The sequence below is a fragment of the Salarias fasciatus genome, chromosome 2, assembly GCF_902148845.1.
Source record: "Salarias fasciatus chromosome 2, fSalaFa1.1, whole genome shotgun sequence".
NCBI lineage: Eukaryota > Metazoa > Chordata > Actinopteri > Blenniiformes > Blenniidae > Salarias > Salarias fasciatus.
The window spans coordinates 15,217,441-15,505,798 of NC_043746.1; the positions used below are offsets into that span (position 1 = coordinate 15,217,441).

Sequence of the window (288,358 nt, forward strand, 5' to 3'; positions counted from 1 at the left end):
AAACGCTGTGATTTCACTGACCCATGCAGCTGGCATTCTGAGGAGATCATGTTAGACGTGCCACCCAGTGGCTGAATTACTACGACACCTCTGTATGCCTTTCTTGAATAGTGTGTCATGACAATTTTTGTATAAATGGTATTTACTTCACACATTTAGCACAATTGTTTGTACTTTTAAAAATGTTGATTTCATTCATCACAGTTTATTATTAAAAAGAACGTAACTGTATCGATGCAGAGACAAACTGATGAGTTCTCTGCCGATGTGTTGTTCATGCAGATAGAAATCTTGATTACATTAAATTTCATAGACACAAGTGTTGGAAAAACATGGTTTGAAAGGGAAGCTTTGTGGGAGCAGTGTTCGCCTCAAACACAGGATGTGAATCCAGAGTTCCTGGTTGCTTGAACGCAATTGTTGCATCGGAGCAAAGGAAGGAAATTATTGGGAGTTTCCTCTAAAAGAGGAAAGTGCCCCTTTCCTTTCCATGGAAGAAAACATTTCTGGAGTGGAGGAAAGTCACAGGAGAAGAAAGAGTTGGAACAATCATGCAGATTGCCTCTGTTGGCCCTCCACTTTGGAAAATTTAAAGTCATTTGTTGCAGAGGAGGATCTAAACCACTTCGTTGGGTGAGAAAAAAAAAGATATTTGAGATATATTTATGCAGTGTTGTTTTAATTGGCGTTTATTGTCAACTGACTACTCATGGATAATTCTTTGAAGTCTCTCTTTGATATGACCTTGGGTATGTTCACACGTTTTTAACACAGTCATTACTATCGATCTGGAATGTGTGCTAACCTTGTGCGCTGTAGATCATGAAGATAAACCCGAATCATCTCATAAATTTTCATCCTCTTCATTCTTCGTACTTCTACTCTGCCTGAATGGCTGCACTACAATTTCTCAGCGGCTTGAAAAGCATGAAAGCAATGAATGAATCATCCATGTAAAATGCTGTTCTTTACATGTTTGAAATTTGAAGTCACTGTTGATTAAGGCATGAATGAGGATGGCTCAGAGCTGATAAACAGTGTGTGGAACTGTGCTTTTATTGCATTTTATTTGCTGATTTCCAAAAAAATACAGAGTTTGACATGTGACACCTTTTTTAAATCTTTCCAAGACTTTGCATTCATTCTGGAATCATTCATCTGCATGTAGAAGGGCATCCCATCTCATTCATATTTTATGTAAGTCACACTTTTAAAGATCTGTGGTGTAAATCTGCAAGTGATGCATAGAAGCAGAAACCTATAAGCAATATTTTTTTTATTTATCAGCAGACAACGCTTTACAATTTCTATAAGTGGCCATGTGTTTGATTGGTTTGGATTTACATCAATTTTATTGATTTAAGAAACCCACAGAACACATTTTAAGCATTGCAGTTGGTAGAGCTTTGATTACAACTGCAGGTCAGGCTCATCCTCCTGTCTTGAATACTCAAAGAATATGACACTATAGGCACGCGTGTGCATTCACCGGGGAGGCAGATGCTGTATAATAATGTGATTTACTATGCCAGTCGGACACCTGACATCTCATGTGCTGTCTGGAGTGCAGCCAGATGGTGTCCTTGACTTCTGTGGAAATATAGCACATTCACAGCGTGACGGCTTTTCACTGTACATTAGATCACATCTTACATTAGCAGGCTTTAACTTGATGCTACACCTAGATTTTCAAGAGATGAGTTTTGGAATCACTGTTACCATTCTACATTTCTTGGATTAATTTTCTGTAGGTACAGTGCACCATAATGAAAATAGGATAAAGAAAAAGAAATATTAGCATAATGGAAGATTGAAGAAAGCCATAAGACTGAACTCTGTGTCACTGATTATTGTGCAGAGGGAACCTCGTGCATTTGCAATGAATGACAAAGCAAGGACTGTAGTGTAGACAGGAATGTTTTATATTATGTAATTTAAAAAAGATAATACCAATTTCACACTTGCTCTTGAGTGTATCGTGGCGGAAGGACTGACTAAGGTTAGCAGTGTTGCAATTTTCTGTTGAATAAAGCATAAGGCGTTGTATCACCTAATGCTCTTTGATTTGTGATGTACGCTCCAGATTATCATCAATAGTTTTGCACATTCAAAGATTACACGATGTCTGCTGTGAAGCATTCAATGTCAAAAGGTGAGGCATTAAAAACCAAGGCAGCTTCTTTTCGCTTTACAGACAAAATTAGAGAAATTGAACCAATGCCCTGGACTCTCAGCTGCTGCATGTGAGCCCTTTTGGGCTTTAAATAACATCATACAATGTAGAATATGTTCAAATAAGAAGAATTCAGCTGTAAATAATTCAGTGTTTTTGCCTCTTCATGGTGGTAATAGCTCTTTCGCTGCTGTTGTATTATAAAAACAAGGATAGATGTGCTAATGATTTCCATTTTCTTCATGCAGCCCTTTAACCTCCCACACGTCCTGCCATGGATTTGAAGCTGAATAATGCATAAACCTGAACATTTTACTTGTACTTCTTGATCGTACTTCTGGGAAAATCAAGGTCTCTGTAATACTTGCAATCATTGCATGTTTCCTTAGTGCAGAGATAAGGTGAAATTTTCATCTCTAAGTTTGGTTTTAATTTCTAATTATAGAACATTAGCAATGGAATAGTGGGTCAAATGTATGTCGATTCGTTTCTTTCTTTTTGGGAGGTTGAATAAATGCAATAGCATCAGCACATGAGCTCAGCAGGTCAGGTGCTGGTTCTAGTCCAAACCTGCAGTGGAGGCGGTGGAGGCGGTGGAGGCGGACGAGAGCCGTTTGAGAGCTTCTCTCAACTCTTTCATGAAAGTGGAAATTAGGTTCAAAACGGCAGCACAGTCTTTTAAATGTTTCACAGGAATTCGATTTTTCACTGATATGATTTTTTTAAAAGATAAAAAAAACCAGTGGTTATATGAGGCTGAGTTTAAAAACACTCAGGTTTGTTTTCCATGGTGTGAAACAGTAAATCGTGTCAAGCAGTTAGCATGGCGACTGTTGCTTCATACCGTCTGTTTACTGTTTGCAGCTCATGTTGTAGTGTGATCCTAACCTGCCCCATCTGCACAAACAATGTAATCCTGACAAAATATTGAAACACCAAGAGCCTGGGAATCTCCATACAGCTGTTTTTATCTGAGTGTGTTGCTTTCTGTATTGGCAGAATGTCTCTAAATGACCTGATTACCAGTAGCTTACACCAGGTGCTTTGGAGAGGAACTTCATGGTTTTTCTATTTTTAGTTTAGGGTCTAACCAGGATTTTAAAAGAAAGGAGAAGAAGAAAGAAAACACTTCTCTGATGCACTGACAGTGGCAAAGGCAGCTTACTGACCTTGAAGGTTCATCAGTATGGAGTTTTTCACTTGTAATCGCAGGGGGGGCTTACAAGATAGTGACTGAAGCAGAATATTTTTTCTGCATGGCTACCTACATTGAGACATTCTCCCCTGAGATTCTGTCTGATGTCGAATAGCAGACTGTGCAGATGTGTGTTGGTGTGAAATATTTTTTTTTCTTGCATCTGAACAATTTCCAGGAGATACTAATGCCGCCCAGCTTGAGTAATAATGGACGCGTGTGTTTCTACGACACAGTTGTTAGTCTTTCTCCGCCACTCCTTCAGCAAGCTCTGATTTACTTTGTTAAGGTGTGACCTCATCATCCTGGTTCCCTGATATCCCACCTCCCCCTCGCTGCCAGAGCAAGCAGCCCCGTTATCACACACACACACACACACACACACACACACACACACACACACACACACACACACACACACACACACACACACACACACACACACACACAGAAACATACACATACTCACGCAGGGGCACACAGAACAGCAGCAGAGACGGGTCTATGCAGGCTTGGGAGATTTTCTCATTTTAGTGTGTGTGTGTGTGTGTGTCTGTGTGTGTGCATGCGCTTGGGAGAGACAAGCAGAGTGAGAGAGTGAGAGAGAGAGAGAAAGCGAAACAGAGGAGGAAAAAAAAGGAGGGAGGGTGGATCATGCATGTGCATTAACTCAGCTCCAGCGGCACAGCAGCAGCAGCAGCAGCAGCAGCAGCAAACAGAAACAGCAGCAGCACAGGAGGAAAAGAGAAAGAGAGAGAGGAGAGGAGAGAGAGAGACGAAGATAGAGTTGGAGGGAGGGTAGGAGTCTAAGGCAGAGGAACAAAAGCTGCAGAGGACTGCTTTCCATCTTCACTAAAAGAACAACGGAGTATTATAGAAGGAGGGGGTGGTCATGACAGGAGTGAGACAATAACGGAAGGGAAGAGGTACACTGTAGTCAGTGAGGACTGAAACCAAGGCTCTCCTCTTCTCTGCTCTCCATGTTTTTTGGGACTCACCGTACCATTGCCTTCGTCTCCAAACCCAGAGGAGGATGTCCGTGTCGGGGAAGAAGGAATTTGACGTGAAACAGATCCTCAGACTTCGTTGGCGCTGGTTTAGTCATTCATCCCAGGGTTCTGCCGGCGGTGGAGGCGGCAGCGTTGGCGGTGTGGGAGGCTACATCCAACAGGATGGCCTGGACCACAGAGGAACACCTGTCCAGGGACGGCTGAAGAGTCACTCGCGGGAGCGAGGCGTTGGAGGGCTGCGGAAGACAAACAGCCCGGTGCACAGCATCCTGGCACCGACGCCGGGGCCCACACCTGTCTGTGTCAGAGCAGGTCAACAGTCATGGCATCACCAGCAGAACACCATCCAAGGTGTCCAGGTCAATGAGGATTCTCCTAAAAACTGTTCGTCCCCCAGCAACACGAGAAAGGATGAGCCAAAGAATGGTCAAGATATGAAGAACAGCAAAGACGAGCCTGTAGATGTGGAGGCCAGAGAGAGGTATGGTTGTCAAAAGGTGCTTTAGAAACACAAACTGTTGCTTTCTATTAGTTACACGTGTTCAACTGGAATAATGTCATGGAAAATACTTAATTCCTTCACTTTTTGGGGAGAAACAATTGCAGCACTATAAAATATGACAGGAGAAGTTTGATGCCTGTGACAGCCTCTGTTAAGGAGTACCAAGGTTCGAGCTGTGATCAGAGGAAATTACGAGTTTCCTTGACGTGGTTAATGTCTGTTTATCATTTTCAAGACTCAATATGCTTCATGTATGCATCTGCTACTTTTCCAAGTTAAATATTTGCTGTCATATACTTCCTGCAGATTCTTTAATGAAGTTACGTTTAACGTATTGCTGTTCATATGAATCTGGCTTGTGAGATGCTTCCTACAGGGAGAGTTTACTGTGACTGTCAACAGCATGCTCGATTATATATAAAAACAACCCTTCAAATTTGTCAACGAACTGAAAGCTAAGGGCTTTTTCCACCTCCTCTGACTTTGTTGTGGTCCCGAGTACTTTCACGGTTACCATGTTGTTGAACATTAGTCCTTTGCATCACATACTGACGCATTTTTCCATCGAGTTAAAAGTGGATGGCGGGAAAGAGCTATTACAAACTGCAACACATGCTGGACCTATAAAAAGAGAAAGCAGTGCAATCTCATGAATTATCTAGACAGCCAAACACCATTACACCCACTTTATGAGCTAAAAGCTGCTCACTGGCATAGGATATTTGATTTAGCTTTGTCAAAAACCCCCCTTTTTTTCTCAGTAGCATGCAAAATTCTCACTAATGAGTTTTTTCAGCTATAAATCTTAACCCCTTCTTTTCCATGTTGTGTGTCTCCCCGACCCCCCGTCTTCATTGTGATCCTACGTTTTCTCATAGGAAGTAAACACGTTACAGATGTGTGTGTGTGTGTGTGTATCCACAAGCGTGTATGTGTGTGATAGTGTGTATGTGTGTTGTCTTGCAGAAACACTAAAAGCACCTCACATCGAGGATGAAAGTCTCCTTTTATCTTGTGTGTGACACTCTGAAGGTGATTGGTCCTTAAGCTTCACTGATTCCTGTGTGCTTTGTGCCATGCACCTGGTGATGAAATGAATAATGAAGGGAAAAAAAACACTTGCTTTGTTTCTTTATATTGTTCTCACTGTGATTAAATGAGTAATCTGGAATGCAGAGTTTCTACCTACAGCCAAAAATGTGTCAGTGTGGATGAGACGGCCGCCACAGGCAATGGATGGTCGGGTTCCACGAACAGGACATGAATTATTCTGAGTTAAGATACAGTTTTGGAATTGACTCAACGTTGTGCTCTTCGTGTTGGCATAATTGGCAGATGCTCATGTTTTGGAGTCCCTGTGTGTGAAAAGTGCATGCATAAAAGATGTGCCTCACAGTAAAACTGTGTAAGTCTCCGGCTCTCAGGGACCTTGAGTTCATGCCGGCCATGTAAAATACAGCACAGCCATCACATTTTGACAATGATACTGAAATATTGAAACGGCTCTGCTCTTGTGGATCATGAAATTTATTCTTGGCTCAGCTGCACACAACTGTAGTGCTGTTCGTTTATGAATTTAATCACGAGTTCAATTTTTTTTTCCTTCCCACATCAAATGAAAATATCTCAAATTCGAGTCCACTCATAAGAATATTGATTCAAACTTAGATTACATCCTTTGTTATTGCATAAATAATCCCCCGCTCAGCCACTGTGTAACAAGCTAAATCAAGAAATCTGTATTTTTGCGACCCTATAGGTGCACAGTGTAGCATGGCGAATTAGACCAGTGACTGTGTGACACATCATGGCTCACATGTTCATCTGCAGCTGAGCAGATGTGTGGATGTCACTGAGATATGCACATTCATTTACTCCACCAGCTGGGTGGCCCTATTCCGTCTCACATTATAAATCCTTGACAAATAATTTGTCACAATTCCTGAGGCTGAATCTGGAAATGAGTTCTGCCGCCTGTGAAAAATACAAAAGTTTCAGCCGTTCCTCTGTTGTTGGAAAATATGTGCCAATCACGTTGTGGTGCATGCCTCTCAATGATTAGTTTCATTTATAGGGTGTCGAGAAGAAATCCATCTCATCAGTTTCTTCCATTTTTCATTGATTTGGTTTGTCAAGCTGGTTAATAATGTTTCGGAGAGCTGTCAAACTGAATTAGCTGGCAAAGCCGATGAAAAAAAGCTAATTCCATGTGGCTTTACCATTGCTGCAGTCAAGACTGTGGGAACTGTGCAGTTCACTTTTAGGTTTTTTTTGTACATCAGAAATGTATGTAATCTATTCATGATTTTTTTTTTTAATATAGAGTCACAAGGAGTGGTGTGTACCACCTCCATACACTCTGAAAAGGCCACCAGTCCATGAACAACACAAGAACAACACAATGTTATACATGCATTTGCACTTGTAAGCAATATAGCAGTCCATGCATAAAAAAAACAAACGTTTGAGGTGGAAGCTCCACAAAGGCATAGAAGGAACCTGCAGACTTCACACAGAAAGACCCCGGCCGGCATGCTGCAGCCCACCTGAGCTATGCTGTGGGTGCAGTCTGGACAGGTTGCCAGTCCATTACAGCACAAACACAAAGCAGCTGACATTCACATTCACTCCTACAAGCAATTTAAAAGCACACATTAAATTCAAATGCATGTTTCTGGGAGCAAATCAGTTTATTCAAAGAAAATGTAGAGGGAAAATAAATGAATTCCACATAGAAAGGCCCAGTGGCCCAACCCAGACTCGAACCTGGGATTATTGTGAACCCCTGCAACTGACACCTCTACAGTGCATTGCAGAGGCTTTCTGGAAATGCAAATTTCAAAGCAGGAACATCACACTAGTCTACAAAGAAAATGTTTCCTTTTAATGTACAAACAGCACTTGTGCAATGTGAAATATAAAAGATGAATCCAATTTTTTGAGAGGGGTCTGGGTTAATTAATTGCTCATTAGCCATTGTGGTTTTGTCTTTTTTTTTTTTTTTTAATATTTACAGAGCCATGAAAAAAGGATTTCTATTGAAAATGCTTCTGTGGTGAACTGAACTGACTGAACAGTTATGGACCTGAAGCATCTCCAGGAAAAATCAATCAGTTATGCATTTTAGATGTAAATCTACACATCTGGAATTACCTCTGTCCTTTAATCATGAAAGCCTACATTTACATATCTGACTGCCAGCTGGAATACAGCACAGAAGTGGAACAATGTTGGGTTCGCCCATTTATTCTGAGAGACAGAAGACTTTTTTCCAACCTGTGATATTTGAAAACTCCACCACAGGGCTAATGAATCACGTCTTCACCTTTGTACTCGGTGCAGCTTTGCCGATCATTTCAGCAACCAGCCTGTGTGCCAGGAGTGCTGAAGATAACACAAATTGTCAGTGGCACATTTATTCTGTGATCTGTTTCGTGATAATTATTCTCCCTTCTTCAGGCTCTCTCCACAGTTTGGTTAACCTTTCCCATCTAAGTGGCTGCTCCACATCCACAGAGTAGTTAAATCAAATGCAATGAAGTAGGGTTTTAATACCTTATTGTTTTCCTCCCTCGCTCTTACTACCCCTACATATCTATATACGGTATATTTGTTCTGTCCTCATGACTCTGATCCAAATACCCTCTCCCCATCGTTGACAGAGAATATACGACAGAAGTTAACCTGAGTGGAATGGAGACCCTGACCTCTCCCACACAAACACTAACAGAGGCTTGAGTCAGTGGGCTGTTAGTTTGAATGATATCTCAATTCCCCCTCCGCTGCCTTGGAAAAGAAATACCACCACCTCTCCCCCTGTCAACAGCAGTAATTCAGATATTTGTTGAATGCCTCATAACACCACAAGGCTTATAAGGTCTGCGTGTGACACCGGTGGATTCGTAAATTGTGCTGCACAGTGTAGCTGTTGTAATAACAAAATGACACCCTGTGGGGTAGGGTTCTTATTTTATGATTGTAAATAGTAATTTCAGCGTGTTGTGGTTACACTGTGCCAGGTTAACCAGCTGAATGCCAGAGGAAGGTTGGCAGAGATTAACACTCAAGATAATGTCAGATCCGTGAATGTAAAATATTTTCTCCTTTTTTGTCCAAGGAACATGAACGATGAGACACACTGTATGCTGGACGTTGTCTCTAATTTCTCTTCAAACATGGGGAAGTCATTTCTCCTCCCTAATGGGCCGAGCTCAAAGAAAAATAGTCCCTGACACAGTTTTTTATGAATATTGCATGGAGACTATTAGTAGGAGCCAATACTTAGTTCAACACTATCCTGAGGCACTCATACCAGGCTATTTGCATTGAAATACTATCAGGAGGAATGTGCAACTGTGATTAAATTGAATCTATGACCACGTAGACAAAAAACTGTGAATCAGTCAGCCCTGGCAAGGCATTAGAATGTATAGGCCTGTTTTCACACACTTCATACATCTTATGAATCAGAGAACCTCCGACTACATTAATTCAATCAGTAAATGTCAGTAAACAAACATAAACAAATATCAGGGAAAAAAAGAACCCAAACAAGCCTACATGGATATCTAATAGGCTGATCATGTGTAACTTCCTCTGCTGTTGACAATTAATTTGTTTACCCAATAACATCAGGTATAAATTAATCACAGACGATCCAGCAATGACAGTCTCATACACTATGCTAAGTTAACCTGGCCTCAGCAAAGCACTGAGGGGCTTTCTGCTAAGATCTGCACATTTTTCACTTATAGGACGCCCCCAACCTCCAGCACACACTCCGGTGTGCCTCTCTGTCTTTGTGAGGACACTCATCGACATAAAGCATTCCCCTGCCACTTCCTCTAACCTTTACCACATTCTATATTTGCTGCTCATGTCACTATTTGGATGTGTTTTCTATTGGCATTTTCACAATTCGCAGTGTGCTGAACTGACAGGGACGCTTCGGAAAAGTTAGGAAGGCCTCTTTTTTTTCTCTCTCTCTCTCTGACAGTTTCCCCAAAGCAAAAATAACCACATTTAATATGTGAAGCATGTTTGAGACTACATGATACCTGCATGCAAACGTTTTTTTCTGTAATCATCTCAGTTCAAGTCCGCGTGCTTATTTCCTTTAACACAAATCCCACTGGCAGGACTCTGTCATTGTGCAGAGGCATAAGCATCTCATGGAATATATAGATCACACCGATGCTGCACAAGGCTTTGTGAATGTGGGATTCTGAACCCGACCCGAGCGACTCAGCAGAGTTCTGAGGAGAATGGCTGTTATAATCCATATTGAAGATAGATATCCCATTTGGCACAGGCAGGCGGGACTTTTCCTCTCATAGAAAGACACTGGTGAGATTCTCAGCAACATGTCTGACATGGCTGGAACAGATCTGGGCTGCAGAAAGCACAACTTGACTCTTCTAAACTATTCTTCTTAAAAACATTTTTGAAATTGTATTTGTGTTTCTGGTTGTATCTTCTGTATATTAGAGCTATATTTGTCTGGGTTCTGTCGACAAAAATAGATTGTTTACATTTTCCATATCAAAGCCTTTTCACAGACTTCTGGCTTTGACAAAAGGGAAAAGACTGCAGCGCCTGTGCTTCACCTGTGTAGCAGACGGTTTAGAATATGCAGCGTCTTTACAGTATCTCAAATGCAATTAGTCACATTGCGGTGCGATAGCTGTGACTGGGTGTGAAGAGCAAATGACAAGACGTCATGTGATGTGTGCACACTGAAGAAAATCTGGTGTCGGATATGGTGTGATGGTAAATAAAGCAGAGCTTGCTGTTCTATTTCGGTTCGTTGGTTCTCATTTAGTTGATAAGTTTGCCTTCTCGCATCTGAAAACGCAGGTAGGCACGCTGAGATTTTTTTTTTTGTTTTTAGTTTGCACAAAAAAGAAAAGAGAAATCTATATCCCCTCTCAGACTTTGTGACCATCCAAGAATTGCTTACTGATATGCAATGTACAGCTTTGTCCCTCCGGCAGTTTCTTTGGTGTTCCGGGGTTTTTAGTGCCTCAATAAAATTGGGCTACACCTCTGACGAGCCCACACAGCAGTGAAAGCGAAACATACACCTCAGAGCAAATTTACTGCTCCCCAGAACGTGATACCCGAGCAATTAGTGTCGGAGAGATTGGTAGGCATGAAAAATCCTTACAGCATGCCTTGGAGCCAATACAAAGGCAATGCATCTCAGTTTTATGGCCCAATTGCTTATTCAGTCTTGTTTGGTGTTCCTCTTCGAGACTCCAGAGTCAGTGGGGAATATCATGACAGGGAAATAAATTACACTTGCATTTAGCATAAAGTCTCCCAATAAAGATTAGACTGTGGGACACTGCAGTGACCAGAGCGAGACAATTCCCAGCGGAAAAATGTTGTTGCTTTTTTGTAATCAGAGAGGTGAATCTCACGCAGTCTGCTAGAAAACTTTGTAATTGCGCGATAATCAGGACATCAATATGAGCCACCGACCCCTCCGTCCCTCCTGTAATATCAATCTTACAATGTGCCAATATATTGTGCTGCAAAGCATTACAGCATTTTCAATTCATTTGTATTGACAAATCTGTAACTTGACTAGTTTATGCAGCTCTCATATGAGTGAGTGTGTGTGTGTGTGTGTGTGTGTGGGGGGGGGGGGGGGGGGGGACATAAAACGTTGGTTTAAATAGCAGCAACATTTTTTTTTTTTCTTGAGCCCTATCAGTTTTTACGCAGCAGAAGGACCATGAGATGACAGTAAATTCCCTGGTACAGACGGCTTGGGTGTTTATGTAGCATAACAAACAGCCCTAAATGTCAATGAGTGGACTTTTCTCTGTGAAGGACACCAAAGTGACTGGGCTGCATTATTTGCCATGAGTGTGAGGGATTACTTGGATGCCTGTAAAACAGCATGTAATCTAGCGGCCTGCGGGGACGGGGATTCAGCGGCTCCACAAGGCTGTGAGGAACAGGCTGGTTCACTTGTTAAGTCCCTGTTTTTGGAAAACACACATGCACACGCAGATATGCAAATGCGCACAGGAACAGGCAAAAAGGCACGCACACACACACACACACACACACACACACACACACACACACACACACACACACACACACTCTGCCTGGAAAGCTGTTGCATAGATTGCGGCTCTCTCTCGTCCCACTGGACGGCAGAGCTTAGTTATCCACTTATGTACGGAGTTTAGTCCGTGACAGTTTTAATTTCAGCTTAGAGTGACAAGAAAGATGCAGAGGTACCGCGGGGAGAAGAGGCTTCAGGAGCGCCATGTGTCCAAATAAGCTCCTTTGTGTCGTCAATAATACGCTTCTTATCTTGCTGTGTACAGCCATTTAATTTCTTTCTGGCTTCATACTTAGACAGGAAGAGTAAACAGCCAGTGATGATAATTGTTTTGTTGAATTAAATTGTCCCATCAAATTGAAATTTCCTCGTTAGCCTCACCTCGAGAGTCTCATGTTCTCTTTGTCTGTGAAGTCGCTTGCTTGTAAACTCCAGGATGCCTCCGTCCGTCACATCTGAGAAACAAAGACACAAGCAGACCAGTGTTTGTGGTAATCAGGAGGTCATCCCCACCGTCACATCTGTCTTGTTAAAAATTAAGAAAAAAAATGCTTTTTTTTTTTTTTTTTAAAGTTGCCATCATTTGCATGAAAACGTTGAATGTTATTTAATGGTGTTCAAGAAAAACCCACAAAAGTAAAGCACTGCCATCAAATAGTCTAGGCTAAATGTTGTTTTGAATATATGTTTTTACATATGTTCTTTTTTTTGTCATCTACAGGTTGGTTCTCAGCACATTTTCCAGAATGACCACCAATTCCTCTGACGAGTTTTTCCAGGCCACAAACCACGCAGAACAGACGTTCCGTAAAATGGAGACCTATCTCCAGCACAAGCAGCTGTGTGACGTCCTCCTGATAGTTGGAGATCACAAGATACCGGCTCACAGGTTGGTATCTGTGCTCCGGTCGACTTTGATTTCATTAATCACACCTGCTTCTGCTTCACGTTGCAGATAGGGAAGCGGGACTTCATGCACTTCATTAAGTTAGCGGTGCAGTCACTCCTGCTTTAAGTGAATAATCTTTGAAATGCAAAGCAAATTTCTTTTGATTTTCAGGTAACTGTTGACAGGAACTGTGTGCAAACTTGATGCTCACTGGTTTGCATCTAAATATCCTGTCTGCTGAGATCTAATTACGTCCCTGCCCATCGTGTTTCGCAAATTACATTTGATACATGGAAGCACACAGCAATCCACTGCTTAGAGATGTAAATATTTGGGCATCAGGTTGTTGTGTGAATGGCTGAAACTGAACAGATCCCCTGACATGTCTCCTGTTGTACTCGCTCAGTGCATCTGTTTTTATGTCTGCTGGTTCATCCAAAACAGACTGACACAGAAACCAGAAAACCCCTCAGAGACAGAGACAATATCCCAGTAACCTTGGAACAACAGCACTTTGGAAGCCTCTTTCTCAATCTGGCCTTGTCTTTATTATATTCTCTGAGGATACAAGCATGTAAAACAATTCTGAGGCACAATAGAAGAGACATAATAGCAAATATCGTGATAAATATTAAAATCCACAAGACTGGAATAATGGGTGTAGATTACTTCACTCAGTCATTTCCACAGAATGTCATATGAGCTCTCCTTTTCTATATAGACTCAGCGGTTTGTTACATGAGCTTGACAAATGAGTGAACATAATTAGAAGTCTGACTATTGGTAACATGAAGTATGTGGGATAAAATCATTTATCAGAGAATGAAAATATGAACTCATACAATATTCATGCACATGGCATGACTGTGAGTGCCTGTATCTCTGTAATATTAGCCTACTATCTTGTATTACAACAGGTAATGTGTTTTCAACACGGATTACAGTGTGAAGACATGCTTTTTGTTATGAACATGGTGCAAATTGTCAAGAAATCAGAGGTAATATTTCCTCCTGCAGGCTGGGGGAGTTATGTTTGTTTTTCCAACAGATCTTTACTGCCGGAGGAGTTTTTGTATGACAATTCATGAAGAAACAGAAATTAATGAAGCAAGAAAATAGCATTTACCTTATTTGAAGACAGGTTTGTAGAACATACACATTGTAAATCAAATCACAATAATGAAAAAAGGTGTATCACGTATGACAGTTGCAGACCTTCCAGATGATTTTTACTGCTTCAGATCTCAACTGCCCTTCACAATGAAACCTTTGATGTGAAACCCTTAAGGAACCAACCAAATTCAGCCAATTAGCATGAGATTATGTGTCGCTGTGATCTTACGACTGTGAGATTCTCTCTGACGACTCTGCTTACTTGAATTTTAAAATAAGATCATTCTGTTGTGTCCGGTTTGCCGGTGAAGTGGGCTTAATCATAGCGAGTGGCAGACGAATTTTAACCCCACTGAGACAAAAAATAATGCAGCAAAAGAGGAGAGGCATCAACCAAAGGGGGCTGAATCCTCCCATCCCTCCTGGCAACTCACTCCCTGCCTACAGTGGAAGACATGAAACACACTCTTGAATTCATCAACCTGAGGTGTATCTCCCTCAGAGACTCAAAGACGTGTATAAAATGAATTCATTGTGTTTTTCCTCTGCGGCAGACTGGTCCTGAGTGCTGTGTCAGACTACTTTGCTGCTATGTTCACCAGCGATGTGAGGGAGGCGAAGCAGGAGGAGATCAAGATGGAGGGAGTGGATCCGGACGCCCTCAGATCCCTGGTTCATTTTGCGTACACTGGTGAGTGCTCATAAACACATTCACTGGCTCTGGTAAGTAATGATGTGATTTCTAAGAAAAAAAAAACAACGTAATTAAAATGGATCAGTGTGGTTGAGCTGACTGACTGGAAAGCTCTTAGATTCAAGAAATCTTTTGTTATAAGAATTTTAAGAATGAAAGTCTATTTACTAAAATGGAATATTATAACCGAATAATAACCATATTAAAAATAACTACGGTAAGTACAATGTATTTTTTTTTTAACTTAGAAGATGAAGAACACCTTACTTTAAATATATGAGTATCTTAAATGTATTTTTAATTTTTTGCTGTCATTTAATTGATTAAGATTTTATATCAACACATCCACACCTGGTGAATGCTGCCTGACAAGAAATGTGTTTTTCCTTGTCCTGACATTGCAGGTGTCCTTGAACTGAAAGAGGAGACCATTGAGAGTTTATTAGCTGCAGCTTGCCTTCTCCAGCTTTCACAAGTCATCCAGGTCTGCTGTAACTTCCTGATGAAGCAGCTGCATCCCTCCAACTGCCTGGGAATACGCTCCTTTGCTGACGCCCAGGGCTGCGTGGACCTGCTCAATGTGGCTCACAACTACACCATGGTAGGATTATAAACACAGCCTGGCCACGTTTACACATGTGCTGTGTTTACTTTATAATAATGGTGTGATTGTCCTTTATTTTCAGAATAGGCATAAAATTTGACTTGCAAAACCTTGGTATTTATATCTCATGATTGTATATTGTATTAAATTAAAATAAAAAAAATGGATATTATGATAGAAATTGAACAGATTTCTGCAATCAGGTTCCGTAAATTGGTTTTGTGCTTTCAGTAACAGATAGCTCACTGATTAGTGCACTTCTAGATGTGCGGCTTCTGTATTTGTCCGCAGGGGACGTTTGCACTGGATTAAGATTCATCCACGTATTTCGTCAGATAATTTCTTGCTGGCCATGCAGAAGCGACAGCATGCGGCAGGCGTTATCTCCTAAAGGACATCTGCTCACCCTGTTTACACAGCCCCCCCCCCCCATTCAAGACCAGGAGGTTAATCTAATCATCAAACTGCACAAGAGGGCCAACTTCCTGTTCAATCACTTCAGTAATGAACAGGGGGAGCTGTGGGCTTCCTGGAAGACCATCCTCTGCGCTCTGAGTGGACCAAGTTGTGTTATCACAAGCTTGTGTTTTTTCAGTTGAACGTGGCAGGCGAGTTCCGCTTTTGACATCCCTTTCCTTTCTGAGGAGCGTTGCCCTTTTGCTGCTGTGCATACAAATGTAAAGGTTTGTTGTTGACGTTACAGCAGTTTTTCTCTGCAATGAAGCAAATCTGAAGTAGTGCTTGAGACTTTTGATTCTGTGAAGGAATCCCAATCATACAAAATAAGAATCTATTATGTTTTGTTTTTTTCCTTGTCTCTCAAATTACACAGTAATCAGAAAGTTTGCTGAAAGTAATTCTCCCTGCCTCGCTTCAATTAGGCGTCGATGTTGGATCGTCCCTCCCCCCCCAAAAAAACTACTGGAATTACACAATTAACACTTTCACATTAGTTAAATCAATTACTGTCCTCTCCCGCTGTTCTTGTTTTCCAAGCCGTTTGCTCACCAATGAGTTTGTCAGCGTCTTTTAAATTGTTACAAAACAAACTTAGTTTAGCTTTCAATTTTCTTGTCAGCGGATCAGAACTTGTAATTACAGATAATTGGTCTTAAATAACGTCAAGGAGTTGGATGGTATTCCTCCCTGGGCTTTACTACTGGAAATCAATAGCTGTCCCTCATTTCATTAAGGCTGTCTGCGTTAAGCTCTTAAAACCCGCTTTCATAATAGATTGGACCAAGACACTGTAATTTGCTGCACGTTGATGATCAATAGCATGCTTGTTTTTTTTGTAATTCTGGTGCGTCCACTCTACAGTGTGCACTTGGTTTGTCAAAGTTAGAAATAATTAGTCCCTGGCTTTTTGCTCAAAGGGAAAAAACATGGCAGGATTGTGGCCAAATATCGCTTGCTTGTTCCTTGTGTATTGTAATGTTGGACACACCACAGATGCATAGAACAGAGAGATAGTTTTATATATCATCGCTAATGGAACTGCCCAGAGACAAAGACCTTGAAGAGGTAGCCATGCAGGGCTGGGATATAGCCTGGGCCTCTGGCCAATAAATGGAAGATTAATCTTTAAGAAGGCGATGGAAAACTGCTTTCACTAAACTTGGAGCTGGACACTGCGTCAGTGTGTTTGTAACGGAGGTTTGGAAAGCCTTATTGTATCTCATCAACAGCCTTAAAAAGGCTTAATGGCGTCGTGTATGATCAGCAACAAAGATGCCTTGCGAGCTTACGAAAAGACCTCTTCTGGAAAGGTTTGATGCCAGATTGATTTGTTGTCTGTTGTCATGTGGATGATTTTATTTGATGAGCTAAGCGAAACAGATGACAGTTTCATCTGTGATTTCCAGCTGGATGAGAAAGAGAGAGTATCATTCCGTGGTGATCAGTTATTGTAGACAAGAATCCCCAAATTGGCGCTCTCTATCTCTCCTTGCAATCGTTTTTCTTCACCCTGCTGTCTGTGTGTTGCTCAGTTCCTGCAGGTATAGAAACACACTTGCCACTTGCATGCACAAATAAACACACACACAGCCTATAGCACAGAAGCCTAATCACCAACATAATGCATTGCCTTTCACCTTATTTCAATCATAATACCTGACTTCAGCTGCAATGCAACACTAAATTATAACCCCCTTTAAAATGTGGAAAATACTGTGATTCAGTCCTAAAAATAGTAAGTGCTACTGACAAACTGACACGCGCATGCTGCGCACGCTGCACCGAGCAAACACCTTGGCTAATAGCTGATGATTATCTGTCTCCTCCGTGTCTCCTCTGCGTTCCAGGAACACTTCCTGGAGGTCATTCAGAATCAGGAGTTCCTGCTGCTGCCTACGGCCGAGATTGTTAAGCTGCTCTCCAGCGATGACATCAACGTCCCTGATGAAGAAACCATCTTCCAGGCTTTGATGATGTGGGTGAGATACGATGTCCAGCATCGACAGCAGGACCTCGGGGTGCTTCTCGCTTACATCCGCTTGCCTCTCCTTCCTCCGCAGGTAAGACAGCTGGGAAAGACTTGTGATCTGGGTAGAAAGTGTGCAATGCAGTAGTGCGTATGTGTGAACTCAAGTCTCTTGTCTGTCAGCAGGCAGAGTGAGTCTTGATGTTCTCTTCTGTAACCCGCTGGTGTTGAGATCCAAGTACACGGCTGTGTTTTTTCCTTATAAAGTAACTTCTGAAAGTCACCAGTAGATACTGCCTGAGTCAAAATCATGTTGTAGAGCAAGGGCCACATTCAGCCCATAGTGATCTGACCTTGACTAGCAGTCTAACAAAATTGTCATAATGCAGTAATACTTTTCCCCCGTACAAAACCAACAAAGGCCAACTTGAAAATCATCCAATCTGAAAAAGTAGAGCCTGAAACCACCTTTATAGCGATTCTTTTCAGAGTTAGGTAGGCAAGGTTGGCCCCCAATGTGCATATTTTTAAAAAATAATAAACAAATATTTTCTTGTTATCTGCTGCTCCATTCAGTTTTTGTGCTATGTCTGGCTTATCTAATCCTCCTCCTGTAATTTTGCTGATTGTAACGAATTCTCGATCATGCAGCTGTGATGTGATGTCTTTCTAACACAGCTCCTCGCAGACCTGGAAAACAATAAGATGTTCTCAGATGATCTGGAATGCCAGAAGCTGCTGATGGAGGCCATGAAGTACCATCTCCTGCCTGAGCGGCGGCCCATGTTCCAGAGTCCAAGAACGAAACCAAGGAAGTCTACTGTCGGTGCACTTTATGCTGTCGGAGGGATGGACGCTACCAAAGGTACTTTGATACTTTTTTACAGTCGTTATCAATGCATGGGTGACATTATACGATATAAAAATACAACTTGTAATGCTTGCTGTGTTTTGAATTTTAGGCTCTACCACCATAGAGAAGTATGACCTGCGGACCAACACATGGGTCCAGGTTGGAGTCATGAACGGACGCCGTCTGCAGTTCGGTGTGGCCGTGATCGACAACAAGCTGTATGTGGTCGGAGGGAGAGACGGACTTAAGACGTCCAACATGGTCGAGTGCTATAACCCCATCAACAAAGTGTGGTCCACCATGCCTCCTATGTCAACGCACAGGCACGGACTGGGTGAGTGCTCGTCTGGGCTAATTCAAATACATTCAAATACAAAAAAGACTGACTACGAATTCAGAGATTTCAAACTCTCGTGACGAAAAAGAGTAGGTATTGTTTGAGTCAGCTATTTCAGGTTTTATGAGAGACATGGTCCCAGGGGTCACAGAGACTCCCCACTGCTTCTCAGGAGCAGATTAAATAATGTACAAGACAAATTGTGCAGACAAACATCATCCTGTTAGGGTCCTTTTTAACTCATAAACTAACTCAGTTTATTTAATCAATGCAGTGCCAGAAATGAGTGATTTGTCTGTAGTGCTGAAAATATCTTATTAAAGCAAAAATTTCTTAAACAGCTATCTTATTTCCTGTTTAATCCACATGGGGTCGTGGTGGAGGTACAGAGAACAAAGAAGCCTGAGCCTGAGCATCCCGGTAGTAGTCATGAAAAATAACATGCATTGCTCATTTTTAAGAAATTACATTACATTGTTTTGATTTATTATATCATACAATAATTTTACAATTTAAAACACTCCTTTAGCAGACTGAATTTGGCACAGTTGGAAAATGTGATATTCACCACAAAGTGCAGGATGCCTGCTAAGAAGGGTCACGACTTGTACGCTGAGGGGGGAAATGGGGGAGGAAAAAAAAAATCACATATTTCTTGGGTGTAGACCTTTGATATTTTCCAATTCCCCTATCAAAGCTTGGCAAGCTGCGCTCGCCCTGCTCTTCCGTACTCTTCCCTGGCCAATAAATCCCATATCAGAGGCGTTTTGATTCACAGTTGAAACAGGTCTGGGTAACAGAACTGGGAGATCTTGTCAAAGCGTTGGACTTGCTCACCCGGTGTGGTTGGAGGTATCAGCGCGCCCAGGAGATCACACTGTCCAGATTACCTGCGTTGTCTTTTATCTTTTCTGTTGCAAATATCTCTTCTTGCTTTGCTTATCATCTGCATATTTTAAGTCTGAAAACATTCCAGCTTATTTCCCTGCATGCCCTTTTCCTGCTGTGTGCATTCTGGGTAAAGACATAAAAAAAAAAAAAAAAAAAATAAAAAAAGAAAGTCAAAAGCGCCAGTCTGTAATAAACAGGGGCTTTACTTGAGGAATTATTTCTGTCTGACAGTGTTTTTTAGTTATTCTGAATGTGGGTGTGCCCTCGTGTTCTTATGATATATGATATAAAATTCCATTGTCTGAAACATCCTTTCAATTGTTTCTGGTGAAAACCACTTTCCTCTGCGACTTGGGAACGAGAAATAACAATGTAGTTTTACTGTCTTCCTGTTTTTTGGGAGGGTTTTTTTTTTTTTGAAGACTTGGTAATCTGCATGACTCACTTGGTGCAATTATATAATGACAATATGTTTCAGCTCACTGCAACAACAGGGAAAAAAGTTTGATTTGTTTTCTGTCATTCAGATTGATCATCTCCAAACATGTGGCTTACGTTACCTTGGTAGTATGGTTTATGATCAAAAATTTGAGAAAGCCATTTTCCTTCAGTAGCTATTATGGTCAGGATGTACAGTGGTTATTTAATACACAGTATGTCTTTTCTCTGGTTTCTGTTTTAGCTGAATTGGTGGCTATATATCCACTGTGTGCATGTGTGTAGTTATTTCTCTACGTTTGCCTTGCGGTATCTGACTTTACCGACAGTCAGCTGGGCTTGGCTCCAGCTCCCCGCAACCCTGAATTGTATAAAGCATCTAAAATATGAATGAAGGACTCAATATATGAGAGAAACCTATCTCACAAATATTTATTTTAACAAGAAAATGTAGCGTGTGGTAGGTAGTGTGAGCTTCGACTGTACTAAATAATAATGGAAAACACATACAAAAACACTTAAATAAGAAGCAGCAGTATTTACAGGTACTCCACTCAGTAAACAGCAGTTTCTTCACTGCCTTTTTCCAAACACAGTATTTCTTGATTCTGTTTGTGTAGGCATTGCTGTGCTGGAGGGCCCCATGTATGCTGTAGGAGGTCACGACGGTTGGAGCTATCTGAACACGGTGGAACGCTGGGACCCGCAGGCCAGACAGTGGAACTACGTGGCCAGCATGTCGACGCCGCGGAGCACCATGGGAGTCACGGCACTCAACGGAAAGTGAGTCGCTCAGTTTTCATTGCACTTCTCGTGCAGTCGCAACACAGCTTCCTGGGCGGGGGAATAAAAAAATTCAATCATTTACTTTGAATATATTGTTTTCCTTAAATTAACTTTGTATTTGTAAGCTCAGATGAAATACTGAACAGGATGATGACACGCTGCAATTCACACATCAAGAAAAACAGCTGTACATGTATTGAAAGCATTTTGATTTCATGGATTTGAGTTGCAAATCATCCATATCATGCATTCCTTGCAAAAAAATTCAGCAAAATGTGTTAATGACCTGCCTTGTAAGTTTCATATAAAGATAATATTAATTTAAAAGCCCCGAGGCAAGCTTTGAGAAATGGCCAACACTGACCTAATGCATAATTTGGAATGGAGCGGTCAGTGTTACGGCCATGTTTTTGTAATTTTCAGTGCTCTTGTCCAAGAAAAGTGCAGTATCAGTGCACCATTAGTTTGACAACATTATCATTCTGGAATGGCCTTGTGTTCCGTATGAGATAAACGACCGAGCAGTAGTCGGCGGCACATTGCAAAGGCTCCTCTGATTAGCCTGGTAATTTATACACTATAATTCAAGACCCTCTAAAAGCAAAACACTTTATGCATTAGTGTATATTAAATGCCCTACAACACTGTTTAGAAGCAAATTAGGCAAAAGCGGCTTTCTGCATAATTTGAATATATTTGCGTGCCGAAGGAGAAAAGAGCAGGCTGCTCCTTGGCTGCATTCAGTATTCAGTGTCAAAGTCGATGCAGAGTTATTTTTGCAGCTGGGTCAAAAATAGACAACAAGGAAGCTGTTTCCCTAGCCTTTGCTTTCTTGATGTTGGGCCTGTGAGCTACAAGCCCTTAAATCACTGATGTGATCTTTCTGTGAGAAATCGCTCTCAAGGAAAAAGAAAAAAAAAAAGAAGCCTTTGAAGAATGTTATCCACCGCTCAGCCCTGTATCTGCTGAGAAGTGTCACAGTATCGCTGTTTTGTCACTGTCTCCACACACATCTGACGAGTGTGTTACTTGTTCCAAGGTGTGTATTTCCGATTCGAGACACTTTTGTTTCATTTCTCAGGCTGTTTGCAGTCGGCGGCCGGGATGGCAGCTCGTGTCTGCGGTCGATGGAGTGCTTCGACCCGCACACCAACAAGTGGAGCATGTGTGCGCCCATGGCCAAGCGGCGAGGAGGGGTCGGTGTGGCCACGTACAACAACTTCCTGTATGCTGTAGGCGGACACGACGCGCCCGCCTCCAACCACTGCTCTAGACTCTCCGATTGTGTTGAGAGGTCAGTTTTAAGGCTTTACTTTAATGTCACAACACACACACAAACACAAACACACACAAACACAAACACAAACACACAGTCTTTGGTTTGCTTTTGATGAAGCTGTCTTTTGGCATCCTCATAACGAAAAAAAAAGGGAGTGAAAAGTATCCACACCCTGTTCCTGCATTTTCAGACATGTCTATTATTCCACATACTCCATTGAAGACGTCGTGTCTTTGCATGCTTCTATTTTATGGTATCTAGCCCCATCTGGTGGCCACAGCATCCTCCTGGATAGAGAACAGTGGATTGGATTATTACTCACCAAATGTTTTTTTAAACTGGTATCATTATTGTAAATTATTAACCTATTGTATTATTTTAACTCTTGCCTCTTTCTATTTTATTTGTCATTTGATCAATAAAGACGCAGGAAATATTTTTCCAGAATGCCATTGAAATAATTTTAAGGATTTTAGCAGACAGTATGCACAGATGGCTTTAAATGGACTCTTTCAGACACCGTAGCTAATCTATCCAATATTTAAACCTTTATTAAGTGTAAACATATGTAAATGTATCTCTAAAATCTGTTACACAGCCTGTTTTCTCTGCTACTCATTTGTTTAACCTCGCTCTTTTGCTATGCTGTTATTGATCTACCAACTCTTCATAACTAAGTCAATTGCAGCTATGCCCATTAAATTTATCGCCACTTTATTTTTTTTCCACTGTATTCTTTGGCTGACTTCATACAAGCGGAGTAACATAATGTGTCCCAAGTTTCAATATGGCGAACATGAAGGGGAGGGGGAAAAAAAAACAACAACTTTGAGAAGCAAATGCTGCTTACACTGATGAGTCCGGCTCTCTCTGGAGGCTGCAACTGCCAGCTGTCGTTCAAGAGGCGCTTTTGCATTTCTCTCTTATGTTTCAATTTGTTTCTCTGCCTTTGTGGGAGAAAGCTCAGCAGTCACCGTTCACCCGTCTGTGATTAAAGAGGGTGAACATAAGGGTGTTCCAGTTAGTGCGCAGATGGGGTGTTGTTCTACTCTCGAGATTCAGGCTGAAGTAATAAGTATAATTTTTTTTCATCTCGGCGAACCAATTCAAATGCAAAAACATGCATGAAAACATTTCCTACTGTTGCAGGTATGACCCGAAGACGGACACGTGGACCACCGTGGCGTCTCTCAGCGTTCCCCGGGACGCGGTGGGAGTCTGCCTGCTGGGCGACAGGCTTTACGCAGTGGGTGGATACGACGGCCAGTCTTATCTCAACACTGTCGAGTCCTATGATGCACAGAACAACGAGTGGACCGAGGTAAACACAGCAAAATGGCTTTTTTCGGGCTAACAAAACAAGAGGCTGCGACTTCAGAATTCATCTGAATAATAATGAAGCTTTGTCCGACTTGTTAGCAACACTACTGAGGCTAATGAAGCCACTGAAACGCATAAATATTTGAAACTTGTTTCTCTTGTATTTCACCCCAGTCTCGCCGCCGCAGCCCTCTTGTCTGCATGAAGTGAAACGGGGTTGTTTTGAAGACGGCCTCAGCTGAGAAGCTGCATGTTAACCTCTCTGTCTTCCTGTAGGAGGTCCCTCTCAACATTGGCAGGGCAGGCGCCTGCGTGGTGGTGGTGAAATTGCCTTGAGCGCTTTGTCTCACGACAGCCTGGAAAACAAATGAGGGCGCAGCAAAGAAGAGTGGACAAACAAAACAACAGATCAAGGACACATCCTTTGAGAGTCATGTTTTCTTTTTTTTATTTATATATATATGTTTTTTTCCCTTTAACTTAGCTCTCCAGATTTTTCAGAGGGAAGCATAGAGAGGGCCGTGCTCATAACCCATTGTTTCTATCATTAGTGGACACTCGTGCCCACTGGGGAGGACTGGTTGAGAAACTGGAATGCCTGCACATTCTCCACATTCTCAACCGATCAAGAATTTTCATGGACTTGGCCGAGCAGCACCGAGTCTTTGTTGAACTGGTTTCTTACACCACTTTAATGAGAAGTTCTCTGAATGTCTGCAAGAATAAATGTGAAAGTTGCATTTTTTTTTTTCTTTTTTAAGTAAACAAGCCTAAACTCCAGGTCAGTTCACATTTGCAAAGGCATTTCTTATCAGTGCCATCTCATACAGCGTATTTTTGGGTTCATCTGTCCTTTTATAACTGCTGTTATGAAACATTGTTAAAAGAAAAAAAAAAGTGTAGCTAAGTACCGATATCATTTCCTAATTGGTGGTCTCAGCAGATTCTTACTATTTTGTGGAGGAAAGACCACTGTGAACTCTCATCCAGTAATGTGTTTGCCAAGCTCGATTTATAACAAACGAATGAAATAAACTTTTCGCTGAATAATCTTGGAAACTTTTGTTTCTTTTGAGCCTGTAGCTGCAGAACACCAAAGTCATTTGCTTGTGTTAGATACCTTGTTACACATGAAATACAAGTTTACAGATTTTGTGAATTTAAGAAAATATATCATATTGATATTTCACTTTGCTGTACAGATCTTTGTGAACTTTCTCAACCTGCATTTGTGTGAATAGACTCATGCCTGAACCAGTGGCTTTATTTCTGGGCATGCTTGCTGACGGACTGTTTTATTTGAATCATACAATGTTATAGCTCAAGATTACAGCCCCATTGTGTTTTTTTTTTCCTTTTGAGGATTTAATATCTTCTTAGTCGTGTAGATAATTTTCATTTACGTGGCTCAAGCTTTGGATTAGCCCTGAAGACACAATATGCCTCGAGGCACCAGGCACACCCAAACCAGCTATTTAGGTCGATTACAATGCTCTCACATGACGTGGAATCCTAGAAAACCTGACTAGTGCAGCATTTCACTGATCCCACCGATTCACATTTCTACATTTGTAGTTTTTCCTCATATATAAAGAAACATTATTAACTTGTTGAACCTAACAGCAATTTGTATGTGTAATAACCATCTTTTGGGGGCCAAATGTTAAGTTTAATGTTTTTATCCTAATTTTGTACCGCATGGGAATCTATAAATAAAATAACTTCACTCTCTTCTCTGCATGTCGGAGTCCATTTTCAGCACCGTGACCCCTCAGAGGCACGGCTGGTTTCCTTTTATTGTCTCGTCTTGAGTAAACATAACTCATCCTTTGACTAAACCTATATAGGAGCGGCGTTGTTGTCAGCATTGACTCATGTTTTGTTCTCATTGGTGCTCACACACACACATACAGACACACACACACACGCACACACCTTAAATCGGGTGGCCCCGGTGATATCACAAAGTTAAGACCAACGGCTTGTTTGTTTCGTCTTGCGGAATCCAAAACGTCCCTCGTCTCCAACTTCCTTTAACATGTTTGGTAAGATTTCAGTCACGTTGCATAGAGAACACTGGCTCAAGGGTCCATGGGTAGAGATATGAATCAGAGAATCTGTAGGTGTTCAAAATGCACAAAATGTTGAGCCGCACATCTGAACAAAAGCACCTTTGTACTTTTCACATTGTAGCTGATGTAAAGATTAGCCTCCCTCTCTAACTTTCTATTTCTGTTTATCTGCATCTCCTCCTGTCAGATCTCATAAGGGAAATCAATAAAAGGATAATAGCTTTCACCTGAGCTCACCTCCTCACAGCACAACATTACTGACTTGCCCCAACATGTCGAATTTATCTCATTGTATCTTTGTACAGTTAATTTGAGAAGCAAATATAGGCCACAATAATGAGAATAGCTTCATTCAATTTGATGCTGCAAAGATTGCTGCAATTTGCAAACGGAAGAGCTCTCTTCGTCATTTCTTTTCTGTTATCCTCATTCACGACAGAATAGCCCTGTGTTGCTCCAATCTCGAATTTCTTTTCTGTTTGACGAGACCGTTTTTCCAGGTGGGTCTTGTCACATGTTGGCAACAACAGTGATACACGTTGAGAGTCAGCAACTTGAGATGAAACTATGAATACACGTGTTAAAACTTGTTTCTAGATCTGAAAAAAAAAAAGGTTTACGCCAAGGTGAATCATTATAATCTGACAGAGCACAGCTGGAAAAATAAATAAAGCATCAAGAAAGCAGTGGATGAGGTAATTTGAATGTTATAATGTTCTTCTGGGATTCCTTGAAGCAATAACATTAAGTGATGATAATCTAGGAACAAGGCGGCGCAGCGCTAATGTGACTCAAAAGCTGTTTTATTGGAGTGACACTGATGTAGGAATCATATCATGATTAACTTTAGAGTCCTGTTGATTAACCCTTCCAGGTATTTAATATGACCCATATTTCTTTGAAATTAAACAACATCACACTGTGAGAAAAGATCCTCTGTTCCTCTTTCAAATTTAATTTGCCCTACTAAGGGTGTTGAATCTTTCCCACTAGTGAAGTGCTTAATGTACTAATGCTGATCTGAATAATGTGCAACCACAGCGCATCTCTAAATATCAATCAAATTAAATCCCATCCAAAGAATAATGTGCTCTTTCACAAAATTGGTCACAAGAAGTCATTTTGCCCAAAACTAATTGAATAATTAGTGGGAGTTAATCATTTTACTTTGAACTGATATGTTGATTTTTTTTTTTCAGAATAAAATCAATGTTTTGTGTCTGTTGTTTGAATAAAATCCTTCACTGATCTTTGTTATTTTGTGATTCTGCCACTGTCTCTCGTTTTCAGCCCCTTGACCTCCCCTTCTCGTATCTGATTGCTGTTCCCTGCCCTGACGTGTTTCACCTGCGCCGGAGTGTGTGATTGTCTTCACCTGCTGGCTTTGGTACATAGTGGTCTTCTTCAGTGTATTCTGGTTGGTGATTCGTGTGTGTATGTGTCATGGTTTAGGCTCGACCTAACAGACAGAACCGATTGTGTTCAATGATTGGGCTCAAAATCTTCCTCTGCTTCTCTTCCGTTTGGGTTTCCACAGGGCTCCATATGCAAAATCATCAGTTTAAAACCAAGGTTTAAAGATGGACTGGACTGTGATTTCAAATTAAAATCACAGAAAAACGCAGTGGTTAAGTCCAGCTTCTTCCACCTTAGAAAGTTGGCAAAGGTGAAGCCCATTCCTTCACATCAGCACTCTGAAACAGTGATTCATGCTTTTATTACATCTCTGCTGGATTACTGTAATGCACTCTATGTTGGAGTCAGCCAGTCTTCCCTCAGAACGCTGCTGGAGCATGTTCGAGAGAGAACACATGACTCCTGCTCTGGCTTCCCTCCGCTTCCTGCTGTGCACTGCAGAATTCATTTTAAGATTCTTTTATTTGTTTTCAAATCTCTGAACGGTGTCGCCCCGCCTTACCTCTCTGAGCTGCTTCACCTCTACACTCCTGCTCCGTGCCTCAGGTCAGCCGGTCTGCTGCTCCTAGAGGTACCGAGGTCCAAACAGATGCTCAGAGGGGACAGAGCTTTTTTCTGTTGTCAACCCGAAGTTGTGGAATGAGCTGCCACTTTGCATCAGACAAAACCTTCACTGTCTAGTTTTAAAACTAATCATTGTTCCTCTTTGGTTTTTAACCCAGCTTGAGACTCTGCTCCTGTTTTCGGTGTCTTTATTGTTTTTATTGTATTTTTTGTTGTTTTATTGGTTTCATTTCATGCTTTTAAGTTTTTATATCTATTTTTGTACAGCACTTTGTCTCAACAGTGGTTGCTTTTTAGATGCTTTGTGAACAAAATTGAGTTAAGTTGAATTTGTTTGTGTTTCTGAGCTTTTCCAGTTTCTCATCATGGTCTCCTGTGATTTTGATGGTTTTGTGATTTGGTCGTTTGGTTCTTATTTTTGTGTGTCTGTGCTCTCAATAAAATGAGCTTCTGCCCCCTGGTGGTGTCTGGAGCCATCCACTGAGCAAAGCCTTGTGGTATAACTGGGAAGGGAGAAGTCTCCAGGACAGCAGTGAGGGAAGCTGTGGACACTGCGGCATTGATCATTAAGGTCGGAGACTTCAGTAAAAAGTGAAAGAGCCGATGAGATAGTTTGGCAGTGCATGTGGAAGAGATGGATGCAGGTAAAATGATGGTGGGGATGGAGCTGGCAGTCAAGAGGAGAAGAGAAAAGCCGGTGAGGGAGGACACGGAGGTGATTGGTGCGAAGGAGGAGGATACAGGAGACAGACAGTGATGGAAGAAGTGGATCCACTGTGGCAAGCCCTGACAGGAAGATACTGGAAGAAGAAGAAGAAGACCGATCCATTCAGCATTTGAGAATATATAGGAGACACGCATTGTATACATTAGTAGTTGCTGCACAAGTCTTAACAAACATCTGCTGTGTCAAGATTTGATTCATGCACTGTCGATAAAATATATAAAATATACTTATGTGTACGTGCATGGTGTAATTTACAGGTTGATCATGACTTAACATCTGGTAAATGAAGTAGAGGATGTCCATATTTACATTAGGAGCCGTATAGCTGTTAAGAAAAAAAAACTGTTAGACACACACACACACACACACACACACACACACACACACACACACACACACACACACTGCTCAGAGAGGGTGATGTCATCATATCATAAATTATCAAGAGAGGGTGCTGTTGCACTGCAGAGGTGCTTCTCACCGCAGCAAACCAACGGCAAATCAAAACCTCTAATACCATTACTGTTCATAATAAATGTCAGCCTGCATTAAGAATGCCAAGGACAAATACTTGAGCTAATAACCCTGCATAATTATTGAGACATGATGATGAAATGTTGGGAAATTGGATGTTAAGGCGTCTCATTCTCTTACTTTCAAGTAAGCATCTTGTCGAGTTTTACAGGGAGCTCGGAGCCAGGGATCCAGATGAGTCCTGTCTTGAGGGAAGGTTTGACAGGTTTTAAAGGGATTCTGCCGTCACAAAAGTTTGAAGTATGTCTTATAATTGTGTGACAAATCTTGACAGATTGTTCTATTTTTTAGCTCTGGTCCTAGCCTCTTTTTTTTTTCCCTTCTTTCTTTTTTGATGGTGTGTGTCTTTTCAGGAGAGAAGAAACATCTCTCCCTCGTATTTTATTCTTTTTGTGACAGTGAACAAAGATGGAAAGTGATGGAAAGATGCAACAACTCAGCATGAGTTGCAAACATTGTACTATATTGATTGTTGGATGAGAAGACAGCATACGTTTTCAAAGTGTCTTTCTTATGTAATGTATATTTTTAGACTCTGAGCAAATAAATTTTTCATAAAGTACACCCCATATAGTACTGCGAAGACGACGCGCCACGGACAGCATTTTTACGGACACAGTGTTCTTTCATCGCAATTGTTGTGCCAGATCAAAAATGATCACGCTGCATAATTGCTTGCTGTCAAAATACAGTCTCAGAACTTCAGTGCAGATCAGCTGGCCTAATCCTCAATGAGGAAAGCCTGGAAAAAAGGATTTGGCTGGCTTATATGTCAAAACACAGTGTTCTGAGAAAGACTGGTGGGGGGGGGACACGCAGCATGTGAGAGATCTTCACCACAGGGACTAAAGACAAGATGGATCCCTCCACAAGTGCCACAACAAACTGTCAACTTAGAATAAGATTGTCTCGTCGCGCCTGCTTAAATAAGCCTGTTAACATGGCACTTTTGACATGTTGCAATGGAGTGCCATGTCAGGCAAAAATGTTGTCTTCTCTTCTCAGGTGATGGCAAATTGATTTTACACCGCACCAATTTTTTTGTCAAGCGACTGAATTCAGGAGGAGGCGACGTATTTAACATATCACACGGGCTGCAGGACGGCGTCGAGCAGCAGGGACGCGTGTTCCCGTACGGCTAACCATTCAGGTGAGTTGGGTAAATTACCTGCTTGCAGGAAGTACACTAGAAACTATACCTTTTACTGACACTGACAGTGATAAAGTAGTTAGCTGAGCTTTCATGAGTCCAGCACTGATACAAAGAATGACAGTTGCTTTTCTCTCCTGATCAAAGGCAGCAGACAAGTGCTGGAGAATGTTTCTCCCTCCATCCTCCCCCCGAACCCTGTCTCTATCTAATGATAGTTGAATACATTGTCATCTCATTATCTTTGAAGAGGTGAAAGATCCCTCCCGTATGAGTGGGCACTGTGTCTCATGCCATCAGTCGGGCCCTGAGATTGGTGAAGCGCGTTCTCGTCTCATTATGTTGAGTGAGAGATATCAGACACATCCCATCTGCCTAACGCCTTCCGCACACATGCCGCCATGCTTCAGCCATGCAAGCTGGTACTGTTCATCTGCACTTCTGTAGCTCCACTGCTCTTAACTGAATCACTGCATGGCTAACAGGCTCACTTTTAACCATCAGAGGACCCTTAACTTTTCCCCATTAGTCTGGGCGGCATCTTAAATCATCATCAATATCATTTATCCATTCAAGCATTCTTTTTTTCTTTTCTTTTTTTTTTTCTAAGTGTGTATATATACAGTATATATTTATTTTTGATCATACAGAATCAGACTAACTGTGTGGAACCATTCACCCGGATCAATCAACACAATAATCTCCATGCATTGAAAACAAAACCCACTGTTTTAATTAACTTTTTCAGTTTTCAATCCGAAAACTATTCACAAAGAATGCGGTTACATGAAGGGATAATTTTGGTGCTGGTGTGATTATGCGATGATGAATAAATAGTGCTCGAATCCAAAAATCCAACAATAACTTGTGACACAAATGCCAAATTGGTCCCAGACTCTCCCGACTCGCTCTAACAGATGTCATGGGCCGATTGCCAAAACATCTTATCGTGGACACAGTACAGTGAAACCACAACACTGATCTACATGATGGATGTCAGATCAAAATGAATCCAGCCATGGTTTTACCAGCTTTGAATTCATGCATGGGAAAGCCTGTCAGGGGCGAGAGATGATGTGGACGCTGGCTCTCACTGTTTGTCAAGATTTTACATCCCTCCCCCTCGCTACTTGTTTGAAGCTAGTCATCTGCTGTCGAGCAGCTTGCTGCCAATACGCCCGGAAATCTAGATTCAACATTTGCGGACTCCTCGCAGGAATGAATGCAATTAGACTGTTTTGTGGGTGTAAAGCATCCCTTTTGCATACAGCGTGCAATCGATCATTTTAATGGGCCTCAACATTTCAAGGGAACATGCTTTAATTTGGTAACTGCGCTTGTCTGTTCCTTATTTTCTGTGTCTAATTCAGACAGTTAACTAGTGACCCATCAATGACACTTTTTTTTCTTCTCTCAAATCACAACACTTTTGCCTTTTTGGAAGTCAACTCAAAAAAAAAAAAAGAAAGAAAACAAAAAGCAAGACTTTTGAAAGTTGAGCATCAAATGTTGTTTTGACATCAAATGGAGGAATGGGAAAACATCAAGACCTGAGAAAGATCACATACTCAGGCAGGCCGATTCTTTAAATGAGATGTGTTGTTTGTTTTCTGACAGATACAGATGTGACAGCAAAGTTCCTCTGTCCGACTCACTTTTTTTTTTTTTTTCTTAAGTCTTGGCAGCATCCATAATTCAGAGAATATTGTATCCACTTCAATAACACAACTCCAGCTCCTGGAAGGACACAAAATATACATTTTCACTGCTTGTTTCTTTCTGATAAATCCTTGCCAGAAAAAAAAAAAAAAAAATCTTGCATTGCTTGCACTGCTTGTGCGCTACTATTGTGTCTGCTACGCCTCTTACCCTATATGATCCTTCTCTCGGCACATTACTGGGACTCGTGCAATGACTGCCTACGAATTGCCTGGAGAACTAAATCACTTCCTTTTGTCAGACACGACTGCCTTTCTTTCCCGGGCCCACTGCTTACTGCTATTGTTAGTGAAGATGAACAGCCCACGACAATTAAAGGTGTGGACCATTACTTCTGCTGTAAGGAAGGTTCGACCCCATGCTTTACAGCCTCAGGGAGAACACCAGCGTATCTTCATCTGTCATCCAGAGCCATAATGGGAGGCCTTGGAATGGATGAAGAGCCAACAAATGTCCGTCGCCCCGCACGCTTAGGGTCACGTTCATGCAGCCAGGCTGGAAGCGAAGAGTGCAGGGTGTAAGAATGCCGGCAATGTGGACTTACCAGAGCTGAGTTAATGAAATGCAGGCCACAGCAAACACAGGAGATGCTACAAAATGCTGCATGTCCATTAAAACAGCGATTTTGAGGACTCTAATCCCAACAAATATTGCTACAACTTTTAAAAATGCCCCAAATCTTTTCCGACGAGGTGCACTTTATATTTAAGAGTCTGATCCAGGGTTTTTAAAATAAGCATATTGGACATATGGGCACATTGGACTTATACACAGTCAGCTTTAGCTGAATTATTAATGTCTTGCATACTTATAGTTTCAGATGTTTCACTAATTACACTCTAAACTTGGGCTGCATGGTGGACCAGTGGATAACACACTCACTGCTCAGAAAGAAGATTCCTGGTGCTAGCTAGGGCTTCAGGGCCGTTCTGTGGGGAGTTTGCATGTTTCCTATGCATTCATGGAGTTTCTCAGAGTACTGGGACAGACTGACTGTCTACTTGGTTAAAGCGGTATAGAAAATGGACGAGGGAGAGATGGATAATGGTGTAACATTGAAATAAAAAATGGAACAGTGGTGGCCTCATCGTTGAAAATATTACAATAGTGTGAGTTTATTTTTCATGACTTTCATGACTAAGCTAACAAAAAAAAGTTTATCAATGTGCCAGTATGACAATAAGATACAGCACCTTACAAAATGTGAATATGTGAGGTATAAACAACTTATTAATACCAACTATGATAAGTTTTTGGAGATGCGACAAAAAGGGAATATCACTTTTTGATGCAAAAGGGAGAAATATTGTGGGAATTTACGGTAATTTTTATTTGTTAGATGCCACTACTGACATGATGGCTGAGGCTGAAAGGAGGAACAGCGAGTGTAAAATGTTCCCGTCTCATTTAACATTACTCCTTGTGTCAGCTGGAATCTGTGGCTGGAAGGTGCCTGAACCCTGTGGCTTATCGGTTTAATTTACTGTACAAGAATAACTTTTCCTGATAGTCATTAAAACAGCGACTGATCATCAGTCAAACCCTCCAAACCGTATTCTCTACTTTTCTTTAGCCATAATCACTCATGTTGTGCTCGGCACACTGAGAGAGCGACGCCAGTTTGAAGAGACTTTCGAGTTGCTAAAAAAAGGCACCTTTGCAAGAACTTGGCTGAGTGACAAAAGTGAAGTAAAGAATAATGCAACTAATTACTTTAGCTCTGGGCTAATTAGTAAACTCCTAGTTTTTCAATTAGAGTTACGTAATGGGCAATTGATCAAACACTTCAAGGAACTCGGACAGCGTTTGTTGTCAATTTGTTTTCTCATTGTTGGTTGGATTGCAGTTCCTCTGAAGCAACATTTTCAATAAAATTATGTCAGTTCATCACGTGTGTGGATGAACTTATCACTTAACGTCATGCTCTTTACACCATATACTGGTTGCTTATGACACTTTAACACTTTACTAGGCTTTCTGATAATGTACGCATTTATTTAAAATTAAGAAAAACTGATTGCAGACAGTTATAGAATAACATTTATGCTTGTACTATTTATGAAATTTGGAAGAAAAAAAAAAACAGAAATCCACAACATATTTCTCATTATGTGAACCCCATCATGCTTTGCTCCATTTATTTCCTCCAAATTGTTACAATGGACATCAATGAAGTGTGAGGCTTTAAAGATATTTTTGAAAACATGCAAAATATGTATTTACATAAACACTGCACACGTAATCCAAGTGAAAACATGTCCATAACTATAAAGTTATCAAATCATTCAGCTCATGATTGTATTAATATTGAGGATGTTGATTTTTGTGTAAATCACAGCTTATATTATGCAACCATTTCATGAAATATAGTGGAAAATTAATATAACATGAAAAACTAGGATTAGGTAATCATGTTCCTGCAGGTATTGTCTATAAGTGACATCTGGGTATGTCTCCGAAAAAGAAAATACATTTTAAATATACCATTTAACCACACCTAAGGGATAAAATGTTCAAGTGCTTCATTTAAAATCTTAAATCAAGGATGGAAATTTCATAAGACACACTGAGAATCAAACCAGCAACTTTTGGTTATAAGCTCCATTCCCCATCTTCAGAACCACCAGCACTGCATGAAAGTAAAGTAAAGCAATTAATCTGTTAAATCCGTTAGTTTCCCGTTAAAGAACTGTTTTGGAAGATAAAATAGAAATGTGATACACCCTCAAAAATTAATTTAATAGTTGAATATCACATTTTTGTGCTCGATTCCAAAATAAATCCCTCATACCAAAAGCCGCTGGAGGATCCACTGGAGGATTTTTTAAAATGTTCATTGCTAATGGTAACAAATATCTGCAGACACTTAAAAATGTGACACGATGAGACCCGATGCTATCTGGCGGGCCGCTATAACGGAGTCTCAAACTGTGTTGATTGTTTATTCCTCTGCTGAACACATCATGTGCCAATTCATCTTTGAGAAACTAAATTAAAAAAAGAGAAAGATACAGTGAACCTCTACTTAAACTGTATCAAACAAAACTGTGATGTGCTTTACTTTTTTTTTTCTTCCTTTTTCGTGTGTGTTCTTCCTGTTCTCTGTGCCAACCTGTTGTGTTTTTGGTCATCTCTTCCCAGACTCAGCTTTTGAAGGAGTGGAAAATAAAAGGTGTAAAAGCTGGAGCTGTTTTCCTTTTGCCAAAAAGCCTTTTCTGTAACTCTCTTCTGTTCTCGCTCTGCACACACTCATGCACATAGAAAATAGACAATATAACAGTACATATTCACCTGTAACACAAATAATACGATATTGCCTCAAACGAAAAACTACCTTGACTTCCTCGTACCACTTTCCCCGCAAAGTCTCGACCAGACTTGAACATTTACACAGTACCGGCAAAGAGAGAGAGAGGGAAAAAAAAAGTACATCAACATCACGATGGATTACTTTAATCTTTAAATCACTCCAGGTCCTTTATATATCTACAGTATTATGTTCTTAATTTAAAATCCGATAAAGAAAGAAAGGTCACATTTTCTTTAATCCACTAAAGACAATACAGATGTAACACGCACAGGAGAAAAGACTGCTGTGTGAATTTGATAATGAAATGAAAGCTCCAAAGCAAAAATAATGTGCAAATACATTGAAGCAATATTGCAGAACTCGTACACTTTTGCGAGAGTTTCAGCTGTAGGCAAGAGTCTATAACTACAGATGGGATCAGCGCAGCGACATACCGAGCGTTGATTTAATCAATTTTTGGAACGTTTTGTTTCTTGCTTAACCCCAGGCAATCAGCATCACACTGGCAAAAACCTACAGAGCAGCCACGTTGCCAGGAGGCTCGCCCACGGTGGACAAAAGCTGAACCTTTCTTATCCTCCTATAGCCCAGTGTCTCAATCTGATAGTGTATGTATGCAGATAACAACTTCAAAAGATTAATTCTCTTCTTACTAGACAATTTTTTACAGGGAAATCTCTTGTACTCAAAGTAGCCTAAGTCTTTTGTTACATAGCCTTTAGCTTGGGAAGAAACTTTCCCTTCAGATTTATCCTTAGGCTTATTCCTGATACCCCTGTTTGACATGCAGAGGTGTTAAATTATTTAGGTCGAATCTGTATTTTGCTATAAAAGGGAGTTGAGAGGAATACTAAAATACGTCTCTTTGCCAGTTTTGAAGGGTGTTAGGGAGGAATTTAGAGCTGCATATTGACCTTGTAAACAGTGAGTTTATACACCTGATCATTACATAACTGAATGTTTCCCCAGACCGAGATCTGAGCAAGAAATCCAGTAAAAGAAGAATTTCTCAAGAGAACAGCGCATGTGCTTTTAATGACTGAAATCTCAATAGTCGAAGCGTGTGCTAGATTTACAGCAAAACTAGCGAACCAGGGTCATTATAGTATGTCTGCGTGTAATATGTGTGGCTGAAGAAGACGAAAATCAGCAATTAAAAAGAAGCTCATATCAGAAAATGAACGCAGCGCAGACGCAAAACACCACCTTTTTAGGCTCATTTCCACCCTCTGGTGTTGTTCACGGCACTGTCTGCCTTATGTCCTTCACAGCGCAGGAAACCAGACATCCCAGCGTGCCTCAGGCATCCCAACATAGCTGCCAGCAGGATGCAACACTGCAAAAGGTGCTGCCTCTTTAAGTCTCCTGTGTGGCATGTTAAGCAATGGTAATCTGCCGCAGTGCAGACAATAAATTCCACTGCATAACTAAGCGTCGCCATGACATCGTACCTGGATGGAATATCATATGGGCAGATGGAGGGATAGATGGAAGGAGGATAAATATGTGCCCCCGGTGTTGACACGAAAACGGCAAAATCTGGCCTCTCGTCACAAAGTCACCACTTATCCACACGCTGGTGTTTGAGGAAACCAAAGAGGAGCGCTCGCTATTTCCTTTAGATTAGAGCCTGTTTGGTCAACATGTGATTCATCAGCTCGGTGGTATGACAAATCTGAAGGCCTGGGCTGTCGTCCCAGGTCCCCAAAGCTTCACGGCGTGCCATGTGGAATGATGTAATTCTAAAAGAGTGCAAAACTTAGAGAGACACAGAGACAGAGAGAGAGAGGGAGAGAGCGTCAAACACTCATAGGGCCTGATTATTGCATATCATCTAGAATGCAACTTGTGCCGCACAAATCTCCAGTGAGATCCCCGTGCTGTTGGAGTACGATAACAGAAATGAAAAGCTAGTTTGTGTTGAGGCTCTCTTAACACAGCCGCCTCACAGTGTTAAAGAAAGTGATGCTCACTGCATGACTTAGACAGCAACTCTGCAGTTATTTGACAAACTGAAAGCCATTTCAGGCTGTCACAAGCAAAATTATTTGGAATACCCTGTAGCAAGGACCTATAATCCCCAACAAAGAAATGTTATTATTCACAACAGTGTGAAAGGAGACACACCAAAGCTGCCCTTTACTAAGTGTGGGTTTTCGCTATGGGTTTTGATAGTTTTTTTCCTTGATTTTTTTTTTTTCTTCATGAAAGATATTGGACTGGCTTCTTATTCTTTTCATTTCTTTCAACTACTGCAGATTAAAGGGTGCTGCTCTATAGCAAGCACAGTAACACTTGATAAAACCGCTCTTTGCATAGATATTGCTTGTTACATAAAGAAAATACTCAATGAGGTTTTTTTTTTTTTTTTTTTTTACTGCATGCGGTCAAATGTAAGGAGAAACAGTGATTCAAAATATTACCCATTGTTCCAGTCTGGGTTTCTATCACGACTGCAGCCCCTCACAGGGCAATTATTATTATTCAGAGTAATTATAGTGTATGCTGCCATACCAACGCAGGGCTGAGGATGGAGTCTTCTACATCAAAAACCTTCAAATTTGTTCTTTGTTGAAATTGAGCCAAACATTTAAGTTTTATTGAAAATATCTTTGTCTTGACTTTTACAAGATGACAGACACAACCATTTTGTAACAAGAACTTGAAACAAGCTACATCAGTGCGGCATTAAAATCACTTGAAATGAAAATCTGATGTGATTATTTTTATCTACCACTGCAGTCTGTGGGCATGTTTCAGTCTTATCTTACGCCGAGCAAAACACGCACACGGAATACAGATCAGGACTTGATCGGAGAATTTCAGAGACTAAATTGTTGTAAGCCCCAGTTTTTAGCACATCGACATCCAAATTACATTATATAATTAGGCAGTGTAATTGCAGGGTATTTTTTAAATCATGATTTCGAGAAAAACATTAGAAGCAAGGTGTAATGAGTTCTGGTCTGAAAGGTCTCCGAAGAGCAGTTTTCTTCATGGTAGGTCTTTATTATTGCATGGCACCAAAATCAATTACAGTTTTATAGACAATCTTGATCCCTTATGGGGAATTCAGCGAGGAGTGCTTTACATTTTTTTTAAAAGGTCTTCATGATTGAAATAACAATAATTAAATAAATCTAAAAAAATAGAAATAGGTCACTGAAATGAGGTATATTTGCTATATTCATCATTAAAAATAATTGTGATTATTGTTATAATACTAATAAAAGTGCAGCGTCATTAATCTTCACCTTTCCTTCCTCCACTTTCTTTCTGAGTCTTTTTTTTCTTTTTCTTTTTTTTTTTTAAACCAACTTGGTACCCAGTGTTCATGGTTGATTTTCCATTTCTATTCAGATCCCAGGCCAATTTGTTGCAGTCCGTCGAAACACGCTCTTTACTATGCATGGCGTTCTAATACCCTTGGCCCTCTTGGACAAAAGGCAGAGTGGAGAGCCAGGGGCATTTCATTTCATGCTCTGCCTCCTCAACCCCAGATGTTCACCTCAAAAACATCTCCACTGGTACAGGTAGAGGCTTAATGGCCTGCAAATTGCCTCGAGCTCAGGTAATGAAATGCAACCTCTGTATAATTTTAATTGAGAACTCTGGATGGAAATCAAATGATAATGTGCTCCATGCATGGGAAGTTTTCAAGTAACAGTGAAATTTGTGTCTGGTGTGTAAGTGCAGTGTGGGCTAAGGTAAATGGCTTTCATCCTTGTGAGCCTCTCTTCATTTTAATTGTGGATTGCACAGTGTAATAAACGGGCTGGTCATGACTTAGCATCTGGTAAATGAAGCAGAGGATGTACACACCTCTGAATGCACAATAGTGCTCCATATTTACAATTCAATCCGACAGGGTGCCTATTAGGAGCCATAAAGCTGCTCAACTGTTAGATAAGATACCCTCAGTAACCCCCTCTTGCATCGTCCCCTCCTCCGCTCGCTCGCACGCTCACTCTTTGCTTAATGTTTCAGTCCAAGTATGTTCTTATTTATTTTAAAGGCTTCTTGTCAAGTTGTCAATTCCAAACATGTGCTGTTCTTATTGTACAAAACTAACACACAGAAAAACTTCAGTGTAGATGTTTTTTTTCCCAGCATTTGCAAAAAAATGTATCTCGACTGCTCCAAACAAAAGTGTTCAAAAGGCAGTATCAGAATAGATTTTCTTTAAAAAAAAAAAAACATTGATTCAGAAATAATGAGTAATAGTTAGGCATTTGGAAATGCCAGGGAAAAAATAAATAAAAACGAATTGTCAAGAATAAATCAGTTTAGCAACATTTACAAATCAATACTAAGTGATTGGAGGATTATTGCATCTCAAATCTCTCTCTCTCTCTCTCCCTGTGTGTGTGTATGTGTGCGTGTGTGTGTGTGTGTGTGTGTGTCCTATAGTAGCAGAGGAAGCTGAAGAAACAGTCGAAGCAGAAGGTGCGATATAAACAAACATATAACCAGTAATGGAGCTGAATGCTAAAGTTTGCTGCCTCTTGTTCTGCTACAGGTAGGTCAATACTCTAAAAACACAGCCTGGAACCAGCTGAGGGAACTCAGCCACACAGTCAGGCTTAGCTAGCTGCACTGACGTTAGCTAACCGGCTGCTAGCGAGCATGCAGAATAGTTAAAAGAATGAAAAGAGATTTGTTTTGCTTTGCTTACCATAGTGAAGATACATACGCACTTTACAGGCTTGTTTCTTGTTTGATATGATTTTCTGCCATTATATTCTAATAAAGTAGACGTTTCTCACTGTCAGGTTGTTTACTGGGAAGTTTTCACTGGAAATGGTCACCGCCAAGAAAAACACTTGACGTCATTTAATGGTTTATGTGTTTCAGTTTAAAAGTATTCACAAATTATCATTTTAATGTTTTTCCAGTTCTTATGCAGGCCCCAGAACAGTCTGAACAATAATTTCTCTTAAAAATCCAAGAAGAAGAAGAAGAAGAAAAAAAGAATAAAACATGAGAAGAAAAACAAAACCCACACAGCAACCCATCACACTGTTGTAATTATGCACTTTATAAAGATTTGGAAACAAATACAAACTGTTAAATGAGCTGAAGAAATTTTATTCCAGAAGGATTACTGAATCCAGGACAGGTTGCCATTTTTGACAAAACTCTACACCTTATCATGCTGAATGTGGGTCAGTTTTCCCAGAGGAAGCATTTTAGCAGTTATTTATACCAGTCACTCAGTGTCGGTGTATTTTTAGACATTAGAATACTTTTGCAAGACAGCTTACGCGTAAATTCTGGGTAAGTATGGTGTGATCGTTGCCCCATGCACCGTTTACACTGCATATTTATTAGTTCAAAGTAGCAATCAATCCACCTAATCTGTTTTCCTTTCACCTAGACGCTGATTTATTTTAATCCTTCAGTTGTTTTTGTTCTTTCTTCTTTCTCAGAATGGTATGTTTAACTTTTTTTCTTTACTTATTTAAATTTGGAAGACTTCACTACTTTTTTCTCCCTGTTGTTTTTCTTCCCATGTTCACAAATAGACCTCAATCAATCAGTGAATTACCAACTGCACTATTTCACCCCGATAGGTTTTGTTTTTCACATGTTGGAAGATTAATCCAGCGATTCAGTTGATTGCAAACAAAGCGTTCAGTCTTTCGGGCCATAACGGCACCCATCAAGTTAAGAGTCTGACATTTGCATGTTAAACATTAAACGATGGCTGGTGAAATATATATATATATATATATATATATATATATATATATATGAAAAAAAGCTGAACTGCACTATTTTGTATTAAATTCTGAGTTTGGAGCTGTTTAACCTTTTAGTGTTGTTGAGCAGTCTGATGCTGTTCACCACACATGCAGCTCCCTGATAACCATGATCTAAAGGTTGTCATAATGTTATTTTTTTCTTTATCGAAAAGCCCTACGATTTGAGAAATAAGACTTTTCTGATACTCCACGATGCAAATTTAGATTTACTCCTGCATCACATGGCCTTAGAAAGGTAAAAGAGAAAGCAGAAAACCTCTTTACACCTCTTATGATAAAGATAGCACATGGCTGAGAGATTATTGTGACATTAATATCACAGCATGTGGTTTGTCTTGACTCAAACACTCGTTTTCAACCAGGTCGAACTGTGAAATTCTGTTAATGTTGCGACAGCAAGAGCATGCAGGATTAAAAAAAAAAAAAAAAAAAGATCTTTGCTTGTGACAAAGGTTTGACAAAACTTGTGAGACTTAATTGCAAGTCAAGTTTGGCAAAAGGAAAGAAGGTTAAAGATGCTAATTGGCATGAAAGGAACTTGAGAGAAAATATGCAAAGGGTCAGGTTTTCCCATTAAGAATATCAAAAATAAAAATTTAAGTGCCACGTTTACAACAGCACGCCTGCCAGTTTTTATTCAGTCGACAGGAGAAGCTTCATCCTCGAACCACAAGTTTGTTCACCAAAAGTAGGTCACAGTCAACAGGTGTCGGCGATGTGGAGACGGTGCGAGTGCGCTGCGCTGTGGGATGGGCCGCGACGACTCGGGCCGGGCCAGATGTTGTCAAACTGTCAAGCGAGCGCCCGTCATTGCCGCAAATATAGCATTTGAATGAAAACTTGAGTGACAATGACATGATTAAAAAAAGGCAGTTTACCAGAAAGCAATTTCTTTTCAAATTATATATCTACTTGGCCGTGCCATTTGACAAGAGGTTCCGAAGTGCAAACTAACCAAAGAGCTGCAATCATCTCCAGACAGAGCTGTTTATCTGTCAGCTGTCTCTCCCAGATGTTCCCGCCAGTCCCTAATGATGTGCGCTCTCACTGTCTCTCTCTTCAGGAAAAGGATGGGATTTGTGCCCTGCCTGAAGTTTACTCACAGGTATGTTGAACTCAAACACACACACACACACATCGTCAAACACACACACACACACACATACGCAGACTTAGGGCATGGATGGACCATAGTGGAAAGCCTTCTGACAGGCAGCAGGTGACGGCGCCAAGGCCAGCTGCTCCTGCCCCACCTCTGCTCAGCTGTCCGAGCCCAGAGCAGCCTTTGAACAGCCTATTACCCCGACACAGCACCAGGGGAAAGCAATCAGCTCCAGAGGTACACCGCTCTCACACCAGATGGTGTGGGAGATGAATCGAGCCATTATATTAGTGCTGGATAATTCCTCAGATGAAGCTAATTAAAAAGAAAAATAAGTGCTATCCTCCCTCTTCTTACCTCCTTTGCAATCTGAATGGAAACTTCCCCGACACCCCTTCACTTCATGAAAAACCCCACAGAAATAGGCGTTGTTGAGATTGCTCCAATTATCTGTCCGACGAACATCAAGAGATGAAAAGTTTTTGTGTTGCTTGAGATAGCCGGCATTTGAAAAAACACCTGTTCTTGCTCGGTGATTGACAGCACAATCTCAGACTTTTTCTTTTTTTTTTTTTTGTAAGATAAAGAAAAGCTTGTTGACAAAGTAGATCTGCTTTACAGACTGAAACCTGTGTATTTTAATTAAACTGAATAAGATCATAATCTGAGGAGATCATCAGCTTATGATTGCTTTTATGGCAATATGTTCATAACACTTTTGGATTTAGCACTTCAGCTACATGATTGATTAGGCTGCGTACAGAGAGTGTTCATGAGTACACTGCTTTTAGAAGAAAAGTGGCTCATAAGACAGGGGAAAGTCCTTTGAATTATGGAAACGTTCCACAAGCTCTACACACAATTACAGCCTCTTTTTTGTGCGTAATTCACACTGAATGTCAGAAGCACTCATTAAACACAAAAATCCAGTCCACTCTTTTTAATTTGACATGCATGTTTCTTATTTTTTTTTACACTAGTTGTTTACATGGCTTGCTGTGAAATTAACAGTGTTTCCGCTTTCGTTGTATTCACAACCTTTGAAATTTCTGCCCAAAAAAAAAAAAAAAAAAAGGAAAAAAGTATGTGAGAGAGCTCTGTAAATATGGTACCTGCTTTGGCTTAAGCCCGAGCAGACAGAGACAGGTGACACCAGAATGTGAATCTCAGTTAGCTTTAGAGGATTTAGGTAAACTCTGAAACAGTGCTTATTGCTCTCTTATCCACTTTTGTGTTAATGAAAAGCATGTCCTGAATCTGTCAACGGAGATTAGGTGAATATCATTACTATTGTCCTTTTGCCAATGTAGATTCACTGTATCCCCGGGGATTACAGTCCAACCTATCCCAACTTGTATTACCTCTCTCCACAGAGGAAACCGAAGAAAGGTTGAGCTTATGATAAGAACTAGAAATCGTGTGTCAGAGGAAATTCAAACTGCATCAAATTCTGAGAGGTGGATCCTATTTTTAACTACGCCAATGCAATCTAGTGTCCCTGGTGTCAGAAAGTCGATATCATTCCCGAAAAGTAAAGTTTTCATATACATTATCAGATGGTTCTCACAACAAATCCTGACTGCGCTGGTGTTTCTTTTAATTTCACTAATATCTAAATCAAGTCCAAGCTATTCCCATTCAGCGTGACACTGAGCCGAAGCTAATTTTCTCAACTTGGACACAACATGAGAAGTATTTCAATCTTCCATCTGCTGCTCCTGCTGTGTGACATTTCATTGAGGGCAAAAAGCTCTTGGCCTTAATTTCAAGACAAATGGACATGTTCTGCACCTTGAAGGTTTTTCCATGAAAAACTGCAACAAATGAATTTGAGTTTCAATTTACCTAAATAAGTTAACCTTTATTTTAACTTTGCTTGATTATGTTTCCTCATCTTTTTATATATATAGTCGGCGGTCTTCGGTTGTCCTCATTCTACTCCTCACACTATATAGGTCCAGTTTACACACCTGCACTCTACAGCACAATATAAAATCCAACCCATTACCTGCAACCTGCATCCACCTGCAGCATAAATACAAAGATTCACTTCAAAGTGTTTTTATATTTTTTTAAAATTGCACAATCAGTTCCCACAATGAGGGCAGAGCTGTACGTCCACAGACATGCAGGAGAAGGAATGTTTTGTGCCGAAGCAGCTGCTCACTTCCATCCAGAGTGTAAATATGAAGGATATAACTTGTAATTTATATCAGTTTGTAACACACTCCGAACTTTGACAGCAACCCTCTCAGGAACTCTTGCAACACATTTAGTCAGTGATGAGCTGATAAAGAAATAGCAATGACAAAATGAGACCAGAGTAACAAGCGACAGAACTCGGATGTGAATAGAGCAGTGAACTGTGAGGTTTAATAGTTTAAAAACCTGCGACTGTTCATTTTTTTTCTAATCTGCTACCTATTCTGTTTATTTTCACATGCATCCATCGTCACGTTCTCAAATGTGTTTTTAAAAGATTGCAGTGTTTCATTCACAGAGCCACCTGTAAACCCCAAACCATGAATTTAAACCATCATCCTGCCTTGGCTGAGAATTTTCTTCGCAGTCAATGCAACGTAAGGAAATAAAAATCTTGTTCAGCATTCCAAAAACTTTGTAAAGGTAAAAAGAAAAAAGAAGAAATGTCTCAAGGATGTCAACTTGAAATTGAAAAAAATAGAATACGTCCTAAAAATGCAAAGCGGCCAATAATGTAGCTCGTGTTCATCAGAAAACACATCACAGACGTGCCAAGTGCTGTCCACAAACTGTTACAACACCCACACTTTTAAGGCCCGTGTGTAGTGGACATCAGCTCAACACAAAGAAAAAATAAAAAAAACAAAGCCAAAAAAAAAAAAAAAAACTAAAATCAAACCCTGCTCGAATGCTGTGCTCTGCTTAAAGCTGCAGTTTATTGCTGTTCACTGTTCACTTCTCATCGAACTAAAAAGGAACAATGTAAAGCTGAATCAGACCCACTGCGCCGCCATTTTTCAATTACTGACAGAAGTGCCAGACCCTTTTTACAGATCCATCTCTGGCACTTAATGCTTATTAGTCTGAACACAGCACAGAGCTGAGGGAATTTAAAGAATGAATGGTGCCGAATGAATGTGAATCGTCCACAGAGTGGGATTTGTTTTAGAACAACAATAAAGTCAGGAGGAGAAACGCTCCTCTACAAAACAAAGAATGTGTCTTAATTGCTGTCAACAGTTTCTTTGGTGTTTTGTATTATAATGCCGCCGTAATTAGGCAGATTGAAAGTCCATTTCCTGTCGCTTGTCAAAATTACTTCGGGTAGTTCAAATGAATTCGGGAACTTCGAAGGAGACCGAAGGTACACGTGTGATATTGTCTGCGCTGCAGGTTAAGGGCTATCCCCAAAGCTAAGATGAGCTTAAAAATTCATAGAGTATTGATTCTTACACTCCAGCAAAGCAAAGTACCATATATAAAGGCAATATTGACGTGCACAGCACCTGAAGTGCAATGTTTAAGATACAAGTTCGGGAGAGCGCGTACTGTAGGTCCATGAGGGGGTCGCCTCAGATCTGAGCTATTAATTATGAGCTTTGTAAGTCCTTTAACCTTATCTGGGCTTTTTAATGGCTACAGGAAAGAAACAGGATGGAATTGTTGTGTAAGAACTCAATATGTGTGTCTGCTTTATATTTCATCCTGTTCGCACTACAGCAAAAAACACAAATACAGCAAAGATGAGAGAATCTCCAACTGAATCAAACTAACAGAAAAGCGACAAAGATGTCCAACAGAAACTCTCGTTATGTTATTTAGATTTTTGTTCTTAGGTGCGAAAAAATAAATAAAAAAATAGGGGGAAAAAAAATCTATCAAGCTGGTCATTTGTTTCACCCTGTACGCCTGTAATTCCACTCCAGCGCCCGGTCCTGGTCGGCAATAACAACTAATCATGCAAATCGCGACAAGAGTGCCACTTTTGTCTCTCTCACAGGTGACAGTGTGCCTGCACAACGCCGGCGTTTTCACAAACATGCACAGGATCTACGCCGAGCCTACACTCAAATATACATACAGTAGACAAACACCGGGAGATTTCCATACAGCCGACGTTAACGAGAATTCAATCACGCAGAATCTGTCAGACGTGATTGATATGCAATCAGTGGTAAAAATGGTCCATAAAATGGACGCGCACTTGTCCAACGTGTAATTTCCATTTCAAGATGTGATTACATGCAGTTGCTGAGTGAATAGAAATACTGTTTATATTTCTTTTTCTCAATTGATTTTCCATTCACTAGCTGGATATGGCATGATTTGTAATTTTTTTTTTTTTTTTTTTCCCCTCCTGCCTCGCAGTACAACATTAGAATTTAAGACAATGCTTGTTTCACAGAGTCAAGAGTTGACGGCTAAACTTTCCCCCTCCTTTGGCTTCGGTCAGAGACATCAGCAGCCGCATAAGTGTAAATTAAAACCACACGAAAATAGTATATGCAAAGTAGACACGAACATGGTGTGAATGTAACCTTGAAATGCTAATATGTTGCAAGTCTCAAGACTTTCCCTGACAGATACTCAGCAGAATAGTTTGATGTTTATGTAAATCATATCTTGCTGACAGATGTAATGCGGTCTTTGGAGGTGCAAACAAAGAAAAACAGAGAAGGGGAAAGTAAGTACTTCTATTGTTTCGACAGCTTGTGTCCCCAGCATCTGGCATCAAGCAGGAACAGCATGTCAAGATTAATGAAATGTTACTTTTATTGATCTGGAGCATGCGGTATATAAATATATACTTCTTTGGAAACGGCAGGCACTCGCAGACTTACCCCGACAGCGAGCGCTTGCTGAGTTTGTGGAGTTTTTGAAGTTTTGGGGCTGCAAACTCAAAAGAGCGGGTTTCTGCCATACTGTACCACAATTAAAAAACAAATGTGCTGTGCACGGTTTAGGGAACAGATAATCTTAATGTCTTCCTTGCTATATTCTGGGGCTTTAAATTCCAATCAATGAAGTGAAATTAAAGACCATGTGAATGACTTTCAGCACCGAGCGGACTTGTTAGTGGGAGCAGGGCCACGGTGACAAGAGCGTGGCAGAGACTGCTCCCTCACTCTCCTCTCTCCATTTAATTTTCCAATCCACTTCCTCCACATAGTTAGGAGAAGTGAGTTTTGTTCTGGTTTGATACACCATCTAATGAGAGCTACTAAGAGCCTGTTGAAATCATTCCCTAATAACGCATTCTGAAGCCTGTGAATGAGGAATATTTTTCCTCTATCTCTCCATTCGGGGTTTAATATATTCTTTCACTCACCTCTCTTCCATTTACTTTCCTCCGCTGTGTTTCTTCACTTTCCTTCGCTCTATCTTTGAGTTGTAGGAGCAAACAAAGAGAAAAAAGACCACAAAACAATTATTTTACTTTGATTTCTTGTTTTTTTTTGTTTTTGAACAAGCACTGTCTTTTGCCCTTGAACAATGTTTACCGCTTATGAGTTTCAAGTGTTTTTCATGCTAAGTTTGACAAATACAAGTGCCGTAATGGAAAAACAACATCTTATGTCAGCACAGCGTTACGCTTTTACCAGGTAATCATGATTTAAGCTATAATTGGTCACAAATCCACCATGAAAATTGGTTAAAACTGCGTTAATCTGTATACTGTAGCATGTGATGCTTTCTAGAAATAATTCATTATTCGGCATGGTGTGCAACAAACAAGTGCCCCATTGAACTGAGTGGTAACACCAGAACATAGGTTGTTCACCCTTAATCCGTTGTGCTGCTTTGACACAATGCCGCTGTAAGAAGAATGGGTGACCTGACCTCTGCTGCTGCAGTATATGCTTACATCTGCTCTGTGTTTAAATGTTATCCATTTCTACTGAATTGCACCCCCTTTCTCCACTCCTCCTCGGGCTGTGGGTATTAGCCACAGCTGAAACATTGGTTGGTATTCCGCTTTGAATCCTGGAATTGTGTCGGCACCTTGACGTTTGATTGGATCTGCGCAAATACATGTATATGCAAATTTGCCAGATATCAGTTCTTGCTCGGGGTGAAATGGGAAACAGTGGTTGCATTCTGACGAGCCTTCTTCATGGACTTTTCCCTCTTTTTTTGCTCCTCAGAGAGGAGCATTTGGCGATCTATAAATTCCCAGTAAATCTTGGAGGCTGGGTACCTTCCCTGACATTTCCACGCTCCCACATAGCATATTTTTAAGCAGGTAAAATCCATAATCTGTGTCAATGGTATCACACGGTGTATTCACAGGGGGCCCTGTACGCACTAAACTGGCCAAGGATGCAGTGCAGAGGCTCAGAGGAGGCAGAAATGTTTGTTCTTACCTCTGTTGTCATACCCATGCCTCAGGGCCTACACCAGTTACTCATACCCCAGCAGAGACAATCCAATATTCCGCTCATGCTATTCTCCAAAGCAGTTCATGCAACTGCACTAATGTAACCCTATTTATAGAAAGTGGTAATGTGCTAAATTGTGCAGGTACTAATGCTAAAAACTAGTAATATAATGGTCAATGTATAACATTAAGTTCATTTTATTGAAATATTTTAAATATAATAATAATAAAAAAAATCCCTTTGGGCGCATCCCATTCTGCAATAAAAATAAAACAAATTTGACTAATCCACATTTTGGCTTAAAAATGTGTTTGATTTATATTTGAATTTGTCTTTTCTACTCAATAATTTTCTCTGTTCGCACCAAATGATGATTCATCAAATCACCCACCACTCGTGCACCAGCTGCTGAAAACAGAAGAGGGAGGGTAGCAGAAGCCGTTCTGTGGAACCTGAAATAAATATACAGAGCGCTAAAGAACTCTTTACCGTCAGCTTCCCATTACTCTGACATACATGTTATAATCATTTTGAGATTTGGATTTCGATGCACTGGTACTTCGATAGAAATCCATGCAGAGATGAACAGATAATTGTATATGATGCCCACTGAGGATGAATTGCCCTGCTGCGTCCGCGTCCTGACAGTGGTAATCATTAGCCTTTCTGTGATCTTTGCAATTAATCTATCTTGACACGATAATTTGTGTCTGTTCTATGGGAGGTGTTTTTTTTTTTTAACCCTTGCTCAGCATGGATTCGCACCACACCAGAAACAAACAAGATGCTCTCTGTGTAACAGCAGAGATCAGCATAGAAAAGGCCTTCCAGGTTTTATTCACTGTGTCACAACCTAATGAGACAAGTGAAGAGAAAACATGTGTGATTGATTAACAAAGTAATTCTTTACATGTAATTAATACACTGCTAATGGCTGTCCATTTGTCTTCCATCGCCGCACGGTGAAACCCAGAGGAAAGTAGGGCAACGTTTTCTGATGACGGCTCCAAGCTGACCTCCCCGCGATGTGAAAGATTAAGTTTCCTTCGCGGGATTTTGTTACTTAATGGCTTTTTGGGAAGCCGTAGGGACAATGTAATGGACCATGTAATGGATGAAGGATGGTATTGATGGGCATGTGTTGACTCAACAATATCGATCAGGAGAATTTATATTGATAAATGCAAAAACATTTTCCAGTGCAGAGCTGGTCTGTTTTCTCTTACAGTGTAAAACCTCAGAGCTATCAGAATGACCAGTGGTTTTGTAAAAGCAAAGTGTATTTCAATGGTTGTTGGTCGTATTAAAAGAGATGAAATAAAATGTACATGTTTAACACCACATGACAAATTCTTTGTTTTCCCTTCAGGAGACAATTTTATTGGTAGAGATTTAAAAGAAAACAAAAATCTACAAAAAACAAATTGCTATAATGAGATCTAAGGTTTAGGAAACATTTGGTATAACACTTCACAAGGTTAGCCAAACTTTATTAATGGGAAATAAGAGCAAAACGTTGTAGTCCAGCTAAACCTACTATTTGATGGAGAAGAAATCTCCAGGGAGCTTCGTTCAGCAACTCCAGCAACAGGCGCTTTGGATGAAGACAAAGTAAAACAATTACAACACTTTTGGGCAAAGTCTTTAATTTAAACTTTGCAAAGAAGTGGCATCACTTACAAACACGTACACGGACAATTAGGGAGATAAATAGATAACATGCACCTAATCAAACTATTTGAGCGTGGTATAATGGTATAGAGGAAAAAGGGGGGAGAGAAGGAGAGAGCGAAAGTAGAGGGGAGAGATTGTGATGGATGACACAACATTCAGCATAGTATCATATCTCTGTGGATTAAATGCTCTGGGAAGCCGGCCCTGGAGTGTGCTTGTGCATATCATTAAGCCCCATGAAGAGGGGGAGGGCAGCACGTTGGAGCTGCTACCCGGCCAAGTGCACGGATAGGCCACGTCACACACCAAAGGCAACCATTTCAAAGAAGGATTGGGTTTTCTAACTTGTATTTTTTTTTTTTTTTTCATTTTATTTATTTATTTTTTTTCTCCTGCAGAATATTTGAGATGATAAACATTTCATCTGGACAGAAGGAGAAAAATCAAAGTCGCCCTGCAGGACTCAGCGGTTGTTTGTGTCTGGGAGTTGTTTGTGCGTGTGCAAGATTTTGCACATGTATGCACATCAGCCTCGGCGTGTGTGTATTTACCTGGGCGAGTCGGGCCATGTGCACACTGTGTGTGTGTCACTCTTCCGGAAGGCAGTTTTAAAAACACACTATGTCAGATATTGGATGGCTACTGTATAATTTGACGGGTCTGTGCACAGAGGCCGGCTGTGGTATGAGTCATTGATTACACATCAGCTTAGTATGCTGCAGTGCAGACCCCTACATTGGTGGAGAGGCAACCTGAAGCCCCCAATCAATAGCTGCAGCCCTGTGAAGCTTTCCGCCAGGTCCAGAGTGAAGGACTCCCCACCTCTCCTCTGGGCCCGGGACTAACCTTTTGCAAAGAGGGGTGATGAAGAAGCTCATCATTTCTAATGAGGAATTAGTGATCGGGCCGGAAGAAATGACTGTCAGCACCACATTGAGGAGTCCAAAAGGTCTGGGAGACTGGGAAGTACTAAACAGCATTCATTAGAGAGCTGCAGATCTTTTTTTTTTTTTTCTCTCCAAAAGACAACTGGGTTTAACGGCCGGACTGGGAAGCGCAGCGATATTATACAGCATATGTCCCGTCATTAATTTTTTAATGCTATGAAACGGAATAAAATGAATTATGCTTTAAAATAATCCACTTCTCTTCGCTTGCAGAGAGGAGAACAAAGCAATATCAGGAACTATTGGAGGGAATACTTTAGCAACGAGACTTTTGAAAGCGGAAAAAAAACAACACAGCAACACCCTCAAATCAGAACTGATACAGTCTATTTGAAATTACGTGATACATTTCATGTTTGAGAGATGAATCACTCCAACTGACAGAAACATATTCACAGCTAATTAAAAACGTAATTGCGTGCACTTTAGCCATTTAGAGGAAGATGAATGTGAAATCATTAGGCATCCTCTGAAAACCAGATGTTCATTAAATTATGTCTATACAAATGCCATTGTTCAATAGATTGCCAGAATATATGCTTACAGTGAAATTCTGGGTAATTCATCCCTTAAAGCACTTTAATTGATTCAAGCCTGCAAAAATAACCCATCGCCTGCACAAATAACCCATCATTGCAGCGCAACATTAAAAATCTGAGCTGGCATGACAGTTAGCTGTTATTTTCTCCCTTTCCTTCTATTGCTCTATACCTCATCCATTATTGAGATCCATCTTAGAATCTGAAATGAATCGTAAACGAATAAGTGGTCTGATTAATCTTAAGAGAGTAATCCAGTTGCCAGGCAATGTTGCTTTTTAATAAATAATATCTGTAACCTAGTAATACTTGTGAGCGTAATATGCTTTTGATGCATAGTAATCACAGCAGAGACAAGGCGACATTCTCCTTCGCCTGGTCTCAGACAAAAAAAAAAACTTCTCTGGAGAATGCAGCAATCATGCCCCAGTCTCTCTCTCTCAATTAGCCCCCACTGTGCAATTCATTGGGTTTGCTGTAACAGTCCCCTAACAATACTCACCCAGGCTAGTCATTACTCAGTTCTACAAGATAGGGACTTCCATCTGCATATTTGGGCTACATAATGTACAATCCTGTAAAAGAAAATAATATAAAAAAGAGAGGGAGAGAAATTTGATGGCGACTGATGAAGAGAGAAAAAAAGAAACAAAAAAGTCTCAATTCTTCCAAACAAACTGAGGAGGCTTTCAATTTCTTGTTAAAGCCACCTACATAATATTTCTTTCTTTCAGCTCTTGTCAAGTTAAGCTCAAATGTTGGACACAAAACACAAAATCTCTGGACTGCCAAACGGCAGCGACAGGCTGGAAACAAAAAAACCTCATAATGTCTCATGGTTTTCTGCTATTCACTTTCTGATTTTCTAACTCTTCCAGTTCATTAAAAAAAAAAAAAAATCACACGTTTCTTTTGCGAAAACCCACAAATAAATCAGGAACAGTTGGCTAGCTGGTAGATAAAAGGTCTTTGACCTTTTTGCTGTGATTTTCCCAGTTTCTCTACTTTACATTTCTGTATTTCACATCCCCAGTGGATCCCTCTTTTTTGTGTTTTGTCAGTTATTATGATTCTCTGTCAGACAAACCAGAAAGCCAGCTCACTGAAGTTTATGCACCCAATAAAAGCCAAGTTGAGTAATTGAGTAATTTCAGTTTCTCAGAAGGCTTAACAACAGTCACTGCCTTTTGCTTTTTACATGAGACAAACTCATCCACTGGCTGTATATTACACTAATCGAAGTTTATTTGCCTTTTCCTCGGAGAACTTGGAGGGAAAGGATTAGAAGAGAGACACTTGGGATAGTTGATAATAAGCAGAATGCATATGTGAATACATCTTTCTGGATCTGTAAAAGACTAACTCATGACAATCAATCCACTGAATGATTTCATGTCATGAAATGTGCATGTGCATGGTGTTTTTCTGCTGGTAAGACCCTAAATGTGCTGCTGGCAACATGGACTGAAAGAGAGAAGGAATAGACGCCCTGCTCAGAGCAGCTGGGAAAAACATACGAGGACCTTTTTGGAGCCTTCACTAGGTGGCAGTCAAGTAACATAAAAACCTATTAGCTGACATAAGCCTGCATGCATACATCAAGAGGAGAGAGATGAGCCGATAATATGGATTAACAAGATTTGGCTGTTTTACAGCTGTATCAGAATGCATAATTTATTGTTGTATTAAAAAAAAAAGTCTGAAAATCAAAGTTTTGTATTAAAGAGTTCTGCCTATGAAGATCACCTTTCCCCCTCTTTGCAGATCACTGTGTTTGTGGATGCAGTTGCAGCGGACAGAGTCTGGGCTGCAGAGGAAGGAGGGTAGCGAGGCTTCTTCTTCTTCTTCTTTTTTTTTTTTTTACTTTAAGGATCTGTAAATTGCCCAAGCTGTGTTCTTTCCTCTGATACCTACCCACCTGAAACTGCTGTTCCTACACTTCACTGAAGCAATTACAGAGAAGGACTTTGGCAGATCAATGAAATCCCCTTTAGATGAGAGCACCGTACAGGCATTTTGATCAATTCCAGATCAATTCCACTGTTTTGCCCAAACCTATGGCCAAATAAAAGCGGCACTTCTGCTTGAGAAGTAGCACTTGCCAATAATGATAACAACATCTCTGTCGATCGCTGCCTGTATCTGTTTCGCGGCGCATGTCTGGCTACAGTATAGAGTAGGTTTAGCACACACCTGCTGGTCTCCCTGTCTGCACGTCTCCCCGTCTCCCCGTCTCCCCTCTCCGAGTGTGGAATAGTGACAGGTGCTTGAATGCAATCTGAATTGGCAACTCACATCAAAGCTCTCAGTAAATTCTAAAGAGGCGCTGAAAGTCGTCATTAAAGAGACTCCGCTTGGCTAAATCTGACAAGACTAAGCACGGAGCGTAATTGAGATGGCAGAGAAATGAGTGATGGAGTGGCTGTAATTTCTCCCAAAATTCCCTGTCATTGTACAGTATGTTCATTGTCAAAAAACACTGGAGCTGCAATCTCTCTTTGGAGGAGGCTTCTGTGTCAACAGAGGAATAACAATCTCAAAATTAAAACTTTTTCCACAATGGCATCGGTGACACACACACACACACACACACACACACACACACACACACACACACACACACACACACACACACGCACACACATTTATGGTTTTTACTTTCATCTCCACTGCAGATATACTTTCGCATAAGGCTGATAAATTGGATTTTTACTGACATTAAAAATTTCTTTGCTGATTTTAATTCATTATCAACTATAATTATTTTAAATTTCCATGCTTATCCACAAGTGGCATTAGTGGCCCAAATATTTTGGAAAAAATGCTAATTTTCACCTTTTTTTTTTTTTTTTTTTTGCTCCCCCTTAATATTTTAACCCTCTGGTCATACCGGGTCTCCTGCTCTTAACAGAGTTAACATAACAAGTGTGAATTATAATTTCAAACACTTGAAATGTAAACTCTGCTCCGATCACACCGGCTTTGCCTCTTGTGCAGCAGCTATACAAGCAGAGCACCGGCAATATTTGTAGAGTCAAGCATACTCATCCTGTACTTTGCACCAGAGCCAGCCAGGACCTGTTAATACATTTCTGTGCAGCACCAGCTCTCCACAGCTTCATGGTAATATATTTCCATCAGTTGAAAACAAGAAAAACACATCTGAGGCCTTTAATAATGTAGACAAGAGAGCCACTTTGCCCCACCCGCACAATGCATCCAAAAATTAGTGTCAAATGCATGCATCTTCTGAAATAGCATGGCTGCCAAAGCAGACTGGGGAGAAAAAAAAATATGTCAAATGTATTGGCGATTTGTTTGAATAATGGATATTCTAATACATGAGTGTGCTGTATTGTATTGCAAAGGAGCCCGATGAAATATACATCATCTAATTAGACGTTGTTCTCGGACGTGGCGCAGCCCGTTTTCGATCAATATGTAATAAGATCTAGTATCAATTAGTGATGGTCAAGGGTAGAGATTTAGCAGCGGAAAAATGGCAACTCTAAAGGTGAGTAAAAATGCAGTAAAATCGCTGCAGCACCAGGAATAAACAGATCGCACAATGAAGGTTTAAAAGTAGCTTTTAAAAGGCAGAATATTGAAATGCTGAGATTTACTGCACCATTATGGTGCGGCTCAGCTATCACCGCCGTATCGATCAGAGGCTTGGTTATCTCTTCACATTCAGTGTGCATGAAGACTTTTCTATATGTGGAAAATAACGGCGGCTCCTGAAACAGTGAAACAAAAATTGTTTAATAAACCTGGTAATTTCATAAAAATCTGGTTTTACACCTAATTATTAATTTTAATCTTTATTCCATTTGGCCTCCTCAACTACTTCCTGGTTAAACTTTCACCCATCAGAAAACACAACAATTAGAGAAAAAAAAATGACACAGTGTCCCTACAACCAATCAGTTTGGAGTGTTATTGAATCGTACATTAACACAAACTCTTTATTTGATGTCTATATGCTGCTCTTTACTCAAAGAGGGTGATTGATCCTGTGTCTTATGCACATCAATCCACATGTGACTACGAGTCAGCCCACCGCCGGATTTCAGACAGGGAGGGATGGTAAAGCACGATTGTGATCTAAGCTGCTCTGCTGTTGGTGGTGGCAGCCACCAGCCTATCTCTAACGCAGGGGCAGTGTGTGTGCGCCTGTGTGTGTGTGTGTGTGTGTGTGTGTGTTGGGGGAACTCACTGAAGCAAAGACAGAGCATGCACTTGAATGATTGAGGTTACCTGGGTGACCTCATAAACCAAAACCTGTGGCAGTCTCCCAAGGTGAACGCTGAATTATGCCGTCATTAAAGGACAGGCCCAGTTGCCAAGGTTAGTATGTAAAGTATAATCATCTTCCTCCCCCTTCTTCCAGTCACTCATTAGTCCCCCTCATGGGCCAACAGAGATTATACCTTGAACTTGCTTGACTATCACTATCTGCCCGCTGGGAATGGTTCCGCTATGGGCCATTTATATCCCCTCCCACTATCGCCAGTGAGCTCTTCCTCCGATCCTGCAGGTGTGGTTTCTGCATGTGCCAGAGTCTGCATCTTCGAGCCTGCATGCTGCACACAGATCATCGAGTTTGCCTCATAAAAAAAAATGAGGGATACTGTGACTTACAGCTGCATTATGTCCCGATTTATAAAGGAACCGCTGGGAAGAAGCACAGCAATTTGTTAGAATTAGGATCATTTGTTTCATTTCCCCCAGGCACTCAATGCTGATTCAAATCCTCTGCTTCCAAACAGGTCTCAGTACTACTTTTAAGTGCAACTACACCAACTCCATAATAAAAATGAGTCAAACGTAACTTTAACCTCCAAATATAAAATCCTCTCTATTGAAAATGATAGCAAATAAAGAATATATATGGCAATCGAGTATTCACACTTCAGTCAATGCCTAACATCAGTATGCATGCAGGAAAAGCTCATTCAGATCCCGAAGATCAACCAAGAGAATTGCTCACGTGAAATCTTGTAAAGCTAAAAGCTCGGAAACGGTGCACACACTGGTTTAATGGTTGCTCTCTGGCCTTTCTGGAGTTTGCATGATCTCCCTGCTGTGCGTGTGTGCATTTTGGATGATTCTCTCTCGCTCTGTTCATATAAGGTTAATTGGTGACTCTACTTTGTCCCCATTGCCAGTTGGCTCCAGCTCTTCAAGGTTTGACACTTGAAAAGTGTTTAAAAGATTGATAGATTGTCATCTATCTGACATTTAATATTTGATCTCCTGATAGCTCTTCTGGATATTCACAGGTATCCCAAATAGATGAGCTGTAAACAGTCCAGCGGTTATGTGAACAGGCTGTTTATGTTTGCATAAATTGCTAAATAATGTTTTCCGCTTTTCCATTTACTCGAGCCAATTGCTTGCTAATGTTTATCGGACGCTAAGAGAGGGTATTCATTTCAGAATTGGCAGTGACACCAAGCACCCTTCAAGTTACAAGTGCATTTGGTCGGATGTACAGCTGCTAAAAGTAACACTCAGACTCCACTGATGTGTCTCCTTTGAGTTAGTCGCATCACTTAGTGTCGCCATCCCTTTTTCCTTGCTTTGTGTGAATGGTTTTAGAACAACAGAGAAGTTGTGCATCAGGTAACCAGGTTTATATCATCACAGCCTCTGACAGCACATCTCAATCCCCTTAAGAGAATAAAGAAGCGCTTTGTTCCAGTAAAGTTGGAACGATCAAGATAACGCTGCTCCTGCTGGACAGTGATGGAGAACCAAAGGGAAAAAGGAGACCGTGCGCCAAATCATACAACACAAAGCTTTATTATCATAAAAAAAAGATCTTTGTAATCTTTCTTAGTGTCTTTTTGAAACACTACCCTGTGATGTACTATTTGTTCAGATGGATTAAAGGGAACTGACGTGGCAAAGACCTGCCTTTCTACGCTTCTAACGGGCTTTGATGTACTGCTTTTTGAATTCATTGCACAATAATAGACAGCCAATGCAGCTTTTCAGTACGCGGTACTGAAAAAAAAAGAAGAAAAAAACGACTTTAAATGGCTAAAGATAACTCAACTCACAGTTGACTGAGCCCTCTCATGACAGAAGTGCAGCAAAACTCTGCTCCTCTTGCACCGCGTCTCACTGACTACAGTTTTCCCTGTGAAGTTCGGCTACAGTTTAACAAACTTTCGTGTAAGGACATTAGCTGCGTGGCTGCGTGCGCAGAGTTTTCCCCGGCTGTGTTCCTGTGACGGCTCAGCTACAGGCTGGTATCAGACCTCAGCAGAAAACTCCAGCTGTCACTGATATTTTCCTCCAAACAACTTTTATTATCTCCTTATTTCCATACATTCGTGAATTGAAGTTGAAAAGAAAAACACTTCTTTGGATAAATATGTTTTTACTTCTTCTTTTTTCTTGAAGTTGAAACATTGTTGACTTACTTGGATATTTAACGCGCCCCAGTTCACTCGGGGCGAGGATGAGTTTCTGAGCCTCCCTCTACTTCTGCCTTGGCTTCTGTTAATACAATTTTGCACAAGAGCCACCGGCTTCTAATGGGACCAGACGTATTTAGAGGCTGAGGTCACCATAAACACACCCCGCTGTATTGATCATGCGCATACACTCAAATACGCCCGTTTTGCTGCAGCTTGGGGGGGAGTTCCAAACAATGCATCAGTCAGAGTCGTCACAGTTCAGCAGGTCAGTCGCAAATGATTTGCCACATCTATCCTATGAGCAGAAACTAGCCAGGAGCAAGGTGGCCCTTGTGCTGAACATATTAGTCCCGTTGCACTGGTCAATGACTCTCGGCAGTGAATTAGCAACGTAAAACTTACACAGTCTGCACACAGCAGACAGCTAAGGTTCTGATGATTCATGGTTCAGCACACTGCACATGGAGTGAAATAAAGATAAAATGATGAGGAGCAGAGGTTGGAGTAAATCTTTAGTCGTGACACTGTTTCAGGCTGATTGTTCTTACCGTGTTTTGATTTATTTTTTGCTCATTTTGCATGTGGTTCGGTGGAATAAAACCACAAGTTAAACAGAGCCTCGTACAAGCCGTTACAGCCAGACAAAGTTAAAATATGAATCAGTCGCAAGTTTCCACCACACAGGCCGTACACAATAACACTTGAACCTTGAACAAAGCCTGAGGAATGCACACAAACGGATCACATTTCGATATGCCAAGTTTCCAGGACAAGCTACGCAACCTCTCAGTTTCTGCCCCTGTCATCCTCATGGGTGGGAGGATTGATTGCATTGTGCCTCACTCAAACCCTCTGCTTTAAATATGCGCCTCAAATTTGCAGATTCTTTTCCAACGGTGGCCATGTTTGGTGGTTTTATTGCAGAAACTATTCAGTAGTGTAAAAAAAAAAAAAAAATTACTGCAATTTCCTTTCTGTTGTATCAACACTGCAGCTGGTCAAGACCCCGTGTGCCCTTTGAGTTTGTGTGCATGTACAGATTCCTCGGGTCAGTTGCTAAAACTCTAGGAAAGGAAAAAAAAAAAACAGTTTACAAGAACATTCAAAGTTTGAGCTGGTTGGATCGTCTACCTGAATGGTTTGAGGAGGTGAGTGATGAGAGCAATTGGCCTCTTGATGTGTATCTATGTTGTGCTCACAGCTCACAATGGGATGTAAACTGGGCATTTCGGGCCGACTGCCAAAGCGCTTGAAGGGTCAATGGCTGTGGGATCAGTGTCATTTTTTTAATTGCTCAAGCCGGAGATTGAGGCTTTCTTATCTTGAACCTCGGTGTTTGCAGGTGACAAACAGGGTTGGATGTCTCGCTGATAGAGTCGATACAGCTGAATACATGGCTGGTCTGGCGGTGAAGATCCAGGACAGCCTCTTCTTGTCGGGTGAAATGTTTGGTAAAAACAACTTTTAGAGAAAAAAAACAAACATGTTTTTGGGATTACTGCCTACTTCGTTTTTTAACTTCACAAAGAAGTTACTTACGAGAAGTATCTTGTAAGTATAAAGATTGAGGCAGTTACTCTTTTGAGGCAATCACTGTAAGCAAACATTGCTAGTAACTCCTAATGAGACATATGCACTTCTCAGAGGGCAAATAGACTCTCTAATCTCGACCCACTCTCTGACCATCGTCTCCAGCAAACTACTCAAGTTCTTTTTGGTTTGATGGATTGCTTTTCTCAACTACAAGTTTCAGTTCTTTCCGGGGATGTTCTCTCGGATTAACATCAGAGCTCGTAGCAGGACTCTGGATGTTTTTTTTTTTTTTTTTCCGTTGTTGTCTCCGTTGAGCTATACATTTTGTTCACTATCCTGCTGCAAGAGCAACGACCTGCTATGGAGGCAGAGCCCTGTGACACCGGGCAGTATGTTTCACTCCAGACTTCCTTGATAATCTTCTGATTTGGTTTTGTGCAGCACCCTGTGCCAGTCACTGCAAAGCAACCCCAGTATTAAGTGAGCTTCCTCCACGGTTCACTGTCTGGGTGGCCTTCTTTGAATGATTTATCTGGTGCTCTGTGAAACCAGAGCAAAATTTGATTTAGTAAAAAAGCAAAACAAAAACAAAAAAAAGGGAGAGAGAGAAAAGAAACAAAAGTGTTTTTGTGTGTCCAAATTAGATTGTCCCAGAAGGCTTGTAATTCATCAATGTGTTTTTCACAAAACTCCATTTTGGCTATTTGTTTCACTTTGAAAAGAAAGATCTTTCTGGGTTTTCTTCCTCCGAGTTCACTCTCATCCAGGAAGTTGCATTTGGCACAACTGGACACTGTTATACCTTAATGTTGGAAGTCAGTTTTTATCCTATCTTAAAGCTTTCCGTCATTCTTTTTCCACCATTCGAGCCATCCTCCTCTTCGGTTTTGGATCCGTTTGGCTTTTACAGCCTGCTCCATGGAGGTTGGCTCGGTTCAACCAATGTCAAAGTTTCTAAGCAAATCAGCAGCGGTAATCACTAAAACGTCAGCCCACTTGGAAACAGCCTTGAAGCGTGTCTCTTGTACATGCACTGCAATTATTTCCTTGCTGAATTCTTCAGTCAACAGTCGTCTCCTTTTTCACGTTGTCAGTTGTTTGCATTTCCTCAGTTATGCTGGACAGCACAATGCATGTTTAGTCATATGAAAAAGTGATTTCATTTTAAATAGTTTTGCTCAATAAATATGAGAAAAGACAAAAGAGAGCTCATTGATTTCACATCCTTTTTTCTTTTCGGGTGAGTCAGAGGTATACCTGCGGCCATGGCAAAAACAAGTTAACTCAACACTTTTCATAGAGGAGCAGATCATCCCCTCAACACACCTGCGTAATTTGAAGGGATTTCCCCTCAGTGCTGTTTTGAAGGGACTGGAAGTACCTCAATAATCAAAGGCAATTCTCGCTCAGGGACAAAGAAATCGATGGGCAGACAACTCTTTAACACCAAGTATCAACTGCTTCAGGACAGATAAATGCATCGAATCTGACCTAAACTGGGATTGAAGGATTTGCTTAGAATGCAGCTTAAAAAAAAAGCACAAAGTGAACTCATAACAATACAAACAACAACTATTGACTGGACATGTAACAGAATTACATTATTAAAAAACATATGAAAGTAAACCCTAGAATTATAACGGCATTCTGTCAAGATAACAATATTATTTTCTTTTTTCTTTCACAGCATTGAGTCTTTTGAGTAACCTTTATCTCTAACTATTCTGTGGTTCGTTCTTTAGTGATGTTGATAAAGGCTCTAATACAGTCCATTAAAGAGGTAGCTAAGGAAATAGAGAAATTATGAATAACTGATGCTTCTTTGCTATTTGCGGTTTGAGCGTGTGAACACTTCTCTCTGAGTTTCATGAACTAAAACATTACAAGAGCTGTCATTTCACTAAAATACCATTTATAGCAGAAAGTTTAGCAGGTAGCTGGTAAGGAGAGACTTGTTAGCACTTGAAGTTCTTTTCAAAACAGCATACATAGAAAAAAAAGCTCTTCAGAAATACTGAACATAAAAAAAACAAGTGATCTCTCAAGAACTACCAAGTAAACAAGCTTTTAGCGCTGTCCAAAAACAATGAGAAGTTTTGGAAATCAGCCACTTTTGTTTTTCTCTTAACAATTCAGTTTCGGAATCAAAAAGAACAAAATGACCTCACTCAGTGGAAAATGGGGCAAACTTGCTCGTATCCGCAGGGTGCAGAATGTATCAGCAAACATTGTTCGTTACAGTTGAATGTACATTTTCTGGAGACGAGGCTTTGTGAGCTGGGCTGAGTGGAGACAAGCTGCCTGCTCTTTCCTGTTTGGAAGCAAGAATACTTTTCCACTGTGAAAGGTCACCACACTATAGACACAATAAATAGACAGGGGGCATCTTGATGTACAAGAATATACTGTAAATGTGCTACAGCTGAGAAGTATTGGCTCTGTACGGCCACTTCATCCACATGAATGAGGGAGAGTATTGTAAGTGCTTCCAAGTTTGAATTTTGTCTTATATTCTTCTTGAGAAGTAAGGACGCTGCTACCTTGGTAGTTGTTTTAGAAATGTCCACCAGTCTCTGATACTGGCCTGCTGAAATTTTGTAGACATCCATTACATGTGGGTTTCATTCAGTTTCAAGATCTTTGAGGGCGTTCTTGCATATACTGCTCATTCCAAATCCCCCGTGACATTTCTATGGACTTCAAATCAGACTTTTTTCTGACTGAAATGATGAGGCCGTTCCATAATCCTCTATTTTTTTCCCTCTTTGAGTCATTCCTTGGTGAATATGCAAGCGTGCTTAGGATCATTATCCCGCTGAAAGGTCTGCGTCCGTTTCAACTTCAAATTTCGGACAGACGCCTTCAAATTATCCTCAAACACTCTTTGATATGATGCAGAATTCATGACTTTAAGCCGCCCGGTCCCTGCGGCACAGCAGTAAACCTCAAACGATAGCATTCCCACCACCATGCTGGCTGTTTGTGGAAGGTTCTTCTCCTAAAACGCTGTCTGTGGTCGGCGCCGAACACATCCGCTATCACTGCGGCCAAACAACTTGATGTTTGAGTCGTCTCAATAAAACAGATAGCTCCAGAAGGCGTACCGCAGGCCTCTTCAAACACTGTAAAGCTGTAGTTATGCTCAAATGTTCCTTTTTGGATGAGAAATCTCTTTTTCTGATACGGATCTCCACGTTTTTGCAGTCTTATTTGCTTGTGTATGCATTCACTTCAGGAGGAAGAGTTTCCTGTCGACCTTGCGATGAAATTTCCTTTTGTCGGGACCTTTTTTTTCATCAAGTGGTCTCGGTTTGAATTCACTTTGGAGATCCGTTAACCAACAGGCAATCATCTGTAATCTCTTCCAAATATAGTTTTTCTCACAAGGGGAGAATTTATTTCCTAAAATGTTTTTAAGCCAATGTGCTTCCAAACTCATATCTCAGAGCCTCAGAGATTTTCTTGATGTTGACACTCGACACTGAGATTTCTAAGAGAACAGCAGACGTTAAATGTCAGAGATTTGTCTAAGACCAGTTCCACCTGTCACTCCCTGAAGAGCTTCCCACCGCTCACCCATTCACCTAAACTCCAGCCCCATTTTCTAAATTCGCCAATTTGAAAACGAGGCAAAACCTTCAGGCTATCATTTTAAAATCACTTTGTTAAATTTATGAATATTATTTTTGTAATTTGTGTCAACGCTTTTTTCCAAATTAGATAGTTTTCCGAATATCTGAAAGAAATCAACACAAAGCCAAAAGCTATTTCTCCTTTTTTTCTTGTTGTGAAGATCAAAATATTGCTGTATTTCAAAATGCATTCAGCTGGAAGGACACCCACACTGTTTCCCTCTCGTTTCTCGGAGTTCAAGTATCGACCACAGAAGGTATTAGATTCCAGTGTTTTTAAGTTGACTGTTGACTGACTGATGGTATTATTTTATTAATGATTAAGCGCTGAACTTTGCATTGTGCTGACACCAGAGATGGGGTAGCTAAGCTGTGAATTAAGCCCCAAATCCCTTTGATTCCCCCTGGCTGGCAGTCTGCTCGTCGCCATTACTTATTCACTAGAATTGAAAAAAAAAAAAAGAAAGAAAAGAAATAAAAATAAGGGACTTCCTGTGGGGTAACAACCCTCCACATACACTATATCCTCCAAGTCCTACCTGCCTGTTATAATCCTGCATAATGGAAAAGTGGAATGTCACCTTGTGTGAGAGGCAGCTGATATCTCTCAGCGAGCAGAAAAAAAAGTCATTTAGCACAAGTGCAGATCACATTTAATTAGACGAGAGGATTTAAATTGCCATGCATCAAACACTGCGGATGACCAAAACGGAGAGAACTTGGGCCACGGGCCAGATTCCTTGAGCTCTTCCATAACCCATCAAAATCCCCTGAGCTACGGGGGTCAATAAGTCAGAACACAGCCGCCTTAATTAACAATGACCATAGCTCGGAGCCGGCGAGAATTTCAATGCATTTCAACTACCAGCTAGTGAAAATATGGAGGAAATTCACAAATTAGCAACACGCGGCGAGGAATTGCCACGATTGTGTTTTTCAGTGCAGGGTTTAATACTGAAGGTCTGTCGAGGAATGTACCATCAGAAATCCTCGTGCGTGGGGAACATCATCAGAGGATTACACCGCAGTAACTCATTACATGAACAAGATTGATATCTCCATAAGGCATCTCAGATAAAATGAGTTTGATGTTTCTGGTTCTCTAATGACTCCGGTGTACGTATGGCGGAGTAATTTTTTGATACATGTTAACCTGTCAGAGTGGGTGAATATTTTCACCATTTAGCTGCCACCTATTGTTGAGGAGTGATTCCACTTTCATTATGCTTCACGGGGACATCAATAATAGCCACACAGCTGTCAGAGTCCATTAAGACACATCTACATAAGGACGGGAGCAAATATTCATGGGCATATCAGTTTTCCGGGAAGCACACGGTGAGATGGATTGGAATGACACAAAGATGAACTCCTTTTTGAATCCACTGCGAGACGGGAACTGCCACATTGGCTCAAGGTAAAATATCACCCACACATGCACACACGTATTGAACGGCATCCACGTGTACGCACACGCACACTTATCTTGAGAAAAGTTTTTTTTTTTTTTTTTCCTTTTGGCAATGATTAAACAAACAAACAAACAAAATTTATGTGTCTTCATCTGAAAATCCAAAAACCTTTAAAGTAATTAGAGGAATTGCAAAAAATTGGCAGTTTTTCAAAAAAAAAAAAAAAAATTGTCTGATAGCAGTCTGCAATGAACTGTATTTTAATAATGTTGTTTTCTCTGCCTGGGAGGTAGTTAATTTCACTTTAATCCTGTGTCATGTCAGTATTGTTATCATCAGTCGTTGCCTCATTATCCAGCAAGGAAGCCAGCGTGACAGTTTACTTCAGCAGCAAATAAATAAATAAATAAACAATACCTATACCAATTTATTTGCTCAGGTGAGTATATAACGCACTTCCCTCTGGCAAATATATTTAGATTCAAAACACAGATGTGGTAGTGGCGAACAGTAGCAATGATTTATAAGCAGCTTTCTATTTTTTTTAAAACTGCTTTTGCGTTCGCTCGTTTTACATAAAATTTTCCGTTTTCTCTCACTCAGTATTTTCTGCATTCCCCTGACAGATTAGGGGAAACTTACTCTGTCCGGTCTAATTATAATACAATGCCAGTTTAGGAAGACACTCAGAGAGAGGAATTGATGTGACACTTTACATTAAGCATTTATTGCTTCTTCCCTCTTTTAAAAGCCGGAGCTCTGACAGCCTGCAGTCGCTGGCTGGAGCAGAGCTGCAGCCGCTCTGCCCCCGTGGCGGCTGACGGTGCAGCGGCGGCCGTCATACTGTGACCAGACTTTAATTACCAACAGATCCAGGAAGCATTTTCAAATGACGGAAACCCTCGCGCCAGATTTCACCTGAGCTGTTCAGATGTACTGCTGTATGTAAATCACAATATCACAGATGATGAAAGTCAGTAGCCGTTTGTAAAATATTTCAAAGCTTCAGTTAATGGAACCACTTCAGCCAATCCAACAGTGGAGGTAAAAACTTTATTCCTTCATTGCTTCTGCTATCGTGACTGTGTTCCCTGCATTTTCTGCTTCTTCATTTCTCCCCTAAAATAACTGAATAATGTGTTAATTGGTTACGACTGGAGGGAAACGAACACTGTATATTTTACGGAGTAGCAGCCAATCAACACCTTGGCGGTGGACGAGCCACAGTCTTGACCTTGACTTTGGGGAATCTGTTGTTCAAATTCCGGTTACAGCAATAACCAGCGTCCGGCTTTGAATCTGGCCAAGTCTGTGGAGCGAGTTGTGAAGACTTTGAGGTGAAACTTCTGAAAATAAATGATAAAAAAGTGAGAAGTTGAATCAAATCGAAATGTTACTTACAAGGCTGTTGTTATGCTATATACATTTATATATAATCTTATTTGAAAATTGGTGTTTATTCTCAGGGGAAACAAGTAACTCACTCTTATGGCAGTTAATTGAAAGAACCTCGTTGATTTTCACAAAATGCGATTCTTCAGTTGTACACCCTGCAAAATGCTGTCATAAACAAAAAGATGCACATAAGCAAAAGTGAGATCCCCCCAGTGTTGTGACAGCACAGATTGTTCGGCCCTTTTCCACCAACTCCCATCATCATGTTGTCACTTCTATCTTATTGAACAGCTGATTTCCCTCTGTTTCGAAACATTCAGGATTTCCAAGTTTCTTTCAGTTTGATTTCTTTAAGATGAGATAACTTACAGTCTTTTGACTGAGATACATAATGTGTAATGTGGCTCTGGCTTCGAAGCAGTTCAGGTAGGAAATGGTTTCCCTTTCTAACAGCCTGGCCTTCCCTCTGCATGTGCCAGCCGTAACCGTGTGCCATATAGCTTTTTAAGCTAGCAACAGGTATTCAGCCATCCACAGACACTGTGCATGACTGAAGGGGATGTGTCCTTCTGGGCAGGGATTTCCACGCTTCACCAGATGGTTGCCGTTCATTTATTGCCTGTCATTGACACAAGGAACTATCTGGCTAACTCAGAATGCGTTTGTTTTTGTTACTTAAAGCTCCACATAAGAGCTGATCAAACCTTAACTCTGGAATTATGAACTCGGCATTGACAGTATAGTTACAGTACATCTGAAAAACAAGTTTCTGTAAGTATGAAAGAAACGGATAACAAGACAAGCACAAAGCGTTTCACTTCATATAATGCTTTGTAGACTTAATGAGAATTTGATTTTGTTCTTGAGTCACGCAAGATACAGAATGAAATGACCAAATGGAGTTAGCATGCTTTGACATTAATGCCTTGATTGTTCTATATCCCCCAGGGAGAGCAATCTGCTTGATGGTCTTATGATTACCACATATTGCTTCGCATATATAGGGCTTCAATTAAAACACACATGTGGGTTTACACGCTCTTGCATTAATATTTAAAGGCTGAGCTCGACTACTTTCCCAGCCAACCACCCACTCCTCTGGAAAAGACAGGGAAAAAAAAGTCTTTTTCAGTATTGCTCAGACTGAAATCCCAGATGAAGCAGTACCGTTACAGTGACCGAACATCCCAGCCCACATCCAGGTGTCCCTGTAAGCACTGGTATTGACCATCACAACAGTGCCGGGGCGGGAACAAGCTTCCCTGTGGGGCCCAGATGAGTAAGGAGCTGTCAAGCTCGGCTCCCCTAAGTGTTAATAGACCCCCTGCCTGCGACTATCTCCAGGTCTGCATCTACCCTTGAGCTGAGTTCTCCAAAGCTCCGGCTCCCAGTTTCTGCGTTCACCTCCACCTCTGTCCAACTCATACAGGGAAAGATAAGTAGTGCAAAATTGTTGCCAGCTGCTTGTTCATCTACAATGTGCTATTATGAGGCTTTAGTTTAAAAAAAAATATATCAAGTTTGAACGGCAACTTGGCTCAGAATGTATGTATTATATATCATACCAAAACTTAATGGGAATTTGGGTTATGCAGCTGACTTTTGATAATAATTATTCATTTAAACCTTTGCAAAAAACTTATTACTCATTTGTATGTACTCATAAGTAGACATGCCACTTTTTAATATTAATAAATATTGGTCTCAGTCGTAATATACAGGATTCACACTGTTATCCATCAAGCCATACAGTTTAAACACTGTTTAGTATCCATTACCCCACTGAGTCAGAACTAATGTTGTACAAACGCATTTAATAGGTGAAACAGAGAGTGACTTTTATTGTGTAGAAGTGCCAGTAAAAATCATAAGGTATAGTATTTATTACTGTTTGTTATTTTCTGTCCAAGCCCGAAATCCCCCTTTCTTTGTTTAAACCAGCGGACCAGTTTTTAATTTTAACAAGAAAATGACAGCCAAAGAAAAGGAAGCAGCTTCAGTCAACAAAGGAACTAATCTCTATTACAGCAGACTGTTTTGATGCTGATGCTTTCTTTTTTTTTATCATTGTGGGGAAACTGGGTCATCAGTGAATTGTATCCACCTGTTAGCTGCATGTCTTTCTCTCACAGTCATCAAATGCAAATCAGCAGAGTTCAGACCAAAGAGCTCCTCCTGAGCTTTTTGTCTTCGCTATGAAAACGAGCCTCAAAAGTCAGGCTGCACGGTATTTGGTGAACATGTAATATGATTTTTGATAAATATATGATGTGAATGTTCTTGTGATTTTAGCTTCGTTCTTGCCCCTAATTTCCCCAAGCAGTGACTAAGGGTTTTTTTTTCACTCCAGAAGCAGACCTTTGTGTTGAATATGCAGTTTTTGCTTGTTTTCCCTTTATTTAGGATTTTTGATTTCTGCCCTGAGGCCAACAGGTATGAAATTTATTTTTTTTAACTTAGGTAATCAACCATTTTAACTGCAGTAAATCATGCTTTAATACTTAAATTTCTATCAGTTTAAATTGGCATAATAAGCCAGAGTACCTGGACAGATAATTCATCACAGTTGAATCAGTCTTTTGCAATTTCTGTAATTAGTAAGTCGACATTGTGATAAAAATATTTTCAATATATTGTGCAGTGCAACTCAAAAGGTGTCGAGAGGTTACGTTTCTTTTTTTCAAGTAGATGAAAATTTTTGCACAATTGCAGCACCGGCCCACTTCGTTACACTTTTAAATAAAGTTCATAGAAATTTTTTCAAAGGTCCATTTAAAACAGGTTGCCACATACAGCCCAGTTTCATCTTGAATGGACTGGACTGGTGAAATAGTGCTACAGTCACCTTGAGATTTTAACTTTAAAGTTTTTTTTTCTGTCATGTGCACAGAGTGAACACGATGAAAATACTTTTCACAAAACCAATTCCTGCAGTAAGTTTCTGTCATCTCAACAAGCTGATTTTATTGACACCTTTTGGTATAAAATGCAGTGAAATGCAATAAAAAAAAGCTTAATTTTGAATTTTTGAAAATAGAGCTGTCTAATGTTGAACATCGGTATCCAGCTTGTAAAAAGCCCAGTAAGGAGCTGCTAGTTGCAGTCAGGTGTGCTGAGGCAGGGAGACGCCCACGAGACGCCAGGGCCCACGAGGCCTGGAGGTGAGTCGCACCGTTTCAGACACTCCCCGGCATGGATGGCTACCTCACAGTACAGAAACTGGACTCGCGAGAACAGAAGATCTCATGGGTTTACACCACAACTGCCCCGCAAAACAGGAAGTAAAAGTAGACAACAGTGAATTTGCCAGTTCAATCGCTCTTTTTTATGGCCAATTTTGGCGTTGTTTGACTTTCCCACAGTAAGTAAGTACAAAATTATTCATTCTTCTAATGTATAGAATGATTAAATCATGTTTTTTATGTATTCCGCTCATGGAATAAAAAAAAAAAAAAAAGAATGTTAAGGCAAAAAGTAACGGATTTTATTTTTGAAATGCTTTTTATTTTGAAATGTGTATTCACTTTCCTTCCGGTACCCGACTTTCTGCTTAACTTGATCCAGGAGGGCTGCGGTGGAAAAATAGGTTGCTTGCAGATTGTTCTGCAGTGCCGCATACTCACAATCTGCAATCTGATAAGTACTTATATTATTGTGTAGAAGGCTTCACAGTGAATTAATGTGTACACGGAGAAAGTTTTTGTGGTAAAAATGAGAGGTTAAAGAAGGTTTTCTCTTAACCAGAAAGTTTCGGTTTCCATCTGTCTCCTTCTGTCCATATGTTGAAGTGCCACTGAGCAAGACATCAGACCCTAAACGGTTCCCGATGGATGGACTGAGTGCCCTCCGTGGCAGCCATCACCTCTTGGGTGTGACTAAGTGAATTTGATGAGCAATGTAAAGAGCTTTGTGATCTGTGGAAAAGGATATCCAAGTGAAATCCACTGACTACAAATACAATGAAAGCTCACAAAGAAACATTCATTTGTCTCCTTTGATATTTTCTCCGATCAATAGTGTCAGAAATTCACCTAGTTCCGTTCAGCAGATAATTGAAAGCAAAAAAAAAAAAAAAAAAAAAGTTTTGGAAAAAATGAGGGGTTTCATATAATCAGTGTTTAGAACTACATACAGTACATTGATCCGTGGTTTGGCATAATTAAAGTTAACATTTTCAGAAGACAAAACAAAGCAGCAGCAATCGCAGCATTGGTTTCCTGAGTAAATATTTGAGCAGCAGGCTATTAAACAATTAAACAAAACATTGGAAAACACAAGAATGAGAGAAAGAAAAGAGCAGCAACTGTCATCTCGAGAGGCGGCGCAAACGTCGATATTGGAGGTTGTGCGCTGCGACAGGCCTCGCCACAGAATCTCACAATCATTAACACGTGTATTTATTAAAGCTAATTACTTTTATTGGTTTCAGGACAAGCTCAGCAAAGCCTCTGAAAGATGTTCAAAAAGTAATGTCAGGATTCTGCTGCAGGGATCCTACTTTTTTCCAAATTATAAAGCTTTTTTGATTGAAGAACACGTCTCTTAATCCCATTGATGTTCAGGTGTAGGTAATGCTTCTAGTAATTAAGTTTGTCCTGATATTCTTGGTTTCTTGTCCTCAGACATCCTTCATTACTTAATTCTTGGCTTTAACTTCAGCCAAATTTCTCTCCTGCTGCACCTTCATTAAAAGAAACCTAATTTTTCCTTCTCTTCCACCGAACTCCAGACAGCCATTCAAACAAAGGATTGCAGTAGTAATTGGAGCAGTGGCTCATTCTTTGGTCTTCAAAACTGTGGAAATCTTACAGTTCCATTGCTTATATTCATAACCCAACTGACAACCGCGACGGAAACGTCTGCTCAACTCAATCAAGAGATGTCAAGTGTGAAAAATAATCTGGAAGGGAAATTACAGAATTAAAGCTGCACTGACCAGAAGTGGTTTGGCAGAAATATTACAAAACCAATACACGACAGGGAAGCTTTAGTTTTTTGGTTAATGCGGGAGTCTGATGAGGGTTTTTCTTTTTGGATTCGTTACAAACTCGATATGACTTTGAAGAATAGGAGTGTCTGAGACTTTTTCTGTTCAATGCTGTTATCCTGTATAATACATGTAAATTATTTGAAACAACAATTCAGAGCGATTCTTCATTTAGTCGTACTTTTTCAAACTATAGTCTCATATTCACTCATCATTTTTTCATCAATCAATTTAAATGCTGCTGTGTTCTTCTTCGTATATGGAGCAGAGAATGTAATTACTTGGCCTCTCCTCCTCCTCCTCCTCCTCCTCCTGATTGCTCCTTGCCCTGATGTCTTTCACCTGTGGCTGACTGTGATTGTCTGCACCTGGTGACTGTTTGTTGGTCGGTGGCGTTTGGCTGACAGTTCTCCTATAAAGGTTTCTTAATCCTAACATGTGTATGGATAGATGTATGTGAGGCAGCCTTTACATTTAACTCCTTAAACCAAGGTCCTCCCCTACATCTTGCTTTCATATTTCTTTGAGTTCATCAGCTTTACCAACCGTCTTCCTCGGATCTCCTGATGAATGCCTTTTGAAAGTCTGCTGCCTTGAGATGGACAAGTGCAAAGACACAAGCGACAATAGAAAATGTAAAGGGTAAAAGGTTTCCATGACAACAGAGAGCAGCGTTGATACCGCTCGCCATCAGATGATGGAGATAAAGAAAGTCTGCATGGATTTGCATCTCGGTCCTGCTCTCCGAGAAGAGGGCTGCCATTATAATTTCTCCTCATCCATATTGAAACCTTCACACCTGTTGAATTTGGACCGAAACATTTTTCATTTCTTGAGTTTTTACTGTAGCAGAGAGTGACACTTAGAATAATCACATTTTATATTAAAAAAAAAAAAAAAAAAAAAAAAGTCGTGCAGATACAGCAAACAATGCCTCGCTGAGGCCCTTGACATTGACTGTATCTCTAGTGTCAGGAATCCATTACCGATATGCCCTCTTTTTGACAAAGATGAATAATAACCTTCTAGCCAGATTAATTTAAAATGTATATTCTCTCTAACTCATCCTATCTGGAGTCATGTCAAGTGTTTTTTTTGTTTTGTTTTTTTTCCATTCTTGGGAAGGAAAACATGGCACGCAATGTTGAGATGTAAGAGTGTCTGCCACAACTGGAGAGTCAGGCTGTCAGGGTACATTATTACAAGCCTTATTGGTTCCCTGATTTTCATTTAATCTGCCTCTGAAATGCATTATTGCTCACCTTTTATGATCTCATATTGTTTTATTGAACATGCACTGGGCTTCTCTGGAAGAGTTCGTTTTTATGGTAATGCAGTAAATTCCACTCTTTTAAGATGAAATCTCAAATTACTTCATAAAGTTGGGGTCTGATCCCACTGAGGCGAGAGGCTAAATTTGGAAAATGTTGTGTGGTGAGGTGTATTTTATCGACTTGCTCAATGAACGTAATAGCCAACTCTGGTGTTGTGCCTTATATGCAAGTAACTTTTTCTTTCTTTCTTTCTTCTTTCTATCTAATTAATGGGAAACATGACAAAGACAAGGTGCATGAGAATAATGAAGGACTCAGACATGTTTAGACATCTCATCTCTGTGACATTTATTCACGTTGGGGTTGAAGTTCTTCAGCATTGCTGTTAAAACCAAACAACTTAAGAAGAAAGGAAATTCTTGTGCCTTAAAATACCTCTGCTTTCATTTGCAACTTATTATAAGCAGTAAGATATGAGAAATGCAAGTGGAAATAAAAACACCAGTGGATAAAAATAAGTATAATAAATCAAGTGTCATAAATAAATGGAGGAAATAAAAACAATGCATAAGGTATGGTAAATTAGCACATTTCTAAAGCAATGAATGATCAAGTACTCGTATTGTTGTAAAAAGTGGTATCATTGCATCTCTTCTTGCCTTTATGTTCAAGCGAGTGTGCTAAAAGCATTTTAAAGAGCGGTACGTTGTGAACGATAATGCAAATATTGTACGTGAAAATGATCCAGCGGAAGACATAATGTTACACACTGAGAACCATCGGCGATGAAACATATTGTTCCACATGATACTGAACACATCATTGAATTTTCATTAATGCGACAGAAGAGTTCCACCCACAGCACCTGTGGGTGGATTGGCATCGTTTAACATTAACTTTGCTTCATAATAGATGTCAGCTGCTGCCAGCACGCTTCACTGTGTTTCAGCTGTTTTTGTTTAGTTCATCAGTTTAGTTTGTAAATCTTTTTTTTTTTTTAAGTACTAATAGCATGCAGTATGTTTTCATTTTTTCATTCCAGTGAATGAGTGAGTCAGTCAAAATATCACCAGGCTTTATATTTAATACTGCTGAAAGTAACTTGTCCACTTGAAAAGAAACTATTGAGTAAATCATTAAAAAAATGTCATTTAATTCAACATTTCAGGACTGACTTGTTGACCAATCTGAAAAAACTTTCCGAAAAAAATGAAAATATAGCTCAGTTTAGTGTTTATATTTCAGAGTTACCTATTAACATACCCCATGACAGCGAAGCAACACCTTGTGCATGAAACAAAACAAACGACTAATTATTGTTCCCAACTGCTGAGGGAGCAGACACTTCTATTGTTTAGCTGCCAAGTAAAGCGCATTACTACGGAGCCCCTAAAGGGACATGGAGGGAAAAAAATATTGGTGGGTGAAAAAAAAAAAAAAAGGATGAACTTTTGCGAGATCTCGCAAAACAATTGCGAGATCTCGCAAAACAATTGCGAGATCTCGCAAAACAATTGCGAGATCTCGCAAAACAATTGCGAGATCTCGCAAAATAATTGCGAGATCTCGCAAAACAATTGCGAGATCTCGCATTTATTTTTGCGAGATCTCGCAAAGATTGTTTTTTTTTTTAAGTAGCGTCAATGAACCGGAAGTAAAACAGACACACAAAGATGGAGGAATACACACATCATCCGTGGGAGAAGTTTATTGATTTTTATTTTGGTATTGGCCTCACATACAAAGATATTAAATCAGTTCTTGGCCGGAGACATGGCTTTGACATAAGTGAGAGACATCTGAAAAGATTACTCAGCGCGAGGGGACTTTCTCGTCGTAAAGAGTACTGTGATCTTGCAGTCCTGGTTGAATTCATCAGCAACCAACTACAGTACTCTGGCCAGCTTCACGGGTACCGGTGGATGTACGCAAAGTGTCGAGAACATGGACTACGGGTAAAGAAGGAGGATGTGCGGTTGGTGTTGAAGGAGCTGGATCCCAGAGGAGTGTCGCTAAGGCAAGCAGGACGTTTACGACGACGGCGCTACTTCTCGAGAGGTCCTAACTTCATTTGGCACATTGACTCGTATGATAAACTGAAGCCATATGGATTTTGTATCAACGGAAGCATCGACGGTTTTTCTAGGAAAATAATCTGGCTTAATGCCTACACCACGAATAGTGACCCAAAGTTGATCGGAGGTTACTACGTTGAAGCAGTGCAACGTTTAGGAGGCTGTCCAAGGATTGTGAGAGGCGATCTCGGGACCGAAAACGGCCATGTTCGACGCTTTCAGCGGTTCCTCGTCCCCATTCATCCAGACGGCACTTTTGACAGCTATTTGGAGGGAGCTAGCACCGCCAATCAACGGATCGAATATTGGTGGGGTGTTCTCCGCAACCAGTGTGTGGAGTTCTGGTTGTCCTTGTTTGCAGACATCAGAGACAACGGGTTTTTTGACGGCGGGTTTCTGGACAAGGCCATCCTTCAATTTTGTTGCATGGGACTCATCCAGGTGAGAGAGAGAGAGAGAGTGAGTGTGTGTGTGTGTGTGTGTGTGTGTGTGTGTGTGAGAGAGAGAGAGAGAGAGAGAGAGAGAGAGAGAGAGAGAGAGAGAGAGAGAGAGAGAGAGAGAGATAGGGAGGAGGAAAGAGACAGGAAGGATGGAGGGAGGAGAGAGAGACTGAGGGAGGAGGAAAGAGACAGGAAGGATGGAGGGAGGAGAGAGAGACTGAGGGAGGAGAGAGACAGGAGGTGAGGAAAGAGACAGGAAGGAGGGAGGAGAGAGAGACTGAGGGAGGAGAGAGACAGGAGGTGAGGAAAGAGACAGGAAGGATGGAGAGAGGAGGAGGGAGGAGAGAGAGACTGAGGGAGGAGAGAGACAGGAGGTGAGGAAAGAGACAGGAAAGATGGAGGGAGGAGGAGGGAGGAGAGAGAGACTGAGGGAGGAGAGAGACAGGAGGTGAGGAAAGAGACAGGAAAGATGGAGGGAGGAGGAGGGAGGAGAGAGAGACTGAGGGAGGAAAGAGACAGGAGGTGAGGAAAGAGACAAGAAAGATGGAGGGAGGAGGAGGGAGGAGAGAGACAGGAGGTGAGGAAAGAGACAGGAAAGATGGAGGGAGGAGGAGGGAGGAGAGAGAGACTGAGGGAGGAAAGAGACAGGAGGTGAGGAAAGAGACAAGAAAGATGGAGGGAGGAGGAGGGAGGAGAGAGACAGGAGGTGAGGAAAGAGACAGGAAAGATGGAGGGAGGAGGAGGGAGGAGAGAGAGACTGAGGGAGGAAAGAGACAGGAGGTGAGGAAGAGACAAGAAGGATGGAGGGAGGAGGAGGGAGGAGAGAGAGACTGAGGGAGGAGAGAGACAGGAGGTGAGGAAAGAGACAGGAAAGATGGAGGGAGGAGAGAGAGACTGAGGGAGGATAGAGACAGGAAGTGAGGAAAGAGACAGGAAGGATGGAGGGAGGAGGAGGGAGGAGAGAGAGACTGAGGGAGGATAGAGACAGGAGGTGAGGAAAGAGACAGGAAGGATGGAGGGAGGAGGAGAGACAGAATTGTGGATACATTTTTTTTTTGGCACAATTTAAGTGTACATGTATGTACAGTTCTTCCTAATTGTATTTTGTATATTCTTTTTAACAGGATGAGTTGGATGACACTGCACAGGTTTGGAATGCACACACCATCAGACCATCAAATAACATCCCCAGTGGTCGGCCCAATGTGATGTATGCATTACCTCAACTCTATGGGACCAGAGACTTCCTTTCCCCTGTTGAAGATGAATATCTTCAGCTGTGCAAAGAAGAATGCGTCTTTCGCCGGGCGATACCATGTGATTCAGATGTGAATGAACTCTGCAACATCTTAATGGCAGAGTCTCATCTGACTCTGCCAAGAGATCCCTACCAAGCTGTGAACTTATATTTTCACTTAAGAGAAGCCATCACTTCATCTCTGTAAGTCAGGGATATTTCATTGTGCCCTGTCGCGGCCATTGTGTTGAGTAGGGAGGTGTGCTACTATGATGTAAATGTCCACATCACTCCTCACTTCTGTCATTGTATTTGTTTTACAACTGGAAGATGGGAAAAATTTTCCTCTTTTCTCTGTTTTATGTTATATAAAAGTGATTCTTTTGAGATTTTTTGACAAAACAAGACATTTAAAGATGTCATCTTAAAACTCTGATATTTTTCTGTCTAAATGATTATTGATGATGAAGAGAATCATTAGTTGCAGCCCTAATCAAGTGATATGTAACTGACAGTGAAGATATCTGTGGATGAATGAACTTTATAGCCAAGTACTGCAATGTCAGAGTGGAACAGAAACTTTATTCATTAATCTGTATGAACAGTGAAAAACGTGAAATCTGCAACCCTGAATAAAGGTACATTTTGCTTAATCTGACTGGTTTGTCAATTAAAAGCAATTGATAGAAATGTTTACAATACTTACAGGTCACTTCACAGCAAAATGCTCTCACATTCAATAAAAATATGTGATGGCAAGTTCTAGCAGTAAATTCAAGTAATATAATGGAAAAATTACAATCATTCTGAAGGCCATCTCACACAGGCAAAATCTGCTTATACATTTTCTAAACAGGACTGCTCATTAGTATCTCAACATTGAGTTTCAAACTGTCTCTGAATGAGCAACCAACTGGCATTACTTTAACATCAACAATGAACAATTCTACCAGTGATGGACAACTGTGAATTACAGAATATTACACTAATATTCTTTTTAAGAACAAGTTCAGCATTAAAGCTGGGTTAAACTCAAACTGATGGAAATGAATGCTGCAGTCATTTTCAAAGTATAATTCGAAACACAAAATCCATGTAAAAGTATGGAGGTGTACTATTGCACCAATAAAAAAACAGAACTGCAGGCTGAATATAAAATGAGATGAAAGACTGCTCACTACAATGTTCAGTGCATCAGATGTTCAAATGACAACAAAAACAGACATAAAAAATAAATAAAATACACTCAGCCATACAATGAGGCCTGTTACTATTTGGCCTGATCAAGATTGCTCTCATGTTCAAATGATGTCCATTTCTAAGTAGTTGCTGGACAGGATGTTATCAAACTCCGTGCGAAATTCTGGGTAAGAACTGTATGTACTCGGCACTTCGAGTGTAGCTCCACAGGTGTGAGCAACAGGCCTTCTGTTGAGCCCAGTTTCAACATTAAAGCAAACCATAATTTTGTCAACACATATGACAGAGGAACCTGTGCAGAAGCGCAGGATTTTTTCAGCTTTGGCTTGATCAGCATTTTTCACATAACGTTGGAGATGGTTAAAGGTTGCTTGTTCTGTTTGGGACAGCACCACATTTGTTGTTTCAAACAGCTGCATCACTCTTTTGCCTGTGGCTTTCTTTAATGCATACAGACTCAACACACTTTCCTTATCTGGTAGTTTCAACTTTACAAGCGACATGGGGGTGGAGAAGCAATCAGCTATATACTTTGGCTCTTGGAGAATGGCTTTGTGAGCCATTGTTTCTATGGCAGACTTCATGCTGTTCTTTGGAGGTAGAAAATGGGAACCCATCCGTGTGAAAAGGTCAAGCAAGTCCTCTTGATCACTTTCCTCCATTGTGCCCTGGAGAGCCTTCTCAACAGCTGATCTCTCGGTGGGAAGTAGGTAGTTGAGAAACGATGACATCAAGATGTCTGTATCAACAGAGTCAATTCCATTGATGCATGCTAAAATGAAAGCCGCCGATAGCTTCACTGGCATGACACCATGGTCAACAAATCCTTTCACCCAAATGCGTCCAACTGCTTGCCATTCAGCCTCAGAGAAATCTGGCCTGAGCCTTGGAACTCGTTCTGTTTCCCCTTCACACTCTTCAAGAAATTGCTCCCAGAAGGCTGTGTACACCTCCCTGGACACTCCGGCATCATCGATAGCTTTTTCATTAACAAAGTCCATCTTTAAAGTCATATTCATGATGTCGCTGTCCATAAATACAGCCAAAAGATCATCAACAACCTTAACCCTGCAAATTGAAGCACGTCGTGTGGTCTGTGGATTTCCGTTGCTGGCTAATGTTGATGATGAAAACTGGCTGCTTGAATCTGAGGGCAAATCGAAATTCAGCTCACTGTCCTGCTAGAAGAACAAAAGACACACATAAATCAACAAAGTGGTCAATGAATAAAGCCGAGGCAAAGTATTCTAGCTTTTGGCAAGTTTGTGCCCAGATTAAAATAGTTTGAGTCCTATGTTTCTCGTGAAACAACTCTCAACTCAAGCATCTTTTCATAAGCCCCTGTTACAAACTTCAATCCTCTTCAAAATGCTTTCTATTCAAAATTTGTGATCTCGTACCCCAATACAAGTTAACCCATGACAACAGAGTTGCTTGAAGTGGTGTGTCTTACCTGGGCAGTTTGCACTGCCTCCTCATGTATGGACTGCTGCTCATCCAGTGTAGGCAGGCCATCATGTGAAGGCAATAGGAGTTGTATATCCTGGATCGGTGCTGCACTCACCTCAGCGCTCTGAAGAATACAATAAATGACAGCAGACACATTAACCCTAAAATCTATGATGTCATTGCAGACTATTATTTGTAAAAATCTTTCTAAATGGATCCTCTACATCAGTGTAACTTCTAGTCCAAACCAGGCACACTTCAGATATAGCATGTAAAAAAGTCCCCTTAGGTAATGAGAAAAGAAAGAGGCAAATGTCTTAAATTTCAGAGACACAACAGTACAATAAAGTCATAAGTTCAGAGTTACAATTGCTGTACAATCCCAGGAATTAGGTCAAAAGGACTCAACTACAAGTTGTGCATGATACACAACTAAACACTGGAAATGAAAGTTCAAGAAAAATATTTTCATACAGAAATTTTAAATAAAGCATTACCTGTGTGACATCCTCATCCTCCTCAACATAATTCCATTTTATAACCACCACCTCGTCTCCACCACGGTCATCCTCTGGATCCCATAGCAGTGTATCTGCCTCATCAAATGAGTCCAGTAAACTATCCTCACTTGTCTTTGCATCCTGCCTTTGGCCAATGTGACTGTTTTGAATCTCTGTTGGGGTCGACCGAAAGGGATGTGATGGACCTGGACCTTGTTCTGTCTCAGTCTCGGATATTGCCCTTCTCTTTTTTGATCTTGGTTGCATCTGAAAACAAATCAAAGACAGAAGGTTTTAATGTTGTCAGCAGTAACAGCAGAACAATGCTCCACATTTAATATTAAATGCTGTGTAAAAATACATATCAAAACACAAAGTCTATTAAAGGGATGGCTGAACATGCTGGCAAATTGGCATATTGCAAATATGAGTAGGTCTATTCCCTTTATTTATCAGTGCCTGTTGTTTTGAGAGCCATGAAGCAGAGACGCACGCTGCTCAGTGAACACAATGGAGATGAACGAATGCTGCATTCCTCAAAACCAACCCAATACACCATCCAACAACTCCAAAACATTGTTAAGGGACAAGTTGTGACCTGCACATTCACCATACTATGAAATAATAATGAACATTATGGGACAGTTGTTTTAATAACAAATGCATAGCAGGAACTACATTCCAGCCATACTGTTGTGCGGAGTGATTTCAAACAGCGCATGTTTAGTGCACCTCCATTGTGTTCACTGAGCAGCACGCACCTGTCTCACAGCTCTAAAAAAAGAGGCGCTGAATTTAAATGGAATGTACCTACTCATATGACTATAAGAATTACAGTAATAGGTGAATTTGCCAAAATGTTGAACTATCCCTTAAGAATAAAGAACAACTTGGCCATCATTTTTATATTGTCTTGCATCTTGTCTCAGTCTCCATGATGCACTGGTAGCAAACATGTGTACAGGTGATATATTGCGAGAAAGGTGTGTAACACAGTCAGTCAAAGTGTTAAAAAACACACACACACACACACACACACACACACACACACACACACACACACACACACTCTCTCTCTCTCTCTCTGTCTCTCCAGGGTTGCAGGTATTTGTAGAAAGAAAGTTGTAATAAAGTTATTGACTGAAGAGTAATCTTTGAGCAAATTCTGTAAATCTCTCCTTATAAGTATCATTATTTTATTTGTCACAAATATATTTCCACAAACCTGGGTGCTTCTGTCTCTTTGAGATGAATGTGAACCATCCTGCAGATCTCTGATGGAATCATCTGAGTCAATGTGAGATCCATCTTCAAGCAGCTCATTTTCTTCATCTTCAAGCAGCTCAATTTCTTCAGATGAGGAGTGATCTGTCGAAGCTCCTTCTTTTGTGCAAATGTAAAATCTGAGTAGCTTCAGTTTGGTTTGTTCATACATTTGGCCAACAGTGGTATCCAAGGGAATCTTGTTTCTTTTAAAATCGCAGATGTCAAATGTGAAGTCATCAGCTGGCCCTTTTGTGGACTGCCCATCAGGAAAAAATAGGTCCTTCCCTACATCCATGACCTGAGCAACAGTTGTTGTTTTTGCCAATGTAGCATGTCTTGTGCCTCCACCATGGCTGGTCCGAACTTGATTGTATCCTTTACTGCCAAAATGAAGCCATCCAATTTCAACCTTCCTTGAAGTCTTCTCTCCTGCAGTATTTCTTTGTCTGGCCATGGTATTTTGGGGTTCATCTGGGGTACCACTCAGCATTCCTCTTGTCTTTGATTTCATTTTCCGTGCCCCTATTTTAGCTTTTAATCTCTGCAAAAGAATCTCTTTTTTGGTGCTGCACTGTGTCTGTTCACAGAAAGATAGGACAGCTACTCGGTCACCATATGATGTTATATATTTCGTCATTTGCTCATCAGTCATGATGCGCAGCACTGCCTTGTCAACCTGCAAAACAGGACACGAGGGAAGAAGAGAGAGAGAGAGCGAGAGAGGAGAGAGAGAGAGAGAGAGAGAGAGAGAGGAGAGAGAGGAGGAGAGAGAGAGAGAGAGGAGAGAGAGAGAGAGAGAGGAGGAGAGAGAGAGAGAGAGAGAGAGAGAGAGAGAGAGAGAGAGAGAGAGAGGAGAGAGAGGAGAGAGGAGAGAGAGAGAGAGAGAGAATAGTGGTTAGTGCATTGTTTCAGTGGTAACCAGCCACTGGACCAGAGCTGGTCGTATGGTATGTACAAATTGTACATAGAGATGCCAGATAGAAGCTGGCCTACTTCCCAGAAATTATGGTCTATTTCTATGGGAGAATGGGTACTGACAGGTTAACATGGACATTGTTACTTAACTACTGCCTGCCGTGAAGCAGCTGCCCCAGATGGCTTAAAATCATCTGGCGGGTCAGACATTATCATTTTGGCCCGCGGGGCCGCCAGTTGCCGACCACTGGTTTACAGTATGCGCAACCAGCCATGGCGTCCAAAAGTTACCATGGCAACCAGTTTTGTTCTTTATTCATTCATTCATCAGTTTCATTATACCAGGTCATCTCTGTTATTAGGCTATCAACTTTAGCGCATCTCAAAGCGGCCCCTATTCGGGCCGCTGAACCTCGATAGCATATCATTTACGCTAATGTAGCGTGGCACAATACGAAGTGTACTCCATTACACATTTAATTTTAATTTCTGTTATTTTGATGCTGTAAAGAGCAAAAAGATGTGTTTTAACACCACAGTTCACATTCAGTGACATCCGTGGGTGTTCCCGTTCTCGGGGTGTAATCACGCGAGAGTATCCCTATCCATGAACACACTGTGTAGCGAACGCGCCCTCTCCTGGTCAGAGTTAGGTACTGCCCCACAAAACAACAGTTCTCAGTTGACTAATGGTTCTAAATGCCACACTAACTTTGTTAGCTTCAAATGCTCTGTGTTGTGGCAGTAACGTATTTTTTTAATTAATGAATTTTATGCCCACCTTGTCTTTCTTCATCTGCGCAATGTCCTCTTTTGGGACCTCTCTTGAGAGCAAGAACCGCTCCAAATCGTCCTCCATCGTCCGCAACTCAAAAAACTCTCCCACGGGTTATTTGGTGCGCGCCATTGTTGTGTCTGTTTTGTTTGCTTGCTTGCTTCCTTCTTTTTCTTCTTCACCTTCACTTTTACTCCTTCTCCTCCTCCTTCTCCTGTCGTCGCCGTCTCCGTCTTCTTCTTCTGTTGTTTTATGGCAGTTGGCACGCAACTTTTAGGCGCATTACCGCCACCTTCTAGAATGGAGTGTGGGGCAGGATGGCCTGTTTTACTTCCGGTTCATTGACGCTACTTAAAAAAAAAACAATCTTTGCGAGATCTCGCAAAAATAAATGCGAGATCTCGCAATTATTTGCGAGAGCTCGCAATTGTTTTGCGAGATCTCGCATTGTTTGCGAGATCTCGCAATTGTTTTGCGAGATCTCGCAATTTTTTTTGCGAGATCTCGCAATTGTTTTGCGAGATCTCGCAAAAGTTCATCCTTTTTTTTTTTCACCCCCAAAATTTTTTTCCCTCCATGTCCCTTTAGGGGCTCCGTACATTACAGTTCTGATGATTTGTGTCTTTTTTTCCTGCAAATTTCTACTGAGCAGTTCAAGGTGTTTGGAGGGAGAACCCACTGGTGGCCTTGCTTTCACTACAGAGATGCAATGACACTGAAAAAACAGAGTGGCGATCATGTGCTGGCTTGACATATCTCAGTGCATGCCAAGAGGAAGTACAGAGGTTACTATGGTTGTGTGTGTGTGTGTGTGTGTGTGTGTGTGTGTGCACGTGTGTGTGTGTGTGTGTGTGGTGGTGTGTGTGTGTGTGTGTGTGTGTGGGGGTGGAGAGTGGAGGGCTGATGACATTTCATCTAATGTCATAAATGAACACATTCTAAATTTTGATGACACTTCTGTAAATGACAGTGGTAAAATACGTGAGAGGGCATCCTGAGCAAGAGCGGGGGCTTTTGTGGCGTCTGCAGCTCAGGCCGGACGTATTATCACCGATCAAACTTTTAATCAGTTGGTATTAAAGTGATGTTTATGTTTGGAATTATAATAATTTAAAACCATCAATAGAGTTGCATTTTTCATAAATGAAAAGTGGTGCCAGTTATTTGTGCACTCATTTTCTACAAACATTTGAATGAAACTATGGGGATAGTTACTTTTTGCAGCTGATTGACATTTTAGGGTTTGCATTTAATTTTTTTTTAAACAAGTCATACATACAATTATGCAAAATTAAATACGATAAAATCCTTAATTTACCTTGCAGTCACTCTTTTTTTTTTTTTTAAGAAAATTTTTGTAGTTAAAAGAGAATGCATTTGCAATTTCACGAAAAACACATTACAGGGCTTACATATTCAGTAGAGTGAATAAAAGTATAAACTTTCTGTTTTATGCTATAAATATTCATGTTAAATGCAATCAAACAAAACTGACATTTCATTGTAATCGCAGCTCATGAATTCGTGTATTTCCGATACATGTAATTGTTCTCCCACTAGAGGCATGCCGCTTGCCTCTAGGCCATAAAAACTCATTCATTTATTTGGCTTTCAAGTTTGAGGGGAAAACAGGGTTTTCATCATCACCTTTGAAATGCATTTGAAGTGAAAACCTACTCACACGGAAAGCCACAGAAAACATCAGAATTGTGCAAACCTCAATATTAAAAAAAACAAAACAAACAAACCTGTTTTCTGGATATGCAAGAGCAATAATGTATGCTTACGGAAATAGTTTTGAATGGTCACAGTGAAAGAAGAGAGTACACTGTATACAAAATGAAGAAGGAAGCAGGAGAAATATCACTAACAAGCTCTCTGCATTCCAGAAGAATTGGCATGGAACCAATAAAGTGTGGTGGCTATTTGTAGTTTATGGAAATTATCAGCTTAACTGGAGCACATCTTTGACCAAATTGCTTGCCTGAAACTACGCATTATTTAACAGTGTATTAACCGCAAATTGTGAGTCAGCATAATGTGGGATGCATTAATACTGCTGTCACTTGTGAAAAGCGCCGCTTCGTTAGACTGACGGTGCACCGAGATGAGTAAAAAAATGCTATGGTTCGTTCAGCCAAAAGGGATGTCCACCCTGTTCCAGGGGACTGAAAGTAGATTTCGAGCAATCTAAAACATCCCGATCTACATCCTTAATACGTCTGCAGCCAGTATGTGGGTTTCAAATTAATTTACCAGTAGAAATGTTATGGTCCTATGCTGGAATCCTCTGTTGACCTTGGGATACCTTGTCTAAATGCAAATCTAAGTAATATACATATGTTTCCATTTCAGAGCATCTAAAACATCATATTTCCAGGCATAAGATGCTCCATATCTTAATCACTTCTACTGATGTCAGCAAGAACTGCTGAAGTGATGCCATTTGCATCTGTTTTGCAAAAGACCTCCTGTTGGTTTTTTCGTAAGTCGGCGTTCTTTGCAACTATTTCTCAGGAGTTGAAGCTCCAGAGTGCCGGAGGAGCTCTTCACGGTGAAAAGAATCATATGGACGTATAAATCAAAAAGTGCATTCTCAACTGATAAAGAGGAAGATAAATAGGCTCAATCCAATAATGCCTGTGGAAGGGGCTGTGAGCTTGAGGCATTCAAAAGCAGCCCACCCTCTTCAATAAGCCATGAGCAGATGAATGGACTGTTCTCCCATTCCAGGCTGATTGGTGCTGACAAACTATAGATCACCTGTGAGGGAGCAGCACCCTATTTCACCAGGAGTTGTCTCACTCTATTCCTCAGCCACAGGAATCACTCTCCCCAAGACAAAACGGCAACTCCAGCCCTTTGTGGACTTTGTGATTTCCACCCCCCACAGCCACTTTAGGTCTAATAGAAGCCACTTTTTTTGTGGATACAGCAACGGCGGCGCCAGGGTCGGGCTTATGCGGCTTAAACCCTGAATGTTTTCGGCGAGCCATAAATCTATCACTGTTCATCACTCGCAGCATTTTTTCATTCTAAGCCTCGATCACGGCTGCATTGGAATCAATGAATTTTAAGTCACATTGCCACAGTGAGGCTCGGACAGAATGAAAGACAGAACCTCCACTCCAGTATTTCTGCTCAGCCCTCCTGGAACGCCAGCTGGGAGACTGTTCTGCAGGCAGCATTCACTGCATGCCCTGTCTTACTGTCCAAGCTAAAATTTATAGATGGAAAATAACGATTCAAACTATTAATATTAGAAGTGTCTGTTCAGCACTTTCCGTTTGCAGCAGGTTAATCCAACTTGCACAATAGGCTTGGATAGCTTTGGCATCGGGCGCCCTTTCTTCTGCAACAGGGATTAGAACCCGGGTCCTCACAGAATCCACACGGAATCTACCCACAAGTTTGAACTGAACAGAACTATTAGGACTGAGTCAGGTGGTTGGCCAGGAGATTAGAGCCTTTTTGAATCGATAAGGTATTTATAATCATATTGGACAGAATAGATTGAAATAAAACGTGTATAATTGCGTCCATGTTGTGGCAGATTTGTTTACTGACAGAAAAAAAAAGCACCACAATCATTTCACATACGTTCAAAAGTTAATTATTTCTGCTTCTAGTGAATATTTTCTTCAAAGCAATATTTGTGATGTCTGCGTTGTTTTCTGCTCCGTCGCCACATCTGCACTTATTTGGGGAAGCTCCGTCTGAATTGGCTCTTTGTTGTTGTGTCTGTGCGCTAATTGGAGGGAAGGCGCTGTACTGAGAACAGCTCCATCACTGAGCTCAGCTGTTTTATGTTGGACATTGCTCTTTGTCTGCATGGATGATGAGAGCCCACAGATTAAAAGAAGCAGCACACGCTGAGACTGCGGCCAAATTATACTGATTTACAGTATATATGAGTCCCCGATGTATCTCGCAGCGTAGAACATTTGACAAATGATGTAATGAGCCCACGCCCACTGTGGCTTTTACTTTCAAAAACATCTCATTATGGACAGAGAAAAGTGTATATTCCTCACCACAGCAAAGGACAGTTAGTTTAGTAGTTACTGGAGCGTGTGAATGATGAAAATAGCTTGGGAACTACAGGCGATGCTGACCTTATCAATTGAATAAATTGCATGATTTATATCCTGTTAATATATCCTTCAAACTCATTTTTAATACATCTTTTATCGCCCGGGGCGAAACTCGGTTTCTTTGATCCTCTGCAAGTCTGTGCATAAAGGATCATAAGGAATTGTGCCATTAGGATTAGGGGAACAGCTTCTTTTATCAATTACATCAAAGTTTCAGCTGGTGCCCATTAAATACATGCTCACACCGACACACAGTCTCGCAGATACACATCCACACCATTTCATTCTCTGGACATCCAAAAGATTGTTGGTAAAAAAATAAGGAGCACATTTTTTTGTACTCGACTTGACTCGGTGTCTGCATAGTAATCAGCTTGTAAATTTGGGTTGAATCGCAAGTCAATCCTCAAAGCATCATGCTTGTTAGACCCATGGGCTCGAGGCTAGAAGCTTGGAAGAAAGCCAGGGGCATTTAAAAAACACTGTTCTATCCAAAGAAGGGATGAAAGCGCACTTTTAACTCTTGCTTCGCTAGCAGTGTTAAAAGTGCGCTGCCATGACTGTGCTTTGTGTAAACATGCCGAAACACACACCAGTTGTATGATACTAATGATAATAAGCAGCGGGGAATGTTTTGTTATGACCAACTCGTGTTACGACTCTCTTCCGAGCAACGGCAAAATTCAGCTTTTTATGAAGAAAATGAATAACAATGAAAACCCAACTCGGCCCGCGATGGAAAATATTTCTAGTTATTTACGGTAATTAGAGGGGGAAAAAAGTTGAATTAGCATTCAGCTGTGGAAGGTAAAAAGCACAACCTCTACAATGCCCTTGTGAGACAGTAAATTTTATGATGGAGCCCCCTGTGTTGGGCATTCACTGAATAAAATCCCTCATGACTTGTTATATGGCAGCGAAGAGGAGATGGATCACCCGCTCAAAGCAGATGTTGTCGCCACACACAGGGTCCTCTGAAAACAATGTGATCCTCCAGGACTAACTAAAGCACACGCAGAGGCAGACGCAAATAAAAGTCAGACTAACACACACTGATCTTCATATATTACACAGACTCACCCCGAGCTTGTGGGTCGTGCTCGTACCCACCCCGACGCACAAATATGCTCCTTTCATATATTTTTTTACAATACACAGGCAACCCGATGCAGGTAGAGATGCTCAACTGGATTTCGAGGACATACAAAGCACACAACACCCAGGCTTTATTTGTTTGTTTTATTCTCAGAGCTGCGATAGCGGAGAGGACATCACACTGAGAACAGCTGCCAATAAATTCAGTGTGCCCTGTAGTGTTTGTTTTAGGATTAAAAGGTTGAGGTCACACTATGTCTCAGTGTAAAGGTCCTGCAGAATAAATATAACCTCCGCACAGGTAATTTCACATTAGCTGTGCCTTTATCTGGATCACACTTTTTACATAATTAACAATTTCACATATCTAAAGGCTCACTCCATCACTGTTGTGTAAGGTGTTCAACGTCTATTAAACTTGCCAATTCAGACTGTGTTTACAAAGACTCATATTGGAAAGTAATATTTATTTCCAGTATTATGTACCACTTGCTTGTTGGAGGCATATTTTTGGATTATGAACCCCACTCAAAGCTAAGAATTAAAAATCATGCACACTTGGAAATCCTGGTAAACCGAGGAGCTTCTTCTTAATGATGAGGAAGCTCACCGGGGACTGGGTTTTAGTCCTTTTTGATACCCATTTTCCTTAAGAAATTCAAACGCTTGCATGTTTTCTAAGTCACCATTGTCATGGGAATAGAAACGGAGAACATTCACACAGAGAACTAAATGCCAACCTACTTCCCCTGGGTAAATGACTCATATGGCGTTTTTTAAGCAAAAAGGTGTGTAACAGACCCAAGTTGGACCAAAGCTGAAAGTTGATGGCAGTCAGCCGACTTAAAAAAAATAAAATAAAAAGAAGGCACACCAACATCCAACATTTTTGTTCAAGCGCTCCATTCATATTTAATGCGTCATTAAAATATAGCCTTGCTGTCTCAGTGTTTATTCTGTACAAACAGAGATGTAATATGAGCCCACAAGATGTAAGCTCGCACTGCAACAGTAATCGCACAATTTTAGGCGAACGTCCATCTCTCCTCAGCAGCAAGGACAATGCCACAAACTCTGTGTGCACACTTCTCTCTTTGTCTCTTTTGTCTGATCTGTAAATGAGAGACAATTTGCATTGCGTGCCATTGGTAAAAGGATTAGGAGACGTGATTTATGCTTGGGAGACATTTATCGTTCAAAGCAAATGAGTTTCTTTTCTCAGAGGAACAATGGAGGACTGTCTGACTCCTCCTTTATCTTTGCGAACAAAAAGGGCTCACCAAACTAGGAGTCAGGGTCCATGTAATTCAGACTCTGATTAAACCACTTCTCCTAATTTTACATTAGCCTTAGTCTCTGTTCCCCCAGTTATGAGCATTAATCACAGTTACACAAGCCCATCAGCAGCCATAACAATCTGATAGGTTACTTTTTTATTACCGGTTGTTGAAGAGACAGGCGTTAAACAAGAGATTTCTTTGTCTTGTGAAATTTTAGAAAAGCCAAAGGAAAAAAGAAGAAAGGATTTGTGTCCTTTATTTGCCTCTCTCTTCGCCCGCTCGGCCATTTGTAGGCCATGTGGTGAAGGTGCCTTTCCTCTCTCTGGGAAAAAAAAAAAAAAAAAAAAAACCTGACTGTTTATGACTGTCCTTTTGAAAATGATTTGTTGGAATTGGTTACTGACACAGCTCCAGGATATTTTGTCGTTAACGTCCCACATCCAACAACAACAAAAAAAAAAAAAATGTTTCTTTTCCCTCCACCACTTCTACGACAGAGCACACCTGCCCCGCTCTGGAAAGACATACTGTAACTCCTGATCCTCAGTCCAATAATATCTGACTGACAGTGTTGAATGAACTGTTTCCTCCTGTGTACAATACATTAACTGTTTTCACAGTCGCGAGACGTTTGTCCATGGATGAGCCCGGGGAGCATCAGAGTCAAAGGAGTCAATATGATTGGCATGACTTTCAACCTTGGTGGTGTAGCTTGGCGGTGGAGCGGGGGCTCGGGGGGGTTGTTGGCTCTTAACACATGGCATAGTACTCAGCCAGGGAGATTAATGGTTCTGACTGCATCAGCCCCATGACAGGGGATCAGAGGATGTAATTGGGTTGGGCCCAAATATGGGCATTCTCGACAGCTGCTCATAGCAGGAGCCAATCACAAGCTCTCGTCTGTGCCATGCTTCCAGTTGTTCATCACCTTAGGTAAAGATACTCGAATCTCTTACGTGCCCAAGAAGCTGCTTTGAGACCTCGATCTTGATTACTCAACTTATGTTTGAAGAGGTCCTTTCCATAATCAAACATGTATTATTTCAGACACCTAACAACAAGTATTCATAAAATGAACCACTGATGGGGCCATTATCACACCCAGAGAGTCATTCTGAAAGATGGAATCTGTAGATTTTTAGACATGTCATTTGGATTGTAACTTTGATCTTTGCTTTTTGAAAACATGTAAAAATTAATTCATTCACACTGTATTGATATACAGATCTGTGACATTTTGTATTTGCAGTAGAGGTGTGGCAATGTCCTTGACACAAGTCTTGTTGAGGGTCTTTTTGTGTACTGTTTGCATGCTCTCACTGTGTCCATCCAAAAGATGTGCTGCCATCACCCACAGAGATCGGCTTCAGCATCCTGGAACCCTGATTTGGATAAAGCACATGCATGGTTGCCTGTTCTTCTATGCTGGGTTAGCAGCCATTCCAGGCTGTGTCCTGCCTTTCTTCATTGTGATTTAGGATCCCATTGTAACCACTAACGTAAAGAAAATGTGAATAGAGCAGAGCTTCGGATAGAATATAATGATATGAGCAGCTTAAAAGCCATGCCTGCAGATACAAAGTATTTTTGTTCATTCATATTAGCATATTAGTGATGTTTTCTGTTTGTACAAATGTGAACTTAATGTAAAATTAGGTAATAATCGCTATCTCGAACAGAGCCAACTTGAAAAGAGCCGGTCCTGCTCCTTTGACATTGTCGTGCTCCCCTAATTCTTGCAGAGTCCCCTCTCTGATCCCAGCTGTAGCAAGGAAGAAATCATGTAAATTTATTGGTGACATTGAGATGGTTCTTTGCTATTCAAATGAGGCCTGCCTCATCCGACGCTAAACTGCACCGCGTATTGGCTTGTAGCGGTAACCTCCTCGCAAACAGCTGTGACCCCATGCAGGAAGTCAGACATCCCACTTCCTGTGGCAAGCTGTGCCACTGGCTCTCTTGGCCGAGGATGGCTTTCTAATTGGTGTCCTCTCACCCCGTTACTTTGAGATGCTCTTGCCTGACAGGTCCTGGCAGCAGGAGGAGATGTCCTTGGGGGGGAGGAGAAAAAAAGTCAGATCTGAGAAAATGCCAGAGCACAACATTTTAAAAATGTCCCTCAAAGTCTTTTCAGAAAGTAAACTAAGGGGGAGTTTTATTAGTCGTAGGGAACAATGAGAAAAAGAATCCATGTGGGCTTGTCGTGTGTGACCAGATATTGGTTCTTGTGAGATGCTTTGTGCGAACATCTTTGTTGTGGCGCCCGAGTGCCGACTAGTTCAAAGGATGGCACTCAGTCTATCAAATTCTCTTTGTGTGAACGAGTGAGTGGAAGAGTATGTAATGTGAATTGTTGATTGATAGAACCCATTCAAGGATTTAGCAAGGTGAATATTAAATGTGGAAGAATTGGCTGTGCTGAAGGTGGAGAATAAGAAAAGAAAAAATCTTTTCATGCTGAAATGTTTGAAAGCGAAGTATTCATTTCAGATTTTTCTCCAGCAATTGCAAAGTTAAATGTTGAATAACAGAAAAATGGACGTGTGAATGGTGTAAAAATAACTTTTATCTTAAATTATTCCATTTAAAAGTAAACTAGAAATAAAAGGAAAGACGCAGGGTGAAACAATAGATACACAATACATATATACATTATTTCTAAACTAAATAAAATCCTTAAAATAGATATGCTACAATGTCCAAACTCAGATTGGGAGTACCAGCAGTTTTCTAGATCCAGCTGTGAGTGTTATCAGAAACAGGAGATTAAACATGAGGTGGAAGCACTAATCCTGCAGCAAAATATCCCACGTTGAGCTGTTTTTTGCCAATTGCCACACTCGGTCCTTTCATTTACATGGTAATCTGTGAAATATCAATCAAAGGCCCATTTATAAACTCAATTTTAAATTACAGTTTGTAAGTGAACTTTATCATTCTGTTAATTTACATTCCAGCCATTGTTTCTCCATCAGTGATTTTTTTAATTTTATCCTCAACTCCGAGCGAGTCTAATTTGTTTCTAATTTGGTGTCTGTTCCAATAAAAACACAATAAATTAACAGTAATTAACGATCAACCCTTTTGATGAAGTTCGGTTGAGATATCACTGTCCCGACGCCTTACAGATGTTTGGCATAATTCAGTGGCATGGGAATTGAAAACGTCTCGGTCTTGTGTAATGCTGGTGCATAAAGATGTTATGCTCATGTGGTTAAACTGCCCTCCCCTTTACATTTCCTCTCTCTGACGGGTCTAATGAGAGGCTGAATAGACAAGTCTTCATTGCAAGCACAAGTTTAATGGTATTCTAAGCAGAATTATGCCTTCATAAATTTGACAAAGCCCTATATGTGGTTTAAGGCACTAATGATGATCGAATGTGTTTTTGCAATTATTCCCATAAAATTGTTCTTCTCAAAAAAATTATACAAAACCAGGATTGGAAATCATAATAACAAGCGAAGATAATAATGATAGTGAAGCCAGGCATGATGTAGTATGATCTGATGTGCTTTCAGCATTGTATATGTGTATACTGGAATATAATGACCAGCAGTACGCTCAAAATATCTGCTGCTATTTAATTGGCTGTTCTGGTTGCATTAAGCTGTATACATCAAAGAAACAAATACTACCCACATAAACACACACGAGGGTCAGTTTCTTCATGATTCACTCGTTGCACTTTTGACTTCAGGTTCATTTATGGATCAAGCACCCTCCAGCACTTCTTTGATGATTTCTTTTTTTTTTTTTTGCCATAGTGAGCATCTGATGGGGGAAGGATAAGTATCTGCTGCTAAATGTCAGTAAGATCAAGGAGTTGGTGGTGGATTTCCGACAGGATGTGGAGATACAGACACATGTCATCATTCCAGGTGAAGAGGTGGCGATTATGTGCACCTGCAATTAGGTGTCCACATCAGCAAACCTGGATTTTCTGTTTAAAAAAAAAAAACAACAACTACATATTCCTTCCCTATAGAAAAGACGGGTAAGCAACAGGCTACCAATCAAGTTTTTCCAGATGTCGAGGACATTGTCATTTCTGCTTACCAAATGTAAGAATTAGTGTTTAGATAGAAATTATCAAATGTAAGAATTAGTGTTTAGATAGAAATTATTCATTAAAAAAAAACAGCAGTTTTACTTGACATGAAAAAATCATGATATTGCAAATTATTTTTGTGATTTTTTTTTTTTTTTTTTTAATCAGGGTGTATTTGATCCAGCCATTTCACACTCCAGTTTTTTGTCTTTATAATATTTACATTACTTGATTTTCTACATTACTCCACTCACATGTTGCTGGCATTTACAATATGATTGCTCCCTGCTCCTATTGCGCTTTTCTATATGATGACATACATGCAGAAAGACATTTTGAAATGTCCCCACAGGAGGAGAGTCTGAATACAGCTCCTCCTCGTGACAGTGGAACCCGTCTTCTAATGGCTCCAAAGATGCATTTCGCGCTCTGTTGTGAAACCTGCCTGTTTATGCAAACCAAGCTGCAGCTAAAATTGTCAGTTATGTATCTTGTGTATATTTAAATGATGCAGTTTTGTTCTGTTTCTTTTATTCATTTATTTATTTGGTAATTTTTCACTTTGATGTATTCTGTTGCTATTTTCTGCTGTGAAGTTGCCCCCCATGGCAATTATTAAAATTCCATTTTTTTCCCCCCCCTGCTATTGACAAAACACACTATTTTCACCTCAAATGTCTGCGGCCCATATGGAATTGAACCGCATAGCTGAAGATACTGCAGTAAGAGTTAATAGAATAGAAGAATCCCGAGTGTGGAGCATACACATCGCTGATATCCATGGTTTTTGATATCGAGTACACTAGCTGTGCTTTCAGACTTTATCAGATGGTGCACAGAGGAAAGAAGCACTATCTATATTGTTAAAGCCAAAGCCTGTGGGCATCAAACATCGAAATGTCAGGGTTGGGCTAAATTCAAAGGATAAATTATTCATATGGCCCTAGTAAATGCTGTGCATGAGGTCGCCATCAGGCCTCACAAGCAAAGGAGAACTTGACAGGGAGCAGCACACAAGTAGTCTTCCCACCCCTGTTAGAGAGAGGGGGGGGCATCACTGAAGCAGCTGTTCAAGCAAGCAGGGGAAGTGACCTGCTCAGTAAACCATAAACAACTGTGAAGAATATGCAAAAAAGGCTTCTGCACTGTACAGCGACTTGGATTTGGCAAGATAGCGTGCTCACCTTGGGGAGGTGATGAATTGAGATGAGAGAGGCATGCCAAGTCAAACGCACTGATGTCGGTGCAGATTTAAGGAAGCGTTTGATCCCGCTGATGTACCAGACACCGTGACAGGAGTCTTTGCCACTACCCATCAGGTGACGCAAACAACAATCTTTGGGTCAAACGAAAACGGGTTTTTGATTGGCTTTCACTGCGGGTATGTAACAACAACTAAAGGAAGCTTTAAATTTTTGCTCTTTTCTCCCGACTTGGTTCCGATCACCAAAAGCTCAGATGATTACAGGTAGAATTGGCAACATGTTTGATGTTAGATGCCAGCAATCGGAGGGTAATTGTGCATATATTTGAGGTCTTGTAAAAGATGAAGCATCTACCAAAGGAGGAAAGCAGCATATTTCCACTGGAATCAATGATACTTTGGTATATATTGGGGAACATTTAGATTTTAGCCATAGAGAGGACTAAAGCAGTTCACCAGTGTAGAATCTAAAATCTCGATCGATCTGATTCATCCTGATTACATTTTAAACTTAATTTCTTCTTCACAGATCGTTTGGAGCCTCTTTTCATTGATCAAACCCACGTCTGTCGTTTCTTTAGAAAAGCAAGAAACCTTCCTTTGCAGTTATTCATCTGTTATTCACATATTGTCTTCACATATTTTCCACATACAGAAAACTGAGGAGCTCAGAAGACAGAAAAGCCTCTATTGAGCCAATTAATCCCTAAAGACAAAAGCAACCTCTTAACATCCTGCGAGATCTTTTTCTTTCAAAAAACACGGTTTGCTATATTTCTACTGCATCTCTGTGGCAGAGACAAGGAAACCAATGCTGACCTTCATTTAGACAATAGAATGACAATACCAAGGGGGGGATAAGAAAGTCAGGCGAGGGGGGGAGAAAAAAGAAAAAATCAATAGCTCATTTTCTGCTTTTTTGTATAGGGATTCTGATGTTTGCCGAGATAAAGGTCGACAAGCCTGAGAGATCTTTTGCAGCGTCTCAACTTGAACAACCATGAAATTGCTATTGTCTCCACGGCAATTTAAAACCGAAAAATCAGATTTTGCCCCTATAGCTTCTAATGTGCAATATGGAAATACCTCTGTGTGCACTTTTGTGCATTGTCTTAATTCCCTTGCAGGAAAAAAAAAAAAGTATGATGTTACACTTTTTGGTGTCTTCATGCATTAAAATTAAGCAACTAACTTAAACACCCTTTGAAAAACAAACAAACATTCTTTAATGCACTCATCCCAGCTGGAGCGGTGCTCAGGCCATTACAAGATTAACACAGAAAAGTTGTTTCAGAACCTGTGCAGGCTCAGGCAGAAGATGCAGCCGCCGCAACAAGAACAGCACCAAAATTCCAATCCGAGTTTTTTTTTTTTTTTTGCTGTAAGTCAACCGTACAAATCACTTCACAGTTGTGCCAGTGTTCCTGAAACCATCTGCAGATGGTGCAGATTACATGAAAAACACGAATGAAAAGATTAAATTCAGTAGCGATCAGGAGATGGTATGAGTTAACATAATCCAGTGGTATTATGACACGTATGGATCACAGCAAAAATATAGGCATCAGCTGGGAAGGTGTGGCAAAGCCTTTATGCACGACACAAAGATACGTGGAGCAAAACATCCCGGAGAGTGAAAACAGCTTGTATGGGTGGAACACCAGATGTTTAAGACTGATATCATGAATTATGACTGATGAGGGGACGTCCGTGAAGCAGAGCTACGGACTTAAGTGGAACGATTTGCTTCTTGACTGACACCATGAACGTATATAAATCCGTCCCGTGATCATAACGAGAACAGATTGAAGTTGCACAAGGATAAGCGCGGTTACTCGATTTAACGTCACCAACTGAAAACAAAGGACACGGTGACACAGACCCGCTGTTATTTAATCTCAGAGAAAGTTAATTAAAGCGAAGCTTTCAAAACAACGTAAGAAAAAGTAGTATATACACGTTGACAAAATGAACCAAAGCTACAAATTACCCAGAGAGATTTTTCACTTTCTCGCTTATTGGAAATCCTCGCTGAAAAAGGTTCGGTAATAATGCTCATCAACCTAATGTCAAAATAAATCCTCGCTCCCCATTTAGAGCGAGCTGTCCATTCTTCATCAGATGTTCCCCGTTGTGTGTTCTCACAATAATTTGTAGGTTCTTACAATAGTGTGATTATGTCCGCAGGAGGCTTCCACATTCATCCTCGCTTCATCATGCGCCCTATTCAGAGAGAACAAATGTCAAGTTCACAGCTTCTGGCAGTCAAGACGTCTCCCCGCAGCTGGATGGGCATGTTGAAATAGTTCAGAAATATCTACCTCAACCTGTTTCGGCCCACCATTCACTGGATGACAGCGGCAGTTGTAAACATGGCTGGAAACATGCACTCGCCTTTTCACCGGGGAGACTTGTACGATGTAACGTGATCCGGTACAATATCGCTGCCGTGAATTCTGTTTGGACAAAGGAAGCATCCATTTTTGTTTGAGATTGAATTCAAAGCTCTGTTTATGGAGCGTATCAGTACTTTATTAGGTGAGCATATGCAGTGATTTATTTCCAGTTTGTGTCAGGACTGCAAATTCCCTTTTGATTTGCCCGAAGCGGCGGGGATGAGACGGGTCCTGGTTCGAAACCGGCTGGCTCACGTGACCTCTCTGAAGGCAGATTGCACGGTCCTGCTGAGCCTGCGTTAGTTTTCTGTGTATTGCTGCTTCCTTACAATCCAATGACATGCTTGTACGCTTGATTGGTAATTCCAATTTGCCCATGCGTGTGTGTGTGTAGGTGTGTGCGTGGGTGTTTGTCTGTCTGTCTGTGATGGACAGTCAATCTGTCCAGGTTGCTGCATCTCTCCCATAACCCAGATTGTGCAACAAACAAAGATATTTGGTAAAGAGGGATAAAACAGGTTTAACATTACTGACTCTGAAATCACTGCTTTGGGAAAAAAAAAAAAAAAAAAACAGGTTTTTATTGTTTTCCAAACTGTCATCTTATCCTCTTGAAGTTTATTTTGAAATTTTTGATCTATTTCTTAGTTCTTAAGGGAATGATGTCTAGTTATTGCTCATGTTCTCCAACAGCCATGCATCAGTTGCCGGAGCAGCTGCAGACACGAGCCAATAGGCAGTCAGCCAAATGTTTATAAATTTTCCTGCTATATAAATTCAGCAGCTAACTGTAAAAGCTGATAAAATAGCACATGCATAAAAATGCAGCTTATTCTTAATAATCTCTGAAAATGACAGCGTATTTAAAATCCGAATCGCCCTGAGCTGTATAAGATAATGCAGCAGGCTGGAAGACGAAGAACCTGTAGCTGTAAACCACCTGTTGTATGAGATTATTTGTGACATTGATGGCATAAGGACTGGAACCAGATAACAGATGCTTCCATCTAACCAGTCTGCTGGGCTACTAATGAATCACAAAGTCCTTGAATGCTAAGTGGCATTTGAGAAGTCCCAGGGTATGCTTGTTTTTTTTTTTCCCTTTCTTAGTCAGACTGGTTTTCTCAGTGCACCTGTACTACTGCAGTTAAATACGTCTCTGGTGCCTGTCTGGTGTGTGGAAAGGGATTTGATGATGTAAATAGGGATATTTTAACTAATTGGATATTTCATAGGAGTTTACCATACACACAATCAGGTTTAAGTAGAATGTGGTCATATACACTTAGAGAAAACTTCCTTCCCGGCTGATTTTCTGCCAATCACGTTGCCCAACCTATCAATGAGAGTGACTTGTGGATTGCTGCAGGTCCTTTATCTGAATAAGCAGCATCCTTTTGCCCCTTACAATTGACTTGCACACATCAGCTGTTGTCTGCTGTGATCAATTACCGCAGATAAAAGTGACAAGGCTACTGCACCTTTACAGTGAAGCATTTCCTGTGCAAGCCTCAATCCGAGGAGTGATGGGACGTCTCTGTCAGCAAATCTATCTCTTGAAATTCAGGCCTCTCAGCTGTGACACGTGCTCAAACAGCAACAGAGATGTGACTACGGCATGGAAGAGAGGTGTCAGTTATTGAATGACCCCCTCGTATATTGGTGGAAAAGAATGAGGTGTCAGAACAAAAGTGGTAATAGACTGGAATACATTAAATGATGTGGAGAGTCCATCCAGCTGGAACCAATTCTGTCCGTTTCTTTAAAGCTCGGTTGCCTGAGAATCAGCGGTGGGGAGCGGCGTACCTGTGTTTGGCTTAGGAGATTACGAGACGGAAGCTGGGGAGATGAAAAATGAAATGTAAACAAAACCTGTGTGGCTTCAAAATTTCTCTGTTATTTCAAATCTGTGTTTGGGTGTAGACTGACAAAAAAAAAAAAAAAAGATAAAAACAAATAAAAACGGCAACAAATCTTAAAAATATGACCTGAATAAACTTGATCACAAATTCATGTTGTAAACAATAATTCAGTCACGCCAAATGCTGTCCAGTATTTACAGTTAAGTTTGTTTCATAATTATTCTTAATAGTGGATGTTTTCTTTTACTCCAAACATGTCAGAAATTGAACACAATTCATAAGCTTGACACTTCAAAGTGCTGCTGTGAAAGGGGAGAAATTCTTTCATCCTTTTTCTAAGCCTTTTTTAAAAAAAAAAAAAATGGCATCACTTTATTATCTTGAGCATTTGCATGTTGACGCTACACCTAAGCTTCACTGCATCATCGTTATGGTAACATAATGCCTCTTGTGAATCTCATTTGTTTGACATTTCGAATGATTTCAAAGTACACCCCTCCCCCCTTTCTCTCTTGCTCACACACACACACACACACACACACACACACACACACACACACGGATATTCTCGTACTTCAACACCCTCATCTCTACTCTACTAAATCTCATAGCATCGGCTATGAAAGCTGCTGGGATCTGCTATTTTGTTCTCTTTGGGATTGCTGCCTCTTCCCACTTGATCCAAACAGTCAGCTTAGGGAGCTTGTGGCACACAAGCGCAGAAGTTGCCAAGGAGCTGTCACAGAGATGTCCGCACAAAGGATTTCTGCAGCAGACTACTGGAGTTTGATACACAGAACAGCTTTTTCTTTCCACATTTGAATGTACATATAGCAGTGTGTGTGTGTGTGTGTGTGTGTGTGTGTGTGTGTGTGTGTGTGTGTGTGTGTGTGTGTGACCCAACAGTGTTGAATCTCCTACCTTCAACCCACTTCAGCAACCGAAATGACAGCTTGAGAAATACGTTTGTCAATGAGGTACAGGATCGCTAGGTAGCACTGACAAGAGGAGTCTGTTATAAGGTAAATGGACAGGAAATAGGACAAAAAAAAATCAATAGATGGTGGCGTGCAAATACAAATTTATGTTGATGTGAACAGTAACATGGCTGCTTTGTGTTTGCCAAGCCAGTGTTTTAGATATGATGAAATAAAAGGCAATAGAACAGCAAAAAAACCGACAGTATTTCAAAAATATAGATACCGAAATGCGTGAAATCTCCACTCCGAGCAAATATGTATTCTCTTTTTCCCCATTTATTTTTTATCGCTATTGCCGGTTTGCTTTGTTCTCCTGTTATTAATGATAACACGGCGCCGGTGATTGCTGTTTATGTTGTTCCCGCTGTTATGTCCCGATGATTACTGCCACACCAGTGCCATTTACCGCGGACAGTTTGGGTTTAAGTGTTGAAAAACTCCAGAGTGAATCTTCAGCCGCTGTCCATCTAATGGCATCAGAGGCTGGAGCGAGCCCCGGACCACAGACAGCACTCAATCAGTCTGAGCCTTCAAACTGACCTTGCTCTGCAATCATCTAGCTACAGGGGATTAGGCAATCACTCAAACTACCTGGAAAGAACTGTTTGTTCACATTCTGCTGCCTCCATCATATCACAGATATACGTCAAAACCTCTTTTTTTCTCCCCTCCTTCTTTTAACCCTTTGGCCTTGTCAATAACTCTCTGATTAGGACGCAGGCACAGTGTTTCATACAAACACATTTACAGTGTCAGTTGTTCTGTCATCCATGACATTTCTTTTTTGGATACACACATGCCTATGCACACCTAATTGGGTATTGTTGCTTGATGATATCTATTATACAATTCGGTACGAGGAGCTGCACTTGAGATATTCAGTGTTGCGGTAACATCAGGTTTCCTCATTGTATTATGTCTCTTTGTTTAATTCCTCTTTGTTGTTTGTATTCAAAAGGATCTTGATTGTTTAGAAATGTATTGCCAAGAAGAAGAAAGACATCAAAGTTGCCCCCTTCCCCCTGACACAACCTTCACCATATGTTTAAATAATGGTATTTTTCAGCGTCAGTAATCACCATATTTCAATGAAAACACTTAAAATATAGCTAAATGGAAAAAAAGGATAATCTAGGATCAAATCCTCAGTAAATACAGAGTGTCTCTAGGAAGCTGCTGTTCTTCTTGCACCAAAGCCACCGTCTGACATGCACAGTGATGTAGAACTACAGGCTGTCTTAGCTTGATTTCTGGACTCTGCCTCTGGGTAGCAAATTAGCTCGCAGCTCAGAAGCAGAAAAAAAAAAAGAACCTTCCTTAATATGTATCGCAACGAACTACACTTCCAACATCAAAACACAGCAAACCAAAACATAAGTGGAAAGCATGCTATGGATGAAAGTATATTTCGTAGAGTGAGTCAGATATTTAGCTGAGTTTACGTGAGTGTGAGGCTGGAGAGAAGCAGCAGGATGGGGTCAGGTTACGGATGGAGGGGACCGTCCTGAAACCAGGCTTGCAGTCGGTCTTTGGTCAGATTTCAATCCAATCCCAGCAGAAACCATTAATCCACAATTATTTTCAGAGTTGGCGTGTTTTGATTGATGCTTTCACCTTCTGAAACTCTGAGCCTGTGCCAATGCTGGAGTGACTTTGTGTGATCAGGGGACGTGTCCTCCATTGATTCTGTCCTCTCTAAGACCAGATGTAACCAACACAATCCCAGCAGGCACCTGGTAGCCGGCGACGGCCTTGCTATCAGCCAGCGGGACAAGTTGTGAAAGTAGTTGGTGCAAACAACATGATTTGAAGCTGAAATCATTTAGGAAGTTTCAAACAAAAAGCATTTGTATCACTGAAGGACCTTTCATATTCAAAAAAACTCAATGACGCCTGCTCTAGACAATATCTTCTATCTGTGTTTGCGTATCGAATGTGTGCTACAAAAGGCGAAAGCAGGAGGATTTGTATCACCAGTAAGCTTGCCATGTTTGTTCCTAAATGTAGGCATTAACGACAACTCAATCAGTCACGCTGGAAGTCAATTCATTTGAAATCTCTATCAGCTCCATTGCTTATCTTTTGTTTTCTTGAATATGAATTGTATTTGATGGGGGGAAAAACAAGATCTGTGTATATGTCAGAACTGACATGTGGCTATCAAGCCAACACTTAATTAGCAAGGAAAAGCGTGGCTGGGCTTTTGATTAAGTCCTTTCATTAAAGCATTTGCTCACTTGTTGCAGCGATCAGCGAGGGATTACTGAATGGCTGAATGAAACCACATCAGGGCCAAGCGCATAGCAACACTGCAGAGCTCCCGACACTGCCATATTCGGGAGAACAGTGTTCAAAAAACATATGGAACGACTCTCTAGCAACACAATAATTAAATTTTTGCTTGTGACTAGTCGCTTTATTTCCTTAAAAACTTTCTTGTGGGCCTCCCGGAGCCGTTCTATTAGAAGTGATTGCCCCTTGAGAAAGTAAAAGTGAACTTGCAGTTCCCATCAAAACACTCAATGATAAATGTCATGAAGACTGCGATGCATATTCATTAGACTCTGATGCCAGCTGTTGGAGAGGGACACCTAGAGCACCTCAGCTCAATGTCAAGGCTATGCAAAAATGCTAATGCATTTGGTAATCATTTCTTCATAAACTACAAGTAGAGTTAATGTTTGAAGTCTATCGAAATCACCATCCTCTTTGATAATTATTATTCCTTTTTCAGAAATGTTTGGAATAATAAACTTTGTGCTTTAATACATTAAGCTATTATTTTCAAGAGCTGATTGCGCAGAGGAAATTCAATAGTTTGATGAAAATGTTTTATCAGCTAAATTCATTAAATGACAGAACTGATTGCCACCATATTGTGATAGTTAAAATAACTTTTGAATGCAATGCCGGCAAACGTGGAGAATGAAATTAATTAATTCAGGTGCAAAAACCTCACACGACTTTCCATTAATTCCATGTGAAATAATAAACTTTCCAGGCAGTCTATCACAGTGAATCCAAGATATGAGGAACCAAGGGGCAAGTCGGTCAGAAAACGATGAGACCAGTCAGGCCCTGTGTGGGCAAAACTATCAAATAAACTTGGACTCTAAGTCGAACTTGATGTCAGTTTTATCCATGTGCTAGTCCATACACACACACACACCCACACACACACCACACACACACCACACACACACACACACACACACACACACACACACACACACAGAGTGGAGTGCCTTCAGAGCCACAGTTTTATTTATTTTAATTCTGCACTGATGAAGTCAATCTGGGTTGATCAGTCACTCTCTCAATCAGGCGTCCTTTTCTTTCTCTCTCACTCGTTTTCGCTGCCACTGTTAATCACCCCTTCACTCTGTTATTCACTGAGTCCGACCATTCACTCGTCCAATCCTTCACCCGCCTATCTAGCCATTTAGTCATTTTTTTGTGCATTTTCTACATTTTGTATTTAATGATGCAATTTGTTTCTTTCTCCCCAAATGTGTTTAATGTAACTTGCTTTGATTTAATTTTACATTTAAAACAAATCTCACATTTTCTGTTTTATTTGGATGCATTTACTTGTAATTCTGTGTGGAAAACTTAATGCTGTACTGAGAAATACAATAATAGGTAGGTTAAACCATTGAATATGACAGTAATTTAAAAAAAAGTCCTCAATAATATTGTGAAAGTCATAATATTTCATTTTATTAGCTTGGCAGCCTACACCACTTAGTGATTTCTGTATATAACTGAAAAATTATAAACAAATACAGTATTAACTGACTTGCCAGATTTGTATTTTATCAACATATTTATAGAAGCTAAATTTATACACTCAGCAGGAGACTGTAACCTGCTGCTGAAGAAGAAAAGAAAAAATAAACACTCATATTGAAACATGATATGGTGCATATATGTCATTGAGATCAGATCTGTGTGTGTGATGTGAGAGAGCCAGATATGAAGTGACTATTCAACTCAAGATGCAAAACATTGCCTCTGCCCGTCCCTGGACTGGCTGCTAAATGTCAACGTGTTGCTACAAATGAGAAGGATTTGCTGGCGGTCATTTTCAATCTCGCCGCGGCATCGCTCTCATCATCTCTCTAGTGTTCTCCGTAATAAAGCCTTGTTTCAGGGGTAAGAAGCCCCCCCCCCCATCCTTCTCTGGCGTTACGGGATACTTCTTGCATCCAATTACGAGCCCGTACTGGCGTAATTTTCCCACAGTGCCGCATTTGCATTCTGTATGAGACAGGTGACGGGGGTGTCAGTCATTAATCATGGCGCAATGAGGGCTGTCAGAGCATTGTCATGCTTGTCAAATGTCTGCTCTCTAAACTCCCTCCAGTTATCAAGTCCGGATCTCTGACCCACCTGCATAGCTTGACAGAGCTGGAGGTGACCTCTTTTGAGCAGGTAAACGGGTGGAGGGGGGAAGGTGGAGGGCTCGTACGAACGTGTGTGTGTCTGGTGGTGTGTGTGTGTGTGTGTGTGTGTGTGTTGATCTGCCTCTCTGTCCTTCCTGCGACACCCCCCCATGTCATTCTCTCTGTGTGTTTGTGAGTGATTGTGCTTTCTTTGTGGTGGTGTATTTAGGGGGGAGGGATTTTGTGGATTTTGTTGTCTAAAATCTCAATGAGCCTAATCGGTGTTTTTGTCGCTGTAGTTTCGGGGCTTTTTTCGCAGCCGATAACATACATAATAGCGAACGGCGCTTTAAGAGGCTGGTGACTGTGTGCAAACATAAAGGAGAAGATAGATTAGATATTACTAAACAATGCTAATTCTGCTGTGGCAAAGCAGCGGGGAAAAAAAATAAGGGGAAAAAAAGAAAACTGGTTGGTTTTCTGGTGGCTTTAAATCCATGCCAGGAGCGCCAGATTTGAGACAATGTTGCTCTATTTGAATTGGCTTTATGTCACCTCTTCTTTTCGGTCACTTCAAATAACACCTTGATGTCCATATCTTGCACCACATAATTGCTATATTGATTTTCCTTGTTGCTTCTTTCTTTTCATCCCGCCGTGCTTTCACTTGCCATTGTGCAAAAGATGTTCTTGAGAGAAAAGGTTGATTGCTCAGAATAACATTGCTTTGAAAGGATTAACCATAACAGTGCTGTTTGCATGTTTGATGCAAAAGTTGATATTGCTCAAATTTTCTCGTTCATGTCGGTATTTGTTAAAGCACAGCGGAGTATCTTAACAGGTGAAATAGACAGAAGACATAAGTTAAGTAGACATTGTTGCAGGGTATATTATCGTATTCATTATCAGTTTGGCAATCTCGCAACAATACAACAACAAATAAAACCTCTAACCATGGAAATTGATTATATATTCAAACCACAAACACAACACAGCCTGCGTCAACACTGTTGTTTTGTTTGATCTCCCGGATTTCAAAGAGGAGGGAGAGGCATCCTACCATCGGATAGACTCTGACAATAAACTCCATGGAGGAAGAGCTTCAGGGACTTGCTGCCTTAACTGCAGGAAAGCTGCGTGTGTGCTGAACATGAGCAGGCTTGTCAGGCGCCGTGGCTGCCCTATGATTCCGTCTTTAGATTCACACAAAGAACTCGCAGTAAAAGCACTTTCACTGATGTACTTCCGTACGGAGAGAGCAGCACAATCTTAACTTCTTTTCATCACCCTTTGAGGTGAGCCAACAGTATAGGGTTGCAAACTAAAAAATGTTCATACATATGATTGCTGCTCACATAATGCTGCTATTGTCCTATTTTCATAGTTGTGAAGCTTTTTTTTTTTGTTTTTTTTTTTTTTGAGTAACATTGTAGGCGCTTCACATTTACAAATGATGTGGGATTTACAGAGAAATGAAAGACCAGGAGTTGGCACTGTTGCACATGCACTTAGAGGACAGTAGATTATAGATATTAACACTGACGATTACACGAACATTTGCTTTAACAGACAGTGAAGTAGGCTTGCAGTGATGGATGACTCTCAACTATAAAATTACCAAGTCCAGTGAGAATGTGCACTGGGAGTCACGCCACTCTGCAGGCCGCCATTGTTGTTATTCTGCATCTACTTGCACAGGAGCAGAAGAACTAGTTAGTACGGCCGTGTTGTGCATTTGCAGTCGCAGCGTTTTCTAAAAGTAGCATTTTCTGTGGCTCTGAGCACCGCGATCATGAAAACAGACCCAATAAAACTTTTTCGTCTTGTAAACCCACCCACTTTCCACAAAAAAAAAAAGAAAAATGTCTTCTAGCTCCTTCTTAGTAGTTTCTCTGTTATATCAGTAGAGTGAAAGCCCAACAGCAGGCACACCCACCTCGCCAACAGAAAAACAGGACCTTCCAAAAATAAAGCAAGAGGCAGTTTTCCAGATTTGAATTCCAAATGAGGTTTTTTTTTTTGTTTTTTTTTTTTTTTTTTTTTCTGGTTTACATTGACATCTAATTTTTAACAGCCTCAGAATGGGTGACCTCTTCGGGTGTTGGATCCTCTGAATTGTACCATATGTAACGTTGATGAAACTGAAATCAAAATATTATCTACTGAGGTGAGCTGCTCTGTGCATGTCACCTTTTGACAGTGTGGGTAACCTGTTTATTTGCCTTAAGTACTGTTAAAGGGAGCCGTTCATGCTTTTCCAAGCCTGCCAAGTAATCTGCAGTCAATAAGTAATTTAGCACGCCTAGCACTACGGACTGCTTTGTATTACAAAATATTTGTAACTCTATATGGCATGGTTTCAACATGGAAGCCCAAACAACTGAACCTGACATTACCCCAGAACGGCATAACAGCATGGCCATGATGAGCATAGACATATGATACATAGACTGTGTGCCAACAGTGGAGGATGAATCTGCCAAGTTCTATATTATAGTTATCTATGTGCTAAAATTCCTCCATCTTGTTGAGGTTGCCGGTGAAACAGGAGTGCATGAAAATCTATGGAGGCAAGAGGTTCTCCTAAAGTAGTACGCTATGATGCTGCACCTGCATATTTGGCGCTTCATGATCGGTGCCATCGCCTGACGTGGGCCGGTGGTGAGCCAGTCGTTTGAGGGACAAACAGGCAGTAGCGATTGGACTGAGTATTCCCATAGATTACTCAAAAAAAGCACGAATGAAGAGAAACACTGACTTAACTGAAGTTTTAATGAGGTTATCACACACTAACAATGTTAAAAACTTATGAAAGTCAATTTTTGTTGATAGGGCCCATTTTAAAAACAGTTGGAGAATAATATTTTTGTGCACTGCCTGCAGTGGTCAAATTTGCCCATTTTTTCCAAAATCCCCACAAAACTGAAAACTTTCCTATTGATATTGTTTTAAGCATGCTGTCTGCCCTTAGCTAGTAGCCACATTTAACACGGAATACTGGGAATTGGTTCATAACTCCGGATCTTTCTTTCATTTTCAGCTCAAGAACAAATCTTTGACCGTGCACCTATAATTTATGAGCTTGTCAACAAAATGTCAAATCACATGTCAGATGAAATCACTGTAAAAACCTAAAAGGGATCTAAGTAAAAGAGATGATCAGAACATCAGTGATCCATTGGTGTGACAGTAAAATGGGTTTGAATACCAATATCGCTTGATGAGCTCTTCAAATACTTTAAAACAACTCTCCTTGAATTTATATGCAAATAAGTTTTGGCATCCTCCGATTAGCTGCTTGCGAGTGAGTAATAAGTACTAGAAATAAGAGCCTGCGTGGCTGGATACATTTTATCTTGCTGTATGGTCCAGAGTCTGCTTTCTCTAATTGCTCTCTAATGGTAGCAGGATGGGCGATCTGGCATGGCTGCAGTTCTCTAATGTCCAGGAGAACAAGGTCACTGTTAATTACCAGCAATTACCCCAAATTTTGACTAATCATTTGGGTCTTCCACGATGGCCATGAAGAGCCCTGTGCTGACCCTTTTTTCAAAATATCCTCATAAATACTCCGCTGAGATCGGACTGGATGTGGTGATTCAGAGGTCCGGGCCATGCAGTTAACGTCCGTGTCGTGGTGCTCAGTCCATTTGGGTGACTTTTGTGCTTCATGGGTAGAGACACTGTAAACCTGGGATGATCTACTGCTGCCAGAGACCCTGCTCTTTTCTTAAAAAAAAAAAAAAAAAAAAAAGAAGCATCTCTCTCTCTGCTCTTGAAGGATAGCACAGATTTAGTCATGCAGTTTTCTAACTCTGAGTCCGCTGTCGCTGGACTTCTGCCTGTTCGCGGAGCTCTGAGGACTCCACTCCCTCCCATCCTTGTTTATGTATTTATGTCACACAGAAAAATGGAAAAGAGTTTGTGCAAGGTCCCGAGAGTAATTTCTGCAAAGTGTCCCTAAAGGTTGAGCTGAGATGGGAAAGAAACTCTTCAGGACCTCTGCCCTTGTTGTGCAGAATACCCCACAGAAACATGTGGAGCATGAGGGAGTAGATGCTGTTAGTGTTCCTGAAAGTCACCGCAGGCTGATGAATACGTTCAAATTTCTCATCACTGCTCTGCCTCTCTTTTTGCATTAGTTTTTTTTTCCTCAAATCTTATTTCCCCTCTTTTATGTGACATTATAGATTTCTTCCCGTTGAAATTAAGCACCTACTGTTGTTCTGGAGATCGTTTCTTTCCCACTGTGGCCCGGTAATGATCAAATCATGACAGAAACATGGTTATGTTTGGAATCTTTCCTTTTTTAAGTGTACTTTCAGACTTGTCTTGATTCGAACTATGTTTAAGGTTTAATTTCACAGTTTATAGGATTCTCTCCTTGATAAAGAAGTGTTAACTTTCACAGTAGAATAATATTAGATCTTAACCTACCCTGAGATGAGAGAGCCTGTCTTCTCCCGGCTAAATTCTTTTCATTTTCCATACATGAGTCTATTTTCAGGTGTCCAGCGTGCTTTTCTCTACATGAAAAGTTTCACTTTGTCTTTCTTCTTCAAAGCGCTGCAGTTGAGCCTGCTGGCCTCGCGCTTGTGGCCAGCCTGAAACCTTTGAGTGTGTATATTCAGTCGTCCCTTGGATGTCGTTGGCATGTCTCTGATGTAATTTTCACAAGTATGAATAATTCACTAGATATTATTCCAAAGGTCATCTTATAGTAATTAGTATCCTGCTGTTGACTAAACAGCCTCTAGGTACCTGATGGTCAGTTTAATTACAATTTGAAATGAGCGTAGTATTTGACAATCTCTATATGTTCTCTTGACACTGGAACAGACGACACCTTGAAAACTAAGTAGGATACAATAAGTTGGGCGTGTTAGCAGATGGGGATTGTGTGTGTGCAGGTGTGGGTGTGTGTTTGTGTGTGTATTGTTGGAATCACAAAGTCCTTTCTTGTTCAAATATGCAGTAATTAGTGGAAATGCAGATTGGTGTCGTTGGACGTGCGTGTTGACAGTGTGGACGTCCTCGGGTCCGTCACTGCCTGCTTATTAGCCAATTATCATAGAAAAGTTATATGCCAGGTCAGAGCTGCTCCTTAAAGGGAGCAGGGACAGAACATATGCCGAAGACGCGCCGAGATGACACAGTCCGGCAAGGCTTTGCTGTGTTACAAGCCGGGGCGACACGGCTCTTTGTGTCACACGAGTTAGGAGTCGGTGCCAAGAGATCCTGTCATGTCCTGTTGTTGTGAACATCAACCCCTGCACTGTACTGTAAGCCTGAGGTTTCCTCTCTGAGGGCTTGTACGTATTCATAAAAGAACAGTGGATAATGCATTAAGCTGAAAGGGCCTCAGGAAGGATACATCGCCCAGGGGGATTGTTGAGGCTTTCCAAGAGTTAGTGTTTGAGGCATCAAAGCTCTCAAGGATGGACGAATGGATGGAGAGAAGGATTGATGGATGGGTTGTGCAGGAGTGTGTATGTGTGTGTGCAGACTGATGCACACACACAGGGAGCATATCTTGTGTACACACACACAATGTGTTGGTATATGTGAAGATATTCCAAATCAGCAGAGGTAAAGTGCTCTAAATCACTTCACAGCTGTCATGCTGAGCAACAATAGCACTCGAGTAAACTGATTTCTTTCCCTGTGCTCAAACTTACTTAAGAAAAAGCATAAAGCTTTTCTTTCCTATTGTATTGTCCCTGTAAAGGCCCCAGGCTACTTCAGCTTATAACTTGTCCTGATTTGACAGTCCTGAACTGCATGATGAGTAAAGTTGCAACCTTATAACTTGTAGCACTTTGCCTTATGCTCTGAATAAACTCTAAACTGTAACAATTTATTACTGAACCTGCGGATCCTCCAGAGAAAAGCAGTGAAGGAGGATTTCAGACTTTTAGCATTCAGTTTTTTTTGTTAATTATGAAGCTCCTTATTAACCGGAATGTGAGTGTGGAGTCTGTTTACATGCGCAATATAAATAACATGCAGTTTATATGGTGCATGGACTATCGTCTGACTGGTTTAGTAATAAATGACACATTCCTGCTAATGGAAGGAAGACACCTATACCAGTAGGACAAAAATAATTAAATGGCATGTGATGCTACTGTAATCAATATCTGCATTTTAATTGTGAAATCAGTTTGACAGGAGCCATTTGTGAGAAAACTGTCACCTCATATATTTCCCATGGGTTCTGTTGAGCTTTTAATCAGCTTGCAGCTCATTGTTTGGGTTTCCTGCTTCAACTTCACCTTGCACTCATTATTACTACAACAGGCAGCCTTTCTTGAGTGGGAAAAAAAAAAAAAAAAATAAATGAGCATGTATATTGTTCTGTGTGGTCTTTGTGAGTTCTTTCTATGTGCAAGAGGCACCATTGAACAGCAAGCTCAACAAATGCTCCCGGCTGAGAGTGTAGCGTTTTCTACAGCCTTTGGTTTTTCTGATGTCTGTAAGTTCAACAATCAAAAACTACGGTCAACTTAGGAGGCAATTTGTTTTTCTTTTGGGTAATTATAATATGAAACACGACATAGCTGACAGGGCAATGCAATGGGTGAAGGTACTGGATCCATTCTTTAATTGAAAACTCCGTCTTTATCCTGCTGTGGATAAAGGCTGCACAGAAGTTGGAGACAAGACGGAAAACAGCAGCAAGAAAAATGAGAGGCTTCACACATAAAAGTGCAACTTTTTCTTACAACCAGGTGTTATCTTTTTCGAGATTTCAGTTAAGAAATAAAGAAAATAACACTGCACTGGTGAGGGATTTGAGGCTTGGACATTTATAGTCAGTGTGCAGATGGCATCTCCACATTAGCTGCTTCCTGTTTTCAATACATTTTTTATGCATTGCAACCCTTTGTTCATGCATTGAATTGTATTTTCTACAATAGCAAGCTATTTATTTATGAAAAAAACAGTGGGGCTGTGTGATTCTGAATTAACAATATAAGTGCCTGAACCTACGAACGCGATGCAAATGTTCCACTGCCCACACACACTGCACAAGTTTATTTATTAACACTGAGGATTGAATCTGACACACAGTGCATTTAATGTTCATGAATGTGGGATGCCGATTGTGTCTCTGAGATTATACAAGACACTGGGAGGAGTTTCTGCTGACAATGAGAGGAAATTATACTGTGCATTGTGATTTACTACATCTGAAAATGCTGGCATTGTCTCTAATAATGTCTGTTTCTAGCGTGTCTGAAAAGATGGAGCAACAGACGCTATTGTTACTGAGGCATTTTCCCAGCTGGCTCCCCACGACTTGTATTTGCAAACTTAATTATGGTGTTCAGAGTGATTTTGTGACTGATTATCTAAATTCCTTTGTTTATCTTATCCGTTTTTTTTTTTTCTCCTTCAGCAAACACAGATTTGTCCGCTGTTACGCTCTGGTGTATTTATTAACTGCTCCAAACCAACACATTCAGCTCCAGATTTTTGAGTTAGAGGAGGCTCAGTACTCCATTCAGTCGCTCCATGGTGGCTGCAAGCGAACACAGAATTGATGCAGTTTCCAGGAGACTGTCCTCGTGTTAACAGCCTAATGCACACAAGATCCTCATTTGAATGCACCTGTTTGTTTTTTTTTGTAGACAAAGTGAAAGCACACTCCATTGAACGAGCATGCATTTCAGCATGTTTTATGCAGGCTCGTCATGAGTGGGGTTATGTTATTTGTACTTAAATTATTCTCAGTACAGAAGATGCTTGAAAATAATGCTAGAAGCCCTCATTTTCCTGGAATAATAGTGCTATGATAACTTTGATGTTCAGGGGGTGATTTGATAGAGCCTCTCTCTGCTGTCGCACAGCTTTCACATGTTATGCATTGAAAATAAAACGTGTGTGTTTGCTTCACACCTGGAAGTGGACGCTGACTTAATGGGTGATTTAAAAAAATTCAGATCACACTTTTACTTTCGACTGACCTGAAAAATCAATAAATTATGTTTGAGGGCAACAGTTGCTACTGCATCTGTAACATTTATAAATATATCACATTTTATTTTGTCTGCAATGACCTCTCTGCATTTATGTTTAGTAAGACAGAGTTGTAATTGTTTGTGTTTTAATTAATTTTTCTTTCTTTTTCGTTATTTGTTATTTAGCTGTACTTTCTGCTTTGTGTGTGTGTGTTTGCTTTTTGATTGCAACACACACATATGGATTTTTTTCCCCCCCCTTTTTTCAAAGGAATAAGTTGAAGCCCCATATCTTATTTGGTAGATTTTTACATCAATAACCTGTTATTAGCATCACTGAATACAATGCTCCCATTTCCCATCATGATAACAAAGCTCTCCAAAAAAAAAAAAAAAAAACTCTACTCCGATAATGACGCACATTGAAGGACAAGTACGATTCACTCCTTTTTTTTTCATGACTCAATATTTAATGGCTCAAGTAAAATTCAATGACAAGAAAAATCACCATATGGAAGGTCTTTTTTTGTTCATAGATTTAGGTGGGATATCTTACAAAGGCATGACAACACAGACTGTATAGCTTTAACTGACCAATACAGATTTGCCGGCAAGCACTGAAGCCATCTCTCCAAGCAGACTTGACCTGACTCACCGATGACTAATTTACAAGCATATACTTAAGTCTTTTATCATATTTTGATATAGTTTTTGTACAAGATACACATTTGTTTACATAAAATATTCTGGCAAGGTGCATGCCAGTGTACACACACACACACACACACACGCACACACACACACACACACACACACACACACTCACGCACACACACGCAAGGAAAAACACGCATACCCTTCTGCTCACATACAAGTTCACCTAAAAACACATTCAGACACACTCTCATCAACATTATGCATATGTATCCATTTACATTACAACAGAGATTGTCATCTCATCGTCAGTTCTCATGGTATCCCTTTTCTTCTGTAAAAGAACATTTTGATTTCCCGTATTTAATCTGTAGCCTTTGTTCGTCGCTGTATGTGTCACTGCAGTTCACGGCCATCGTTATTAGTTCTTCGGGGTACTGCTATGTACAGTTAAACTCCAGTTACCTGATAGCATAAATATCAAATATTCGTATGTATGCAGAGGCATAAGTGGTATGCACATTTGACAAGGTTTGAGTGTGTACACCGCGAAACATTTGTTTTGTTCCATAAGACAGACAAACAGGTAGGGAAGTCGACATCAATACTGACACTGATTCTAATGATGGATGCATGAGCCACATAGTCAAGTGTAGAGACGCCTCGTGAGAGTCCAAACAGTTCATGCAGTTCATGACGTGGGCTGACATGGCAATCGTGACACACATTTTGAGTAGAACAATTCAGAAAATGAGGAGGAATGCTTACTTGTTTGTATAATATCAGCTATAGTTCTATCCTTTTGGGCAGAGGAACTTAGGAGAAAAAAAAAACATGAACAACTGTGGTATCAGAATCATGCAAAGTGAAAACTTGTGATAAATCTGACTTTTTTTTGTTGGTTTTCCAGTGTGTGTTGTTTTTTTTTTGTGTATGAACTAAGATAAATTTAATCTAAAAGAGGAGAAGACATTCATATGGTATGCTCTTTGTGTGGAAAGTTAATCAAAACAGCAAAAAAATAGTCCCTCTTGAAGCACATATGCTCAAACAAACCTAAACAGACACAATAATAATGAAAAAAATTATAATAAAAAAAGCTCAAATCGGTATCAAAAATAACATCCTACTGGTGTACATTCATGCAGTTTAATACTCGTCCATCAATAAATGTCATTCATATCACATTGCTGATGCAGAACACAGGGGTGATTTCAGAGTAAGTTCAAACATGGTGCGGGTTACAGATAGGTAATATTGTGCTTTCTGTACACATGGAATTGAACAGAGTATGTGGAAATGTGACAGTGAATCAATCATCTCAACATATTACAGGTTTCTCTCTCCCTTCAAGATCTGACGAGAGGCACGGTGTCGTACTCATAAACTCTCCACCAGCATTTAATGTCTGTCCTTATTTTAACAGATGAAGGGGGGGGGGGGGGGGGGGGAGTCTTTTAAGCCAAATTCTTTTTTCTGTTTTACTTGAAGCGTTCAGCTGAGGATCTATTTACCGCGCTCACACACATAACTGGAGACAGAAACTGATAGGACCTCTGAGATTTAGGCCACATTTGGATGACATTTTATGAGCCAACTGTTGGATTTGACAGAGTGATAAAATTTCAATTTTCAGTGACACCATGATGTATGTTCCCTTTGAAAGGCTGCCTTTGATTAAAAATGTATTGTTTATACTGCGGTGGGGCGCACGTCTGCTGTAAAACAATAAAACGAGATGAAAAGCGATGGAGGAAAAAGAGCTAAATTATTACTAAATGAGCTCAAATTGGATTCTCTGAGACACTTTTATCAAAGGATGTTTATAGGGGGTTTATTTAAGTTGCCTGTTTTGAATTCAATTCATTTTCATAATTGACTGAGGTGAAATTGAATTGCCTCTTTCTTTGTCCTTGACACACTGCGCCTTAAAGTGATCATTTTAGCGAGTCCCAGATAAATCCTCTTTATAATGATAGGAGTCCTGATCCAAGAGAATAGGTGTTTCAGCTAAGAGCATCCAAACACAATTTGCCTCGGACCGTCCCTTGAGAATACAAGGATGCATTATAGATTTAGGCCCGTTCCCAATTTGCAAGATGGTACAAGAAAATGAATCGCATGAATCATATACCTGATGATGTGGACACCTGGCTGAGATGTTACTGGAAAGAAAAATGGATATCAGCAAAGTCACTTATTGCTGTAGCAATAGATTACACTGCACCCAATCTGTTAGAGCAGCAAGTTGGTCTGAAGTAGTTATTATCAGAACAATTTACACACTCGGGCAGTGATTCAGTGCGTTTACGGAACCATGTGAGAGACAGCCTGCAGGGAGAGCCTCCCCAACACCGACGGCCAATGTCTGTTTTTATAATAACTGCAAAAAATAACATTAACATCAATAATTCAGTTAGACCCATGGACTTGAAGGATTTTTTTCTCACCCTGGTCTTGTGCTGACTCTATTTTAGCTTGAATTTAATTCAAATGTTAACACGTAGAGGGAAGAAAAGAAAAAAAAAACAACTTTGAAACTTTGCAGCCAAAGTTGGCTGTATGAAAACATGGAATAATAATAATTCATAATAGCAATATAGGTGATAATAGGTGAGGAAACCTGTGAAGGTTATTATTATTATTATTATTTTTTTTTTTAGTTCTTGCATTTCCACCTGTGCACACGCATATGATGTTTTTGGACTGCCGATAGAATTAATCCAAACCTCCTAACCGCAATTTGGGTCGCTGCTGCGATCACACATCAAAGTAATTACACTGAGATTTCATAATTGGCTCCAAAGCTGTTATTACGTGAATGTTACTGTGCAGCACAATGTGAACTATAGAAACAAAAGAAATAAAGCAAAGGTTACAGTTCCAGCGTATTTCTGTCTCTGCCTTTCAAGGCTGAGCCGCGCAGACAATGCTAGGAGTGAACATGGTGTTAAAAGCCAGCTGAGATTGAACAATCACAATATGGAAAACATACTGCAGATGCATATCTGGAGTTATGATCCAGGAAATCATGTATTCCTTGTGTTGTATTCCGTGCGCCGTTCCATGGTGAAAATGTAGAATGTAAAAGATTAGGATGCGGTGCCGTCTACCGTTGGCCTAGTTATGTTTTGTAGATTTTTTTTTTTTTTTTTCATCCTTCCGCAGTCCCCTGACCAAAATAGACTTCTGAAACACGTTCAGGCAAGACAAAAGAAACATCTTCCACCACCAAAGGAGTTTGTGCCACGTGTTATACAGAGCAATACTTCACAAGAACTTAAACAAAAACAGCATCCACCCAGAGCTCATAATTAACATTTAGCAAGATTTAGCTCACTCAACACAAAGTACCGCATTTGCATTTTTTTTTTTTCTCTGCGCAAGGAAATGGTCATTCAGGGACACGGATCCACAAAGCTGAACCCAAACGGCTTAAAGGTCCTTTCTGAGCACTGAACATCAAAATGAAAGCAAAGTCAACTCTTTTTTTTTTTTTTTTTTTTCCTCTCTGTGAATATTCTACTTTGGTATCGAACTACCTTTTGTATATTATACATGGGTCACTGCTATGTTAAGACTTGTGTTTCCTTCCAAATGCTTCAGCTGTCAGACACGCTGCTAGTAATTCTGTCTGAGTAACGTTGCCTCGGTCTCGTCCGTTTTCACACGTCTTCATTAGTAAAACTAGGCTTGAGCTGGTTTGAAGATTTTCAAATTATGCATACTTCCACACGGACGCATACACGCTGATCGCAAAGTCATCAACCATCTGTGGATGGAGTCACATGTACATCAGGCCAAGATCTGTCTTTTTACTCTTACAACTGGTGCTCGTGCAAGAAAGAGCCGCTGCCCCCGCCGGTGGGCGTTTGCTGGCCGGGGGAGGAGAAGCTCGCCAGAGGGATGACCTTGACGGGGTCCTCTTTCTTACTACTGCAGTGTCTGTCCAGAGTGTTGTAGAACTGCGGACGGCTGATCCCTTTGTCCAGTTCATCTTTTTTGGGCACAGACCTGCCCAGGGTATGGCGGCCGTCCATGACCCCCATGCCGATCATGTTGGCTTTTACTCCCCGGGCGCAGCTTTGCTGGAAGCCAAAAGAGGCGAGGGTAGGGCTCAGGGCGGCGGTGACGGGGGTGGAGCCGGGGCTGTTGCTGCCGGGACCCTGGAACTGGGCCAGGGCTGGGGGCATCCAGCAGCTGTCGGAGTGGCCCAGTATTAGACACTCCTGGGTGCAGGTCTCGGAGGCCTCAGCCAGAGCTTTCTGCAGATTCACCTCAATGGCTGTGAAAGGGAGACAGAAAAAGGAAGAAAAAAAAAAAAGAAACAGTCAATACATCAGGTCAGAACATGCAAAAAAGTGTTGTTGAAATGCAATGATTTTACAACAAGGTGGTGCAGAAGCAGGGATTGAATTCATGAATCATAATGCAAACAGAAGAAAGTTGTCATCTTATCAGTGGTTGACCCACAAAATGTCAGCCTTTTAGCAAAATGAAAGTCAGTGATAAATGTTTCATTTCATCTTCTAATGAGAAAAACAGCAGCAGAGCATTTAATTTCCATTGGTATTCCCATGACTCTGTCTGTTTACCTACAATATGCAATGAATTCCCAGTAGCTTAATTAGAGTTTGAAAAAATATGTCTTGCTGTTTGTGCCTTAGATTGACTTTACCATATTAAATATTTAATGAACATCTTAACAAAGCAGTGTTTATTATAATCACTGTCAAGATGACACACCTTAAACCTTTTGATCTTCAGGAATCTCAAATAAATCTAGTGAAGAAGGAAGAAGGAAAAAAAAACACCCTATTGCCATTGTCCCAGGATTCTGCAGGCTTCATTAACACATCCACGCACCATCAGCGCACACTGTAGCAGCGTTTAGTTTGCATGCATGGGACGGAGGCAGAAATCTAAAAGCTGAATGAAGAGGCGAGCGGGCAAGGTTAGGCACTCAAACTATCTTATCTCATTATCCCTGTACTGACAACACATGTGGAATGAGTCTGCGATGAGGCCTCGGCATTGAGCCTCAGCAATATAGCCTGTCATGTCGGATAATTAGAATGTGAAACAGTGTGCACCAAAGCAGCCCTGCGCCTGCAGTGTTATGTTTCCGAAGCCATGCAAAGGAAAGGAGGGTCCTCATTCAAACACCACATCACTCCTCCAGGCCTCAGCTTCAAGCTGTCATGTAGAAATTATTTAGCATATTTGCATAAGTAAGAATGCTATGAATAATTAAGCGGTCTGAGACCCTGGTACACGGGAGCGCGTGTTTCTTTCACACACGGTTCAGCCTCTATATCACCATTTCGATAGCCATCTGCTAAACTTCCCACAATCTTGTTCATTCTTTTGTTGCCCTCCATAAAAATGAAAATAAATCTTCTAATCACGCTGTGTTCGAGTTAAGAATCCAGCCTTTCCAAAACTATCTCGATTGTTGCCTAACGGTCCAGTGAGCGCTCTATTTATGTATTTCTGTAGTACCGAGGATTGAATACCACAGCATCAACTTTAATTATGAGAGCGATGTCTGAAAATGAATCGCCAGGCATAAATTGTGAGGATATATTTGGAGTGCCCACGTGGAGTCAAATCTGTCCTCTCCATATTGAACTGAGCTGTGGAGCCGGAGTGTATAAATCCCCTGGGCGGTAAATGTGTCACCTTTCAGAGGGTCACTAACTTCATTAAGGCAAAAATGGATGCTGCTTTCTCATTCTCTGAGCTAGCACAATAGGGGCTGAGCCAAGTCTGGGCCGTGCCCCGACTCAATCCTTCTCCGAGTGTTTTTCCGTCGTCAGTGAGACTGTTTCAGGGTGCTGATGTGTTTATTGAGGTAATGTAATTAGCATAAATGTCCTATTACCCAAGCGTGCACCCAGACACACAAACAAATGTTGCTCGTGTTTCTTTGTCCTCCTCAAATTTAATTGATCGGCGCAGCCAAAAGGTGAAGCCGTCTTTAACACGGCTCACATCGCAAATGAAAGGGAATCTGTGGCTCTGTGGCTCCGCGCCGCTTCGGCTCACAGAAGCTCTATGTCAACAGCCTTCAACGCCGACAAATTTCATATGAAATATTTCCCAACCAGCCTCTCCAAAAGACACGGGCCTGTACTATTTTCTATTCCAGTGGGATGGTTTGGATCGGCGTCGGGTTTGGGAGGGAGGGAGCGCGGCGTGAGTGATGTCGCTGACAGCTCTCGCAGCTTTCGTCAGCTAGAGGTATGCCGCAGCCTGCTTGTGATGCCGCCGTCTTTTGTATTCAGGGGAAACAACTGTACCCCACGGAGCTTTCGGTAGAAATCACACATCACTGACGCCACAGATCCCCCGATGCTGTGAACACTCCTTTCCGCGCTCCTTTCAAGGAAATTTGAATGGCAGACAAGTGGGGATAATGGCAAACAATGGGGTGTAATAGACGGCGTGACTGAGATCAGGCCTACTGTTCTCATTTGGAGATGATTCGTCGTCACTGCGTGGCGACAGTGATTGAAATGATCGTGAAAGAAAATCTGATGGCTGATCAGTCGCTGCAGAGAATCAACTGAACATCGTGCACGAGTTCAACAACAATTCAAAATATATACACGTTTCAAAACGATCTTTAACTCATTTTCATAATATTTGCAGTTATTTTTTATTCGATTGTAAGTTAGTGTATTATCTTCCAGGGCATATTGCCTTCACACAAAAAAAATACACAAAAAGAAGGAAGATTTTCTGCACTTTTCAAAAACGTTATGTTCACTAAAAGGATCCAGTACTTTGTTTTGTTTGGGTTTGAATCATTGGGAATTAGTCACGTCATTGAGTAATAAGTCTGTATTAAAATAAGCCAGCATGTTTGTTTCAATATGAGCCAGCTCAAGCAGGAATGAGATGTTTCCTGGGATTTTGGAATGTCTTCAAATTTAGGAAATGCCAGTGTCAAAGACTTCTGTTCAAAACAAGCATCACGATATTTCTTTACCTTGTTGCTTTTGATCGTTGTATCACAGTTTTACTCATTATAACATGCAATTTATTGTTTAACTGAACATTTTGGTTTCAGTTATGGGTTGCTTTTCATGCGTGCCACATGTGCTTGATATTTGTGTGTGTCTGCAGGCGGATTTGATCGTATATGTTTGTCTTAGTCACATTTACTGTTGTTAAATGATAAAATCAGAGATGTTTTGATTGCAACACACGTTTGTATCTCTCCGTCCTCTTATGTCTTTCTATGCTCGCTGCTACTGTTTCTTGGCTTCTAGTAGATCTTATGGTCATAAGCAAGGTCAATACCAGCGGTAGCCTACGGCAGTCTTGTTCTGCAACATCAACACATCCAATGGCCAGCCGCAGATCGAACACCACTGCAGCCACCTTCAGCTGACCTTCTCGTTTATGTGATTGAACATTACACCCTGTATGAGCAGTAAACATATGTAAGAAGTTTCTTTTTTTTTTGTCCACTAAGTAAAACAGAGAACGCTCGTACCTACAAGGTGAAGTTGGCAAACATAGTTGGGAAATAATGTTGTGCAAGTCAAATTATTAGAAACGTCTCGTGATAAAATGCAATCCAGTTTAATATCGCAACATAACACAACTCCAAAAATGTATTTATAGCTACGATAAAATGCCTCCAGCAACCTCAATTAAAGCTGAATATCATTACTTTCATAGAAGTAGAGTATCTGTACAAACTGCTGCGCTGTATCACATAAGTCTGGTCGAGGGTTAACCAGTGAAGTAGCCGGTGAGTGTGTGTATCGACACTCATGGTCCTGCCATAAAAATACAAGCTGACTTAGTTAGGTCACTCTGCAGCATACAGTTGATCTTCCACCCACTTGTTCAAATGCATTTTCCAGTCAGCGAGGGGTGCAGGTGACACAGTGATAATAATGCCATTTACAGTACGGCTTTAACTCCGCGAAAATGAAATGTTTGAATAAATGAAGCACTTAACCTCCATGCATGGCACACCAGTGTTTTCCCTCCGGTGATAAATGCAGGATTACGCCTATGCTGGCGACATTTGTCGTGTGTATGACCGATTCTAATCCTGTTTTGGTGATAAAACAGCTTAGAACTCTTAAATAATGAGAACATTTTTAAGCCCAAGCTGCTGAATGCTGATTGAAAGGTTAATGCACACAACGCACATACACAATACAACAACAGGTGAAATTTCAGGATCAGTGTGACACTGTGATACTCTAATGTACTAAAGGAAGCTTTTAGGGAAACTATTTTACTAATTAAATATTCATAACATTGCTATTGTGTGTGTGCGTGTAAAATCTACTCATCTCAACTACGAGTGTTGACAGACAGCGTAGAAACACTCCCACACACTCGGGGCCAGGATGCATATTCGCCAGCTGATTGGGGCTTTTCAGTACAATGCTATGAGATATTTAACATGACAGTTGATGATATTTACTGACAGAGCTTGTTACATCTTGATGAGCTTCACATTAAGGTCCGCACACATATCACAATTCAACTCATTATTTCAGCATGCACAAACTCATTATTGCTAATTAAAAGGATAATTGCATGCATCTAGGACATTAAATTCGTTGAGCAGCCATCAGGAAGGTGGACCAGGCCCCTGACTCATCCTACAGTGGTAATTGGTGCAGTGTTTTTATTTTTCTTGCCTGAAACCTCCGTGCATCTAACTCATGTATTGTCAGATGAAAAATAACATCTTGCACACTGCTTCCATTAAGGCATGCATGGTCATGAGTACATCTCAATAATTAGGTTTCTCTAACTTTTTTTTTTTTGTTCATTTGTGTCCCTGCTGGTTGTGACAAAGATGTAAAGTTGCTTTAATTGTACCTCAAAGACCGCACAGGTTTCTCCGCTCAGATGTCGTCGTGATGCGGCAAAGTGACGCCATATTGGAGGATTTCCGGGCTTAAAAGCAGCATTACCTGCTCAACCTCTCTCTGTGTCAGTTAATTTGAGATTAACAGGTTTAATTGTGCCGGTTAATAAAAGCGGCTCATAAAAAGCTACTTTTTTTTTTTAATCAAGAGTATCAGGATGTCATGAAGAAGTACAACTGATGCTGCTATCAAATGTGCAAAAATCCTGTTCGTGCTATTAGAAGTGTTTTCTGTTTTCTGGCTTGATAGGGATGAGAATAGAAAGGGAGAATAAAAACAGAGCGTACACAAGCACACGTTCTTTCTCTGGAGGGAAACCAACAGATAAAAAAAACAGGAATTTGAAAGAATATTTCAAACAAATAGAATCTCAGTAGAAATAATTGGGTTTGTAATTACCCAGACTTTATCACTTCACTTGGCCTCATGCCCTCTCCAAACGTAAAATCTGGATAAGCAAATGGATGGTCATTAATAATAATAGCGCTATTAAGACGCCTTGGTGTTGCGCTGAAGAGAGAGACGCAATTGCTTTCATCGCGGCCCTGGCAATCATCATCTGAAGGAGAAACGCTTGTCTCACTTTCACAGAATCACAAATGCACAGCATCTCACTTACATGCTGCGTGCATCTCACCGCCCTCCCTGTTTTTTCCGGAGGCCCATAAATATGATGCACACTTGTGAGTGATTCATGATATTGATGATATGCACTCAAACATGAACTCCTGTTGTATTCAAGATGCCGGCGATAGCGGAGGAACTGTTTTCTGAAGGGGAAAAACACTGCATACCTGTAAATTCAGCACTTAAATGACTTTAGTAATGAAATAAGGATATGCAAGCTCTGAGAGGTCCGTGGCCTTGCGGGGATAAAGCCTGCATACATGGCAATCACACTGAAAATGAACTTTTCAGTACCTGTCAGTCTCAAATGCTATTTGCTTTCTTTACTTTTCTCTGGAAGAGGTACGGTATAATCCCCGGTGAAGGCAATAAGAGCTGTCATTGTCACTGCTGCCAAGGGCACGGAGGATGAAGTAAATATTCTATTGTAGCAATAAAAACTTGGCGTGGGCTTTGGAAGGCAGATCAGGTATGACACAGAGGTCAGCGGTGTCGTGTCGGAGGATGACGTGCATTAAGATCTGTGAAATGTGCTGAGGTGAACACTTTGTCGTGGCCTCTTTAGAACTGCATTTAAAGACGATTTTCTAATCGGACGTGTAATAAAAGCCAGACTGACTCTGTACAACCCGCCTTCACGCACTGGCCCATTCTCAATAGTAATTATGAGGCTTAAAAACTGCATGCCAATGGATGTTAATGAGCGCCTTCGACAATAGGAGGGTGGATTTCTCCCCCGAAACATAAATTTCAAGCAACTCTTTGTAGCAGCGATACAAAGTAAGATATAAACGCCACAGCCTTTGCTCGCCCTTTTTACTTCTAAAACAAATAGTGCCAGATGTAATGAATGGCCTTTTTCTAAAAGAGACAATGTGACGCAGATAAGAAGGGAGCGAGGTTGTCTATATATACTCTAGACTAATTACTTTTGATGCATTTACTGAGACGCCGCTGACAACGGTGAGTCTCCGAGCCACATACGTATTTATCAGCACTTGTGGGACCTATACAGTTTCTCGCCTGTAATCCATCTAGCCTTGTCTTCTCTCGACCCCTTTTGCTTTCCCAGTGTTTGACCCATTGTAACAGAAAGTAATTGCAGGCAGAAAACAACATCTAATGATTACTTTATCTGGGAGTCTGAGAGAGAGTGAAAAGTCACAGACAGGTACTTTCAACAAAAGGAGGAGGCCTTTTTGTTCCCGACACACAATTTCAGACAACAAAGAATATTATTGACTTGGCAGAGATTAGAACACCAAAACAAATAACAAAGCACAGAGAGAGGACAAAGTGCACAAAGAGAGAAAGGATCTCTTGAACAACCAAGTGCCAAACACTTGCTTCTTTCTTTTTGTTGCCATTGATTAAAAGTATGTTGTAGGCTGAAGCACCGATTTCTCCTCTGGGAATATACAACACACACCAAATGTACGGACTTAATTTAATGTAAATTCATTTATTTCCGAGTCACCTTTGTTGTCATGGAGACAAAGAGAAAAGAAAACATCTAAATTTTCATTGTGGCCGAGCCTGAAATGTTTACAAGGAAAAAGAGCAAAAAGCCGCCACGATTGTGTGATTTCCATCAGCGGAGAGCACAGTCGGGAGGGCAGAACACAGACACAGTTTTCTTACACTTGACTTTTTGTGTGTGACATTGGTTGATTACATCTCCTTCATTATGTCTGGACCGCTATTGGGCCTCCCCACCCGAGGACAAGATGCCGGTGTCACCATCAACACAATCAGGCCTGGCCAAATACCCAGCGTGGGCCAGATAGATGAGAGGTGCAAACACCATAACAATCTGCAATCAGCGCTCATCACCACGATGACACACGGAGGAGGAGGCGCCGAGCTGCTGTGGGGGGTGTAGAAACACAAGAACTGCTTGTGTAGGTGTGCACACACACCAGACCCACTCATACATACACTGATGCTCTCTGCATTAAATCTCGCACAAGGTTATCCATTCATTCTTCATTTCTTTTTCTTTTTTCTTTTCTTTTTGTAAATCTGTTCTCGAGCAGGTGCTGTGTAAAACCACAACTATACTGTGCAGCTGTGTTTGTTCCCGACAAGGAAGCAATACATAAATGTATATTTATAAGACCAAAAAAAAAGAAAAAGATAAATAATCCGCCTTAAAATTCTTTGCACATCAATGAATGTCTGGAAATTTCCATATAATGCAGATATTGTGAGGTCTGGGAAATGAGAATAATGAGTGAGAGGAAGTGAAAATATTTTAGAGGGATTAACAAACAAAGGGGAAATTGGCTGATTAAGTGGGACCTGACATGGCCGTCTGATATTTGCAAAGAGATTGGATTGTTCCAGCAGGGATACTATCTAAACAATGATGATTTTTAGGAAATGACTTTGATGTAAATATGTAAATGTCACTCATAACAGCCCTGGCTCTCTTTTTAAAATCACATTAGAAGCTTATTTCAGGCATAAAAAGGTCCTCAGAGAATTAAACCTGTTGCACTAAGAGGCGGTTACAACTGGATATTTCCAGACAATGGGCAATAAGAACGAGGCCCCCGGTTCACATGATGGAGACTATAGAGACAAATTGTACAGCGGCTTCCAACACGCGGCATCCTGTGTCATGTAACAAGAAAATTCATCACACTGACCCATTGCCCCCAATTATTATGGAAAACAAGAATGAATCAAATTAACATTGAAGAAGCTCTCAGAGCCGGCGGCCTGCCTGTATAGCCGGCGGAGGAGAGAGGGTAATAAACAAGGTGCCACTGTATATGCTATATATCTTGCAGTCATTGATGATTAGCTCTGTTTTCCCTTAGCCATACATTACTGTTATTGCCTCCACGGCCAGGCAGATAGAAAGTGGATACAAAGGCATCGTGAAGCCCATCTTTCAACTGATAACTGGCAGGCTGAAAACCACTCAGCACTGGCGGCAGCATGGATCCAGAGCATGAGTAATCTGGCCATGGTGAAAATTGTAATCTCTTATGTGACAGCGCTGAAAGGGGGACCTGATGTACAGTTTTTTGTGTTTTCTGTTGAATTTTTCTGGTTTTTTTTTTTTTCCCTTCACTGGGATGTTAGTTTACTGTACAGTGAGATATTTTTGTGTAAAATCATTCAGTGTTTCCACAAATAAAAGGCTCTCTTCCGATGTCAACAGCTCAGGTCCTGGAGTTCTGTCCTGCTTGGCAATGCTGAAAGTGTGTAATCTGCGCACGGTGTCGGTGTCAGAGGCAGGCACTTATGCAATCCCTTTTGGCTTTTCTTCTCCTTCGCCCTCTTCAAAAATATTTTGCAGACAGCTTAGGCATGAATGCAGACTGTATACGGTATTAGTCACACTCATTAGTGATGAGCAAACTTACATTTGCAATATCAATGTGTAGCGTAGCATGGTAAAGGTTTTAATATGAGGGGCAGACTCTCTGCAGATCCCCCCTGAGCATGTACACTTTAAAGGTTTTCCTTTTCCAAAGCACCACAGACCCTCCTCCGGGGACAACTATTAATTTTTCACTGAAACCTCCCCTGAATAATGAATTCTGTCCTATTTATACGCTGTGATAAGTCCACTGAATGTCTAAAAAGGGGTTATCGTGAAAAGGGTAAGGCTTTCAGAGAAAGACCTGTTCCTGCTTAACATGTTTAATTCATCCGCGTCGCCATGTTCTTGAAAGCAGGAGAAAAGTCATATAACGTATCGCTGGCAAAACATGAAAGAAGACACAAGCGGCGCATTCAATAAATCACAGCTTTACTTTTTTGCTGTTTTGAAGTTGACTGTCACGATCCTCCAAAGTTCACATGTATGCGCTTTACTCCTCGAGGCCCCGGCTGACAGATACGCTCCCGCTAAAATCACAGAGGTACTCAGTGGTTCGTGTTAATGTTTCTGTCACTATGCACTTTATTTGGGGTGTGTCGAGTGCAGACATTGTCAACTAACATTCATAACAGAGAGAGCGACGGATCCAGACGCACGGAGGGAGGGAGCGAGTCAGCGTGTGCAAAATGGCTGTTACCGAGACATAGGCATGAAAAAAAAACAGGCATGTGTGAAGTTAAGTCCATAAATAATGCAATAAAAACTGGAGCATACATCAAAATCTGTGAGGGAAAAAAACAACTGCTCAGGGAGAAAAACATTTTTGATGCTTAAAATACTTTGATACTTAAAATAACTGTTGCAGTTGTAACTTCATTACTCCGGGAGAGAGAAAAAGCCTCATTTTGCTGCTGCTGTGTGTATCCGCTCTCTAAGCAAAGCAAGCCATTCATTACACTTTCGCTGTCAGACCAAATAACCATGAGGCTCCACATAAAGAAAGAGAGAGAAAAAAAAAGCTCCTTCGCTCACATAAACACAATTAATTGGCATTTCAGACGCATTACTGGTATCACACGCTGCTGCTGACACAAATAAACTGTTGCACACTGTAAATGTGTGTGCTGATCGTATTTAAAATTAAATAATTATATCTTATCAAAATACAGGTTTTTTTTTTTTATTAATATTCAACTGTGGCACTTAGTATTTGCAGTCATTATCCAATTAATTATAATCATAATGACCCAAAAAAATGTTTCCAACTTTTATTTTAATTTGTTGTTTTTAACGTAAGTATATTATTTTCTTAAGAGAAAGTAAACCTGTTGGTTTCAGACTCTTCATCGCTGCTTCCGTTTATATGGCAACCTTACAATTTCACTTTGAATATGGAAGAACAGGATGAAGGGGGGTGAAAAAAAAGTCTTATAATGAAATAAAAGGCTAGAAGCAGAAAGAGGGCTCACTGATTATCTTCTCTCAGCGGTGATGAGGAGGAAGCTCCGGCGGTGAAAATAGCCATGCAACAACTTTGCAGCAGAGAGACCGACAGCAACCCACTGACCTCCGTGTCTTTTATACTCTTTAGCCCCGAGCGCTAACTATCAGATATAAACACCCAGCATCTTTGATTTTTTTTTTTTGTCCCTGTCGTGCCCCGAGGACATCTCTGCACATATTTTATCCCGTGGTGCCAACCTCTTTGTGTCAGTTGCTGCGTCCTTTTCTAGCACAAAACACACACACACGCACACCCTCACGAACAGGCGGCGGTGTCAACATTTCTTCCGCCTGGTGTTTAGTAACCGTTCTGCCGTTGACGTGTCGCAGCGGAGCTGGGCAGTGGCATGGAGAGACGGGAAATTTACAATAGCAAAGAGAGACTGAGGGGAGGGAAAAAAAAATAAAAAAAAGTCTTGGATGTCACTAAAATGTCTGGGTTTTGTAGAATTGCAGGGGAAAATTGCTCCCACCACCGCTGCTGCTATGACGACATCGCTCCAGCCAATTTCATCCTGCACTTTATTTTAAGCTGCCGTGTGTGTGAGTGAAACAGAGACTGGCTGCAGCTCCATGTAATGCGGTGTGTAAAGGCACCAATACCCATCTCTATGATAATTTCCTATTCACCACCAGCAAAGACAGCAACACTGATACAATTCATTTCCTCTTTATTAACTGGTGCGGAAACGTTTGGAGCGGCGGAAGTGACTTTTGAAGTCTTTCAGGGTTGAAGGGTGGTCGAGTTTGCTTTACGGGTGGGAGGAGAAAGCTACCAGTATGGAATAGATGATTTCCACGGCCGCGCGTTCAGAATGAAGCGTTTGGCAGATATAGCAGCTTCGGTTTCCTTCAACACTCACTGACCTCTTGACTTTTAAGGAGACACGCTGAGCAAAAGTCCGTCAGAGTCAAGCATGCACATGCCTTTTGTCAGGAAAATAAAAGCCTCACCCCTGTCTGTAAACCTCTGGCAAAGTTTCTCTATCCTTTATATTGTCGGCGCTGCTTGTTTGAGTTTCACATGTGACGCCTGGAGTCAAGTCCAGTCAATCACAGTGACATCCAATTCACTAAAATTGATGACTTGTCATTTTTATCTGGAGTTTGACGTCCTTTATATTTTTCCTCCTTCCCGACTCTTCCTCTTTCCGCCCTGACATTGCTAATTATTTCAAACTATCAGGTAGACGGCTTCAATTTCAATTAAATCTCATCTTGCCGCCTGACCTTGGGGTGGAAAACAGGGTCGCTCTGTCAGCCCTGAATAGTTCCTCTGGCAGTTATGGGTGCCATTTAAGATTTAAACTCAATTTGAGCCTGGCATTGGTGAATACGCGATGAGAAGGGACTGTGGTCAGTATATGTATTCTGGTCGGGCACTTAATGTGATAATTGAGAAGGGCTCAATTAAAGCTTCAAGGCATAACTGACTGCTGCAGCACACCCTGAGAGGGACAGATTTATAACCATATGTTGCTAATCGTGCTGTCCGGTCGCTTGTGGATCTTCATATGTGAATGTGACCAGCGTGCATTACGTGATGGTAGAAATGCAATTTGAATTTTGGTTCGAATTTCAACAAAGCAGTCACATCTAAAGTGCATCAAATTCTTAAAAATCCTCAAAAAAACAAACACCTTCTTCAAAGGCAGATTTCACAAAGTAGCTCTCCAACGCAATCGCAGAGCCTGCTGCAAGAAGTAAGAGGGGGCACCATGTATGAAAAAAAAAAAAAGAAAAAAACAATTATGTGATATTGACAGCAAGCGCAATCAAAGGCTCCCCTGCCAGACTCAATGAGGTGCCAATCAAGTGAGTATCTCTGCCTCACGTTACTGCCGCCGCTGCAGCCGCCGCTGCCTTTCATTTCAGAGTCAGAGGAGATTCTGCCGTAGTGAATCATCAGTCAATAGTTCAGAGCTGATGGTTAATGCTGATTGATGACATTCAATCCGCCACCCCCGCTCCTCCCAAACACGCCCGCCACCCACTCAACAATGATTTTCATCTGCAATAAACAGACAGGATACACACCGAAATCAGGGAGGGGAATCAAGAGGAAATGAACAAGCAGCCATTTGAAATTTTAATTTTAATTTTCATTGTTATTGTAGTTGTGAAATTCAGAGGAAGTCTTGTTTTGATCCATATTGTTTCGAACTCCCAGTCACAAGGTTTTGAAAGTTTTATTATTTATCTTTCAAGAAACTAGTCGCTCATCAGATGTTACCAAAGGTCGCATGCGATTGATTTAGGCTCTAATTAAAATGATTATTAAAATAAATGATTAGGCACTGCGTGCTTTCTCATCATTGTCCCACAGAAGAACGGTGGATCAATATGCCATTCAAACAACACCGCCAGCAAAAACAATGTGCAGAGATTGAGCTACAATTGAGAACACACATGTAATTAAAGTGATTCTATCAAAGATGGCATTTCTGTCCTCACAATCCAGAGCAGAGCTGTTCATTTCCCTGTAACTTTGCTCATAACCTGAAATAATAGAACGAGATTGGTTCTCCACCGAGGGAAGAAAAAAAAAAGAAAAGAAAGAAATCAGTCCTCTGAAAATCTCCTAATGTGAATTTATGTGAAACATGACAATAGTAACCTGTAACAGGCACTTTCTAACCCAGAAATGTCAAGCAGGAGGAGGAACTGCGCAGCAAAGCACAGGTATGATATTGAATTGGGTGGGAGTGTCAACCTTAGAAAGAAAATCAAAAAGCTTCTGTCTCCCTCTCCTTCTGTGTCTACTGTCTCTAACCTCCTCCTCCTTTGTTGTGTTCTGGCTGTTTATGTTTTTATTTTTCCCAGATTGCACTCTGATCCTGAGATAATGGCAGGTATTCTGCTTTATTAAAGCGCGTTAGAGCTCGGGGACCATCCGCCGCTATCTGTCCACACAACAAGAAATAGGCATTTGGGGGATACAAAGTAAAAATAGAGCTGATGCTATACATCATCTGATGATGGTTTCATACCACAGGGTCTGCTGCATTTTTAGCTTCAGCTCTGCTCCCACACATCAGCTCGTTCTGTAACTCCAAGTTATCTTGCTGATGTTGGAATCAAGGATGGTGGCAATCCGTCTCTCTGAGAAGTCTAACAAACTCATTGAATGTTTTGAAAGCTTGTGACCCAGTCAGTTCTATTCATGAGTCTATTAAAAAAAAAAAAGTAATCAGAATTTATAAGTTAAAACACAGTGCACAATGTGTGCTGCGTTATTGTTGGAGAGACCTTCAAACACACGGCACTGTTGAAAAACCTCCACAATTTGTTCAGTGGTTAAAGACTTCATCTCCTTTATTTTGATTACTCTTTTAATCAGAAATACTTTATGGAAGGCAATGTTTGAGAAACACCATTGGTACAAGAGCTCTCACAAGCCGATATGTTTGACTGTTTCCATCTGTAGGAACGGTTCTTTGTGACTATTTGTTGTTGTGATCAATAAACAGGTTTGGAGCCTTTCTTAGCGTTTACTGGCAGTAATCTAATCCCTGACCTTTAGTGCCACTAAACACAAGGTAAATAAGAGGTAAATAAGCATCACAAAAGAGAGAGAAAACCTTGAAACACTCACCCATCGGAACAATTATCAAGAGCTCAAGTGCTGTAAGGAACAAATCATGGAGATTTTCCATTTATGCCACCAACTCCCTTTCTACTCTTCATTCAGTCGCCACTCCTCAGCGAGCACAACAAAGAAGTGTAAACTCCACTGGCACAAGAAGAAAGAGTATTAATTTTTCAACCTGAAAACTGTAAACTGGAAATACATGTGAAGTGGATAATTCTGTCTGGGGTAGACGTGTATTTTCTCCCTCCTTGTGTCAACACAACTTCTTTTGAGGTGTGCAGCGATGTCTGTATAGGCCTGATAAGTCTCTTATTCTTAGCGAAGAATAATTTGCAAAATGCAGACGGCTGTACACAGACTCTCCACATTGTTAATTAAATCATTCTGCCTTTGATGTTTTCTCAGGTTTTAATGGGAATATAACCAAATTAAACAGGATGCTGTCTTCCCTTGTTGTGAAAAGAATGATCCATGGATGCTACATCAATTATTGAAGCCGAAATACTGTAAATAAATTAAATTAACCATAAATAAACCGCGTGACTTCCTGCTGAGAGTAAAGTATTGTTTTTCTCTAAAGCCGTCAAGTCACTGGCGTGTGAAGGCAGGCATACATTATCCTCGTTTTCCAATTTCAAAATTGTTATCAGACAATCATGAGTCCCATATCTGTGTAAAGCGTAAAAACACATGTGCGTCTGAGACCAATGACATGATGTATTTGCTTTACACCGTATTCTTGAAGGATTTGAATCAAAAACTCTATGACAGTCTTCATATTATACAGCAAGTCCCACAGCTGGATGTGCTCCCATACATCTTTAAAATTTCAATATATCTTCAATGTTTTTTTTTTGTGTGTGTGTGTTTTATCCCTTGGGAGTGAAATTTCATGTTAATCTCTGATGTAGGCCAGACATCTTCTATTAAAGATTTTTTTTTTTTTTTAAGTAGGCCACTTGACACAACGGCTTTAAGCTCGATGATTAGCTTCATATTCATCAGAATACACCTTTCACTCCTTTCTCTCCATCATGTCTCTAAATCTTATCAATCAAGACGGGTTTCCCCTCCATAATAAATTCCACACTCAGTCACAGGTTTGTCAGTGGAAAATGTCAGGCATTAAAAGATTTAGTTTCAGAACGAAGAAAAAGAAACTCTTTAATCAGTCTCCTCTGTTCAGAACGGGGTCGCTAAACAGCAGCCTTGCCCGAACAAAGTATGACGCAGTCCATTCGGTTTCGTCAATAGCTTCCCGGGTCACAAATATGCTGCGAGTATAACACGGTGACCTTTGCACTAATCAATCTACAAACGCTTTGTGTCTAAAGAGTCTGCAAATCAGGTGGGGAGAGTGTGTTCCAAGTAGGGTCAAGCTGATAACAGAATACAGCCCCCGAGGTGCTAATGGCAGCCTGATTATCTGAATGGTTTGTGTTTTTACTCCGACCTCTAATTACTTCCAAGGCTAGTCTTTGAAAAAGCAATTATGAGCTGGGCCAAACTGTACATCTCACTTTAACGGTTCAATGCTGTTATTATTTATTTGCTCTAGTTTGCAGAATGTCTGCAGTAAATAGAGCACAAAATAAAAGAATTAAATACTCTCTATTATATCCTTGTACGATGTGCCTCGGTCCACATGTGCCATTCAAATTAAAAGCCTTTAATAATTCAACCCCAATGTGCTCGGCCCAAAATGAATTTACATTTTTGCAATCGCCTCTGCAAATACAGTGATAATACATACATAATACATGCAACAAGAAATACGGAGATAGAATATAAAACGCACAAGCTTTCGTCAGTTAGAAATATCAAGCGCAAAGTGTCATAACTGATTCTCATCCAAGCTCTTCTGATTTATTTGCTTTTGGCCACCAGTAGAGGGTGTATCGTCTCCCTCACTATTTCATTTTAATGTCTGGCTGTGTTTAAAAAGTTACTTAAGACCTCTGTGATACTGTTCGGGCTTGTGATGTGGTCTGTGGAACTCAGCGATATGCAGAACATGTTTATATATGCAATAGATTGATTTTCCACTGGGTTTTTTTTTTTTTTTTTTTTTTTAACCCAAAACAAGGAAGGGGTGGGGGTGGGTACTGTAAGTTATAAGACAGATGCAATGAGTGGCAGCCAGTGGTGCAGGCGAATCAATCACTTAAAGATAGCTTGTATGATTAGAAAAATCTGAGCCACTTGCTTAAGTGATACGTCCTGCTTCGGTCTAACCGCAGATGTCCAAAGGCAAGCTGACAGTGTGGCCCCACAGACAAGGCCCAAGATTAATGATTTCTGACAGCTCCAACAAGCCAGGATATGAACAGTCATCCTGCAGCCATTACATAAGTAGAAACAGCTGTTGTTTCGACAGAGACTTTGATTTCTTACTGTAGTGGCTCCTCGTGGAAGTGTGGCGGGAGAGGAGACCCCTGTCACACACAAAACAAGCTGAACAGCTTAGTGGGGGAAGGTTTTGCAGAGAACAGGCGGGCGGCTGCAATTTCGATGGGAGAGGACAAAGAAAATGTCTGATGTCCGTTCTCCCGCACAAAAAGTCCTCACACAACTAAGACGCCAATGAAAACAAGTTGCATTTGTGTAGTTTATATTGGCAGCTTTGGAGCTCTCTGCCAATGCCTTTTGTGTAATTATAACAGCCTGAGTTATGTTTGGCGGTAATTCTGCTGCTCGCACTATTTTGTGATTAGCATGGGCATGAATGGAGCTAGATTAAACCCAGTTGGAGAATATAGTGAAGAAACTGCAATTAGATTCAACATTATTCTTTCTGCGTGTGATTCTGAGAACGCTGCCTTGTTCTACCACAATAGGATTTAGATGGTGCCATTGTGATGAAAGCCTGTTTTGAAACCTTGTGAATGTATAGAACATGACAAACCACTTTGTTTCAGTGGGACAAAAGGCAGGCTCGGGCTTGGCATGTGCTTTCTGACACCTTCTGCTTTCTATTTCGAAGTCTTTTCTTTCTTGATCACCCCCAAAGAGTCATACAGAGGGGCTCCGAACAGATCAAAACAGTTTACAGATTGCTTTCTATTGAAACTACAAATGCCAGCTCGAGTCCTTTAGAATAGCCATCAAATGTAGTTTGTTACATCACCGTCATTCTAGTTTTCTGTCAAATGTTTTTTTTTCAGTGATAGCAATTCAGAAAAAGAAGAAAAAAAAACGGCCACGATTCCAACTGTAAATGTTCTACTGAAACATTATGATGCGCTGCCTCTCCACGTTTTCCAGGAAAGCTCCACACCATGGTAACAATTAATGACTCCTACACAGTCACATCTTGTACAATTTCACATCGCATTTGCAAGACGTCATTGTCTGGGTTTGCGTGTCTGGCTGCGCCGTCCTTGCTTAGGATTCAGCAGATGGAACCATGGGATGGGGGTTATCAGCCGTCCCATTCCCCTCTGGACTGTAATTCGTTGTCGACAATGTGCTGCGGACCCTAAAGGCCCGCCATCTGCTTACTTTCGCTCCTTCCAAAGGTGAGAAATTTCAAAATCCCACCTGGTTGATGTTTTCACCTGGCATGCGACCGATTACAGATTGTGTTAAGAAGCATTATTTTCTAATGAAAAAAAAACTTACTCTATTTGTAGAGGAAAATAACATTTGCTGTGTCACAAAATATTACGGATGGATATTTGTTATACTTGTGCTTTGAGGATCTCAATGCATGAATTCCCAACAGTGACAGGTATTACACATATAGACAAAATGCTGTAAGATTAAGTCAAAGTGAATCTGATGACATTTGGAGCTCAGTGTCATTTTTATTATCAGAAGGTCTTGAGTGGTGGGTTTTTTAATCTGCATCTTTCGTTCAAGTTTAAAAGATAAACACTGTCATGATATTAGTCAGAACCTTTCAAGGTGCAGCCTATTTAAAGCCACCAGTGGAACAAGAATTCAGAAAAAGTTATTTATCTGAAAAGCTTAATAAGTAAATTAATGTTTACCTGTTTTGCTTGTCCAATAGCTAATTATTTGATTGCTAACCTTACATTTGTAGAACAGAACCTTAAGGAGGCGAGTGTCCTGTGAAAACTGTTTGCTTACATTCACTTTATATTTGCCAATTCATTCATACGCTGTATAAGTTTTTTCTTCTTCTTCTGGTCTGAGCTTTGCTGGCGGAGGAACGAAAGCCTTGGAAGGCAGGTCTTATATTTTTTGAATCATCACTATGTTCGAGGCTTATGTTTTGACACACGAGCCTTTTTAAATCCCTGGTCAAATGTCGATGTGTGTGTTACTGTGGGCATGTTTGAAAGTGCTCACCAGGTGGACTGCAAAACATTTGAATCTGATGTTTTGCTGAAAATCTTCTCTTTGTGTCTTTCGTGTTTTTTTCATTTGATAAATATATGCCGATGTTAAATAATGAATGTTTTTCTCCAAGCAATGTTATAAATTAGCTGATTTAAAACTTAATTATGATTCGCAAAAAATTAAATGTATGATTATAAATGTTATTCATTTGGCCTTTTAAAAAAAAAGTGACATTTCTCAATTTGCTGCCTCAAACTGGAAGTTAAAAACTGCAAATCTCTGCAGCTCCTGGTTATCTCATATCTTTCCAGTTAACTTTCAGATTTAAGCTGCTTAAGCTGATTTGAAATATGTAGAAAACAGAAAGGTGACTTCCGACACACCGTGTCCCTCGGGTCTCTTTATGCTTAGATATCGAGCTCTTATCCAGAGCTTCCTGCATCGCACTCCATACATCATCAAATTGATCTAGTGAGGGAGATTTAAGCCTCAGCTCAGAGACAGAAATCTCGTTCCAAGGTCAGATAGTGGGAGGCAAAGGTCATGGGTCACCTGTTCATTCACACCTGCCCTTGATGCCTCCCCAGGCAAACTCCCCAAGGACCCGGGAGATTCCTCTTCTGCTGATGAGTTAAACCTGCTTGAGCCATAGAAATCCACAGGATTTCTGTCGGCCTTGTCTGCCGCTGTGTAGGACAGCAATCGTACCGCTGAGCTACATCAATCAATATCCGCGTAGCGCGGGCACGGCCGCTGATGTGGCCGAGCCATGACGCCCAAAGTTTGCCCCGCCAAGCAAAGTTCGCCTCGCAAAAACTCAAAGTAATTCATCATGAAATGGATTACTCCAAGAAACTTTGACTCGGCGCGGACAGAGGGATTCCTCGGGAGGCATAATCTCATTACACTAAATCATTCATTTCCTTGATGCAGAGATAGGGGGAGCGCTGAACTGTGTTGCTATACAGTATGATTCAGGGCTGCTAAGTATAGTGCATGGAAGCTGCGGACAGAAGGTATCCCCTGGGCGCTCTGAGGAATGCTACGTATGAAATGGAGCGGCAAACTTCCTCTTTTTTGAAATGGGGCATTATGTATGCATGTGAGGATGTTTGTTAAAACCCCTTGTCTGCTGTCAGGCTTCGCCTCCTTTCCTCTAAGCTCGGAGTCGGAAACGTAAGCTGTTTACAAATACAGTATGACAGGTTGGATACTGCTAACTTAAGTTTTCATGTCAAAACCTGTCAGTGACATTTAACAAGAAGAAAAAGCACGTCAGACGTAAAAGGCTCTCAGGAAAAAAAAAAAACAGACAAAAACCAGCTGACATGTGGATGAAAATAGCAGTTAACCTGGGATATACAGAAGTAGGTTTGCTCCAAAATTTACAGATCTCTCTTCTATATGGGACACACGGTGCTCACGAATATGGTATTATTGTTTTATGCGGTACTGCCGTGACAACGTGATCACTTCAGTGCGCAACAAGGACCTTTAACAAGAGCATTTCAGAGCTTTATGTGCAGCTGAACAGTGGAACATACTGTATATGTCCTACTGTAAGTTAATATTGCAAACAGCACAGTTTCTTTAATTTCATTTATGTTTCTCGTCCTCCTATAGCAGAATGTATACAGGAAAAATATTGAGTTTTGGTGAGAAAAGGCTTCGGGCTGTTTTGAGTTCAACTGGGAATAGAATTTTTTTCAAGGGCAGTGTGCAATCATGGAGCTGTGTTATTCCCTATGATTGCCAGACCACTGGCAAAATGCAACCCCCCCCCAACACACACACACACACACACACACACACACACACACACATCCACAGACACACACTTGCACAAGTGACTTCACAACATCAACAAAATATTCAGGGGGAAGATCAGAGTGAAGAGACATCAGACGCCAAAGTCCAGGTGATATTACCATTTCGTGCGTCAATCTGGCCTTTTCTGCCGCCCAGCAGGCTCCTTCGCACTATGGATTAGCCAAGTCTGTTGTCAAGGTAACACGATGGGTATATAAAAGGCAAAAAAAATTAAGTGGCTTTTACAGGTACAAGAGTTTCTCAATGTGGTATTGTGGCAAAAAACTGGTCACTGTAACAGCAAACAGTGACTGGAGAAAGGAGTGGGGATCAGGCGTCAGTGAGCCGGACTGCAGCCGGACAAAGAACTCCGATGTCCTGTGGTACACAGCGCAACGTTATATCTACTGTTATCCCTCATGTTTACTGTAGAGATAAAGAAATCACCTAATGAAGTGAACGTGATTCAGATTTTTAATTTTACCGGCTTCATGACTGCGCTGTGTGTGTATGTGTTTAGTGCATTCTGCTTGCCTGTAAAGTTTTGCTGGAGATTGAGGGGAAACCATAATAAAAGAGAAACAACTCAACGGCTTTGGATAATAATGAAAAAAACGTGTTACTGCATTATTTCTTCCTCCTGTAACAGTATGAAAAGTCCGGGGACAATATGAAGAGTAATTTGATCATATTTTCTGCTTCCAACTCCACTTTCTGCTTTTTTTTTTTTCCTAGTAGGCTTTTATTAGAACGAAGAATTGAATTCAGTGCACTGGCTGACAGTTCCTGAACTCGACAGTGGTTTTAGCAGAACTCCCAAAACTGAGCCCGAGATCAGAAGCTCTTGTTCCTCCTTCACTGCAAGCAGCAGTGAAAAGTCATAGAGCAAGACAGGCCGGATCATGAACACAACTGCAAGGAGAAATATTTGTTTTCCATTATAACTTATCGCGGCTGCCAAGTTTGTTATTCAGGAACCCTGCGAACAGCTTATGAGGGCAAAGGATATTAGAGAGTGATACAAATGTGCCTGGACTGTGGGTGTACTATGGCTTGGAGCTTGTTAAAAGGGCCTGGTCAAGTTATGTCAGATTTTAACAACCATTCGCACAGATTGGCCTTGCCGGCATTCTGAAGGCCCATAAAGCCTGATTCATCACCCCTACTGCTTGCAGAGGGCACGCAGAAGGCAGGGAAAGAGCAGCTCTCAGGTATGCTAAAGTCATCCATGATGGAATCTGTCAACTCTGCAAATGGCTCCCTTTCGCCCTGCTGCCTCGTGCATTTTATCAGCCGAAGGAGTCGATGACAGAAAGTCTATTGAACTCTTGACTGTCTCTCCATACAAATTATTTCATTCTGTTGAGCAAAATTTGTGTTAGGACAGTGCTGGAGTGGAATTCAGACCCGGCTCGACATTAAAGAGTAAGAGCTACGTAGCTAATGGGACTCAGGCTTTTCAGTCGCACCGTTTGCAGGGAGGATCCCTGTTTACCAGCTCAGCTCTTCTCTTTCACCTTCCCTCTAGTAATCATAATTATATTGGGAAATTCTGTTTGTTACATGGCGGCTGACAACCCTTGAGAGTGAAAAACACAATTTAATAATTTGCCGCTGCCGACACATCTTCAAACACAGCAGGATTTGGGGGCAGAAGACGACGGGTGGGCTTTAGAAGAATTATGAATGCTATTGGATCATTTTTTGAGTGACAGATAACAAGCTCAGACCCCCAGTGAGGCTTTTCCCCAGATGGATTTTGAATACTTAATGCTAGTTAACAGCCCCATTTATCTGTTTATCCTTGTTGTTCCAAAGCATTATCCCACTGTAAATGTGGAAATAAGATCGAGTAAAACACCGCAATTCATGATCAATAGGTTTTCAAAGCATCTTTTCTTTTGGTTTTGATGAATCAATAACTGATCCTTTGCATATGTTTTCAAATATGCATGAAATATAAATCATTTATTCTGTCCCCTAAAAGCTATTCCATTTTTGTGCCAGATTTAAACTGCAGATAGTCTGAAATGTCTTGTAGGACTATATACCGTTGATATGAAGAAAGACCCTGAAAAGGTAGAGTAGCCCGAGGATTTCTTTTTCTCTGTTTTTCTGTGGTGGATAATGGAGTATGGAGTGTAGATCTGGGCGCACCGGCTGCCGGGCTGCCTCCTTACATTTTGTTTCCCTCCACTAGTCCAATTTCATATTGATGAGCTCTGCAGCGATTCAAATTGCATGTCTTCTTTAAACATTTAACTAGCAAAGAGAGCAATCACAGTCTTTGCTCAAATCCACCCTGTGTTGAAAAATGCAAATGCTGTGAAGGCAAAATCACACAGTCAGTACCTGAGGAAGTTCAGATTTCCCACCAAATAACAATGTGCTCTGTCTTCACCGCAGGACACTGGCTTGAAAACTGCTCCATGCAGTGGGACCGAAGATCAATACTTAAACTGAATTGTAATGTAACCATCGGTTTCAATATAAACATGAAACTTGCTCTACAGGATTTGCAAACCTCCTTTGGCCTAAATCCCAAAAAAAAAAAAAAATAAAATAAACTGTGTTGTTTCCGTGATATTTGCAGTGGAATCCAGAGAGATATCAACACTGTTCAAAAATAGAGAAATCTTCCCCACGATCTCCACACCAGGCTGCTTTTATCAACGAAGGTGCACATGAGCCGCTCTCACTTTATTGCGTTGCTGTTAGATTGGACATCATTATTCCCTCATAATTAAAGCAGAAAAAAAATAATGAAAGAGATGGATTTTCCCCATGGTACTGCGATGACTGATTCTTCTCTGAGCCACTCCGCTGAAAGCCGAACAGGTTAAAGGTACAGTCGTCGTCTCACAGTCACACAACAGGCTGCAGCTCACAGGTGCTTCTGCTTTTAGGGTAAATGAGCTCAAACTTACTTGGTTGACTGTGAGCAGCAATTTTCACAAATCATATTAAAGGAGGTAAATTGGTGAAATAACTAAATTGGTAAGGTCTGTTTTTTTTTTTTTTTTTTTCAAAGCCTGGCTTTTATAATGCTCATTCTGGATGCGCCCAAGGAAGCTGCTTAAAAATGATAATCCGGGGAGGAAGGGAGAATCTCCACAGACCTGCCTCAAGCCTGCTTTCAACCCTAATAAGAAATATTATACAGTCTTCCAAAGAAACCTAAACTCCAGCCTTAAACTCTTCCTCTACCTTTTCTGCCCTCTTCTTTTAGCAACTATCCAAAAAAAAAAAAAAACAAAGCACCTGTCAAACCAATGAACAATAACAACTGTCTTTGACAAAATTTGACATGGTATAATGGAGCTGTAAAATGTATATTGTTATTTTATTTCAATATTTCAGAATATTTTTTTAAATTCCTACAATCCAAATAATAGGCTTACTATAATACAATTTTAACGGCTCGTTGTGCATGTTACATGAGTTTACCCATCAGGTGAAATAGAACCTTCTTCAGTGGGTTATGAGATTACACGAGATCAACAAAATGTCTAGAAGTCGTTGTGGTCCTAGATGTACCTACTAAAGATCTCAGGCTTTTCTTTTCACCAAACCGAATCCCCAAAACGGTGCAGCGCAGAGGAGTGCTCTGACTTCCAGCGATATACGTGAGCCCGCCTCGGGCAGACTGTGGGACTCCACAACAATGCAGCTAAAGCTTCACACTGGGTCAAATTAGATTGAAAGTGCTTTTCTGTTTGTTTGTTTGTTTGGGTTTCTGTGTGTGTGTGTGTGTGTGTGTGTGTGTGTGTGTGTGTGTGTGTGTGTGCGTGCGCAGAGTGGAAACACCTTGTTAGCTCTGCTAAACACGGCAGGTAGAAGCAGTTCAGGCATTCAGATGGATTTTACATAGGACCTTCAGCCGATGACTTGTGTGAAAACCAGTGTTAATATTAACAACTTTCCACTGTTACCTTCAGGAGTCGCCCCAGCAGACCATCGGTCTCCATTTTGCCTCCTCCATTGTTACACCAAGCATCTCTTGGCCGAGATTTTCCTGAAGCCAGCGAAATGGTGACTGTTTCACATCTTTCACAACTCTTTAGCGCTGCAGATATTAGCAACACCTGCTGCTGCCGCCGCTCTCCAGTGGCCACATCTGTTAATTTGCAGGTGTCATTCAGGTCCACGGAGGTTGGGTTTTAGGACAAATTAATGCCGAGAGCAGTGTAAATCATTTGTATGTGCGAGGGGGAGTCGGTGGAAACCAGCACATTAACAGCATGTCTCTCTTGCATGGGGTTAAGGATAGGGGGAGGCTTGTTTCAAAACTCTGCTAAGGAGGATTCTCTGCTCCTTTCAGGCTTGTTATAAAGCCTTAAAAACATGAACTGAATATGATTATTTTCTGGCTACACTTTGTGGGCATTTAAAGAATAAGTTCCTGAAACAGAAAGGAAAGGACAGCGGGTGCCTGACACCTTATGGTCAGTGATATTGTGTGAAATTACCCGGCCGGTATGAACCCTCGGTTTAAACACGGCGCTTTGTCAATATCCATCATGGGCGAAATCCTTACAGTACATGCAGTGTTCAACGACTCCTTTAAAGACGGTCTCTCTTGTGGCGTATATGTCAATTTGTCTGGTGATTTATTCCGCCGAGCGAGCTCGTATCACCTAACTCATTCAGGTAGACGGTGTATGTGTGTGTGTTTGGGTGAGTCATAGACGGAGAAAGAAAGGAAGAGAGAGAGAGAGAGAGAGGGGGAGCGAGAGCAGAAGACAGACTATGCAATGCAATCATACTTGGCCTGCATCCACTCACGCTGTAATGGGAAAGCAGCGTGCAAGCATAACTCTCATGAGAAAACAGGGAAAGATGAGAAAATAAGTGGGTCAAGCACCAGGCGTGAGGGGCAGGACTGGCAAAGAGGACCCCGCTGAAATCAATGCACTTCTCCAGGCTTGCTTTGGTGGGATATCGAACAACAGAGAAGCGTACTTTGGTGGTAAATGATGGTCTAAAAGCTGGAGTTGCCCTATCTGAGTTTGATTATCTCATTCCCAGGGCATTCTCTGTCATCATATCTTGTGAGCTAAGTGTCATAATAGTTGTGTATTTTTGCCGTTACAGTAGATGCTACTCAAATCGTCGCCCCATTATCACACTTGGAACCGAACAAGTCGCTTCTTCTGGTGTTAATGGAGCTGATTGCTTCTGTCAGCTGCCAGACAATCACAAGCTGGACTTCACAATCATTAAAACAGAAATATTAACAAAGAAGTATATCAAAATTAAAGAAAAAAAAAGTACAAAACCTAGTATGGAAACTGTAACAGTTTATTATGGAATCCAGTTATCCTGGTTTTTGAACTGATTTGATCTAACTGTGATTTTAAGGAATTAAAAACCTATTTATAAGAAAGGTTGGATCCCTTTAAGGAAAACTGGCAGTGTCCTCCAAAGGCTGCACATTTGTGGTCATTATGTAGTCAGGACAGAGTAGTTAGTTGCAGCCCACAGAATGATCAGTTACTATTAAAAGCGGCCTCATCAATTTTAAACCGTCCCACACAAATGCAGCCAATTTAGAGAATGAAGCCTGTTATTCATTGAGGCAAAGGGAACCTGTGGAGGGTAAAACTCCAGTGACCTTTTCCATCAGCCCAATGTTTATCTGATGGATGTTTTGATATTCTAATAGGCCACACTCCTCTAACTCGATTGTTACTTTTGTTTTATGAAAGCCTGCAGAGGGAAACGAGAATGTTAAGTGAAGCTTTTAAGTTGATGATTCTCAGGAGCACCAAAGGCTGCAAGTTTTCCCAACTTAATTTCCCAAACTCACTTTTATATCTATGATTTCAGAATACAGTTAGGTCCATTGTATGGATTGAGATATGAAAACACTGTATTTGGATTTGGTTACAACACCTGGCTATGTGGAAAAGCAGGCTGCGCCCTGAACAGGTCACCAGTCCACAGCAGAGAGACGAATATCTGCCCACTGCATGCTAGTGTTGGATAACATGAGGCTAATAGTCACTGAAAAGAAGAGAAATTCTTATAACTGGAGCACAGAATGAAAAATTGTCAGTGTATTTTTTCTCGCTTAACTTCAGAGAACTGTTACAAACTTCAGATGTGTTTTTTAGTCCTAGCAAATCAATGATTAATACACTGAGCCTTGGATATCTTTTCCTTGCAGCAAACAAAAATTAAATTAAGTTTGCCATTAACAATACCCACGAAATATCGGTGAAGAAACATCCACTTTGTTACATAAAAATCAACTGTAGATGAGGATGTGAACTCCAAGAACAACGTCCAAATGATTCCTGTGGTCCAGGAGAGAACATTTACCAATAACATAGTAACGTTTGAGAAAAAGTCTGTAATTTACTTCTGTTTCTCCATCAGCAAACATACATTAAAACAGTCTGAAATTATATTAACTGTTCAAATTTAAACTTACAATGCAACAGGCTCTAAACCGTGATGCTCCGTGTTTAACAAAATTGCTGCGAGGGTCTGATAATGACCACAAATTTGCCAACACTGCACTTATCTCTAATTGTTTACATAACCTGGCTGCTGGTGGCTTTGGTGACATGTTGAAACCCTTTTGAGCTTTTGGCTCAATTACCAGAGGTGCTGCTGTGGGAAATTACAAAGTGCCCGATCACAAAAACCCCTCTTCAGACAGGCAGCATTTTTGTTGATAAAAAGGGATCAACATATGGAATCCTTTATGCACACAACATCAAATTGGCCATAATTGGGACCACTTTAAATACAAAATGGGACACTTTCTGAGCCAGTAATGATGAAATTGTTGTGCTCTTGAGTTCGTCTCTTTCTCTCTCTGCGAGTGTATATATGGCTGTTTTTTTTTTTTTTTTCCTGTTCTCAAAATTACGCTGTAAAAGCCCCATAGAGTTTCTGCTTCTGTCAACCATTCATATAGACTTTTGCAATTGCAATTGCAACTCATAGCTTATTTGAATTTTTTTTTTTCCCAACTTGCACACAATTAGCCATCAATGTTTTGTGGCATTTTTGCCCTTGAGCTACGGCAAAATTGACATAAATTATTCAAATGAAAACAGACATAATACAACTTTTCCACAGTCCTGAGGGGAAACTTGAATGTTCCATTGTCACATCTTCTTTATATATTGAATCAATATGATTTTAGTAAGTGCTCGCATGTGATATAAATCACTGCGGGTCTAGATCAGAGGCGAGAGAGAGAGAGAAAAAAAAAATCCCATTTACAAATTGTGTCCTCGTTTGTTAGTGGCGCTGCACCTCAATTACCCAGTGAGCAGGTTTTTATTTATTCATGCAGACAAAGTCACGTATTCATGAGGATTAACCCAAAACTCGCTCATAGACTGGCAGGCACAGATTGCATATTTTACCATACGAGGAATAGCTGACGCGTGGCGCCTCGGAAGATTGAGAGAAAGCACCAGCGATAGAGGACCGGAGAGAGCTTTTGGGTCACTGTGTGGTCAGTTTCACTAACTATTTTTTTTTTCAGGCTTGAGTTTTTAGGAATATATCAAAAGGTATTATGAATAATATGTGTTTCCTTTAGAAAATGGAAGCATATGGTACAAAAAACAGCAAATGTAAGTAACTCAAACTTATACAGACATACTTTTTTCTCTCTTGGAAATGTGTTTGGTGTCAGAAAATACACAAACCATTTATAAAGTTATCTTGCTTCAACAAATCCCAAAACAACATCGACGTCCACGTTCGTAAATGAACCTAGAAACAAAACAGGCGATGCGAGCATCCATTCCCGTAACGAAAAAAAAAAAAAAAAAAAAAAAAAGGGTCATGCAGTGTTACTTTGCATGCCAACAAAATACATTCTCCTCAGATCAAATGTACTCTCTCCGGAAAATATCAAATCATCCTAATAGCCAAACTTCTCTTCAGAAATTGTTAGGGAAATCCTCTGTCCCCTGTCATATTACCCACATTTATCAGGATGCAGCATAGCCATTACGTCTGGAGGTTTATCAAATTATCTGCTCGCAGAATGGCCGAAAAGGGACACATTACAACCAGCCGACTTTGTCTGAGCCGCTGCAAAGCAATATTCCGGGATGCAGCAGCAACCAAAAGCAAATTATGGTGAACATAACACAGAGTTCAGTGGAGCGTTAACAGAATGGATGGCCCTATCCCCATTCTCTATCTGTTGGGACAGATGTCGCTAAGTCCCTGTGACTCGTGAGGTGGACGGCCCTGTAAGCAATGGCAGATGCTCCCAAGGTAAGACAGATGGATTTTTGCCGGGGTTTTGTGAAACTATGCACAATTTTCACTTTGGGAAAAAATGAATATTAATCATTTACAACATGGCGATAATAATTGTTATGCTTCACTGCAGATGATAAAGAACCACAACAGTCTTCCTTTTGGAAAGTTATGTAGTCTTGGAAGAAAAAAAAAAAAAAAATTACACAACACAGAATATAACGGATATAAAAAAAAGTCAGGATGAAGCGATGGAGTTCATACCTATTGTTGATATTTGTCTGTCTTGAACCGTGAGGACAGAACACAGAGAAGTAAGTCAACTGCCCCGAGCGATCGGCGAAACAACACCAGGAAACACATCCATTCACCACATTTGTGTGTGATTGTCTTTTTCTTTTTCTGCATCTCCCCACGGTGAGCGCTGGACATGTGGGTGTATAAATAAAATAAAGTAAATGAATGCCTGCTCTGGAGCAGGCAGGCGTGTGTGTCTGCGGCACATGCGAGTGTGTATGCACGCCTGCTGTATTCAGATTCTGGCAGCTGCAAACAAGTAACCCAAACACAGAATTCCACAAACACCCGGCCTCCTAATACACTGTGATATCAAGCTCCCATTGTTGGGTAATTGCTACTGATGGAAAAAAAAAGAAAAGAACAATATTTCACTCAGCACAATCTGTGGTAAACTGAAATCGATTAGGCTGAATACTGTGATTAAAATGTGATCGGATCACTGGCGATCAACACCGACAGCAAACATGGAACAAAGCTCTTTCTTTCGAACACACAAAGCGACTCTGCGGTTTAATTTTTGTTCAGCGTAGCTATGATAATGACAGGCTATTGATCTTTTTTAGAGACTGAGACCGAAACTGCAACTTTGTAAGTGTTTCATGGTAATTCTTTTTTTTTTTTTTTTTTGAAAAAAAAAAAAGCAGTGACATAAGGTGAAACCTGACTTTTGAAAAACCCTGAGAGGCTTTTTTTTTTGGCTTGACTTTAGGATCGCTCCTCTGTTGGGCTGCTGTGTTTGTGTTTGATCTCCTGCAGCAGGAGATCCACTCTGAAGAAAGATCTGCGATGGAGAGTTTCAAAGACCCTCAGGTTGTCAGTGGTGGTGCTTTGTGCTTGACCTCGCGGTTCTTAACTCGGTGGTGCGACGTGGGAGGCTTTTAAAGCTACATGCAGATCAAGGTGAATTTGTATGTATGTGCTTTTTTATGCCTTGCGAGTGAAACATCCACGTGTACCGTACTCTGCCTCAGAGAAGAAAATTGTGATTAATCAAGTAACCAAACACCAAATGATTTTTTTTTTTTTTTTTTTTTTTTTTTTTTTTTAAGTAGAACAAGCACAAATACACCGAAGAAGAGGGAAAGTAGGTCAGGGTTTAGGCTTAAAGTATGAAGAAGTTGGACTTCAAAAAGGAGTGGATTTTACTTCTGCCATCCTTTGAAACCTTTTTCTGCAATTCTCAACAGATTCATTAAAATGAACAATTAGGAAACATTTAGTTCCTTTAGCCAGGAGGAAAATACCGTACATGTGTGGTCTGAGAGGTATTTTGCTTTAATATGTGGAGCATGTTTAGCATCTGTTTCTTTTTCCTTTTACTACTCTTTCCTTTCTTCACTATTTTTCTTTAATAAGTTTGAATGGTCAACTTTGGAAAGAAAAAAAAAAAGATTGCGATCGCACTTCCTGCAGGGCAAAACTCAGCTGTACATTCAACATTTATAAGAAAAAAAATTGGTACAAGAGAAGAATTTCTATTCCGTGTTATATGGATTTGTATTCCCTCGATTGTTCTTTATACCACATGAAATGGAAGTCAGCGTGAGACCCCGTGGCACCTCTGTCCACACCGCCATGTGTCGCATTAGGGCTGTATTATAGCACGGCCCAGTGACCCCCAGATGCGACAGCAGGGCTGATCATCAATTATTATACCTCAGTGGATCAAAATGAGCATGTCTGCTCATTCCAGCAGCCCCAGTGCTGGCCCGGGGCGAACAAGCTCGAGCTCAGCGCTCCCCCAGCCGCTCGTCCACCGTCCCCTCTGCACCTGTAAGCTAAGCAACACCAGCCGGAGCCCTCAGAAAGGTAGCGGGACATGCCTCGAGACAACATCTGCCTCCCCTCGGTGACCTGCCGAGTTAAGCCAACTGCAGAATCAAGAGCACGTTCACTGAGGTCCCTGATTTTATCATAACAAAGACACTGCTGCCGCTGGTGCCTGTAACTGGCTTCGGGAGATGTTTCAGTCTATTTTCTGCTAACACTCTGAACTCACTCTGCCTAACACTGTGTGTCTTTGACTCACTCCTCCTTTTTTTTTTTTCTCCCCCTCTTTTTATTCTATCTCAAATGAAAACTGAGGGTTACATCCAAAGGACTCAGATTTGTGTTTGTAAAGACAGCATCAGCCACTATATTCTCATGGAAGAGACCATAAATATTTTAGATGCTGAGAGAGCAGTAAGGAAAATAACTAAAGTTTTAAAGAAAAAAATATATAAGTTCCACGCCGTGGTTTTTATTTTTTAGCTTTCTTGTTTCAGGTTTACATTAATTACATCATTGAAAATATGTAATATCATCACATTCCACATAATGAATTTTTTACAAACTCCCTGGAAGTGTGCGATGTTTTTGTCCTTGTTCCATGTGGCACGTTCGCAGTCAATCGGGGGAAAAACGTTGCTCTCGTAAGAGCTCTGAATTAGTTAGCATCAGGGAGTCACGGTATGACAGATGTTTGACACTTGAAATCCGGCGGGACCCCTGGCTGAATGGAACTGGGACAAATCAATGCAATCACGCAGGTGTCTGGGGGAAATGGGGACAAAGGGACACAGTCTATCTGCCGTCTTGCTACAGCCTTTGGCAAGGATTTTGAGCACCAGGTCTGCTTCTGCATGCATGGATTGGCAGACAGCTGACTGACCTCACGAGCGCCACATCGCCTTGAGGTCCCCGCAGATGCCTCGCAAAGAGCCCGGGCGGAACTGCAGCACAGGCTTGACCGCCTTGAATGTGACGAACGCCGCAGCTTTCTTGCCGAGGAGGGCGCACAGCGGTCGGGTTTATGTGTTCAGTGTCAAGCCCTCTCCAAAGCCCTCTGTCATTTTCCGTTAGGCCGAACATGTCCTGGAGGGCCTACCTGAAGATCTCCTCCCTCAGCGTGTCTCATTTTAAAAACCTCAATCTCTTCCTGCTTCCTTCCTTTATTTCTTCCTATCTTTCTTTCTGCACTCACGCACCACAGCTCCCCCTTCCTTTTCTCGCCACACTCCCACTCCATTTGTCAGCATTACCAACCAAGAGAGCGGTTTCTAAAGTGATCCATTTGTTCATGAATACTAATTCATCAACCAGTCACTTTATACATTGATCGATTGGGGATAGGACCCTATACAGCACAGCAGGAGTAATCCTCTTCATGCTTGCACATTCAACACTCGGATTAAGTGACAGTAGTAACTACGGATGCAGATTAAAAAGCGACTGCAACCTGCATACTTTATAATATTTCAACCGATTGATTTAACTGCTGGTAACTTCATCAGGATTCAAGAGCGTGTGTATGTGTGCGGACTGTTATGCATGAGATTTATTGCGATTTTATGCCTGTGCTTGTGAAATTAATGATTTCACGGGAAAATATTACATTTCTTGTGAATGACACATTTTAACTGAAATATGCTAATATGTGAAATATGGACAGATGGCATCATAGTTGTAGCCGTCTGTCATCATATCATTGATGTCATTGCAGCAATGCCGCAGCCATCACTGTAAATTGAATCTCATCAAATCTGCAGTTTATCTCGTAGTGTTTTGTTATTGGAAAATCAGGCAGAGAAAAGCAGCAATATAATTTCCGATTGGTCACAGAGCGCCGTTCTCTAAGCAAATCTCTCTTGTTTATGTTGCTCTTTCTCATCTGTCAGCAAATTCGTAGCGTTCGGCCTGCCCTGATACATTAATGATTGTGCTCCTTTTTAGGACAATGAAGCTTTAAGATGGCTTCGCCATATGCTTCTGCTCTGACACGCTGTGCTGCAGCATATCAGGACAACCCAGGTCAATAACATTAAAGGCTGAGAGAGTCGGTGAAAATACAACCCCTGTGATGCTGTGGTCTGCTCAGCCTTCAGGAGACATATTGATGCACAGTTATTTTGGTCAATAAGTCCTTCTGAGTAGAGGCCATCCTTATCCTTGAGACCGACTGTATGTGAAAAATGAGAAAGGGATGAGACCATGCATTCTAATGTGTCCGTGGCGCGATATTTTAAAGGAAGGAAGGGAAAGAAGACAAGAGTAAGTGGGGAGAGGAGGGGGAGCGAGAGAGATGCACTTCCTCTCACCCCATCTTTGCCTCACTAATGCAGTTGTTAACAATAAACCATATCATTGGTTATATTGAAATACAACCCCTCCGAACAAAAGCGGAATGACTGTATTGAAATACTGCGCAGCCTGACCTCTAAGATCACAGCAGAATTTACAGACAAACATAAAATCCCAAATGAGGAAATTTTGTGTTTGTGCATTTCATATTCACAGATGTTACCGTTCCTCACCGAGTGAACAGCAAAGAGAAAAGCCTCCTCATTTCAAATATATAGATGTGTCATCAGTGCGTGTTGCCAAGACAATGTAGATGAAATGGGACATATCCATAATGCAGTCTGTGTGTGTGTGTGTGTGTGTGTGTGTGTGTGTGTGTGTGTGTGTGTGTGTGTGTGTAGCAGACAAATATGTTAATGCTGGCTCAAGCTCTGCAGCTAAAAATAAAAAAAGGATTGGGATTTTAGTAAAGACTATCTATAACAAATGATCTTGAATAAAACATTAGTGCATTTATATTTTATGGCTTCCATGTTTTCCTGCTGCCTCTGAAGAGAGTGAAAGTTTCGGCTTTTCCAGCCAGGTGTATCCTCATGTCGCCACACTGTCAAGGGTGGGGGGTCGGGGTGGGGGTGGGGGTGGAGCGGTCCAGATCTGTGGTGCAGTCTCTCCAAAGTTTCAAGGTTGAAATGACGTATTATTTTAGGCGCTCTGACATGAGGCTTTAAGGCTGTTCCGTTTCAATTAGATGAAAATTAAAAGGAAACAGAGGTATTTCATTTACAGTTTTTTTTTTGTACCATATTCCCAACACACCATTGGCATCCAATGACTTGCCTTCTAATTTTTTTCATTTCAGAATTGTTTGTAGTTTGTAGATGATTCATGCTTGACATATCTGAGATCAAATCAGCTATATGCAAGGGGGAACTCAACCTGTTCACATCTCTCCGGCCAAACGCTTCACAGGGTTAATATGCAGTCGGAGCCATTTTCTAGTTTAGGAATCACAGAGTCAGTGAAATGGAACAAAGTGAATTGCTGGCCGGGGCCTTTGAGCCTCTATCCCTGTTTGAAGTCTCTGTCTGGCCGTGCTGAGTTCAGAATATATTGTCCAGAGATACGATCAGACTTGGCAGCTATCGATCCCTTTCCAAATGATGCACAAGACTTACCGAACATAAGAACTTAGGAATGCCGATTTTAATACTTCGGGCCTTTGAAGAACCCACTGGAGTCACGGTGCTGCTGACTGAATTTGAAGTGGCAGCCTATAGATGGATGAACACCACAAACACTGACAACGTGGCTGTTTATTCGTCCGTTCCATAGTTGTATAGTATTAACTGTTGACTTTCAACAGGTCTACAGATGTGAGTGTGCATGGTTGTCTGTCTCGCTGTGTTAACCCTGTGATGGACTGGTAACCTGCCTTCCTTCATCGTCATCTGGGATTGGCTCCAGCACCTATTACATTTGGTTGGATGGATGCTCAAGATAATTTTCACCTCTCAGCTTTGTATAAATCTAGAAAATGTCCAATAAATGCACTTGCTGTTGCACTAATCAAGCAACGACAGAGATTTGAAAAGGACTGACGCTGAAAGATTATTGTCATGCGACGCTTGTCCCCAAATCGTCTCTCAGCGTTTCAGTCCCGTCCCGATCTGACGTACATAATTGCGTCTAAAAGCTCTCATCGTCTCAACTTCACAGAAAGACTTTGGCAGGACAACAAAGTCGAAGTCCTAATACTGCGGGGGAGAGGGTTTCTAACATGACACTTTTCAGTTGTTTGAAGGAGAGTGAGGAGAGATTTCTGCGAGCTGAGTTGACTCCTGCAGATCAATAGCTCGTCTCTCTCTCCAAGACAACTGGTGTGGCATTTGAACCAGATAAAACGAGGGTTCCCCTCCACCTCACCTCTGAGAACTGAGCACTTCCACCAAATCCCAGTCGGTTGAGGAGGATACAGATGAGTCCATTTAAATCCCCAGCTTACTCCCCCGGCGGTCAAAAAAAATAAAAAATAAAATAAAATAAAATAAGGGGGGGGCATGGGGGTGGGGTGGGGGGGGGGGGGGGGGGGGGGTGTCTAAAATAATCTTAAAAGGAAAGGTCCAATCTATGTAGGTTAATATTCACTGTTGCTTCATTTAGCTCGGTTGCAGGCCCACTGGGGCAGCTGTAAAAAGTTCTGGGAGCCTAAAGGCACAAAGGCTTTTATTTATTTATATGAGGGGGAATATATAGCAGAAAGCAAACTGGTGCAAATGATGTGAAAAAAAGAGAGAGTTTGAAGAAGTTGTCTTGCACGTCGTGGGATAGCTGTGAGAAAAAGGAATCGGCTGCATTACCATTTTATGTGCGGCATGAATTAAATATGCACACCGCTGCCAGAATAACTCTGATAACATGACAATATGTGAGGTCACGACGTGAAATGAATGAGAACGACTCCCTCCCCATACTTCAACCACCAGCTACGTACCCTTAAGCAAGGCACTTGATTCTTAATTACGCGAGCGAGGCTGCTCATTTGTCAGCGGCAGATGATGAGATGGGCTGGCATCAGTAAAAGGTTGCACTGGCAGCTACTCAGTGTTGCACTGCGATGAAAGAGAATGAATGCTCAGCCGACCATGCACATACGAAAGTTAAAAAAAAAAAAAAGAAGAAGAAGAAAAAAAAAAGCCCATCAGTCTTACAACAGTTCATCATCTTTGTAACCTGTGGTCAGCCAATTATCTGGCTCTTGCTACAATATTGGACTTTTAACTCTCCGAACAAGGGTCCTCTTCTCCCTCGCATGTCAGCTTAGTCTTTCCCCCTGGTCGCTGATGACATTGTAACACTAATTACAGCTAATTGTTCTATGCTGAATGGATTTAGTCACATTGCAAATGATATGCCATTGGTCAGTGTCACAATGTTTCCACAGAAAAATTCAACAGGGAATGGAAATTTGCACAAATGAATGTAATTAAGAAGCACATTCATTACTTCTAATTGCATATGAGAACCCTCAAAGTGAAACTTAGATTGGACTCATATGAATAATTAATGCCGTTAACTGTACTGAAACACTACAACGTTGTTGCTGTCGTATAATGGTGTGCTAAACTATTGATCTGAACGATAACGCGCAACGCTTTGCTACGCGGCGTTCCAGTTCCGTTCGGCAAACTTTTGGTGATGAAATCTTTTTTATTTGTTGGCAGATCGTCTTCACATGACTGAATTCTAATCTGAGCCCAGTCTCTGAATTGTCGGCCAGACACACTGAGCTAGAGCTAGAGGTTAGAAAAGTATTAAAAATTCAAGTGGTACCAACGTGGTTGGCACACTAGATCAAGTCAAGTGGCCTTTTCCAAAGACAAGAAAAGGGCAGTAGTAAATCAGCCAACTGGAAACTCTGTCTGAGAGCCATTATGAAAATTTTGGATCTACAGAAATCAAAGAGTTGAGAATGTAACCCGCCGAAAGCATGAACTCTGCAAGCCTTTAATCAGATTATTCGTCTGCTGGCATCAGGGATTGTGTAATGTGCAATAAAACACAACGCAACCAAAAAATGCACAAAAATGGAATAAATTCTAAATATATAAAGCATGAAATGTATTATATGAAGGAAGCCATTCTCTCTTGTAAAAGGTCTGGAAATGTATAATACACCATATGCATAATCTTATTACACTGGCAGTATTTAAAAAGGATTGGCTTATTTTAATAGCAGATTTAGATCTTAGACAGACAAGGTGTAAGCTGGTCATTTTGAAAGCCATATGCCAGAGATTAAGATAGAGTTCCCTATCGCAGGGCTTTTTTATGTCTTTCAGAGACTAATGCCCTACGTCCGAACTGCCTTCAGTGAGCTGCTTGTAAGTGGGCAAAAGCACCAGAGCCTAAATCCTTCAACTCTAACACGACAACAGGAGAAAGAAATAAGTGTATTACGAATCATCCAGGGAACAAAATTGTGTATTGTTTGAAAAATGTGAAGGATTTGGACCGGGGGATTTGCTCCCACTTTGCTGCACTTTGTCTGGGAGCTTAACATTGTTTCCAACAGGACGATTACCATCAAGTCTCTGGAGGCAAATTCAGAACAACTACTATTATTATTATTATTATTATTGCCACAAGTGCAATTAAAAAGGACTCAAAAGTAGCACAGGACCTAAAATCTAAGCCAAGACGAGTCAAAAAAAAAGACATTTTTATCTACTTTTAGAATTTCACATAAAGCTAATGTGCACTGCTTGGTTCCTGGAAATGTCCGACACAGTCGATGCTCAGAGGGCGGCCCTCAGTAAATCTATGCCGGAAACCAAGGATTTCACAGCACTGAGCCACTATAAGGGAGAATGTCAGCTGAAACACTGATGTGTATCCTAATTATCGAAGGGAAGTGGCACATTGCGCGGCATTGAAAATACAACTTGAAACCGCTGAGAATGTGTAATCTATTTGTGGAGACAGACGAGGAACTATCCAAACCTTTGAAACAATGTGTGACAGGGAAGCTGACAGCGTAAGACGGATGGCAGGGTGGTGAAGTAAGCCTGGAAGGGGTGGCGAGAGCCCATAAAACGAACAGCCACCTAACTCATAAATAATAGAAACATAAAATGTCATATGAACTTTATTTCAAGAGAGGGTGGCCTAATAAAGATGCAGGTTTAAAGAGGAGTTGAGAAATTAATTGTCATAAGAAGGCCACATGGCTTGCCTTTGGCGAAGACAATTATTCAGTTCAAGTTGACATTCAGGTCCGAGCCGAGCCACCTTTACCAAACGCCACCGCTTTTGACTTCTGAATTCCCTCCCCGGCGTTCGGATCTCCCTATCTCTCGGCTCGAGTTCTCCTCCTGCACTTGGAGTCGTTCCATCGCCTCTCTCCTCCTTCCTCTTTTCCTTGTTCTTTCTGCTTTACAAATTGAGACGACATGATAAGAGATTACCGCCGCCATGCCAGCCTGGTGCTCATTGATAAAACCATATCTAATCCATCTTAGGCCCCCTCTGTCACCAACGCACTCATCTCTGAGACCGTCGGCGTGCTCAGGATGCTTCTTTCTCTTTCGACGGTAGTGGCACGGAGTCAAAGTTTACCTGGCTTAACTTCTGGAGGGAGAAAATAGACTCTGATGAGACAAATGACTTTTACTTCGCCTTGAAACGATGTGCGAGTGGCAGTGTGTGGTAACTCAGTGGAATCTTAGAGCAAATGAAAAGAAGTTCACATAAGTTAACAGAGTGATGCAAATATTAAACACAAAAGTTAAATTCTTGGCTTTCACTGAGCTATAAAGTGAGTCATTTCATCGCTTTTCATATAAGGTGTAGACTACCCTTGAAAATGACCAGGTTGTTGCGATGTTTTTATCTGATAAAAACACATTCACTTTAATATAATTCGGGGCTTCGCTGCGACAAGACAGGATTACAAGGGACAGCGTGGTCAAATAACTTAAAATGGATTTTCTAATATCCAGCTCGTAGCGTGTGATATTACCGTCAACCTCGTGCGACTTTTAATGCCGCAATTTGTAAAAGTACACATGCATTTATTATATTAGCATGGCCCTCTATCTAAAACTAATGCACTTCAATAAATATTACCCCAGAGGGAAAGTAGGTAATAAGTGCAGTATTTGAGTAAGTTTATGAAGTATGAGATGTTTATGTCTCTGAATATTAATGAATTGATGAGCAATTGCTTCTGTATGTGAATGAATCACATATATGAATCACTGCTGTCACCCTGGTGAATACATTAAAGCGAACAGCTGGGGACGGAACGGTTTGATCATCAGAAGTGGGCATTAGTGTGAGTGTGTGTGCGCAGATGGGCGCATGTGTGAAAAGGGAATATGGAGCAGTTTGTGGTAAAATATACAAAAAAATTAAAATACAGCAAGCTGTTTAGTAAATATTACATTAAAGAGATGCTTTTGTGCTATAAATTAAAGGCAGAGACAAAAGAGGAATCAAAGAAGGAAAAAAGGGAAGGGGCAGACTCCTGTATGTTAATGAGCAGTAAGCCATCGCCGGGATGTCACCCATTTTGTCTAATGTCTGACAAAGGCTTTCGCGATCGCACCCACGCTGACACCCTAGCCTTGGACCTGTCAGCCCAGCTGCTGGGGAGGCACCGGGAAACGTTGTCTCACTTACAGCAGTGACACAGTGGCTACGCCGCCACGTAGGTGTATGCAAAGCAATCTATTTTTCCCCGTCCTGTGGACTCCAGCCACGGCAAGCAAAACAAAACAAAACAAAAAAAACACACTTGTTTTTTGTTTTTTTTTTTGTGAGCGATGGCTACAGCAGTGACGCAGAAGAAAATAACATCCGATTGGCCGAGACGACAATATGCCGCTTGAATAGGGTTGGGTTCATGACAAGGACACGTTGATAGGGAAATGAGAACAGCCTTGTTCGTGTAGTATATACTTTGGAAATAGAACTAGCATGAGAAGGATCTGTACCCACGCTAGAACAAAAAGAACAGTCCACACTCTGTATTTTAGCTCAAGAAGTTTGAAAACAAAGTGTTGAAAAAGCAAGAGGCAGGAGTTCATCCCTTCGTTCAATTAAGCTTTTTATGGAGGAAATCATTGGGCAGTAAGCCAGGCTGTGACAGCTGTCTTGTGAATCATTAAAAGACAGAAATTCCGGAACGGTTTTCCAACTTTAGAGGTACAAAACTGCAGTCTTAACAAAATTAATTTTCAATAATAAAGGCACCGTTGTGCAAAGCACACCCTCGACTTAATCCTGCAGTTCTATGACGGATCTGCTGCTTGTTTTGATCAAACCAATCTATTTGAATATCTGAAATGACTGAAACCGTTTTTGATTTAATCTAAACACAAAGAAACTGTCAAATATGGAAAGGAGGCGATTTCTGTCTGCGCCGTGAAAGCTTTCTTCTTGGTTGACTTCTCGTACAATCAAGTGCTTGTACTTGTCTCCAGAATGATTTCTCCACAGAAGCATGTTCGGCAGACATAATTTCATGTGTAACCAGCCTGTTCCCGCTTATCTGACAGTAAAGGGACGCTTGTTAAGTGTTTTGCAAGGCTGTGTTGTTGCAACCACAATCACAGCTGTAATCCCAGTAAATCATTTTGCGGTCTCAAATCGCAGATGGCCACTTGTAAATGACGCTGTCAACCTTAAAAACCGCAATGAAAAAGAAAAATAATAATGAAATGAAATATTTGCCTGCTGTCAGGACTGGGTACTCACTGGATTCGGGGTCTGAGTTTCCGTCTCCCTCGGTGCGGCTGTTGGGCGAGGTTTGCTCGTAGTACTCCTCGTGGGGGAAGCTGAGGGGAAGAGGCTGGGTGGCGCTGGCTGCGCTGTTTGCCTTGGGGTCCCCCAGCCCGCTGTCACTGCAGCTCTCCTGGGACCCGTCTGGGAGATGGAAGGTCACGCGGCGCTGGGTCTGCGGCAAACACACAGACATGCAGTTGCTCACGTTAAGGAAAGATCTACTGGAATTTTGTTTTTTAAATTATGAGAAAAAATCCAATACAACAAGGCAGCCGTGCAATGAGCCGATGGATTGAAAACAGTTTGAGGGATCATGAGAGACAGTTTATGAAGTGGTCAGTTACTTCTCTGACTCTAAAGACAAAACTTTCCATCAGATTCTTAAAATCCTGTGAAGTTTTCAGCTTGGGTCAAACCTCAGCATGTGTGGAGATTCATTATGTGCTTTGTGGTCATACGTTGTTCCAGATAACGTATTCTTCTTCAGGGCAAGAGCTGTAGTTTAAATGAATATTTTACTCACAGCCAGTTTTCTCCAGAGGAACAATTAAAACAAATCTTAAATATCTTATACATAGAAGCCTTGCTATTGAATCTTTTAAAATATAATCCAAGTACTACAATCAAAATGTTCTTTACATTATTGTGAAATAACACAACTGGAGATAATTATATCTTCAATTATTTGCATATGAAACTAAAACTCTCAACATAGTTAAAAAGCAGCGCGCAAAGGTTTATTATTCTCATCTTTTCTTAAGTGAATCCACCACACTGATGCAGCAACATACTTATTGATGCAAGCGTGTGACCCTTCAACCCAGCTTTCTTCAGAAAAAATACATTTATTGGTCATTAAAAGAAATGTTTACATAATTAATGCAGCTTTATGAGATTTGTTTGAATTTGTGGGTGCAGTTTGTTTTAATTTGTTGTCTGCTTTTCTTGAACTGGTGCATCGGGAAAAGTCCGAATGTGAATCCCAGTTCATGTCCATGTCGTGTCGGCGCAGCAGTCAGTAATAAACCCAGCTAAGTACGACTTGCAGTGATGTTTTATGCAGAAAAAGGCAGCTGATAAGACGCTCCTAATGTCTGTTTGTGACTTTAATCAGACGCTGGTTACAAATATATGACGTGCTAGTAAATTTCGTCTGTGGTAGTGAGGAACTCCTGGAAATGTTCCAGCTGTTGGGATAAACATCTCACGGTTGTAAGAACTACGCAGGATAAATCCTGTTAGACAGCATCACCTAGAGGTGTTCTTTCTGTTCTTTGAGAGAATTCTTGTGCATTAGCGATGACAAACAAAATTGATTAGCATAATCCTCAGTGGGTGACAGTAATGTTTGTTTATTAGTTAATGAGTACAGTGAGGTGGTGTTTAAAGGAAACATTCCTTCCTGGTGTTGCACGCCCGCGACTGCATCCATCATCCTCACTCCGCGTTAGCGGAACAATACGTCTAAATCGCATCCTATCATTACGGGGACTAATTGAGACGGTGGCCTCATAACCCAAAAATGTTTCTGGTCTGTTGAGTCCTGTGATTTACTTTTCAGATAATAAAGTAACTGTGACATTTGTAATTGGAACTTCCCTGATTCGCATCCCGATAATAGATGGGACGGATATTATCAGGTTGAACTATGTCCTAGATCTCTTTCTCGCCCGTTTCAGACACAAAAAGGGAGTGGAAGTGTGCATGGAGCCTGCGACTTTGATTTGTAAAGTCTTCGGGATCACAGGAGAGCGAGCTTTACAGATGTTTATGCTGCAGCCTTCCCTTTTAGAGCAACATACATCCTGGATGTGGCGACGCCTGCTAACATGTTTGCTGTTTCTTCAAAGAGGAAGCCACACAGTTACAAACAGCCACATTGTCGAGCACACTGGGTAATTTGTAGGCATCTTCTTCTTTTTCTTTTCATTTTTTTTCCTTTCATTTAAAAAAAAAAAAACATCTCCTTTGCAGTTTGACGAAGAGACAAAGGAGAGAAGTGAGGAGTGAAGAGATCTGACTGAGCTTTGAGGTGAAACTGGTAAAAAACAGAACGCCGGTGAAAAAGACCACGGCTTGAATTTATACCTCCACATGCTTCCCCGTGTAACATCATTCTGCATCACACTGTATGGAGGCATAAAACGCATAAAATATAATTACGTCCTCAGCTTTGGTTATTGCTGGGAATTTTATTCAGCCCATTATTCAAACTGATAAGATTTTTTTCCCCCTTTTTTTTTTTTCTTTCTTTTACAAGAGCAAATACAACTGGTGCACAAATGACTATCTTGATTTCCAGCATCGCTATAGCAACAAAAGCAATATGCATGTCCTGAATTAAAAACATCATTAACACATGCTCCTTTAAGCTCAGGGGGAGGTGACGTCGCTGTGCTCACATATTTTCCCTTCGCCACTCCAGTGCATAGATAAAGCACTTATTGTTCCTCGATAAACCCGAAGAAAACTAAAAGAGCGGGGGAGGGGGGAGGGGGAAAAAAAGAAAGGAAAAAAAAAAAAGAGTAGTAAAATAAAGTCTGGCTCTAATGAAGGACAAACTGCCAAAAAGCAAGTGCACAAAAAGCTTCATTTAACAACTATCAGAGAGGGTTGACTAACCTAAATCCACACAATTAGCACCCTGAAAGCACAACTGAGTGGTTTTCAATGCTGTGATGTTGAACCAGCCGGCTAAATATTCTATTTACTTGATTCATCTACATCCTGGGGCCACAGCTCTGTGTGTATTTGTGTGAGTGAATGCTGGTATGAAGAAGACAGATGAGAAATGGGGAGAAAACAAAAACAAAATAACACACATACACACACTCTCTGTTCAACTCCTGTATGAAATAACAACTCCAAAACCAAAGGTTTTTGTTGCCGCTGTTTCTATTAGAAAAATCAGGGAGAGAAATGCATTTGTCGCACTGCATGCACTGCGGTAATGTCTCAACCACATAAAAACACTCCTTAAAATTAATCTTGTTTATACTGCATGTGGTGTGCCATGCTCTGCTGGCAGACTATGACAGATATTAAAAGTTCTACACAAGCGCGGGATGTTTTCCTCTCTCCTCTCATGATTTTATTCATTTTCTAAGACGCAGACGAATACCTTGTTGGCAAAATCGTATAGTTCCGCGTGCCATGTTTGCCCACGCTTTCAAGTAGTCTAAATATCTACTTGTTCTCAAACAGCGTTGGCAGCTGTTTCTCAAATTACTGGAGGACGCATTGCAAAAGTAGAGTCCAGGTTCCAGCGAGAGAAAGAGCCCTCTTACGGGAGGCTGGCAGCGCTACAAAAAAGCATGCTTCCTCTCCACATGATTCTAATTATTGGAAACTTGCTCCAACAACGGTATCCAGAATCTATTAGAACAAACAGCTGCCTGTGACAATTAGAACATAATCATTTTGCATAAGGGAGTGTCTTCATTTTACACCGCTGTTTATTCAAGGCCGTTCACGTTGATGCCAGATGTTGAGAATTCACTAATTTGATTTTTACCATTCTGAGTGATTTAGAGTTGAAATATTAATGATACTTAAATGCAATTAATGAACTTTGAAAAAAAAAAATAACTTGTGCTCTCTAATGTGAGTTAAACATTGACGCCTAAAGACAAACATGGCAAACAGAAACAAACATTCGCTAAAAGAGTCAAGGTGAGTGTTTTGCTAAGCATTATCACTTATTTAAAGAAGCTGCCAGAAATCCATAAAGCAAAGACAAGCTGCGGTAAGAGATATCAAGACCAAACAAAGCCCGTTCAGCCAGATAAAACATTGCCTTGAGAAGTATGTACACAGAGATAAAATGAACAGGAGACACGCATGCCAAGTTCTACCATATAACAAGCCAGAAAATCCCAAACCCTCCCTCTGGTAACTGCCCAGATGGGGCCGGATCTGCGGGTTACTGGATTAGAACTCTGTTATATTTAGATATAAAGGACAGGAGGCCAAGTGGCTCCCACCTCGTCCTTTTACACACTCCGACTCTTTGCGTTTTACGACTGCACACTGTATACCTTTCCGCCCGACGAAAATTCTCTGGAAATAGCAAAGAAGCCGCTGCTGCTCAGAGGAGGACTTTGCTGACAACCAGCTCACTTTGAGTGATAAACAGGGACCACTTAGGAGTGAATCAGGGGAGATTGGCTCTGCCGTTTCAGATAAGGATCAGCTCGCGGGCACACCTAGACCTGCATAAATCTGCTCAGCCGAGATGGTGATTTGTCATGTCGCACATGTCTTATGTTAGAGAGAGAGAGAGAAAAATACAGCGTTGGAAAGATCTAAAAAAAAAAAAAAAAAAAAAAAAATGCTGTCCCACATGCCTGCGTTCAAGTTGATGTCGAGATTGTGCAACATTTACAAACATTTCATTTTTCCGCTGGTTGAGTGCAGCCTCTCATAGCTGCCTCTGCGTGTGCAGCGATGAGTTAGCAGGAACACGCGAGAAGGAGGTGACGCTTGCGAGTAGGCTGAGTGATCGCTGATTTTTTTTTGACAAAGCGGACGAATTTTCATCGATCTCATCTGTTATTGACTCATCTGCTGGCTGAAACCCTGTGCGGCTCCTCAAAAGTCAAACCAAAGCAGAGTCCTAGTGGAGTGGAGGCAACGTCAGTTCAATGCTGGAAATCTTGAAAGTGAAGAATGTGACATTTTACAGTAAGTCTTTTACAAATACGGGAAGAAACCTATGCACGCACAAGGGAGAACATGCAAGCTCCACATATTTACTGAATGATTCGAGCAACAAAAACACATGTGCCATTCACTTCTCGCTTCTTGCCTCAGTGACAGTCCGCAAATTGAATCACAGTTGCACAGTGATGTGCAGGTTTTCATCTAAACCAGACCTGTGATTCATACAGGGTCAAATGAGAAACTGTGAAGTCAAGTGAAAGTAAGCGTCCTTGATGGATTTATTTGTCTCGGGTGTCAGCGGTCCATTCTTGTGGGCGTACCGTTGTCCATCTCCACTGCTTTAAAAGATTACAGTCTAAAGCATCATTATAGGAAATTCAAGCAAATACAAGAGCTTGCAGTAAGGATAATCCCTGATCAATGGCACCAAGTAGCATTCTGCTCTTCATAAGACGCGAATCCATCTTTCTGGTGTTTTCTGCCATACAACAGCATGATCATAATGGCCTTTGCAAATTTACTACTTGTAACTGTGTCGTTTAGGTCACTGCGGTAGGGCTCGTCAATAAAATAAAAGCTTTAGAAAACTCTGCACCTCACATGAAAAATGCAACAGGGTTGCTTGGTAGTGGAGACGGCAACATTGTAACTATACAGAGGCAATAATTATTCTGCTGCAGTTTTAAAATTGTGAAACAGGGCGAGTGTGGTTTTCAGTTACTTGAGTGCAATAATCAAGCAACAATGTGTTTACTTCTTTTGTGTGTGTGTTGTTTGGATTACAAGCACATGGATTCTTGGGCTCATTTTCTGTTTAAAATACTTTCAAGGATCAAGCAGAAGTGGAGCTTTGGAAGCGGGCGTGAGAACGAACATGCAAGACGGAGCAAAAGAGAAACTGTGAGACTTACATTCACAGAGGTTATCTTGCCAAGTTGACAGGCCTCCTGCAAGGACAGAAGAACAGTCATTTCACATCGCTGAGCGTCTGTAATTCTGCAGAGGATTCACAATGGAAATGCACATTTGGATGTAACAAAAGAAACTGCTGGGAACTTGTTCAGTCGTCTCAGAGTCAGTCAGAGTTCATAATTGACAACCTCATAGATTTGGGAGTTTCGAGTCTTTTTTTAGGGCTGGAATTGAGAATAAGAATACATATTGATTTCTTGCTCGGATACAGGATTTGAACGGCGCTCTTCCGCGCTCAGTGGGCTCACCGGCGAGCCGGGCTGCAGAGAACACACCCTCTCCTCGGAAATGTAAAGAATAGGGCAAACCTGACATCCTGACAACACAAGCCATACAACTGACACTTTGATAAAGATGTTTTCTCTGCATGTCAGTGCGGAAAGTGAACAGAATATCAAGTCAAGCATCAAAAATTAACAATAAACAGCGACAAGCTTCTAAATTGGGAACAAAAGACACCCGCAAGCCTGCAAAATAGCATCCTCCCTCTGGGGACTGAGATAACTCACAGAGAGATAAGAGTATTTAATTTTTAATCACCAATTTTGTTTTCTTTGTACTGTGTATAATAATCTGAGTACGTGACTTTATTTGCAAAGAAAATAGAAGAAATCTGGCAGTGAGGAGGCACTTAGACAGGAGAGGGGCAGAGAGGACTGCTGGGGTGGAACGGTAAAACAATGAGCAGGAAACAAGTTCATGTCAACAGATTATCCTGCCATAATTGTTCACCAAGGGATGTTGCCACTGACTGAGCAATCGAGCCATGCAGCACAAGCTTTCCCCCAAAAAAACAAAACATTTAGTCATGGTGGACGACTGAGTTGAATTTTAAAAAGATATTAAGTATTAAAACTCAAAATTAGCACTTTCCTCACAATGAGACTGTCTTCGGTTTGATTCCAGGGTGGGGAGAGTTTCTCTATGTGAAGTTTTCATGTTTTCCTTTTGGTTTTTCCTACAGGTGACTTAAGCACGAGTGTGACAGTGAGTGTGTGTGACTGTCTGTCTCTCTGTGTTTACCCCGTAGCAGCCTGGTGACCTGTCCATGATCTTCCTGTCTGTTATCTAAACCATGTGGACAATGCTTGGGTGGAAATTGAAATCAGTATCATTAACACACCAGCAGTTGTAGCACTGCACTTTTCTGAGCCGATGCAAAATAAACTTTCTTCTTTTTCCAAATGCTTACTTATGTATTTGTAGTGAGTTCTGATATGGGTTAACCAGTGGAAGTGTGAATTCCTGCAATGGAATGGCAAATAATCCTGCTCTTCTACTGGGTTCATTACAGCATTTGGATTTCTGGCTGTGAAAGCGTCAGAGCATCACCTGCTATGAACCTTACTGCACATCACTGGTTTGAGGTTAATTGGTAACTCTAAATAGCCTGCAGGTGTTACAGCATGTGTGTGCGTGCACGCGCGCGTGTGTGTGAATACGTGTGTGTGTGTGAAATCTAAGTTGGGGAAAGCAGTGCGAGGATGGAGGGATAGATGAAACATAACGGCGTCCCATAACTTCATTAAAAACTATTTCAGCTGCATAAGTGTGATGGTTGCACATCCTGATGTGTCTCAGCTGCAGCAGGCCGGACATTCTGTGTGAAAAGTAGTGCGTCCAGAGCAGTCCAGTTCACTGTTTTGGCTTCCTTTCACCTCGCATCATCCAGGAACCTCCACAGACAGATGTGTTTCGCAGCAAAACCAAACCGCTGATAAAACCCATTACGTCACCTCCGCCAGGCAGAAGACAGACACAGGTAGCACCAGGGTGATTAAATTCAGCAGTTAAACAGCCAGATATTTCCCGCAGGAGTTGGTGGAGACCAAAAGAGAGCTAATAGAGTAAACATTTGCTTAGAGTTCCCAGATGGACAGCAAGAACAACATTTAATGAATTACAGTGTTGCTTTGCGTCTGATGTGCAAACAAGGAACTTGGTTTTCAGAACTCTGTAAGGTCTGATATGTCAGCGTTGTGTTTATTTAAAATGTCTTCTGCTGTGACCAGTTTTTTAAGAAATATATTTTAATGAGCTTTAGGAAGATAATATGGGCAATGATGACAAACAAAGAGCGGAAAAGACCGAGTTTGTTTACCGACGCCCCCCTGAACTGTCCTGCTTTGTGTTGTTATGAATCCAGAAAACTGAACTCTCCAATCAAGGAAGAAATGTGGTTAAATGTCCAGCTATAACTGACTCTCTGACCTTCATAAGGTTTGAACTTTCACCTGATGTCCTGGTCTACGGAGTCCCCAAAGTCACCTTCTCAATACAGTCTTTGAAACACCTCTGTGTATCGAGACTCCAGTGTCTCTGGACTGCTGCTTGTTTTCTGTAATCCATCGTGTTTTTCTCACCTAATTATGGCGGGATCATTTGTAGTACTCACACTTAAAATTGCAATGATAATTAGGAACAAAAAACACCATTTTTATTTCTGGGAAAACATACCTTACTTATATTATTGCAAATTATATAGAAAAAAAAGTTGTTGTTTTTTTTTTTTTAATCAGTCCTGATTTTTTTGCTCGCTGGAGCTCACCGACTTTTGTCAGGTCTGTCTGTCGACTTACTCATTTGCATCTAATGACTGGTCACTTAAAGCAGAATCCCACTGGAGGCGGCCGTCAGGCAGTTGTTTCTTCTCCAAGTAATGTTTTATTCAGCACCTCGTGACACACACTTGAAGTTACGAGACCTTGCCAACCAATTAAATATATGATAATGTACATGTGGGATCTGAGAAGGTGACCCGTATGCTTGTTTCATATTTAGATGACATTCAAAACAGTAGTAGAACATCGGACTGCGAGAGAGACCGTGTGAGCGTGTGAGTTTCTTTTCAACTCCTCGGTATGGATTGGTCAGTGACCTCCTCTCAGTATGCACGCCTCTCCCACTAGCACTTTCAAAGCATTCACATGCAAGCCTGAGAGAGAGAGAGTTATGCTTAAGATAAGTGCATTTGTTGGTGAACCACATCAAAGTACAGAGGGGTGTCTTAGCGAGCAAAGGCAGCGGAGCTCCAGCTCAGCCTTTGATCACCCCAGGCACTCTGATCATTAAAATATTGGATAAATAATTGATTAAAACTACCAGACCTTATTGTGCTCTGTTTCTGTATCCAAATGTATCCCAATTTTGAGACACGCTGTCTGCGGAATGAATAAAAAGCGAACGTCGGTGAAGTGAGAGGAGCGTGTGGTGAATATTTTAGAAGTGCAACGGTGCTTTTAAAACAATTCGAGCGAATTAGCATATCGGTTAATGTTGCAGCGTGTTGGGTGGACTGACCACTGTACGAGTTCCCCAGAACTGAGGTACATTATGAGCTGGAGACATGTGAAGTGCTGCAACACTCCCTCCCCGGCACTAAAGGGAACGAGCTCTGGTATGCCGGGTTGCTACAGAGGTACAGGGACTGAGCAAAAATCAAAAGGCACAGACAGAAGGCAGGAAAGAGCGATTCCAGTTGTGCGTAGGTGACTGGTGGGCAGCTAATATTACATTTTACTGCAGAAACTGGGCCTGCGGTGTGCGAAAAAAAAAAGACAATGAGTCCTCTGTGTACATATCAAGGATATTAAAAAAGACACATTTCTTGGAGCTTAGGCTTTTGTGGGCTGGCAAATCAGTTTCCCTGCATACAGATACGTTTACGTTCCAGTTTCAGCTATGATCACCTGGCCAGTGGAAGAATAGCAGGGTTTTCACCCCTACGTTCAGAATCCCTTTGAAGTGACTGAATCAGACGAGAACACATGTTGAAACGTTAGCATTCACAGTGAACGCTCTATTTAATGATCCATATCCAGCATTCCCAACACAGAGTGAGGATTTCTGAGGCTGGCCGTCATTCAGAGGTTATTTATCCTGATATCATGTGGGACCCTGCTTAGATTGATGATTTGCGTGGATGAAAATAAAAACAAACTAGATGTTGGACACACACACACATGAAGAAGCTGATCTAATAAGATGCGCTGGGGATTATGTCTGATAGACGGGAATATAATTAAAAGAAAGAATACTAGGAGATGTTTACACTAATAGAACAATGTGATTACGTACAGTATGTGTAAAAACATTTGTGTTGTTTGTGATTGCATCTGTTTTAATGTGTTCGAAAAGCAGACGCCAACCAGCCCAGCCTTCTTGCTTTTATTCTTGTGAGTGGCATTTCCCAAACTGGCTCCCAGGACTTCTGTTTGCAGACTTTATTATAGGATATTTTCTGTTTTCTTGGACTTTTAAATAATTTTGAATCTCTTCTTTTGTTCATTTTGTCGCATTTAATTCTGCGTTTGCAGGTCTTCAGCCTCATCCAGCCACTTCATGGTGAAAACACTGGAGCAAATATGGAAACATTACTCCTCAATGTAAATGGAATCATGAGGTCGACTGATTCCATTTCCTTTGAGATGCTCCCGATCTGCACGAATCAGAACACGTACAGGCCGAAACAATACAGCACAGTCCGTAAAGGACATACGAACCAATTCAGGCCATAGCTATGGGATAATAAACACGGAAGAAAGTGTAAAATCTGAAGTTCTGAATCTATTTTGATGATTAAATGCTTTCTTACGGTTCAATCCTCAGTGTGAATAAACCCAGGAGACCTCACTGGAGTCATGGTTTCATAATAGAAATAAAGTAAAATGATTTATTTCTTTTGTAAATCTAGGTACAACAACAGATAGTAGATAGTGACCCACAGAGAAGCTGACTCGAACTGGTCTTTATAAAGGGGTGATGGAATTCTGCATCTAAATAATTAAACGCTGTGAGGCTGCTTCAGATTTATTTTTATCAATAACACTGAAAACATACAGTCCACATCATGTCTCAGAGAAGGAATCTTGAGCATACAAGCAGTGCACCTCCCGCTTTGATATTTTATTAAACCATGTAGAATTTCTTGTGTCGAGCTGTAATGGACTCAGTCAGCTCTGTGTCAGTAGGGCTGTTTCTTCAACAGAATCCATTTATGCTTACCTCTAAACAAAGATGAAGGTCACAACATGTTACACCTGATGTGCACTACTGGCACATTTTAACACCTAAAAAATAAAATAAATGGCTGCTTGAATTGAGAACAACAATGAAAGATATTAAAGACTTTTTGAGGTCTCAGTACAGATCCTGGAATCACATCATCTATCTGTCTATATCTATAATATGTTTGGTGATTACTGTACTTTAATTTATAACAGGACAGAGTCAGTTTTATTTGTGGATTTAGAGAGAGTTTGTGTGGTTCTCTGGACCAGACCAAAGTTTAAAAAAAAAAGAAAAGGAGAGAAGTTAACACTCGGGTCGAGTTCACTTCCCACCCATCTTCTATACTGCTTTTGACAGTTCAGGGTCGCGGCAGGCTGTAGTCAATCCAAAGCTGACAATGGGTGAAAGCCAGTCCATCACAGGACAAACAGAGGGACAGACAGCCACACGCACTCAAACCTGCCGACGTTTATGGCCACCAATTAAACTCACAGGCGCGTTTTAGTGTATGATGGGAGAAAACACAAACACACATGAGGAGGGCATGCAAACTGCACACAAATGAGGCTCAAACCCACGATACCCTTACTCTGTGTATAATGCGCTGAACACGAAATGACCATGTGCTCAATTCACCTCGAATTCAATTATAAAGCTCGGGTTGGCGACCTTGGAAAACTAGCATGTAGCACGAATGTAGCATCTCCCCAAGGCTCCGCCAAGCTCCGCCCAGCTCCCGCCCCATTGGAGGAGCTCCCGTTGGGAGCGGAGACGTTTGTGGCGTGCGTGGCGTTCCTGGCGTAACCTGTCCTCAGCGCTTCGTTTCTTCGTTTTTCTTTATTTGCACTACGCCAAGTTATGGCGCACTCAACGGTACGTAAACCCCCAAACATTCTTCTCCGCCATTCTGCAACGACGCTCCGTCCTTCTACGCGCGCACTGAAGCAGGGTCAGTGCACGCCATTGACATGTACGCGCAGGGGGCAGGTCGAACGGCGAAGGGATTTGATTGGTTTAAAAAAAGGTGTCCCGACAAGACGATTGGTTGCTGTTTTTCCCGTTTTACTCCTGCTGTAGATCGCGGATATTTTCCAAACTACTTTAAAAACATGCTATGAATTGCTTCCCATCGGGTCATAAAGATCATTTTAACCAGTATTTAAAAAAAATTATCTCATTCAAATCGCCAACCCTAGCTTTAAATACAACAAAATACAAACTAAAACTGTTGCTCATTTACAAACTATAAAGTGACTGGAGGCATCAGAATTTTGAGGAAAATCGTTATGAACATCATTCAGGATAAAGCTTTAGGATCTGCTACATGAATATACAATAAAACAAATTAAATCAAAAGAAATAATTTGTGCCAAAGTATGAAAACAATGTTTCTGATACCACAGGCAAGTGTGGTTTAACGCACAGTTCTACCAATCAAATCACAGTCTGCTGTTGTAACCCTCTGCAGCCTAAATGATGCAAAGGTCCCAGCACAGTTTTGACCCCAGCAATCTCCTGGTGAGAGGCGGACCCAGAACGCAAAGCTCTGCTGAGTGGGCTCCATTGGCCACAACTTCAAAGTAGAAAAAAAAAAAAGTGGCAACAAGCTGTCTTACTGCAATTTGTGAGAATATTTTTAAAGAGTGCATGATGTGATAACTTCAGGCTACACTGAAAGCCTTAAAGCTGCTCATCCCCGGGGTGCTCATGCTCCTAATAGTTTAACACTAATGAGATCTGCTGCTCCCATCTCTACAGCCTCCCACATAACAGTTTATTTCATAGTGTAAATACCTTTGAAGGTGGGAGAAAGCACAGAGCAAGGCGGAGAGGCGGCAAACATCCTCGCTGACCACAGTCTCTTGACTTGTCAGGTTTGCCGTTGCATATCTGGCCTTTGTTTTGACTTCAACTCAGGGTTCGCTGGCGAAACGCTTTCGCTGCAGCACAGCTCATCTTCCAGCACAATATCTGTGAATATACTGATCAGGAAGGACATGGAAGGACTGCAGTCTTCAAAAAATGTCAGCAAACTGCCCAGCACTACTACTTAAGCGGTTTGGGGTTGTTCAAGGATGAGCATGTGGCCTTCTATCAAGTGTCTGAGTTTGTCAGTCGGCTGCAAAATGACCACCGTGAAGCACAATCAGGCACATGCAGACATATGCAGGCAGAAAACAGACACTCACAGTGGAAAACTTGCGATGTGTGGTGCCATCTGCTCGTGTGAGCGTATACACAAGAGACGCTCATGCCTCCGCCAGGAAACCGCGGGCAGAGTTCAAGTTTGCGTCGCTCATATATTGCTGGTGAAGGCAGCTTGTCTTGGACAGCGTGATAAAACTGTTACAAAACAAAACACCTCCTCATCAAAAGGAGCTAATAAAGTCTTCAATATACTTAAGTGAAGTCTTAGATAAATAGAATACCCATTTACCTCTGCATTGGTGTTCAGTTGTCCAAAGTGTATTGATGTACTTATTGACATTCAATAAAGGGAAACCCTCTCAGCAAACCGCAGAGAGTGGTGTAAATCCCGTAAATTTCTTGAGTGTGCAGAAGAAGCAACTTTCCTTTAACACAATTACCAAACGGCAGTAATGTGACTGCATGTTCAACCCGGCTGCGGTTTACACATCGACATCATGTTGCCTTTTCATCAGCTTATTATTATTATTAAGTGGTATGTTTATGTGTGTTTCCCCTGGACAATCCCCCTTCTCGCTTCAGTCTTAGTGAGGTATTGATCTTCCCAGTGTGCCGGCCCCTCCTGATTTCATTAGGCTCGCTGCTGTTAATTACTCCACACTCCAACCTTTAGCTGTTTCATTTGGGCCAACAAATTGGGTGAATTAAAAAAGGGGATGTAGGAGGAAGAAGAAGAAGAAGAAGAAGAAGAAGAGAGAGAAAAGCTCCTCAGTCGCTGTTCGTGGCGTCCTCCCTCCCTTTCTGTGTCGTTTGTGTCACAATCCCAAGCGACGCAATAATTAAAAAAGTTCATCAATGTTCTCTTGCTCATCAAATTATGCAAAAGGAGGCTACTCCAATAACTGTTGCAGTGGATTCATTTATGAAAATTATAAGAGCTTGCATGGCTGTTGAGGGAGTTTGTGAATTCTGCCTTTTCCCTCCCCTTTCTTGAGGTATTTGTGAAAAGGTTTTCTCAGGTTTGAAGCAGGATGATCATTAAAACGCATTTTATTCATTTATGCACATTTATTTATATGAGTATCATGTGACAGCCTCAACGATCTCTTAAATTTTGTTTCACACTGAATTAAAATGCAGCACCCTGCTCTACTGACACACCAATTTGTCTTCTTAGGGAAGGTATTAAAAGAGTATGATATGACACATTGCTGTAAAGTTATAATTAGACTCCATTTAATACCTTATGTCACGAGATTACATGCGCAGTGCATGGCATCTAAAGCATAGTTAAATCGCGGGGGATCCAATTGATTAACCATATGAGGCTGGGAACCAGATGATGAGGATGATGTTATAAATCCATGTTAAATCAATATAGTCACTTCCTACACATTGAGGGATTATTGATACAAACTACCACAAGCTGTGGTTACGGACTCACAACACACATTCAGGGGGTGGCCAAGGTTCCTAAACGTGCTTGTATGAACAAGTGAGTCAAAAAGCTTTCTTGACGGTGAGTGCGTTCGGTAATAACCTGCTTCAAAGTGGGACAGCGTTTCAACACGGATACATTACCCACCCCGCAGAGTGACATTTATAGGATCTTTCGGATCCATCGAATGAGAGATGCCCTTTTCTCAAGGTTGAGTACATCCTAGTCGAAAAGATTTTTACATGATGCAGAAGGAGCCGTTCAGAGAACTCCCTTTGGCTGAGATAATAACTTCATCATAATTAGCTTGTGGTGCTCAGGAGTGTTGAATTGTCGGTTGCAGTGGGATCTGGTCTGATTTATTGCTTGATTTAATTACGTATCAAAATTCAATTAGACGTCCTTTCAACCAAATTCAAAGTGAGCTTTGTCAAGCTGTCCCTTGAAATCAGTTGCAGCTTGAAGGACATCCTTCATAACTCAGTGACATCAAACTTGATAATTATCTCTCTCTAAAAAGAAAAAGTCAGTCACGTGTGAAGAAAGAAAACAGAACAAAAAAGAAAGAATCTATCTATCTATCTATCTATCTATCTATCTATCTATCTATCTATCTATCTATCTATTACTTTTCTCATGTCTCATCAGAAATCAAACAGCATAAAATAGTGTGAAACCGGTCTTGATTCAGCGGCGATGTGTGGAGGGTTGCAGGTACTTTACCCGCTGAAGATACATGACAAAATGCTCTTTGAGGTCGACTCCGGCTGAGGAAGTGTCTGGCTTTCTTTACCCACATCACTCACTGCCTGCTTCACCCCCTTTTTGCTCCAAACTACACTTGGGAAAAAAAAAAAAAAAAAAAAAAAAAGCGGAGCTGTTTTGAATATGTGTCACACCAACCTCCAAGAGCTACATTGATCTTTACGACTATGCAAATTTTGGATGTCATGGTGTCTATCCTAAGAAGCCGAGGATGGGGATGAATATTTCAGCCGGAGGTCTATAAGTGAGCAGCAGTCCTTTACCAGTATTGTAAATACACCCTTTGACGTTATATTAGCCACCGCTAATACAGGTGGGAGCCGTCTTTGACCATTCCCTGTTTTTTTTTTTTTTTTGTTCTTTTTTGAAGCATTAAAACAAACATGGCGCAACAGATGTTATGTTGGGAGTTTGATCTATACCAACTTGACAGCAGAGTTTCTTTTGCAGTTTTTCAGTGGCACCGCTGCTGTGAACATCCCACTTCACCTCAGCGTTGAAGTGTTTTATTAGACTGTGATCTGGGGACTGTACAGACCACTGGAGTAAAGTAAAGTAATTTCCTGGAACCATCTCGAGACAATGACACATTATCTTGCGAGAAAACTCCCCTCTGAAAAGAAAAAAAAATGCTGAATGAAGGGTTACACCTGGTCAGCAGTAATGTTAGCTGCATTTATAGAGGCAGGGCAATCATAAATATCCCAGCACTGGCAGACACAAGGTATTTTTCTACGCTGAGGCTTCCACTTGTTTCCTGCAATATCAAGTATTCATTGTAGTGCAGAAATAAACACATCGTCCTGTCTCACCAGTTCCACCCACAACATGTTCACCTTGGCTAATGTTAAAGCATGCAGGCGTTTTGCTTTCGGTTTATCTCCTCATGCACAACCATAGAGCATTTACGATAAAACTCTTCAAGTTATAACAACAACAACAACGCAAACGGTAGCTGTTGTGGTAAGTGAAATCAATATGCGTTTACATATATTCCCATTATTTCAGCCTGAACTTACATTAACCTGTTGTAAGAAGATCGCTTCACAGCCAACACTGAAACAGTGGGCATGTCTCCTCCTGCCATTGGCTTTTAAATTTGCATTTGGTGTGAGTAAAGAACAACATCTGTGGGCTGTTACAGTCATACTTATTGTATTCTTTGTAAAAAATCAAGAACTGGCAGACAGCCAGTCATCTGCTGACTGGAAGCATGTACGCGAGAGGATGCGCCACTGATTCATTCTGATTAACACATTCCACCTACTCTACCTTGACATGACTTAATTCTTGTCTTGTTTGTGATAGCATGTCAGCTGTAGCTGTCAGAATGCATGAGGATAATCGCACTTATGCATGACAACACCCAGACCTTTACAAGTGACAATCTTTGCATTATAAATACAGTACTGTGGACGAGGAGAAATTAAGATTTTCCACACGGCTAAGATGTTGCTGCTGCAAACATTAAGTGCAGGAGCAGCAGACAGGCTGCGGGTTTGGTTCTGGAGACACCAGACGCCGAACTGTTTTGTTTTTTGCAACCAAATTATGCGCCATGTTATGCTGAAAGGTATTTGGCATCATAGGAGCAACTGAGCTAAATGACAAAAATAGTCCTGCTTTTTTTATTTTTTTTTTGCCTATTTCCAATACAGCTTAAAAATCAGGTTGTCATTCTCAAGGTGTTGAAGCCCTTTGGCCTCTCCGAGATATGCACAAGATGCCGTGGGAATTGTTTAGAAATAGCATCAAAACTACTTAATGAGATTAAGAAAAGGTTATGGTTCAGTCTGGCATTGAAAGGTTATGATACACACACACACACACACACACACACACACACACACACACACACACGCACACACACACACACACACACACACAAATAAATGTATGTGGATGTGAATGTAGTTCACTGTGATATGAGATCACTTTATGGCTGGTTGTGCGCACGTACAAGATACAGGCAACCTGCTCTATTCAATTCTATTCAATTCTATTCTATTCTACTGTAACTGGACTGTGGCTTCATAAACCTGCTGAACATAATTGGAGCATACAGCATTGAACTCCACATTCCCCTCTGACCACAACAATACAGCCTGATGGTAACAACATGCAGATCTCCGGCAGGGTTGGAGAACTTTGGTCATTTTGATTGCAACATGTCTTTCTATCTTTTGTCAATTTTGTTAAATTGCGACAGAGCACTTGTACCAGTATATATCAAAACGGCAGCGAGTAATTCATTGAAAATAACCAAGTCCATCACAGTAATTCAGTACACATGTCTGAATATATTACATTAAAATGCATTTAATAATAGTGTTTATACAGTCGGATATAAACTTTTGGGGAAATTGCCCCATGAGCTGCTAAAGATGGGGACATGAACTTTATCTTACAAGGATTTGTAAGATAGTTAAACTTCTGGATGTTGTTTAGCGCTTCAGTCAAATTGATTGCGTGTCATCTTAACAGTGCTGCGTCAATGTGCCATGAAAAAAAATCCCAGCTTAATTCACTGAACGCCATTCATGTGCGAATTGTATCCAGATTTCACACTGGTTAGGCAAAAAAAAAAATATGTTTCACTGTTACGGACAATCTGCATCAATTCTTCAAAATTATACATATAAAAAAGATCAGTACAGTAATAATGAAAAAGCAGGTGCAGTATTTGGCAGGACTGAAATCCAACACACTGTAAATAGTGGTGACACACATGTGCTGCCTACATATTTAGCTGACCAGCAGCTGAATTTCTGCAATGTGTCTGCTTGTATGGTGAGTCACAGAGACTTGACTCACTGTCTCGCCGATGAATTTGCATTAAAAGGAAAGTGCATCCAATAAAATGGTCACTAAGTGTACTGTCAGTGGAAAAACATGGACGACGCAATGGAAAGCCTCACTGATGTGTCAAAACTTCATTTCATCGGGGCTCAGCCTTGTGCGAGTCGTTCATCTGTTTGATCTCACCCCCATTGAAACGTTTGACAGTTGTCTTCATTGAGATTGGCGGCTCCATTGTCCATAGATTGTGATGCGCTGCGACACGCTGAATTTTAAAGCTCGTGTTTGCAGCAATGAGCCTGAATCATTGTCAGCGGCAAACATGAAGAGCAGCGATGCGACTGATTAATGATCCCTGCAACGTTTATGGAACTGATCTCCTCAGAAATGAGTTGCCACTGTCTTTAATTTGAACACAGCTGAAAGCCAAACGGTTCGCTACAAGGCCATTCAGCAGATGTCATGCGGATTCACTCTCAATCTTCACATATTACCACAGGCGCCAGGATTTCACGAAGGTGCTTGTGAAACATTAACAATATAGATGACTGTGGCCTTGTTAATAATCTCAAAAAGAAGCCAAGAACAAGAAGCTCTAATACTTTATTAATGTCTCAGAGAATAATAGTCTTATATCTGCTGAAATGCTGACAGGTCCTACTTCAGAAAGACTTCATCTGCTGCTGTGTGAGTTATATGTAATCTGATCGCTGCACGGGAATCAATTTCTGTCTCAAGAGATCAAACTTAGCATCGCGATAACTGCATTATTTATAGTGGAAAACCACTTATTGTGAGTAAAGGAAACGTACATCCTCGCTCTTACCTGCAGACCAAATCACAACAGTAACTTCTGAATACATCGCAGTCTGGTCGACTGAGGACAACACGCCATTTGTCAACGGCAACCTAAACATTCTTCGAAGATACAAATAAGAGCAATATTACTTCACAATAACCTAAAAATAAATCTAGTTATGATGGCCCCGCCGTCGCTGTTGTCATTTTAGCTTCAATACAAGAGTCCTGATTGTATTTTTCACACCTCATGAATACCTTTTCCGAGTGCTGAGCATTACTGTCAAGTGGGAAAGAGTGTGAATGTCTGTAGTTTTATTATTATTATTTTTGTTTTTTTTTATATTGTAAATTCCTTTTTTTTTGTCTTTTGTGATTCTTTGCCATAATTTTCTTTTAGCACTAAGAAACAGCTTGAAATAGTGCGGGTAATAAAAGCCAAGACAATGTGTTTACTTCTTCCAGTCAAATAGTAATAAAAGCTAAAGAACAGGCAGCTCAATAAACATTTTTTTTAAGGGATACAACTGTTTCAGAAAAAGAGATACTGCAACATTATTACTGTAATATCTGTTACAACTATCTATCCATTGAGGAATTAAGACAGTCCATCAAATGATATGAACACATGCGTAGTACTTTGTTCATTTTGGTTAAAATATTAAAGACAATGGTTTGGTGATGCATCTCAAAAGTTTTGGCCTATAAAACGACTTGTGCACCGGAGTTATGGTGGAACCCTTCACCACAAATCACAACATTGTAGGGATTTAATATATTGCATTGAGGATAAAATACAATTAAATATATGAAAAATAAAGGTTACTGAGAAATATATATGATGATTTGTATTTTATTTTCTCCACTAAATATAAACATCATAAAGGAAAACCAGCGACTTGCTTCTGCAATCTATGTTATGAACTGTCTACATCCATTCCTCCACAGAAGAAGTCTTAAAAACTGGACTACATATCAGTTAACAAGGTTAACAAGAACATATGACTCAACTGGAAACCATTTAAGTACAAAGACTTGTCCAAATATCATCTTGAAATATGTATATAAACACTACCAAACACATTAGTGTGATATTTGGGAATAACTTTTTTTTTACGCTCACACCCATAAAACTGCTATTAAAATCAACTTATCTGAATGCCAAGTCTTTTCAGCCAAAGCCAAGTTCATTAATGTTTTTCAGCTAATCTATATCAACATTAAAGCCAAATAAACCACCATTATAATTTTTAGTTGCAAAACGCCACTGCCTATACAAACTTTTTTTTTTTTTTTTTTTTTTTTTGCAGCTGTTAGAAGTCAAGCCTCCCTTGACATCGTAAATACTTTATCAGGTTCACCGTTTTTTTTTTTTTTTTTTTTTTTTTCTTTTGTGCCTTCTGCCTACTCCATACACTGTCAATACTTGAGAGGGAACACCGGCAATCCTTCTCACAGAGCTGGCAGCACAGTCTTGATAAAGCAGAGACAAGGTTCAAAGTCATATCCCCATTTGCTCCATGCATATCTTCCTCAAATATGTTGATGTCAGGTTTTTTTTTTTTCTCCTTTTTTTTTCGGCACTGAGAAGTGCCACTGATGTGAGTCAGAAACTACCTAGCACGGAGCTGTCTCTCCCCCTCGCTCCACCGGGGTCCGTCGCCATCGCCAAAACAAACTTCTCCCCACCGCCGGGGCGATTTTCATCCTCCTCCACCACTGAGCACCAGTCGTATTAATATCATTGTAAAAGGCAAATGTGTGCTCCAGGAGGCCAGTCCCATGTGTTTCTTTTCCACACCTCTTGCTGTTTCTCTGGCCACAGCCAAGAGCATTAACATATGTTCTCACAGCGCACAGTGTTACTCTGCATTGGTAAACGCCTTATTACAGCAAGACTCGATCTGTGCTCCTCCACTGAATATCCATAAGTAGTAAAACACAGCCATATCTGCCCACTCAAAACAGTAGGGATGTGTCTCAGATGACAGGGGGTGCTCCTTAACATTTAGTCAGAGGACCCCTTTGTCAAATTGATATTCCACCCACTCGCAGTAATAGCGGGTGGTAATAATGACAAATAAAGGCAATATTGCTGTTGCATGCTACATACTGAGTGTAATAAGGTCATCTGCTGGTTATGTTTTTCCTCCTGTATTTATGCCTTTTTAGCATGCAGAGTCAAATTCTCTCAGTATGACTTACATCTCTAAAGACTATGCCTGTGTGAAATATGCAGAGGCAGAGGGTGAGTAACATATCCTGAGCGATGCAGCGTTTTCCAGCCTACAGATTTTGCATGCCTCCAATCATCTCTTCTATCTGTGTTGGGTCAGTCTAAAGTCCCAGCCAAATTCCTAAAATCCTGGATATTAATTGTGTGTAATTACAGAATGCAGTGATTTACAAACATTTAATTTCCAATTGGACAAAAACAACACATCAGATGTTGAAACTGAGATGTATGACCATTTCATCTAAAATATTAGTTGATTTTGATTTCAATAGCAGCAACACATCTGGTAAAGGTTGGAACGGCAGCTACAAAAGCATTAAAAAATAATTGGCACAAATCAAAAACAACCGGAGAAGCATTTAATGACTAACTGGGTTAATTAGCAACATGTAACATGTCTGCACAACAGCAGCCTTTCAAAGAGGAGCGGCGTTTCATCTGAAAAAAGGAAAAAAAATTCACCAATTTGCACAAAAAGGGACTTCTAAAAATTATAGAGCAATTTTATGAAAACGATTCTCAATTCAAACTCTTTAAAATGCAAATACAAAGGTGGATGTTGTTGACCTTCCAACGCTCCGCTGCATTAAAGAAAACTAGGGAAGGAAAAAAAAACCAGCCAGGTTTTTTTTTTTACATTGTGTTCTTCAACTAAGAAACCATACAAGAACAGAAAATCCTGCCATCTCTTGAAAGTCACGCAGGCTCACAAACGTCTCTTTCAAGAAAGGCCTTTCATATTCCAGCATGACGATGCATCTGCATACTGAATCCTCCGCCGCGGCGTGGAGAATCTCCAGCGTCGACCGATAGAGAACATTCAGCGCTTTGTGGAGCGAAAAAGTCCAGCAAAGGTCAGCGATTGTTGAGAGACATTTCTCTCTCAAAATCGTCGGATTCTGTTTTTTTCTTTCTTTTTTTTCTTTTTTATTTACAGTTAACACAACACAGTAGAAACCGCCGGGGCTGCGGTGGCCTGCAGGTTAAAAAGCAGGCTTGTGATCGGACTGACAGGTTCAGGTTAGCGCTGTAACGAGGCCCTCGACGCCGCTCTGCAGATGCCCACTGCTCCTCCTATGTATCGTTAAGGTTGAATATGATTAAGAATGCAGAGGGAAAAAAAAAACATCCCCAGGAGCATTAATGAAGTGTATCTTAGCTCTAATGACAGTAAACACACTTCAGGAGTTTGGAGAATGTTTGTCTCTGCTGTTATTTCAATTGATGTGTGGGTATGTGCTGGTTAGCATGATACCCTCTTCGCTCCACAAAGCAATAAGGGAACGGCGTCCAAGGAAAAAAAAGCCTGACATATTAACGTGAATTACAAATGCAGCTTGATTAACACCTACACTGAGTGTTGCTTGTATGATGACTATAAATTGTGAAGCTGAAGAAGAGACAGTGTACCCACTTTGCTGTCTGTGAATGCAGCTTGCTGATGATTATATTAACTGCTGAGTATTATGTGTCGAGCCTAATGTGTCTGCACAACTCAAAATGGCCACTGAGATCATTCGGCACTGCGATCATGGGCTCCTAAAGTACTCATTTTTAATTTCTAATTTCAGAAAATCTTCCTTGGTTGTGGCAGAGATGCAGCCGTGCCGCGTCGATCTGAGGACATGTTCAGAAAGAATACGAGCGCACCAAAGACTACTGAGAACTTGTCTTATTCTTGCACAAAGAACTGAGGGCTGGTTTCCATGTCATCCAGCTGCACTGATTTATAATGGTAGGGTGAGGGAAAAAAAAGGAGGCCAGGAAACATCAGTGAATCATGAAGTCTTTGAATAATACTTTGCTCATGAATAAAATCATTAAAAAAAAAAATATTTTTTTTTTTTAGACTTAGATCATAACCATGCATTTTTAGCCATTTTTTGATTAATGTCTCATCGATAAATTAAACATATTAGAGTTTGAGGGGTTTTGCTTTTGCATTTATTTATGCTTTTTTTTAGGTATTTATTATTTTATTCCGGTTTTGACAAACCAGATCACCTGAGGACACAAGTTGTGTTTGCTTTAACTTTTGCGATCTATTACCCAGACAATCTAGTTTGCACCATTGTGGAAACTAATGAAGCCTCAAAGGCTTTGTTTAAGTCATTAAACATGAAAATCTAACTACACAGTTTTCATCTAATGGCAAACAATTACGTGACAACATTTTGGCCAGGTTGTTGTTTTAGCTTTCCTGTTAGAAAACACCACTAAACTAGTACTAAAATGTTAAATGATTAAAAATTGCATCATCTTGGACTAACTGCATTATTTTAAGAGTGGTGTCAGGTTTTTGATCTGGGGCGCAGACTGAAGGAAAACAGCTTTGTTATAAAAGGCATTTCATTAAAGTGCACCGGTGAGTCTGTGACCGTCCCTGCAGATGTCTGATTTGTTCAGATTACTGCAGCGATATGTTATCATTCATATTTCGTACGCTTAAGAGGGAACTGCATAGAGATGGATATATAAGAACCTGTGAGTAAAGCAGCTTTTCGCAGTCTTTGCATGTGTTTCAAACGTGACACAGTGAGGAGCTGCATGAATAAATAAAAAATGGGATTGGCACTCTTCGTCAAAATGGGCAGGAATAGGAATCGGGAGGCAGATCTAATGTCAATAACATGAGGTGCAGTGGATGTTGTAAAAATAATGAAGCCACATAGCATTTTCTATCCATGCACAGACGCATTAATGAGTAAGTGGTTCTGACTGTGCGGGAGGATTATTCATGGAAACGGCTCTTTAAGTGGAGCTCAGATGGAGTAAAGAACACCATGAAGTGAGTCGAGATGGACAATGTCCAAGAGGAAAAGCATGAATAGCATCAAACCTTGTGAGAAACCTTCAACAGTAATCTTTAGTAGTGAGAGAAATACAGGTATTGTCTTCTACAATATGTTTCTGGTAGTGTTTTTTGTTTATGCAAAACAGACAAAACAGTAGGATCAATGTTTTTCAGCGTGTTTGGGACTTTGCTTCACAGCTGGAATGTCTCTGGACTCGGCAGCCGTTCTGTGTAAAGTTTTCATTTTGGCATTCTCCAGAACGGGAGACCACAGTCCAAACACACGGCTTTGAGGTGACTCTGAACTGTCTGTTGGTGTGAATGTGATGAGGTGAACTGGCAGCCGGTCCAGGATGCACGCTGCCTTCACCATGACTCCTCTGGGATCAGATCCTTTCCTCCTCTGTGACCCGCAATAGGATGAAACCTTATCGGAGGTTGAAGGATTAATAATGCCTGCTATGAAAAAAGTTTTTTTTTTTTTTTTTTTTTTAATTAATGAGTACAAAATCTTATATAAGAAACTGCAAAAGTTCCAGTTCTCTTTGGGAGTTGTAGGTGTGATTATTGCAGCTCCTGTAAACGAGACCATGTTTTTCCCTGCTTCACCACGATCCTGACTGGAGTGCAAAACAGTCGCTCTCACTTGCATTTAAACGTTGGAAACTATTTTGCATGGGCTTTTTTTTTTTTTTCTTTTTTCATTTTTGTCAGCAGATGATAGCACATGCCTGACTATAATACCATCTGTCAAGATGTGAAGATGTTTCAAGTGGCTTCGCACGTGCTGCGACTTCCAGTCAGTTATGTTAATGTATTCAATGCGGGGAAAAAACTGTGGAACTTTTCTTTTAAATTGCACCCTCTGCAAATGTGGAGTTTTGTTTAATTTGTGTCAACTATAGCGATCACCCTAATTGGAGTGGCTATATGGACTATTGTGATAAAAAGGGGAGCAACAAAGCCTCATCAGGAATAGAATGATTCATGCCCAGGGGTATTAAATCTGCCATGAAGTATAAAGGTGGACATAAAATGATGTGAAAAATAAATAAATCTCACTAATTAATAGCACTCTGACTTCTGTTGCAATGAGGTTTTGCTTCAGGACCTGTTTTAACATTGAAAGCTATTGAGTTTTATACCTATTCTGTGAATACAATAAAGAAGCTTTCCATATTTTATTTTGTTTTTTATCATTGACAGTAGATGTACCTATAATAATTTATTTCCAAATAAATATTGTTGATGCAGAATAGTGTAGTGGGAGGCTTTACTTTCACTGAATACATTTTCACCTATCTGTGTTTTTGTCCTCCTGAAAACTCTCATCTTTCCCTCTATAACCTCGATGATGATGATTCAGAGTTCCAGTGAATGTAGTTGAAGGTAACGACAAAGACTTTGGAATTGAGTCTCATAAATAATGTTTGAAAGCCAAGACCTTTTGTTTCCATTTCAAACATAGAAGTCCTTCCAAATCTGAAGCATCAAATGGATTTTATAGTGTTTTATTTAAAATACAGCCTTGTTTGACGCTCATATTTTCATCTTTTTTTTTAAGTAATTTAATTTATGACTTACATCTATGATACAGCTTGAGTATTCACACTAACAAATCATATTACTATGAAAGGAATATACATTGTCGTTTCAGCATTTTAGTTTCTCCTGTAAAATTGATCACTTCGAAAGTATTGAAATTGCAAAAGATATCTCTTTCTGATTTTTTTTTTTAAAGACACTAATGTGGGATGGGACACCACTCAGTGACGATTATGTGCCATTCAGAGGCTGTAAAACGTGACGTCCTGTCATTTCCAGAACATATCTTTTGAAATGTAACAAAAAGCAAGCCGTCAGGGTGACTTTGACGCCCCGCATTGTTTTATATGAATGTCCTGTAAAAGGTTAAGTCAAAACTGGGACTATTTCTGCTCGCTCTGCCGTAGAGCTTGCCTTCTGCCTCACAACAAGAAGATTTTCTAAAAAAGAATCTTTCTGTTTGCCTCTAACATGTTTTTTTTTCAGGTCCTACTGCTCTTTTGGCAATATATTCTTGTTTTAATGCATTGGTAACTAAGGTGTGAACACGAGTGTGTTTCTCTGTGTTGGAGGTCCAAGAGTTGTTTTTTTTTTTTTTTCCTTTCTTCATTACCATTTTTATTGTGTTTAAGGTCAGTGAGTTAAATGTGAAAAAGGTGTGTGTCCAGTGGCGTGGAGGTCAGTGCTTTCTGATGAGGATAACGTCGCTGGTTGACAGTCTCTGTGCAGTTTGCATGTTGTTCCTGTCTCCGCGTGGATTCTCACACAAACGCGTCTGAGGTTAATCGGTGTATGTTGAACGTGACTGTGTGTGATTGTCCGTCTGTGTTTGCTTCGTGTGGACTGGCGACCTGCTCAGGGTGTGTCTGCAGTCGTCTGAGATGAGCTCCGACACTCCGAGCCCCCCGATTTGAAGATGGATGGGTGGAATCTGTTATTTCAGAACTGATTGTTAAAACAATCCAGTTCAAACAAACACTAAAGTTCATAAATTGCAAAGAGAATTATTTAAATATTGAAAAAAGGAAAAAAGTTGAAGATCTCGGTCTGGATTTATTTGCTTCATTGGCGTCTCGGTGGATGGTGCAAGTTGACACTGTTTGCATTTCATCTCATTTATTTTACATCTGTCATTCTACTATCTACACCCAGTTTTATATTTAATATGTTCGCTTCCTTGAGATTAGGCATTTATTATAATGGATGTGTGCTTATTCAGATTACTGCAGAGGCATCCCATTAATCAGAACTGGAAGGAAATTACTTATACTATTCCTCTGGGAGAACTGTTGGAGGTTCGGCTGTGAAGGGAAACTCCTTAAGTTACCAGATACCTGCGTAGTTCAGCGAGTTTTTGAAAATGAATCGTTGTTTTACAGCTCTTGCTGATTGTTTCGAACAGTGAATAACTGCAACGTGAGCAGACGCATGATAAATGAAATATCTTTTTGTTTTGACTGAATGTTTGAAGGCTTCTTCCTCTGATTCATTTCCAAGAGGGGATGTTTTTCAAAAACGACTATATTTGAGGTTTTTGGCTTTTTATGAATGCTGCCCAGATACACTTCCTGTGGTACTTGTGAAAACCATATAACACCTCCAGTTGGATCTTTGAAGCCACATTTTGCCTGCCTTAAAAATAGCCCAAATCACGGTAGAGGCTGGGGTTCGGTATAATCCGCTGGTCAGGCTAAGATGCTTATACATTAGCAATCCGGGGGACCAGGCAGCTGGACTGAAGTCCTGGAGCACACAATGACTTCCCATTAATAGGTTGGGGAGCATCAGGAGAGCCCACCCTGAGCAGAGATTTCCACACGGATATGGCCTATGGCACAGGGGTACCTGCCCCCAGCCATCTGCACTGATTTGACAAATGATTCTATATCAAAGGCCTCTGCACTGATTTGGGTGGTAATTGATTGGAAGTGAGGCCCTCAAATCCCTGATTGGTTTAGTTGGATGTGGAGGGGAGGGTATGCGGTGGCAAGTTAGAGGAAAAGGACAGCCAGCAGGAGAGAAAGAGAGCGCACAGACCAGGAGATGTGGGAAATGCACTATGCACTTTGCTTTATTTGCACTTTGAGAGAATTCAGAATGAAATTTATGAGATATGCAGGTTTTTCACACAATATGCCTGGTATATTTTTTTATGGAACAGCCCGTGTCACCTCATTGTTTTTTTTTTTTTTCTTTTCTCCAATCTAATACAGCTGTCAGAACATCCCAACATGCCAATACGTCTATGACGATTAGATTTAACCATTGAAAAGATGAATTTGGCAAGAAATGAAATATTATTGATTTGTTTCACAAGGTGTGAGATTTGAAGCAGATATATGAGAACTGAAAGTAGACTGAGCAGGAAGCATGGATTATATATTCCTTTTTTCAATTCTCTGAGACTTTTTGATACCTTTAGCTCCTTTTCTGGAAATTCTGTGGCGAGATAGACAATATCTAACATGGAGAGAATCTTGTCTCTTTCCAGAGGAACACCTGAAGCTCATAAACGATTGCACTGCATGAAAATGCGTATTAAAAATGGATTATCGTGCTACAACTCTACTGATGCAAATATATTTTACCCATCTGAAAACAATAATCCAAACGCTCGAAATGTCACTGAAGAAATGGAGATAGATTTTTGCGCTTTGTTTTTATCAATTTCTTTTTCACAAGAATCGCCACACAGTGTGAACCGAGGCATGTATTTTGTCATATTTATTAAATTCGCATGACATCCATGTGTGACTTTAAAAGGCGTGAATATTTAACGGCTCCGCATAATGCAGCCGTGCTGTGACCAGTTTGAGGTTACCCATCCATTCGTGTGTACAGAATGCTGTGTTCTCATATAAGCCAGCGTAGTGCGGAGCCCTGCTAATGCAGCTGTGACGGCGGCGATCCGGGCCTACCGCCCTTATTACATGGCAGGCTCGCTGCACCGCATACCTTTTGCCATTTGACACAGACATGTGCTGCTTGCTAGTGACAGATGCTGCACAGTTCTGGTCCCAGAGGTCACAAATGACCTTTTGGATTGTCTTTTCTCAGTCACAAAGCATTATTTGTGTGACGATGGCCACCAATGCAACCCCAGGCACCCCGATGGAGCCGTGGGTTGTTGCTGCTTGTCGTCTGAGATCACATTTACCTCAAATGAATTGCGTGTGTCTACGAGTGTGTGTGTCTGTGTGTGTGTGTGTGTGGGTGTGAGAGAGGGGTGGAGTGAGTGAATGTGTTGGTCTGTGCAAAGACGTCAGTGTGGACCTTCATGTCCAGGAAGATGCCTCACAAGCCACCCATAGTCTGCCCACTGCCTATAACTAAGCTTAATTGCTGCATGACTGGCCTTATGTTTGGTCGCCAGGGGGGATTTCATTTTATTATCCAGAATGAATCATCATCAAGATGTACTTATTTAATATCCTTTCCGTGGCTTGAAATTAGTGCAGCACACTGGATCTTTCAGAGGTCTAGCGTGTTAAATTTGGGAAGATTTATTCGCAGAGATTGCTATGGTGCTGGTGTTTTTAAGTTTTGGATTCTTGCGTGTTTCATGTTGGTGTTTCTTTAGATTAGTCATCGTCTGGTTCCTCGTTCCCCGCCTGGGTTCAGTTTGGTTTGCTTTTGCTCTACACTCGTGTCCTCATGTCAAATATCATACATACTGCGTGTCTTTCCCACGTTGCTCAAGTGGATTTGAGTTTATCTTCACGAGTTTGGACTTTGGTTTTTATTCCTCATTTTTCTGCCAAGTAATTTTTTTGAATTTCTAATATTAAAAGAAACCTTTTACTTTGGATATTAGTTTGGATCTTCTGGCCAAATCCTTGACAAACTCTTAACTCTAGAGTTCAAATATTAAATCCACTATAATTTTTTTTAATTGCCATTGAGCAAAGGTGAGGATATTGCTGTGTTCAGTTAGTCAACTGCAAACTTCTGTCTCTCTACAAGATTCCGCTCTTCCTTCATATATTTCATCAATGAAAATAGTTTTGTATTCAAGTCAAACTTCACAGAAGTGCTTCAAGAAGCAGGATCTGCCGGGCATGTTCATCACTCCACCTTTACAACGCTGTGTGACACTTCACTGGAGGGATACTCTTCTGTGGAAAATAAACCTGTAAAATGTGTGGAAAATAAAACTGTGAAATGGCACGCTGGAGTTGCACAGCTTTGCTTTACCATAGTCATTTCAGATCTGGCAGGAACAAGGTGCAGTACAGGCCCCATAGTGTCAGAGGTGCTTGATCCCCACCCCCATCTCTGGCCCGCTCCATCTGTCACCTATTTAGATTGTACTGTCTTGCACACACTTATACATGCTCGTGCCCACATGTGCACGCATTCTCGCCCTTCTGTTTACCAGCTTTGTTACAAACGTGATCGTACAGTTTTTTTTGCAGAGAAACAGGGCTTTTCTGTGCGCCCGTTCACATTTTATTCTCATCCCGTTGTGCCGTAATGAGACTCTGTTATTCATACTGCGGTTTCAGAAGAAAAACCTTGTGAAAAACTGACACAATTTTCTACCGCCTGAAGCCTAATGTCAGAAATATGATCTTACCCTCACCTCTTACCCCGAATGCCGTACTGTAATGATGCTCTGAGGTGAGCCCACTCATCAATTATTCACATAATGCGAGATTTTCACTCTTTATCTTCTCGCCAGTTAGAAAAAGATCATTTAGGAAAAAAAAAAAATAAAGGGAAAAAAAAATAGAAAGAATTTGAAGGAAAGGATAAAGCTCAGAGATTCTTGGCAAATGAATATGACAGTTTGCAGTGGACAGACAATGCTCTTGATGTGAGTTATAATTGTAGTTTAACAATGTGTGGACCTCCGGGATATTCACTATGCAATATATGGCCTTTAGACTAGGATCACTATGGAAACCAAAGGCCCTGAACGACCTGCCGTGCCCACCCACTTGGACAGCCGTTAATCATCTTCGCTCAGATCCTGGCACTGCAGAATTTGGCCAATGTGTCAAGAAGCAATTATATATACTTAGTACTCGGGCACCCGATCTCCTCCCTCCCCTCACTTTCCTCGCTCTCTCACTCTCACACTCTTAATATAATCACAGAGTAGTCAGTTTAAAAGCCCTCTGTTCATTTCACTATCTATCTGGGGGATGCACACAATGCAGATGAGGCGAACTTTAAAAAAGACAGAGGATATTCTATTCCGAGAGCCATTATAATCAGAATATTCTTTACATATAAATCATATCCCGCCATTTACTCATTTTACCAGCCTCCTGAGCTGACTGACATACTAAATTACCCCAGCTGGCCCATTGCATTCGCTGCACATATTGGGCTGGTGTGGATCATGGAGACTAATGTGAGCTGACTAGAGGGAGATTATGTTCCGCTGCTAACAGCTACAACATGAATAACACCATCCGCAAAACCCACGGTGTTCCCCCGTTACATCAGCCCTGATCAGCTGGGTGAAAATGTGAGAGGAAGTCAAAGAAAAAAAAACTAATGAGACAGAAATATGACAGGCAGGAGTAACCGACCACAGAGAGAGGCGTATAGGCAGAGACCTATGGAAAGTCAGAGGCGCCTGTCTTCAATGTGCAGCTTCCCGTTTTACTGGAGGCTATCAAACTGTCATTTCTAATCAAACACAATGTAAATACGCAAAGTTTAGATGGGACATGAAGAAAATGTAGTATTTTGTGGTGTCCTAGTAGATATAGAAACCGAGGCTGATTTAATTCCTTGTAATTTCACTAGTGACAAACTGAGGGAAGGGGTATCATATTTTGTTGTTATTTACTGTCCGACCACTGGCGGCAGATTTCAATGCCACTAATGTCATTTTGGACAGCTCGCTGTGCATTAGGGACGTGGAGCGGCGTTGGGCTTTGAACACTTGATGACAGGCTGTCAGACAGCTTCCATCCATTGGACTCCTCTTACCAAGGTCCACTTTTTTGCAGCGAGCCACTCTCCCACCATACCGACCATCCATCCAGAAAAGGACAGAAGCATTTCTGACACGTTTTGTGCTAAGTGAACTGAAAATGTGTGAATTTCACTACATAGCACATTATCACATTTGCAAGAGGAATGCACCAGCGCCGGGGTTGAAGGGGAGAGTTACTTCAGTCAGTGTGCGGAGATGACTTGAGACCATCCGAGTGAAGTGAAGACTTTGACTGTGCATGTACAGGACTAATTAGCAGTGAATAAATCTGCCCTTCTCCCCTCATGTCAGATAAATCTTCAATGATTAACAGAGTGCATAGATGAAGAGGAGGAAAGACGTGAAACTGTTGTATTTGAAATGAAAACATTTTACTTTCAGAGTCCCCGATGAATTAATTAATTGGCACATCCTGTGGCAAAATACCTCTGCAGTGATAAGATGAACCTGGCGTCAGGTGCATGACAAGGTGAGAGGAATCAGAAAGTGATATCGAACTAATGTACGGCAACCGCAAAATGCAAGTAGACACATAAACCCCAGCCGATGAATCCATTACATTCAGAAAGTATCAGCAATTATTTCCCATAATGTTGTTTATCCTGCGCCTGAGAGCGAGCTGGAGCTTACCTTATGAGGACAAATGGGGGGCGGCGAGTTAAAAGACTTCTCCGGCGTCTGGCCCGGGTTCTACAAGAAAAACACATTATCGGGGACATGTTTTCTGTAGAGGGCATCTCACAACAAATCTTCAGTGACAGAAGTTGCAGCTTATTTCTGGTCCTTGCTATTAGCATTTTTTCAATATATTTTAGCGGGGTTAAGCGACTCACAACTCCCCACTCTTTGCCACCCGCTAATCCAAGACCACAGCTTTTGCTGACAGTAATATTTTAAATCTTTATCTTGACGGCATCATCTTATCGTGCATCATGTGTGGGGGAATAGTGATGCATTGTGTTTTGTTTTTCCAGTTTCCCCTCCTTTCTATCTCTCAGCAAAGATGATAAATCCTTCTTTGTCAAAAGATTTCGCTAAACATATGCTCAGACTTTTGCATACACGCCTGCTTGTGTTTTTTGAGGTTAAATGATTATCACATTGTTAATACACCAATACATCACTCAGATACAAGAAAACACCATTAAAAGCAGACACAAGGTAAGTCAACAAGCCAACAACAGATGGTCCCGCTGCTTGTGATTATGCAAAGATCCAAAGTATTTGCATACTCACAATGCCATCATAAAAAAAGAAAACACAAAGCCATCTTGCGCTGACCTCAGTGAGAAATGAAAAGAGCAATGGGTGAGGCGAAGCCAGCAGGGAGGCGGATGGGCTCTGCAAAACTTCTTTGGGATTCTACCAAGGGAAGACCTCCTGGGAAGGCCCTGTTGATTTTCAAGCAGGTGCTTTCAGTTATGTCCTCATATCCAATTATGTGCCTGTGGTATGTCTGATGCTTCGTGACACCATTAATGGCCGCCTTATGGTATCACCAGGACAGATGAGACTCCTCTCAGCTCTCCAGACTCCTAACATCTATATTTCATTGCTACGTAGGAGAGGGAGGACACCTCTCTGGCCAAGGAGAGCGCGAGCGAGCGAGAGAGAGAGACTTTCACTGTAGCGTAAACACCAAGTCATGAAATATAGATGGATAAATGGGTCTCCCCGAGACGACGGAATTAGCAGACAAAATTTTCCCTCCAGATTGAGTAGGCACTACAACCATGATATCTTAATTGATGTGACAAATAAACATGAATTATTTTCTTTGGGGATAGGAGCGGGGAGATGGAAGCCGGTTTTACAGTTGAGATGAAAATCAAATGACCTTGATTCAAAATGCTGCCATCGCATCTGTAATCTGATATTGTTGAAAAAAATATATAGTTCACTGAATTACATTGTTATGCATTTTACAATGTGAAAATGAGTCTGCATGAGACAACTGAAGGTGCGCCCGCAAAAGAAGAGTTTTGATTTATCTTAAGATTCAGAATCACACAAAAGTAAAAGTCATTCCCAAAACGATGCTTGTACTTGGTGGTTTAGTTCATTTGTATGAAATACTTTGTGCGAGCTTGATGCTCACCATGCAGTGGATCAAAATGTTTTTCTGTTTGTCTCTTCTTGCACCAACACAAACACATCAAGGTCTCCTCCGACTATAATCACTGCTTTCTTTCTTTCTTTTTTTTTTTCTCAATGTAATCTCTTCTTATTCTTTGACTCGAGGAAAACACCACTTTCAATTTAGGCCGTGGCCCTTTGTCACAGTGTAATTCACACATGCAACAGGTAATTATTAATCATTAGTGCTTCATCAGCAAGGAAACCATGCAGCTTTTGTGAGAGACGGCTCGCAGCTTAGCTCTGCATTTTTACAGGAGACCGAACCGAACGTTATTCCGGTGGGGATTCGCTCAGTGGAAGGGAAAACCAGCTGTCATGATCCAAGTCACCTTTAGCATGGGACGTTTTTGCATCTGATAAAGAAATGCTATTGACAAGGCTCGCAGCAGAAGGCCTTGGATTACACCGCATATTGATGTTTTTGTCTTTTCGGAGTGCTCAGGGTGGTTGTTGTAATCCGATGAGACCCAGGGAGCACGATGCTATGATACATCACAAAAATAATTTTCTGAGGAAACGGGAGAGAGAACTGAAACATGATGTTTCTTTTATCTGATTTCTCGGAAACATGCTGAATTAGTAAAAATCATGTTCCGCATTTTCTTTGGTTTGTTTTATTCTGTTTAGCATAAATCACATGTCTCAAGATCTGGTTGTATAACTCATATATATGTAGCCTTTATAAAACCGGAAACATTGCTAAGAATTGCTATTAGGTCCCACTTTAGCTGTATTTTATGTGCAAGATGCAGTAGAAAGCAGTCCAGTCACATTCAAATAAGCAACCTCCTCAACAAGCTGAGGAAAACAGAAGAGTATTACTGAGATGTGAGTGGACAGGGACTTGTGGCACATTTGTGTTTTTAGCCTCATCAGCTCAGGCCTCCATTTTCTGCACTTCAGTGTTACAGTCCTCTTCCCAGCCTCCATCAAAAGAGCTGCGCTACATTTAGTAAACTGTATCTCCACCAGTTAGTTACTGCTTTCTAGCACTGTGCGCCACACTAACATTGTTTCCACAATCCACTTGCAACCCCCCACCCCAATAAAATATAGTTCCCTCACTAGGATTAAAGGAGCAATGTAGTTCAAGGATTATCAAATGCCTTTGATCATGTGACTGCCATGTTTTTGATCTGCAGCACATAGCACCAAATATATTCTCTTTTCCTTGCCTTCTGTCTCTATCCCTCTCCCTGGATTTCCCCTGGCTTGCTGGTTTTCTGCACAGTGAGAACAGTTCTTGACAGGCAGTGGAAGAGGAGAATATAACAAGCTTAAAACATATTTATTTGTAATATTTTGATGGAGGAGATCATGCGTCCGCGGCTTATCAATCTACATCAGTAAGTGCTTCACCAGCTGAAACTGGTTAGTGCTTCAGCAGTATCACTGACATGAATATGAGGTTTTTTTTTCTTTTATGTTATTTTAAATTGAGTTATCGGCATGTTTTTCACGGCACCCTCTGAACATTTAGGGTCTTCCTGGTTTTGAGGCAATGACACAGATGTTTGGAGCGTAAAGAAAGCCCCCAAAAGATTATTTGCCTTTGGAACAGGAAGTGGGGTTTCAGATGCCTTTATCTCCCTCTGCAACCCAAACTGCACCCCACTGCTGTTCATTAGCAATTTCTCAGCCTCGGGCAACTTTACAATGTTTCAATTCCTGCATTATTATTATTTAGCGGCTGACTTGGACATGCAATCAAAGGGACACGCAATATGTGCAACACTTGTATCGCAAAGCTTTGCCTCTTCCGTGATGCCCAGGCTAAAACGTATAATTGCGAGCCAGGGGATCCGTGGCTCAAATTTAGTCGGCGCACCTCAAAAACTCTGCTTTATCCTCATTGTACAATCACCTCCTATTAATGTCATTGCCAAGGCAGAAACGGAACATATCAAAACAATTATTTTGATGTGGCTTCAAGCAACGCAGCATTTCAACGTGAATGGCACTCGAACCTTGAATCATTACGAGGCGTGGTTTCAGGCAGAAAAAAAGCGCATCAAAAAATGATTGAATATCATTTTAATGGGAAAAAACCTACAAGGCTTTCATACTGTCTACCTGCCATGTTATTAGATAGACCATGTCAGTCAAGCTGAGGAACACAGAATCAACATACAGACAGGATGACAAGACATAAGCATGCTGCCTTCCATCTTTCTCCCAGCTTGGCGTGTTTATCCAGTCTGTGAGCTTTAGTGCGGCACTGTGCATATGCATACAGAATGATGAAGGTTCAGAAACGAGAGCCTGAAGGAAGCTGCACATATAGCGCGAGCTCTTTGAAACGGTGCCAGGGTGGGCCTCATTTGCAAAGCAATTTGACAACAAAAGTAAAATGCTCTGCAACCTCAAACCAAATTCTAGAGATGCCAACTGGTAAGGCTTTGGAGTTTTCCTGAGAGGGGGGAAATCGGGAGGGTTACATCCAGTGTCTTGTGCGTGCGCCTCTGACATGGCTTATTTGCAGACCGAGCATTGCACCGGTGCAATGTCATGATTGCTTTGGCACAGAAAGGAGGCCTTATTTGCATGAAGGGGAGTCCTGAAAGCACACAGGAGCTTGCCTTTGACCAAGGTGCCAACAAGCCTGGAGAAAAACAATGTAATTACAACCTGCAAAGCTGCTGAGTTTCAAACAAATCTCTCACCAAATGCAGAACGACCGCATACAGCGAAATAAGTCCGTTTTCCGAGGAGATGCCGCAGAAAAATGTGGCCACGCTTAAATGTGTTGGATTATTTTTCATGATGAAATCACATTCTGACTGCAGAGCCGACTGAATTTAATTAGACTCATTACTTCATGTCTGAATAGGTCTCATGCAAAACTCAGAGCACATTGTATTCTCCTCAGGTAGACTGTAATTCTCTGCACCTTCAGCATTAAACCAGCATCCAGTCGTCACCCTGTTGCCATTCCTCCATCTGTGGATTCTTTTTTTTTCTTTTCATTGTGATTGCGAGCAGTGTCTGCCACCAGATTGTTTTTACAAATGCAGTATTGCTGTGGATTAACTAGAGCAGGATTTCATTCCGTGTGGGTCCGTGATAATCTGAAATATGTTGTGGAAGCTTAATAATGTTGTTATTGCCTATAGACCTCTACAGTTGTGACTCTGCATTAAGAGATTTCCATTTCACAACGATGATACCCACAGAAAAAGCACAGGAGGCGAGAATTTCACAAGCTGATTTCAAATTAAGAAGCAAGACTGCGTTTAAGTTGTAAATACGTGACACATGTACCGCATTCAGTGACAAAACACAGCTTTGTGTGTCAAGAAAAACATGCATTATTTGTGTGTTAAAGAGCTAAATGGCACATTTGCAAATCCTGCCTGTACTGTCACAGCTTCATCTCACTTCAAAACTCAAAGCCCAACACTAAAAAGTATTACTTGGTGGTTTGAATCTCAGGCTGAGTTGAGCAAAAATATGGAAATGATCAGTTATTGGAATCAAGGTCCAGCAGTGCATTGTCAATCAATAATTCATCCGCCAGAAGCCCATTAACATGTAATTCCAAAATTGAGTTTTGTGATTTTTCCATTAGATGCTGTAAAGACAGAGGTCTCTTGTCCATGAAGTTGGTTGCTATGACATTTATATTGACACATTCGTGAATATTACACCCGTGTGTGAACTATGAACAAATTCTATACAACCACTGTTGTGTTGAGACTTTCCGAGGGGTGGTTTGATACAAATTGAGGGCATGAGACGAGAGACTGAAAAGCTCTCTAATCCAGTAATATTTTGGGTGACTTTCTAAAATAAATACTTTGGCATTGTCTTGATGAGAGCCTCGCCTCATTTAAGTGTCTTTGGGATGTGGATCAGTCCACATGGTGGGAGTCCGACTCGTACACTTGACCATATAATGTGGCATGCTTGTCGAAACCCCGGAATACATTTCGCTCTTCAAAGTATATTTCTTGGCCTGCGCTCGTCACTCACTCCCTCTAACCAATTTGTCATTCTAAGCCTGGACTGGCTGCTGCCAGCGCCCGGATGATAGCAGTGGGCCTTTCTGATCCAGGCAGTGGCTAGGGAGCAGGCCAAGTGTTACACGCGCCACCCTGGGACACCGAGCAGGCGCTTCTGCCGGCTGATGCACGCCTCCACGGCCGAGAAGAACAGGCTTTGCAGATGCTTTCAATTCGCCACAGAATGGGGCTCATCTACTTTGTCAGAACATTTGCTTTGTGTTTGCGTGCCACATATGTGCTTCTCTGTGTGTTTTGCGAGTGAGCGTGCATGAGCGTGCACGCGTTGGTCAGAAAGATTAAGAGCGGCCTGTCTGAGAATATACTTTTATATATATCAGTGTTTGTGCATACATTTAGAAGTCTGCGTGTCCGTGCATTAGCGGGCGCTCATTAAAATATGCAGAATTATGCTTATTTGCGACTAAAACTTCTATTTTCGGTTCGTAACTTCAGTGTTTTCGATGTTCAGATGACCTGTCCTACTACTTCAGTGATGCCCTTTAGGAGTCAGTTTAGCTGCCGTTCCGCCGTCACTTCATCATTCCTGTTTTAAACAACCATTACGGCCCTCATTCAAATGCTCAGATGCGGCTTCAGTGTTCAGCTTATCGGCAACAGTCGACCAATTTATTACCGCGGCTCTCTCTCTAGTTGGGCGAGCGGAGCTTTAAGTGTATTCTGAATAACATTATCTGCAGATTGTTATTGACCGTTTCTCATGGTCAGGAAAAAAAGTTTTTTTTTTGATAAATGGATAGAAATTACATCTTATCCAGTTTAGCAGCTTAGTGCATGTGCTTTAACGTTGAAAAATCACTGAATAGCTTTTTTTCCTGACTGCATTTAATCAAAAAATGTGTCATAATCACTATTAAATTCGTATATAATTTTGGAACATAAAAACGGGAGCAACTTGGCAATAAAACTGACAAGCTTATGCAAATCCTGTTCTGTTTTGTTTTTCCAATCGAAGACAAGATTCTCCGTTATGATGAGCGTTTTACTTTCCCTTTGGCAGGCGCGCTCAATGTCAACCTTTCAAGCCCTCATGGTCTGACGCTGCTGGCTCTTTCAGCTGTATTTAGGATTAAACTATGCATGGCTAATTGTATTTCCACAGGAGTAGTTGTATTTATCTGCGCACATAGACTGTCACCTACCATTTTGCGGCCAACAATCAACTCCCTGAAAACAGACCCCTTCATTTGTCTGAGAATTGAGTTCCTAAGTTGCTCATTGAACGCCTTGCCCAAAGCTTTCTCATTAGAGTTTGATACCCATCTCACGAAGCGCCACCAGTCTTTTTATCTGTCTGCGAGCGCGATTCAGTATTTGATTGGGAACCAACCTAGAAAGCTCCAATCAGTTTGCCCTTGTATGAGCACAGTTAACATGTGTGCGACTGCTCCTTGAGCGCTGATGGCAGCGGCATGGGCGATTAAGGCCCGAGTCCAATCAAACCAGCTGTATACCTCCCCCCCCACCCCACCACCACCCCCACCCCACCCACCCACCCACCCACCTCCCATGGCAGCGGCCGTGCCAGCCGTGTGTTCCGCGCTCCGAGCAGGCTGAGGGGGCCTTGACCAAACTCCCAGTCCGGGGAGTTACGGCCACACATGAACCAAGACATGTGGGCAGATTGGGGTTTTAGTGATACACACATTTTGTCAGAGACAGAGCTGCTATGCAAGCAGGAATAATCTCATTTCTTGGATTAAACCTCAGCGGAGACCTTTTATGACGAGCAGCAGTGCAGTGAGGAGGCCTGATGTAACATCCAGGGGTAAAGCAGGAGGCAGGGCTCCAATTTTTCCTTGGTGGAATAATGTAATTAGGGATTGATCATAAAGGACTCCAAAGAGCTGTAATTTTGATTTCTTCTGCGTCTGTATATCATCTAAATAACTTTGCAAATCCAAATGGTGAATTGACTAATTTTGGTGTCTGTCTCTCTGATCAATATTAAAAGCTCGCTAGAGACTGATATCCAAAAAGACATCATCTTATAACCTAAACGCATTTCATACTCAATAGAAAGTCCAACCAGAACTGAACCTGCAGTGTCTCTTCTGCGGGTTCAGTCAGTAGTCTTAGTTCATTAACAGACTCCTCACTATTTATGAGTGTGAAATATAATTATTTTTATTTTCAAAGACACTTCAACTGTAAAACAAATATTGCAAACAAACTCTTCGTTTGCTGTTTTTTTTTTTTTTTTTATATTAAGCAGCGTGCACTTAATTAGAATGAATAAGAGGTTTAGAGTTAACTTTAATTGTTTATTTATTTATTATCAACACTTTTTTATGCATTTCAGTAAATAAAGTGAACTAATTCAGTAATTCATTAGAGTAAAAAAAAAGTCTCAGTTAAAAATAAATACTGCCTTAAAGACATGGTCGCTAACTGGTATTAAATAAAGATCATTATGTTGTTCTTCAGTCGTGCTCCGCATGTTCCTGTCAGTCGCAGCGTCACTTGTTTCAACTGAAAATAATAATGATTTTAATTTGTTTTTTCTCCTTTTTTTCCCACGAAGACGTAAATTGTTTTTCCACACATTATGGATTGAGACGTCGATGACTTTTTTTTTTTTTTTTTTTTGTCCTTAGGGGGAATCGCACTAAACATTCTGGCTTTATTTGTGACCCACAGCAACTCCTCAACTCAAATCATTTGCCCTCAATGACAAGTCAGACCATCCGCAGACTAGGCCTTCTAGACACCTATTAGAGGCATTGATAGCGAGGTTAAAGGTTATGACAATGGGATGGAGAGGATATTTGTGTCTCTCGCTCCGCATTACCAGCATCTTTGGAAAAAGCTTTATAGATTTGGACAGCGGTGAAGGCAGGCTTTATCAGCACCAACACAGAGGAACACATTAAGGCCTCAGTATACTTCCCCGTCGCCGCTACGTCGTTCCTACGACGTAGACGTCGTAGCCCTACGACGGGCTACGTCGGGCTACGTCGGGGCTTGACGTGCGCCTCCCGAAATTTGTGACTTCGCGTCGTTTCGACGCGTGGTGACGTGAACGTCGAGGGCTGTGATTGGTCCGCTTTCGCGTTGTTTATAGAATAAAGTAGAACTCACCCGGAAAACTTTTCTGATCCGAACAGTGCTTCGGGAGAAATTGAGATCCAAAATTGAGCGGCGCACATCCCTATACTGTTAGCAGTGTTAGCACTGTTAGCAGACGGGTCTATGTGTATAGCCGCTCCGAAAACGGCTTTAATCGTCCAAAAGCTCATTAGTTTCACCAATATTTCATCACGGTCTGCTCAGCCTCTCCTCCACCACAGCCCGGTGTCACCAGATATGTCATATATGCAGATATATGTTCGGTAAATGCACGCGTGTCTAGATACGTACGTCTAGAAATCTTTGTCTATAGATCTATGTCTAGGTAAAGCCGGAGCTACGGAAGCCGCATTGTTGTTGTGACTGCTCGCGGCTTGGCAGAGGAGGGCGTTCCCTTGACGCAGGAGCAAGATATGTTCAGTAGCGGCGTAGGGTTGTCGGCGTAGGAACGCCGTGGCGGCGACGGGGGAGTATACTGAGGCCTTCAAGAGATCACAACCCCAAAGGTCAATTGTGGCTGTGGGCAGTGCTTTGTTATGGTGCCCTCTCTGTTTATGCTGCACCGGAGCCAAGTGACATGTGTGAAAACAAGTAATGATGGGGAGAGAGAGAGAGAGAAGCCTTCCTGTTCATTTTACACTTTAGAAGCCATCACCCTGAGCAAAACCTGCACATTATTCCTGATGCTGAAACTACAAGATGTTACCGTTTTTATGTGTACATTATTCCTTCTGCAATAGATCGTAACGGTGCTATAGTTGCCCCTTTAACTCATGTCCCAACATGAATGACAGGTAATTTACTAACATGGCAGAATAGGAGTGTGTGTGTGTGTGGCATCTGATTGACCTCGGATTTATTCCAGCAGATGAAACCAACCTGAACATGCAGCCAGTGTTTATTGAAACTACCTTCAATATAAAGAGGACCCCCCCACCCCCACAGAGAGCCACATAATCAAATCTGTCTGGATTTATAAGAAGAGACTGAAGGAACCAGGTCAACCTCAACCAGACCACATCACAGAAGATCTGTGCTCAGATCTGCAAGTTCCTCCTGCTGAGGAGAACTGATGCTGATCTGAAAGAGGCATATGTTTTTTTTCAAAGTATTGTTGCACGTGCACGCACATACACACTATGATTTCCTTGTATCGTGCGTGTTACAGGGCAACACTGCTCACTGGGATGCAAATGAGACAAATATTTAATCCCTCACCAGATCATAATAATAATCACAATAATAATAATAATATAATCCTTATTCCCAGATGGAACCATTTTCTGAAAAGACAGGTTTTTTTTTGTTGGTGCCACAGAGATTCTATTCAAGAAGAAAAGCAGTGGGGAATTATTTTAAATACACAGCAATTAAAGCAAGACACACTGTCCAATCCTCCTCACCAAGCTAATCTTCTGTGGTACTGATGTGGCTTTGTGGAGGAAAAAATGCTTTCTCTTTTTTACTGTATCTGTGCTGTATCTCCATATAATGGTTCACACTGACTTTTTCCCCCCCAAGACTATTTATTCAGAAAATGATAATGTATTATTCTCAGAAGCCAGTAGGTGCAACCAGTGATCTAACTATCTGCCATTGAAAAATGCACAAGATTTCAGTTTGAAAATAACAAGTTTACAACATGTGTGGAAGAAAGGCAAAGCAAAAATATGGCTGCAACAGCTGCTGCAGAGCCGCTGTAGACTAAATGCAGCACAGATGAAAGATGATGAGTGCCTTTTTATTCCTGGACTTCACAAGTATCTAAGAGCACACACACACTCACACTGACGCACGCACGCGCACATGCGCGGGCGCAGGCGTTCGCACAGCGAAACACAATCACAACCGAAAAACATGCAAGAATTTTTACTGCAAAAAAAAAAATAAAAAAATAAAACAAAAACAACAAATTTGAGACAAGGACTGAATCATTCCCCACTATGAAAATGGTTTATGGCCACAGTTAATGACAGCGAATAAAATAATGAATATTAAACCATGTTCATGATTGTCATTTGCCATCTGGATATAGTTGTGTAATGTTAATTATTATGGTAATCTTTTAAACAGTGATAACTACCGATGAACAAAAGTGCTCATATGAGGCACATTGTTCTCATCTATATTGCATGTTTTTTTTTTCCATCTTTGATTATTCATCTTAGCATTCCTGTTTTATATATTTTTTTCTTTTTTTGTCTTTCATTCTCTTCATTTTCTTTTTGAAAGGCTGTCTCTCTAAATCCAATACAGTTTCTCGCAGCGTGAGGCGGCTTCAAAGAGCCGCGCCGTGGTCAGGCACGTCGATCCTCTCACCCACCTCCTGGTTGTTTAAGAGAGCAAAAGCACAGCGGTGCAGTTTCTTAAACACACAGATCCACCCAAGCACCAACAGAGGGACCGCTGTTTGGCAAAAGAGCCTCTCTTTCTCTCTCTCTCTCTCTCCCCCAGTGTCTCTCGCCCTTCCTCTATCTCTCCCTCACCTTGGACTCTGACGCTCTCTCTGCCATCCTCCTCCATAGACCTCATTATGCCCAGATACTCTCTCTCTCTCTCTCTCTCTCCCACATCTAACTGTGCTTCTCCCTCATTGTACGATTTATCTTTCATTCCTTCTCTCACACTCACTCCATCTGTCAGTTACCTCACTTTCTCCATCTTGCTGCCATCATTTACCTCTCTCCCATCTCCGGCTACTCCGGCTGTCCTCACTCCTCGCCCGGCACTCCATCCCTGCGTCCTGTGTAGCCTCCTCTCTATTTTCGCTGCAACTCAATCCCTATCGCCGCCTCCGCCTTCTAACGCCGCGCTCTTGATGTCGAGTGATTGATGCCAAGTTTAGGCTCTGGGCCATCCCTCCTACCGCACGGCCGGGGACATCGCACCGAACCCAGAGGGGATGCCATTACCTCAGACGGGGGAGTTGAAGTGGATGGCCGCTATATGGAAGAGGGTCTGGTGAACAAGTCGTGCCCACCCAAGTCTGAGAGACGGCAGGGGGGGGGGGGCCCTTGGTGGGGAGCATGAATTGGTACACTGGAGTGCTCATTACGACTCTGTAGGGACTGTCCTGCGGGGCATCGGCTGCGTGGCTGTGGAGCTCATTACACCAGGCAGCCGCAAAGCTCAAGGCACCCAGAAGCAGCGGGGCTTGCTGCAAGGAGAAGAAAAGGGGAGGGCCGCCCAGATTACCCTTAATCAGAGGCACCTGTAGACAGTCGGCGCCACCCTCCTCGTTCGCTTCCGCGAAGCCCCCTATACCCTTCCCAACGTGCACATGCACTTTTTCCTGCTGCAGTAATTACTGCAATTGCTTCACTTGACTTTCATTCCCGAGCACGGAGTAGCACAGTTTGCCTTCTAATGAGAAACCCGAGCCGCGATCCAGAGGTGTTATTTATTTATTTAATTATTTATTCAGCGCAGCATGTATAATGTCAATTATTTAAATTAGTGTGATTTTAGCACACCGCACTCCGCTCGGCTCTCCCCGCTGCGCGCTATCCGCACTCAACTCACATCACACTCCTGATAATGGTAGATGGAGAGTTAATTAAATTTTAATGTGACATGTGCATCAAAATATATCGGAGTCAGAGTATATGCAAGTCAAATAAACTATTATTGAATGAGCTCGAAACACCAAGAAATGTTCATAACCACTAAGAAAAATTCATGGATTCAGACAGTAAATGAAATCTAACGTCGAAACCAAAACATGCAATCGCCTTTTTGGTTATTTTAAATCGGCGGCAGAGGATTTGAAGTTGTTCGTATCAGCAGTTAAAATGATATTATATCACATTCACCCAGCGGATCACTTTTCCTCCACCTACAACTTTATGCAAAACCAATCCCAGCATACCCAGAGAACAATGAAAAGTTCTTTTTGCCTATTTGCATAAAAAGTGTTGCTGTCAGTTGTTTGGGCAAATGTCTGTTTCTGAAGATGACACAACAAACAAGTGTTGACTTTGATGTGAGTTGGAGGGTGCTGGGTAAAGTCTGTTTTAAGTGCTGCGGAGATGTACAGTGGGGATTAATAAAAACAAGAACAATGTGACGTGCATGACTGAACCACTTTCGTGATTCTCCCCTCACTTGCACACCTCCCTTCAGGTGCCGAGACGCTCTTTGAAACCAACTGTCAAGCTGTTGTCTGTGCAGGCAGCATACAAAGAGTTCATCCAAAACCTGCACTTTAGTTTTATTTTTTAAGTACTCGGATGAATATGCGGCTCTGCTTTTCTTATTAAAAAGATCTGTGACACGTTTGGGACAGCGCTGCGCATCGTCTATCGGCGTTGTGTGTTTTTCCAATTCAAACAAGCATCCTGTGAACAGTAATTATGGAATGACAAAAAAATAAATTGTGATTTGAGCAATATTCAAACAGTCACGCTGCGGGGGAAAACTAAAGCTCGATATTGAAATACTTAAATCAATTTTGAAATTACATTACATTTACATCACTTATTGGGTATTAGGAATTATAACAGCACAACAGCACGAACCTTTAAACTCCTCAGCCGCTGAAACTCCCCGCCCACATTCGTCTATCATGTTATACCACAAAATCTGCCTTAATTAAATTACTACGCCCACTTATGAAGCGCTTTGCTGATTTTTTTGACTTCAGCCCACTGGATGCAGTTTTAGGGATTTTTTGGGGGGCTTTTTTGCCATTCCTTTAGATGCAGTGTGTGTGTTTTTTAATTTTTTTTCATTTTTTTTTAGCCGATGTTCGAATCAGAAGAGCGTGTTTAGCAGGAACACAGCTCTGTGGTGAGACATTCTGTGGCTACTGTACATCGCGATTGTAAACAATATCAGCCAATATTGTGCTGCGAAGGAAGAACGGTTTATCCTCATACAAATATCTGAAGAGTTTAGTCACTAATCACTAAGCAGTGTGGCCTCATTATTTCAGCGTGATGAGCTGCCACACCTGACAGAAATATGACACGAACAACAAAAACAAACGGTCTGTGCGGAGAGGCTGATCGTCTCATTCCCTCGGTGCTCGGTAAGAAGACTTACTTCATGGGCAACACAATCGCTGCACCATGGGGGGAAAATCAGGTTCAAAGCGGTTGTCTCACAAACTGGAATAAAAGTGGCGAAATGTTCACAAAACATCCAGTTTTATACATGTTTTATCTCCGAGTTTAGCTGATGAAATGGAGCCGCCACACATTTTGTTTTGCCTGAAGTGGAAAGGCAAAAGGTGAGACAAAGAAAGAAAGGCAGGAAATAGAAAAGTTCCTTTCAACGTAGAATGATGTATTTTCAATCTCTGTCGTGGTCACAAATCAAAATCCCACAAGTTTTATGAAACACGCCGCCCCGGCCCCCGCGAGCCTTCATTGGTACTTCTTTATTCTGTTTGTAGTTCTGCAACTCTCAAAACTAAAAGCTAAGAGCTCATGACAGAGCTACTGGAACAAAATTGTCATAAATTTCTCTACTTACAAGATGATGGATTACATTCATCAGCGCGAGGCCTCTAATCTAATCTGGAGTCGCACTCATCAGACTCCTCAGAGGAGGTGCGCCGATCTGGGATCACTAAATATGTCCTTGTTTTTCTTCCATTTTCGACATGATCTGAAGCAAAAAGTGATGTTGGATCAGCATGAGCACTTTGGAAATAATAGTCTTGATCTTATTTGCGCTCCGATGAAAGAGCTATAAAAGACAGTATCGTTTATGAGCGTCTATTCAACACACCCAACGTCTAATACGGTGACAGGGTGAGTTTAAAACACATAAACCAGGATAGCAATAGATAGATAGATAGACAGATAGATAGATAGATAGATAGATAGATAGATAGATAGATAGATAGATAGATAGATAGAGATATGTGCTTGGAAACTGTAATAAAACATGACTGCAATCTGCTTTTCACTTGCAGCAGAAGTCTGCCATTAGGACACTTTTTGGCTTTCCCTCTCCCTGCCCACACATAATGACACACTTGAGTTGTTAAGCCTGCCGTTCTGGATAGACCGGGGCCACAGTCCCCATACAAAATGACAGTGGAATGTTAACTGCAGTGTAGTGTATTTCTTTTCCTCGGCCTGCCAGTACATTTGTTTTCATTAGACAGGATTGGTCAGCAGTCTGGGCCCTTGTGCCCAGTAATGGAGCGTACGATTGCAGGCCCATTATAGACTCCCAGTGAAATAAATGATATATTGATCTTAAATATTCAATGCTCCCGTGTCTCACAGAACAGTTGTTACTGCCACTACACAGAAATCTTGTTACGCATCATTATACATATATATATATATATATATATATATATATATATATATATATATATATATATATATATATATATATATATGTATATATATATATATATATATATATATATATGTATATATATACATCAGTCATACATACTCCTACAAAAGTGGTTGTATGACTACCTATTGGAGTATGCTTTTTTTAAAAACATGAAGAACTTAAATACCAAAGTAAATAGCCCGGTGAGGCAGTCATTGGTAATGTAAAGCACTAATGAAAACAAACCATATGCAGAGGTGCAACACTGAGCTTTAATGAAATTACAGAGCTGGAGCTCAGTGGAGTCCTGTCTGCGTTGTGAAATGAAACAGAACAGGACAGGGAAGCAACTGATGCATGCAAGTCACAGTCACAATTACTATTTCATTAAGGAGCTGCTACCATTGGCAGGCGCTCCCTGGCATTGTTGCGGGGAGGCTGGCATGCTACCGGAAGGGGGGTGGGGACGTGGGGGGGTGGATCTGAAGAGGGAAGGGGGGCCGATGGGTGGGAGGAAACATGCTTTAATTTGGGTCATCTCCCAGTCTGCACGAGGTCGGGTGACAGAGCCTCCTCTGCACCTAATCTGAAAGCACATATGTTGTAATGGGTATCCACCTGATTTAATTGCCCTAATTATTCTTGAAACAAGAAGGAAGGGGAGTAAGAAAAACAAAAAAGACGAAAATAAAAAGTGCTGCCGTATGTTAGTCATACCGCTTTTTATCAGTAGCATACTTGCATCTGAGTGGATGGAGGCTACCTGTCAAGATGACAGGGTAGCCCTTAATTGCAGTAAAAAGGGGGAACATGTGCAAGCTTTGAAGAGAGCAGGAAGGGGACTCAGGGAGTGGGGTGGGTTGGGGTGGGGGTGGGGGGGGTCTTTGTTACCACATCTGAAGCAGCCCGGTGCCATGAGTCAATGCTGGCTCAAAGGCCATACAAAGCTCTCATTTGTATCTTATGGCAACTTTTCTCATAGGAAAAAAACAAATGGGAGGAATTTTACTCATACCAAAAATAAATGACAGAAAAATGGAAATGCATTTCTTGTCCAAGGTCATCTTTTTTGTTTTGTTATGCTGTATATTTCAACAAACATAAGTTCTTCCACAATAAATTGAAAATCCAGTCAAAACAGGAGCTGTCTTTGGCTTTGGTTCACAAATCGCTCAAGGGTGAACTACTAATACATATATAAAAACATTTAAGACTCACACTAATGTTTGGTACAGTAACAAAACAAGAAAAGAAATGAGAGAACTGTGTCTAAAACACCGGTGCAAGGACAACAAAAGGGTAATCATGGAGCAACTAATTGCACAAATAGCTGGAATTATGGTTCATTACTATTTATTTTTCAATTGCCTTCAGTTAGCCTGACCACCTCAACCATCACAAAACTGCGGCTGATGGTAGCTAATTTTCACAGGTGTTATACTGCACTTTATTCATCTCACTTTATGTGTAACTGGTTATGTTAATAGGATTTCAACTCAATTTATTCAAGTGCTGATCAATGGCATGCAATCTCGGCACTTCATGCATTATGTATTTTAATGGAACTCACTTGCTTTATGGCTGAATGGCTAAAGGTTAACAGTCCCAATAGGTGGGACTCCCTGAAGACTAATCTGAACTTCAAACAGCTTTTTCCTTTTCTTTTCTTTTTCTTTTTTTTTTTTTTTCACTTCACAAGGCAAAAGCGCACAACAACAGAAAAGTTGTTTTTATCACCACTTCTTATGGCTCATTGAGAGAAAGAAGCGATTTATTACCCACATCCCTGGCTCATATTAATGTGATTATAAATGCCCATGGACATTTTACTCTCTGTAGGAAGTGAGGCAGAAAAAAGGAGGAGTTAGAGGTTGGGGAATTAGTAAGAAGAGCACTGCTGCTGGGGAGGGGCCAGAGGAAAGAGAGAGCGAGAGAGAGATGACGAGGATGAGAGGAGTGTGTAGGTGAGGTGGAAGTGCAAATGAGAAGCGGGGAGGGTGTCGGATAGTACAAGTGGGATATACAATCTCAGACTAACAACCGACATTGATATGTCACAGTTTCCATAATTATACCACTTTAACTGGCATTTTGATATTAAAAATGAGTAATTTCACCGGCGAGATCTTCAGGCTTGTTCTCTTCAGTTTAATATGAAAAACATCCCCACGTCTCTGAGGGCCCTCGTCTCTCTCCACTGCCACTCCCTGCTCAATAAAACTGGCATGCTATTCCCAAGATGAGAGTCCCGCTGGACTACGTGAGGACTGCGAGGTAAAAACCCCTCCAGTCCCTACTAAATCTAGAAGCTGAAGACAGAATGTGCTCCAGACATATCCTGTGAGGGTCACTTGGCAGTTTTCACCTTATTGTCTTCTCAGTCATCAAGATTTGCCTGTGGCTTTTTTGGAAAATGATGTTGAGCTGCCCGGGACTTTTTTTTTTTTTTTTTTCTCTTTCTTGTGGAAACTGTACATTTGAAAGCGTCCTTTTTGTCACCTTGCCAGAGAGAGGCTGTGTGGAGGGATTTTATTGTGCGTGCCATGCAATAACGGAATTGACAGATGAAAAACAAACTGAAAAGTAAGCAATGCAATTGATGGTTTAAAAGTAGTAAAGCTTGGATCAGTGGTTATTTGGAAGCTATTGAATGATAAAAGACCGAAAATGCAATCTGGCTTTTTCAAGGCTCAAATTGACAAGTGCTGCAGCAAGCTTCACAGCTGGCCTACCTAAATATGGATTGCACTGCTGGGACTTTTCATACTATTGCTAGGTAAACAAGCATGAATGCGTGAATCAATTCAGAACAAGTTAATGAGTTCGAATCTGACTTGTGCAATCAGAATTTGGCCACATTAGCTGCCATTATCATTCTGTCATTGTTTTAGTTTCACATGGATGAAAGTGGATTAATGGTAAGATGTATGATTGCTTAGGGAATAGGGGTATTTGGTGAGGCGAGTGGAGGCTTAAAGCTGTCAGAAAATCACTTAGTCGACAAAAGATTCCAGTCAGAAACATGACGTATAACCTGTAAAGAAGCACTTGCCCTCAACACAGCCCGAGCTGGGGCCAGCCGTTTTAACTGGCGCCATCAGTCTCCTCCAGGTAATGCAATTAGATGCCACTAATATCTTGGGATGCTCTTCAAACTGCAAATGCACTTTTGCTAAACAGCACACACTGTAATAACTAGTGACAGCACTCAAGACGGCAGATTGAAAAAGCTTTTGCATGTGATTGGTTCGAGTAATTGCGCATACAAGGATGTTCCAGATGATCAAAAATCACCAGCTGAAAACAGATGTTGTCCAAAACTATGTTTGTGCTCTTGCCAGGCAGTAAATTTCACGTTGGGTTAAACATGCATAGTAAATGTGTTATACGGGCTCAGGGAGCCCTGAAGTGGAGCGATCCCTCCGTGGTTTGCTGATCTGCTTTGCTGGATTATTGCCTGGTTCGAGTCACCAGGTTTACCGTCCTGACCACAAAATGCTAAACCACTTATAATTTCCTGATCATTCTCGATGGCGTCTGTGAATCCAAACAGAAAATAAGGCGTCTTCCGGCTCGCTTTTCACAGGCTGACGGCACCAATACACATTTGAGCTTTTAACAAAATTAGGGTAAATGAAAGTCTCCGAGGTTACGTCTGTCATCTGCCATTCACGTTCGGCAACACCTACAGTCGTCCCCGAGCGGCTCGAGGGAAGCTGCGAAGCTGTCAGACCATCAATGGCAGCGCTCTTGCTACTATATCTTGGAACCGTCGACGTCGCCCACACGAGAGATGAAGACAACCACCTCGCTGAACACACACACACCAGCACAAAAACACAAAGAATCCCACATGGAGTGCATCCTGAAAATGCCATAGGGCTACAGACATAAGTAATCACAAGTTCATCGAGTCACTGTAATCTGAGGCGAAATCTTTTCGCTTGACGGATTAAATGCAATATCAAAGAACCCAGTGCAATATAACTAAATAGGGCTGATCAGGAGCGGAGATAGTGCCGATGTATCCAGAGAAACGGAGATAGAGAGACAGAGAGGAAGGGAACGGGATCTGTGTCTTGCTCCTGCGATTCCCCTCAAGGCAACATCAGGATAAATCTTCTAAGGGATTATCCCAGCTACACAATGTTCTCTGTTCTGCCCATTGTATGCCTCTTTAAGCACAATTGATAAATTAGTTATTTATATTGTGGACGGATCAAAGTCAAACACTGGGTTTTCTTATGATTTGTCTGGATTGGGAGGCATTACAAACACTCGGCTGTGTGTGTGTTCTTCTCATTCATCTGCATGCGCGTTCAGACGTAAAACGTGAGCAAGCCAAAAGTTTGCCGGTGTGATTCCCAAACAAGGGCGCATTGCACGCTGGAAAAAAGCCGCTGTCTCAGCAGGAAACACAGCCCCGTGCAGCTGAGCTACCCAGTTGTTCTCTGCTACCTTCGTTTTAGTCCGCCTGTCATCCCAATAGGAGCCTGACACAGTCGTAACTGAGTTACACATGGGATCAGATAACGCTGTGGGAGCCCATCTGCTTTTAATTTAAGGCAAACCGATAGCTTCATTTATTTGTAATTAAAAAAGAAAAAAGATGATGTCCTGCTTCAAACGTATATTATCCACTTCACTTTGGGTGGCAGCTCACTCTTCAGTAGTTCATGAATTTTAATTCATTTTGGTGTTGAGGCCAATCCCCCAGTTGTATGAAGTGACAGAGTTTTAGTTAAATTGAATTATCCTTTCTGTGTTTCACTGCTCTTACCCCCTACTGTCCTTATTTCTCTTCTTCTTCTTCTCCCAGACTATTTTTCTTTCCTTTTATTATACTTCTTTTCTGTTGCCTTATTTTACCCATCCCTTCCAACTTCCTTATTTTCTTCACAGACTGCCTCTAGACAGCAGTAAGTTGTATGTCTGTGTTTTAACTCTGGTTGCCCCCAGCACATGTAAATGACTTTGGCACTTGATGTTTGAAGAGAAAAGATGAAGAAAAAAATCCCTAAGTGCAAAATCAAACAGATAAGAGGCATGAATTCCAACTTTGCTGGGGACTGTGTGTCTTGACATACACTGCCTTTTATGTTGCATTTTTTTCTCCCCCCTTTTTTAAAGTAGTCAAGGACAGCTAGTTTTGGAGGTATTCTAATCCTGAATCTTAAGGATACAATCATGGATTTACAGCTTTCCGACAGTGAATCTATTTTCAGTGAAGGAAAACTGATGTTGGTCTGACTTTGACACTAACGCAGCCTGATATGTAGCGGTAGGTCCTTGTGTTATCGCCCAGCGCCATATGTGTGGCCCTGCACTCAGGATGAAGTCTACAGAGTGATCATCTGAATATACACAACCAGGCAGACATAGAATGAAAAAAAAAAAAGAAAAAAGGAAAAGAAACTGCCAGCAATGAAAGAGCTCACATTTCAGAAAGTTGTGTCCTCAGTACGTCTGAGGTGACCCACATTACACCAAGTCATTCAAATGACCTCTGAGTTGTTATCTCTGAAAGGCAAACATGCCAGCGTATACTGCTCCCTCCCACCTTGCCAAGGATGTCAGAAAAACGTCTGACTTTGCAAAGATTCAGTCGAGCTGCATCTGCAACATTAGATTTTCAGGGTCAAATGTTATGTTGAGAATATGAGAGATAATGGTGTTAGAGTAAATTATGGGGGAGAAAAAAAAAATCTCTTTCACGACTCCAGTCAAATAAATCCATAATTGAATGGCCCTCAGTGATGGAAGAAAAAAAAAATAATAAAAGAGAAGAAAGGAGACAGCCGGCATATAGTAGCGTGGTCAGGAGCAACCTTGGTGAAAGCACGTTACTAGCATAAGGGATATGATTTGTTAGGGGATAAGGTTTAAGGCGAGGAATGAGATTAACAATTATACCATGACAACACATAGGTTGAGGGGGTCACGACTTGTCTTGTGATCCATCTTAAGGATCCATTCTTAACTTCTATTGTGGGGAACTTTGTCCTTCTCTGACCTGGATCATCAGCAGTAAACCCATTAGAAAGAGAACACCAGATGACAAATACCCGAGGATCATGCTGAGCATTCATCTGCCACATTTGTCTGAGTGACAAAGCATTTCCTGCCGGCGGAGAGGGTCATCTTACAGGGTTACTATGCATGCAGCCCATAGATGTGCACTGTTCATAAGTCAGACTCAACTCTCTTGATCTTATTGGTGATGTCCATCATCCATTAGGACAGAAAAGAACCGATAATCCATGGACCCATCCAATTGACTGATTTGGCGCTGTCTGGAGGGAGACCGGGGCCTCCATTTCTTGCCAGCATGTGTTTAAACTCGGAGACAAGCAGTGTTACATTGACAAGTGGATAAAACTCCATAACTTAACCGGAGAGACTGGACACCCCTGGCAATTTCTTTGTTGTGTCTAAAAATAGTGTGTCCCAACGGTCTCTCTTGGAAAAAAAAAAGCAGAAGCACACTTCATTATTTCATTATATCCCCCCACTCTGATTTGCATACACACCAGAGGAAGAGTAATTTTTATCTGAGCGCCGTGGCTCTGGCGAGGAGTTGTGTACAGATCCCCAGCAGAATAGCAAGACACAAAAACAAGCTAGAAATCCACTCAGTGCATCCTACCCTCGAGAGGCAGGCATGATCTCATGTTATCCATGTTTCCCCCGAAGCGTTAAGACATGTGCGCACCATGTCACCGAGACTCCAGCTCGGAAACTCAGCCTTTTCAGTCACTCTGTTAAATAATGTATCAAGGAGCTGAATGGAGTTTAATTTGAGACGAATCCAAGATTCAGTGTTGCATCGTCTTTCATGACGGACTCTTCTTCATTCACTTGATGTTGTACTTTCCCTGCATGTGATGCATACTTAAGAACTTGGATGTGCTCTATATTCCCAGAGAAACTATATATATATATATATATATATATATCTTTATTCAGCACAGTACATTGACTCACTGACATTGCTCTGCAGGACTGTGCACCTCTGCTGACAGTTGCCTTTGACCTATTTGTGACCTCTGTGACTGTCACTTTGTGCAGTCAGCATCAAAAGCTAATGCAACACACACACACACACACATAGCAATACTGGACACATGAAAAGCAGCACGCTGGGCGTCATTTACTGATTATACTGCATATCATGTTTCTTCCTCATATCAACAAGGACAGCTAAAAGCGTAAAAAATACAATAAGAGCCTTAGATGTGAAAATAAAGACACTTTGCTACTTATGAAGTTAACTTTGATTGATTACAAAAAAAAATCGATAGAGCTTTTGTTCTGTAAGAAGGCAACATGCTTTCTTTTATTCCGGGACAATAGGCGACCGAGAAAAACACGGGTTGGTTTGGGGAGTATTTAATCACCTGCAAGCTTCCTAAACATGCCATCAATGCTGAATGTTTGAATTGTGGAGGATTCTTACAAAAGACCCCCCGAGGATTTGCAGGTACCGGCTGATGAGGGTCACCGGGGGAGCGAGGACGGGGCGGGAAAGGCGGGTCAAACAAATGTGGTGAGCCTCGGTGACCTTAATCACTTCCAGGTTCATCCAGACTCGGATTTCACTTGTGTGCCTTATTTCAGGTCACTGACTCAAAGTCAAAGTAGGGCAGAGTCATTATCTGAGAGAGCATAACACAATCATCCACACAATAGAATAAGGTTGGCACAATTCACTGAAGTCATTGAAGTGTTGTCCATTACCTCTGGGTTTGAGCACATGTGTGCTCCATCACAGGCCGGGCCAGTCTATATGTGGGGATGAGGTGGTAGAAATAGCCGATGTGCATTATGTCTGAATGCAACGGCACAGGGAGGCAGAGAAAAGGTAATATCTAGAGAAGACAATAAAGAAGTGGAGTATGGCCCTATATGTATGCAGAAGCTTTAGAGAGGAAAAGAAGAAAAGAAAGAAGGAGGAGGCAAGGTGATTGCGGGCAGATGGGATTGAGGTGCTCTAATCTATTTTAATCACAGTAGATTAGCTACAAATTTATTTTGTGGAGGCAAAGACCTGAAAGCAAAATGAACGGCAAGGCGGTCAAAATTTCCCCTGATTAGTTGTTATTAGAGAAATATATGGAACGGCTACTGTACATTATCCGATCAGAAAAAAAAAGCATACTTTGGAAAATGACTGGGTTCTCTGCTATACCGCCGTATAGTGTACATGACTGAACTTGAAGATGAGTTGCTACTCTTTTTGAAGAAGATCTCATCCGCATACATTTTTAATGACCAGGGCTGAATATTACAGACATTATTTAAGAAGAGTCTTCAAACTAGCCCAGAATATTTTTTTTTTCTTTTCCTTTTCATATCTGAAGCTGCAGTCATCTTCCAGCCTTATTGTGGGATATGTTCCTAGGTGATGTAGCCAAAATTTATCTTAGTTCATATTAAGAGCAACTTGCTACTTTTGGAAATCTGTTTAAAGTTTTTTTTTTTCAGGTGTAGAAAAGCATTTCGGTCAAAAGCTTGTTAATGGCTTAGAGATGTTTGCAGCACAATCCAATACTGTGATTTAGCTTCAGTCTGAATCCCAGTGCAGGTAAAGATCTGAGGAGCAGCATGACGTGTATTAAAAACAAATAACATCAACTTTATGAACTTTTTTCCCCCCTTAAATGGCTCTGTGCATATCTCTTGGCATTAGTTTTCTGGCATGATACCATGCTGCTCGTGCATTGATATTCCGTGGAAGCGCCTGAAAAGAGCAGCACTGACAACAAGACAAAATGCTATAACAGCATTAATCATGGTGGGTGTGACACAAAAATATCAAGCTGTGGCAGTATTTGCAATTACAGCGAACAGTGTTTGCGTGCCTCATGCAAACAGTTCTGAACAAAATTACTCCGCTCAAATGCCTGTTTCAGAGTTTTCTGCTTGACCCGTTCGCTTGTGTTTTGACGAAGCGACAGCGCAAAAACAAAATCAGCATGTCGCTGTGTATGTATGGATTAACTTTTTCTGTGTATATGTTTGAGCAGGATGCATTCGGGGCCTCTGCTTATCCTCTGTGTGTGTCTGCCCCAGACTGAGCCTGACAGCTATGTACTAGATCCTGTTAGAGGAAACAACTGCGTACAAAAAGACAGAATGGATGCATCAAATGCTTTCGTTAAACAGCCCTTCTCGACGTGCAAACCTTTTCAGTCAGCCCACTTATGCCGTGCACCGCGCTAATTAGTCAATACACTCATCTCATTTGTTGAAATGCTTTAGATGCAGGTGTCTAGTTCAAGCTGAGAAGATTGCCAGGGGCATTAGGTTATGGAGGTGGGCTTAGGAAGCCAATATAAAGGACTTAGTGGCTTACATGTGGTCATGCTTGCAGCTTACAAGTTATCAGTGGTATTAGGTTTCAATAGTTTGCTCAAAATTTATGATACTATAACCTGTAGCTGTGGCAATGCAACGCTGTGGTCTCAACTTCATCCAATGGGAAGAGCTTGAAAACAAAGTTGATTTTCAGTTTGAATGACGTCACGTGCGGCAGAAATAGGAACTCGTTTGTTTCTCTCTTTTCATGACTTCACAACATTGATCGGGAGGAACTTGTCACCATCTATTTTCAGAGTAGGTCAACACTCTCCTTGTTCAGTCCTGAAGTGTTACAATCACCCTTCAGTAGATTTCCGGGTCTCTCTCTCTCCCCCTCTCTCTCTCTCTGTGTGTGTGTGTGTGTGTGTGTTGTGTGTGTGTGACAGGGAGATACAACCCACTGAGAAACAGGCGGTTTCAGATGTAAGTATTAATGGAGATATCACTCTGGGGATGTCTTCTTACAGCTGGATATGGTATTTCCACTGCACCACAGCAGCTAGTGTTTGAAATGCAGTGATTAGCGCAGTGTCCAGTTAATTTTAACAGGGTTTGCAATGGGACTAATCAGGAATTAAGAGTTGGCATCTACTTTAAATCGCCTTCTTTACGCATTCGTGGGGGGATACTGTCAGGGTGGAAAAAAAAAGGCAATTGTCTGCGGTCTCCGATTATCCCCTGCAAAAGCCTATAATCTGGCTGAAAGTACTTAAAGAGTCAAGCAGCAAAATAAACAACATTGATTATCATCCCACTGTTCTTTTTTTCCCCCAAAGTGGACCGTGCGGAGAGGGAGGGGTTGCAAGCTAAGGTTGGGCCTTCCCCCGTCAGTGCCATCTGCTTGGGCAAATGTTAAGGCAGGCTAAATACCCTCTGAGTCCTCTGTTCAAACCAGATTATCAGCTATTCTAAGGAGGCGGAGGAGCATCTTATCATCTCTCAATCTCTTTTACAAAGACAAATCAAGAATTCTGTACGAGGATTACCAGGATTAAGGAGGACACAGACAGAGCCCTGCTTGGACAACGTCTTTAAATTGTTGCCTTCCAGTCTGGCCTTGTCCTGCATCCAAACAAGCACGCATCTTAACATGACATTGTCCTTAAAAATAGACAATCAGAGCTCGACTATCATTTCCAGGAATTGTTTTTTTTTTTTTTTTTTTTTTTTTTTTCCTGATTTGAAGCTGCTGGCATGCCGCTCATTGTAGGGAATAAATGAGGAAGTCTGACATTGCAGCGTAGAAATGAAGACGTCTACATAAGAACAATGGCTGCAGGAATCAGAGCATCGTGTGTGTGTGTGTGTGTGTGTGTGTGTGTGTGTGTGTGTGTGTGTGTGTGTGTGTGTCCATCTGAAAACAGAAGTCATCCTAGACCGAGATATGCAGAAGCTTATCTGAGCTACTCACAAGGAAAACACACTTTAACTGATGTAGATGTGTGAGCGACACATCTATTCAAAAACAAACCTTTTTTTTTTCATTGCCAAAGGGTACTTAAAACTTGGCTGATTTTTTTTTTTTTTGACAGAATGGCAGGTTTTTGTGCTCTGGCACTGCGAATGTGAACAAGTCCACAAATGTAGTCAAGTTTTGACTGCTGGAAGCTGCTTTACACGTTTATTCTTACAGCTCAGGAACACTTCAGAAAAGAGCCTCCGCATTACACGACTCTGACGGCGTCACACCGCTTCGAACAATGACCCACAGTGGGACATTGCTACGAAAAAGCGCATTTATTAGTTCCAACAGCATGATAGATGACTGGACAGGTTCCCACTGTACGCTTAAGAGAAGGTTGAATGAGAGACGACTTTCAGCACAAACAACGTCTACGTGACCGAGGCGCTGTTGCCAATTTACAAAGAATCTCGGCATTCCAATAAGCACTCAATGGCTCATGATGATTTCAATTCGGGCTTTTCGCTACAGTTTTTGTGTCCATGGGGGATTACAGTTTAATGCAGAAGAGCACAAACCACGTGATGGCTTCAAAGCGATGTGGGGTGAGAGGAATGGGGAGGGCAGCATTTCTCCAAAAGACACTTGTAATGCTCCGTTATCCCTTCCACAACAACAAGAGTAACATTCATCCAAAAAAAAAAACAAAAAAACAATCAATCCCAAATAAAAACCATGTCAACCCAGCAGCAACTACATCGAGGAACATTTCATTTCGGCTGTTAAGGAAGAGGTCGTCTGCTAATCCTACACGATGGAAAATGCTATGTTCCTCTACCTGGGATCTTTGAGGGGAAGGCTGAAGCTCGCTCGCTGTCTTGTGGGGCGCGCCGGCGAGCCATATGGCCATTGCACACACTATCAGCGACTACTGTTTTAGATCACACTTTTAACAAGGAACAAACAATTGTACAAGCAATCGATGTTCTTCAGATTCCTGCTCCACAGTCACACCTCGTTTAATCAACAGAATTGTTTTCAATGAAAACAATCTCCGGGCTGTAGAGCTACTCAGTGTCTCAGAAAGAACCACTCGGCGGGCTTCCACACTGATTTGATTGTTGCACACACAAAGGTAGCTAGACCACCGCAGCTATGGGGGGGATGATTGAATTATTCAGTTTGGCAGAGATTTGGCAGCAATTGTGTGGAGTGTTGCCTTGAGTGGAGTGCAACAGTAAAACAGCATCTTCTTGTTTCCTGCACCACTGCACAGCACACGCATAAACACCCTCTGCTTACACAGTCAGTATAGCTTCAGGACAATTTCAAAACATCGCCCAAATATGCTTTCTGCGTGCTAAATTGACTCACGCCTCCCAAAAAGAAACCTTTTACATTTGATGTCTTCGATTCAAAGCATTCCGCGACCCCCCCCCCCATAATTATACATCTGAAAGAGCGGTGGAGTCATAAATGAAACTGCAGAATGTAAGCATGTTGAAGGTACTTTTATGTATCTAATGCAACCATTAAGAACAAGCTAGTGCATAAAAAATGTATGAAAAGACGAGTGGCTGCCACCATGATCAAAGTCAACTTTGCAAGATATAGGGAAAAACAAAACAAACAGCGAAAATCTTTTTACTCCCACTGTTTTGATAGATTACGAAAAAGAACATAACTGAAGAGATGTAAAGATTATTAAATGGGCATTGATTTCCTGAAGAAGCTGAGGCAGCAGTCACAGTTCCAATAATCTGTAATCTGAAGTCATCCCATATCGCCTGCAGCCAACCACAGCGATCTCAGCAGAGAGTGTCAGTGACTTGTAAAATCAATGGGATGCAAGCAAAATATCTCTGTTTTGTTATCTCGGGATCTCTTTTGCATCTGAAATGTTGTGTCGTATTTGTTACAGGCGAAAAACTGACAACAGGGGCGAGGTACTGATTACACTGATTGCATTCTCAAGGTTAAACCGAGTCACTGCATCAGTCATGCGGAGCTTTTTTTTCTGGGATTAACTTCACACACATGTGATTTCTGATTCATCTTTGTCTTCATTATTCTTAACCAAACACACGTGCCTGATTATTTCAGTCCATCTCAACATTACATCAATCTAAAAAGCCTACAGCCATAGTATAAATGAAGAAATGCGACTGAAAAAAACAAAACAAAACAAAAAAAAAAACACAATTAATGAAGACCATATGCACCAGCATAAAACAATGGATGGATTCATGCTTGTGGGAGCTCTGCTGTGTAGGTCTGTATAAGGTACTCCATCTGCAGCCGTATCATTGCATTATATGTAATCAAAGTCATATATAACGAGCTTCCTGGCCTGTTAGATGAAATTGAATACCGCGTCCTCATAAATCATGAATCAATATGTCAACATGGAAACTCCGGAAACATTTCCCTCCGTGACATGCTGTAATGAAGCCTTGGGACAACCTTTAGAAGTCGTTTAATAGCTAATAAAATTTCCTGGACGTTGAGCTTAGAGTGGGCTAAGGTAAAACACAGATTTCTGTAAAAAGAGAGGAACGGCAATAGAAAAGTTGAAAGACACATCAAAGGCATTTTCAATTAGGAGCCGGAGCAGCGACTCTTACTTTCACTAAATCTTCCTCCTCTCTTGGTTTTTCTCATCTTTGACTTTGCACTCTCAAGCAGAAGAAAACTCAATTTATCGCCTACTCTATCTTCATGAGATACATTGAGACTCATTAATGCCGCCAAGGCTTTGTTGGAATCTTTTTTTTTTTTATTATTTATTTGTTTATGGCTCATTTGAAAACACTTTATTGCCTAATTATTCAAAACATGAAGAATCAAGCCATAATTCATCTACCTCAAAGAGATCCAGCTTATGATCCATCCATGCTCTATTTTTAAATAAGTGTGATTCATTTAGAAGGTTTACATTTGTCTATTAATAGAAAGCTGACATTTATGCACTCTCTATATCAGGATGCCTCTTCCGGAGTGTGCACCATTTTCTCAAATCACCAAGGACACTTTTCCCAGGGGAACTGATTAGCTCTAGCTCACTTTCAAACTATGAAGTAACTTTGATAAGCAATTAAACATTGTCTGTTGTCTCTGTGCAGGCTTTGTTTTATGCCTTTCAAGTCTGTATTTTTGGATCAAATCCGCATAAATACTGCATAACACAATATTTGAGCCGTGGTTATCGTACCCTCTGGCATCAGTCTCTCTCAGATGTGTAAAGCCTGGTGTTTGTGCACTATTATACAAGATAATAGCGGAGTTATGATTATCAACTGATCATTATCAGCTCTCATGGTGGGGAAACCAAAAAGGAAATAACCAAAAAAAATAAAGGTGTCGGTCCAAAAAAGCTTTTGTTCCTCTGATTTTTGTCGACGCACTTCAAAGGGATGTGTTCCTCTTAACATATCCAATTGGGTGTTGCTTTTTTATATAATAAATCTGTAATCATTCATAATTAGTGATTTGTATCTAAACAATTTCAATTGTTGTCTTTTATAGCTGTACTTATGCAGAATATCGAAGTAAAGTTTCCCTTTCTTAGCACATTTCTTTTTTGTTTTGATTCATGAAACGGGACTATTGAAGGTAACCCAACCAACACAACCACATTAATCCCTTCCACTGCAGTCTGTTAGGCCAATTCACATCATATAGGTCAAAACACCAGACTCATCTCCATCATTCTGCCTCAATTCTCCCTGGGTAGCCAAGCAGACACAAAAGAGTGTGTAGAAAACTGAACGGAGTGATGCAAGCTCCCGTTAAATGCTCAAAATGAACAAGAAGAGTCATCAAAAATATGCAATACAATGCAAAAGACTTTAATAAATTTCAGAAGCGCACACATACATAAACAAACATTTACAGTTTTCTCCACACTGGCAAATCAAAGTCAATTACAAAGATCATGTAAGGTGCATATTGTACTTCACATTGAATAAAAGTGAGGTTTTCTGTCTCCCTTACAAGGACAAATGCTCTCCCCAGGTTTGATTTTTTTTTTCTTTTCTCCAAAGATCAGGCAAATCTAATTATTACACAGTGCTAGGATGCTATGTATAATTCATACTGTGGCTCCTACGCAGTAGTGAATACATTTGATACCATAATTACATGAACATACCTCCTTAAATAATATCAACCTGCCTCATCACAAAGAGGTAACACACATAAAATTAAAAGCTTTAAAATAGACATAGTCTGTACAACCGTAACAATACATGACTGGAACAAAATCAAAAAAAGGCTTCTGGTCCGTGCAGTAATTTCATTTAACTATATATAGATGCTTACAAGAGGGTAAACAGCCTCTGGTCCAGTCCATCTGTACATATCTAATTGACTACACAGGCTATGTCCATTTTAATGACTCTAATTCTATGGTTATATGTATGTACTGAAGATGCCTTGGAGGCCTTACCTATCAAAGAAGTCTTTAACTTACCAATTAACAGGACTATTGAACAACAATGCTGCTAAACCATCAAGCCAGGTACTGATGTATGCTGCAGAGAGGAGACATTGTGCCGTGATGACTTTATGGGTGTCGGAAAACTGGAGAGAAAACTGAAGTTAAGCTCCGAGAAAAAGGCCAAAGAAGCATTAATTGCAGCATAGTGGATTTACTGTCAAACGGCAACTTATTGCTGTCTTTAAATGGATTCCTGGATTACCTTTTCATTTTGGCGTTTTTGTCATCAGATTTTTTTTTTTCCTTTTTTTTTCTTTCCGTTTTTAGATGTCAGTGTAAATAAGTGCACAAAGTCAATTTTTTTCTTTTTTTTTTTTTTTGCTTAAACCCACCAACCCATATTAAAAACTGCCTGAGGATTATATATTATTATTATTCTTGATTTAACCATCTGGAGTCATTTTAATGTGGATCTCACAGGTTAAACCACTCCAGACTTGGGAATCGAAAGCGACACACAAAAGGTTAGGCTTAGTGCTCTTCAAATCTGCCCTACATAAACAGCTTTTGATTATAACCCCAGCAGTTAGTCCCTTGTGATTGTGGCTTAGCTCCAAGTATTAAACTTGTCCCGCCATTCCTCCCAGTGTAATAACAGCACGGAGATCAGTACCACAGTTGTAAAGAGCCGCAAATGCGGCGGCGGAGGTCACGCGAATTTCTGCGACGGTGCAGCCGCGCTCGTCTCTGACGGCGCTGTCAGTGTGACGGAAAGAGGTGAATTTCGATAGCTATGATGTGTGTGTGTGCGCGTGTGTGTGTGTGTGTGTGTGTGAGCTCATTACTAATGTAAGCCTACAGGTCGCAGGCTTTGCAGCATAAATACATCGTAAGTCATTAGTTCCATGAGCAAGCTCGATTAGAGCGACGTCAAATGATACAAGAAATATCGAAAGTAAGAAAATAAAATGGCCACCAGGCAGTTTTGAAAACAAGGCAAAGAAATGCAATCAATAAATAAAAACACCATCAACTCTGTGATAGATATACATACATACATATAAACATACTTTACAGATCTACTGACTGTATTTGACACCTATTTTACAGGGTGGGTGCTGGAGCGGGACATTTTTGAGGAGGGTTCAGGGCAAAACAATATCATCCTCACTGACACAGGGAAATAATAGCATCAGACTTATAAAGCATTTCAAACTTTCAACAAATTCACAGGAGGAGCTTTGTCAAGTTTCAGGCAGCAACGAGAAGCGCGTCTCCTTTTTTTTTTTTGTCACGAGAACCCCCCCAAATTCCTCTTTTCAGCGGATTGTGTGAAGAGGTGGGGTTTGAGGCTGTAGAGACAGTAAAGTACTTGTGTCACCTCTTCAGTTCTTGCCTTCCTTCTTTTCTGTCCTCTGCCCTCTCTCTCTTTCCTCTCTCTTTTCTCTCTTTAGGTAGTGGGAGCTAGAGATTGATTTTAATCCTGTGGGAGCGAGCTGTACCTGTGCCACAGAGTGTGCCATAGTGTGGTGGTTTCAGTGCCATCTCCTGAAATATAGAGAGACAGACAGATATAGGGAGATTGGAGTTACAATATCATCGAGCTCTGAGGCCGTGTTGCCTTATCAGTGTGAAGCTACGGCGAACACTGAATAATAACGAAAAAAATGAAACAAAAAAAAAATCTCTGAAAAGTGTATAGATCTTTAAATAAATTTAGCATTCTTCAAGGTACGGCTGGCAATCAAGTTATTATCTCGTCAGGTTTCCTTGAAGAATGCTACGAGTGTCACACATGTCTGTGCATTTTCCTGTACTTATCAGAGCACGCAATCTTATCCAATTATCACTCCCAATTTGTCTTTTTTTCTCTCCCACCACACTAGCGCAGCACTCTTCATTTCCCCTTGAAAAACATTTGGATCAATTTAGGCCCACTCTTTCATTCATATCCTTGCCAGTGGATCCTCTGATATGTACAGAATATCACATTTCGCAGTTCCACGGAAAGTTTGCGACAGTTCTATGAATGTTGGTATGGGAGAGCTGACCTGGATTTTGTTTTTTTGTTTTTTTGCACCAGCAAGGCAAAGTGATTACAGATGCAATGACTCAAAACAAAAGGAAAAAAATGAAATAAATTTGATTTAAAAAAAAAAATTATAAAATGATAAATAACAAACTATAGTAACTGCTGGAAACTAATAATAAAATGACTGCGTCTATAGATCAACATTCCTAAATTGGCCTTTTTTCGGTGGAATGTCTCACTGACCAGCACCTCACTTCGATTTATTTGACACAAATTTAGCTGACGCACCAGCACAAAGCGAAAGTCTCAGACAACACTCACGTCTACGATGCATCTAAACCGAACTCAAAAGACGATGAGGATGAAACCACAAAAGCCAAACACAGCCTTCCCCTCTGTGATGTCTGCGGAGGAGAGCGTCATTAAACGGCTTCCTGCATTGCGGCCTCGGACTGATCGGCCAAACAAAAGCCACTTTTATTCTCTGCATGTTAATGCTGATGTCGAAGATCACTCAAACATAGTAAGTCATTTGATCTGCCTCCTCCAAAGCACAAACTCTCACAAGAGCTCCTCATCACTGGAGGCAGATTGACCTCTAATAACAAGGGGGTAGGGGTTAAAAGAAAATGATGAGATACATTAAAAAAAAAAGAGAGAAGAAGAAGAATGAGAGGAGATGGGAGGGAATAGAGGAGGCCTGAATTTGCAAATACGGCTCCCGCTGTATAATGAACCCATATGGTGGCACAAATCGGAGGTCTCTGAAGGATTTTTATAAGCTTTACTCTTTATCGGCTACATCTGTAAAGTCCCTGAAAACATTTTGGTGACCTTCAACTATAATTATCTCTTCCTGTGTTCTGTCCCATTATTATTCCATGGGTGGGCTTTTTGTCTTTGCTTTGTTTTCACCCACTTTAGGTGTGTGTGTGTGTGGCAACGAGAGATCAGTGTAAAGGCACTAAAAGCACAATGTGTCACTTTGATGCAGGAAAAGGGAAACTCAACATCCTGCCTAAGATCTCAGCTTTTTGGAGTTTGGTATTATGATGAAGAGAGACGGGAAAAGCTTGCACTTACAGACCAAATGCAGGTTTTACTTTAAGAACCACACTTGAAGTAAGCTTTACACATTTGACTGTGCTCAGATATTCTGTCTCTTTTTATTTTTTTTATTTTTTTTTTTTTCACCTCATCACATAAAAGCAAAATCCACATCTTTTGAAGAAGTGCTGCTTTTAAGGGTTCTTTCTCACACTTTGAAAATAGAGTCGTTTTAAAGAAGCACAAAGATTAAATCAAACAGAGATGATATTGTTAACACGGCCTCGACAGACGCGGCTGCTGGTCATCCATTGTCACTTTGGATCCTAAGAGCGGGACTCACCCCAAGATATTTTGTGGCATCCCCAGTGATCTTAAAGGATGGCTGTCTTTTTTCTTTTCTCTTATCAGCCTCATTCGCAAACCAATTACAGTGATTTTAATCATACTGTATTACGAGTGATTAACCCTTTAGTGCATTTAATTAACCTTTGCAGCCACTGATTCTCATCAGGCAAACCTTGATGCTATTTTTTTCCATTACTCAGGCTTTAAATAAGCACATTTAAAACTGGTGGGAAATCTAATGTCTAAAGTGGGATGAATCACTCGTCAATTGCTTAAGGGGACAGGAAAAAAATTAGGTGTGTTGTCAGCTTAACATCAATGAAAAATGTGGCTGTTAAGGAGAAGCTACCAGAACAGACGTTTAAAATGTACCTAACAATCAAATACTGCGACTGTGAGGCACTGAAATGGGAAAGTATTTGACATTTCAAGCCTGTCGTCTGTTAAAACATTGACTAAATATACCTTGGAAGAAGTGTAAAGATTTGAGGCAATGTTTACTGATCACATATTCACTGATCTTAAATTATTCACCCCTAATTCCCCCTCTGATCACCAAAATAAGTGAAAATCAATTTAAATCCTTAATGCATGAAATTCATAATGGATGATAATTCAGAATTGTTGAATGCAGACTGCATATTTTTGCATATTTCAGGGAAGTCACTGCCAGTACGGTGGGAAAATCTTTCTGACAAGTCGTCAGTGTGTCGTATAAACACATTACGGATTAAATCTTTGGTACCAGGGGCATGTGGAAGGCTTATGGGTAATGTACCATGGCAGAGCATAGCTTTTAACTAGGGTTTCAAATAAAAGGTGGATGAAGGAATGACTATCAACTGTGTGTGGGTGTCTTCATAAATTAGCCTAAGTACAATACTTCACAGGATCAACAGTCATTTACTACAACTATGATATGAGGAATTTAAGCTGGCTCGGTGTCACACAGTAACACACTGGGGGCAAAAAAAGGAAGAACTGAACCACACATCCAGAAACCCGCTGCAACATGAGGCTAGACGCAAACAAAAGCAGGCACCTCATCAAACACAATCAATTATTGATGCAATATCATGAAATTGACCCAGAAGTGGATGAATGGCAGTTGTGATAATCATGATCAAAACAGTAACTGAAATGAAAGACGGCGCAACAAGGAAACAACCAAGTCTGAAAAAAAATGTAAAAAAAGCAAAAAAAAAAAAAACAAAAAACAAAAAAAAACAAGCGTATGGATTTAAAAAAAAAAATCAGCTGGAGGTGTAAATTAAGGCAGCACTGGATGAACTGCTACCCCGCACACAGACTAGTCAGCCTTGATTAATTCCGTTGTGTTGTGTGTGATGGCAGGTCAAATATCAACATGAACATCGTCTGTCACAAATTAGGGAGACAATGATAGCATTTTTCATTGTCCTGTCAAACACAAACTGCGACACATGGACGTGGCTACCCTTTGTTGTGAAACCCTCACATCCTTTTCTTTGTGAGCTAATTTAAAGCATGTAAAAAGTGTGTATAAACATATGCCATTTGCACCAATAATTGGGGACATTAAAGTAGAGCATTTATGAGCTAAATGCAATATTGGCCTGCCAGGTTTTTTTATGGACTACGGCTCCCTTGGTGTTTAAGTATATTGGTCTCAAGGCTCTGCGTCACCTTGATCCCTCCGACCCCTTCCCCCGCCCAAAGCAGTACTCAGTCTTCCCCACAGCGCTCTGCTCTAGCTGTCAGTACTGAGCAAGGCCACCTCTCCTTACCTCTGATTTACATTTATTTCCCTTGCCAGCTTTTATTTATTGGGGCACTTCGCATTTGGCACATATCTCTTAGGGAATCATAAGCCCTTCGCTGTACCTTGGCATTCAAATGAGTTTCCCTCCCACAATGCCTCACTGGCACAATTAAGACGGCACTCAACATTTTGAGGAGAAAAGCCACCGAAAAGTGAGCTTTTTTGTTTTTATGCTTTCGCACATCAAGGGCACTTATTTGTTTTTTGCTTTGTATTATTACCTTCACATGAAGTTGCCAAAATGAAGACCTGATGAAATGAGTAGCCTTTAACACGTTTTGCAAGCCTTGTTTAAACATGATGGCCGAATGTGTCCAGGCTTATTTGCCCTTGAACTCAAATGTGTCAACAGACAGTTGAAATATTGTTGCCCAGGTTGTTATTTTTTTTAAAGGCTCCATTATCATTTGTTTACAAAGATGTTTGAGAAATGTGACCATCGTAACTACACTGGAGACATCACTCAAGCTTTTAATGAATACAAAATGAACCTACATATGTATTTTGGTACGTGATTAAGCAATGATGATTGCTTGTAAAGGGAGAATGAATACAAGAATTAAAATGAGCCAAGTGAAAAGACTGCCGTTTTAATTGTGACAAAATATGTTTTATTCATCTGTTTTGTTTCTTGAGCATTCCTACTTTTAAGTGCAAATGACATTCATGTAGACATGATCGTGATCTGTGTTTGAAAATCCCCTTGCTTTGTGCTCCCACCCTTCCCTTTTCACGTCGCCTACCAGGGGACTGCGAGGGGAGTGTGAGGAGGGACTAGTGTGGGTGGGTTTAAAAAGGAAGTCATGAATTACCTGTCGGGTGGTGATTTGCCCCGCAGTCTTGAATCCCCCCTGACAGCTGCACTCTGAGACACTGTATGGGTCGGAACTAGTCGACGAGCACTTGGAGAGTGAGTCACAGCCAACCACGAACGTGTTGTCCAAGGGAAGCTCCTGGATCACGTGGTGTTTCTTTGGGGCCACAGGAGTTTCCGGTTTAATTTGAAAGGTAGGCTGAGGGGATGCAGACTTGTAATGCTTGGCTAAATCTGGGCTGTCAGGTTTGAAGGTGGTAGGCGTGGTCGCCCAATTGTACTTCCCCATGGTTTGCTCCTCAAGCTCCACAGGGAGATCCAGCGTACCATTAACATGCTCATGGGTGGGGTCGTCAGGCTTGGATTCATCTATGGTCACAAAGTTCAACAGAAGGCTCTTGGGGGATCGCTTCTTCCTCTTCTTTTTCTTCTTGATCTGGCGATTTTCTTGGTTGGGTGACACCCACTCCCCACTCTGTTTGCCCTTTTGTACTACTTTGTGTCTGGGTGTCTGCCGGCAGCGCACCAAAGCAGTCACAAATATCACCAGGATGACAGTCATCGTTCCTGCTATGATGGCTATGACAACAATCACATATCCATTAGCTTGAGGTGTTACCTCACTGTCCCCTATGTTACGGTCCAAAGGCGTCTCCATGCTTTTCCGCAGCTGCTCTTGGATAAATGTAGCATTTGACACAGTGTCGTTGACAAACAAGTGAATGAGTGCAATGGCATGTAATGACTCAGGCTGACCTAAATCTTTGACCTTGACAACCAGCCTATGCAGCCCCTGATCAGCTGCGACTATTTTCTCCTGCAGTGTTATGTTACCCGTTGTTCTGTCGATGGCAAAAAGACCTCGAGGGGAGACCCTAGATGTGATGATGATGCTGCTGATGATACTGTAATGCAGCTCGGCATTCATACCTGTGTCATTGTCAATGGCAAATACTCTGGTGACCACAGCGCCAGGGGTAGTGGTGGTTCGCACTAAGTCATATGAGTAGTTGGAGGATGGGATGACGAACACAGGGCGATTGTCGTTCACATCAACAACATTGATGGTGACCTTGGCATAGGAGGAGCTCGGAGGTTGCCCTCCGTCAACAGCCTTGACCATAAACGTGTAGGAGCTTTGCTGCTCCCTATCAAAGGTGATATTGGGTTTGATGACACCGGTTTGAGGGTCAATGATGAAATTGTCCTTCCCGTTCAAAATGGACAGGGTTACAACAGCATTATCTCCAGCATCTGAATCTGTCACTGTGATTAAGCCCACAGTTCCATAGAGAGGCAGGTTCTCAGGCACATAGAAGTTGTACTCGGGGTGTGTGAAAGCTGGACTGTTGTCATTAAGGTCCTGGACGATTAGCCTGACAGTGACATTGCTCTGCAGGGACGTAGAGCCATTGTCTCTTGCTATGACAGTGAATGAGTACCTCTCCTGCTTCTCTCTGTCCAGTCGTTTGCCAACAGAGAGAATTCCTGACCGTCTGTCTATGTTAAACCCATCAGGTGCATCGGGGCCAAGGGTATAGATAATCTCAGCATTATGCCCACTGTCTGCATCAGTGGCGCTGATTTTTATTAACTGTGTCGAGGGGTCATTGTTCTCCGGGATGGAAAGCTGGATTTCCGGCTGAGGAAAAATGGGTGCATTGTCATTTTCATCCTTGATTTTGATTAAGACCATAGCAGAAGTGTTCAAAGGAGGCGTCCCCCTATCCGAGGCAACTATCTTAATTGCATATTCTCGAGTCGTCTCATAATCTAGAGGGGCAGCTGTCTCGAGCAGGAACTGATCATTAAAGACAGGTTTCAACCGAAAAGGAACATCATGGTCAGTGTAGCAAGCTACTTTGCCATAAAGCTCTGCGTCCTTGTCAGTAACAGTAATTAGAGCTATTTTGGTGTTGAGAGGTGCATTTTCAGATAGCAGAACAGTCCCATTCACTAGGTTGATAATGTAGCGAGTGTCAATGGAAGGAACATTGTCATTAACGTCCGTTACATTAACAATCACTGTGGCTCTGGAGGGGGTGGAGCTGCCGTCGCTGGCCAGCACGATGAGTTTATGAACAGGAGTTACTTCCCTGTCCAGAGGCTGCTTCACAGTGATCAGTCCTGTGGAGCTGTTGATGGCAAAGTGGCGTTTGGTCGAAGAAGAGATCTGGTTGCTGAAGGCAAAATGGATCTGTGCGTTGGAACCCAAGTCTGCGTCCGTGGCGTGAAGTTGAGCGACCGATGTCCCCATCGGGGCGTTCTCTGGTACAGACACCTCCAACTCGCTGTCCTTGAAGATGGGGCGATTGTCGTTGACATCAGAAATGGTGACCTGGAGAATGGCAGTGCTGGACTTCGGGGGGTTGCCACCATCCTCGACCTTTATCTTCATGACGAAGGTGTCTTTCTGCTCACGGTCCAAGTTCTGCTGCACGATAAGCTGTGGCCACTTGTCGCCTTCAGGAGTCTCAATGATGTCTAAGCCAAACTCATTGACACTCTGCAAAGACAAGACATGATGGTTAGTTAACTTTATTGTATGAGACACACAACGATTATCAAAAACGTTTTGAAATCTGTTTAACATCAACTTTGCCGATGAATTAGTTCCATAAATGAAGCTACACATACTGTCATTTTTAAGTGGAGAATAGAGAGGTATGCTGGTGTGGTGGGAAATGCAGCATGGCATAGAGTGTTTTATTTTTCTGAGCAGCTTGTTGACACATTTCCTTAGGTTATGCAGGTTCACTTGAAGCCCTCCTCCTGCATTCTGATGAATTTCAAGAACATGTTCAACAGCCTGAGACATTCTGCTTCATGACTGCTCCGCTCATTTTATACCGATCCCCTTCAATGTGCAAACATGCAAATCGTTAGTGCCTTACAACTTCCAGATTTATTTCTTTTTTGACATAAACTATAAACTAAATGCTGCAAACAATATCAAATGTCAGTTAATTAATCCTTTCAAACCGTGAACAATCATTGTCATGAATCAAGTCCCTCCACCTCTCCAAGAAACTACCGCTTGAGGGGATTAATTTGCCTGCTTAGCCTTCTCATGAGATTGCCTGTGTCTTTACTAAAAAGAGATTTCAGTCTTCCTTCCTATCTTGTGTCATGTTCGAATGGAGCAGGAAACCTTACAACATTTCGACTTTGTGAGAGACGAAAAGAAACAGCACTAAACAGAGACACACCGGCAGGCTCCTATTTAAATACGCCGCACCACAAGACCAGATCGCCATAGATTAAGAGAAGGAGAGTGAAAAATTCTGCATATTAGAAAAAGCTTTTAGCTCAAGAAAAGCAAAAGCAAGGAAAAAGTGAAGCCTGAGGAAAATGAAAACAAATGCATGAGTAATCCACACGACAATCCCGAGGAACTGGCACTGGCTGTTAAGAGTAATTGCTTCCCATCCAAAAAACTAGCACTAATGTTTACAATTTCAAATGGAGTACGGTATGGATCCATACTGGGGGGGAAAGCATGGGGGGAGGGAAAGCGAAATGGAGCGAGGGAGGGAGGGAGGGAGGAAAGGAGGAGAGAAGTTAGTGACAGAAAAGGAGAGGAGGAGAAAGAGAGTAGGGGGAGGAAATAAGAAGAAGATCAAGCCTGTGAATGAGCTGCATGCACATTATGAAACAAAGAAGCCCTTTGAAGCTCTTTCAGTCAGAAGCAGTTTCATGGTAAAACAAGAAAAAGCATCCTCTTTAAAGAGATAAGCTTCATGCTGCACATAATGTTGGAAGAGATTACTCTGTCTAGGCACAGCTATCAAATGAGATTAAGATATATACATTCTCCTTGTTCAAGGGATGAACATTTCGACCAAATTCAGAGCACAAGAGTCCCGAGTAGGTTTCGAAATCTCAAACTGTCCTTGTGCCAGCACAGCGTTGTAGCCCTCACAAGGAAACGTGCAGCAGCAGCATGTAAATTATTGTGTACTCTGAAAAATTGCTTGCTGAGGGAATGTTGTCAACATGTCAGTGATTGACAGAACTACTTAAAACAGCCAACACTGCAGCAACGATCTTTCAGACCTTATTTTTTGTGATCCTTCTGGCAAGCAAAAGTCATGAAGGGATAAGCAGACATGGCATATAAAACTCTGTGTTACAATATAAAGAAACTGCCCTATGGATTAACTCATCTAAATCTTTATGCACAATTCAGAACTGCTACTGTCGTAACTGAAAGGTTCACGAAAACATTGTGGGAGCTGTATTGTTCAGAATGACTCCAGCCGTACGGCGCTCCCCAATCCTCAGCTGTTTGAATAGTTCAGGGATTCGGCACAGTAGCTCAGTATCTGCCCTGATATTTGGCAAAGCCTGATGTTAATAGTAGGATGTAGAGTTAGAATGTGTCAAAGGGAATGCTGCACAATGATTTATGAGCCAGCATTTCCTCTATGCTTTTGTCTTGGTTTCACACAATTTTACAACTGACAAGACAGCACTCACCGCATTTCAATAAGTTGAAGAGAGCTATCTCTCAGGCTGCGCATCCTCCTGAATGCAGAATTAGTCTGGTGGATTGTGATAAGATCTAGGGCAGGCTAAGAAAAGGCCAAATAGTAGCATGAATCACTTACTGCAAACCTTAAGGCTGAGCAAGAAGGACAAAGCTCCCTAAACGACAAGGTGTGCACATAATGCCGTTCCTCACTCCTCTGCCTCACCTGCACTGTCCAGATGCATTGCTCTGTTGTTTCTGTTTTACTTAGATAAGTTGCTTTTCAGACCACAGTGAGCAAAGTCGAGGCACGGCATCGGATACGTGGCGGCCTGTGCCGTACACAATTCAATCAGAGTCAGCTAATTTAGATGAAAATGATTGAGGGACACTGACAGAAGCAGAGGTGGTTGATGATGAGGGCAGGTTGATTCTGAACCCCATTTTGCAGACAGTGCCTCAGATTATCTGTGGATGCATCTTTCAGTCAAGTTGATGACCTTATTAAAACTCAGAGGAGACTCAGATTGGGCTGTGAATATATCAGGGCGACTCCAGTCACGGTGATGCCCAAGGATGGGACTAAATAGGGAGTGGTATTCATCACCAGCTATAGCACCGCTTTATAATGCTGATAGAAACTCACTTTCTTGCCCTCCCCGCTTTCTTTCATTCTCCCTTCATTCTTTTTCTCGAGCCCTCATCCACTATTGCCCCTGGCTATGATCTCATGCATATAATTAAGACACAAGAACCTGGGAATTGTTTGCCTCGTTTTGTCAAACCGAAGAAAAAGATAATGTGTCAAAATAGGATGCTAATGAAAAGTGGAAATGCTTGACAGTGAACCTTCTCCCTCAAAATGTAATGCCTATAGGCAAGCATGCGATGAATTAATCAAATTATCCTTGCTACTTGGGATTGAAGGCTGAATAAATTTTGCATCTTCAAATTATTTTTGGGAATAAAATTGGTCAGAACAACACTTGAAGCACTTTGAAAAAAAGTGCTTCATCTACTGAAAAATCTCAGGTATATCTCAGATACGCAAAGTGGATTGCCCCTGGAAATTACTGCAGGAAATGCCTGGAAAGGTGGCAGAAGGGTGAATCTAAGAGCTCCCCAGACTGCCCAGCCTCAAAACACACATCCACTTCATCATCTTGGCTATCAGTCGGGCAAAGTATAAACCCAGAAACAGAATCTTTTATCTGAATGGAACGACTGAACAAGTTGCCCACTTCAATGTGCTGAAAGATGCTGGCGCTGGATTAATGTGATCCTGCAAAATCAGACATCACTGGAACAAACAAAGGGAAGAATGGCTGCGAAAAGCAAAAATCAACAGCTGAATTTATTTTAGAGCAATGTTTTATTCTGTGTTGATCTGAGTTATTATTTGAATGTATAAAGTGATTGAATCTCCTTTCAGACGAGGTCCTCCTCCATCCATGCATGTGATTGCTTTCTCTGACCTTGACTATTTCTTTGGACAACCTTTCTACAATTGAAGTGATGTAACACACTGCTGCACTGATGGCAGTGTTTCGCTCAAAGAATGATTACCAGCCATTATGTGTCGGGCTGGAGGACTTTATAAGATTAAATTACCTGTTGTCTATCTCAGCTTCGGAAAAGGACAAAGTTAGTCAAAAAGGTGACCATACTTCTTTCATTGGCTCTTTGCGATGACAACCCAGACGGGCTCAAACCACGGGCGGTGACGGACCGTGGACTGTGGCTCACGATGCTACAGCATCGTAACCATTTACGGACCGTACCCTGCACAACACAACAAAACTGGGCAAACTATAATTCTGAGGGAGCTTTGGAGACAAATCTCTCAGGACCATACAAAGATAGTCCAAGGGTGGCTTAGCGGCCAAGAGCTATTCTAGGAAATGCTTGCACATTCCTTCCCCACTAAACCCCTGGCTTTCTCCTGCACTTCTGAAATAAAAGATACCAAAGGCTGTAAATGTCTCTGGCTCTTTAAACACTTCTCCCTGTGTTTTACTCATATGGAACATTGGGGCACAAGGAAATTAATCTCGAGTACAATGAGAATATAATGAGAAGAACTGAATCAGGCACGCAGAGCCAAGTTTGCTGTAAGACGAATTTCCTGCAAAAGATAATACAACCACTGCCTAGGCACAGGTTTTAGAAAGCTATATATTGTGAAAAGGGCAAAGAAAATTATTGCAGATGATCATCATTATGAGCAGAACATTTGGTTGGTGATTTTCCAGGCATGAACAATTCAGGACATTGCACTGGAGAGGTCTTGGCAGTGGATAGACTCTTTAAAAATGCAAATTGGTATTCAAGGCAGACGCGGACAGCAGTGATTCTTTTCATTCCAGCACAGTGTTAACTTCATCTGAGATTCCAAGACGGACTTGTCATTTCTGTCTCGCACTGTTATTTCAGATACAACAACTTCTCTGTATTTATTGTGCTCAGGGTGTCCTCCGGAGTGCTTGCATCTCCCTCTTTAATTACACGTCATTTGTGTAAACTTATGTCATCTCCAATGCGCGTCTATTCAGAACGCTTGAAGTGTCGCGTCGTCTGCACATGAACGGCGCATGATATTATCTTACATTGCTGAATTTCAGGCAGAGTCCATTAGGTAGAAAGGAATATTGCTCTACGCTCTAATAGAACATCAATTAGATAATGAAAAAAGCTTTTTCCTGGTTCTGCGTGAGACACATATTAACATAATACTGCTCATTCCTTCTCACTTGCTTTAATCTGCTGTGTTCGGTTCATGTAACCTGTTGCTAGAAATTGGATATCCAATATGTGCTGCGTCTGCACTTTCGACTGTATGCTACTGATATTACTGTACAGGATGAAACCTTGCTCACTTTTACACCCTCCTCCCATAATGAAATAAAACATTTGGAAATATTAATGGCTGGCGTGAAGTATTTTCGGCTTTGCAACATATTCCACATTATGGAGAAGTAGGTCATACTTTCAATGCAGTCTTTAAATTAATTTCCTGTGTGTGCACATACAGTGCAGCGCTATATGCTCTGCAGTCTGTTGCTGGTTTATAGAACAAACAAATACAGGATCTGAATACTATTATCTGGCATCCCCCCCCCCCAAAAAAAAAAAAAAATCCCAAACAAAGAAACCAAAAGCAAAGTCATGAAGAACATTATAGGTGCATACTAATTAAGAACAGTCCATGAATCAGACCTGCCACAGACAGGTGACATGCTGCAGGCATGGCAATGTCAGAGCTTAATCAATATAATGTGTACTGAATATTCTGCTTGCGTCGGAGACAGACATCTAATTTGAAAGAGACAATTAATTTTATACTTATTATCTTGTTTTTTATCCTTTGTAATTGTTTCTACAAGGTAAAGTACAAAAGTCATTTCGTACTTTTTTTTTTCCAATTAAAGGTCAATAAAATGTAAGACTATAATAGTTTTCTGCTTCTCATTCGTACAGGTCTTTTAAGTAAACCAGTAACTGTTTGAGGAGCCAAAAGGCCTCTTCTCCATATATCCTTCACCATCAGTTTCTATCCTAATTCACTCTAATTAATTTGCAAGAAATGACTTTCAGTCTCAACATGAGATTGCAGACTTGCAGTAATAGAATCTATCAACTTTAATTTCAGTGGGGTAGATCTTCTCTTGGGAATGCATCTCTTCAGATACTTGGACGTTTTTGAGATGAATTTTTTGAATCATAGCAAGCAGTTCATCAATAGTCTGATTAATCTGGGATGCGGTGCATACAAGGCCTGAGTGGCATTGCTTCAGTCCAATAAGATGAATGCTTTCTATTTTGAAAATGAAATAACTCTTTAGGTTTTCCTCAGTTCCAGCAGGAACTCCATTAGTTTTAGTTTGAGTTTGTGAAGAAGACGAGCCAGGAGTGATTCTCACCTTGACGAGTTCATAATGCTGGATCCCATTGATTCCTACGTCGGGGTCGAATGCCGAGGGCACCGGGTATCGGGTGTTGATGGCTGTGTTCTCGGGGATGGAGATGTTTATTACAGTCGATTGGAAAAGGGGTGCGTTGTCGTTCACGTCCTCGATCAGGAAGCGGATCTTGACCAGTCTGAAGATCTCGTCCGGCAGAACCGCCACTTCAATCTCATAATAGCAACGTTTCTCGGTGAAGACCCCCGAACACAGCTTCTCCCGGTCAATTCTGTGGTTGGTGGTAAAGATCTCCCCTGTGTTGGCCTCCACCCTCACCAAAGGCACGTCACCTGTCTTGTACACAGGCTTGAACTGCAGCGGAGAGGACAGCCGGATGCTGGGGTCCAGGTTGAGGTCCAGGTCCTTGCGAAGGTTTCCGATGCGAACGTTCTCCGGCTGCTCCTCCTTCACCGTGTAGTCCCTCTCCTGAGCCTGGCATAGTAAGACTGCACAGGTGAGCAAGACCACCAGCGCATGAGCTTGACTTGCTAAGTCCATACTCAAGAGTAGAGGGGAGGTTTCTCTTCCACTGCAGCAATCCTGCCACAGGAGAGAGACAAGATGGAGAGAGAGAGAGAGAGAAAAAAAAGAAGAGACACAACACGTTATGTCAGTAAAGAAAATTCTGTTCAAATACTGCTGTGATTAGTACTATTTTCTCTCACAGAGTTTCTCAACTTGACCTCTTCATCCAAACTAGTTATGAGCCAACATCCTTCCCATGTCTTTGAGTGCAAATTAATGGCGGTTTTACACAATTAACCTTTGATGACATCCACTGAGCAAGCAGGCACGTAAAGGTTAGTAGTTCATGCATTCCATCAATCCGTTTCATTGCCGTAATAAACATTTTCAGGTTTTTATTGAGAAGCATAAAAGTGGTCGAGTTCACTGATAAAATTGTTTGCTATGAAAAAGCTTGTTCACAAACCACCTTCCTTGAAAAATACTGGACTCGTGGAACCTTTGATTCACATTTGAATGACACCGAGTCAATATGGTGCATTAACGTCTTCCCAAAATGCACCTCGCACCCAGACTGCAGCTCAGTTGCAGGAAGCAGAAATAAGCCTTAAGCTTTGGTGCTTCCATGCATGAACAAACACACACACACACACACACACACACACACACACACACACACACACACACACACACACACACACACACACACACACACACTCTTGCAGTTGTACTGCTTGACAGCAGCTATTAATGGAGAGCCTCATTTGCTCTGAATGTAAACAATTGAGCTCTCAAATATTTCATGAACGCCCATGTGTGTAAACTAGCACTGCATGATAAGAGCACTGCTCAGAGGAGACAACATTATGAAATTATTAATCGTTGGAGCCACCATCAGTCAAATGACTAACATTTAATCGTAACTTCATTACATCCTCACAAATGTTATTTTCTTTTTCACAGATATCAAATTTAAACACTAACCAGTTTGCTTTTACTACAGAGTGATAATAAAACCCTGAGGAGAAACTGCGGCACAGATGGGTTAACCATAACTGAGCATTATTCATTAATAAGTCCTCGCATGGAGAATACCAGTTCATTTGATGCCGTTTCACAATGAAGTCATTTCACTGTTTTATATGTGTGAAAGCTTGCCAAAGGGCAAGAACCCCAAGTGCCAAAACCCAAGTAGGTCACTGCAATATGAAGAAGAAATCATACTCTGCAGTACTGGCCCTGGCAGTACATGCTAGTATAAAATATTGACTGCTCTCCACCAGTTCATTAGTAGGTTATATAGTCAGTTACAGAGGGAGTTATTTCAAGTGGTTTGTTAGCTGACTTGTTCATTCATTTAACTCCTTTTGAGATATATTTCACAGATTTATTCCCTTAATTTCCATCAGAATTAAAGTAATCCTTGTTAAGGTCTGACCACACAGGCATTAATGGGCTTTTATATTCCATTAGTATAAATACAGTTTCTTTGCAAAAGTACATTTGTTTTCAATAGAATTTTTTTTTCTTTCTTTTTTTTTTAATTAAAGCGCATAATTGAATTTTCTGGTTTGTTCCGAGTCCACATTAACACATCAGAGCTCTCTCTTCATAGGTGTGTGCTTACTTCTCAAACCCATCCTGACTACCCATCTGACTCAGTGCAATTTATTTAATAGCTAATAATTTCATTGCTCATATCCTACTGTGTGTGTTGTGCGTAGGTCCACCAGCTCCCGAAGTGTTTATTAGTCTCTCACGATTTTTCCCAGACATATTGGTCTGTTTTCATAAGGCAGCTTCCTTGAAATCATACATCAGTTTCCTTCAGAGAACGCCAAAAGTGTGTGACAGCCATCACACAAACAAATCACAGCTGCTGCTTTAAACTGCATTGCATACCTGCAAGCAGCAAGGGAGCACAAATGCTTCTCTGGGAACCACGATATTTGCTACTTCATGAAATTTCCATCATTTATATGAGTCAAGCAGTATCTGGTATAAAAGGTACGAGTACCTAAACTGCACTACAGGGGTTCTCTAAATTGGCAAGGCAGCAGCGTTCGTAGCCACTGAAGCTCTCGGCCCACTGACAAAGGGGGAATTGATTAAAAATAAGAATTTAATTAAGCCGGTTTTTGAATCTGCAACAAATGCAAAGCATTCATGAAATGTGCAAAGACGGGCTTCACACATTTCCCAAAGCAGTCACACGAGACTCATTAAAGATCAGTTGGACAGTGAAGAAAAAAAAAAAACAAAAAAAAAACATGGCCGACATCGATCAGTGTAAGGGTTACTCAGTCTACACATACAGCATGGGCAGGCCCACAACGTCACGTCAAAATATTGATGAGAGATATCCTATTAGTAACTGCGACACACTTTGCTTTGAAGTGTGCGTCTTACTGGGAGTGAGCAGCGATTGCTTTACTGTGATGATCGCCAGGCAGACCAAGGCTGAGCTCGCACGACGCATAATGAAGTTTAAATTACATCCTTAAATGGGATGTGATTCGCCGACGTGAAAAAAAAAAAAAAAAAAAAAAACACAGAAAAGATCAAAGCATGATCTAGATTTCCTCTCCCTTCTAAGTGACAATAATGTTCTGCGGAATGAAGGGATGTAGTATGTTTTCCACTCGCAGCACATGTCGGAGTATAAACGTTATCACACAAAACACCATCTTGTGATTCTAATGTGATGCCAGTGAACTGCATCTCACCAGGATTCACATACAGATTAACATTAAAGTGATATATGAAGTGTTTTCTTTTCCCAAGTGAAACTAAAATGCTAATTAGTTTATGAGAGGAACACGATGCCTTCGACCGTCCTGCTGCAGAGCACATTTAGAGCTCATATTCTATCAACTTTCATCGGATTCTTTTCTCTTAACATTGATTTTTCCAACATTAGCAGTGCTCTTCACATGTGACAACTGCTTAAAAACCTGTCCGTGAGGGATAAGCTAGGTGAGAGGAGGAATTGTGCTGGAGGGGAGAAAAAAGTAAGGAGGGGGGGAGATTCTAGGTGTCAGTCAGAGTGTCTCCTTTGCTTACATTTCACTAGTCTCCTGAAATGCTATTTTGAGCCCCAGACAGCAGCTTGAATCCAGTAGGCAAACTCAAGCCTGCCTCCCGGGAGACACGGTGAAGAGGAGCAGGCCGGTCCGAGATCACTTTACACGGCGGCGTGATGGACAGGTCTTCCCTGTATTTGCATCGGCTGAAGGTAGCGGTGAGAGCCGAGACATACAACTAGTGTCACCCCCCAGCTTCACCCCTCACTGGAAACTTTCAGCTGCTCTGAGGCTCACACCCAAGACATTTGGAGTCCTTTAACTGTCAAAGCTACATTCTTTTTTTTTTTTCTTGAATCTATCAATATTGCCTGTGGATTCAAAGAATTATTTAAAAGAAGGTATTTCTGGATTTAATAGTGCTGATTGTCTCAGGGTTTCTCTCTTTTTAACAACTTAAAGATCACTGACAGCCTGACAGATCAGGTTTCTGTCTTGATCAGTCACTTGTTTTTCATTCCACATAGCAACCACGGTTCTCTTCAGACGGTGGGGAAATGAAAGTTGCTGTCTCTTGGGAAACTTCCACAATGGCTTCAACAGGAGGAAACAGAGCAATAAAGCGGATGTGTCTTGTAGATTGAAGAGACTCAACATTCGAGTTTAAATGACTGAGATTTGATCTTTCACTGGTGATAAAGGGCCATATGCATCAAAGTTTGGGTTCATATTTTGCAGCATGCCGTCTGCATAAAGTCTGGAAAGATGAATAACAAACTGACAGATTTCAGGCCATTCTTGTGGCAGGAACTGAAAAAATGCTGATACTTTGATCGTTAAATATGTTCTGGATTCTTTTTTCTTTTTTCACCCTTTGCAAAGTGACAAGCTAATTTTCATCATTGTAATTATGGACCTCAAGAGGGCAGTCCATACATGCAAGTGTAATCCTAAAGCTAAATATAAGTGTGATCCAGTGGAGCCTTAGCATGAGCTTTACTTTATTTGCCTTCCATTTTCCCAAATGAAAACATGCTAAAGTTCAAAATTAAATGAAATATGAAGAGGAAAAAAAAACATATAAATAATTTAAATCAATTGTAAATAATTCAAAAGCCATCCAACAATCGAAGGACATACACAGCTGTTTATACGAGCATTTCATTTTTAACAATACAGAAGAAGAACTCATTGCACAGATTATGTAGCAGATTCTATATTGAAAAGTTTTCACACTGCAAGCGAATATTCTCGCAGTTACCATCCCTGACTTTGAATACAGGCAATTGAAATGTAGTGTCGTGTGATTCATGGGCATGTGAAATGAGAATTCACTGAGGAACATTCATGTGAATATCTCTCTTTGATTTTAATTACCATGGGTAAACTCTTACAGGACTTTTATACTGACTATGTGTGACTAGGTCAGACAGTTTGTGGGAGTTATATTGCAGCAATAACACAGACTGAGCGAGAAAAATCAGAAATTACAGTAGCAATACAACATGTTGGGGCTGTGGTTGATAACTCAGTGAACTCTTTTTAAAATCAAACCTACCCTGCAGGCCAATGTCGCCAAAACTTAGAACCCAGTTTTCTCTAAATCAGAGCCAATGAAACTAAACTGGAAATACATTTAGGCTGAAAACGCTACAAGTGTATCTATCAGGATGCTGTAATGTAAACTGGAATGTGCAAGTGGTTGCACTGCACTTTGCAAATCAAACAAATAAGAAACGTGTTCCTGCCAACCACGAACTCCATGTTCTCATATAAATGCTCAGGCTGAACCAAAACACACGGCTCACCTTGGGAAAGCTCGCATTAGTGTTTGATTTAATTCTCCCGCACATATTGAGTTCAACAGGCCTTTGAAAACCAGCCCAATTAGAATAGATGGCATGCAGAGCAGGTATGGGATATTAGGTACCCAAACAACCAACTGTGGTGGTTAATCCTGGAGCCAGGAGGGATTTACGCTGACTATTTGAACTGCTATTCCTAGAGGGAAAGAATTTTTCTTTCTTTATTTATTTATTTCTCTCTCCCTCTCGCTCTCTCCCGTGGAGTCGGAGCGTGAACAGGATGATCGCCCCGGAGGTTATGGTCTGTGACAGCTGAACCGCTTGACCAGGAGCGCTCCGTTTCCGCGCAACCCACGCACCGAGATTAGCGGCCAAGCTGCTGCGAAACCTGCGCTGGAAAAAAAAAAAAAAAAAGTCCCCGCAGTCAAGTCGGGATGCTCTTGGAAAAGTGGGCCTATCTACCTAACGATCAGCGGCGAACAAGACTGAATAACCCCCCGAAAGTCGTGACCATCCATGCGGCGCACATGCATAATGCGACAACTCATCTCAGATTCTCCACGACGCACCGTGTAAACGGATAATTTCTATTTACATGAGATGCGCGGTGATGCTGCTGGTGTCTTCCGAGCAGCTCGAGGAAAAAAGAAAAAAGAAAAGAAGAAAAATCCACGGAACACCAGAATGACCCACTACACAGCAGAGGACTGATTTATCCAAGTGCCTAGTAAGACTATCGCTAAATTTCCGTCCGGGCTTATGTTGCTGTCAGTGATTGTAAATATCACACAGTTCCTTTGCCAGTTGTTGGGACATCAATTTGATTTTATAAGGAGCACATAAATTAGGCTGCTGGGCGCTCTCCAGCGTTTCTAAATGCGCGGAGAGAGGACTGACCAGTGATGTGCGTGCGGTGAGACATCGCTAAAGTAAAAAAAGCACATTTTGGTCCCAGCAGTAAAATTCCGAAGAAGGAGCAAAGCTTACCTTTTTCTCTCCGCTTGAACTGGATGAAAAATCAGCCGTGCGTATTGCCGCGCAGAGACATCACCGGTTTACAAAAAAAGAAGTGCCATGAATTAGTCTGAAGGGGAAACGGCGAGAAAGGATCCTTCATCAGAAGCAGCAGAAAAAGGCAGTGAGAGTAGGAAAAAAAAATGTTATCCACTACTTATCCATGAGCTAAAAAAATCTGGGGTCCTCGCGTACAAGACAAAAAAAGAATTGGAAATAAAATCAAATAAAAAAATAACAGGAGCAGCGATCAACTTAGTTTGAAAAGGACGGCGTAATTCCTCCTCGGATGTCTTGGGCGAGCAATCCCACAGGCGGAGATACGCAGTGGTCCACGCTTCTTTTACATAAACTTTGTATCAGGAGCTAAATTTGCCCTAAAACAGTATTTTAGCAGCCGATCGTTTCTGGTACCAAACTTAGACGTGTGCGTAAAAACACCTCGACACGCGCGTAAAACTTCAATCCGACAGGGCAAGAAAAAAAAAACACACAAAAAAAGCAGGACTTCTGATGAAGAACTGAAAGCTATAACCTAATTGATCTTATAACCACTTGTTTTGACTGACTCAAGGTTGTGCACGCTCTCTCTCCCCCCCAAAAAAAAACCGCTCTTAAATGAGTGATGCAGAGAGCGCATCGCCCCCCCAGCGGAGTTGGATCAAAGTGTGCCTCAGTGCAGCATCACTTACAGGAGCCGGGATAGGCGGTTCACCGTATCTGTCTGCTAAGCTGTAGATGTCTCAGTAGTATTGTATGAACTCAGTTCCTCAATGCTGCCCACCTCTCTCCCTCTCGCTCTCCCTCCGACTGACATCATGGCTGAAGGAGGAGCCAGCCGCAGATTTAAGAGCCCCGCTCCTCTTAAAGCCGCACTGCGTTGGAGAAAGAAGATGCGTGCGCCGAAACTTACAGTAGGAGGATGTCGGGGTCTGCGTGGACCACAGATGCCTCTGCTGTTGGCAGGAGCCACGGAGCTCCAGAAATCTGCCTGAAAGCAAGAGGGGGGCACTGTTCTCTTTTATACCGAGCCTCGTCTCTGCTTGTTATGTGTTTCCAGCGGGGTCTAATGGAACACTGGCATCTCAGTAACGATGAGCTTCAAATTCCTCTCAGACTCTCCTGTGCGTGTCGACATGTAACAAACAATAAGCACACGAAACTGTTGTGATGGTGAGATTAGCTCGTATTTTATGATCACCTCCATCTTGTTAATATTTCCTTACAGGGGCGGAACCACATTATCTCTGGAAAGAAGGCAGGGGCACCACGGGCATCTCACGCTGTTTCATATTTAGACTTTTAAGTAAAGAAGTTTTACTTCATCAGTGTATTGAATTAGTATTCTTGCTGTTTTTTTCTGTTGGGTAATTTTTCCATTTTTATTTGTGTTATGTATTTGTAAAAAGGTTCATGTGTCTTATTTATTTCCCACTGTCAACTTTAATGTCAAGTGGGACGTATCCTCTTGGATATATTGTTCTCTTCAACATCTGCTTCTCCAGCACAATTAATAAGCTGTTCAGCAGAATCCTCAGCAATTTAAGTTGTGCTAAACAATGAAAATACCATTTTGGCATTGTTTATTTTCACATTTGTTCAAACAGAAATTTCATTAAAAAAAAACATACACATGGAAAAGCTCAATGTGAAATGAAGGACATGTGAAGTCCAGTCATCTCTTCTTGATTCAACAGATTTAAGTTTTATTTCTTTTTCATCTTACAATGGGAGGGTCTGCGGGGTCACACAGAGGGGCTGATCCCCCTCTCCAGATCAGCCACTCACCCCCCCCCCAGAGGAATTCCTGGAATTTGCAAGAATTTCAAAAAGTGATTAGCTGTGAAAAACTGACAGGTATTTTAATGGTAGTGATCATGCATTTGGCACGAGAAAGGAATAAATATTTATTCATCCACCTAAGCAAATCTTTTGCAGCTTTAGAGCCCACTGTCAGGCAGGCCTCAGTGTGTATTGATTGCTTCAAAAATCACTAATCACATATTGTCAAGCTGTCACTTTCCTGCTGTGGTGAGCTGCAGGAGTGTTTAGCCTTCAAACACCCTACAGTGCATTCTAACGAGTGCTTTACAGGGGTCTTAAAGGGTCGTGGTCACACAAGGTTGAATTGCCATCGTGGACATTGTGTTACAGCTGATTACCTTTGCCCCCTCCGACATAACCCCGACAACAAATAACAGGAGCTCTGCATCTTAACAACCTGGCAAGCTTTCACGAAATTGTTCTTCGACTGGTCAGTATTTCCCTTCACATTTTTCTCCTATGTCACACTTTTCATCCCTCAAAAGAGAACGAGGGCAGCGGCTTCACCAGGTGATTGTTTCTGTTCTGTCCAAACCACAAAAGCCATATGTCCATTTGTTGTGACAGGAACAGCACGATTCTGGCAAATTTCAAATCAAATCAAGGTCAAATCACATTTAAAGAATGTAAGAAACTCCCAAATTACTGCTTCGATGAGAAAAAATACATGAATAAATGAAAATCCTCACTATGTCTGTCCTTCAATGTTTATCGAAGGTCATCACCGAACCTAAAACAGAATATATGCAATAGAAGAGATAGAACATTAAAGGATACTTGCATTTCGCCATTGATTAGTCATTTATAGAAAACAAAAATAAATAAATTGTAATGGACTGTGTTCACACTGCAGGTCTTGATGTTCAATACAGATTTACTGCTGAGATCTGACTTCTTTCAGCGATCACGTTTTAAAAGTGGCCTCCGTCGGACCGCAGTGTGAATGTTATATGACCAGAAAGTCAGCAGCATACGATGACGAAAGCATGGCGTCACGCCGAGTGCACGGTTTATAGAAATAAATATGGATGCTGCAAAGATCAGTGTGTATTCCATTTTCAAGTGCTTGAGCCCACATAATTTAGAGAAAATAATGAAAAAAAAGAAGGAGGCTGAGGATGGGCCACGCCTGCGGAGCAGATTCGTGATGTCAGTTTTACTGTCAACGCGAACGGTCTTCAGATACTTATCGGATATGATCGATAAATGATCGAAGCCTGGGTCTGATGTGCAAAAATCGGAATTGCAACATTAAGTCTGTCTCTAAACAGATTGGACATCGGCCACGCAGGAGCAGAAGATCAGAACCGGGCTGCATTTGCCTCCAGTGTGAACGTAGCATTAGAACACATTTACACTGTCGGAGTAACGTGACCCAGTTCAGACTTTTTGCTCTTATGTGGCGCAGATCAGACATGTTTCAGAACCGTGTGAAACAGCTGCATGCATTCAGATATTTTGGGATCAGTTCTCTCGGCCTCATTCTTATGTTGAAATAACTCAGATCGGGATCAAATATGTGGCAAAGTGACCAAAGTGTCACCAGGCTGAACGGATTTTCTTCACATTGCTTCTTTAACGTCATCAAGCTTATTTTAGTGATCACGTGGTAAAGAAATGGAGGTTATCTGACAGGATTTATTATTAGAAATTATGGCAGTGTTAGTGGAAGTTCTCCAGTTGCTGCAGAACTCATATCAAGCGCACGTCATCATCCATTCAAACAAGACATCCTCTGCAGATGCATTATGAGCAAACACTCGACCGATCCTCCGTCTTCGAACATACGCAAGGCATTCACAATTATGTTAAAACTGAAAGTTCTGCTAAAATCTTTGAAAGAGAAAGGTCGATTATTCAGATAGGATCACAGTTTTTGACGACCCTCCTTTTAATTATCCCCCCCATTAGCTTCCCTGTGAATTCACGTAGAAGAACACATGTAAAAGAAATAAAAAGAGGACATTTACTAATATACCTTATCAGCCAGACGCAGCTGGGCGAGGGACGTGTGAAGGAAGGGGTTGCAGAGCTAAATTGCAAGGTCATCGTATATTAACATTGAGAGGTGTTCAGAAAGGATAACTTCTATGTCGGTCATACTTGGTTCAATGCCACGCCGACGTTTATATTATCCTTTCAATTTAAACAGAAATACTTTTCTTCAGTGACCACAGTAGCTGCTGTATCATCTCCGTTATTCATCACTCACAGTTGCTATGGTTTTTTCTCTTCTTCTTCTTCTTCTTTTTCTTTTGTATATGAACTTTAATTGTCAAGACTGGATCTTTTTTTTTTCAGTCTTTTAAATACAGAGTTCTTGACAGTATGTCACTCAGAGAGACATCAGTGCGAACATGTCCAAAGTGTATTCTGCTGAAGTACAGCAGACATTTCTGAGGAGTTGGGAGACATCCGGACAAAACATTTTTTCTTATCCATACAGGCTGGATTTGTATCCATGGCAACTTTCGAGAACCGCTGAGATTTAACACAATGACTTGAAACTGTCGCTATTGCCTCATTTCTTCCAGTGTCTTTTCTTTCTCTCCCTCCTCCTCAAGGATCTCTGGAGAAAGAAAAAAAAAAAGATTTGAAAAAGATGGAGTGGACAGAGCGAGGACAATTCAATATTTGCTTTTACCTTATTGCCAACAGAGATAGAACTTCAGAGAAATGGTGTAGGAATACAGGAAGACACGAAAAATAAATTAATTAATATTTGAAGTTTCCACGCTGCATGAATTTACAACATGCATGAGCAGCAGAGGGGGAAGAAGTCCACCTCGTCTGGATCGATACGCCTAAAGACTGAGGTAAATATGAAGGCGGTTTGCTGAGTACAGTGTGTTTTATAAATGGAGGAGTTTTATTTGAGCTATATTGTTAGATTTAACTTTTTCTAGCTTTTTCTTTTTTTCTCTTGAGTGACGCACATCCCTTTGATGCATCTACTGTGTCAAGACAACAGTCGCGCGGCACTGGAAGTTAAGCTTTTTGGAAATCAAATTTTTTTAGGAGGAGATGTTGTGATCAAGTCTGAAGTAAAAACCTCGAATCCCTGAGTCCTGAGCTGAGTGCTGGCTACAAGACAAACTAACCAAACCAGATCCAAATCTCACAATGAGTCAACATGCAAACCACAGACAGATGGATTCAAGGACTACGATTCCCACAAAAATACAACAATATGATCGGCAAAACTTCACAGATATCATATATGTTTGATATTTGTCAAAAATAAAATAATTTTGCAATTTATCCCCTTGAATGTCAAGAAGGAAAAATGCTGTTGTTAAAAATGGAAAAATTACAACTGTGAAGAAGCCTTTGCTCAGCTCTAAGACTAAAACCAAGCTGGAAACGTGGAAGTCCTGCAACACTGCGTGATCAGACATGAAGCTGGAAATTGAATCATTCAGTACTTTAACATTAAAAATTAAAAACTAACCTAAAGTGATTATTGATGTAAGATTGCTGTCTAAGCTAGTTTAGAGTCTGATTAAAGTCTGATCGGAGTCTTTCATTGTCTTCACGTGTTTGGTTGCAGTCTTCCAGTCGGCCTCAGTCGATGTGAAATTTTAATGCTGAAAAGATTCCTGTCAATATCTTCTTGTCAGAAAAGGTTGAGGCACAGTTAGACAAGAATGAGACAGATTTAATAAGGAGGAAGAGAACTTCTGAGGCTTCTGTGCAGCGTAGCATTGACTGGTATACGTATTTGCAATGCACCAATTAGACAGCGGCCATTACAGTGAGCCACAATTATCGTCAGTTTCCATGTACTTACCTTATCTTCTGCCGGCAAATTGAACTGTGTGAGTGCATTTGTGTGTGTGAGGGAGAAAGAAAGGGTTGTTAGATAGGTGATGTTCCAACTGTCCCAGGTCTAATTCCTTTTCACGTGGGGCTGGCGCCGATCCCAGCTGATAAGGCGGCACATATAAAAAACACACAGATTTACACAACGTGGAGACTGAAAGAAATCCATGCAAACAGAGGGAAATCATGCAAACTCCACATGAAGAGTCGCTGCAAGGATGTGAACTCGCTGTGAAGCGAGAAGCGCTCACCATGGTGATCATTCGAATGTGCCGTGGAGAAATAACCGCAGTGCAGAGACTGGCTCCTTTGATTGTGTTAGAATATATTCTGCCATTAAAATAAGTAACACTCCAACACTTTCAACAAGCTTCCATGAGAGTAATCCCATCATTATATAGCTGTGTTTGATTTGTAAAAAAAAATAAGGATATATGTGTTTGTGTACTCTGACCTTCCTGCTTGTTTTGTTTGCTTTTGTCGGGTCAAGGTAAGCCTTTCAATGTGAAAACAGCAACATCGATTAATAATTCATGAATCACCTATTTACCAGGCAGATATAATAAGGTCTGTTTGCTAAGAGCTGCTCCACGTTATAAATAGTTCAAACTGGAAGTGATTATTGTATGATAAAGCACAGGTGGGAAGAAAATGTCAGTTAATGACAACAAACCCTTTGTGTACAAATTAATAATGAAACAGCAGTTGTGTTGCGCTGCTCCGCTCCGTCTCATGTACGTCCCATGTCTTTTGTAATGAAGCGGCGCGAGATCAATTTGTAGTGCAAGACGAAGAGCGCACGTTTCACCTACTCACTTTAAACTGTCAGTTCCGTCTCAAAATAAACACCCGTATCACAAACGCTCGCAAACGCATGCAGAACATCAACAAACGTCAACGTGACAGTGTTTCCTTTTTTTTTTTTTTTTTGTTTTCCAGACAGATGTCGAAATTATATCAATTCTGCTTTGTAGAAAAAGCTTCCCTTTTTCCTGAGAAGCAACTGACTGTTAAAACGCCCTTTGTGTGCTGTTTGATGAAGGCGATTGTACACGCCACGGCGATGTTTCCTTCCATCTGTCTGCTGCGAAGCGGCGCCTGGGGCAACGCTGTCAGACGAGGACGCTTCGCTCGGCCGTACGCTGTACATCCGCTGCAATCAGGTCCCTCTTTGTACGTATGCATATTACTTGTTTCATAATGCAAATAAATAAATAAACCGTGCTCACAAATATTCTTCAGTATTAGATTTACCTCTGTCAATGCCGCCACGGTGACTTTTAGCCTCTCTGAATACGATAATAAAAATACGAGCGCCTTTTCTTCACTGTGGTGCCTGAAATCAGCGATCCCGTTGACCCTGTGTTTGCCAGAGCATGGTCACTGAATTGATTTCAAATAAAATTTTTATGTGGTGAAGATTTCTATCTTAATGATGAGCCTTTGTGGGGTCACAAACCAAACTGGGCTGGGCTGCAGTGAAAAAGAGGCCAAAAACAAATCGCCTTGAACTAAGTTGAGGGAGGAGGGAAGGAAGGGCTCCAATCAATCAGCTCCCCTGAATTAGAAGCTTCATTTAACTCCGTATCAGATCTTCTCCATTGTGTTTCTCACAAGGAAGCAAACCAATGTCACCAGAACACATGGCGAGATTGATGCTCGCACATTTTTCTCCTTGAACTGCTGTTTTTTCGGGGTGCGACAGGCGAGAATAAGAATAACACTTCCGCGATCACTAAGGAGTGATTATTTGGCATTCTTCCTCCCCAGATGGCCAAACGCTTGATGTTCTTGTCACGTTCTGTTGCATTTTCACTGCCTTGAATGGGCTGTGTACACAACCATTGTTTGATGAGTAAAATTGAAGGCAAGCCTTGTAAACTGTGGATGCCCCCTTGCCAAAGACATGGCACTGCAAAGACAATGTGTGCAGACATCTCCCTTTGCACTCCAGAGACTTTATGCTCCTTAGCTCGAGGCTTGAGAGAGGAAAAGGACTGTATTGTGTGAAAAGAGACAACTTTCGTATGCCGTGAAGCTGGAACGGTGCAGCATGGAGGGATATATCTTTAACCGCAGCATGTTCGAGTGTAGCCAATGATAATATTGTAATTACACCATCTCACAGCTGCAGGAACTTCCCAACTCACAAACTGCATTCAAGGTCAGCAAGTAAAATCAAAAATACAACTGAAAAACTGATTCCCCCACCTCCGCCAGTGATGAGGAGAATCATTGTTATTCTCAATTTTTAGGCTCCAAATTCAAATTTCAGGGAAACAAATGTTTATAATCCAATTTGATATCTGTTTTCTATTATTTCAAATTGTAAATTGTGGCTATTAGTATCTGTAAGACTGCAAGGGTCTTGATCTATTCTTCTTCTTCTTTTTTGTTATTAATTCTGCGCAAAACCCTCAAAACAAATTCCTTGCCTGCTGAACACACCTGGAGATCCAATCTTTTTGATTCTGACTCTGATTAAGAAGTCTGAAGATCACTGCTCAGTGTGATCTGTGTTTGTAGTTTACACCTGTGGAGGTTACCAGTAGTGGAACTCAGTGGCTTCATTAAATATCATTATTTTTTTCTCTGTGTATAGTTTGAGGAACTGCTGCTGCTGTGACTTTATCTCTGCTGTGAAATGAGAACTAGAATGGGAGTCGATGCAGATGAACCAGAGCTTTTCCTGGATTTACGTTTGCATTTTGTTTCCTCTCTTTTCAAAAAATGAAAACAAACAAAGGCATCAGCTTGTTGATAGGAGCAAAATAAGCTCCGTAAGGAAAACAGCACACTATCTGCTGAAGGATCTGGATATATCAAAGTAAGGATGATATATATGTCTACAACAGGGAAATTCAAAGGGAAATTCTCTGAAATGCAGGATTCCACACTCAGAGACATAAAAGACTAATGGTGAAGGAAAATATGTATATTCAGAAAGGTAAATGTACTCATTTTAGCTTGAAGTATGAGGAAAATTATATTCAGAATTGTCAAATATGATTACCTGTTGTCTAACGTGGTAAATAACAGTGAGTAGATGGACTGACAAGCACCTGCTGTTTTTAACTTTTTTAGCTGGTTATTTTCCTCACCTGTGGTGACAACCAGGATCTGAAGACATACAGTAGTTTCATGCTGCACACGCGTGTCTTTATCACTCCCCATGTTTCATTTATTTTGCATATTTGGCATGCCCCTCTCCCCGTGCCACAAAAACAAAGCATATTGCAGTTCCTTTTGTTTGTTTTACATTTGATTTAATTTTGAATATATATATAAATAGTTTACTATGTACTATGCTATAAATATGTATATATACCAAACAGGACAAAGCAGATACTTTGGCGTGTGCTTCTGGAGATTCCATGTCCACTCAATGCTCTTTTGTCCTAATTTGACATCAGTCAAGCACATAAAAGGAAGTCCAGGGTCCAGATCAGCTTAGAATGTTCAGAGGCCTGCCCTCATTCCAATAAACCATCTTTGACATAAACTGGAATGTCAACCAGGCATTTTTTTTATTATTTTTTTTTTCTGTCCAACATTAATAACCTGACCTTACTAAAGCTCTTCCGCCTAAGTGGAAGCAAATCTCCACAGTGAGATTATCTTCAGGAAGGTATTGTCCGAGCTCTTGGGCATTGAGTGCTGATGGATGAGTTGGTGGAATTGTGTTGGAATTTGTTTGCTGGTTGACTTCCTTTTGCCCTTCTAGGGTCGTAATCCAAAACTGCACATACGAGTGAAAGGCAGAAAGACAGCATCATCTGCAAATAGCAAACATATTGATCCAAACATTGCTGAGATACAGATTCTCCAAAGCTCAGCTGTACTTAACATTCTGTCCGTGAGTTCCCAGCTCTGAGCACTGCAGTCTAACAGCTCTGTAGACAAAATAAATCTGTTTTTAAATACATACCTCCACCACTCACAAGTAAGCACGAAACCAATGTAGTTCCAAAATAAATGTTTAATGACACAGCAAACTATCACAGTGACAACTTCAAACAATACAACAGAAATTAATTTGCAGGAGGCTCGACATTATTTTCCATGCGATACCTCCCTCAAAGCTGGATGCACTTTTGGCCACTTTGTTTTTTAATCCATCCAAAGCTTCTATTTGGAGTATAAGAGTGATAGAGATTTATCATTTCGAAGGCCTGTTTGATGTGCCATGTGATCAGTACATGGCGAGATTTGTAATGATGCCTCCAAACTAGTTTGTGCACCTTGTGAGTATCAAATACTTCAGGTGGTTTTCTGGCTCACTTCATCTGAACCGTGTGGGAGTGGAGTCCAGGTCAGACCCCCGCTGTGAATTTGGCAGGTTCTCCTTGTAGTGCGTTGGTTTTCTCCCACTGTTCAATAACATGTTGCTAGTAAGTGTGGATGGAAGCTTGTGTGTGTGTGTGTGTGTGTGGCAGTGACTGTTTGTGACCGTTGACCTGTCCAGGGTGTCCTCTGCCTCCGCTGGGACTGGATCCAGCACCCCACAATTGGATGACATGTTGCAGGAGATGGATGGATATCACCACACAGCAGTAATCACCCTGCTGTTCGTCAGCCAGTTCCCACGGATTGGTTAAAAAAAAAAAAAAAACACAAAGTTTTTGGAAAGGAAATTGAAAAATGACAAAAACACTGAATGACTTTGAAGCAGAAGTTCTGAGATTGTTGGTCAGTTTTAAGTTATAAAACCTTTTCAGCGTGTTGTTTGGTGCTGTCGACGCTATGATGTTTTACTGAAGATACATAGAACATCAGAGGGTCAGAGGTGAAACATGTTTTTAAGGTTCTATAGAGTTCAGGCTCAATTTAATATGAACTCTTTGTGTCTACTGTGAGTGGAAAATGTAAGGTGTCGTAAACGTCAGTATGCACTGCCATGAGAGATGATTTTAGATCTCTTCATTAAATGAACCGTTGACATTTCTGCCCATACTCTCACAAATCAACAAAGTTTCAAGTGAATCACAAAGTACGCAGAAAGAGGTTGAAACTGGCCATTTTCTGAAAATGTACATGGGTTCATCATTTCATATGAGCATTTTTTTTTCCTGCCACTAACTAACCAGCAACGCATTGAAACTACTACCTTTTGACCTGAGGTTTAAATCTCCAATATAAAAGGCGTCATGAGCAATGTGCCCAAAAATATAACGGTTTGCATGAAAATTAGGTGGAATATTCCAAGATTAAAGGTCACATATAGTTATTTTAACACCCCTGTGCCTGGTCGAGGAGGGCATTTTCATTTAAATCAAGGATAAAAATACAAGTGTTACTGAAGTAAGGCTACCAAAACTTGTCTGTCTAATATCTAACTTATAGTAGCTATATGTTAAGTCAAAAAACTGGTCCAAACCATAAGTTAGTCATGTATAATATTCCTGTTTTGTAAGTTGAGAGGGTACCCAGAGTAGCCTGCTGCAACACGCATCAAATTGTCTGGCATCACTGTGTCCTTTTTAACTTTGGGAATTAATTCCAGTGCCATGTGAATAAATAAAATTGAAAGCACATTTGTCAAGGTTGTCATTGAAAGTTCGTGTACTTTCATTGACACAAAATTTTAAAATAAAAAAGAAACAAACCATCCAAAAAAAAAAAAAAAAACCTGATTAAAAACAGAAAAATCAAGGCAGCTCTTCCCAGATTGTTCAGCCGTCAAGTCTCTACTGTGAAATCAATGTGTGCAGTTCTGTAAGCTTTGATAATAGTCAGTTCATTTAGAGATTTCCTTGAAAGAACCAACAATTCCTCTTCTTCCTCAGACATTCGGGAGACCTATTCACTCCTCCAGCAGTCAGATCTTTTCGAATGGACCTGCCCTGAATTGTGACTGAAAACACAAATCCTGGTGGATTATAGAGATTGTTGATGGAGGACAGAATACCTTGTAAGAAATGTTTAGGATCAAGCTTTCTTGAAGAGCTAAAGGATACTAATATAACATCTTCTTTCATCCTACAAGAGTCCCTGTGTGGAATCTGTTCTTCAGCTCCAGCACACCCTCTTACCATTCTGCACAGCCTCAACACCCACTTTCATCTGCACCATATCATTTTCAGGCCTCTCTCTGAGGTGTGTGTATGTTCCTCCGACATGTTCAACATGTTCTTCTGACTTTTTGCCGATCCAATAAGCACGATAAATAGACTTGCTTCTACCTCTTTGTAAATCTACATTTTGTACTATTTGTACATGGAATTTGCCTGCACTGCGCATTTCATATTTTTACCCCAAAGATATATATCTTTTAACAGTATTAATCTGCTCTGCTTTAAACATGCTTGACTTTGCAGTTGATCTGATCTGCTGGACAAAATGAGACCTTGAAAAATAAAAGGTTTATATGTTTTGAATCTTAAAACAGTTCCACTTCTTTGCATAAGGCAGATTCCTTTATTTTATTTATCATTCCCTCTGTCTGGGCTACCTGGTTTGAAGATTTCGGTAAAGTTTGTGAAGTTTCACCCTGTCTATTGACAGTTGAGCACCCCGCCCCCATAAACACACCGAGGCCTGTCCACTCCATTTCTCTGGGCTTTTGTAAAGCCGCCCTCAATGAATCTGCCCTTGTATCTGCGTTTAGACATCACACGTCACACTCTTTGTCTCGCTGGCCGCCGCGGTCAGAGGGCACGCTCAGGTAAACTGAACTGCCACAGGAACTGAGATTCGTGAACAGGAGAAGGAGAGAGAGGGGAGTGGGAGTGAGACACACCGAAGAGAAACGCAGCAGTTAAAATGTATTGATAAATGTAACTCGGCTCTGTTAGGCAAATTAATTCAGACAAATATGTTGTGCATTTTGCAGTCCACGTGTTTGTATCTTTCTCTGCCAGAGCATGAAAGTTGCAGGCATGGTAGAAGAGCCTTGTGCGTATCCATGAAAAGCAGGGAATCTGATTTGTTGTATGGAGCCTTCACACAAAGCAGCAGAGGCGAAGCCATGAGACAGACTTTCTGTTTAAGACCAAAGGCAAGTGAGGTTGCCGAAGAAAAGATGAATTTACCAGCAAAAAAAACCGAAGACAAGCGGTGCAGAGTTGAAGTGCTTGGCTGAATAACGCTTTCCATTTTAAGTGTTGCAAAGGAGGATTTCAGAACAGACAACTTCAATGCATTTAAAAGGAATGAATGATGAAGGTGCACTTCACCAGGATGAGAAACAGACGATATTGGAAGAAAACTATGAGCTCGTGTAGGAACACTGCGTCTTGGCCATGGAAGTGTTTCATAAGCAGAGAGTTTCAGCCTCCTCTGTCTCACACCAGGCTAAAAGAACGTGGCGCTGCCTGGCGGGGGAGCAATAGGTTGAGCCATAGGCAGACAACGTATGCATCTGGAATGTGAATGGATGGCTCTGTTGATTCTCGGCTCCAAGAGCGAAACAGTTTCGATCAAGGTTGACGTTGGCCTCGTAGAGGATGTGAGAGCGCCTTTTCTTTATGCTTCTCTCTGTTGTGGCGCTGTGTGAGGTGTGGGTGTAAGGCCGCTGAAGTCTGAAGTGTGAAGACACCAGCGAAAGTCCCACCAATCCGCACGGTTTCTGAAGTAACATAATCGTGATCCAAACAGCCTGATTGTTGACAGACCAGCTGCCACAGTGAACATCCAGAGGGTCGCAGGAAGGTCGCTCAACAGGAACTCCGTGTGAAAGGTTGCCATTGCAGTTTATCAATGATGAAAACAAGATTGCGATTGGTTCATGACTGTCTGCACCGAGTCAAGACGTCCTCAGGAAGTATATTATAGCCAGACTTGATTAGTTACTTTTGTACTCACATTTTTCATTCCACTTCTTTACAGGAGAGGCCGAGACAGGTCACGCATGTTACAAGGCAGTGAAATCGAACGGGTTTAGTTTTTTGTTGATGCTTTATTACTGTTTCTATAACTCTATCTTTATTGACATCTTTCCGCAACTCCAATGTGTTGACATGTATTGATTTTAATATGACCACGCGGAAATAATACCGAGCCAGCTGTTAATCAAACCGAGATGCTCACATGTTCCTGCCAGTGTTACTGTTTATCTCAGCTCAGGGGCATGTTCAAAACATGCAGACAAATATGTTTACAAAAGTTCCTGCATCCAAATAGGATTGCCATCTGACTGGAAGGTGACAGAAGAGAAAAGCTGCCGACGAATGAATGTAATTTAATAGATTGAGGACTGAGGGCTGCAAGGACGCTGATGGCCAGATGAGCGAAATGAGTCTGTACCAACGGTGGTGGAGATTGCTGCTGTGCCAGACAGCCTTTCACTTGAGGACACGGCTGCCATCTGTATTGCTTTCCTTCATAGCAAGTGATGCTATGCACCGCAATTAAAGTCTAAGAGCCATCTGAAGGGTCATCGCCGCGCTCTGTGTGACGGCACCCAGTAAAAGCATATTTCTATATATTGCTCTCTCTGAGGTCAAAAACATCACTACACCAAACACAAAATGCAAAACAGTGCAGGCAAACAGTATTCAAATCTCCGCGAATGCAAGCTATGCACAAATTAAAATGAACATCCAACAACAAGCCTGCTGACCTGCGCCGTACGACTGTAACCTTGTAATGTTTAGAATAATGCGGTTCCTATTAAAACAAAATAAATAAATAAGAAACTGTTCTTCTAAGGTAGCGCAGACTCGTTCAGCACAGATTCGAGAGGCATTAAAAACATGCTGAGACGATGAAGTTATATTGACTTTGTACCAGTTATTACTATTACTAATTATTATTAAATCACAGAAACAAGATATTCTGTTCAAGGGAGGATGTAATCATGCGCATAACTTATCCCTGCTTTCGGCCACATTCAGATGTTGTCGTGCCGTGATGAATAGTGCTTTCTTATGGTCACAGAATGAGAGAAGCCTGACGAGGAGAAGGAGAAGAAGAGTCGGTTCCTCAGCAGGCGGCGCAGACAGTCGCCATCCGGTCATCGCTGGTTGTTCTTGTTACGATTGCACAAAGCCTGGGTTCAATTATCACATGCAGCTCCAAGAAAACTCATCAATTAGAATCAGCCATTTGTGATTTGCGAAAATATTTCCATTGATTAATTGTTTTTTGGTGTTGTTGCGATGTTCAATTTAACCCACAAACTTATTTTTACTCTGTTGATGTTTGTTGCAAGCTTTTGATTTATTTTTTGGAAAATAAATTAATTTTCTATCTGTTTTCCTTTGTCTTTGTCTGTGCCGGTGAATTTTACTTGTTATTCCAATACAAAATCGTCCAATGATCATGTGGAAGCATCACCGATCAGCACTGGCATCTCTTTACTAAAACACAAAATGCATAAATTGCTTTTAAATGTAGTTGGAAACATTCCACAATCTGTATGACAGAAGTGATCAAAATTAAGTCCGTTGTAACTCCAATCGCAGCACTGCGGACTGGTCAAAGGAAATACAGATGCTGAATGAAGAGAAAGCAGGCTTTCAACTCTATTCCCACCTCAGTATGAAACTTCCATCTGGTTTTACAGACACATTTAATTATGCTAATGAATTTAAAAGTTACAAAATAAATTACCGCTGATTGACAGGGATGTCAAACACAGTGGAAACAGTTTTGGGAACACCTGAGGATGTTTTTTTTGCACTTTAAGTTCACACTGCACATTAACCCAAAACCTCCCGTCACACTGTAGCTTCGCTGAGCTGCAAAAATGAGTGTAATACAGTAAGTTTTTGTTTTTTTTTAATTGAGGGATAATAGTATTTGTATTAACCTGCAATTTCTAGATAAACTCCCAGAAAGTTGCCAAATTCTTCATTTCTTCAGTGTGTGCATGCCATGTTAAAAACGCCATGGCCTCATCCCACACTAACAGATGCTGCACTTAATGAGCACCTGAAACAATGGATTTTATTCCGCGCTTCATATTCTTCACTCCAGCTGAATGCTTGTATTGTTACTCTGTTGTGTGCTGTCAATTCTTTGTGGGATTCGTCCCCTTGTCGGAGAGTTCTGTCTCTCATGTCTTCCGTTTGAATGCGATGATCAGTTGAAGCGCAAGTAGGAGTGAAAATATGTTTCTTCTGATTTTAAGCCAAATCATCTGCTGTGACATAGCATGGACAGATGTGGAAAACCAAACAGCGGGAAGCACAAAAGCTGAAGATTTAACATTGTTCAGAATGCATTTTTCTTGCCGTCAGCGAGGCACCGCCGCCATAGATCACATGGTAACTTCCTGTAGAGCCGCCGGTGTCAGTCCATCAGTCACATTAGCAGTCTAAGTGGGGCTCAATCAAGCACAGTCTTGGAAGGAGGAATCTGTCTGTCCCCAGTATGTGTCCATCAGACGGAAAATGTTGTATTGATTTCATGTCTGAAGGAGGCGACGAGCTGCAGCTGGAAGTGACAGCCAGTGACTCAGCTCTGTTCTGGTGACAAACAAAACCGAAAAGAGAAGCAGGTTTTTGAAGGCGCGTGACGAAGCGATCAGGCAGATGTTCATTGTAAAGGCAGGAAATAATTTCTTCCTGACAATGCCGTATGAACTCCGGGTGCCAAGCAGTTAACACGGCATCCGCGGACTCATAACTATCTCTGTCTTGATAAGGAGAATGACAGAAGTATGCCAGGTTTTATGGCCGTCAGCCAAACGTGGATGCCAAGACAACAGCTTTGTGTAAATTCAAATTCATCTTCCTGCCAACAAATTACCAAGAAAACAGCTAAGAATAATGAAAATGATAGTACCAGCTTTGTCCTCTTTTCATGTCTGATATTTTGCCATCCACTTTGCTTACTCACTGTTGATATTTACGTTTTATTGTTTTCGTGGTTTTGGCGGGCCGGACCTTGATAATGAGGGCAAAAGGAGAGGACTGGGTGCAAAAACACACAGTCCAATCTGTGGTCTGCAGTTAAACTCTATGTTTTGGCTGCCAAAAACAAAAGACAAACATTGCTTATAGCAAAATGTGGAATTAATTTGTTTGAGTTTGTCTTCTGTTTATGTCTTCTTTACCGCTTTGGCCACTTCTGGCAGCAGACTAAGAAAATCCCGGACTCAAACCGGAGGCTTCTTAGTGAGTGCTAACCACTACACCACCGCCAGCATTTCATCCTAAACTAATGTGGATTTTCATAACGGTCACATAATGCTTAATATTTCCCTTCTACAGAGACATGTAAATATTTTCACCCACAGTTCATTTCAGTCATTAAAAACAGGCTTGAAAGTTAATGATTTAAAAAATAGATGATATTTTCTGCAGGCTGCATTTGTAAAAATAAACATTACGTCCTCCCATCAGCAAAAGTTGTTATTAACTAACTTTTTCAACTTTGAGGAGTTCCTTCCCTGTAGATCAGCACGGATGAGACGGACTCGCTCCCTTGACATTGGTTGTTTATGGCTTTTTTTCTGGGGGTTTTTTTTTGTTGTTGTTGTTTTAAAAAAAAAAAAAAAGAAAAGGAAAAGAAGCTCTTCTCAGGGACAGTGAGCGTTTTCCTGCTTCACTCGCTGAGAAAGAGAATATCAAAAGTAGCCAAAGCAAAATGTAGGAATTATATAAAATCACATGACAGCGCTGGGTCCATGCTGAAGCTGCTTTAACATTCGAATGAAGGGGGAGAAAAAATATTCTGCTTTGAAATTAACTTGAGCCGTTTTTTTTTTTTTTTTCCATTTCTACTGGAGACATTTAAAAAGGCTTGTATTCAATGTTTATTAAGAAGCTCTTGAAGTCCCTTCCTCCACTTTGTCCGAGCGACAGTGCGACACCCCCTTCAATTTTATTATTTGGGGACTTAAACAATTCTGTTTGAAGTGTCTCCTTTTTGTTTTTTAAGGATACGGATTTGGCTTGTAACCATGGCTTCACATTTTTTTGTGCCACAAGATTTACATAAAAAGCCCGCAGTCGGGAAAGTTTTGAACAGATTCTGGCAAAAAAAAAAAAAAAAAAAATAGACTAAGGATGAGTGACAAAATGAAAGCCTCAAGGACCGGTGGGTGGGTGGGTGTGAGGGTGGGGGTACCGTGTCTGTGTGTGTGTGTGAGAGTGTGTGTGAGGAGGGGGTGTCGGTGTTGAGAATAGGGGGAGGGACACTGGAGGGGGTTGCTGGGTAGCTGAGCTTTAGCCTGGCTGCGTTAGAGAGCAGAAAATCCGACTTGGTTGGTAAACAGAGGCTCCAGGGACACTTCTTTTGCATGCAGGCTGCCGCCGACTGGATGGAAGCCCTCTGTGATTCTAATAGAGTAAGCTCATAGAAATCACCGTAGAAAATGCCAATAAGGCTGTCTGCCAGCGCTACGGCGGAACACAGATTCACACTCCAAACACATCAGCACTGAAAATTATACGACGCGGAGACACGCCGAAGAAGCCCAATATGCATTAACTTCTGAGCTGTGCGGCTTTCCCGTGTGGCCGTGCACACACTGCTTTCTGAAGAATATCTCGGTTTTAGCTTAACGTATCATAAGGGCATCATCTCTCTTTAATTTAACCCCCATTGACTTTTGCTGACAAGTTTAAAGACGGCATAGTGCTTTTCAACTATACACAGCAGCTAACAAACTAATTTTATGGTTGTGATTTTCAAAGAGGAATGAAACACATTTTAGAAATTCCCAAGCTGCGTGTTATTCTTTCGCCCTTGGACAGTTGTGTCAAAAGCTGACTTTGAATAGCGTCGGCGACTTTGTGCAGTTGTAGGAATTTTTTTTTTTTTCTGAGTTTCTCTCTTTAAATGAGGTTTACACTCTGCTTCACAGAGCTGGAATTTTAATTTCATTTTTTGCTGTGAACTTTAGCACACGGCTACCAGATAGTCGGCACCCAAAAAAATCAGCAGCCCCCAATTTTACACCCCACTAACATCACAAATTCAAGAGGTTCTGCCTCTGATGTCTCGCTTAAAGAAAAGGCTGACGCAAGTTCACAGACATCGGCCGAACTGTCCCGGGACGCTAAAATAATCTATGAATATGTAAAATGTGTGGCATTATCCTTTAATAGGCCTTTATTCCTGAGCTGTTCTTCAATGCAGACGCTGTGTGGCGGCGTGCGGGCAGTCGGCGCGGACTGTATAAGAAGATGAGAGCGACCTCCCCCGAGATCTGTTTTCTCTTGCTTTCTTTTTCTTTCTTTTCCGTTAGAGGCGGGCACCTGTAATTTGTCTTCATCAACTATTATGGACATCCTCAGGAACAAAACCCGGACCCCGAAAAGTATCAAATCAACAGCACATTTTTCAGAAAATGGCAGATCCAATTTTATACATGTCCCTGAGGCTTCCCTCTAACTGTTGGTGTGCTGACCCTTCACTCATTTGACGCTGCCTCTCGCTGCCTACAAGAAGCTTTTCAAGATTGTTTCTGTCTTTTGCAACCCGTGAAATGGGCCTGGGCTGGGAAAAAAAAAAAAAAAGATGCTAACAAGATGTCCCGATGATGTTTAATACAACATCTTGAAGACATGCAAACCTGTCGGGATGAATTGCAAATCATCTACATGAGATAGAAGCCATAGCGTTCCGTCTGGCGAGACGGCGTCTCTTGTTTGTCACTCAATAGGATGTGGTTTAAGAGAAAACGATTGCAAATGTTGATTTGAATCTCCAAAGAGCTGAGGGCGTTCTCTTTTCCCTGGAAAAGCCTTTCTTCATGGACTGATGTGTGGAGAAGCTTGAGCTTAAATCAAACGTTCAGATAATTTAAGCATATCGAACAAAACGTCCAAATGCGCTCAACTTACAGACACTAAGGCCCTGTCCGCACGGCGCCAAGCTCAGACAAATCCGCACAAATGTTTGTACTAAGTCACCCATCGTCCACACGGAGCCAGCGTCACACGGCTCTGAAAACAACAAAGTTTGAATCCGGGTCCCAGAGTGGAAAAATCTGAAGACGCGCCTGAGACGTCTCCGCTGTTACGCCTTTGCCGCATATATTTATTGAGAGGATTGCGTCATCGCCCCGCCTCTACAACAGGACGCATGCGCGGAAGTCCGACAGAACCACAACAACAATGGCGCTCTACAGTATCGTGTACGTGCTTCAGACGCTCACTTCTTGTCCGTCCACACCAAACTTCCCTCAACCTTCGCTCCGGAGGTCGGCATCTTTTGCGTTTGTTTACAATACAACGTGAATACAACGCGCTGTTATAACCGTGCGCACTACCCAATTATTATTGCACTGCAGCGCCGCCAGTGGGCTTGGCATATGTATTACAGCATTTACATGCGTCTTCAGTGGACGCATTTTTTTTTTTTTTGCTGACTCCGTCTTTACGCAATTCGTTTTGTAAAATAGGACCGTTTTGGCTCAGTGTGGACAGGGCCTAAATCAGAGTGTTTAACATAGAAAGCGCCTTTCATTTGTACAGTCCGTTCATGACCATTTCAGGTGGAAACCGTGACTCATGGGAGACACATGAAGAGCAGAACCATCAGACAATGAACACAGGAAGAGATCCTCATGCAAAGTGAATCAGGTCAGTTTTGCTCCTTACACAAGAGGCTTGTTCGGTCCATGCTGTTCTCTAGCCTTGGCTGGCTGGGGAGGCGACGGCACCGATGAAAACACACCACAGACATGGATCATGAAACCATACACGCATTTACCACAACATGAATCTCGACTAAGCATGAAAACATGAGCATGAAACATTGAACATGATGTGGCAGAAGCGATGGCATGATGTGGGCAGACGACATGAAGAATAACAGCCAGCGTCTAACCTGACTACATGGCACGGTGAAGATTCCTGTACATGGATACTTGGCATAGATACTGAAGGGAATCCGAGAGATGCAAACATAAACCTGGAACCATGACAACAAACCAGAACGACACATGAAATGCAAGGAACACACAATGCAAACAAAACAACAGGGGTGTGATGTTATTTCCACCTTCAGCGTGGCTTTTCGCGAATGCTGAACAGCAACTGTTTGGTGTAGTTAGAAAGTTTAAATCTACGAGGAAACTTTAAGATTATTTAATAAGTTGAACACTCGTGACCGCAGCATTTGAGTTTTGGTTTTCAGGATATTTTTGGATTCCTTATGCAGTAGGAGCGACAGGCGTACAGCCCAAGGTCCAAAATCGACTTGCCACTTTAAAAATGGCAAGAAGACATCAAGTCCAACTTTTCCATAGGAATAGCTGCTGTCGCTAATTTGTGCTCTGTGGGAGGGGAAATAGAATTCTCAGACCCTGTGGCCAATGACGTGACGGACCGGTCCACATGAGTCTGCAGAGAAACACTGCACAAAGTCAAAATGTGTAATCCATGAATGCTTGAAATATAAATCTGTGGGTGGAGTAACACCTATTAACAGGTGACAAATTAAGAGAAAGTTTGAGTGTCTTGCTCTCTAATCCAATCAGAACCTTTTACTTCCTTTGTCACAGCTAAGAGTCTTTACAGATCATTACAAAATGGTTGAGTGAGTGATCAGTCGGGTCAAATATCTTTTTTATTATTTGGTTCGATGAAAGGAAAAAAAGAATGTGAATGTTTGTGTTTTTTAAGGTTTTCAGTCACTAATAGAAAACTTGATGCATTTATTCCTTTGAACTAATTAAATTACATTATGAATCTATTGTTTCTTTCCACAAAATAGGTTTCGTCAACATTTTCATGGCAGCGGGAATTGACTTAACTTTGCTCACATTGATATTCGAAATGAAAAACCTTACAAGTGCATAAACAAACAGGGTCTTTCACTGACACTAAAAACACATAGCTGCAACTTTGATTGGAATACTTTATGGGCGTGAGCCAGCAGTGGTATCAAACAATATGGATCGGGTCCACTCAACATACTGCAAACTGTCAAGCTCAAATGATAAAACCAGACTGAAATTGGCCTCTGTGCAAAGGATTGCTGAGGGCAAGGATTATAAAGGTTTTTCACCCACCACCTTTCCCCCTGTATTGATTGAAGAATAACTAGGAGATTTATCAACAGAAAATGTTTGACAGCGAGTTCAGTAACATTTAGAATTAAGTTGCAGTACCAGTGTGGAATAAAACTGCCACAGGTTCAGGAGGGGACGGTCCCTGTTTAATGAATGCAGGCTTTATTAGTCTGTTTTATTACCTGTGTTTAACCAAAGCGGCAAGATCTTCCCAGATACAAATGAGCTGAATAATATAGCTGTATTTATTTGTAATTTTACTCATTTTGTGTGTTTTTTTTATTGTTTTGATCCCCAGAACAATAGAAACTGACAGGCAGATGCTGTGTTGCATGAAAAGCTATTTTTAATGTTAATTCTATTTTATTTCATGTGTCATATAAAATACTGACACTCAAATTCACTTTAATTAGTGCCTCACCTCCTGATGTGAAACTGACGAACAGCCTCACAGAAACGCCTCCAAATTTAACACGCTCTTTAAGAAAAGCGCAGTCATCACGTCAAACACCCTTCAGTGAGACTGTTACTCAAATTTATTACATTATGCACATGTCCAAATCTCCGACTGTACTCGTGATACCACAGCATTGTTGAACATTCAAGACACGAAAAAAAAAAAAAAAAAAAAAAGATCTTGTGGTGTATCTAAGGCAATACTTATCACTGAGAGAACATTTATACCCCATCTGTTTAACTCAGCAATGTTATCTTTATGGAAAGCAGGCTGTGAGCCCTGCGTTGCCTAGAAGCACATGTGGGATGAGATAGGAGACGGATACAAGAAGATGGGAGACAACGCGGCGCGCAGAGCACTGAAGCAAAAAGGCAGCAAGGGAATATGTCAAGAAATCAAAGCTCAGACAAGTTGAAGGGGAAAGGATTCAGATGCACAAACATACACTGTTTTTTTCTCAGACCCGGAGGTGGGAGAGCGCCACTCAAATCAAATTCCGCTTAGGTATTTTCATACTTTGGTCGGCTCTCTCGCTTCCTCCCAGCACCTCGTTGTTCCTCTGAAATGGGACGGTCCGGCCTGAGCCTGACCCACTTGTGTAAACCTGCGGTGTTAACTGTGAAGGCACAGCGCCGCACGGATGTCCCATTAAAGACCGAAAGATAAATGAGAGAGCATCACAGCCTTAATTGTTCTGAACAGATGTCATTTGATGGTTTACTAATTAAAATTCTGCTTTGGTCTCTGGTTTGAACAGGATCCGGCAGTATGGAGATTGTCTTTCGGCGTGTACTTTTCTCAGGTAATTCCAGTGTAGCAATAGCAAGAAATCCACACCCAATCTTTGCTTTGTACCCTTCAAACATTTATTTATTTTTCTAATTTAATCAACAGTTTAATTTGAAGTCTAATTCTTCCATTCCTGACCGAAAGAGAAAAATGCTTCCTCCATTTGCTTGCTCGACATAATTTTTACGCCGCTGCCACCAGTGGTTCAAAGGTGGGAACTTTAGCCGTCGTGGGGTTTTTGCATGACTTCATTGACGCCACAGACTTTTGAATTATTTAAAGTGAACATCTGCATTGTTGTGGACTTGTTTTCTTCACTGCATGATTGAAATGTCCTCAAGCTGAAATGCATCTCTAAAATATAACCTGCTCTTTCTACATATTTCTCTTTGATTTTTGTATTGCATGGTTTAATATTGATGACGACGCAATGATTGGAAAACGGACACTTGTAAAACTCACTGAGAGGATCAGAGGAAGTTGTTATTTAGAGTGGACAATTTGTTTGGATTCTGTGTTTCCTCCGAATGCATCTGAATAATAACAAAAGCAGCAGACGGCACACCATGGCACGACAATAAATTACAACTTCATGATGTTTATTTGCAATTTAAACAATCTGACTCGGTACGGAAGCTTCCAGACTCGTTTAAACATTAGATTTGACTTGCTAAATGCATCACACATATACTGCAGGCTCTTGTATTCAGGTGCTATTTTAATAAATTAAAAAAAAAAAGTTAACTTTTGCAGTATTGGACAAACTATGCTTTGATTCAGGTAGCAAAAAAAAAAAAACGGTAACAAAACTCTGGCACAAGCAAATTTGTTATTTTTGATCAAAATTTCACTAATTAACACATTTGGGACGATATTTACTTTTGCTTCAGCAAAACATCCTTGTTTCTTCCTGTATGTATAAGTAATTAGATGCAGCGACGTCAAAATCAATCATTTATCACTGCTCCTCTCAGATATCGTCAAGATCATTTTGATGGTTTTGCTGATACAGACGAGGGGACACGAAGGTCGGTTACTTACCGGAGCCAACGTCTACAATTAAGACGCACAGACGAGTATTAAAGCTCGGCGAAATGAAAGTTATCTTTGTAATTACTCTGCACTTGCTTATCTCTGATGATACTGGCGCACGGCGGCGCGACGAGCCGGGATGACATTTGGCTATCCTTCTTTTGTCCTCTCCCCGCTTCAATAAAATTATAAACATTGTTTACAGTTTGTCCTTAAATGCTGACAAAAAAAAAAAAAAAAAATTGATCGGTTACATTGGTGGGGCGGCTGCAGACTGTTTAAAGGATAAAGTCAAAATAAATCTCGACTCACAACAAAAGGCTGCTGTTACTAAATTGATTTTGGGTTTTCTGAACACGGCGACAAACACAAGTCTGTAATCATTGTCAAATATGTCTTATCTGGCTTGTTTAATAATACGCTGTTACCGGCCTGTGCTTCATGCAGAGCACCTGCTTTTTGTCTTTCATATGTTGCGTCTCGTTGCCGCGCTGAAATGTCGCTGCGGACCCAGTGGAGGCTCGGCAGTCATGCACGGGGACACCGGTCCAAAGGTTTAGCGGCAAATGACAATCTATCATGGGACTACACAGCACCTGCTGGGACCCAGATGTGCTGTGGCACTTTTTTACAGGGTGGCTGGCGGAGCGCTCCCTCAGGGACCCGGTCTGCAGCTGTGACAGTGGCTACAGTGCATCTGCTTGATGTACACAGCCCGGCCCTTCCCCGCTGTTTTATATACAGATATGCAAAAAGCCAGTCTCGAGCGCTCATGCATGTGCCCCGGCTTTATGAATATAATATGCACGTAGGAGGACAGAAATCAGAAGAGTGAAGAAAATGGAGAGGGCACATCATCCACACTGCGAGATTGGAGTGCAGTGTCAGACAGCGAGGAGCAGCAGGCTGCTGATAGGTGACTCCCGGTTTGGCTACAGGCTGTGTGGACCTACAGTAGAACAGGAACGAGTGGTCTGACTAATCCCAACCATCACTCCCTCTTACCCAGACACGTCAGTCAACATGCTTCAACTGATTGATGCATCGACGCAACTGTGGTCATTTCAACCACGCAGGGTTAAAAATCTGAGATTTTAAAATGTGCGCCCGCGGAAATAGTGGATCCTGTAAAGACGATGCTGCACAGCTCTTCCTCTTCCTCCTGTTCTTCCTATAAAAGTGCACGGACACAAACTGTGTTTCTGTTCACTGGCTCTGATTTGCTTGGCAGGATAAAAACGAGCTGCCTCACACCTCACGGTGTTGTGAGAGATTATGCCAAAGACAGATGCCATAAATTTAGTTCCAAAACCCTGAAGGCTCAAACATGCTACTGCTCAGAGGAAAACTTATAAGAAGGGTCACTCAGAAATGTTGGCAGTTTTTTTTAATTCTCTCTCTCTCTCTCTCTCTCTCTCTCTCTCTCTCTCTCTCTCTCTCTCTCTCTCTCTCTCTCTCTCTCTCTATTTTTTTTTAACAGTGTTAAATTCAGACAGTGAAGACAGCCACAGGGTGAATCTCACTGCTGATCTTTGACTTTTGCTCACCTACCAACCATCGACTTTTCATTTATGACAAGTGGAAAAAAACAGGAAGCTGTAAACTTTTCTGCTTATCATCAGCATGCTATCTTATGCAATTAAAACAGCTGACATTGGTTTCTTTTATTTGCCTAATTACTTCTAGCAAAACTAGAAGGAGATTACCCAAAAAAGCTGGACTAGAATATCTGGGATGAGCAATAAACCCCGGGGTTGGCTTAGCTTCATCACAACATGCTGGTTTATTGTGTTTTGGAAATACAAAGTAATTTCAATAAACCCAAGGTCACTATTCCTGATAACTACTCATTCAGGCTTTCATTCAATGACCTGCAGAATCAATCCCAGATTTACTGACTGCACAATCGAGAAAAGCCAAGTTGAAGGGAAGTAATCCGACGTGCTGTTTACATGGGCTGTGATCAGATCAGAAACGGGGCTTCGCCACCTCCACTGATCTGAGAGAGAGTTTATTTATCAGCAAAATGCCGTCTGATGAGAGTGTTCCCATGACCTGATTTTAATGGGATCAGTGCTTATTCAGAGGAGTTATGGTCAGTGTAATTGTAGCTGTTGGCTTGGCTCATTTTTTTATTTATTCATTTTATTTTATTTTTTTGAATTTTGCCTGTTTCTTGCAGTGCATTCACACGGAATAACTCAGATCAGAATTTAGCAGACATTTTGAAAAATTACAGCCCAAATATGATGTTAAATCTGTGCATTTCTCAGCATCGGCCGTTGCCTCATCCATAAGCAAAATGGCTGCTATACTTAAAAAATAATAAAAATAAAACTAAAAAACAGACATTGTTTCGACAAATAGACATTCAATTATTCTATTAAATATTATTGTAAGGGTCTTGTTAGGTTCAAGCTGCAAAAACCACTTGGTAAGACTGATGGTAAGCATGTGGTTTGGATTAAAATGATCACGTTTTACACCGCATGTCGGCATGGCAACAGTAAATCTGTCAAAGAAAGATGGGGCAAAAAAATATTTCTTGCTGCAGTACGTCATCCATCTTAACAGCCCCTCCTCTTCGTGTTTTCATTTTGCCGCTTCTGTGAAAGTTTCCTAGGCCTACTTCGGCATTTGCACCTAAAATGCTGCCAGTAATTTTCACTGCTGCCTCCATTATTCAACCGGGAAAAATGGGAGAAAAAGGAACACAATGAAAAAAACCTGCTAAAATACCATTTCAATCACTGAAGAGCAGATTTGCACGGAACTATTTTAATCACATGACAGGAGTATGGTGTGTAATTTGCGATTGAATTTTTACTTCACAGATTCACAGACATCCACATGGGGTTCGGATCACTGACAATTCTTCTACAATTCTTCTGTTTTCACTCTGCTCAAGCAAAAACAGAAGACCGTTGTTGTGCCTTGGTTGTCTGTTTACACAACAGTGCTGCTTGGAGCGACTTTTTGAAAATGACTCTGTTTCCATGTAAACGGGGGAAAACGCAATTTTTATTCCTGAGGCATTATTCAGACCAAATTGTTGCAAACTATTGAAAACACTCAATTCAATAAAAAAAAAAAACTTAAAAAAACTGGTTACGTTTTGTTTGAGATATTATTTGGTTGAACTGCTCAACAAATTGTAGATTGTTTGTCATATAACATGATGGATTTGTATATTTCATTTGACATAGTTTTATTACAGCTTTTACTATTTTTTAGTTCTTCATCAATAACTCAACTTATATTCCAGACCTGTGACTGAAACGCCGCCACAGCGTCTCATGATGGAACCAGGGTTCCTCCAAGCACACGTTTTATGAGAGCAAATGCGACCATGAAAACAGCAGGATGTTTTTTTTTTTTTTTTTTTTTTTTATCCTCCTTATTGCAGATCGCTGCGAGTGTAAGTGACTCACTAGAGGCAACGCATTCACAGAATCTTTGCCAGGTCATAACATCTTGTGTTTGTCCCAAGAAAGACAGAAGCACAGGAGCAGAACGAGTTTCTACCAGGAACAATGCCTCTCTGATTCCATTTTTCGCTCGTGGATAGTCACTGTTGCTGCCTAGATTGTCCCATTTAAGCGCTGATATTGGCTTGGGTTGGTGTTTTGAAGCATTTGGCCGTTTGTGAGCGCAGCCTGATGCATCCTTTGTGAGAAGACATGGCACCGTATGTGTTGTGTGTTGTTTTGAGTTTGCGCGACTTGAAGAACTGATTAAAATGTGTTACTCAATCTGATCTATCAGAACCATTATACAGATTTCACTGTCATAGAATTTGGATTTTTCGCTATTTTATTGCTTCGACTGAAGCGCTCTTTTTCTGTGTGTTCCCGCAGTTAAATGTTTGAGCTACATTGTGAACATTGTAAAATCAGATGAGTAATTTCACGTTTGTCTATTGAAGACGGAAAAATTCACTGCGCACATCAAAAAAAAAAAAAATCTCATTTTAGAGGACAGTGAATAAAATATCATTTGTGCCTTCATGGAGTTTAAAACACAACCCTGGTTCAGTGATCAAGCTTTGAAGGCTTCAGCGAACATACGCCGTGAATAGGCTTAATAACATTGGAAAATATTCATATCTGCAAAAACATGCATTTACAACAAAGGTCATTCTAGATAATAATTTTAAATTTCAGCTTTTAACACGCATCTCTCTATACAACCTGAAGTCTACAAAGGATAATGTCTAAAGAAAAACATTAATTGAGCAAAATACAGACAAGGGCAGAAGATAAATGAGATTTTATCAATTCATAAAAAAAAATATAATATAAGAAAATTAAAAGGTTCAAAATGTGACAGAAGGAAAACATATTCATAGATTTCTGACAGAGAACACAATGCAGGTAATTTATGTTATATTAACATAAATATAAAAATTAAAAGGTTTCTTTTTTGCATTTAGTATATAGTGTTTTAGAGAGGAAGAGTTTAGATAATGTGCCTTTAAATATGCTTCAACCTTTCAGAAAATCTTTCTTAATGTAAAACTAAAGTGTTTAAAGATCCCACAATCTACACTGTATATCATTATCAAAAATACCTGACAACTTGGAGAGATAAAAACAAAAAACAGTAGAGATTACCAGAGGTCAATACTGTGACCCGGAAACTCATCGTATTGTGTTTGACACTGATGCTGTTTAAGGTGTTTCACAAAATTGAACACTGACCAGAGTGATGGTCTAGTGGTAAAGCATCTGGCTCACGACCGGGAAGTCGCGGGTTTGCATCCTGGCCGGGTCATACCAAAGACCTTAATGCACTTGTGCATGGGGAGACTTTGACTAAGTTAAATGCTGTTTTCTTTAATATTTAGTTTGTCTCAAGTATTAATTTAGTGTCAGGCTTAACATGAAAAATGCCAATAAACATTAAACTTTGTCCCAGATGGCACTGCATGAACTCAGAAACACTTTTAAAAAATATTAGCTGGGAACACACCCTTTTTTTTTTTATTTCAAGTGTCATGGAGCCACGTATCTCCACCAGCACATGATAAGTTTTTCTTTGGCTCAGTGTTGTCATTTATTAAAGGAAGGCGCTTGTTTGTCTCAGCATGACATTACTGAACATTGATGGACAGATTGAAATCACCTGTGACTTGATTTCAGAGCTCTCCTGATTGGCCGGCCAAGCAGGAACAAGGGGGATTAAAAGGGCAAGGAGAAACTCGGAATACCTTTTTCTGTGTTTGCAAAGTGTTGTGAGGCGGCCAGTTGTCAGTTTGGTTATTTCACGCTTCTCCTCTCATGCTGCGTCGTACTGGTTGAAGTTTAACGTCTAGTTGAAGTTAAAATGTTGTCCAGCAACTTCATGGCCTGTTCTTGGTGGAATACAAATTTGCTTACTTCTCATTTTGCACTTTCAATTTCAATGCAAAAAAACCCAACAATTTCACATGAGCAAGAATAAGCTAAGAAAGGAAATGCTGAATTTTAAGGGGAAGAAAGCTTTGCAGAGGTGGTGGTCGGCAACCGCTGACAGAAAAATGAAGAAATAGGAAGTGATGGTGAGAGAGTCTTAATTGTTGTTCCTCTTGTTTGCCTGACTGCTGGCTTTCTGATGGCAGCTGAGGAGAGCAGACAATGAGAAAATTGCATTTAAAAATACCAAACGTAAAGCATCTGCTGGAGCGTTTTCTCACCTCCCGCTGATCGTGCTAAAAAGAAAGCTTACATCCAGTTAACTCTTGAGCGCGTGGAGAAAGATACACAAACCTGTCACATGAAGGCAAATGGCCTCGAAGCCTCGAAACAACCATCCAAGTGCTGTCATTTGTCGAGTATCTTGCCAGCAGCGACCCACAGGCTCAGCCTGTGTAAAACAGACATTTGCCCAGAGGCCTTTTTCCTTTCTTCTTCTCTCTTTTTCTTTTTCAAAAATCTCTCTTGTATTGTATGTTATGGAATTTACTGCTGCTGTTCCACCTGGTCTCTCGCGGAGTCTGGAAGCATCTGCTTTGCTTAAACCAGGGCAGGACGAGCGCAGTGAACGATGAGCTCAGTTTCAGCGGCGCTGAGGAGTCTGTGTCTGGATGCGGTCCTCCTGCTTCCTGCATTTTTCAAAGAGGATAAAACATCTTAAAAAAGAATGAAAGACACAGGGAAAAAAAAAATCACATCACAAACGCAGTAAATTATAAAAAGAATAAACTGACCTCCATACACAACAAAAGAAGTCCAATACTGTTCCTCTTACTTTGAGGATGGTCAAATCTTTGCCAGCGTCCTACTTGGAGAGGGAAAGCAGTTTTGTGCCTCAGTGAGCATAAAATAAACTATCTGTCTGGCTTTGGATTAAGTGGCAATTTTTTTTTTCTTGTTTATTAGAGACTAACAATTTTGAACATGTGAAAACTTTTTGGTTAAGGTTACTCAAACTTTGTAAATATGACACAGTTGTTATTATTCATTGGCTGCGGAGGACATGTTGAAGGCAGAACCTGAAAAACCTCAGATGGACGGATGTTAATAATCAGTAAATAAAAGCAATGCGGACGATCGAGGGCATTATCCCCACCTGTTCTATGAAGTATTTTACTCTGAGAAACTGTTCTCTCTTTCCAGAGTGACGAACGTCAGAGCAGTGAATGAGTTCTGTCACTTTGAGTCTTAATTCATTCAAAGCTTATTTCCGTCCTGGTGAGGCGTCGTCTGGCTGGCGGAGCGTGTGCTCACATGAGCAGTAACAGGAACTTTAGGGGTCCCTTGGTTTCTGTGACTGGTGTTAATGATGTGTTGTCTCATACTCCAGACAAGCCAGACAGAGCTTGGAGGATATTCAGTTTTTTTTTTTTTCTCTAACTTAACATACTGTCAGGACTCGCATGCAGTGTGACGACAGCTTCTCAACCCGATATTTACATTTAGTTTGCTATATTTTCTCACTTTTATCTATTGTGTAACGCCTCTGGAAAAACAACCAAAGCAGATGATGTAGTCACACATCCTTCTATATATTTAAAGCTCCAACATTTTTCTCGATGAAGGAGAAAACCCATCCAGCCGCACGAAGAAAAATGGAAGTCTCTTCCGCTGGTTTTGTTCGGGCCCTTTTTGTTCAGACAGTCAGTCACGTTGGCTGGAACAGAGCCGTCACTCCGGTAATCAAGAAGATGAAGGAGAAACTTGTTCTTGCCGTGTCTGTGGAAGCTGTGATACGTCCGGCGGAGGGGATCACAACAAAGACAGAACAGCTTTCGGTGGGAACAGATTGAGTGGACACGGGATGATTGAGCATGTCTGACCGGAGTTATTCCATTTTGTATCAGCCGACATTTTGTAAGCCGCTTATCACTTGAAAAATAAACTGCATAATTAGAAATAAAACATTTAATAGAATAAAAAAATTCTATTTGGATGAACACAGGCCCTTTAGTCATAGATCTCACTATTAAGATGAGAGATAATTTCTTGCTAATATTCACACGAGAATAATTTCAGGCATACCAAGCTGCAATTTAAGAAGCTATCATTTCATACATGAAGACAATAGAAAAAATGAAGGGAAAAAAAAAAAGCTGAAATTTGATCAAAGGAGTCTCAAAACTCTCTTTTCAGCATTCTGTGCTCAAAGCTGGCGACTGATACATCCACAGGCTTTTGAACATGAGAGAAAGAGAAATAGGATTTTTCAAGACAGTGTGAATTTCCGTTGAATCTATTCTGATTGTGATGAATCTTTGGAAAAAGATATGGAATTGACCAGTTAGCCAGACTTGAATGATTAAAAGATAATGACAAGAATTTTGGAAACTCAAGACAAAAGATGCTGTTTGGAAACATGTTCCTGCTAAAAAAAATTCTCATTGAAGTTTTGCAGCAGCTTTAAGTCTAAATCGAGCATCCAGAATGACTCAGTCAGCAGGAGATGCTTTCATTTTGCTGCTCCAAAGCTGCCGTTGAGGTAAGTATGACGTGTGAGACGTTCCACCTCAAGATGATTATGAGATTTGTAGGTTTTACTTCCTGAAATCTCATCTTTAATTGAACACAAGCAACATTTCTCAAACATCTCAAAGCACGTCAGATATGCAAACTCTAAAAACCTGCAGAAGCCAGAAGCGATGTCTTAGGTCACTGATTATTGCATCCAATGAACTTGCCAAGTTAAAGTTTCCAAAATTAACTTTCTGGCCGACTCACCTGCCAAAACGCTGGTAAACCAAAAACTATCAGCCAGGAATTTTAGCCAAGAAGATTCTCCGTTAATTTATTATTTGTTCATTTGCTTTGACAACATATTAAGTTGGCCGTTTCAGACCGAGGCCCTGCACGAGTCAATAAAAATGAACCGTTCAAACATTCCATTCTGACTTCACAGCCGGAGTGGCAGCTGAGTCCTATTGATTTTTTTCCCCCCGTTTTCCGTCCTCGCTCCCATTTTTTTAACTGCACTTAGCATTTTGTTTTGCACTCGGCCCAATTACCACTCCTGCACTTAATCTTCCTTTGCTCCTGTCCATTTCTACTGCAGCGTTCACCATTTCTGCTGAGCTACTGGTTTCAATCATCTTTAGAAAAAAGAAGGAAAAAAAAGGGGAAAAAAAAGGAAAACTGTTGTTGATACATATTACCCATTTTTATATTTGATAAGATTTGTTTGACTGTGTGATGTGGGACTCTTTTCCTCCTATTAATTGGGCTCTCAGGCACGACTGCACAGCAGAATCACATTTAGAGGGAAGTTGTCAAAATCTTTGATATGATAGCTCAAAGTCAGCTAAGCATAGAGCTGAAGTGCACTTTAATAAGGTATCTTTGAAAACTATTACAAGACAGAAATAAAAAAAAAAGTGTGTTTTCCTCTCTGAGCCTGAAATAAACTTCCTAAACACTGTCAGTATGCGACAAAGAAAGAGGCAAAAAAATATGTTGTAAATTAGTTGTACGCCGAGACGGCGCGCGTTTGACTATATGTGCTGCTTATTTACCGTCAAAAAAGTTTAGACATCCTTCTGAAAAGGAATAAAAAAAGCAAAACCTACAGTGGCGTGGAAGCTGTTTTGTCACTGCTCATGGATGAAACTCCATCAATAAATGTTTATGTCACGTTTTGGTGGGTTTTTGCTGTTAGCAGTGTTTTCATTATGGCCTTTTCTCAAAGGAAATAATGATTGCTTTGAAAGTAGAAGAATCTGGAGAATGCATCATGAAAATAGACTATAGAGAAAACGCAGTACTTTTATTCACCCTTGAACGACAGCAATGCATATAAAAGACCTTGCATGCTGAGTATCATACACCAGCTCCACGTCTTCTGGATTGAGAAGTTCAAAAACGCTGTAGTTTGTGTTGCCATTTTAATGGCAAATCTTTGCAACTGCACCAACAGCCGCGCAGAGAGAAAAAGAACATAAATGTGGAGACTGCTTTGCTTCACAAGCTGTTGCTCTCACGGGTTTACCGAGACATGCGGCTGCTGCTTTTTTTTTGTCTCCTGAATTCTCTGTGTGGGTCTTCCATCATTATAACTGACATGTGATCTGAAAACAAGCAAAATGATTTACACTGGTTTTCTTTTTTTTTTTTTTTTTGTTTAGTGGGTAGAAGAATCAAAGATTAAAACCGTATTCAGATGCAGCTGATGGCGGGGACCCCGTGTTTGTAATTGCCGTTTGCTGTGAGCAGTCTGGGCGCAGACAAACAACAGCTTATTGAAGATCAGAATATCGGAATGCACTGTATCATCAAATCAGACACGCGGTCTTCTCATGGCAGCTGTGATCTAAGTTGGACAAGAACTTTACTGAATACTTTGCTGTCAAAAGTCGAGGCTTATTAAGAAAAAAGAGAAGAAGAAAAAAAAAGTGGTCTGAGGAAAAAGCTTGTTTTCTTCCTCCATATGTATGTATGCATTATCGCTTACCTCAGAATAAACCTCTGCCCTTAAAACTAACTTTTCACTTACAGTTAAATTGAAATCTATAAGACAGCAGCATCAGAAACCATGGGAAATACGATCACTGGGCCCAGTTATTCTTATAATGCTCAGGATAAAATGTCAATGGGCATTAGCTAATTTCATCAGCGATGCTTTTTATTAAATTCTTCTAAAAGCCATTCCAGTTTCCCTGCCAAAGATGTCATATTAATTTAAGGCGGGAGACCTTGAAAGAAGGATAACCCAATTTGTACATTAATATGGTAAGTCTATGATACATTTTGAGGGAATTAAAAACACACACAGCAAAATATTGCCTCTGATAGTGAGGTACTTGATGGCAGAGAAAAGGCTTTAAAAGTCATCATTATGAAGAGCAATTCATTTATTTCCTCACAATGACATTGCAACAATATGCAGTTGTTAAATTATGAAACATCTCTGTATCGAAAAAACAAAACCTGAATCTCGAGGCTGCTGGATGCATATCAAGTATTTGTCTTGTCCTTGTCATTCTAAACATTTCTTTCTTTACACGTTTTTCAATTAAAACTTGTCATCTTTTGGTGATAAACTTCACGTATTGTAAAACCTTCTTTTCTAATCCATGAGTTGTGTCCATTAATAATCAACCAAACTCCTTTGCTGTTTTCTCTTCTTTGGTTTTGCGTGGTGGACTGGATCATTGAAGTGTGAAGTAGCTAGACATATTCACAATATGTGTCCATTTATCAATTTTACAAAGAAAAAATAAATCTGTCTAAGACATATTTCCTTATTTTATAAGTGAATCACCAACAGATTCAGCAAAGCCTTGTCTTCTCTCGGGTTCCCTGCAGCCTTTGATATCAGTATAGAGCCTCTACGTCCAGTGCTTTGTGGGTATTTTGTTCCTGCTCATGTGACATTAATGAACTGTGAGCATCAAACTTCTCCACACTTCCTGTGTTTGGGAGAACGGGAGCCGACTCTGTGCTGAGAAGAGCTGGACGGTCGCGGGTAGAGGTAAAGGCAGCCCTTCTCTTCCGCCTGCTTTCACTCATTAATCTGTTTCACTTTGTTTCCTCTGATGATTGAAGGACTTTTAAAAACCTGTGTCAGGGAGAACTGACTGCAGGTCGACTGCAGCGCCAAACAGTTTTCTCACTAATCACGGCTTGTTGGGATGATGATGGAAAAGTCCCATTTCCAGTGGAAGCATACAATTAAATGTGGTCAAACTGGGAGTTTCCCACTTCAGCAATGGCAGATTTAGATTGATATAATTCAACGTGCTCACGGGTTTGTTGTGTATATACTGTGCTCCACAACATAAGGATCAATCCTAATAATAAACCATGAACCTGACAAAACATATCCGTACAAGTTGTCATAAGTTATATTTCACTTCCTGTGACAGCAATCATATTTTCTGTAGTGATTTTAATTTGAATATGACAAATTGCAAGCTGGCAAGGGATAAGAAATCAATAGAAAAAAATACACTTCTCATCATATGTCTGGTTCAGGATCTATTATCGTGATTCATTTTCTCCGCACACACTAATTGTGGGAGAACATGAGAGGTTATTTTATGATAGAGTCGGCCTACTTCCTCTGAGAGACAGACTGTTTGCTTTTTGTTTTTGATAATGACAAACCAGCTCATGTGGAATATTTGAAGATGTTTTCAAGATGCATGATTTACTTTGCTGGATAAACACATTTAAGCTGTTCATCCTGAGAAAAAAGAAAAGGGGGAAAAAAAAACACGCACAGTGCAGCATAAGGTCCAACTTTTCCCAGCATGAGTACATATTGCTCACTTCAACAGATCATGTTTAAATCATTTCATATATATTTGGGAGAAGTTGCCTTGACATTGGTATTCATACTGTGAGGTTCCCCGTACGGCGGGATTATTAAGGCAGTGAGACATTGGATCACAGCTGGTGAGGCTGCAGCAACTTGTTAGGAAGAAATCCGTCGTCCTAACACAGTCGGAGCAGGCTGGTCACGCCTGTTTACCACTCCAGAAACAATCCGCCTTCCCTACCTCACTCACATGTGCTTTCTCACTGCTCTCTTTCACTGAAATCCGTGGAACACTTCACCACAATCAGACATTAGCCGTTCTGCAGAGAATGAACCTGATGTATCATGAAAATGTCAACAAAAAAAAGATTCTTTTTTTTTTTTTCTAATACAGAATATAAAGTACTTCAGATGAAACAGAAGAAAATAGCACAGAGGCGCTGTTTTGTTCCACTAAAAACAGCTTTTTGGCTGACAAACAAGATGAATAAAAAGTAGAATTTGCTACCTTTGACAGCATTACAAACATGGCATCACTCATAAAGCGCGTCCCTGGGTTTTAACTCAGCGATTGGTATGAAAGCCTGTGCCGTGTGCAGCGCTGCCCTCGGGGCTGATGCTTACATCAATCAGCTGTGTGCTCTGTGGTTAAATAATATAGCTTCAAACCTGATTTTACATAAATGTCAGTATCTATCGTGCTAAAATATCCCAGTACAAAAAAAAAAAGTGAAAGTTTCTCACGCATTGTATCGGTCGGTTGATCGTCTCTCTGTCATGCTGCACGTCTTCGCTCCACTTACAGAACGGCGTTTTCAAATGGAAATTGGAAAACTTTCATTGTAAATTGGTTATCTGTTTTAATGTCAACAGCGCTCGAAAAAGCAAAGCTCTGAAAACGACTCCAAAGGTGGAATTTTTGGATTTTTGGGAATGGTCAGATTATCCAAGTTTCCAACTTATACAACGTGTCCTCCGAACGCTGCAGCACGTTCGGTCAGTCAGTTCAACCTCATTCACTGCTGTGTTGGATCATCTGTATGATTCCACAAGACAAAGAGAAGAATGGCTTAAATGAACATGGAGCCTGAATGGAGGACTTTGTGTGCATCTCTATGCGTATGCAACCTTGAATCAGAAGGAGCCTTTATTGTTGCGGGATGTTAGAACAGAGGCAGCGTGCGCCCTGAACCGGTCGCCCGTCCAGCACGGAGCGAACACGGAGAGGCCGAGTCAAACATGCTCACTTTCACATCCACCAGCAATTTCAGAGGCGACAATTAACCCTCAAGTGCATGTTATTTGAGCGTGTCGGGAAACAAACGCACGGTGAAAACCCCGGATTATCATTGCAATAATCAACAAATAAACACCGCCAGATCAATGGGTGGTTTTTGAACTATCAGCTCAGTAGCTTTTTTTTATCACAGGGCTTGTTACACCTTTCATGTGTCTCTCTTGTCCTGCAGTGAAATAACAGCGTTGTTGTGAGTATATTACAGGCCACGCGTGTGCGTGAACAAGAGCTTAAAGGGCGCGAGCAGATCGCTGACACGACGGGTGAACTCTGACCCCGGTTCAAGCTGAACATGTTGGTGTTTGACAGGAGAGTATTCAGGGTTGCGCAGGGCGGACACAAACACAGGAGCCAATTTGTGCCAGGCTACGAGTGTGTGTGTATGTGTGTGTACGGATATTGTGATCCAATGAATTTAGACCACAGGCTAATTAATGCAAAGTGATATTGGCAGACAACTGCCATTTATTCACACAGAGCACCAACAGGGAAGAGGGTGCATCTTCACTCAAATAGCTGATGACTCTATTGCTACGAGGCACAAACAACTGCTTGACAGCCAGATTGTAACTTTTAATTTAAAAGAACTGCCAGTAAACAGAGAGCGCTCAGTGATACACAAGTGAAATTATGGACCTTACCAGAGCTGGAGGGGATGACGACAGCGACAAAAAGAGGAGACAAAATAGGAGATGAAAAAAAAAAAACAAACCTTTTTTCATTTCCTTGGGTTGCAAAAATTAAACAAGGAGGCCAATAAGGAAGCTGGTTTCAATACAAAGACTCCAAAGATTTTTTTTTTTTTTTTAAATGCCTCCCAGCAATGCATGAGAGTGGCTCGTATTAAGGCTTATTTTTATTTTTAGCTCGTTTTCATTGTCTGAAGTTATAAAAAGAAGCACTTTATATTAAAATACAGACCTGGCAGGTTTCAGCGGGAAACATTTGATACTTTTTATGTCAGTAATAATGTGAACCCGTGCAGAGCTTCCTGTGCTCCATACGCTGAGTCATTAAATTCATTTATCAGAAACGCATCTGCTAGTGAATGTCAGTCCCATACGATACACACTTTGTGTATTATTATTATTAATATTTTTGCTGTGTAGCATCGTATGATTTTCTGCATTGTGGGACTGAAGTGAATCTAATCCTCGTCACACAGTGATGAATTCTGCCTTCACACACCTGTATTTTTAATGTCTAAAAGTCATAAGCAGGGTGCTTAATGACCTGGTTCAGCTGAGGGGAGGTGAAGGTGCTCTTAGCACGCCACATTCTCCTAATTGTTTTTTAATTACGCCTCAGTCTGTATCATCCGCGGTAATTTCAGACGGCAGGTCAGTTTCCTGATAGAGTGATAAAATATTAATGAAAAAAGAGTTCTGGAAAAATAGTTCTGGAGATTTCTCCTCTTCAATTCATCACTGTTTATGTTAAGAATTTCATCATTTTCTGTCACACTGTCGTTGAGAAATTATTACTTTTAGAAAGATTGAAATCTTTTAAAATTATAGTAATTTTAATAACGCAGACCGGGTTTGTAATAAATTACAATACAATACTATGATTGCAATTCTCCACCACAGAACAGTTCAATCAGCGGGAACTCTATATTTTCCTGTGCATTTCTAGACCGCACGGCGCAGAAGTGGAAAGATTTTAAAGCCGCAGGTTTCATGGCATGAGACGACGACGCTGAATTCCCAGCCTGTTTGCTGGCAACATTCGGCAACATCCCACTTCAGAAGGCGGTGACCTTGAAGTGGGCAGAGAGGCGCCCTCGCTTTTCAGAGTCCGTTAAATATTTCCGAGAGCTTCCTCAGGACTTGCCGGTTTGAAAATCTTCTCGACCCCATGTTCGGCACCCAGATCTCTGACCAAGTTTTGCCTCGTGCCCTGAGCGTAAGTGACTTTAGACAGACTTCAGAAATGTTGGTGTTCTATGTGTCTTCCATCGACATGTTTCTGGCAGCAGATTTCACTATAAAGGTGCCAATTATTGTGACAGCAACAAAAAAAATCACTGTTTAATTCATGTAATGATTTTTTTTTTCTTTTGTGTGTGTGATTTGATCAAAACAGAGTGGTATCTGCTGCCTGGTCATTTAAATGATCAACTCTTCCCCAGTAGGGAGCTCCATGTATTTGTGTTCTCCGTTTTTTGAGCCGAGGACACCATCCATTGTGTTCGTCACCTCCACTTAGCTATTCAGTCCGATCCGTGCTTATATAATCTTCCTTTTGATCTCCTCCTCTCTCCGTCTGATGGCCACTGCTTTCCTTTTCTTTTCTTTTTTTCAAAATTCACTTCTGAGATGATAATATTGCCAAATAGATGAGATATGACTGCAGTGACCCGAAGTTACCTGTTAATACTTTTTAGGCTCCCCCAAAGATGGAGAAGTCTTTTATTTTGTCTTGAGTAAACAGTAGTCTGGTGAGATTTTCTCCTCTGTGTTTAACCCATCTGGAAGCAGCAGCCACTCTGTGGCCCCTGGGGAGCATTCAGGGGTTCAGGGACCTTCCAGGGCCCACAGTGGAGGCGATTAGAGTGAAAACAAGCTGTGCCTTCCTTTTTTTCCTCCATACCAGGGGTCCACAACCCCTGGCTCCGAGGCCACAAGTGGCTCTTTAACTTTGCTCCCTGCAGCTTTCACAAAATGAGTTTGTTAATTGCATGCACGCACACACACACACACAAACACACGCATATGAATGAATATATCCACATGTTTGGTGTGAAATAAGTCTTCCTCAGTAGATATGAAGGAAACATGATCGATGATTTGTCCATGCTTTGAGAGACAATATGAACAGCCAGTTATAATGAGAGTTGCTCCGCGCTGCACTAGAGCAACGCCCAGCCGGCACACAGCAGTGGCATCTTTAAAACAGAAATCTGATTCACGATCTGATTATTCTCTCATTATTTCCGCATGATATGATCAAACTGCAGTGGTATCACTGATTCCTGTTCAAAATTAGTACGTATAAACCTATAACTATTACATGCATCATTACATTACAAGACATAATGGAAACAATATCTGCTCTACCTGAATCTGCAGGAAGGTCAAAAAGGACAAGATAGAATTAGGTACAGTGTACCTACAAAAACGGCGGAGAGATTTTCAGAGCTAATGGTAGAGAAGTGTGGTGTTTGAAAGCCCCCAGAAAGCATGTATACTTTTCTCCCTGTTTTCTCCTTCCTGCTGTGCTTTCATTATATGTCAATCTCGACTAACTCCAGCGAAGTGGAAGCAGTCAATATCACCCTGTTCTTTACCATGTGAAGGGTGAACTCTAATCGGAGGCTGCATTGGGTGCACTGGCTCTCTCAGGATTGGCTCATCTTCTAGATAAAATGTGTTGAAGCAGAAACACTGAAAGTCCTGATTGCTGTTAAAATACTTGGGAATTGCTTCTTGCTTAATATAGAATGTCTCGGCTTTGCAGCGCCGCAGCGACATAATACAGCACGTTGTATAAGCTTTTCTGGTTTTGCTGCATAACATTTCAATGTGCAATGTTTTACAAGCGACTTTGTGTTTGTGTGCGCCTTAACATGTTTGACTTACTAAGTAATAATTATGGGGAGACCCACCGGTGGGGCAGCATAGCTACAATGGCAAACCCATTAAAGTACACGGCTGAACGTAATAACCGAGTGATGGTTGCTGCTGGTGGTAATAGTGCCTTAAGGTTATAGCTGTCAGTGATCATCTCCAGCAATGAGCATTAGGCTAAGCCCTCCCCACACCCGTCTTCCAGGATCCATAAAGGCCACCCTGAGCTTTTGTTCAGGCGATGGAGATATGCATGGACATTAGTTTTGAAAGCCAAATGGTGCAATTCAACCCTGACCTGCCTTCAGCATGAAATGAATTGAGACTGAATTATTCTCCCCCAGTTACTTTCCTATGCGGCACCATCATAAAGAGCAGTTCGCTCTAATTTCCTTTGACAAATCGTTAAAGAGCCCCGGCACTAATGTGTCAATTCATCTCCACTCAGACTGCTTTAGTACAATATCCACACACACTATTCAGATGTAAAATGAACTGCAACACAAAACACTCTTTTGTTTATGTAATTTAAAATAATGAACTACACTGAACTATCTCTTCAAATTTTAATTTTTTCTGACCTGCAGAATAACAGCACCAAGCGGAATTACTATGCAACACTGCTCTCGTCACAACAGAACCGAAACTATTCATCTGTCTAAATAACATGTTTATAGTAAAAATGGATCATTTAGATATCGTTTTGTGACAAAAACTGAGAGATTTGTTGAATAAACGTCAAATTATGTCAAATTAAATGGGAAGTGTTCTCACCCCGGCATGCTTTCCTCTGTCGTACTGCTGACTTATGAATTAGCGGTGATCAAATGGAGGGACAGGGTTTGTTGAAAGCTGTAGAAACCACAGCTTCCCCAGGCTTCACAGTACACACAATAAAATGACATCAACCAATATGGCAATGAAATAAGAACTGACAGCATCCTTTTGATACGTCCCTTGGTTATTCGTGCACCTCACACAATGGCTGCACCTCTGAAACTTCCCGGGGAACATTTCATTGACAGCCTTTAAATCAATTTTAACATAAGAGCAGATTTTTGTTCTTGAGTGAGTGTAGGTGAAAGTGTTCCTGCTTTTAGCTTTTTCTTCTTTTTTTTTTTCCATACACGCTCTGCAGGATTTTCTGATTCTATCGTCTTTATAGATATTCAAAAATGTCCCACACTTCACTATGGAAGCTGTTTTTGGTCCACTTAGTACATGATGTCTAAAGTCGAGCAAAAACTGAACTAGTCATTTGAGCTAACCTAACCTAAACTTCACCGAAAATATATGAAGCCAAAACCTCCACAGATTGTAGGAAAACAAGCAAACGTGTTTGCATCCACCTGCTTTTTCAGCCCAGGAGTCTCTGAGCTGTGAGACGACTGCAATTACCACTTGGAAGAAAGTCTTTACTTGGTATAACATCTTTTTCCATTTTGGAGTCAGTGAGAAAAGGATAAGTTATGTTGGGCGGCTTCTGATGCATATTTCTAAAAAAATGATGCGGCCCCACAGTGAGGATGAACTCATCTCTGATCATAAAGGTTTGAGGGAACGCAGCATTGCTCAGGCAAAGTCTGATTTATTTTATTTTGCAATGTATGTATCTCCTATAAACCTTAGTGTTATATCACATATGGAAAGATCATTTAAAATTATTATTATTTTTTTTTTTTTTAGGGAGGGGGCATTATTTTATGTAGCAATAGAAGACAAATCGCTTTCACTATGTTGCCATTATAGCGTAATCCAGACTGTTAGGGGGGGAAAAGGTGGTTTTTAAGGTGAGTAATTACTGTTAATGCAAGATCAGACAAATAATGTCATCTCTTTCAGATAAATCCTGACTTTAATATGCTGCTGTGAAATTCCTCTGTTCAATAAAGCAGGCGCACTCAGCATTCCTCACCTGGTTTCGTCGTGCGGTGGATTTGTGGCCTGCCCCTAATCTTTTTTTAATTGTGGAGGTGGAGAGTGTGATCTTCCTTTTGTCGCTCTTCTCAGTCTAATGCTGCTAAGACTATTAGGATTGAACCATGGCAAAGGCTTTGGGGAAGTCCTTTTGTTAAGGAGATGTTGGTGCACAAGCGATAACAAGATTGAGTTGCTTTCATGTTCAACAATAAAGTTGTGGATTATCCAGCAACAGTGCCGCTGCAGTGTGGTGTGGCTTGAAGAAGGCGGCCTCCGCGCTCATCTTGTTTGGCTCAGTTGATCTTTGAAATATTCTCACTCTAGTTTCAACGAAACAAGATGACTCAGTCGCCTCTAATCCCTTCATAAAATGCTCTTCCCTTTAAGGAATAGTACAAGACACACATGGGAGTGAAACTATAGTAACCACCTCGTGTGTTTTGTGTTTAAAACAGGATAGACAATGACTAGAACAAAAACAAAATCAATGCAAAAGCAAATAAAAGTCTAACATATCCTCTTTGTTGACCTCTGGACAAAACATCTACTGTATTCAAGCCGTCTGAACATATGGAGAAACAAACGACTCCTTGAATTTACTCATTTTGCCAAATATAGTTGTACATATTCTGCCGTTCTATGTCTTCTGTTTCTGACAGCAGCAGTCAAGACGATTGCATCTTCCTCCAAAATAACCATAAGACTGCAGAGTGACACTGAATATTAGTGGTAAATAAATAGATAAATAAATAAATAAGAACTTGCTGGCATCAGTAACAAGGGCTTGGCAATGCTACAGCGCAATCTACAGATGTCTGAATATTACTGAATATTACAGAAAATCTGAGGCCAGAAGAAGAAGCCAACGTTCAGCATGACTGTAATTACTTGGAGGAGGGTGTTGAGGATGATGCAATAGTGTCTTCTTAACAGATTGGCAAAAACATGGAGATAGTAGGTGCTACAACATGATCCACTATTCTTAACACCTTCATTTCACAACAGGAGGGGTTGATTTGGAATATTGGACAGGGCCTCAGGGGGAAAGAGAAACCGTATCTCTGCCTTGTACGTAACGCCGATGTAAAATCCTGCACTTTATAAAGACAGGAGATGAACCAGTAAAACTTGTGGCTGTTGGTAGTAGTTCTAACTTGGTCCTGTCTTCATTAAATCTGGTGTCCTGTCATGGCATTTGGCGCCTTTCCTCTGTTGCAGGTCCATTAACGAGAGCTTCTCCTCCTTGATCCTTGCTTGACCAAAAGGTTTCTTTTTCTCTCTTTTCCTCCATGAAGGCAGTGCCGATGTGCTTATTTCTGCTCTGAAGAGTGTGGATCAAAGAGCCAAGAGACATCCCAGAGAAAACTTGAGAAAAATACAAGTCCTGTCATTGCAGAAGTCCACCATTGGCCACTGTGATTTTCTTCACTTTTTTTTTTGTGAGTCCGACACAGCAGCCAATCTACTTTGATCTGGAACAACAGCGCAGTTGTCAGAAACCCCTGGTAGATGAGCCAACACAAAACTCAGACTTAAGAAACTGCAATCTTTAATGAAGACAACAGTCTGGAACACCAAATAAAAACAAAGTTCAGAAATAAGCAAACTATGATTGAGATTGTGGGAGCGAGAGAGTAACATGCCGGTCGACAGGAAGGAAAACCAGAGGACCAACAGGGGGGCACACAGCTGATAAGAGGAGTGTATTACATGTTTTTTTTTTGTTGTTTTTTTTTTATAGCAGGGAATCTAGCCAACACAAGCACAAAACAACACACACACGACCCCAGAGACAGAGAGGACAACACGACACAGGAGTTTTTCTGGGTGATCAGACAGAGACTGAGTCGTAACTCACAGGGAGCAAGAGAAGTGATATTATTGAAACATGACAACATATTACTGCACAAAAGAAAACAGGAAACATAGGGGGAATGACAACACAAGCACCATTTCCCGCTGTGCTCCCAGGGAACACTGGGAACAAGGTAGTAAGTCAAGCACTGTGGAGACATTAACACACCCAGAAATACAAAGAAAAACTCAGAACTGAACACCAGGAGAGTGGAAACAATGCTGATGCAGTTTTACCCTGAGGTTCATTCAATAACAACAAAAATAATACTTAAACCTCTTTCTTCCAGGTTCCCTGCTTAGATTAATGGCGGGTTTATGAGTAAAAGGAAAGGTCCCATTTTTCCAGATGGAATAATTTATCTTAACATGGTTACAGTGTGAGGATTTTAATAGCCCGCAATATTCTTCAGGTGAGAAAACGGCTACACCACCATGTGGGTCCGAAAACAAACAACTGCTGTCTTGTTTTTGATCGTACTTATCAGCATAAATGAGAATACCCCCTCTCACCATTCCAGTGCAGTAGAGTTATCATGCAAACAATATAGCTTCATAGTAACTTAGGGCATTCTGAGACACACTAACAGCAGAAGTTAATGGACCGGCTGTCCAACAAATGTGCATAAATGTATTTCCTGAGCTTCACCTCTTCCTCCTCGTGGTTGATGTGTGTGTAGGTTTGTTTGTTTCTCTTCTGTACTGACAGCAGCAATAAGGCAGAACTGCAGGAGGGAGCCGCGATACTTGTTTGCTATTTCTGTGCGAACGCTGTGAACTGGGAAAGAGGACCTTCCAAACTGGTCGCTGTCCAAGGTCGCAGCTGCTGGAACAAAGATCGACGTGCTGGATGTGAAGATGTGAATTTCAGCTTTTATGTCATGGCTGATCTAATGCCGATAAAAACTAAACACTCTGATGGCTTCTCAGCAATAAAATCCACTGAAATTATGTAAATATACACAATTTATTATACAAGATTGAGTGTTACAATGAGTCTTTTTGAAATGTACTATTAACCTTAATTGTCTTGATTTTCCGGTGTGACCACTGGGTGGGAATATATGCATTTGACAAATTATGGATAAAACTGAAGACATATCTGAAATTTTAGCAAAAGGGACATCTGAGTGATAGTAACTGATAAAAGACCAATTTGACCAATTGATCCCCAGCCACTGAGAGCAGGGAAGCGGCAAGAGAAATACTCTCAAGACTTTTAAAGGCAACCTAATAAACAGACTGAGAAATGACTCTTGTAACTGCCTGCATGCTTATGCTGATAAGAATAACAGGTGTGAAGGACAAAGGTAAAATGTACCCAGGGAACAAAGCGTCATGAAAGAATACTAACAACTGAAAATGAAGGATAGAATAGCTGTGGCCATCACAATTATTTGTATTAGTAAAAACACAGACAGAGTGTGCTACCCTGAAGCATTATTCAATGAAGAAAATATGAGCTGAATATTCACCTGCCACGTTTTGAAGAAAGATTCACTGAGTCTTTGTGTGTGTGTGATTTAATCTCCAGTTCAGGGTCACGGCAGGTGGAACAGATCATGCTTGACTATTGGTGAAAGTAGAGTTCACCCTGGACAAGTTGGCAGTGTTCGAGAGGGCAAACATAGAGAGACAGACAGTCACACACACTCACACTGTTTCTATTGACAAAACTCAGACACATGTTGTTGGAATGCAGAAGGAAACTGGAGTGTCCACAGAAAACCTGTGCAAGTCCAACAAAACCATGCAAACCCTGATGTAACTGGACCTCAAAGAAGAGGCACAGACACTGAGTCTCTGTGCCAACAGGATCCAAGTGAAACTTTATTAGGTTTTTTTTTAGGTATCTCATTGAATGAATGGTCTCATTTGGTTACAAAAGAACATTTTCTTCAATAGATAGATATTTTAGTAACAATTACAATCTGTTCAGGGACCTGTTTACACAACAACGAAAAAAAATGAAAAGACAAAACTTCCGTTGTGCCCAGAGCCAATGAGACGCTTCAACTCTGCCCAAAGAGATGGCAGGAGCGCTGCTCGATTGCATGTGCGCCAACGCCATGGTAAACAGTTCTTCTGCTCGTGCACAGCTAACAAACGTGGCAGCTTCCAGAGTGTCATGACTTCCATTCCATTTTCTAGTTTTGTTGTAGATCCAATTCACATCCATGTGTGGTTTCATGACATAAACACCCAACAGCGCCACCTCGTGGCCTGGGATGTTCTCCCTTGAAATGTAGTCATGTAAATGGGGCTTATATAAACATCATTAATCCATAAGTGTTTTGGGTAACATTTTTGTCTTATTTTTTCAGAAGCTGACAGTATTAAGGGATTTAAGAAATGGCTCGGTCACTTTGATCCTGTTGAAAAGCATCAGAAAGTTGTCAAAACACCGAGTTAAATAAGGCTTTGTTGCATTCAGTTCATGTCCGAAGGACCAGGGGAAATCTGATTCGGTCCACTGGTGAGATTGATCAAGAATTAAAGTTTGCTCTTCTACGGAAAACACTGAAATTTTACTTCAGGTGCTTGTCCAGGGCCCAGGCAAGAATCACCTCCAAGAGCTCCAGAATCTGTGTGTCCCTGAAGAAACGCCTGAGACCTAATTGGCTTTTGTGATTGGCTTGTTAGATAGCCGGGGTCCCATCCTGAAATTCCCACTCAAGTCAGTCATTTTCAACGTGAGCCACTGAGCCTTAACAAGATGTCCGGTCCTAGAGGCAGGCTGCTATGATCCTCCTGAGGGCAAACAGAGCACTCTCTTACTTCCAGCGTCTTAGAGAGGAGCTCCCTCAGGTGATGACCGAAGGCCAGGGATCAAGGAGCTTGTCACCATTACACTCTCACTCCTAAACACAAGTTCATTCCTCAGACTCGGTACATCCAACTAATTAAACTTGATACTGGGGAAGAAGTCTGACTTCAGGTGTCATGTGAACCCCAGTGATAATTATTGCCCGTGCCAGATGCCACACAGACGATAGAAAACTGAGGCTGCTGCAGTGTGAGCGTGTTTTTACACTTAAAAATCCATTTGCACAGTTCTAGCCATTCGGAGATGAGAGTTTCAGACCATTTGACAACGTATCCATGGAGACACTGTGAAAATTGCTATTAAATATTGACACAGCGGCATCTTATCTTTCTTAATATCCTGTTTAAAACATCGTCTTCGTATTGATTGTGTAAATGACTTTTAGAACGCAGTATTAGCAGGCAGAATGAAAAGAGAGTGAATTGTAATGACACAAAATTGATTCACCTAGATGTCATTCAGATCTTCACAGATAATGGTTTAACTCCTGAACTTTATCGAGGTCAAACTTCACCATACACATTATTGGTCTGCTGAGAATGGCGTGATAAAATGCACAACAGTGAAAGCCTGACATCTTTTCAACAGAGGTGAGGTAAACCCATCTTCTCTGAAAGATGTCCTGTGAACAGCATAGCTGCCGTGATAATTAGTTTACAGAAGACTTATTCCTAATTAACTTCATCTCAATAAGAAGATGCCTTCAGAGCATAATAGCAATTTCCCGGCATTCCAGGCGGCAGTCTTTCTGAATGATGGTTGTTCATGGTGCATATTTCTAAATAACGCTTTCTCAAAGTTTTGGATGAATTAGCTGCAATAAGGATATTCAATGGCCCAAGACTCCATGGACTTAGCGGCTATGCATGAAATGTTTTGGAAAATTGTTCCTCGTTCATAACAATGGTGATGCACGTTGTTTTGGTATTGGAAAACATTTTCGTCCTCTGGGGTAATTGCCTTAAATAGCAGCTTGTTCTAGATGAGAGTGAAATGACTGAACACGAGTGATATGTGGTGAGGCTGAGTCAATTAAGACAGGGGGCTGGCCAGCAGTCTTATTCGTATTGGGAACATTTGAATTTTATTTGGACAGAATATCAAACAATAAGGATGAATGGATGGAGGGAAAGACAGACAGACAGACAGACAGACAGACAGTTTTACAATTAAGAGACTACAATTTGATAAATTAGAGCGAGGCAGGCGTGTTTTACGGTTCCCTTATGTCTTGCCGCTCCAGCTGTGTGTTTTAGAAGGGACTGTTGATCATTAGTACTTCCCCCACATTGTGCAGTCCCTGGCATCTCTCCCTGCTCTGTCATTGGCACACACTCCCATCTTGTGTTTTAAATTGTAGGAGGCAAAGAATGGAGCTATGCGGGGCTTGTTTGTTAACGACACAACACCCTCATGAGTTGGTGCTGGCAGCATGCCTAGCCACCAGAACTGTGGCACACTTCACTAGAAAACTGGAAGTGAACCCACTCTTATTTTTAAACGTGCATATTTATTTAGTCATTTACCCAGCAGTCATTAGGGCTATGTGTGAAGCTTTTTCCTGTGATCTACTCGGAGTAATTATATCAAACTTGCTCTTTGGGCTTTAATTTGTTTACAATAGATGATATAAATGAGGCCTTTCCTCTGATGGCTTCACAGATTATTGAAATGTTGCGCTGGAATGCAGCTGCACAAGGTTTACAGCTCGGCTAGAGTGTCTCAGACCACCACCTCACTTAATCTTTTTGTTAGTTCTTTGATTGGATTTGTACAACAGCTTTTAAACCCTGGCCTTTCCATCAAGGTATGTTATCAACACAGGCAACAAACCAACATACCACTCATATGGTCAAAGGTTTCCAGGTTTTCCTCCTCAGAGTTATTTGATTTTTATCTTTCAATGGAGACCTGTCATCACACTGGCAATTCCAATAAAATGTTGTGAATAACACTGAAATCATGCAAGGTTAGGTTAGTGATGTTAAAACCATGAGCGAGGATTTCAGAGAGCCTCAGCAGTAAGAGCTGGCTGTGGCTCGATTGACTGAGAGGTTCTCTCTTGATCAGAAATTTGCAGGTTCAATTCCTCTTGCTCTTGTTTTGTCGAAGTGTCCATGAGCAAGACGCTGCTCTCAATGGATGGATTGAGCACCTAATATGACAGTCACTCCTATTGACATGTGAATGTGACTCGGAGTGTGCTGGGGACTGATCAAGTAGTGAAAAAGTACTATATAAGTGAAATCTATAAATATCAAAAAACATGGCATTGATGGAGTATATATGCAACGGCAAGGAGGAATCAGGTCAAACAGCTAGACTGGGTACCAAGCCCCAATAGGAGAACCGCTCAAAGGGAGAGCAGCTGACCTAAAACAGAAGATCAAAAAGTCCTGGGGGAACATGAATACCTGCTTGCCAGAACAAAATACCTGAAGGATCTCTACTCGACGATGTAAACAAGGCAATGCTAAGTATCCCTACCCATACTATCACCGAGACCAACCAGCTGGTCTGCACTATGGCATCAGTCATCCTAGAGATGCTTGGCTAGAAGATGGACAGCATGAGTAGCCAGAAGTCAGAAGAAGGCTCAAAGCAACAATCAAGGCAACATGGAAAGAAGTTAGCCTCCTGACAGAACTGAACAGAGGTGTAAAGCTTAAAAAGAAGGAACTGCCCAAGAAATACACAGCAGAGGCACTTGAGACTGCTAAGCAAAGGCTCACAGCCCTAGCTACTTGCCTAAAGAGATATACAAGAGAAGTGGAAGCCAGGAGAAAAAAAAAAAAAAAA

General features: G+C 41.1%; 3 protein-coding genes across 5 annotated transcripts; 2 read left to right on the forward strand and 1 right to left on the reverse strand.

The window, feature by feature from the left end:
- The first annotated feature begins 504 nt into the window (after positions 1-504).
- On the forward strand, positions 505-25,320 carry klhl4 (kelch-like family member 4). 2 transcript variants are annotated; one of them, XM_030109296.1, is made up of 11 exons: positions 505-633; positions 12,683-12,850; positions 14,518-14,654; positions 15,062-15,258; positions 17,568-17,780; positions 18,365-18,551; positions 18,649-18,873; positions 20,826-20,988; positions 22,073-22,285; positions 23,420-23,591; positions 23,867-23,926. In XM_030109296.1, exons 2-11 carry the CDS (start codon positions 12,708-12,710, stop codon positions 23,924-23,926), a joined length of 1,710 nt encoding a protein of 569 aa, XP_029965156.1. In that variant the 5' UTR covers positions 505-633; positions 12,683-12,707. The 2 variants fall into 2 exon arrangements, with proteins under 2 accessions (XP_029965156.1, XP_029965148.1); XM_030109288.1 differs by lacking the exon at positions 505-633 and adding an exon at positions 4,402-4,859 and having other exon boundaries at positions 23,867-25,320.
- A 48,496-nt stretch (positions 25,321-73,816) lies between these two features.
- LOC115402790 (uncharacterized) lies at positions 73,817-76,207 on the forward strand. Its single transcript, XM_030111347.1, has 2 exons — positions 73,817-74,648; positions 75,772-76,207. Exons 1-2 carry the CDS (start codon positions 74,055-74,057, stop codon positions 76,090-76,092), a joined length of 915 nt encoding a protein of 304 aa, XP_029967207.1. The 5' UTR covers positions 73,817-74,054; the 3' UTR covers positions 76,093-76,207.
- Positions 76,208-115,083: 38,876 nt separating this feature from the next.
- pcdh11 (protocadherin 11) lies at positions 115,084-238,723 on the reverse strand. Of its 2 annotated transcripts, XM_030108245.1 has the most exons (7): positions 238,526-238,723; positions 232,204-232,785; positions 223,811-226,318; positions 187,671-187,730; positions 161,494-161,529; positions 155,894-156,092; positions 115,084-116,239 (listed from the first exon to the last, which is right to left on the reverse strand). In XM_030108245.1, the coding sequence occupies exons 2-7, from the start codon at positions 232,741-232,743 to the stop codon at positions 115,776-115,778; spliced, it is 3,807 nt and encodes a 1,268-aa protein (XP_029964105.1). In that variant the 5' UTR covers positions 232,744-232,785; positions 238,526-238,723; the 3' UTR covers positions 115,084-115,775. The 2 variants fall into 2 exon arrangements, with proteins under 2 accessions (XP_029964105.1, XP_029964115.1); XM_030108255.1 differs by lacking the exons at positions 115,084-116,239; positions 155,894-156,092; positions 161,494-161,529; positions 187,671-187,730 and adding an exon at positions 218,128-219,318.
- Positions 238,724-288,358: the final 49,635 nt, after the last annotated feature.

What these genes read in the sequence shown, in the direction of transcription:
- pcdh11 (XM_030108245.1), bottom strand. Translation starts at nt 232,743, where the DNA reads ATGGACTTAGCAAGTCAAGCTCATGCGCTGGTGGTCTTGCTCACCTGT. An exon ending in CCCCCATTTGTCCTCATAAG is followed by an intron (nt 161,530 to 187,670) that starts GTAAGCTCCAGC and finishes CTGTCCTTGCAG; the next exon opens with GAGGCCTGTCAACTTGGCAA. An exon ending in AAACTCAGACCCCGAATCCA is followed by an intron (nt 116,240 to 155,893) that starts GTGAGTACCCAG and finishes TCCCTTTCACAG; the next exon opens with CCATTGAGGTGAATCTGCAG.
- klhl4 (XM_030109288.1), top strand. Translation starts at nt 4,402, where the DNA reads ATGTCCGTGTCGGGGAAGAAGGAATTTGACGTGAAACAGATCCTCAGA. An exon ending in TGCCTCTCCTTCCTCCGCAG is followed by an intron (nt 17,781 to 18,364) that starts GTAAGACAGCTG and finishes TTTCTAACACAG; the next exon opens with CTCCTCGCAGACCTGGAAAA. An exon ending in CTCTCCGATTGTGTTGAGAG is followed by an intron (nt 22,286 to 23,419) that starts GTCAGTTTTAAG and finishes CTACTGTTGCAG; the next exon opens with GTATGACCCGAAGACGGACA.
- LOC115402790 (XM_030111347.1), top strand. Translation starts at nt 74,055, where the DNA reads ATGTACGCAAAGTGTCGAGAACATGGACTACGGGTAAAGAAGGAGGAT. An exon ending in GTTGCATGGGACTCATCCAG is followed by an intron (nt 74,649 to 75,771) that starts GTGAGAGAGAGA and finishes TCTTTTTAACAG; the next exon opens with GATGAGTTGGATGACACTGC.